This window comes from Podarcis bocagei (genome assembly GCF_964188305.1).
Source record: "Podarcis bocagei genome assembly, chromosome: 16".
NCBI lineage: Eukaryota > Metazoa > Chordata > Lepidosauria > Squamata > Lacertidae > Podarcis > Podarcis bocagei.
Window position 1 is genome coordinate 18,909,411 of NC_138142.1, and position 273,031 is coordinate 19,182,441.

At 48.4% G+C, this 273,031-nt stretch overlaps 5 protein-coding genes and 2 long non-coding RNA genes across 17 annotated transcripts; 2 read left to right on the top strand and 5 right to left on the bottom strand.

Moving 5' to 3' along the window:
• Positions 1-1,144: 1,144 nt before the first annotated feature.
• On the bottom strand, positions 1,145-22,033 carry LOC308575916 (2'-5'-oligoadenylate synthase 1-like). The gene is made up of 6 exons (XM_081175071.1): positions 21,648-22,033; positions 10,112-10,412; positions 9,606-9,781; positions 8,913-9,139; positions 6,103-6,253; positions 1,145-1,290 (listed from the first exon to the last, which is right to left on the bottom strand). The coding sequence occupies exons 1-6, from the start codon at positions 21,825-21,827 to the stop codon at positions 1,246-1,248; spliced, it is 1,080 nt and encodes a 359-aa protein (XP_081031197.1). The 5' UTR covers positions 21,828-22,033; the 3' UTR covers positions 1,145-1,245.
• A 22,456-nt stretch (positions 22,034-44,489) lies between these two features.
• On the top strand, positions 44,490-57,054 carry PLA2G3 (phospholipase A2 group III). The gene is made up of 7 exons (XM_081174925.1): positions 44,490-45,161; positions 47,982-48,114; positions 50,403-50,537; positions 51,908-52,434; positions 53,095-53,224; positions 55,141-55,275; positions 56,201-57,054. The coding sequence occupies exons 1-7, from the start codon at positions 44,603-44,605 to the stop codon at positions 56,358-56,360; spliced, it is 1,779 nt and encodes a 592-aa protein (XP_081031051.1). The 5' UTR covers positions 44,490-44,602; the 3' UTR covers positions 56,361-57,054.
• A 294-nt stretch (positions 57,055-57,348) lies between these two features.
• On the bottom strand, positions 57,349-101,088 carry INPP5J (inositol polyphosphate-5-phosphatase J; the record flags this gene model as incomplete). Of its 3 annotated transcripts, none has more annotated exons than XM_081174793.1 (13): positions 57,349-59,048; positions 60,329-60,433; positions 68,385-68,462; positions 71,030-71,167; positions 72,837-73,020; positions 73,151-73,260; positions 73,977-74,088; positions 77,541-77,716; positions 78,843-78,959; positions 83,381-83,489; positions 86,060-86,170; positions 93,570-94,408; positions 100,981-101,088. In XM_081174793.1, the coding sequence occupies 13 exons, from the start codon at positions 101,086-101,088 to the stop codon at positions 58,425-58,427; spliced, it is 2,811 nt and encodes a 936-aa protein (XP_081030919.1). In that variant the 3' UTR covers positions 57,349-58,424. The 3 variants fall into 3 exon arrangements, with proteins under 3 accessions (XP_081030919.1, XP_081030921.1, XP_081030920.1); XM_081174795.1 differs by lacking the exon at positions 100,981-101,088 and adding an exon at positions 100,797-100,823; XM_081174794.1 differs by lacking the exon at positions 100,981-101,088 and adding an exon at positions 95,528-95,672.
• Positions 95,728-130,331, top strand: SELENOM (selenoprotein M). Of its 2 annotated transcripts, none has more exons than XM_081175218.1 (5): positions 95,728-95,837; positions 125,942-125,977; positions 126,426-126,460; positions 127,537-127,615; positions 128,969-130,331. In XM_081175218.1, the coding sequence occupies exons 1-5, from the start codon at positions 95,808-95,810 to the stop codon at positions 129,164-129,166; spliced, it is 378 nt and encodes a 125-aa protein (XP_081031344.1). In that variant the 5' UTR covers positions 95,728-95,807; the 3' UTR covers positions 129,167-130,331. The 2 variants fall into 2 exon arrangements, with proteins under 2 accessions (XP_081031344.1, XP_081031343.1); XM_081175217.1 differs by lacking the exon at positions 95,728-95,837 and adding an exon at positions 122,859-123,114.
• A 907-nt stretch (positions 130,332-131,238) lies between these two features.
• SMTN (smoothelin) lies at positions 131,239-221,439 on the bottom strand. Of its 8 annotated transcripts, none has more exons than XM_081174773.1 (22): positions 221,321-221,439; positions 219,468-219,663; positions 195,910-196,070; positions 195,191-195,293; positions 193,629-193,707; positions 190,801-190,904; positions 188,058-188,142; positions 187,610-187,959; positions 185,381-185,435; positions 181,916-182,020; positions 177,133-177,780; positions 172,972-173,072; positions 162,629-162,787; positions 159,105-159,180; positions 157,509-157,661; positions 154,257-154,319; positions 153,088-153,151; positions 150,702-150,872; positions 150,050-150,173; positions 142,409-142,560; positions 137,970-138,136; positions 133,466-133,605 (listed from the first exon to the last, which is right to left on the bottom strand). In XM_081174773.1, exons 2-21 carry the CDS (start codon positions 219,516-219,518, stop codon positions 137,992-137,994), a joined length of 2,949 nt encoding a protein of 982 aa, XP_081030899.1. In that variant the 5' UTR covers positions 219,519-219,663; positions 221,321-221,439; the 3' UTR covers positions 133,466-133,605; positions 137,970-137,991. The 8 variants fall into 8 exon arrangements, with proteins under 8 accessions (XP_081030898.1, XP_081030896.1, XP_081030895.1 ...); XM_081174771.1 differs by having other exon boundaries at positions 153,088-153,154; XM_081174772.1 differs by lacking the exon at positions 137,970-138,136 and having other exon boundaries at positions 131,239-133,605; positions 153,088-153,154; positions 190,801-190,898.
• Positions 221,440-233,076: 11,637 nt separating this feature from the next.
• LOC308576095 lies at positions 233,077-245,354 on the bottom strand. Its single transcript, XR_014003081.1, has 3 exons — positions 244,799-245,354; positions 241,207-241,313; positions 233,077-233,489 (listed from the first exon to the last, which is right to left on the bottom strand). It is a non-coding gene; the product is annotated as an uncharacterized lncRNA (long non-coding RNA).
• A 15,223-nt stretch (positions 245,355-260,577) lies between these two features.
• Positions 260,578-264,672, bottom strand: LOC308576084. Its single transcript, XR_014003069.1, has 3 exons — positions 264,225-264,672; positions 261,178-263,166; positions 260,578-260,679 (listed from the first exon to the last, which is right to left on the bottom strand). It is a non-coding gene; the product is annotated as an uncharacterized lncRNA (long non-coding RNA).
• Positions 264,673-273,031: the final 8,359 nt, after the last annotated feature.

Consider the following 273,031-nt stretch of genomic DNA (forward strand, 5'->3'; position numbering starts at 1 on the left):
CGAAACTCCCACTAGTGGGTGGAAGGGACCAGATTGACAACCCCTGGTCTAGGGTGTGGTTGTTTGTTTGTGATTGGCTGTGGTGAACTTTGTTTTTGTGTGTGAGTGGGGTGTGTGTGTTTGGATCAGGTCAGCCAGATTGATTCAAATGCTGTCGGCGGGTTCTTGTTATTGTCTTGTTGGGCTGTGTATGTGATAAAGGGGAGCCATACCGGGGTGATGGCATCTTCTTCTATTTGTCCCTGTGTCAGTTTCAGTTTGTTGGTTAGTTTTTCTAATAAGGCTGTTTCCCATACTATTTGATACCATTTTTCCATGCTTACTCCTGACAGGTCTCTCCAGTGTCTGGCTATGATGCTTCTGGCTGCTGAGAGAAGGTGGGCTATGAGCTCTTTATGATGTCAGTGGCATCTACTTCTATCCAGAAGAGACCAAAATGTTCATGACTTTGGGCCTAGAGACCTCAGGCAACTATTAGCATTCAGAAACCCAGCTCCCAAGATGCATCTGTTGTAAACAAAATCTGCCCTTTACCTTATGGGGTATTCAAGAGCCCGTATAGAGTCCTTATGTGGGTTCCCTATTGGTAGGAGAAAATAACAGAGGCCAACCAGAGAATATTGAGAAGCAAAGCGGCTACTAAGCGTGATCTTTATTGAACTGTTGCAACAGGGTGCTCCCCTCACACGCAGGAAAGGAGGAGGACCCAGAACCAAGGTGTGACTGCCCTTATATAGACATTTTAAATTCCATGCCCTGGAGCTCAATCCCACCCCTCCATACATCATACATACATCACAAAAGGGGTGTAACCCAAGACCACCCCTCACACACATCATACCTACATCACAGAAAAGGTGGTCTACAACAGAAATTTGAATGCTGTTGTTTTTCCTGTCTGCCAGGTTATCTGATAATGCCTTATCTGATTGCCTTTCTTGGTAGTCTGGCTATTCCTTTGAGATGGTGATTTCTTAATTACTGAGACAATGGGAAGGTTCCCTCACCCCCTCCCTCCTTGCAGAGAAAACATTTGGTCAGTCAAAATGGTTTCAGGCTGGTCTTCCTGTGCTGCTCCAGATGTGTGGTCCACATATCTATGTACGTGCTAGATTGGTACATTTATGAACATTTATTATATACATAAGACCTTAAATTTTTTATTTCAATAGCTTGGAAAGCAATATAAGCCTCTTCAGACACCCACGGAGAGCTTCTCTTACGACGAGGCTGGAAGGGGTCTCCTCAGAGTATGGTGCAAGAGTATGGCTCTTCCCAGGGCACTTGCAGCTGGAAGGAAAATGAACAAAAATGTAGTTTCCATCTTGCCCACATTTCATGTATTTTACACCCGACTTAATACTGGAACACTCTCTCAGAGGTTTATTAAGTGATACTTCCGGCAGAGCTTTGGAAATCTACACCTCACAAACAGAGACCTGTCTGTAAGTGATTCCTGGTGAATCCACAAGGTATGCTGGAATTATAAACATCTCTAACACAGGCAACAGTCACAGCATCCATTTAGAAGCACTGAGACACCACTTCAAGTAGCCCTGGCTTCCTCCAAAAGTATTCTGGGAGCTGTAGTTTGCTAAAAAGGCCAAGACCTGTTAGAAAACCCCTATTCCACTCAGAGCTACAATTCCAGAGGGGTTTATAGTCAACCCCTCTTCACAGGGAGCTCTGTTGAAATGGTTAAGATTTTTTTGTTTTGTTGACTTTGTTTGTTTTAAATATGTATTCTGCAGTTGACCTCCTTTGTAATGTTTTATTTTGAAATCTTTAAGATAATACTATTTTAGTTTCCTGTTAATTATGTTGCTTTTATTGTATACTTTATATTTGACTTCCTTCAGAAATGTTTGATTCTGTGTTGTTTTATTGATGTTTAATATGCTGTAAACCGCTTTGTGATTTTTCTTTAAAATATAAAGCGGTATAGAAATGAAATTATTATTATTATTATTATTAGCAGCAGCAGCAGCTCTGGAAGGGAAATATGTTTGGAGGCCCCTCTTCTCTCAGCAACCTGAACAAACTACACATCCCAGGCTTCTTTGGGGGGAAGCCCTGACTGTTTAAAACGGTGTTGAAATATACTTGGAGTCGAAAGTGGATTTCACGCTCTTTATTCAGCTCATAGTGGTGAGGAGGAATGGAAGTTCCCCCAGAATGTCTGCTTTATATACATTATTTACACAACGAGTCGCACGTGATTGGCTAATTCCGGAATTCTCCTGTAGGCCAATCAGGTTGTGGATTCACTTCCACCTGGAGCTGGATTGGATGGCTCCTGTGGACCAATTATACTGCTGCATTGTTCTAGGACCAATCAAACTGCTGCATTCTGAATCCTATTGTTCTAGGACCAATCAGACTGCTGCATTTTGGATCCTATTCAACTCAGTACATAACAGGTGTCCTAACACTTTAAGTGCATGGTGCTTGTTTACATCAGTGTGAATGTGGCCCTAGAAACCCCAGTTCCAGGGGCCACCAGGTGGCGTGTTGGAAGATGGCCGACAATAACATCTCTCTGACCCATACGAGGTAATTAAGGGGCTGCTATGGGAAGTATGCTGTCTTCCTACCCCCCCCCCAGGAGATGGGGGGATGCTGCCTTGCCAGCGGTGTTCACAATGCACCCCCTGATCCGAGAGATGGGGGTGCCGAACACTTGGCATGAGCCCTCGGTGAAGTCAGATCTTCCTGACGCCGATTCCAATTAGCGCGTGCTGGTTAGCTTCAGCTCAGAATTATAATTGGAAACATACGATTGGAATGAAGCTGAAGCACATATATCAAGTAATGTTCGAGAGATAAGACTGCTGAGTAATGGATCTCTGTGACTGGGAGTGACGGATGGATAAGTAAATCTTCTGATGAATCACCACTAAGAGACTGTATGTTTGGAATGAAGGGGGGGGTGGAGGAAAAAACTTTTTTTTTCTTTGCACGATGTGATATCAATAACCCTTCACCCCAGATAGAAATAAGATCGTTGCGTTTTTATTATTCACAAGCAGGAATTCAAGAACTGTGTGGGATGGATTATAACAGGAGAGAGGATTGGTGAACGGTGAGAAAGAGGAAAATTTTCATGACGCAGTTAAAAAATGGCGTCTCGCCAAGACAGGCTTGCCGGAGAAAGAAGGACAGGCGGAGGAGAATCAGGATCATTCGAAAGAGAAGGAATGTTGGAACGCAAGCTTGACCTGACAGAGCCTCCTGATTCATTTGATTTATTTGACAAGCCTGAGAAAAGTAAAGGACAGACCGAAGATTAATTTTTTTTTTTTATGGAAGCGTTGAACAGAGGCCGTCCCTGAGCGATATGATCTTTGGAGAGTACAAAACCCACACAAAGGATGCCTGTTTTCAATCTGCTTGTGAAAATTATCAGAGATTGCAAAGAAAGCAATGTACGATAACAACAAGAAGAGAAAGAAAGTAATAAAGGACTATCTGGATTGAACTGGATAGAACTGTCTAATTAAAGCAGTAATATAAGTGATGTTTAGACTCGTTCGGAGTTTTGGACTCGTCCGGAGCTTGATGTATGGGTACCCCCAACAAAATTTAAAATTTGGCTGTATAATTTGGAACTAATGTGATTTGGATAATGTGATGTGATTGGCCCGTTAATAAAAATTATTTTTTTTAAAAAAAAGAAACCCCAGTTCCATTCAGGAGAGATGTTGGGGAAACAAAGCATTTCTGTGTACATAAATTGAGGGGCAAGCTTGCTTTCCCCCATCTGTTGCTTTTATTAGGGGAGGACTTGGAGGATGATTAAACTTTGGGTGGGAATAAGGAGGAGATACATAAATGCAGACAATATAGATTGGAGTTTCTGTTGAGTGTGCTCACCTGGATTGCAAATCCTCACTTAGCAGAGGTCAGTCCATCAGGGCAAATGGGGCATTGCCCCACCAACCCCCTGCTTCCTTACTTGCAACCTGTCCAAGGGGTGGCCACATCCACCGGCTCCCTCCTGAGTATCAGTGTTACCCTTCTAGGACTCAGCCGAGATAATATCGCTGCTTCTGGCTCCGACTGTTCTTGGCTAGGGCGCCACCTACTGTTGGCCTCCCTGCCTTCTGCACTACCAGTAATAAACACACTCCAGCCACCTTTGTAACTAGCAAAAGTCACCCACATCACACATTCTGTCATCTCAGTCCGTGAGAGCTGGTTGCTCTTTGAGGGCCACACTTAGGGGCCACATATCACCAGCACAGACTTGACAAGCTGGAATGTGCGCAGAGAAGGGCGACCAAAATGCTTAAGGGCCCGGAAGCCAACCTTATGAAAAGTGATTGTGGGAGTTAGGTATGTTTAGCCTGGCAGAGAGAAGATTGAAATATGAGAGCCGTCTTCAAATACCTGCAAGGCTTGTTTTCTGCTGCTCCAGAGGGTATGAACCAAACCAATGGATTCAAATGACAAGGATATTCCAACCATAGGCGCCGACTCCATGGGGCTTGAGGGGGCCCGAGCCCCCTCAAAAATTCGTTTGGGGGGGCTCTGCCCCCCCAATAATCTCCGGTGCCCCTCCAGCAGAGCGCCATCGCCGACCCTCCCCCAGCCCAAAATGCACAGGGTCGGGCTGCATGCCTCCTGCCCTCCCTCCCGAGCAAAAGCTCCACCCAATTTCCTTCGGAGCTGATTAATAGGCGCAGCACGCTCTCCCCTATTCGCTCACGAGGAGGCGGCGCCACTTTATTTGCATATTCATGAGCTTATTTATTATTCATGAGCTTTCCCGCCCCCCCCCCAATATTTTTTATAAGTCCGCGTCCCTGATTCCAACTCAAGTTTAGGAAGAACTTTCTAAGGATCAGAGCTGTTGGACAGTGAAACGAAATCCTTCGGAAGGTGGTGGGCTCTCCTTCAATGGAGGTTTTTAAACAGTGGCTGGATGGCCAGCTGTCAGGCATTATTTATTCCTGCATTGCAGGGGGTTGGACTAGATCAGTGTTTCTCAACCTGTAGGTCCCCAGATGTTGTTGGACTACAACTCCCATCATTCCTAGCCAGCATGACCAGAGGTCAGGGATGATGGGAGTTGTAGTCCAACAAAATCTGGGGACCCACAGGTTGAGAACCTCTGGACTAGATGGTTGGCTTGGGGTCCCTTCCAACTCTACTGTTATAATAATTTTAAGATTTCAAATATAAAATAAATATTCATAAATGCACACATATCTAAATATATAAAGCATGTGTCTGAAATAGTACAGGAGAGCAACCCTGAAGCCATTTTGACTCTCCCAATGACCTCAAATATTCCTCTGCAGTAAGGGAGGCCAATGGGGAAAGCCTTCCCATTGTCTTTTCAGTTATAAATCCTGTCTTAAGGGCGTATTTGTGTATGAATAGGGTGAGCCTGTGGCCTGGATTCAGGAACTAAAGTATTAACCATCACGAAAGAATGGCCAGGCTGCCCAGGTAATGCAATCAAGTGACCATTATCAGGTATCTTGGCAGACAGGATTTCTCCTGGAGACTACCTCCTTCTGTGATGTATGTATGATGTATGGGGTGTGTGTCTTGGGCTACAGGGTGGGCAATTTCAAAAGTCTATATAAGCGTTTGTGCACCATTGTTCAGGGTTCTCTTCCCTCCTGTGTGTGGTGAGTGAAGACCCTGTTGCAACACTTTAATAAAGATCAGGCTTACTAGCTGCCTTGCTTCTCAATATACAGTCACACCTCTTGTTACGTTCGGTTCAGGTTACATCTTTTCAGGTTGCGTCTCGCGGCGACCCGGAAGTACCGGAAAGGGTTACTTCCGGGTTTCGCCGCTCGCACATGTGCAGATACTCAAAATGATGTCACATGCATGCACAGAAGCGGCAAATCGCGACCTGCACATGCGCAGATGCGGGTTGCGTTCTGCTCATGTTGAGAACGGAGCTCCGGAACAGATCCTGTTCGCAACCAGAGGTACCACTGTACTCTGGTTGGCCTCTGTTATTTTCTCCTACCGATAGGGAACCCACTTAAGGACTCTATACGGCCTCTTGGATACCCCATAAGGGAAAGGGAGCAGTTTTTCTTATAACACTACAATACTATGAGTCTATGCTGCCCTCACCGGCACATTCCAGCGTTGAACCATGGAGCCATCGGGTTTCTTGAAGAAGCATGCCTGCCTAGCGCAATCCGCGGCCTTTTCTGCAAGTAGATCCCAGCGTTTCCCCTCTGCTACGTTCCCGGTTGGATCTGCTGGGTCAAGAATGACAGGCCTAAAATACAGGAACAGGAAAGATTCATTAGCCTCAGGCAGGAGCGAAAGAGCCCTATCCTAGAAGCCAGGCCCACCTCCCACCAAGCAATTTTTTGGGGGTATAGGCTCCCCCTCCAAACCCACTCATGGTGGTTGTGGGAAGCCAGAAGTATCAGGAAATGAGGAATCACCAGCCCTGAATAAAGATACCACTCCTCACCTCTCACCACCACTGCTATGGTCTGTATTTGAATAGAAGCCCACACTGAAGATCTGCTGCATATATGCTGGTTTGTTTGTGATGTGCCTGTGTGTTCATGGGTTTGAGAGTGTGGGAAGGCAAGGCTCGCTTTCACCATGTCCATTTTCTGGCTCTGCTTGTTCTGAGCTCTGGCGCCACCTACTGTTGGCTTCCCTGCCTTTTGCCCAACCAGTCCCAATAAGCCACACCCACTCTAGCCACACCCACTGCAGCATGTAGACCTCACAAAGCATGTAACCCCACCAACAGAAAAGGATTAGCAACCTCAGCCTAGGGATTTGCAGAAACCCCCAATGTTGAATAAATAACAGTGACACTAGATTAACGAGGGGACCCTAAGTAAAACTCACAAGGCCCACACCTCTGTTGCTCCCAGTTTTAGCCAAATCATGTTCACTGACTCACCCCAAGCCCCCATTTCCTTTCAAGCACAATCAGAAAGGGCTCATTCCCAGTTTTGTTAGCTGTGGTCTAAACCACAGAGCCTAGGGCTTGCCAATCAGAAGGTTGGTGGTTCAAATCCCCATAACGGGATGAGCTCCTGCTGCTCGGTCCCTGCTCCTGCCAACCTAGCAATTCGAAAGCACGCCAAAGTTCAAGTATATAAATAGGTACCACTCCGGCAGGAAGGTAAACGGCGTTTCCGTGCGCTGCTCTGGTTCGCCAGAAGCGGCTTAGTCATGCTGGCCACATGACCCAGAAACTGTACGCCGGCTCCCTCGGCCAATAAAGCGAGATGAGCGCCGTGACCCCAGAGTCATCCACAACTGGACCTAACAATCAGGGGTCCCTTTACCTTTACCTTGATTCTCAAACGCCTTGGTACTCAACTTGGAACCCAAACACTGCAAAACCAGAAGTATGTGTTCGGGTTTGCAAACTTTTTCAGAAGCCAAACGTTTTGAGTGTTACACTTCTGATTTGAGTGCCACACTTCCGTTTTGAGTGTTACGCTGAGGGCTGTCTGTTTTTGCTATTTATTTTGCGTTTTTGCAGCTTTCTTATTTTTGTGACTGTGTGGAACCCAGTTCAGCTACTGATTGATTGTGTGACTGCAGTACATTGCTTATTGCTTTCATTTTATGGATCAATGGTCTCGTTAGATTGTAGAATTCATGTTAAATTGCTGTTTTAGGGGTCGTTTTTAAAAGCCTGGAACAGATTAATCCATTTTGCATTACTTTCTATGGGAAAGCGCACCTTGGTTTTGGAACGCTTTGGTTTTGGAACAGACTTCTGGAACGGATTAAGTTTGAGAACCAAGGTACCACTGTATTTTGATTGTATTGTAGATTGATTGGTTATGCTGGGTTCAATAGCTTCACTCTATTGAAGCTGCATCTTGTAAAACTCCGATCTTACCCACTCAGATCTTAACAGATGCGCAGAAAATCCGAAGATAGATTCGGCTTACAGGGCATCTGATTCAGTGGGTAAGATCAGGTTTTCGTAAGGCACAACTGCGAAACAAAGAGAACTTGATCTCAGATCTGGGGAAATTAATCGATACACAATACATGTGACTGACCCCCAAGGCAGGTCATCCAGGTGTTTTTCAACTTCCATCAGCCCCAGTCAGCACAGCCATATTGGACTCCGACTCCCATCAGCCAGCTCTGGTTGATCTGGAGGGCGCCAGGTTGGCAAAGCCTGCCCTGAGTGGACACTCACTTTGCTTCTATAGTGGGGTCAGCCCTGTGTTTGAGATTGGGTTGCCATATGTCCTCTATTTCCAGGGTAGAGTCCTCATAGTGATCCATAGTTAAAAGTAAAGGTAAAGGGACCCCTGACCATTAGGTCCAGTCATGACCGACTCTGGGGTTGCGGCGCTTATCTCGCTTTATTGGCTGAGGGAGCCGGCGTACAGCTTCCGGATCATGTGGCCAGCATGACTATGCTGCTTCTGGCAAACCAGAGCAGGACACAGAAACGCCGTTTACCTTCCCGCCGGAGTGGTACCTATTTATCTACTTGCACTTTGACGTGCTTTAGAACTGCTAGGTTGGCAGGCGCAGGGACCGAGCAACGGGAGCTCACCCCATCACGGGGATTCGAACCGCCAACCTTCTGATCAGCAAGTCCTAGGCTCTGTAGTTAAAAGTAGAGGTTGGCAAATGTGTCGTCTTTTTTGCTCTTCAAAATATGGCAACTTTAGAGATCTCCTGCATCTCTCAGAGAACCACCATTCTCAGGATTTCAACTCTCACTTTAAAGCTACAACAGATTTGCCCAAAGAACTCTCTCTATACAGGAAAACTCTATGGGGAAGGATGTAAAGTTGGGAAATATAGATGGAGGAGTTGCTGTTCATTTGATCCATGGTGCAGGAATAGGAGGGGTTACTAGTCCATAAGAGGTTCCCTATTTTCACCTGCAAAATGGCAGCGCCTAAGAGAGAGGCACAGAGAATACTGACCTGGGTTTCCGGAGTTGAGTATGCAGGTATTGCTTGAGAGTCTCATTCTGAAAGTCATAGTACTTTGTCCAAAAGATGCAGAGGTTTTTGTACTGTTGGATGAGCCAAAGGACCGTCTGGAAACCTTCCGCCATGTCGAAATCAGTCCTCTCACCGTCTTTTTCCCAGGCGTAGACAGCCAGCAACTCGAGTGCATACTTTGGGGGCTTCGATTGCAATTTTGGCAGCTACAGTTACATGGGAGAACATATTAAGTATAGCCCACAGCAATACAATGGGTAGCACCAATGGAAGAATATGAAAGGATCAGGCAGCAGAATTCACAGCCATGCCCCCTTCTAAGTACATAACAGAACTTGCACCCTATTCTCTTGAAACTGAAGAACCTGGTGTTTTCAGTGTCCCAAAATGCTTTTCTTTAGAGCAGGGTTTCCCAAATTTGGGTCTCCAGCTGTTTGGGGACTATAATTCCCATCATCCCTGATTGCTGGTCCTGCCACTTCACTGAAGACCTTTTATTTCCAGCAGGTTTCTAAACCGAATTCTCATTTTTAGTCTTGGGTTGTGTCCGTTCTCCCATTTACTGTTCACTCACTGAGTTTCCAGTGCTAGGCTTTTAATTTGAATTCACACGTGATCTGAAGTGTGTGTGTGTGTGTGTGTGTGTGTGTGTGTGTGTGTGTGTGTGTATACCTGTTTGTACCAGTATTTCACCAGACGGATGAGACTTTTCAGTTTGGTAGGGCGCTCCCTGATGAAGTCTTTCTGCAACTCAGTGAAGCAGGGAGAGAACTGACCCCCCTGGCCTCTGCTGCTGTCGATCAGTCTGATGTACACCTGGGGGTCAGGCATGCCGCCCCTGTAGTGACCTGTTTTTCAAAACAAAAACGGAGTCACAGGTACAAGGAGAAAGAACAGCTTTGGCTTCCCTTCCTGGGAACTGTAGTTTGTTAAGGGTGCTGTGGCCCCATCCCTCCTTGCAGAACTACAATTCCCACTGTTCCCTGTGATGAGGGATTGACTGCTAAACCGCTCTGGGAATGGTAGTCCCATGAGGGGATTAGAGGGGCGTCTGGCAACTCTCAATGCCCTTAATGAACTACAGTTCCCATGATTCCTTGGGGGAAGCTATGACTGCTCACAGTGCTATCAATAGTGCTTTAAATCATAGGTGGTGTGAGTGGGGCAAGTGGACTTACCGAGAGCATCAAAGGCCGGCAGAACATCAAAATCAATGTACTCCTCTGTGAAATCGCCAGAACGAAGCTGGAAGCTGAGCACCCGTGGGTTGTTCCACTTTTTTTGTCCTGGTTTTTCAATCAGTATTTCTATATCGCTCCCTATTAGTTCCCGGCATTGCTTGAGCCTCTTCTCAATCTCCTGGATGATAAACCACCTGTCTCTCTCCTGGTCTTCGTAGCCATTGAAGATGTCAAGGAACAGCACAAGGTCAGCATCTGAGCCCCCTTTCAGAGCTGTGCCTTTGCCACTTGAGCCACCCTAGGGAGGGAAATCCGATGATGCCTCGTAGAATAGCCTTGTTTCCCTGCACCCTGACGCATGAGTACCAGGGGCTGATTCCAGGCAGGTCAATTTCTAGCTTGTGTCAATTTCACACGTATCAATCAATCATAGAATTCTAGAGTTGGAAGGGAGTCAAAGGGTCATCTACTCCAACCCTCTGTGATACATAGATATTGGAATCAGGCTTTTGCATGGGGGCAACTACACTTTGAAATCCTCCTTCCCATTGCTAGGGCTGTATGCCTGAACACTGGCGGAGGAAGAGGGGTGTGGGGGGAGCGTACCACACCCAGCGGCACGATGCCAGTGGGGTGCCATCACGGTCCCCCCCCCCAGGCTGGACACCACGCCCCCGCAGGTGGCACACCTGTGATAGGAATTTTATGGTTTTAGATATATAGTAATGTTCATAACTGCACATACATAGATCAGTACAGGAAGGCCAACGTGGAACCATTTTGATTCCTAAGCTGACCAAGTCCTTTCTCTGCAAGGTTAAAAATGGAAAAGCCTCCCCATTGTCTCTTCCTTTAATCTGTGTTTGAATAAGGTGTGAGCCTGTGACCTGGCCCAGGAAATAAGTATTTTAGCATTACAAAAGAATGGCCAGGCTCCCCAGAAAATCCAATCAAGTAACCTGCTAGACAGGAGATAAACAAGGAGAAGAGAAAAACAACATTTAAATTTCTGTGATGTAGGTGGGATGTATCTGAGGGGTGGTCTTAGGTTACACCCCTTCTGTGATGTATGCATAATGTTTCTGGGGGTGGTCCTGATCTAGAGAAGGGGAATTTCAAAAGTCTTTATAAGGCCTTGCAGGCCATTGTTCTGGGTCCTCTTCCTCTCCTGCGTGTGAGGGGGGTACCCTGTTGCAACAGATCAATAAAGATCAAGCTTACTAGCTGCTTTGCTTCTCAATATTCTCTGGTTGGCCTCTGTTATTTTCTCCTACCAATAGGGAACCTATGTAAGGACTCTATATGGGCTCTTGGATACCCCATAAGGGAAAAGGGCATCTTTTTATTTACAACAGATGGCGACCACGCACGAAGGGACTTTTGGTTACCCGGATTCTGGAAACGAGGAAGGACTGGTTATCCAGCGCGCACCAGGCAGTTTGCCAGGAGGAATAACCAGTCTTCCATCGGTCCCAGGGTCTGGCAATAACTTGGAGTTCAGCGAGGCTAACCAGGGGAAGCAAAGCTTGATCAGGCCGGCCTTAAACAACCAGTCAAGAGATCCCGGGATCACCAGGACAGCGCTTGCGAAGTGAGTATGAGTAGGAAAAATGGGTAGTGGGGTGGGATTCTGCAAACCACAGCAAACCTATACTTCTCAAATCCTTACTTCTTTCCTCACTTTAACTCTTGAAAAAATTGCCTTCTACTCCTTTCTGTCCCCTCGATCTCAACACCAGCCTTAGCCCTTCGGAGTATGCCCAGGCAAAGGTTGTGTGTGATTTCTTCCACTTAACTCTGTATGCCAACCTATTCCTTCGGAGTTTTGCCCAGAAAGGTTGTGCAATTTCTTCTGCACTGAAAACTATAATTCCCAAAACTATAACTCCCAGGTGTAGCCGCACCTCTGCCATGGCGATCTTTGTTAGAGATGACCTGTGAGCGGAGAAAGCAAGGGCACCTGATTCCTTTCCTTCTTTGTCATTTCTGAGTCTCAATCTGGCATTGCAAGTGTGCAAGCGTTCAGTAGGGACTCTGAGTTAGATTGTAAAAGGCAGGGAGGTTGCTGTGAGTTGTAGAATAGAGATTAAGTGAGGTATCCCCAGGTTTTTCCCCTCGGAGATTTGTCCAGGTATCCCCAGGTTTTTTCCCTTGGATCCCCAAGTTTTCCCCTCGGAGATTTGTCCAGGTTTCCCCAAGTTTTCCCCTTGGATCCCCAGGTTTTTCCCCTCGGAGATTTGTCCAGGTATCCCCAGGTTTTTTTTCCCTTGGATCCCCAAGTTTTCCCCTCGGAGATTTGTCCAGGTTTCCCCAAGTTTTCCCCTCTGATCCCCAGGTTTTTCCCATCGGAGATTTGTCCAGGTATCCCCAAGTTTTTTTTTTGTCCAGGTTTCCCCTTTTCCGGACCCTTCGGAGTTTTGCCCAGGTCCAAAACCCTTTTAATTGAAAATGGGTGCACCTCAGTCAAAAGAAAAATAGTCCCCAGACCCCTGGCGTGAAAGAAGCCCAGTTGGTGCTTACTCCCCGCCTGGACTCTGACAGTCCCCTTCAATTTGTGTTTAAGAAACGTTTTTCCTGTGTTTAAATTGTACTTAGGTAACATCCAGCAGCTGCTTATCTTAAATGTGCCATCTAAAATAAAAATGCAAGCTTGCTCCAAATTCTAAATCTAAGGAAGCCATGTTGAGCCTTATCAATCTTAAAGCAAGACAAAATGGAGAATGGAGTGTGCAAATGTTTGTTATTTGAGAGAGGCTCTAAAAGAGTTTTCCTCCCAAGTGGTAAAATCCTGTATACGTGCTACTTGTGTTCTGAAAGGGGAATTACCCCACCTCCTTCCTCTAGTTTAAGTGAGGAGGGCGATTTAAGTCTAATGGTAAATGTTTTGTTGTAACTTTTGAGTTTGCAAGTATACCTGTGTTCCAGTCTAAGTTAACCTAATGTTTCTGCTGCAAAAGCCTAGTTGAGCCAACTGCTCTCTCAAGCTAAGATGCAGTGTATGTATTTCATTAAGCATATGCCTATGAAAGTATGGTGTTCCTTCTAAGAAAAATATCTGAGTCCAGTTTTAACTTTGATCTGGTTGGACAGAAGAGTTATTGTAAGGCTCCTGGTATCAGTCTCTATAAGACGTCCTGGCCTCTTTTCTTAGAAAATGCCCCCCCTTGTTTCATTCTGTCTCTTTCAGGGTTTTTTCCCCTTCTCCTTCTTATTCTGTGCCAGGTAAATTTACTCCCGAGTAAGCTTCCTTTAAAGGAAACTGCAAAGGGGGGGGGCATAGATTAGGCTTACTATTCCTCTGCAAGTTCAGGAAAAATTGTTCACTCTTGTATTCCTTTTAAATCAAATCTATGGCTGTTTAAACTATGCTTTATAAGAGATCCTCTCCCTATCTTAGGAAAAATGTTCACTTCAGTCTTTAAAGATAATTTATCTAGGAACTTTCACTCTTTAGTCTAAGGCAGTGTTTCCCAACCACTGTTCCGCGGCACACTAGTGTGCCGCGAGATGTTGCCTGGTGTGCCGCGGGAAAAATTAAAAAAATCGAAAGATTATTATTATTTTTTTAAAGTCAAATTTTCGATTGGGGCGCTTCACTAGATGACCCCTGGGGTTCCCTCCCTCCCTCCCGCTCTGCGCCTCCCTCCTCCTCCTCCTCCTCCTCCTCCTCCTCCGGGGAGGCCCTTCCTGGCTCTCGGCCAAGGCTTGGCGGCTGCCACTCACTCACGCGCTCGCCCACCCGTCCCTCCATCCCTGCACCCGGCCTCTCCCCCTCCGTCCCCGGCGCGGGGGCTGCCGGGATCCGTAGTCCCCTCGCCCTTGGGTTCCGCGCCCACGCGGGGTGCGCAAACTACGTTTCCCAGCGTGGCCTGGCGGGCCGGGCGTTTTGTTTGAAGCGCTCTTCTCCCGGCCATGGAATGAGCGCAGCGGCGGCCGGGCGGGCGGGCAGGGGCTCTTCCGCGCAGACCCCGCGCAGCCTGCCTGCGCCCCCGCAGAGATCGGGCGACAGGATGGAGCCCGGGGATCCCCGCGGAGGCGGAGCGGCAGCGGCGGAGGCTGCCCCCCAGGTAGGGCTGCGTCGGGGGGGGTTTATTTTTGCAATGCTGCATCCGCGCCGGAGGGGACGCATCGGACCGCGGGGAGACCCCTTGGCGGGCGTGCAAGGCAATGCATGCGTGCAGGCGTTGCATGGAGTGCAGTGCAATGCAATGGCAACGCGGCGCCCTGCATGCATGCATGCAACTTCCACCGGCGCTCCGGACTTGGCAGGTGAGGGGGGTCCCCAGTGGGCGGCAGAGAGAGCCGGGAGGGCGAAGGGGAGCCGGGGGGGAGCAGCGCTGCTCCCCGAGCTGAGCCCGGGGGAAAACTTCGGCGTCGTTGCGCCGGGTGTTGGAAGCGGAGGCTGGCGGGGGCCCCTCACCTGCAAAACCTGGTCGCCTCTCATATATTTCGTGCATTGCATTCATCGCCCGCTTTCTCCTCCAAGGAGCTCCCAGGGGCGCGCGTGGTTCTCCCCGTGTTATCCTCGCAACAACAGCCCTGCGAGGTGGGTCAGGCGAGTGGCCCAAGGGAGCACCCAGGGATTGTCCTGGCCAGGTGGGGTGATTTGAACCCTGCTCTCTGCCCGGTCTTCGTCCTCATTTAGCCCCCACATGTGCATGACTGTGCATGACTGAGGTTTCCCCCCCTCGTCTTGGCTATGGTGTGAGTCTGTGCTGTTAATTAATGGGGTTCTGCCTTCGGAGAAGATGAGCCAGCCCTCAAGGAGGTGATTATGTAATTTGCTAGCAATTCATGTCCCTCCCGGCGTGACGCTGCGCGCTGACGTCACGGGGCTGTAATGGTGGTGTGCCTCGAGATTTTTTTCATGAAACAAGTGTGCCTTTGCCCAAAAAAGGTTGGGAAACACTGGTCTAAGGAAGTAAACTCTCACTCAAACTAGCTTCAAGATCTGCTAAAAGAATTGGGTACTTTTATTTTCCTCTTCCTTAGTACATGATAGGCGCATGGCGTGTGGTCTCTTCCCCAGTTGTGTCTGTGTACATAAGTATGTGTGTGTCTCTCTGGTAGTACAAATCTTGCTATGAACCCTGTATTTTAGGGTTGGACTAGATGACCCCAGGTCCCTTTCAACTTTCCCAATTTGTGGCTGATGAGTTGAAATCCAGCCCAGATTGCTCTTTGTTTTTAAAGGTGAGAGGTGAATGTGTGTGTTTCTGGTAGTACAAATCTTGCTGCGAAATCTTGCTGTGAACCCTATATTTTGGAGGGTTGGACTAGATGACCCCAGGGTCCCTTTCAACTCTCCCAATTTGTGGCTGTGTGGAAGACCATGTGTCTGCAAGCATTGGAGGGTAATTCTTAAATTCTGGTGTGGTAATGGAGTTGAAATTCAGCCTAGCTTTGCTTTTTAGTTTTAAAAGGTGAGAGGTAAAAGCCATGATGTTTTGAAGCACAACTGGTAATATCAAGCATTTGAGTGATTACAGTATTTATCATTTTGTCTACTATTTTTTTTTAATCAAACTTAAAAGTCAATTCAAAGTTTAAGCACATACAAATGAATAATCAAGTACAATTAGCCTTGGCCATTCCTGTAAATTAAGGCGCAGAAAATAATAATATTAATAATAATGATAATAATTTTTTGTCTGCAAATGGTAAGGCTGAAATGGCTGAGAATGTTAAAAAATAATAATAATAATAATAATAATCCTATGAATTCTAACTCTGGCCATTTTTACTCATAAATAAGAGAGCGGTTGATTGTTCCGCGAATGGCCAGAGGGATATTAGCCCTTTCCTGTACATAAAGGAAGCAGTCTCAGTTTGCTTGGGCTGAAATTGCTAGCTTTGGTGAATACTTAAATTGCTGAGTTTCTCTTTTTGGTTCAAAATCAAACCCTGTTTTCAAAATCTACTCCTTACCCTTCCTTTCCCTTATTCAAATGGTAATTTAGCCAAAGGATGCAACATTTTCAATAGTATAAAAGGTTTGCTGAGGCATGAACTCTGCACATGCACAGAGGATAGATCAGCTTACAAAAGAGAGAGAGAGAGAAAGGAGGGGGGAGAGAGAAGGTTTGGAGAGCCTGAAACCTATACAAATTTCCTTATGTAAAATTTGGAACCATTGAGGGAAATCACCCTTAATGTCTTGCCCCAGGGGCTAACAAAAGGTTCGCCTCCCAATGGAATTTAAATTTTATAAGTTTTTGTTTTTTTTTTGTGTGTGTTTTTTTTGGTGTGTGTGTGTGTGTATGCCTATGCATTTTAGGAACAGCACTTCCTGACAGACCTCTCACATGAAATAATTTTCCCTTTTAACAGAGTGTCCTTTCTTTTCTCCCACAGCACAAATGATAATGAGGGGATGCAAACAGTGATTTAAATACTCTATAAAAAGTAATTGCATTTGTTTCTCTTTTGTCTTTCTTCCCTAAAAGCCAAACAGCAACTTTCTTTCTGTTCTGTGAAACAAGTCTGAATCCCTGCTGTATTAGTGACCTCTATCTCTTTGTGCCTTTGACATTTTTTTTTTAAGTTACAAATAATCTGTTTTCATTTATTTAATCAGTTTCTCCATGATGTCTATGAAGTTAATCGAAGCACAACCAAACATTGTTTGTGGAATGGTACTTGTTTACCTTTGGCCTGAGCATTTCTTACTAATTCTGTCATTTTGGCTAGTGCAAGGTACCTGCACAACTTAAAAATTGCCATTCATTTTTATTGGTATTAACTCATTTCCCAGTATTCCGCTATTAACATTACAGCTGATGTCACATCAAGAAACACTTTTATTTTCATTTGGGATGTTAGAATGCCAAAACAGATTACTTCAGGTTACTTATTAATTGTGTGTCTTAGCATTTATTTATTTTTGGTTCCTCATAGCTCATTTTGTGTGTTTGTGTTTTACTTTGGGGACATGTTCATCACATGTTGAAAGTCAGTCTCATGAAGTTCTTTTATTGGATAGCACATGGTGAATTTTAAGTTTTCCCCATTGTTTTCCCATTTTTTTTCCAGTCCAGTAGTAATATGTGTGGTTTTGATAATATCTTTGTACTATTTAATAATAGTTATTTTCTGAATCTGATGTCTTTGTGTCAAGTCTGTTTTCATCTAACTGGTAATCTAATTTTTTGCTTTCTTTTGTATTTTTTAACCTTTGTATTTTTTTCAGTCTAGTAGTAATCTGCGTGGTTTTGATAATATATTTAATAATAGGTCTTTTCTGAATCTGATGTCTTTGTGTCAAGTCCATTTTCATCTAACTGGTAATCTAATTTTTTGCTTTCTTTTTATTTTTTAACCTTTGTATTTTTACAGTTCTCTTTCTATACATGTGGAGTAATTTTTTATTTTATAATATGAAAAGAACAACAACAACAAAAATTAAGTGAAGGAAAGCAAACAAACTTAGCAGATAATAACAGTAATTACATGGAAATGTGATAATGAATAAAATGTTTAATCCACTAAGATTGTTATTATTTGCAGCTTCCCATGGAAACTGGAAGACATCCTTTTTGCCTTTTGCCCCTTTCTTGTCTAACTGTGTTTAAGTCTCCCCCAAAACCCTGCCCCCTTACAGGATATCACTTCTACAGATGTGCAATGATGAAAAGCAGCAACAACCCCTCAACTCACAAGACCTCCAACACCAGAGTTTTCAAAGTGCCCACAGTTATCTCTTTCAAAGGCTATAGACTGACGGGGGGGGGGGCTGACAAAGGGGGGAGGAGTTGAATTGCAAGGACATTTTTTTCACTTGAACCTCAAGCCTCTGCTCCAGGATTCAAAAGATACATACGTAAAAGATCACAATTGTGTCAAGATATGCAACAGATATTTAATTATTTTGTTTTGTATTATGTGTTATTATGTAAGAATGTTGAAATGTGTCTGACAGTGTGAATTCCACAAAGGGGGGCAATTTATTGTGCGTAACTGTTTTTATATTTAATGTCTTATTGCTTACACACCAATGGAGAATTCTCATGCATTTTATACTTTCTAATCGCTCACACTATTGTGTAGTCCAATGTTTAGATCAATTTATAACCACATTGTTCCACCTGGCACTCTGCCAACTTTCCCTATCCATTTTAATATGTGTTAAACCTCTTTTTGCCAATGACAAACTTCTGGATCCATAAAACACCAGGTACATGAAGGTGGATATGCTTTGGTTTAGCAGGAATGATTCCTTATAGACTTAAATTGACTTATTTGGACAACTGCCCTTGTTAAGAATGGTTTTCTTTTAACAGATTGGTTTGAAGACTTGAGAACCATGGGGCAAGATAAATTCAAATTGGACTCAGTTTGAATTGGGCAAGTGTATCCAGGCTGCAATTAGCTTTTTGGTCCTTTAAGTGCAAGTGAGCAACTTCTCATGAGCCCAAGACCACAGCCTATAATAAAATCCCATAGCTAAAGGCCAAGGCGAAGACCTCTCCCTCACGAGATGCCCAAAACCTGTGCCAGCTATGGTGAATGCCAGGCGACATGGTTAAATGAAAGCCCTGAGGGGATTCAACAGACAGGATGTGTTGCTGTAGCACTATGTCAGTGTGAGACCACAGAAGAGCTACCTTGACACCTGAGAACACAAAAATGGCGGGGGGGGAAGCAAACTGCACTTTTCAGTCATTAGTGGACCTTACCTTCCTGCTAGGTGTAAAGCATAGAACACTATTGAGTAAATGGTCTCTCCCAAAGTGTTAGAATGCCACAAGTAATTTAGTAGCAAAACGCAACATGTGTTATATACAAAGACATCCATCTACAACATACGATGTTATTATTTGTGGGGCAAAAATTTTTAAGAAAAATTCTAGCCCCAAAGGGGGGGAAATTGTGATAGGAATTTTATGGTTTTAGATATATAGTAATGTTCATAACTGCACATACATAGATCAGTACAGGAAGGCCAACGTGGAACCATTTTGATTCCTAAGCTGACCAAGTCCTTTCTCTGCAAGGTTAAAAATGGAAAAGCCTCCCCATTGTCTCTTCCTTTAATCTGTGTTTGAATAAGGTGTGAGCCTGTGACCTGGCCCAGGAAATAAGTATTTTAGCATTACAAAAGAATGGCCAGGCTCCCCAGAAAATCCAATCAAGTAACCTGCTAGACAGGAGATAAACAAGGAGAAGAGAAAAACAACATTTAAATTTCTGTGATGTAGGTGGGATGTATCTGAGGGGTGGTCTTAGGTTACACCCCTTCTGTGATGTATGCATAATGTTTCTGGGGGTGGTCCTGATCTAGAGAAGGGGAATTTCAAAAGTCTTTATAAGGCCTTGCAGGCCATTGTTCTGGGTCCTCTTCCTCTCCTGCGTGTGAGGGGGGTACCCTGTTGCAACAGATCAATAAAGATCAAGCTTACTAGCTGCTTTGCTTCTCAATATTCTCTGGTTGGCCTCTGTTATTTTCTCCTACCAATAGGGAACCTATGTAAGGACTCTATATGGGCTCTTGGATACCCCATAAGGGAAAAGGGCATCTTTTTATTTACAACACACCACACCCCCAGGATGCATGCTATGCCCCCAGGACGTGCGCCAGCCACACCCACACCTGCTCTCTGCTCCCCTGCCAGAGCATGAAGCTCTGCCACTGCGCCTGAGTCATCCAAGGCCTGAATCAGCTGAGCCAGGTTCAGACAACCACAGATCGCTGCAGGTTGGATTGAATGACCTAGAGAGGTTTGGGGTTGCCAGGGGATGGAGCATCAGGAAGGAAGGAGGGGCATGCATCAGGTTCCGCCTCTCCCCCCGAAAGGGCTGCAACCTACCTAACTTCCCAGGAGAAGGTAGGATCCTGATGCCAGCTGACTCTAATGCCTCCCTGTAGAGCAGGAGACTCTTCATGGGAGAACTAATTCCAGACTCAATCCAGAATGGGGGAAATCCTGGGTCCGGGCAGGGTGTAGGTTTGCTTGAATGGGGCATGGGGGACATGGGGCAGATTCACTGGGGTGGGGGAGGCTATGCACTGTCCTACCCATTAGACACCTTCCATTCTGGGACTGCAAGACAGCAGTGGGCGGGTCCAGGGGCAAAAGTGGGCGGGGCAACCCAATGCCGGGGGTAGCTTTGCAGGTAAGGCAAGTTCCTGCGCACACCCCTCTCTGTCCTGCATTGAGGCAAGTGAAAGGGATGGTCAGGGTTCAAGGATGCATCCCAGCCAGGGGAATGTTTGTTAGAATTCCTGCTCCATGATTGCAGTCATGGGGTTTTTGTCTTTCACATGACGGTGTATGTTTTGACTCCACAGAGTGGGAAGTGACGGAGACAGGATGTTTGTGTTACTGTGTTCCGTGAAGTGGGACTATTGTCCTTTGTTCTTTCTCTCTGCTGTCTGATGCTAGAGAGAGAGGGAGCCATGTTGCAGTGCTCCGTGTGTGTTTATATGTAAATAAAGTAGATTAGCCAAAATGCTGAGTTGCGTCACGCAAGGTGCGCAAACTCTGCAGATCCCTAAGTGTGCCGGTGTCGGTTGGCATCGGCCGCTGTGATGTTCGGGCATAAGAAAGCTTTTGAAGTTCCTGAACAATTGACCAGGAGGGAGAGAACATGCCAGTCGGGCCTGTGTCTCTGCTAGGGTCCTACTCGAATGTAAGCTGAACTCCTGACAATGATCTGGGGGGAGTTCCAAGAGCCACATAGAGTGGCCCTCATATCTCCCTTAAATTCCCATCCACTATCGGAGCTGGGCTCAGTGGAGACTCACTCACTGTCAAAAGTAAATATCATTTAAGTGTTTATCTACAGATTAGGCTTGCTCTGCTAATGTGTCACCAACTGGGAGTGGGTCCCACCCATTCTGGCTCCACAAGTGGACTTTCCCCTTCTGCATTTTGGGATTCGTGACTCACATTGTTATACACTGGTACCTCAGGTTAAGTACTTAATTCGTTCCAGAGGTCCGTTCTTAACCTGAAACTGTTCTTAACCTGAAGCACCACTTTAGCTAATGGGGCCTCCTGCTGCTGCCGCGCGGCTGGAGCACGATTTCTGTTCTCATCCTGAAGCAAAGTTCTTAAGCCGAGGTACTATTTCTGGGTTAGCGGAGTGTGTAACCTGAAGCGTATGTAACATCTTGGGTCCTCCCTCCTGATTCATGAAAGGGCTACAACATTTAACCAATTAATTGGCTAGATTGTGTTAGTTGTGTTAAATTAAATAAATTTGGTTTGATTTGTATTAATCTGGAAAACTAATAAAGGGCACTTTTGTGGGGAAGCAATTCCCAAGCTCAGGAAATGTCCTCTCCTGGGCTCTCTTCTGAGGACGGTGGAGCTACCAAGAGCACCCTCTGCCCGCCTTAATAAGAGAGTCACTTAGCAGCTCTGTGTACAACTGAAAGAATTCTGGGAACTGTAGCTTACCCATCACAGAGCAGCAACCTACAATCTACAACTTTAACAATCTACACTCTCGTTCTCTTCCCCACTCCCATCGCTCTCTCTTTGAACCTGCCCACACCGTTCTTTCTTAGCACCCAGACTCTGGCACTGACCTTGACAATCTTCAGCACCTTGGATCGAGGAGGGGTCATATCCCTGAAGCAAGTGGATTTCAGGAATTCACAGATGATGTTGATGGCACTGCGCACCTGCTGATTAAATTCCTTATTGGGCTGGAGATTCTGCAAGATGAAAGTGTCCAGGTCTTTTGGTCCACAACTGTCGAGGTCCATGGTAGAGGGGTTGAGGCAGGAGAGACAATCCAGCAGCTTCTGGGTCCGCTTTCACCTCCGCTGGCAATAAAGAAGGAAATGCCTGCTTTTTGACCCTGTCTTTTGTCTTGTCAGTATTTGCTCTGCCCTGTTCAGTTTCGTTTCCTTAAGTTTCACTTTGCTCAAAACAGCGGCTTTAATCTTAGCATGAACAGGGTCAGAACAGAAAGCAGGAGAGACATTTCCCTAAGGCTCTTATAATAACAATAATTTATTACTTATACCCCACACATCTGGCCGGGCCTCCCCAGTCACTCTGGGCGGCTCCTACAGGGGATAGGACAGAAATGTTGATTTGTTAAAGGCAAACTCACTCTCTCTCTCTCTCTCTCTCTCTCTCTCTCTCTCTCTCTCTCTCTCTGTTAAAGGCAAATTTCTTCCATTCAAAACCAGATGAGAACTGAAATGCAAGCCTCCATTGAAACGTGGAATTTCAAACTTTTCTGTGCTCTGGTCAAGTAAGGGTGGTGGTGCATGGCCGTTCTTAGTTGGTGGAGCGATTTGTCTGGTTAATTCCGATAACGAACGAGACTCTGGCATGCTAACTAGTTATGCGACCCCCAAGCAGGCAGCGTCCAACTTCTTAGAGGGACAAGTGGCGTTCAGCCACCAGAGATTGAGCAATAACAGGTCTGTGATGCCCTGGGATGTCCGGGGCTGCACGCGCACTACACTGACTGGCTCATCGTGTGTCTACCCTATGCCGACAGGTGTGGGTAACCCGTTGAACCCCATTCGTGATGGGGATCGGGGATTGCAATTCTTCCCCATGAACGAGGAATTCCCAGTAAGTGCGGGTCATAAGCTCACGTTGATTAAGTCTTTTGAGAGCCAGTGTGGTGTAGTGGTTAAGAGCGGTGGACTCGTAATCTGGGGAACCGGATTCACATCTCCGCTCCTCCACCTGCAGCTGCTGGGTGACCTTGGGCTAATCACACTTCTCTGGAGTCTCTCAGCCCCACTCACCCCACAGAGTAGATAGGTAGCCGTGTTGGTCTGCCATAGTCAAAATAAAAAAATTCCTTCCAGTAGCACCTTAAAGACCAACTAAGTTAGTTCTTGGTATGAGCTTTCGTGTGCATGCACACTTCTTCAGATACACATGCACAAGAAGTGTGCATGCACACGAAAGCTCATACCAAGAACTAACTTAGTTGGTCTTTAAGGTGCTACTGGAAGGAATTTTTTTATTTTCACCCCACAGAGTGTTTGTTGTGGGGAAGGAAGGGAAAGGAGAATGTTAGCCGCTTTGAGACTCCTTCGGGTAGTGATAAAGCAGGATATCAAATCCAAACTCTTCTTCTTCTAAGGTGCTCCACTATTCATGTACTAAGGCAGAGGATTCCAAATGTTTTAGGTCCACCTCCCCCTTGCTACCACAAATTCATCCCCAGTGCCTTACCCACAGGGCTGGATCTACAGTCATACTTTGGGTTAAATGTGCTTCAGGTTGAGCGTTTTCAAGTTACGCTCCGTGGCGACCCGGAAGTAACAGAGCACGTTACTTCTGGGTTTCGCCGCTCGCGCATGCGCAGACGCTCAGAATGATGTCACGCTCATGCGCAGAAGCGGCAAAACGCAACCCACGCATGCGCAGATGCGTCTTACGTTTTACTCAGGATGTGAACAGGGCTCCGGAACGGATCCCGTTCGCATCCAGAGGTACCACTGTACTATGAAACTCAAACATATAAACAGTGGTACCTTTGTTCTCAAACGCCTTGGTTCCCAAACACCGGAAACCTGGAATTAAGTGTTCCGGTTTTTGAACGTTTTTCGGAAGCCGAACGTCTGATACAGCTGTCGGCTATTGTTTCCGGGGCGCCTGCACCAATCAGAAGGTGTGCCTTGGTTTCCGAACATTTCAGAAGTCAAACGGACTTCCGGAATGGATTAAGTTTGAGAACCAAGGTACCACTGTATTTGGCGCTTTTGTTTTTGCTATTTATTTGGCATTTTTGTTTCTGAGGCTTTTTCGGTTAATTTGTTTTTGTGACTGTGTGGAATCCAGTTCAGCTACTGATTGATTGATTGATTGATTGATTGTGTTCGAAAACCAAGGCACAGCTTCTGATTGGTTTAAAAACTGGTACACTTACTTCCGGGTTTTCAACATTTGAGAACCAAGGCGTTTGAGTAGCAAGGTGTTTGAGAACCAAAGGTGCCATTGTATAAGGCACAGGAGCAGGGGTTGGTAGAAAAGTTGGCAACTTGTTCATTCTTTCAGCCTTAGTCAGGGACAGTTCCTTTCCTCCTCTTTCCATGAATGTAGTTGAACAAGATTCTCCATGGTGGCCTTCCATTCTATTGTTCTCCTTTCAACTAAGAAAACACATCCGTGCCTTTTCTCAAAACAGGCCTTGCCTGTCCTGGGAGAGTCAGTCAGAGCCAGATAACTAAAGCCCAGCTGGAGAGGAGGCAATTAACATCTGAAGTTGAGAAGGGGAGAGAAAGAACGACTTTTCTGTTCTCACCCACAGTTTTTTGGGCAGGTGCAATTCAAGACAAGCCATGATTATACCGTTTGGGGACTGTGTCTGTAACAAGGGGGAAAGAGGGGTATTTCAGGGCAAACACTCAAAGGAGGAGACTGTTTAATTAACTTGTTTGCTCCAGGCTTTGGGGGAAAGTCTGGTGGTGGTGGGAACATATTTTAACTGATCTCCAATTGAGTTTCCCATCTGATAAGAAAGTTGAGTCCTTTTCCCTTTGCTCTGCCTGGTGCACACAAAATTAAGCCAGGAAGGAGAGATAAGAAATCCAGTAAGTAATTTTTAAAAATACAAAAAGAAACAACATTACTATGTCACCTGAGCAACTGAGCTAATTTGGGTAAGCACATTTGGTATGGGAATCTGGGTCCACTGGGGCTGACCCCAGAGGTGTTTGGCACAGCATGTATTTGGTTACAGATGCTCATTTCATTATTTTCACTTTCAGGATACAGTACGGTACATAACCTTTTCTGCAACGTAAGGGTACTTCATCTGCAGTAAATGTGTTCAGCCAGGAGAGGGCAGCAGAGGAGAATTCCTTTTTATTCTTGTAAGAAGTCACGATTTTGCTATGACTTATTGCATCCAGATGACCTGTTTATTGAGCGTTCATACTGATTTGTTTGACAATCAGCTTAACTTTTGAATAAGCATACTGTAAATCTGAAGGGTGGTTGGATTGAACTATGACATTTTCAAATTACCAGAAGGCTGGTTTGTGGTTCATGTTTGTTTTTTAGGGAAAGCTACTAGCAAATTCCTCATTACTTTGCATATGCTTAATTAGACTTCCCTTCATTAAAACAGCACTTATCTTGTAAGTATCACCAATGACATGTCTGGGTATTCGCTGTATCTTTAAAAATAAACCTCACAGAATTTGCTCCCCCCAAACTGCTCCATTCCTTGGGAACTGGACGCATTTGTATGTTAAGAGGCAATTTGGAAGATAACACATTAGAAACATCAAGCAGTTATAACGTAAATGAATCATTGAATGAGATTCCTGCATTGCAAACTGGGGGGGGGGAATAGCAGGGGCAATTAGAATAAGATCTATTATTTGATTATTGATGTAAACCTCCAGAATGTATTTTGTATAGTTAAGTTTTTAACCTCTGTCTTCAGTGCATTTTATTTTATTGCTATGGCTAGTGGCTGATGCAAATACAGTGGTACCTCGGGTTAAGTACTTAATTCGTTCTGGAGGTCCGTACTTAACCTGAAACTGTTCTTAACTTGAGGTACCACTTTAGCTAATGGGGCCTCCTGATGCTGCTGCGCTGCCGCCGAAGCCCGATTTCTGTTCTTATCCTGAAGCAAAGTTCTTAACCTGAGGCACTATTTCTCGGTTAGCGGAGTGTGTAACCTGAAGCGTATGTAACCTGAAGCGTATGTAACCCGAGATACCACTGTAAAGATTCTCCTGAACATCTTGGGCCAGTCCTGCCTATTCAGCAAATCAGATGGTCTTGCTAGTTACATAAAAGCTGCCTTCAACCTTTCAGCTGGACCAAAGGAACTGGCCGAGAGGACACTGCCCCTGTCATACGGCAAGGCAGGGTCTGTTTTCCTTTCTGATCCACAGGCCAAAATCTCTCTATCTCTACATACATACAAAGCCATCCCCTGCTGCTGCTCGGTCTTGCCCCATCTCAATTCCTCTGCTGTTTGACGCTGTGTTTACCTGCCGGGAAAGTTCAAAAGCGAGAGAGAGATAGCCGCCTCCTTTCTGCGGTGAGCCAAGTCACACAAGGTGAAGGGACTCCCCTTTGAGGAAAGGCTACGGCTTTTTGCAACTTTTTAATTTAGAGGAAAGACAAGTTAGAGGCAACATTATAGAAGTTTAAAACAAACAAGCCATGCACAGTGAAATATACTCAGAGTCAAGAGTGGATTTCATGCTCTTTATTCAGCTCATAGTGGTGAGGAAGAATGGAAGTCCCCTCAAAGTATCTGCTTTATATACATTATTTACACAGTGGGCTGCACATGACTGGCTAATTCTGGAATTCTCCTGTAGGCCAATCAGGTTGTGGATTCACTTCTATCTGGAGCTGGATTGGGTGGCTCCTGCAGACCAGTCATACTGCTGCATTGTTCTAGGACCAATCAGACTGCTGCATTCTGAATCCTATTGTTCTAGGACCAATCAAACAGCTGCATTTTGGATCCTATTGTTCTAGGACCAATCAGACTGCTGCATTTTGGATCCTATTCAACTCAGTACATAATACACAGCATGGAGAAATACGTTTAGAGAAGATTGGAAAACGTATATTGAATATATGGGAAATAACTGTGTACGGCTGAAAACGCTGTCAGCATTAAGATCAATTCAGCAGTGTGAAAACTGTGTTCATTTAAAAACGCTGGTAGCATTAAGATAAATTCAACAGTGTAACTAAGTTTAAGTTTTGATGGATCTAACAATGATTCGCGGAATGGTTTAGTTCATGTAAAAAATGCAGAGATATTTGGTATGCAAAATGAACCATGGAAAGGGAAGAAGGGAAGTCATTGATTTAAGGCTGTTTAAATGAATATTTTGAAATGTAAATTAGAAAATTTAATTTAAAAAAGATAAATTCAACAGTGTAAATAAGTTATGACGGATGTAATCATGTTATACTGAATGGTATAGTTTCTGTAAAATAAGCAGGGATTTATGATATGTAAAATGAACCGTGGAAAGAGAAGAAGGGAAGTCACTGATATCTTAAGGATGTAAAGATGAGTACTTTAAATTGTAAAACAGAAAATGTAATAAAAGTTATAATATAAAAAAAGAGAAATTGGATACAGAAAAGTTTTCCTTCCTCTCTCATAACACGGGGATGTCATACCTTCTGACATGAAGCAACAGAAATCCGGGACGCCATCTTTCAGGTCTTTGCGCTCCCATGCGACAGCAGTGTGCATGATCACTCCCCCAAAAAAGCACTTTTTTGGGAGGGCAGCAATTTTGTGCAGCAGCCCAAAATGTGCGGTTTCAGGTGCCATACCTGAAAAAGTGCAGCCCGAGATCGCAGAGGCCATTTTGTGAGAAAATAACAGGGTGCCCCATTTTCCCCAGGGCACTTGACAGGTATGCAATGTGTGGGCATGTAACGAATCTGAATGTTGGAAGCTTTGTCGGGACAGATTTTAAAAAGGACTTCTTCACGCAGTGCATAGTTACACTGTGGAACTCGCTTGTGCAGGAGGTGGTGACAGCCACCCACTTGGGGGGCTTTAAAAGGTACAGGGTAAAGGGACCCCTGACCGTTAGGTCCAGTCGCGGACGACTCTGAGTTGAGGCGCTCATCTCGCTTTATTGGCCAGAAACGCCGTTTACCTTCCCGCTGGAGTGGTACCTATTCATCTACTTGCACTTTGATGTGCCTTCGAACTGCTAGGTTGGCAGGAGCAGGGACCGAGCAACGGGAGCTCACCCCGTCGCGGGGATTCAAACCACTGACCTTCTGATCGGCAAGTCCTAGGCTCTGTGGTTTAACCCACAGTGCCACCCGCTTCAAAAGATGCAGTAGAAAGGGTTTAACTATGGGACCCACGGAGGGGAGAAGTCCAGAGATTCATGGGAATCTTGTTTTTATGTAAAATCCTGGTGTATGGGTGTAAATTTTAAAATGTAAAACCAAATAAACAAATGGGGGGGAGAGAAAACTATGCGCCCTGAGCTATGCCCCCCCAGCCCTCCCCATGCTGTGCCCCTGCATAGGAAGGGTGCTCGGAGGCAAGGGGGCAACAGGGGGGTGCTGGAGGTGCAAATGACGATCAGAACTGGAAAAGCTGGGAGCACAAGATCAAGTTCGTGACTCAATGTGCAATTAATTGTTACTGTTTTGGCTCTTATCGTGTTATCATCTTCCTTAGCGGGCCATGCAACTGCTTTTCTGAATAATGCTTTCGATCAGGTAGGGTAAGGAGCACTTGTGATGGGTTCGTGGAACCAATAATAATAATAATAATAATAATAATAATAATTTATTATTTATACCCCGCCCATCTGGCTGGGATTCCCCAGCCACTCTGGGCGGCTTCCAAAAGAATATTAAGATACTATAATACACGGGTGTCAAACACAAGGCCCGCGGGCCGAATCCGGCCCGCCAGACCTCCTCATGTGGCCCGCGTAGCCGCCGTTCTCGCCCGTCCAGTGCACCATCGCCTGGTTGTGCGCCGCGTCGCCTTTCAGCACGAAGGAGGTGGTGAGCAGAGAGGCCGCCTCCGGAGGTCCCCCACCGGCGCGACCCCGCAGGCCGCCCGCCTCGTCCCACGGGCTGCCGCGTCTCTGGCGGGGGGGGGGAGGCTTTGCTAGGCTAAAGAGGAAGCCAGGGCAGCGAGCGCGATCCATCCCGTTCGCTGCTCTGGCTTCCTCTTTAGACTTGCGTGCCTCTGGGGGGGGGGGAGGCTTCGCAAGGCTAAAGAGGAAGCCAGGGCAGCGAACGGGATGGATCGCGTTCCCTGCCCTGGCTTCCTCTTTAGCCTTGCGAAGCCTCCTCCTCCCCCCCCCCCCCAGGCGCGCAAGGCTAAAGAGGAAGCCAGGGCAGGGAACGCGATCCATCCCGTTCGCTGCCCTGGCTTCCTCTTTAGACTTGCGCGCCTCTCCAGCGGGGGGGGGAGGGGGGAGGAGGCTTCGCAAGGCTAAAGAGGGAGCCAGGGCAGGGAACGCGATCCATCCCGTTCGCTGCTCTGGCTTCCTCTTTAGACTTGCGCGCCTGGGGGGGGGGAGGAGGCTTCGCAAGGCTAAAGAGGGAGCCAGGGCACTGAACGCGATCCATCCCGTTCGCTGCTCTGGCTTCCTCTTTAGACTTGCGCGCCTCTTGGGGGGGGGGAGGCTTCGCAAGGCTAATGAGGAAGCCAGGGCAGCGAGCGCGATCCATCCCACTGCCCTGGCTTCCTCTTTAGCCTTGCCTGCCTCTCCAGCCGCAAGAGATCTACCAGAGGTAGATCTTAACCCTTGCCTCACCTGGGAGCTTCTCTGGGCAGGAATTCCCTTAGCTTAAGTGGGGTGGGGGAAGTGTGGCAGGTAGGGGGGTACCTGCCTAGACACTGAAGCCACATGTCTCTCAGATGAAAATTGGGAGTGGGCATTGTGTGAAGTGGTCTGATGGTGGGCATTGTGTGAAGTGCTCGGATGGTGTGGGCATTGTATGAAGTGCTCTGATAGTGTTTCCTACTTGGCAGGGGGTTGGACTTGATGACACTTGTGGTCTATTCCAACTCTATGATTCTATGATTCTAAGTGGCTGTGGATCTCCTGCTGCAGAACTGTAGGACTGTATAGAGTTGGGAGGGCCACCCGAGGGTCATCTAGCCCAGCCCCCTCACAATGTAGGAATCACAGCTAAAGAACGCCAGACAGATGGTCCCCCAACCGCTGCTTAAAAGCCTCCAGTGGTGGAGACCCCAAACACCTTCCGAGGTCATAGAATTGCAGGGTTGGAAGGGAACCCCAGGAGTCATCTAGTCCAGCCCCGGTGGACAGCGGGCGCAATCCATCCCGTTGCGCAAGACTAAAGATGCTGCGCAAGGCTAAAGAGGAAGCCAGGGCAGTGAGTGGGATGGATCGCACTCACTGCCTTGTCTTCTTTAGCCGCGCTGGAGAGGTTTAGCTCCTGGCTGGAGAGGTTGCGCGGCTATGGATCCCGTGCGCTGTCTTGGCTTCTTTGCTCTTTGGGGCTGGTGGGGGAACCCGGGCTTCCCCCGCAGCCCCGAGAAGATCTGGGAGAAGCAGACAGGCTGCACGCAGCCTGTCCGTTGCTCTTTGGGGCTGGGGGGGAGGGATAATATTTTTTTCCTTGATTTTCCCCTGTAAAAACTAGGTGCGTCCTGTGGTCCGGTGCGTCCAATAGAGCGAAAAATACGGTAAAAGCCCATCAACTTCAGGGGTCTCAGCCTGCTCAAATATTTTAGGCCGATACAACCGGCCCTTTGAGGGTGACCAAACTGCTGGTGCGGCCCCCGATGAATTTGAGTTTGACACCCCTGCTATAATACATCAAACATTAAAAGCTTCCCGAAACAGGGCTGCCTTCAGATGTCTTCTAAAAGCCTAGTAGTTGTTGTTCTCTTTGACATCTGGTGGGAGGGCGTTTCACAGGGCGGGTGCCACTACCGGGAAGGCCCTCTGCCTGCCCCCTGTAACCAAGGGGGCAATGCCCCGCCCTCCAAGCTTGGGAACCCCTATCCTGGATGATCAACCAACTGAGTTAAAGCTACTTTGAGAAGAACTGGTTGTGCCCCTCCAGGCCCCTGTACATCTGAAGGCAGCCCTGTTTAGGGAAGCTTTTAATGTTTAATAGACTATTGTATTTTAATATTCTGTTGGAAGCTGCGCAGAGTGGCTGGGGAAACCCAGACAAATGGGTGGGGTATAAATAATAAATTATTATTATATTATATTATAATTATTATTATACCTGGCCTTCAGGACTCTTTCCCAAGCCATAACTCTCACTCCCTGTCTTTCTTGAGTGTTTTTCCCGGCTGTGACGTGTCCCTGAATTCTGATCCTGCCTTTTGCTCGTCTGGATGGAGGACAAAGAGCTGCGTGCAGAAACTGGCCTCCTGTACAAAGGAGAGATTTACATCAGTTGCTCCGCCCACTTTTGTCCCGGTCACGCCCACCACCAGCATGCAGCCCCCCCAGGTTATCCCAAAGGGACTGCTACCCTTGGGCTGAGAAAGGTCCCCCCCACACACCCCACATTGTTCCGTATGAAGAATCTGGAGCAGCCTCATTCAACAAGCAAAGGAAAAGAGATGGCTCCGTTTTTATGGCAAAGCTTCTATGCCTATAAAAGCCAGGCGGTCTGTAGTAATGCAACCATTAATTGCACCTCCTTGCAGCTTCTGAAGGCACACCCAGTTCTTGCCAAAAGGAAGAGCTGTCTGTCTGTGAGCACAAGCACCATTTGAGCAATGCTGGATTAAACCCTCTGGAGGCCCCTAGGCAGTCGAAATCTCAGGCCACCCCTCACAAATTATCTCCTAATATGCTTTCGTAATTTCAAAAATCAAATCCATATCATTTTGATCTCTTTTCACGGAGTCCCTAAAAGACGTAGGGCCCATAGGCCTACTCTGCCTATCTGGCAATCAGGCACCGCATTTAAGTGCCGCTGGGAAATGCAGTTACCCAGAGTAGTAGTTTTACTCAAAGATGACTTATTGAAATTAATGGACGTAAGTTAGCCACACTTGTTCATTTCAGTGGGTCCACACTGAGTAAAGCATTGAATACCACCCTCTTTCCCCAGGAAAAACATCCCCTATGGATCACTATTCCTCTAAGGAAAAGCACCCTTTTCCCATGAGAGTTGTAACAGCAACTCTCCACACTTCCGATTCCCAGCTATTGACATTCAGAGTCATTTACTGCCTCTGACAAAGGAGGTAGAACTGTGTCGCCCCAACCCCCGTGCCACCTGAATTTTGAAAAGGAAAGCTGGCCTCCTCCTAATCCTGTTTGAAATCCACGAAAGGTTTCAGTTGAAAGCATTCCAGACAGGATTCCTAACGGGATCAGAACTGGTGACCGATTCCTCCCTGAATCCAGCTACCCGCAGAGGAAGATGTTTTGGCAAAGCACTTGCTTGGCTGGGGCTGAGATTGCTCCCACTTCCGAGACAGGACATTATTGCGCAGTGTGTCTGAGAGATGCCACCCCCAGGAGGGAGTCTCAGGACATAGCTGTGTCCTGGATTTTGCAGCGCCCTCGCCGTCAACACCGCCACCCCTCCCCCCCGCCACCTGCTGAGAGACTAGGGTGCCGGGCAGGAGATTAAGCTTAGTGGTGCCTGTCAGAGCTCGGACCAGGGCTTAGCTCGCTGTGACCCTGTGATTTCGCCCCACAACACACCTCTCTTCTCAGCCTTTGTGGAATCTGCAAGGGCCACCCACCCTATCTCATAAGGAGAGGCCCAGTCTGTTCTAGATAGACTACCCTGGTTTGTTTGTTTTTAATTATTTAATCATTTTTTCGATACAAACAACAACTGCAAAAGACACTACAACAAAAAACCATAATAACAATAAAAAGAACAATAATAACAATTCAGATTTAAATATACTGATATAACTATGACTGGTGGGACGCGGGTGGCGCTGTGGGTTAAACCAAAGAGCCTAGGACTTGCCGATCAGAAGGGCGGTGGTTCGATTCCCCGGGATGGAATGAGCTCCCTGCTCCTGCCAACCTAGCAGTTTGAAAGCACATCAAAGTGCAAGTAGATAAATAGCTACTGCTCTGGCGGGAAGGTAAATAGCGTTTCCGTACACTGCTCTGGTTCACCAGAAGCGGCTTAATCATGCTGGCCACATGACCCAGAAGCTGTACGCCGGCTCCCTCGGCCAATAAAGCGAGATGAGTGCCGCAACCCCAGAGTCGATCACAAAGGGGTCCCTTTACCTTTACCTTTACTGCATCTTTTATAATAATCCACATTTTTATATCTCCATTACAGTGGTACCTTGGGTTACAGATGCTTCTGGTTACATACGCTTCAGGTTACAGACTCCACTAACCCAGAAATAGTACCTCGGGTTGAGAACAGAAATCACGCGGCAACAGCGGGAGGCCCCATTAGCTAAAGTGGTGCTTCAGGTTAAGAACAGTTTCAGGTTGAGAACGGACCTCCGGAACGAATTAAGTACTTAACCTGAGGTACCACTTTATGTCTATGGTTCTCGTTACATTACAAGTGCTATTCCAATTCCGCTAATGATTTTAAGTGTTTCTAATGGTCTCCAAGGTAAATTATAAATTTTCCCCCTTATTACAGTATTGGTCTTCCTGATTTCTGATTTTCCCGGTCATTTTTGCCATTTCGGCATAGTCCATCAGCTTAATCTGCCACAGGGCGCATAATTTTCAGGGGGTATGAACTAGGCACTCCCATGCTGGGATCCCCACCCTGTTTGCCATCGAGGGTCTCTGGGTCCCGGAGCCCAGCCTTGCCAATGCACCTCTGGCCCTCAGGCTGCATTGGCCGGCCGGCTGGGTTCCCCCCTGCGCAGGCAGACAGGCAAGCAGGGCAGTGTGGCCCCATGAACCCTCTGTGTCCCCTGCTCAAATGTTCTGCTGGCACAGCAGGTTTTGTTTACCCTTGGCGCCCAGCCCCTGGTCCCACCTGTTGTAGCGCACAAGCCCCAGGCACCAATAAAGGATGTGACGCCACTGTGTTCGTAGGTAATCTGTTATCTACTGAGTTGAATAGGATCCAAAATGCAGCAGCCTGATTGGTCCTAGAACAATAGGATTCAGAATGCAGCAGTCTGATTGGTCCTAGAACAATAGGATTCAGAATTCAGCAGTCTGATTGGTCCTAGAACAATAGGATTCAGAATTCAGCAGTCTGATTGGTCCACAGGAGCCACCCAATCCAGCTCCAGGTGGAAGTGAATCCGTGACCTGATTGGCCTACAGGTGAATCCCAGAATTAGCCAATCACGTGGGGCCCATTGTGTAAATAATGTATATAAAGCAAACATTCTGGGGGAACTTCCATTCCTCCTCACCACTATGAGCTGAATAAAGAGCATGAAATCCACTCTCGACTCCGAGTACGGTATATTTCATCATCCCACTGCCCCCTAGGGGGTAGTACTGCTCACTTGGGGAACAGCTGATGTAGCAGATGAGATTATTGAAGTTATGGGCTCACTTCTGACGTGGACGGGCTCACAGACCAGCTGCAAGGAGGAGGGATCTTTTCTCTCTAGCACTGGAGTCTGTTCCCCTAACTGGAAGGTCCCAGGGAGGGTTGAAGGCCAAACAGCTTGGTGTCCTTCCCTTATCTGCCGAATAACCCAAACTTTGAGCAGGCAGGAGTCCCTGATGCAAGCTCAAGGTTGACAAGGAGGCCCACCCGTTGCCCTGTTTGCAGCCCTGGCCCAAGAACACAGGCAGTGACATCATTTATATCCGTCATCAGATTTTGTTATTGTTTTTTCTCTCATTTTCGTAGAGAGACAGAGCTGCAAGTTCTAAGCCAGGCTCCCTCAACCTCGGCCCTCCAGATGCTTTGAGACTACAATTCCCATCATCCCTGACCACTGGTCCTGCTAGCTAGGGATCATGGGAGTTGTAGGCCAACAACATCTGGAGGGCCGAGGTTGAGGAAGCCTGTTCCAGGCCCCAAGAGACCATTGCAGAGAGGGGAGAACTCTCAGGGGTCATTTACCCATCACATCACCTGGTGGAAGTCTCCCTCTGGAGTGGCTCTTTAAATGGGGGTGGAGAACCAGTAGCCCACGGGCTGGACATGATCCCATAGGCCAAATGTAACCCCTCCAGCCCATAGCACCCCCTCTTTGAACCTCCATTCACTAGCCAGGCTTGAAGCAAGCCTCCAATGGACAGATTGGGAAAGGCTTTGGAAGTCAGATATGGAATTTACTGCATGTACCCTCCTCAGAGAGAATTATATGAAAATGATGTATGGGTGGTATTTAACCCTGGTTAAACTAGCAAAAAGGGACGCGGGTGGCGCTGTGGGTTAAACCACAGAGCCTAGGACTTGCCAATCAGAAGGTCAGTGGTTTGAATCCCCGCGACAGGGCAAGCTCCCGTTGCTCAGACCCTGCTCCTGCCAACCTAGCAGTTCGAAAGCACATCAAAGTGCAAGTAGATAAATAGGTACCGCTCCAGCGGGAAGGTAAACGGCGTTTCCGTGTGCTGCTCTGGTTTGCCAGAAGCAGCTTAGTCATGCTGGCCACATGACCCGGAAGCTGTACGCCGGCTCCCTCGGCCAATAAAGCGAGATGAGCGCTGCAACCCCAAAGTTGGTCAAGACTGGACCTAATGGTCAGGGGTCCCTTTACCTTTAAACTAGCAAAAATATTTAGAACAAGATCTAATAAGTGTTGGAAATGTAAAGAAACAGAGGGTACGTTTTATCATACGTGGTGGTGGAAATGTAAGATGATTTTAAAATTCTGGGAAATGACTTATAATGAAATGAAAAACATGTTTAGAGTAACCTTTGTTAAAAAACCAGAAGCCTTTTTATTAGGTATTGTAGGAGCAGAGATTTCAAAAGACCGGAAGGAATTGTTTATGTATGCTACAACGGCCGCCTGGAGACTGTTAACCAAGTTCATGAACTATTCAAATCAAGGGTAAATCGGTGCCCTCTTTTGCTGGTGATGCATTCACCTTTTGAGGGGAGGGTGTAGAAGTGGACATCCTCCTCTGCGAGCATCTGGACCAGTCTAGAATCCGCCAGCAACAGGATGCTCGAAGTGCCTCATCATCGGACTCAGGAAGCAGGCAGGATGCTGCAAAAAGCAAGCAGAGAGAGAGAGAGTGAAAAGATATACAGTACAGTGGTACCTCAGGTTAAGTACTTAATTCGTTCTGGAGGTCCGTACTTAACCTGAAACTGTTCTTAACCTGAAGCACCACTTAAGCTAATGGGGCCTTCCGCTGCTGCCGCGCCGCCGGAGCACGATTTCTGTTCTCATCCTGAAGCAAAGTTCTTAACCTGAAGCACTATTTCTGGGTTAGCGGAGTCTGTAACCTGAAGCGTATGTAACCCGAGGTACCACTGTACATTTGTGACTGCATATATCTGAGTGCGTGTGTGTAAAAGAGAGAGGGAAAGAGGAATGTTCTCTGTTGTTATCAGACAGCAATAGCACTTAGTGTGTGTGACTATAAAAGTTATAAATAAATTGAAGTACTTTTTTTTTTAAAAAAGTGGCTTGCCAGGCACATTCCAGCCCTTGGAATTCTCCCCACATTAGCCACACCTTCTGCCTTTAGGCCACTTTCCTCCCTGTCCTTGCTTCATCCGTTTCTTCGATATGTTTGCCTGGATAGAGGACAGAGAGGCACGTGCGCGAGTTCTGCGTAGAAAACAGCCTATTGTACAAAGGTAATATTGACATGCATTGCTCCACCCACTTTCCACCTTTGCTTCCTGCCAGGAGAGCGTGTGGCCTTCATCACAGTGCCCAGAAGGGAATGCATCCCTCAGGCTGAAAAACAGTTCCCCATCTCTGAAGCAGGGATGTATCCTGGACCCAAACTGTTCCAACGCTTTTGCAGTAATAACTAGCACAGCTGGGAATGGATTGTGAAGTTCCACCCCCAACGCAGCTCAAAAAAACCACAGTGTATTGTAGACAAAACCTCTGGCTGAATTCAGGTGCCCTTTCCCCTTTCCTGACAGGCCTCTGGTGCTTTCTTCACACAAGAGATTTTTATACACGCCGGAGTAGCTTTCTCGCCTGGCCCAGTGATGCAGCAAGGCTGTGAAAGCTGCAGCAGTTGGACTGGCAGTGTCAAGTCGGACAGCTGGATTTTGTTTTGCATATAAATGAGAATTTGAATGGACTCATGAGGGTCCTGTAGCCAGTGGCGTAGCGTGGGTTGTCAGCACCCGGGGCAAGGCAAGTAATTTGCGCCCCCTAACCCGTGGATTTGCGCCCCCTAACCCTAAGCCCCAGATGTTGCGCCTGGTGCGGCCGGCCCCCCCTGCACCCCCCACGCTACGCCACTGCCTGTAGCCCAACCCCCTGCGATGCAGGAATCTTTTGCCTTATAATAATAATATTTTGCCTAATAATAATAATTATTATTTGTACCCTGCCCATCTGGCTGGGTCTCCCCAGCCACTCTGGGTGGCTTCCACCAAAATTAAAAATACATTAAAATGTCACACATTAAAAACTTCCCTAATGTGGGACTCAAACTCCCAAACCCTGGAATTAAGAGTCTTGTGCTCTACTGAGTTTATTTATTTATTTCATAAACTTTATACAGTGCTTGATTAAAATAAACCTCAAAGCGGCTTGCAAAGAGAATAGAACGATAAAATTATCAGTAAAAAAAATAAAAATCTTAAAAACATTCAAAAAGAGGATTTAGTGTCAGAATCCCTTGCAATCCAGGAATATGCAGCTGCCCCCCTTATCAGCACCATGCTCTAACCAAATGAGCTGTGTAGGCTTGCCTAAACAAAAATGCCCTGAAAAGGGTACAGCGAAGGCACCTCCCCAGGGTCAATAGGCAGGGAGTTCCAAAGTGTAGGTTTTGCAATGCTAAAAAACACATTTCTTACATATGTGGAGAAGGTACTATGCGGCTCCACAGATTGAAGCGTACACTGGGGTAAGGTGATCTCACAGGGAAACTAGTCCCAAGCTGTTAAGGACTTTATATATACTATAGTGGTACCTCGGGTTAAGTACTTAATTCGTTCCGGAGGTCCGTTCTTAACCTGAAACTGTTCTTAACCTGAAGCACCACTTTAGCTAATGGGGCCTCCTGCTGCTGCCGCGCCGCCGGAGCACGATTTCTGTTCTCATCCTGAAGCAAAGTTCTTAACCCGAGGTGCTATTTCTGGGTTAGAGGAGTCTGTAACCTGAAGCGTATGTAACCTGAAGCGTATGTAACCCGAGGTACCACTGTAATTGTAACCCCTTGTACTTGGCTGGCCCAAGAGCCCCGCTTGGGGGTGGGCCGGGAGGCATACGAGGAGCAAAGAGCGAATCCTCTTTGTGTGGATTCTGAGCAAACACCGCTGCTGACCCAACATGCAGGCAAGCACACACCCCGGAGGGGAGGTTTCTGAATGCCTTGTTTGCAAACAGGGGCCCTGAGCGTGTACCCTCCTCAAGGAGAGAAGCCAGCCAGGCTCCAGCCAGGCAAGACGTCCCTGACCAGCCGCAAGTGACATGGCAGCATGAGGGACCTTTGTGATGCCTCAGGGGACGGCAGCTGCACAGGAGCCATGTCACAGCCCCGCGCCTGGACTCTGGACCCATCGCTGCCACTTCTGCCTCGGGGGATTCACACCAGCCGAGCGGCAAACCTCCAATTGCAAGCACTCTGGCGATAAGGGCTCAGGGGAGATAAGGACCCGGGTTCAATGCCCAGCATCTCCAAGCAGAGCTGGGAATGTCCTTTCTCTGAGCTGCTGCCAGTCAGAGTAGGCAACACTGGGCTAGACGGACCAGTAGTCTGACTCAGTATAGAAAAAAGGACACAGCTCAGCTCTGCATGCAGAAGGTCTCAGGCTCGACCCCCAGCATCTCTAGGGAGGGCTGGGAAATGATGGAGAGCTGCTGCCGGCCAGTGTAGACAATACTGGGCTGGCGTCAAGGATCAGGATGGTCAGGGAGGTGCTGAGGCCCCACACTGCCGCAGGGGGGCATAAGGAATAACTCTGGAGGGAAGAAGTTGTATTTCTTTCCCAGCTGGGCTTCTCAAGTGCCATCGCAATCATGCCAGGGAGAGGTGTGGGCAGTCAGGTGGGCACTTCAGCTGAAGAGGGATGCCTGGTCCAGGCGATGCTTTGCATGGTTCTTGGCTTGTTGCGGGGGGGGAGGAGAGCTGGGAGGAGGGAATGGGGCTACCTGCCACCCCCCTCTTTGTAGACCTGCAGCCCCATAGGACGGGGCCATGTGGCGCCACTCTGGGGTGAAAGAGAGAGGTGCCGCCCCGCCTCAGCCTGAAGGGCGATTAAAACAGAGCCTGCCCGCGATTTCGTTATAACAGCATCCCCACCCACACTTCATGTGGTTGCTTCCTGGTGCCTAGCGATGGATTTGGCATAGCTTCTCCTTTGCTGCCAAGGAAGTTGGGCAGCCTCTCTGTAGGATGAGAGGGGGGTGGGGAAGCTGACTCCCTGAATGAATCTGCTCCAGAATGAATGAATCCATGGCTTGCCTTTTCCCACACTAAGACAAGGCGCCTCCATGCCCAGATTTGGGCCCCCTTCACAGGAGAACCAGGCAGATTCATATCGAGAGAGCCTGCAGGATCAGACCAGTGGCCCATCTAGTCCAGCACAGTGGCGTAGTGTGGGTTGTCAGCACCCGGGGCAAGGCAAGTAATTTGCGCCCCCTAACCCGTGGATTTGCACACCCTAACCCTAACCCCCAGATGTTGCGCCTGGTGCGACCGGCCCCCCCTGCACCCCCCACGCTACGCCACTGGTCCAACATCCTGTTCTGGTTGGCAGCAGAACCTGAGCACAACAGCACTCTCCCCTCTTGTGGTTTCCGCCATCTGGTACAGTGGTACCTCAGGTTACAGACGCTTCAGGTTACAGACGCTTCAGGTTACAGACTCCGCTAACCCAGAAATAGTACCTCGGGTTAAGAACTTTGGCATGGGAGCCTAGCCGGAGGAAATGATGGTGGTAGGGGGAATGCAGTGGATTTCCTTCCTCGTATGCAAGTGTGGCAAGAGCAGGAGCAATCTGTGGCCATTGCAGGTTGCCGTTGGGGAGGGAGAATGCTGCACATATTGAACAGGAAGGCCTAGGAGATGTCAGGTCATGGCCAGTCCATCTTCTCCTCCAGGTACCGACTGAAAGGTACAGAGAGAGCGCTATAATCTCCACGCGGGTTAACATCCGAGACTCACCTGAGGCTATCAGCTCCAGCCAGCCAACAGAAGTCACTTGCAGGCTGATATGATTATCAGCAGCTTATCTCCCAAAGCTCCACGTCAACCAAAGATTGAACACAGAGCAACTTTCCCTGAGATGGAAGGAATCGACTTGGGTGCCATAAAAACAAAGGAAGATGCAAGTAAATAAATAAACCCTCTTCCCATGAGGCTGGTGCCCAGAGATTGGTCTGCAGCACATTTGCCCTGCTGTGGCCACCTCAATTTACCCCTATTTAGGGGGAGGGTTGGGACGCAGGTGGCACTGTGGTCTAAACCACAGAGCCTAGGGCTTGCTGATCAGAAGGTTGGCAGTTCAAATCCCTGTGACGGGGTGAGCTCCCGTTGCTCGGTCTCTGCTCCTGCCAACCTAGCAGTTCGAAAGCACGTCAAAGTGCAAGTAGATAAATAGGTACCACTCCGGTGGGAAGGTAAACGGCGTTTCCATGTGCTGCTCTGGTTCGCCAGAAGCGGCTTAGTCATGCTGGCCACATGACTCAGAAGCTGTACACCGGCTCCCTCGGTCAATAAAGTGAGATGAGCGCCGCAAGCCCTGAGTCGGCCACGACTGGACCTAATGGTCAGGGGTCCCTTTACCTTTACCTTTAGGGGGAGGGCTGTGTGGGTCAGTGGTTAGAGCATCTGCTTTGCACACAGAAGGTCCCGGGTTCAATCCCTGGCGTCTCCTCGTGCCTGACCATGGGCGTAGCTGGGATTTATGTTGGGGGTGGGGCACCGGACACCCGTCTGTCATCATCCTCTGTCTGACTCTGTCCATCAGATTTGGAATGAAATTTCTTGACAACAATTGTTTTAAATTGCTTTCTTTTGAGCCCAAGTGTTCGGGGAGGGGAGAATCTGTCCAAATCTTCAGTCATTTGAAAAGTGGGAAGGTAAATAATAATAATAATAATAATAATAATAATAATAATAATAATAATAATAATAATAATAATAATAATAATAATATCAGGGAGTACCTTTTATGTGTTTAATGTGTATATTTTGCAAAATTACAAAGAACACGCCTTTTTTCATCGTGAGTTTCTTTTTAAAAAAATCTAAACTAAAGCAAGTTTTCTTGGATTTGCTGAAAACCTTTCCTGCAGTTCCTTCTCAACTCCCTCCTTCTTTCCCCCCCAATGCAGCTTTTCTGTACGCACTCAGTAGGAATAGCCCCTTGAGATGCTCCCGTCATCGCCAAACGTAGCTAGATCTTTATTCTCCGCAAGGTACTGAATGACCGTTCTATGGCACGAGTGGTGCATGGCTGAGCAAGAGAGATGAAGAGAGCCTTTTTTGTGGTAGGGTAAAAAAACCTCCACCTCTTTTACGAGATCTCCTTATATTCAGCTCTTTTAACTGCTTTTTTGCTATCGCTCAGCCAGGTTGCCAGCTGTGTCACTTAGAATGCTCCACAACATCACCCACGTGAGCCCAGAGAGCATTTCGATTTCTGGTTATTTCTACTTTTACTTAAGTATTGCCAAAACAAAATAAAAAAAATTCCTTCCAGTAGCACCTTAGAGACCAACTAAGTTGGTTATTGGTATGAGCTTTCGTGTGCATGCTCACTTCTTCAGTTACAGTGTGCATGCACACGAAAGCGCATACCAATAACTAACTTAGTTGGTCTCTAAGGTGCTACTGGAAGGATTTTTTTTATTTTGTTTCGACTACAGCAGATCAACATGGCTACCTACCTGTAACTTTAAGTATTGCCATTTATTTACTTGATTTATGAGGAGGGCAGCTGCCCCCCCCGCCCCCCTGGCTATGCCCACATGCCTGACATATTACCAGCGCTGCTGGAACATGAGAATGACAGGCATCAAACTTAAGACCTTCTGCATGAAACGTGTCCTGCTATGACCTCTCTCTCTGCCCCAATCTTGGCTTAGCTGAGTAGCGATGATCCTCTCCCATCAGATAGGCACAGATCCCTGTTCCTTCCAGAACATATGTCCATGGTGTTCGTTTGGAAAGGCTTCTGTGGTTTTTCTGCTCGTTATGCTGATGCTCTCCCCTGGAGCATGAGAAGGCTTTGGGAAAGGGCTGTGGCTTAGTGGTTCAGCAGAATGCCCAGCATCTCCCAGGAGGACCAGGAGAGAACCATGCCTGAAATCCTGGGGATCTGCTGCCAGTCAGTGCAGGTAGCGCTGTGCTAGCTGGTATAGCAGTCAGCATAAGGCAGCTTTCTATGTTCCTCTGCCACACAGGATTTCCCAGGATTTCCCCCTTCGTTTTGGACCTGCTGCTCTGCCTGCCTCCATGCGGTGAGGAGGGCGTGTTCTTTCCCAAGCATCACCATCGGATGATGAGGATGAGTCACAGGTGGCCTGTTCTGTGCCAGAGGAAAGGTGGAAGGCAACCAAATCTGGAGCTCTGGGCTGGGTGGCAGATGGAAGGAGCAGCTGCCTTGGGAAAGAGAGATCGTTTCGCTTCCCTGGAGACTTCAAGTGATGTCGCATGACTTCTTAGCAAACTTCGAAGCAATTTTTAATGTTATTTTTTGAAGAAATAATCCACCACCTCTCCTTGTTAGCACTGATGGAAGGGGAAGTTTTATTGCTGCCGATTTTTTGTGAGAGAAGTTTGATGTGACAAATAGGCCCTGGATGAGGTTTCGGGCAAGCAAATAATAATAATAACAGCCCCTCCAAGTGTCCCTATTTTCCGGGGACAGTCCTGGGTTTGCAGAAGCCATCCCAGTTTTTAATTGGATCCCACTTTTCCTTAGGCTGTCCCTATTTTCATCAGAGAAATGTTGGAGGGTGTGGTAGGATGTCCCTATTTTCATTGGAGCGTATGGAGTTATGTGGCCCCTGAGCCAAGGAGATACAACTCTTAGAAGACATAGGAATGCAGCCTTGTATAGGGAAGGTTTTAAATGTTTAATGTTGTGTTGTGTGTTTTTTTTTATATGTTGGAAGCCACCTAGAGTGGCTGGGGCAACCTAGTCTGATGGGCAAAGTATAAATATTATTATTATTATTATTATTATTATTATTATTATTATTATTATTTAGAACCTCCCTTTTTCCAACAGAAAAATGTTGGCGGGTGTGCTATAACAATAATTTTATTATTTATACCCTGCCCATTGATTGAATTAAGGAGCCCATTGATGGAAACCAGGATGTTTATTTTATTATATTTGTTTAAAGGGAATACCTTTGTGATAATTCACACTAGCTGTTTAGCTACTATTGACTGATTGCATTTGTATTCCACTTTTCCCCACACAGTTCTCCCCTCTTGTCATTTAAACCCCACAACAACCCTGTGAGGCAGGCTGGGCTGAGAGGCTGCTCCATTGTTACCCAGTGAGCTTCAAATGGCTGTGTGGAGATTTGAACCCAGGTCCTTGTCTGACCACTTTAACCAGTGCACCACACTGCCTCTTTACTTATAACCCCCAACACCCCCCCACACACACCCCAGTCTCTCAGGTGCTTCTGGGATGCTTGCTAATGGGACATGCACAGCTGCCCATCCACTTGGTACTCAGAGGTAGATGCCTCCTGAACATGGAGGTTCTGCTCCAAACCATCATGGTTCATAAGAGCTGCATTGCTGGATCACGGCAATCATATACTGAGCCCAAACGGAAGAAAATTTACCTGGAAAAAGTGGGACACTACCACCAACCTCAGTTGCCGCTGCTGCCTCCTTGCTTACAACCAGTGTGACCCAGCAAGACAGTTCCAGTATCCAATAAAAGTTGGTGGAATGGAGCCTCTCTGCTAAAGAGCAGTCTACCTCTGAGTACAAGATGCAGGAGACAGAGGATTGTGGTCCCCAAGGCCTACCTGGAAGCATCTCCACAGTATCTGACTGTGGGCTGGAGCGGTCCAGAGGGTCTGATCCGGCAATGGTTTTATCTCAAGGGACACCATTGAGGCTCCCAGCCTCTCCCTCTCCCTCTCTCTCTGTGTGTGTGTGCTTGTGTGCACAAATGAGTGTGGGGATGTGCCAAAGTGAGTCTTTGATCCGGGTGAAATAAAACCTAGTTTCACCCCCTGCTATTTGGGCCACACAAGTGCAAGCTGGATTTAGAAGAGGCAGAGGAACCAGGGACCAAATTGCAAACCTGCGCTGGATTATGGAGAAAGCTAGAGAGTTCCAGAAAGACATCTACTTCTGCTTCATTGACTATGCAAAAGCCTTTGACTGTGTCGACCACAGCAAACTATGGCAAGTTCTTAAAGAAATGGGAGTGCCTGATCACCTCACCTGTCTCCTGAGAAATCTCTATGTGGGACAAGAAGCTACAGTTAGAACTGGATATGGAACAACTGATTGTTTCAAAATTGGGAAAGGAGAACGACAAGGCTGTATATTGTCTCCCTGCTTGTTTAACTTATATGCAGAATTCATCATGCGAAAGGCTGGACTGGATGAAGACAGGAGTGCCTGGCGTGCTCTGGTCCACTGGGTCACGAAGAGTCGGACACGAGTAAACGACTAAACAACAACAACTGATCCAGCGGGCTGTCTTCTGGGGGGGGCGCCTACTCTAAGTGGGCGTGCCCTTCGCAGGTGGCTTTCCCACGCCCATCCCTCCCCCTGCGTCAGAGCGCTCTATTCGAACCTAATCCGCGTGTTTGAATGAGTCACAGCGGAGGGGCGCGGCTGCGCAAGGAGGGGGGGTTGCCCAGAGCCGTCCAATGAGCGGCCGAGTTCTCTTCTTGTGAAAACCCGCGGCGGTGGGAGGGAGTACTTCATTCATTCACCGGCTGGCTTCCGAAGGAGTCGAGGAGAGCGTGCGCTGGCAATACGAACTAACTAGCCAGGTAGCCGTCGGGGAAGGAAGGTGTTTGTAGGCTCCCATGTCGTCCCTGCGGCCCCTCTTGGCCTCCCTGCTGGCCCTTGCCCTCACGCTGCCTCCGGGCGCCTTGGGCTCCTGGAACAAAGCCAACACCTTCTGCCACACGGTCGCCCCCGACGGCGACGGCCGCTCCCGGTTCCTGAGCTTCTTGTGGCGGCGCCCCGACGGGCTCCCGCCCGCGCTGGTCCAAAGCGCGTGGGACTCCCGGGGGCGCCTTCAGGGCTGCGCTTGGAGGACGGAGCCGTCCCTTATCAGCCGCTACGCGGAGCTGTGCGCGCCTCCTCCACCGACGGGGCCCGGGACCCGTCGAAGGAGCGGCCTGCCAGGGAACCCCCACGGCAGCCCTTTGATACGCTCCTACTGGGCGCCGGAGCTGCAGCGACGGCTCGCCGCCTTGGACGCGCAGAAGGACTCCTGCAGGGCGCCTCCGGGAGAGGCCGGAGCTGGCCGTCGGGGGGTCTTGGAAGATCGGGGGCACAAGCGGGTCCGGAGGGGTTGGACGATGCCCGGGACGCTTTGGTGCGGAGCTGGCGACTCGGCAGGGAACTTCACCGAACTGGGTAAGGATAGTTGGAAGTGGGACGGGGCGGCGGCGGCAGCGGCAGCGGTGTTCGTGTGATGGAAATGGGATGGATTCAGTTTTGGCTGGCGTCGGATGGGTACAGAGGGTGCCAACTTGAAAAAAAATATTGTGGGGTAAGCCCCACCCCGCATAATCGATCACATGACGCAGTGCGCACACGCACAATTTGAATGGGAATGCCCATCAACTTTATCGGGGTCCAGCCCCCTTAAATATTTTATTGTGGGGGTCAAAGCTCCTACAAGCCTTAGGAGTTGGCTCCTTTGACCGCAAGAGCAGCTGATTTCAAAACGGTCCTGGAACGTGGAGAACTAAGAAAGAGTTTCTGAGCATGTGCAGAGCGTTGCTCCTATCCTGCTGAGTCAGTGCCGCCAACCGGGAGATTTCTTTGGAAGAAGGAACAGGCGCTGTCTCCAGACAAAACAACGGTAGTTTTGAAGCTGGAAGGCTGATTCTGGAGGCTGATCAGTTATAGTGCTCATATCTTCTTCCTCTTCTTCTTTTAAAAGTCTATTTTTCTGTAATATGAAACTATTCTGGTGCCGCTCACATGGGATTGGGGGCATATGAGCAATTATTCAAGCACTGGGCAACTTTCATACAATGCACAACTGACTTGCGGAACTCACTGCCACTAGATGTGGCTGGTGTTGCATAAGTTTAGATGGCTTCGGAAAGGATGGGCTGCAAAATTAGTTTTAGGGCAGGTCCCTGCAGGTCATTAACTCTGGCTCCCCCTACTATTGACCTCCACCCTGTTTGTGATGGCGCAGGAGGCCACTAGTAGGGGGAGCCAAAGTTAATAACCTGCAGGGCCAACTTAATTCTAGCTTTCTTCCTGTCCTCCTCCTTGCTGAGCTCTACGAGGGCAATATTGAGAGGAGGAAGGTGGCAGGCAGGGCCACCCCCTGGAACACTGCAAGTCCAAAGGCAGGCAGGTGGGGGGGTGAGAGGGGCCAGACTGATGGGGCAGTGCCCCATTTGCCCTAATTCACCTGCTATTCATCCAGTGTGGGGAGAAGCCAAAAATGGAATCTAGGAAACTGCCTTATCTGGAGTCAGATTATACTATACTAGACTATACTAGCAGTAGCTCTTCCAGGTCTGTTTTCTCCCACTCCCATCTGGAGACACTGGGGATTGAACCTGTGACCTTCAGCATGCAAAGCAGGGACTCTGCCACCGAGCCACCACAGATCTTCTCTTGAGCCCCCTCCTCTGATGCACATCTGAGTTCATCCAGGACGTTGATTTCATTGCACCATCATGGCTGTCAGATTTTTGGGTACCAAAAGTTTGTTAGTTTGGAACAGATAACAGCTATGTTGCCTAACGCCCGGCTTAGTTGACAATGCCTTTATTGCTTCATCACTTTTGATGTTTGCCGCCTGCGACTTGTTTGGGAAGAAGGGCTGGGTATACAGTAAATCAAATACGTTTCATAAGGATCCTTTGACAAAACCTCTTTCCACTGTCGAAAGAGCAGAACTGTTGCTTCTCATGTGCTGCAGTGCGCACACCCGAGACCACAAGGGGGCAGTGGTGGTATCGCAGTTCCTCCGTTTTTTTTAATTGCTGCTACTCCAGAGCCATGATTTGCTGGGGGGGGGGGGAGGCATTGCAAGTCTTGTTGGTGGTGGGCTGAGCAGTGGGTACAAGGAGGGAGGACAGTTCAAATGTCCTTGGGTTCATCAAATGAAGAATGCTCCCTCCCACCAAATTCAAAAATCCTGTTAGATGGCACTGTAGTCCGTTCAGCCCCAAATGAAGCAATAAAGTAAAGGTAAAGGGACCCCTGACCATTAGGTCCAGTCGTGGCTGACTCTGGGGTTGTGGCGCTCATCTCACTTTATTGGCTGAGGGAGCCGGCGTTTGTCCACAGACAGCTTCCAGGTCATGTGGCCAGCATGACTAAGCTGCTTCTGGTGAACCAGAGCAGTGCACGGAAATGCCGTTTACCTTCTTGCCGGAGCGGTACCTATTTATCTACTTGCACTTTGACGTGCTTTCGAACTGCTAGGTTGGCAGGAGCAGGGACCGAGCAACGGGAGCTTCGAACCACCGACCTTCTGATTGGCAAGTCCTAGGCTCTGTGGTTTAACAATAGTTTCCAATAGTTGCCAATTAAGGTGTCAAAATCCTTGATGCACACAAGTACAATGCCCTCTTTGCTCATTCAGTGTCTACAAACAAGGGTTGTTTCCTGTCCAGATTAACCCCTTATTTTCCTCTTCTACTCTACCGTCATGGGCAATATTATGGTTTACAACATTGTGATGTATCACCACATCGTGATTGGCTGGCTTTGCGGTTTTTCCGCACATTGTGATTTTTGTATGGCACACACACTTAATCATGATTTGTAATATATTGCCAGGTCAAAAAATATGAACCCACTATCACAGTATGGACTTCAAACTGGTTTCGGATATTTTGCCCAGCCCTAGCCATGTAGCTGCTGTAGGAGTCACTGTTGCTTCAAGCACTGTGGCACCTACTCTGAGTAGACAAGATCTCCGCATTTGTGCTGTGGATGCACACCCACCCCTCCGATCACTAGAACAGCCTTTGATAATCGGGTGCCTTTGGGTGGACTACAACTCCCATGAGCTGCAGCCAATGGTAGCCCTGCTATCATACGGCTAGGGGTGGCACGATCAGGAATAAATGTTGTGAGCGTCTTCTTCCCCCAGGCATCTCCTTGCTCCTGTGGTCACTACACCCAGCCCTTACTCGGCCACAAGCTCTGGAGCTCTTGCACCCTTCCTTAGCCTGATCTCAGCATTTTCTCTTGCAGGCGTCTTCCAAGGCCCAGACGTGTGTTGTCGGGAGCACGACATGTGTGAAGCTCAGATCTCTGCGCTGGGCTACAAATTTGGGATGCGCAACTTCCGCCTGCACACAATATCTCACTGCGAGTGTGATGAGCGGTGAGTATTGGGTGGCGCTGGTCTAGAGCATGGCTCTTGCTCAGTGCCGGATTTACGTATAAGCTGAACAAGCTATAGCTTAACGCCCCACTCTCTTGGGGGCCCCCCAAAAAATTTAAAGGAAAAAAAAACCTGGATGTACAGTGGTACCTCGGGTTACACACGCTTCAGGTTACAGACTCCACTAACCCAGAAATAGTGCTTCAGGTTAAGAACTTTGCTTCAGGATGAGAACAGAAATTGTGCTCCAGCGGCACGGCAGCAGCAGGAGGCCCCATTAGCTAAAGTGGTGCTTCAGGTTAAGAACAGCTTCAGGTTACATACGGACCTCCGGAACAAATTAAGTACTTAATCCGAGGTACCACTGTACATTTCCAAAATATAAGATAAACAACAAATAAAATAAAACCTACATACAGCAAGAGTGTTTTGTGTTGCGTAGGCTCCTATGATGTAAGTAATGGGCACCGCCTGCTAGCCTGCTCCCTAAAATATCACTGGTTTGCTCATTTCTATATATAGGGTGCCTACATTCTGCATGGGACACGGGTGGCACTGTGGGTTGAACCACAGAGCCTAGGACTTGCCGATCAGACTGACCGCGTCAGTCCCTTCTCCCTCCTGGGGAAAAGCCCGCAAGAGCCGTGCGGAGCTTGTGTGTGGCTCTTGGGGGCTTTTCCTGCCTGCCTCCCCCTGCATTCGCTCCATAAGACGCACACACATTTCCCCTTACTTTTTAGGAGGGAAAAAGTGCGTCTTATGGAGCGAAAAATACGGTAACTCTGAGTAGGCTTGCTAAGATGTATAAGACTGAATCAGGTAATTGCTGGAGATGCAAAGAGGTCAAGGGTACGTTCTTTCATATGTGGTGGACCTGTAAAAGGAGAAGAGTAATGGGAAATAATCCATAATGAATTGGGAAAAAACCTTTAAAAGTATATTTCCAAACAAAAAAACCCAGAGTCCTTTTTGTTGGGGATAATTCAGACTGAAATTCCCAGGTGTCAAAAAAGGTTATGTATGCCACTACTGCGGCCTGTGTTTTGTTAGCCCCAAAATGGAAAAGGAGTGAGGTCCCAACTAATGAAAAATGGCAACTTAAGCTGACAGAATATGCGCAGCTTGCAGACGTAATATATAGAATTAGAGAACAAGAAGAACACTACACTTGATCTTAGCCAAAAGGCCGAGAAGCGATTAAACAGGGAAAAAACAAAAATTCTAACAAAGAATATGACTGAACAGGAGAAAACTCAATTGGAAGAAAAGATTGGTATTAAAATTGTGAATAAAGTAAAATATTTGGGAATCTGGCTCTCACCTAAAAATATAAACCTGGTTGAAGACAATTATAATAAGGTATGGCAGGACATTAAAAAGGATTTAGACACCTGGCATAGACTGAAACTTTCATGGACAGGGAGGATGTCTGCAATCAAGATGTGCATCCTTCCGAGAATATTATTTAGGAAAAAATATAGTCTTATACGCGGATAGTGCATTTTCTTGATTTTGAGTTCCCCCCAAATAGGGGGCGTCTTATACATGGGGGTGTCGTATACACGAAAAATATGGTATATTCATCATTCCTTTCTTGCAGCGGCCAGCCAGATGCATGTTGGGAAACCCTCAAGCAAGACTTCTGCACATGAGCTCCCTCCACTCCTGCGGTTTCTAGCATTCAGAAGCCTTACTGCCTCTGAATGAGGAGGAAGCGCACAGAATGATTGTGAATGGTTCGATACATATTCTGCTCCAGCAGACTTTCCCAGCTGGGTGAATAGCTGGTCCATTAGGCTGAAGGGGGTGCTACCCCATCAAACTGTGCCCTCGGCAAGCCCCCTTCTGACCTCAAACCAATCCAGGGGGCGGTTTTGCCTATCAGCCTCCTCCTGCATCTCTTCAGCGCTGCCCAGACTCTGTATGGAGGAGGACCGGGCAAAACTAGTATGAATTGGCTCTGGCTCTCTTTGGCTCTGGCGCCCCCTACTGCTGGACTCCCTGCCTTCTGCCCAATGGGCATAAACCTCCAAGGGTGGCCCGCTTCATATTATTTTTAAACACATATTCTGTAAATATTTTTTTTTAAAAAGCCATATGTGGAATGTGATCAATAAAATATCAGTAATAATAACAAAGTGGAAGCTTTGAAGTTGTCCTGTGTGACAGGCTAGCCTGCCCAGAAGGGACTTGGGGAGGGCTAAGGAGGGACCCACATCCCTGTCTCTCCCCCATGCCAGTTGCTCTGTGTAAACCAGCACTGATGGTTGTTCCGCTTCCATTGACAGGTTCAAGCAGTGCCTGTTGGATCAAAACGACACCATCTCCAACCTCGTGGGCATCAGCTTCTTCAACCTACTGGAGATTCCCTGCTTTGTCCTGGAGAACTCTGAGCAATGCCTGGAATGGCATTGGTGGGGAGGGTGAGTGTTTGGCTCTCTCTGGTCTTCCCTGACTATAGGGGGCTTGCTTTCCCTCTAGGTGGCGCTCATCTTATTTTACCCTGTGCACTGAACAATTATATATATCTATAACTTTATATTTATATCGTTTTTACTTTTTATCTATCTATCTATCTATCTATCTATATCTATCTATCTATCTATCTATCTATCTATCTATCATCTGTCTATCTATTTATCTATCTGTCTATCATCATCTGTCTATCTATTTACAGTGGTACCTTGGTTCTCAAACTCAATCTGTTCCGGAAGTCCATTCCAAAACCAAAGCGTTCCAAAACCAAGGCACGCTTTCCCATAGAAAGTAATGCAAAATGAATTAATCCGTTCCAGACTTTTTAAAACAACCCCTAAAACAGCAATTTAACATGGATTTTACTGTCTAACGAGACCACTGATACATAAAATGAAAACAATAATCAATGTACTATACTATAATATTTTATTTTTTTCTTACCTGCACTGATGATAGTCATCATTTGGATGGGGAGCTTTTATCCACGTAGTCACACAATCAATCAGTAGCTGAACTGGGTTCCACACAGTCACAAAAACCAATTAACCAAAAAAGCCTCAAAAACAAAAACGCCAAATAGCAAAAACAAAAGCACCAAACTTAATCCGTTCTGGAAGTCCGTTTGACTTCCAAAATGTTCGAAAACCAAGGTGCAGCTTCTGATTGGTGCAGGTGCCCTGGAAACAATAGCCGACAGCCACATCATGCGTTCGAGAACAGGAACACTTTCTTTTGGGTTTTCGGCGTTTGAGAACCAAGGTGCCACTGTATCTGGTTTTTCAGATTAAAATTTCACAGTCACATATCCAACATAAAAAAAAGATTCCAAGGAATCTCTCAGACTTTCCTCCTCCCCTTTGTGGGTCCTATTGTTAATCATTTCTTCCTGCATCTTTTATGAAAATCCAAATCATTTCCCTCCAAAAAATGGTCCAAAATTCACCATTAAACTACAAGTGATATTTTCAGTCCTACTAACAATTTTAACTCTTTACAATGGTCTTTAAGATAAGTTATAAATTTTCCCCATTCCTTCGTAATACAATTTGGTCTTCCTGATTTCTGATTCTTCCGGTCATTTTAGCCATTTCAGCATAATCCATCAACCTGATCTGCCATTCTTCTCTGGTAGGGACTTTACCTTCTTTTTAGCTTTCAATAACGAATATATTTTCAAAAATGCCTGAAGCAGTATATTATTTAAAAGGCCTGTTGCTGGCTTGGATTCACACGCATCATTGGTGTCAGAAGTGGGATTAAATGTCAAGACATCACTCCTTGTCTTAACTCCTCCTCCTCCACCTTGCCTTTCCAGGTGCAAGGAGTATGGCCTGAAGCCATTGGCTCGCTTGGTGGAGCAGAGCCAGTACAATGCCGCCTTGCCATACGTCGAGAGCTCCAGCCCTGCCACGCCTCCACCCCCACCCAGAAGGCATTGGGGCAGGGGCAGGAAGCACGGCTGGAAGAAGAACCGGAAACACCGGAAACATCCAGAACAGGATGCCTCAGAAAGCCTGCGCCCGCACCCGGATCACCCAGACGCCTCGGGTTCTGTGACTCGGCCAATCCTGACCTCCAAGCCAGATGGGATTCCACACTTCCCAGTACGCACCAGTCCGGGAGCAGTCTCCGTGCACAAGGAGAGAGTGCCTTTGCCACCCACCCTCAGGACTAAGTCAAAACCAGACTTGTTCAGGTCAGGAGGCGTTCACACGACGGCACATTCAGATGTGCAGCAAACTGTTGCGATCGCCACAAGGCTACCCAACGAGGCAGGGCAGGAAGCAGTGTCGTCGTCTAACGCCAGCAAACACAACCGCACTCGTAAACCGGGTAAACTAGGTGAGTAAATGGCTGGGGGGGTTGTGTCTGTGCTTTCTGGCGGGGGGTGGTTTTTAGGAGGTTCCCTAATGTAGAAGTATTTGGGAATGGGGTGGGGAGCAAGAGAGCAGATCATGAGAGAGATATAGTTCGTCCCCCACCCGACTGTGTTAGAATATGAATGGTCTTCTATTCCCCGCCCCCCTAATTTTTATTACATTTTCTCTCTTACATTTTGGAGCATCCATTTAAATAACCTTAAAATATCAATGGCTTCCTTTCTTCTGTTTCCATGGTTCATTTTGCATAACATAAATCCTTGCATATTTTATATAAACCAAACCATTCTGTATTCCGTTATTACATCTGTCAAAACTTATTTACACTGTTGAATTTAACCTCAATGCTGCAAGAGATTCAGATGTCTTCTAAAGGATGTCTAGATACTTGTCTCCTTGGCTTGCATAACTCCATACCCTCCAGTATTTCTCGATGAAAATAGGGACATCCTAAGGAAATGCGAGACATTCCGGGATCAAATCAGAAACCGGGACGGCTTCTGTAAATCTGGGACTGTCCCTGGAAAATAAGGGACACTTGGAGGGTCTGCAGGGGCTTGACTACTACCTCTGGGATTGTGGGCTCCTCCTGGTTTTAACTGATTCCCGCTTTCCTCACCAGCCCGGTCGCGGAGCTGCAGCTGCTACCGACGCCTGGACCAGTGCCCGTACAGGATCGGGCCCAACGAGGTCAAATACCAGCTCCACAATGTGGACTCCCGCACCCTCTTCCACTGCAACTGCACCCGCAGGTAAGTGCAGGTGTTTTCCTCCCCCCACCCCATCCAAATTGCACCATCCCTGGGGCCGAGCAGCTGAACTGATGGGGAGGAAACCGCTGGGAAGGAGGCTCCATAGCCTGTAGACTTGGAGGAGGCGGGGTCTTGTGGGCCACACCCATTTCAACCCGCTTCTTGGGACGTTTTCAACTGATGGTGGTCCAACCTTCCTTGGAAGACTTCCAGCGAGGGAGACTGTATCAGGTGGCAGAGGAACCAAACCCCATGACAGGTTGCCAGGAACGGATAAGACCAGTGCCGGATTTACATATAAGCTAAATAAGCTATAGCTTAGGGCCCCACTCTCTTGGGGAACCCCCCAAAAATTAAAGGAAAAAAACCCTGGATGTACATTTCCAAAATAGAAGATAAAAAACAAATCAAATAAAACCTACATGCAGCAACAGTGTTCTGTGTTGTGTAGGCTCCTGTGATGTAAATAATGGGTCCCGCCTGCTAGCCTGCTCCCTAAAAATGTCACTGGTTTGCTCATTTCTATATATAATAATTATTTCACTATTAATATACTTCTTAATTGTATTTCAGTTCAACAGTTACTTTGATAAAATTTTGTTATGTGCAAATGGCTTTAGATACCTATTAGGTCCATAAGTTACCATATAGCATATATTCAACACAAAAAATAGAGACAATTTGTTGTTGACAAAGGACAGCTGGACATATAAAGGACCCCATTACCTTCAGTAGCTTAGGGCCTCATCAGACCTAATCCTGGCCTTGGATAAGACAAGGAAAAGTCCTTACCATCTGATTTTTTATTCAGTATTAACAGAGAGAGGCTTGGGAATGCAGCCTCTTGGAATATAGTGGTACCTCAGGTTACAGACGCTTCAGGTTGCAGACTCCGCTAACCCAGAAAGAGTACCTCGGGTTAAGAACTTTGCTTCAGGATGAGAACAGAAATTGCGTGGTGGCGGCGCAACGGCAGCAGGAGGCCCCATTAGCTAAAGTGGTACCTCAGGTTAAGAACAGTTTCAGGTTAAGAACGGACCTCCAGAACGAATTAAGTTCTTAACCTGAGGTACCACTGTAATGGCGTTGTCCTGAGTGACTCTCCACCCCCTTCTCTCCCACTTCCTCATTCGTCATCTCTTCTACGGGTGGCATTGAGAGCCCTTTGCTTCTGAGCTCTTTGCTCTCCTACTTTCAATGCTCGCCAGGTTCTGGGAAAGGGGGCTCGTCAATGCTTTCTAAAGACACTGAGTCCATCAACTGTCTCCCTTCTGGTGCTTCTTCTTCTTCCTCCTCCTCTCCCATTATTTCCCAGCTTTCCCCTTTGTCTTCCTCTGAGCTGGGACCTCCCTCAAAGCCCTGTTGTAATTCTGAACTGTCTTCATCTTCTCTGGAAGGGTCAGGCTGGGCAGGAGGTCTCCACCATTCCTCTTCTACCCAGTCCCCGACACAGGTGCTCTGCCACTAAGCTGAAGTCCTTCCCCTGAAAATAAAGTAGATGGTTCTGAAAAGGAAGAGCTAGATTAAACAGGAAGCTGCCCTATTCCAAGCCAGACCATTGGTCCAGCTAGTTCAGTATTGTCTACACCAGCGGTTCTCAACCTGTGGGTCCCCAGATGTTGTTGGACGACAACTCCCATCATCCCTGAGCTCTGGCCTTGCTAGCTAGGGGTGATGGGAGTTGTAGTTCTACAACATCTGGGGACCCACAGGTTGAGAAAGGCTGGTCTACACTGACCAGCAGCTCTCCAGGGTTTCAGGCAGACATACCTGGAGACGCTGGCCCTTGAACCCGGGACAGCCTGCATGCAAGGAAGGCAGACTGCCACGGGGCTAAATCCTTTCCCTCGGCTTCCTGACTGGAGGGGTGGTGTGGGCTGGACGTCTCTGGCTTCTAAGCCTCTTTCTCCTTGCAGGCTGGCCCGGTTCCTCCGGAGGACGAAGGGTCCCAACGAGGTGGAAGAGGAGGTTCTCTCTGGCTACGTCTCCTCCTCGTGTTTCATCCTGCAGAGGCCTCCAGGTTGCATGGAAGGAGAGGGCAAGCAATCCAAGTGAGTGGCCTGTTCGTTGGTTGGGTAAAAGGTGGGCTTGGGCTTCTGGAAGGGAGGCTGGAGGCGGGGCCAACACAAGGCACATTGCTGCCCTAAGAGGCTACAGCAGCTAAATGGGATGGGTGTGCCTGACCAGCCCTTATGGTTGTACAGTCGTACCTTGGAAGTCGGAACGGAATCCATTCCAGAAGCCCGTTCGACTTTCAAAACGTTCAGAAACCAAGGCGCGGCTTCCGACTGGCTGTAGGTTTGCAGTGTTTGGGTTCCAAGTTGTTTGAGTACCAAGGCGTTTGAGAACCAAGGTAGTCGTTGACGTACCGTATTTTTCGCTCTATAAGACGCACCAGACCATAAGACGCACCTAGTTTTTCGAAGAGGAAAACAAGAAAAAATATATTCTGAATCCCAGAAACCAGGACAGCCAGCGGGATTGCAGCGCTGCGATCCCGCTGGCTGTCCTGGCTTCAGCGAAAGCAACATGAAGCCTCCGGAGCACAGTGGGAGCTCCCACTGCGCTCCAGAGGCTCCAGGCGGCTATCCCTGAAGCCAAGAGAGCAAGAGGGGTCGGTGCGCACTGACCCCTCTTGCTCTCCTGGCTTCCGTTGCTTTCACTGAAGCCATGGAGCCTGCATTCGCTCCATAAGACGCACACACATTTCCCCTTTTTAGGAGGGGGAAAGTGTGTCTTATAGAGCGAAAAATACAGTAATTGAGGAAATTATGACTTTGCTGAACGGCCGAGCAAGAGTCTGTGTGGCAGAGGTGAGATTCAAACCAGGGTCCTTCCCATTCCTAGCGGTGGACCCGTTCTTGAGCATTTTTATCCAAAGCCCTTGGCAAAAAAAACAACCCAATAGAATTTCCCACCCCGTTTCCCCGGAGGCAGGGAAGGCTAACCTGTTCCTATTCCTTTGCCCTCTTGCAGTTGCATTGATGTGGGCAGAGCCGTCCTGGCCCCGGCACGGCACCTCACCAATCGGCTGGCGCGGACGCACAGGGGCTCCCACCTCAAGGTGAAGCGGCAGGAGTGGGCACCCCCCAACCAGCCTCTCCGACTGTTCGATAAATGCATGCAGCTGCTGTGAGGGCGCCCACCAGACTCAGCTCCGTTGAGCCACAGGCAGTCTTTTTCCTTTGGACACTGATGGGGTGGGGGGTTGCAGCCAAGCTCGGCCCCCATGAAGTGGACTGCCCTGGCTTGACCATGGGGCTGCCTCTACTTCCGCTGATGTCACTGGGAATATGATGCCCCCCAGCTGTGCTGAGCGCAGCAGGGGAAAGGGCTTCCCTCTGGAGGCTGAGAAATCAGTGCTTGCCAGTGCTCACCATCAGCACAACTTTGTGCAGAAGAGACCAAGAAATGGCCCTGGGGGGGGTGGCGTAAAAGGGCTCTCTTTGCGGAGGGTGGGTTTGTCTTGACCTGAGAACAGACTGCTTATCTTCAGCAAACAAATCGGTTCCAACCCCTTTGAGGACCCGCGGGGGGGGGGGGGGAAACACTGGATTACGCGGCATGGAATGGAAGTGGGAGGGGAGAGGAGCTCTGGTTCCCCCCGCCAAGGAGAAATGAGCCCCTCCTGCTCCTTAATGCTCTTCCTGCTCCTTTTCCCTTAATGGTGTATTTATTAAGAGAGCTCTTGCGGTGTGTTTTGTAGGATGTTGTCGGCTCGCAGCTGGACGTACCCCAAACTCCGCACCCTTGCTTATAATTTATTGGGAGGGGGGTGGTTCTAGCTGCAGCTACTGTAAATAGTGTACTAATGAATAAAAGTGCTTTTTTCTGTATGCCTGGGTTCTGCTTAGCACAAGGAAAGATGCCCGAACGCTGATGGGGAGAGGTGTGAACACAAATCCTATCCCACGTTGGCGGGGTTCTTTGCCACTGCCAGGGGGAGAGAGACACCAATGCGGTCATCCGTAAGTTGGTTTGTAGATGATTTTTATTATTATTATTGGAAAGGAGGCGGAAGGGAAAAGTGAGGTAGGACAGATTGCATCAACTCTGAACTCGTCCCAGCGAAGGTCATGGATCTGTCTCGGGGGAGGCCAGCCCCCCCACCCTCCCCTTTCCCCAACCCCCCCAGGCAGCTCTCGTCATTTCTGGTTCCAAGGCACCTTGGTCACGTTGCCCCGACAACCTAGCCACACATACTGCCCCCTCGCGCACACACACCCGTTCCGTTTTCGGCTTCCTAGGTCAGAGTTCTCTCCCCCCCCCCCGCCTCGTAAGGCAATGGAACCCAAACTCTCCCCACTGTACCTCCACGATCTCAACTGGGTTGCATCCACCTCCTTCCCTCCAGCAAGAACTTTCTGCAATTTGCAGTTCTCCCCCAGTTTCTCCGAAGCCCCCCAAGCCTTGCGGGGGGAAGGGATACCAGCTGGGCCCTAACTGGACCTGAAGCACCAGCTTCCTCCTTCCTACCTGGGGCCCACACCTGTCTCCAAGAACTCTGATTTCCCATCCCCATCATATTGCACGTTCCGTATTTCGCCTCTTATGGTCTCAGCAGCTTCCTGCAAGCAGGCTGGGCCTGGTCTTGCAGCAGCCATTGAGTCCAGCCAAGCAGAGCTTTTGCAACCGATAGGAAAAGTGTGTCTTCATCCCGTACCCAGCCGAGCTTCTGGCATGCGCTCCTCTTTCTGCAGCTGCCCATTCCTCTATACTGCTCAATTGTCCTCCCATCAGATTGCAAGTAGCAGGCTTTCCTCTTCTTCCTCCACCATCGTGCCTCAGGACAAGAACAGAGATGGCGCTAGGAGAGGCGGGTGGAGCTCCATCTCGACACCAAACTGGATGTTCAATGGGGAAGGGAGTTCTCATCAAAGGATGGGTTGTCCCCCCCAAACAAGGAGTGGGGAGTTTCTATGGCTGAAACGGCCGAGGGGGCTGAGGGCTTTTTGCTTGCGTTGTTCAGCCCCCTACACAAAGGGAGGGAGGAAGTTGATTGTCAAGCATACTCGAGTCGGGAGACAGGGCCTGACAAGTGGCAGCCCCCTTCCCCGGGTCTTCGTGTCACACACCGGGAGAGAGAAAGACACACACGGAAGCAGAAAACTGGCAGGTAAAGGGGACAGAGAGATAACACTGCAAGCTCACTACACGGGATGGTTGGACAGTGGGCTCATGGTGGCCGGCTGCGTTCCCCTCAGTGTCCCACCTCACGGCTCTGGTGGTTTGGACCCTGGTGGTCTGGGGATAACCCCTCCTTTGGGGAGGTGCTGAAGAGGTTGGCCAGGGCCACGGTCGGACTGGTGGGGCTCATCCTGCGGGGAGGCAGGCCCTGGTCGGCACTCTCTCGCCGGGGGCCCATGACTTGATCGATGGTTTCCAGGCGCACGGCTGGCAGCAGCCCCAGGTTGCGGGGGTCTGTGCGGGCCAGGGGGTTCTCGTCAAAGCGCCAGGGGCTCTGGAGGCGAGGCCCAGCGAGACCCTCTGCATTCTGGGCAGGCTCTCGCGACTTCGAGCGTTGGCGGGGGTTGTCCTTGGAGAACTGGATGCTGGGAATGTCGCTCTTGAGGATGCTGCTGCCCCGGCGGCCCTGGGGTGAGGGGCTGCGGCTGGCCGCGTGGTCTCGGCTCGAGGAGCGCAGGATGAGTCCATGGAACTTGGCCAAACTGGGGCTGCGGCTGCGATGACCCTTCATCTTCCCGGGGCTGGGGCTGCGGGATTTGGGGCCCAGCAGGACCAGGGTGCTGTCGTCCTCCTCTTCTGAGGTGCTGCTGGAGCTGTCGGTGGGGCTGGTGGCTTGCTCCAAGGTGGGCAGTGAAATCTGTGTGCAGGGAGACGGAGAGAGGAGAGTCAATATTGACTTGGGAAGGCCGGGCCCAGCTGCTCCCCACTACCTGATAAATTTTGGGCTGGGCAGGTTGAGAGGAGGGGTGGGGGAAAATTTCAAGTCTATCTAATTTGCACCTAACGAAGCAAGAAGCAAATCAAAACACAGCCAACCTTCACAATCTGCTCTTCTCCAGATTTAGCAGTGTAAGGTGTACAGAAAAAAAGGCATTTGATAGTGTAAAGTGTGCATAGAAAAATGCATTATGAAATTTGCAAAATGAAGCAAGCCATCTCAAAGTTTTTAAGCTTGGTTTACTAAACACCAGTGAAAGCACACATACTGAATTAGGTCACTCCACAGGGCAATAAATGCAAATTACCCTGTGCAAGTTATCCCAAGAAGTTTCCAGTTCATAACTTCCTGGAACATAGGAAACCTGCCTCAAAGCAAGTCAGAACCCGGGCCCAGTCAGCTCTGCACAGCAGCCAATTCCTAGGGGCCGAGGTCCCTTCAGCTTCCCCACCCCCCAAATAAAATATTTCAACTGCCAGACCCGTTTCTCAAGTTGATGAGCATTGCTATTCAAATGGGGGGGTGCACGTCTTGTTATTGATTATAAGGTGTAAAAGGTGGTGCTGTGGTCTAAACCACTGAGTCTCTTGGGCTTGCCATTCAGAAGGTTGGGGGTTCGAATCCCCGTGACGGGGTGAGCTCCCGCTGCTGGGCTCCCGCTGCTCTGTCCCAGCTCCTGCCAACCTAGCAGTTTGAAAGCACGCCAGTGCAAGTAGATAGATACCGCGGCGGTGGGAAAGTGAACAGTGTTTCCATGCACTCATGGTGTCCTGTTGCACCAGAAGCGGTTTAGTTATGCTGGCCACATGACCCAGAAAGCTGTCTGTGGACAAACGCCAGGTCCCTCGGCCTAAAAACGAGATGAGCACCGCAACTTCATAGTCGCCTTTGACTGGATGTAACCATCCAGGGGTCCTTTACCTTTATATGGGGGAGGGAGGTTACCTGAGCCCACCAATATTTTATTCAAGTAGGCACCCCTGCAGCTTGGTATTGTCCACAATGACTCACAGTCGCTCTCCAGGATTTCAGACAGGGGTCTCTCCCAGTCCTACCTGGAGATGTCAGGGATCGAACCTGTGACCTTCTGCATTCAAAGCAGATGTTCTACCTACTGAGCTAGACCACTTTCCCCCCAACTCGCATTGCTGCTTAATGTCAACTAAGCATCCCTCTTGCACATCTGTCTATGTGCTTACCTGGAAGGGCTCTGTCACACCCACCAAACAGCTATAGCTGTTGCTGTAGTAACCCAGGATATAGTCGCCCTTCCCTTTGGGTAGAGACTCCTCTGGAAACAGTAACTAAATATTTGGGAAGAGAAAACAGGGAACAGCTCTAAGGGTGGTCAAGAGCAGCAAAATTCCAACCTAAACAGCAGAGAGCCAGTGGTGGTAGTGTCTAATGCAATAATAAATATACACTTTGCATGTGCCATACAAACTCTAAATCACAGTTTCCAAAACTTGGGTCTCCAGATTTTTATTTTTATTTTACTACAACTCCCATCATCCCTAGCTAGCAGGACCAGTGGTCAGGATGATGGGAATTGTGGTCCAAAAAGAAGCTGGAGACCTAAGTTTCGGAAACCCTGCTCTAAATGATAACATAGGTGTCAGAGCTGCTTCAAGATCCTAGCTCACAGAGGATCACGCTAGCCAGCGGTCATTAAGTAAAAGTCTTTATTGAATTACAGTTTCCATTCTCACGCTGCTGTCTGCAACTCTACGTCTACTAGCTAGATCGGCGAGGCTCCGTCTGAGTCTCCGCCCCGTGCGCACCAACTTAATATCCTAGCCTTGCTCCACCTTTTCCTCCTGACTGTCCTCCTCTGGGTCCCTCTACCCCCCGGGGCTTCTTCCTTCCGGGATTCTTCTGACGCTGACCCGGACCCTTCTGCCTCCTTGCGCCGGGCTTTAGGACCCGGTTCCCTTTCGGGGCTGCTCACTGCGCCGCCTTCCTCTGCATTTGAACTTGGCGCGCGCGCCCAACCTTCCACTTTCCTCTTAACCGTTTCCTCGCTCCCCGATGGAGGTGTGGCCACTCCTGACTCCTGCCCTCCCTCCTGTGGTGAGCTGCCAGCGCTTCCCTCCTGGCTCTTTTCCTCTTCCCTGCTTCCTGGCGGTGACGCTGGTCCCGATTTCCAGCTGCTCCCCCCTGAGTCTCCTCTGGCTCTATCTTCCTGGGGTGCCTCCCTAGACTCCCCCCTTGCCCTGGCCACTGGTGCTCCTTTCTGTGAATCCTCTGATTCACTGGAAAGACTGGGAGATCTCGGGTCGTCGTCATCACTCATCCTTTCCTCTGTCTCCTCCCCTTCGCTCTCTGTTTCCTCCCTTGCCCGTGCCTCTGCACCTAAACCCCTGACATCCATCCCCCCCTCGAAGCCCCCCAGTCCCCCCTCCCCTCCTTCCGGTGCTGGAGCTGGGGGCTGCTGTTGCAAAGGGACGAACGTCGGATATCGGTCGCTTCCCGTGGCAGGCCTCCAGCGGAACTCTTCCAGGTCTTCCTCTCTGCTCTCGTTGACGACAGTCACCTCCTCTTCCATCTCTGTGCCGCCGTGCTCGAAACCAGGGTCGTCCCCGAAAATGTCCATGTCCGTCTCTCCCGCACTTCCTCCAGGCGGCGTTGCTCGGCCGGAACAGTCCAGCCACTTCCTGCGGAACTGCTCCTCCGGCCTATCGTCCCACCAATACGAGGGTTCTGAGACCGATCCCGAGGGTGACCCCTCCGGGGAACGGACGTCTCGTGTTGGTTCCTCGTCCGAGTCGAACCCCCTGAACGTGCTGTCCGAAAGCGTGGGCGTGAAAAGCCAGTCGTCGAAAAAGTCTGCTGGCATAGGTCTATGTGGGAAGAGGGCATGAAACTCGTCTTTGAGCAGAGGTTCGTCTAAAGCGTAGCCCGGCACCCAGCTGTTCGCACTGGCCGGGGTGCCCTCCCTGGCGAGAAAGTATTCTACTCCCTCTTCCCCCCATCTGGAGTCCAAAATCTCCGTGACTTCGTTGATGCGCTCCTCCTGTGCCACTCCCGCGTGCCCCGTTCCTTCTCTGAGCGGACTCGGCGCCGTTCCGGGTTCCTGGAACCTGTGCGGTGCCTTGTAGGGAGTGAGCACCGATCTGTGGAACACCGGATGCATTCTGGAACCCTCCGGAAGCGCCAGCCTGAAAGCCACCGGGTTGACCTGCTCTTCGACTTGGTAGGGCCCCAGTTGTTTATGCCCTAGTTTCTTCTTGGCCAACGACCTGGCCGGCACTGCGTGGGCTGCTAACCAGACCCAGTCTCCCACGTGGAGCTCTTCGCCAACCCTTCTGTGTTTGTCCGCTTGTACCTTGTATGCGTGTTTAGCCAGCTCCAGGTGGCGCCGCAGCTGATCGTGGACTTCCTGCAGCTCCGACGCGAACGCATCTGCTGACTGCGGCTCCCCTTCTCCCCTGCATTCCAGTCCCGGAAAGGTTCTAGGGTGCCGCCCGTTGTTGGCGAAGAACGGCGTGACGCCCGTGGATACGTGCTTCGTGTTGTTGTAGGCAAACTCTGCAAGCGGCAGGTAATCTACCCACGTCGCAGGCTGTTGGTTTGCATAACATCTCAGGTACTGCTGCATGATGGCATTGGCTCGCTCCGCTTGCCCGTTGGTCTGCGGGTGTCTCGCCGACGCCAGATTGATCTTGACGTTTAGGAAGCCCATCAGTTTCTGCCAGAAGTTCGAGATGAACTGCCGCCCGCGGTCGGACAGAATAGACCGTGGCAGACCGTGAACCTTGAACACGTGGTCTATGAACAGTTTGGCGGTTTGCTCCGCCGTGGCCACCTTAGCACACGGAATGAAATGCGCCATCTTGGAGAACAGGTCCACCACCACCAACACTGCCGTCTTGCCCCTTGAGCTGGGCAGATCCGTGACAAAGTCCAGAGCCACCCTTTCCCAAGGTTCGACCGGAGTTTGCAGCGGCTCCAACAGTCCAGCCGGCGGTTTGTGCACCGGCTTTGCCCTCTGGCAGGTGTCACACCTCGCTACGTAGTCTGCGACCTCCCCTCTCATTCCAGGCCACCAGAAATCCCTGGCTACTAATTCCACCGTCTTCTCCTTGCCAAAGTGCCCGGCCGTGGGTGCGTCGTGCAGCTGCTGTAGCACCTTGGCTCGAAGTTCGTCACCCGGCACGTAGATGGCCCCTTTACGGATGAGCAAGCCATCTCGTAGCTGGAAACCGTCGGCCGCTGCCTTGCCCCCTCGCACCTCTGCCATCTTCGTTCGTGCGAAGGAGTCCCCCTGCAACGCTCGCCGCACCGCCTCTAGGTCCACGGTCGCCGCGGCGCACGCCCACACTGTCGGTGCAAAGATGTGCATGGCGGCCGCTGGTGTTGCGTCCTCCAGATACTGTGGCTTGCGGGAGAGAGCGTCTGCCATGATGTTGGTGTCCCCCGGGACATACTCTATTCGGAAGTCGAAGTCCGCAAAGAACTCAGCCCAACGTATCTGCCTCTGGTTCAGGAACTGTGCCGTGCGCCAGTGTTCCAGATTCTTGTGGTCCGTGCAAACCTGCACCGTGTGCTTGGCGCCGATCAGAAAGTGCCTCCACGCCTTGAACGCTGCATGAATGGCCAGCAACTCCCTGTCCCATATGGTGTAGTTCTGCTCGGACTTGCTGAGCTTCCTGGAGTAAAACGCTCCCGGCCGCCACACGCCCTGCGGGTCCTTCTGCAGCAGGACCGCCCCCACTGCTCTGTCCGAAGCGTCTGTCTCCACCCTCATCGGCATGCTGGGGTTGACATGAAGCAGCTGCTCTTCCGACGCGAAGAGACGCTTGAGGGCCTGAAAGGACTGCTCCGCCTGCTCTGTCCAGATGAACTTCTTCTTCTTGGAGCTAAGGGTGTCAGTGATGGCCGCCGTCTGCATCGCGAAGCCCTTGATAAACTTGCGATAGAAGTTCGCAAAGCCGACAAACCGTTGGACCTCCTTCCGGTTGCGTGGGCTCTTCCAATCCAACACCGCTCGAACCTTGGCGCTGTCCATGGCGAGCCCCTTGGCAGACAGCTTGTAGCCCAGAAAATCCACCTCCGGCACGTCAAATTGGCACTTCTCCAGCTTGGCGTAGAGCCTGTGTTGCTTTAGCCTGCCCAGCACTTCCTTGACGTGCTTGTCATGTTCTTGCTGCGACTCCGAAAAGATCAGGATGTCATCCAAGAAACAGACGCACGTCTTGTAGAGAAGTCCCGCCAACACGTGATGCATAAATGCTTGAAAAACGTGAGCGCCATTTTGCAGTCCAAAAGGCATAACTCTGTATTCGTAGGTACCCAGTGGCGTGAACATGGCTGTCTTCCACTCATCACCTTCCCGCATGCGAATGAGGTTGTACGCCCCCCGCAGGTCCAACTTGGTGAACACCTTTCCCTTCCGTACCTTCGCCAGGAGGTCGTCGATGCGGGGCATGGGGAAGTCCGACGGCTTGGTCACACTGTTCAAAATCCTGTAATCCACTACGAGTCTTTTTTGGGGCGTGTCTCGCTTCTTAACAAAGAATACAGGACTGCCCCCCACTGCCTTAGACTCCCGGATGAAACCGCGCTCCAAATTATGATCGATGAAGTCTTTGAGTTCCTGCAGTTCGTCCTCAGACATGGAATACAGCTTCCCTTTAGGCAGCGCCGCCCCTGGCAGCAGGTCAATTTTGCAGTCATATGGTCTGTGAGGGGGTAGCCTGTCCGCCTCCTTCTCGCAGAAAACTTCCAGAAATTCTGCGTACTTGTGGGGAATCGCTTGCAGCGTGCCTAGCAGCAGCTGTGACTCCTCTTCCTCTCCTTCCTGCCTGGGTACGATGCAGTGTTCAGCACAAAAGGAAGAGCCGAAGACCAGCTGCCTCTGGAACCAAGCCATCGTTGGGCTGTGCTTGTCCAGCCAACTCATACCCAATACAATGGGCGTGTCAGACAGTTGAGTGACGTTGAAGCTGATGACTTCCCTGTGATTCCCAAGTCGCATCACCATTGGTGGCGTCTGCTTCACCACTTGCCCCCCTAGCAGCTCCCTGCCATCCACCGTGACAACCTGCAGGGGCAGTGTGGCCGGCAGCAACTGCACAGCGTGCCTGTCGACAAATTCCTGCCCTATAAAGTCCGCGTTGCTGCCGGAGTCGATGGTGATTGGCACGTCCATGGTGATTCCATTGGGCAGCTGGAGAGATGCTGTGAGCCTCACTACTGGTTTGGGCGGGAGGGGGTTCACTGGCTGTAAAATTTCTGGGGACTGCGTCACTAACACGTCTGGCTGGGCCCCAGTGCCTCTTCCTCCAGCCAGACATCGTCGTTTCCCTGCTGTGGTCCTCCCTGCTGCGTTGCTGCAGTCACCATTGCTGAGGCTGCAGTAAGCTTGTGGGGCCTCTGGGGACACTCTTTCGCCATATGCCCTGGCTGCTCACAGACGTAACACTTCCTGGTCCCTCTAGGAGGCTTCGCCTTCACTGCTGCCGGTGCTAGGGCTCTGGTTGCTGACTGAGCCCTTGCACCTCCAACCTCCATAGGTTCGGCTCCTCCTCCTGGCGGAGGCGTGGATTGCGTTCGCGCTGCTTCTCTGGGAAAGAAGGAGGGGCCCCCGGCTGGTTCGCGCCCTCCACGTCCTTCGTCCTTGCTCCACGGACGTCCTTCCAGCCTCACCCCCACAGCCAGTGCCCTCTGAACGACCTCCTGGGTGGTTCGGGGTCTCTCCCCCCTCGCTATCTCATCTTTAATCGAGTTGTGCAGTCCCTCCCAAAAGAGGTCTCTTACAGGAGCCGAATCTCTGTCCCATTCCAGGGCGCTGACCAAGGCGAAAAAGCGTGCATGATACTGTCTGACGCTGGCCCTCCCTTGTCTCAGCCCATGCACCTCCTTCCGTGCAAGATCAATGTCAATACTTGATAAGAAACACCCATCCATCGCTTTAATAAAGGCATCCGCATTCTGGAGCGCCGGATCGTTATCTCTCCATAAATTGCGCAACCATGCTTTCGCCTCCCCATGCAGATGGGACATGATGAACCCCACTCTCTCCTGTTCATCTCTAAAGTCTTTATGCAACAGTTGCAGTGCGCACAGTACGTCGGCTCTAAAGTTGGGATACTGTTGCAGGTTCCCATCGAAGTGAGAGAGCAGCCCGCCTGTCCGTCTCGCCAACCCAATTCCCTCCTGCCGGGGTGGTTGCTTTGCCAGTACGTCTAACCTGACCTGGAGATCCCTGCAGGCGGCAGCTGCCTCGTCCTCTCTCTTCCTGGATGCGAGAACCTCGGCGTTCAGTTGTGCCACTGCTTTTCTGAGGTCCTCTATCTGCTGCTCAGCCGTCATGTCTCCTGCCGTTCGTGAGCTCGCTAGTGGGCGCCTGTTTCTCTCCCCTCCTCGAGGCTGCAGATGCCCACAATGTAGTGACGGAGCCTACTGTCAGAGCTGCTTCAAGATCCTAGCTCACAGAGGATCACGCTAGCCAGCGGTCATTAAGTAAAAGTCTTTATTGAATTACAGTTTCCATTCTCACGCTGCTGTCTGCAACTCTACGTCTACTAGCTAGATCGGCGAGGCTCCGTCTGAGTCTCCGCCCCGTGCGCACCAACTTAATATCCTAGCCTTGCTCCACCTTTTCCTCCTGACTGTCCTCCTCTGGGTCCCTCTACCCCCCGGGGCTTCTTCCTTCCGGGATTCTTCTGACGCTGACCCGGACCCTTCTGCCTCCTTGCGCCGGGCTTTAGGACCCGGTTCCCTTTCGGGGCTGCTCACTGCGCCGCCTTCCTCTGCATTTGAACTTGGCGCGCGCGCCCAACCTTCCACTTTCCTCTTAACCGTTTCCTCGCTCCCCGATGGAGGTGTGGCCACTCCTGACTCCTGCCCTCCCTCCTGTGGTGAGCTGCCAGCGCTTCCCTCCTGGCTCTTTTCCTCTTCCCTGCTTCCTGGCGGTGACGCTGGTCCCGATTTCCAGCTGCTCCCCCCTGAGTCTCCTCTGGCTCTATCTTCCTGGGGTGCCTCCCTAGACTCCCCCCTTGCCCTGGCCACTGGTGCTCCTTTCTGTGAATCCTCTGATTCACTGGAAAGACTGGGAGATCTCGGGTCGTCGTCATCACTCATCCTTTCCTCTGTCTCCTCCCCTTCGCTCTCTGTTTCCTCCCTTGCCCGTGCCTCTGCACCTAAACCCCTGACAATAGGTATCAGTAAGAATATCATACAGTGGTACCTTGGTTCTCAAATGGCAAAAACCCAGAAGTTTTTGATTTTCGGAAGCCGAACGTCCAATGCAACTGTCGGCTATTGTTTCTGGAGCGCTTGCACCAATCAGAAGCCGCGCCTTGGTTTTTGAACACTTCGGAGGTCAAACCGACTTCCTGAACCAATTAAGTTTGGTGCTTTTGTTTTTGCTATTTATTTTGCGTTTTTGTTTCTGAGGCTTTTTCGGTTTATTTGTTTTTGTGACTGTGTGGAACCCAGTTCAGCTACTGAGTGATTGTGTGACTGCGGAAATGGATAAAAGCCCCCCATCCAAACAATGACTATCATCAGTGCAGGTAAGAAAAAAAGTGCCATATTTTTCGCTCTATAACACGCACCAGACTATAACACGCATGTAGTTTTTAGAGGAGGAAAACAAGAAAAAAAATATTCTAAACGAAATAGTGGATATATGATTTTTGTGGTTCATGCTGTGGCCACAGACATGTGATCTGACAGTGTGTTTGGAGTAGCCCAATGCAAAAATCCTGAGGATCCATGCTTTGTAACCACGGAGGAGGGAAGGAAGGGGAACCATGGATCCTCTGCTCACGACTGCAGCAGATCCCCCCCGCCACCCGCAGGCATTCGCTCCATAACACGCACAGACATTTCCCCTTACTTTCTAGGAGGAAAAAAGTGAGTGTTATGGTGCAAAAAATACGGTATTTTTTTATCCTCTACAACACTGTCTTATTTATTTTATAGTACACAGTGCATTGATTATTGCTTTCATTTTATGGATCAATTATAGTAAAATTGATGTTAAATTGCTGTTTTAGAGGTTGTTTTTAAAAGTCTGGAACATATTCATCCATTTTGCATTACTTTCTATGGGAAAGAGCACCTTGGTTTTGGAACGCTTTGGTTTTGGAATGGAATTCTGGAACGGATTAAGTTTGAGAACCAAGGTACCACTATAATCCAACATATCCTATTATACAGCACTTTAAATACATACTCCCGTGATATAATAATGCAAAATTGTTTACTGTTACCCCCCCCCCCCAAAAAAAATTAATATTCCCATACCTGGTAAACGTTGCTTTCGGCATCTTCCTGCTTTGCCCAGACATAGGCGACATAGTCCTTCAAGTGTCGGAAGCCCACCTGGGAGAGCGGAGAGAGGGAGGAGTCCAGAAAAACATCACCAGGGCTTTTCCCCAGCGGGATTGTGCATCCTCTCCCCCACCAAAAGAAACCCCTGACAGCCCTCCTATTATTGTGCTTTTCACCACAGGATCACTCTGCAGGTTAGAGTATGGTGCTGATAAGGCCAAGGTTGCAGGTTTGATCCCCGTATGGGGCAGCCGCATATTCCTTCATTGCAGGGGGTTGGACTAGATGATCCTTAGCGGTCCCTTCTGACTCTACGATTCTAGGATTACGATACAGCTATAAAGGGTCTGGGAGTGTCAGGTCTTGAAATCAATAAAAATGGACTTTAATTTGGAACCTGTAATATATACAGTGCTTTCCTTCTAAAAAGAATGTTTAAGGGTAATCTCATTTTGACTCAAGAAAATCACCATTTTACAATTCAAATTGGGGAATATAATTACAGTAAATGGACAAAAGTACAAAGATTCACAAAATGTTTCGGGGTATGCGTACCCCTGTGTCCCCCCAGAAAAAAAGCACACACACACAGTGGTACCACGGGTTACAAATGCTTCAGGTTACAGACTCCGCTAACCCAGAAATAGTACCTCAGGTTAAGAACTTTGCTTCAGGATGAGAACAGAAATTGCGCAGCAGCAGCGCGATGACAGCAGGAGGCCCCATTAGCTAAAGTGGTACCTCAGGTTAAGAACAGTTTCAGGTTAAGAACAGACCTCTGGAACGAATTAAGTTCTTAAGCCGAGGTACCACTGTACACACACACACACACATTTTATTTTACTTTATTTCATTTGTATATGTATATGTATATGTGTATATGTATACACATACGCATATACATAGTAAAGGTAAAGGTAAAGGGACCCCTGACCATTAGGTCCGGTCGTGACCGACTCTGGGGTTGCGGCGCTCATCTCGCTTTATTGGCTGAGGGAGCCGGCGTACAGCTTTCGGGTCATGTGGTTAGCATGACTAAGCCGCTTCTGGTGAACGAGAGCAGCGCATACAAACGCCATTTACCTTCCCGCTGGAGAGGTACCTATTTATCTACTTGCACTTTGACGTGCTTTTGAACTGTTAGGTTGGCAGAAGCTCGGACCAGACAACGGGAGCTCACCCCATTGCGGGGATTCAAACCACCAACCTTCTGATCGGCAAGTCCCAGGCTCTGTGGTTTAACCCACAGCGCCACCCGCGTCCATATGCAAATGAAATAAAGTAAAATAAAATTAACCTGCTTAGCCAGAGGGTTTTGGGAAGGGACATAGCTCAGTAGCAGAGCACATGCTTGGCATGTAGAAGGTATCTGCTTCAAACTCCAGCATCTCCAGGTAGGCCTGGGAAAGACCCCTGCCTAACTCCCTGGTGGGGACAATACCGAGCTAGTTAGACCGGGGGTCTGATTTGTCAGAAGCAATGACCCTTGGCTAGGTGACCTAAAGATCTGACGCTGTAAAAAATGGCTTTCCTGTGCACACCAAAACCTTTGGGTTCCTGCAAGGATTTTGGCAGCCTTCATTTGTGCTGTTTCTGAACCTCCCACAGCACAGAGCAAGCATCGCTGCTGATCATCGTTGTCATGTGGCTGTTTGTTGCTCCCTCCACCTTTGCAGCATGAATAATTTCAATCAGATGCCTTGGAGGTCTGGCCCTGAGAATCATCACTTTCTGGAAATCATCCTGAAATTGTTTTAATCCTAGCTTTTCCCCCCAGAGAGGTGGCGGAACAGAGCAGAGCGGAAAATGATCTTGGGAGAGCCTGTGCAGACCAGGTGGCCCAAAGTAATTTGCTTTATCTTAGCTACCTGCAGTAGCGGGAATAATAACGCAGTCCTACCCAATAGGGCTTTTATAAGAATGGTAGCAGGATTATGCTTGGAACACTTAAAAACATTGCATTTGTAATAATTGCGGTTCATCCAGGCTGCCTTTCGCAGTCAGGGATTATAAAATATTTATCGGCTTCCTGACACTTTCAGTGGAAAGAAACTAAATGAGGAACGAAGAGCTTCATTAATTGCTAAAACCACACCAAAAATAGTAATGGGTTTTGGTGTTATTAGATCGGGTTGTCAAAGATAAAACACAGGAGACAGAACTGTCAGGTTAAATATAATATCATCTGGCTGCCTTTCTGAAATGTATGTGCAAAATACAAAGATGGGGGGGTGTTCCCACCCCACCCTTGAATTTCTTAACATCCCTTCCTGTTGTCCTCTGAAAAGCACTGAGAGATAGACTAGCCCATGCACACACAAAAAGTTGTTTTCTTTTATTCTCATTCTTTGTTTTGTCTTAACAGTGATGGCAGAAAAAAGGAAACGGAATTGGGATATTGCATGCAGGGAAGGTAAGCTTTGCAAGAGGTCAGCTGCTACGGGAGGGGGGGAGATAAGCTGTGCAAAATCTCACGGTGCACATCACAGCCCATTCCCCTGTGTGCAGAAGCTGGCACACTCAAAGCTTCTTTTATTTTATATGCTCTGCCCTCGTGTCACCGCAGCCCTCGGTCAGGTGTTACTGGAAAACCACTATGTGCGGCAACTGCCTCTTACCCGGTAAAGGGCAACCCAGTCCCAGGAGCTGCGGTGATAGCTCGAAGACACCTTGTACCAGGTGACAGCTTGTTCGGGTTTCGTCCACTCATCAGCTACCTGAAGCTCCACCAGCGGCACGTCAGCCCTGGAAGCAAACTGCCAGAGAGAGAGAGAGAAAGGGGAACAGGTGGTTTATATGAAGATTACCCGCTCTGGATCCCACAGCTAGTTCTCCCCTGGTCTCCTCGCTGGCCCAAATAGGACTAATTTAGCCAGCTAGTCCTGATGTTCATCTAATGTTTATTGGATTTTTGAATTCTGAATTTATTTTTATTCACGTTTTATACTGTATTTTATGCTGTTTTTTGTTGCATCAATTAAGTGTTTTAAATTTATTGCTAGCCACCCTGAGCCTGGTTTTCTGAACCGGGAAGGGCAGGGTATAAATAAAAAAATATTATTATTATTATTATTATTATTATTATTATTATTATTATTATTATATAAGCCGGGCTTTGCTATGTTCGACAACTCACAGCAACCTGCTAAGAAACCCCTAGGAAGTGGTGGGATTACCTAGGGGGACACCAAAAGGCAAGGGGGCAGCAGGGGGTGCTGGATGTGGGATGTAATCCATTGGAGCAGTCAAATACAACATTCCTTGTTTCCCTAGAGTGGGCACAGGCAGGGGAACATCCAATCAGTGTAACTTCCTGTTCTACTGGTCTGAAGCGTCCTCCCCCTGAATGTGATCTGGGAGATGGGCGTGACCCTGGCTGACTCCATAGAAGAGCCGAGTCATGCAGCCACTTCTCTCTCTTGATGCCATGCTGCTCCCCTGCAGCCATTTTGTTCTCTTGATGCTGCTCCCTTAATGTATTTTGCTGTCTGCTGGCTCTCAGCTAGCAGCACATGGGCTCAATCCCCATAAGGGATGAACTCACACTATGTTCTGTAACTACAAGCTAAAGTCTGCCTTCAGGGATCATACTGTGAACTGAATGTGAGTAAACCTCTTGTTACTTTTAAGGAAAGACTCCAGTGTCTTTATTCTTTTAAGAGGGATCAAAGGGGACACCAGGAATAATCCAGTCTGTTCAAGCCAGAGATTCAAATGAATCTGCAAACTAACTTCCTGCTGTATTGAGGGGAATTTGCTCTGCTACATGACTCACTAGCGTGAGTGAAGGAAGGATAATATTTAATCACTATATCCTCTCCCACTGTCCTTAATATTCCCACAGTGGAGTCGTAAATGACTATCAGGCTTTAACAGCTGGTATCACGAGTTCATCAGTTTTGTGGAGTTAAACTAAATACAAGCAACCCCTGATTTGCAAGGGGGTTGTGTTATGTGTCATCACACGTTTGTAGCACATGTAAGCACAACCCTGTTGCACCCTCTTCCAGGTCCGAACAGGATGTGTGCATGCACAGCTGAGCCTGCCTTGAATGTGTGCAGAATGGTCATTGCTTGTAATTTCAATTGGATTTTGAATAAATGTACATTTTCCACTGTTTCTAATTTTATTATTATCTTCCTTAGTGGATCGTGCAAACCACTATAACGATTAATGATTTGCATAGGGCAGGGTAGGGGGCACTGGGGATGGAACCAAGGGGGCAGCAGAGGCCCCCAAAGTTTGAAAACCACAGGTTTAGGAGAAGAATTCAATAGACAGAGCAGAAATTTCTGTCCCAGTTACTGGTTGAAGAGAGGCCTTGATCTTCCCCACTCACAACAGCACAGACCTGACTTGGCACACAGCCAAGACAGCCCAGAGATTCCCGGCTGCGTCACTTTCCACCAGGGCTCCAGACTCACCTTCACAGCAAAGATGGAGACCACCGGCTTGTGGTCACTGACGGTGTACTCCATGTGGCTGCAATAGCAAAGCTGGTTCACAGACAGGAGGCCGCAGATGGATCTCCCGGGATGCGTCGGTGCGCCAGAGCCTTTGATCTTCCACAGGATCCGGTCGGTCCAAGCCGGCTTCCTTTTCTTGGCGCTGTGAGGCACAACGTGAGAGCAGAATGAGCGGGCGCTAAAGGAAGTGCCAGAGGGCACAGCGGTTCTCCCCTATCCCTCCACTTAGGATAAGAATGCCCCGTCCAGTCCAGCCAGACACGCCCCATTACCTGGTGTCATACATGTCGGTGCCCACGTCAAACTTGAAGGTTGGGGGGAAGTTGAGGGGTCCCTCTTGGAAGCCTTTCAAGATAGGCCAGGTGTTCTTAGCGATGTTCAGCTGCATAGAACAAGAGCCAAGGCAAAGAGAGAGAAAGGCTGAGAGTACCTGAAGGAGTGTCTCCACCCCCATCGTTCTGCCCGGACACTGAGGTCCAGTGCCGAGGGCCTTCTGGCGGTTCCCTCTCTGCGAGAAGCAAAGTTACAGGGAACCAGGCAGAGGGCCTTCTCGGTAGTGGCACCCGCCCTGTGGAACGCCCTCCCACCAGATGTCAAAGAGAAAAACAACTACCAGATTTTTAGAAGACATCTGAGGCAGCCCTCTTTAAAAAGGTAAAGGGACCCCTGACCATTAGGTCTAGTCGTGGCCAACTCTGGGGTTGCGGCACTCATCTCGCTTTATTGGCCGAGGGAGTCGGCGTACAGCTTCCAGGTCATGTGGCCAGCAGGACTAAGCTGCTTCTGGCGAACCAGAGCAGCGCATGGAAACGCCGTTTACCTTCCCGCTGGAGCGGTACCTACTTATCTACTTGCACTTTGACGTGCTTTTGAACTGCTAGGTTGGCAGGAGCAGGGACCGAGCAACGGGAGCTCACCCCGTCACGGGGATTCGAACCCCCAACCTTCTGATTGGCAAGCCCTAGGCTCTGTGGTTTAACCCACAGCGCCACGTGCGTCCCAGGAAGGAACCTACTGACCCCTTATTACACACACACACACACACACACACACAGAGAGAGAGAGAGAGAGAGAGAGAGAGAGAGAGAGAGACCTCACCTGGTCCTTCTCCCAGAGCTGGTGGAGGATGTTGTTGTCAATGGCGTATTTCACAAAGCGGATGTCTAGGCTCTCAATGCGGAAGTTGAGGTCCCCAAACCAAAAGACAATGCTGGGGTTGGGGGGAGGGAAAGAAGACACAGGTGAGGCCGGGACCCTCGGCTGTTTGAGCCCACAGCACGGCCAAGTCAGGAGGGAAGGCAGAAAATAAGATACATTCACAGAGGACGTCTAGCAGTGTGGCTGTTCACCTAACTGGAGAACCTCCATGTAAAAGAGCAGGGCTATCAGATGTTGGAGAGCAAGGCAGCCAGGGAAAAGCTGTTCCTTGGTTGTGCGAATTCCTTGCTGTATCTCAATGGCTTGCTTAACTACCGGATTTTTCGCTCTATAAGACACAATTTTCCCCTCTTAAAAAGTAAGGGGAAATGTGTGTGCGTCTTATGGAGCGAATGCAGGCGGGAGGCTCTGCTCAGCGCTCCCTTTAAAGGGCCGTGTGGATCGCGTGTGCAGCTCTTGGGGGCTTTTCCCCAAGGAGGGAGAAGTGCTGCCCTTCTCCCTCCTCGGGAAAAAGCCCCCAAGAGCCGCACACATGCTCCGCACGCTCTTTAAAGGGAGCGCGGCTCTTGGGGGAGCCTTCATCCCGCCGCCCAGGAGAGGCTTCGCGTGGCTATCCCAGAAGCCAGAACAGCAAGAGGCTATCCCAGAAGCCAGATCCCTCTTGCTGTTCTGGCTTCTGGGATTCAGAATATATTTTTTTGTTTGTTTTCCTCCTCCAAAAACTAGGTGTGTCTTATGGTCTGCTGCGTCTTATAGAGCAAAAAATACGGTATCTGTTTGTGCTTTTATTGTGTGTTTTCATATTGGGAACGGCCCTGAGATCTTTCGATGAAAGGCAGTACAGTGGTACCTCGGGTTAAGTACTTAATTCGTTCCGGAGGTCCGTACTTAAGCTGAAACTGTTCTTAACCTGAAGCACCACTTTAGCTAATGGGGCCTCCTGCTGCTGCCGCGCTGCTGGAGCACAATTTCTGTTCTCATCCTGAAGCAAAGTTCTTAACCTGAAGCAATATTTCTGGGTTAGTGGAGTCTGTAACCTGAAGCATATGTAAGTTGAAGCGTATGTAACCCGAGGTACCACTGTATATAAATCTAATAAATAAAATACTTCTTTTTTAAAAAAAACAACCAGCCATTTCTCTCTCACACACACACAAACAAACAACTGGGACATGATCGAGGAGAGAAGGAGCCCTCCCTCCCTCTCAAGCAGCAGAGGAAGGAGGCTTTTGCAGGGAACAAACAGCGGTGGCTAAGCCGAGATTCTGAGCTGGGATGTAGGTCAACGCCAGCCGGAAGCCCTCCTGGCTGACTTCCAAACTGCTCCGCCACCGAATGGATCAGGTGGCCTGGACCATCGGCCTCAGCTTCGAGCGCCGCCTGGTTAGTCGAAGCCTCCCGATAAAGAGAGTCTCAGGCTTCAAGAGGGTCAGCTGTCACAGCAAGCCCTGCGTGTGCCACCCTGCCCACCTGGGCGGCCCACGAAGCCACATTTCCACCAGCAGGAGCCAGTCGGAATCAGATGGCAGAAGTGATGTGGGCAGATGGGGGGGCAGGGAGACAGATTGCACTTAGCACTGATACCCTCCCATATTTTTTCCCTTCTTTTTTTTTAAAAAAAATAAGTTTCAGAAAGCAACCACTTTGAAGATGGAAATTCGCCTGTGAGTTCTGGGAATCTGGTTTGGGTTGGGCACGATTTCTGAGCAAATGCTTTCCGTCCATCGATTTCTCCCCACCCCCTGGATGTGTGAGAGAGACAGGGGGGGAGGGAGGGGAGGGAGTTAGCTTAGCCTGGAGAAGAGAAGAATGACGTGATCGCCTTCTTCAAATACCTAAAGGGCTGTTACAAGCTTGTTTTCTGCTGCTCCAGAGGGGAGGACTTGAATGAGAGCTGATCTACAGCGGAATGGACTCACTCAAAGTGATGGGTTCTACTTCACTGGAGACTTTTAAACAGAGGTTGGATGGCCATCTGTCATGGACTTTTAGCCACAATTCCTTCGTTGCAGGGGGTTGGTCTAGATCAGTGTTCCCCAACCTTGGGCCTCCAGCTGTTTTTGGACTACAACTTCCATCATCCCTCGCTAGCAAGACCAGTGGTCAAGGATGATGGGAATTGTAGTCCAAAAACAGCTGGAGGCCCAAGGTTGGGGAACACTGATCTAGATGACCCACAGGGGTCCCTTCCAACTCTGCAATTTTAGCCTCCATACTCCCTCACAGCTCCTTCAACTGCCCCACCTCATCCCTACTCAGCTCCTCTGTGTCCCTCTATCCCTGCTTCACTGCAACCTCCATTTAAAAAACTGCCCTTCTATTTTGTTCTCTTTCCCCCATCATGCAAATCCAAGAATGTGATGCAGTACCACAGATCCTCCAACGGGGGGACTGCGCGATGACAGCCTCACGTTTTTATGTATATAGGAAGATATATATCACTTAGAATCTGGATTGCTGTTTTATTAACATTCAGATTAAATGGCCTATGTGTCATTGCTGTTTTAAACACACACAAAAATGCCGCGGTCTTTCAAAAGTCTTAAAGTGCCTTGTTTCCAAAGTAATTTCATGATTACATAATCCCAGCTTTCTCAGTCCGGTGCTTTCCAGGCTATTCTGGCTGAGGTTGATGGAAGTCCAGAACAGCTGGAGGGCACCTGGCTAAGAAAGGCAGATGTAAGCTTTCTTATTAGTGTTCTGCCCTAGGAAAAAACAACCTATAAATAAGTATGTGTGCATTAGGAGCTGGTTCCCCTGCTCACTCGGTTTGTCAACCCCGCCTACCCCTTTGCCCTTCCCCCGCACCTTCCCCCCACCCTTTAAATCTCACCCACCTATCCTCTCCATAGCTGACCTCCCCAACAGCTTTTGTGAGCCTGCCTGCCATTCCTCGTGGTGCAGCTGGTGTGGCCACCTGCTGGCAGCCGTGTGAACTACAGAGCGTGACAACACCTTACATTTCTATTTATATAGGAAGATACGCATTCATACACATTGAAAAGGAGTCTCAGAGACCAGCATGACTAGGAAGAGGGGAAATAACCAAGGCAGTGGAACGGAGGCTGGGGTGGATTGGGAGTCCTGCCCATCTTCCTTCTTGCTTCTCTCTGCTCAAAATCGCCTTCCAACTAAACATCAGGAAGAACTTTTTGATGATAAGATCTGTTCGACAGTGGAATGGTCTCTCTCGGAAGGCAGTGGGGTGTCTCTTTCACTGGAGGTTTTTAAGCAGAGGTTGGGTGGCCATCTGTCCATGTTTATTTAGTTGTGATTCCTGCATTGCAGGGGGTTGGACTAGATGAGCACTAGGGGGCCCTTTCCAACTCGATTATCCAGGAGAAAAGATCGGACTCTCTATCATACAGGAGAGCTTTTCAGCCACAGGGCCACATTCCCTTCCAGACAACGTTTGTGGGGGAGGGGGACATGCCAGGGGTGGGCGGGGCAAAGGAAAAATGGGCGGGGCAATTGAGATCCAATGCACCTGGGACCGAGACTTACTCGTGGTCAAGGATCCCGCTGGCTGACGGCCCTTCAAACTGCTGCATGTGGAGGATGGTGGTGAAGTCCTCCTTGCGCTGCTCTGCCTTCTCCATGTGTGCCGGTAGGTGGCAGTTTAGGAAGCAGACCATGTTGCCAAAGATGGAGAGGCGGATGCTCACCCCACCTTTATTGCCCTGCATTGGGGAGCGAGGGGGGGAGAAAGGTATGGATCAGCTGCCACCAGGGGCTACGCCTTCACTCTGTGCCCTTGAAGCCATGCTCACTTTCTGCCAGGCTTCAGGGAATCAGCTTCCACCCCCCGTGGCAGTAGATAAGCGGAACAAAGGAAAAGGAGTCTTCTTACCAGTTAGAAACTTTAATAATCACAGCGAGAGAACAAAGAACATTCCTCCTAGAAATCTGCAGCGTTCCCAATTAAGTTCCCTCCTCCCTCCGTCCCTATTAAACTACGTCACTCCTACGTCTTGTAATCTGAGCTTGGAGCTGCTGTGTTTTCTGTTCTGCCACTATATAGATATATGTGTGTGTGTGTGTGTGTGTGTGTGTGTGTGTGTGTGTGTGTGTGATTTTCTTGATTTAACAAAGTGGGGGGGAAGATGGGTAGGGGTGAGGTTGGGTGGTGATGTTTCTATTTCACTTACTATATGTAGGGTTTTGTGTCAGCGTTGCTTGTGCAGGTTCTTTGCTGTTCGCTTGTGTTCCTTTGGTGGTGAGAGAGGTTGGGGTTGGCCTAGGGTGTGGCTGTTCATTTGTGGTTCGCTGTGGTGGTCTTTGTTTTCATGTGTGAGTGGGGTGGGTGGGTGTTTTGGATCAGGTTAGCCATATTGATTTGTATGCTGTTGGTGGACTTTTGTCGTTGTCTTGCTGAGTTGTGTATGTGATAAAGGGGAGCCATGAAGGTGTCTTCTTCTATTTGTCCCTGTGTCAGTTTCAGTTTATTAGTTAATTTTTCTAGTAGGGCTGTTTCCCATACGATTTGGTACCATTGGTCCATGCTTACTCCTGACAGGTCTCTCCTGTTCTGCCACTTTCTGAGCTCTTCTTGACCTTGGGGAGAGCGGAGGAATGCTTTCCAGACAGTGAATCTGTTAACCCTCTCTCCCCCCAGTGTTTCTTTTCCTAGCTGTTCCCCATCCAGCATTTCCCAGCTTCTGCCTTCTGAACTATGCCCCTCTGCAAACCGTTGTTCCAAATCTATACTGTCCTCCTGCTCCTGGGAAGATTCAGGATCTGGGGGAGGGGGTAGATCCCACCTTTTTCCTCAGTGCAGCCCTCCTCAGCATGGCCCCTGACACTTACCCAGTATCCTCCCAGTCCCGTCCTGGTGCAGTCCGTCTGGATGTCCTGTAGAAACGGCAGGTGGTAGTACTTGGCAAAGACCATCAGGATGACACCTTGCATCCGCACCGTGCTCACCTGGAAGAGCGAAAGGCAGTGAGAGAGCCAGGCAGCATGGTGCAATGGTTAGAGCACCTGGCTAGAGGGCCTGGGAGACCGGTGTTCATTTTCCCACTCGGCCACGATGAAGCTCGCCGGGTGATCTTGGGCCGGCCACAGTTCCTCAGCGTGACCTACTCACAGGGTTGTTGTGAGGGTTTAAAGTGAGGAGGTGTGGGGAGAACTACGTACACCACCCTTGAGCTCCTTGGGAGGGAAAGTGGGATATAAATTCAATAATGAATAAATACATCTCTCCGCCCTCACAGAAGGCACGGCACTCAGTTCGAATCCTGAACACACACACCCCAGACTCAGGATGGGAGGCTTGCAGGCTGATCTGCGACAGCAAAGTCTAATTAAGGAGAATGGAACAACAGAAGTATAGAATCGCAAAGTTGGAGGGGACCACTGAGGTCGTCTAGTCCAACCTTGTATCTCAATTTGACCCTTTTACACGGATTTGTATGTTTTGTAGTATTTTATGCATTGTGACTTGCCGTTATTTTTATTGATCATAGTTTAGTAATTCTTTATTGTAACTGATAAGTGTAAACTGTTTACTTATTATTTGTTGACCTTTAATTTTATTGTTCATTATTCTATTACAATGGATTGCTGAATACAGTCATAGCTTCAACTTCCAAAACATTCGGAAACCAAAGCGTGCTTTCTGATTGGCTGCAGGAAGTTCCTGCAGCCAATCGGGAGCTGAGGAAGTCCTATTGGACTTTTGGCTTCCAAAAATAGTTTGCGAACTGGAATACTCACTTTTTTTTTGCGGCGTTCAAGAGCCAAAACATTCGAGAACTAGGCAGTTTGAAAACCAAGTTACGACTGTATTGCTTTATTTGATCTAAGTTGTTTCTTTCAAAGTTATTGTGACTTTTTGGGGGGGTACTGGATCAGATTGTTATTACGTGTGTAACCTTTGCTGTCTATTTTCTTGTTTCTTCAGCTCGTGAATCACCTTATGTATGTATAGTAACATAGAAAGGCAGTGTTACAAATTAAAAGTGAACTGAAATGTACAGTTGTACCTCGGGTTAAGAACTTAATTCATTCTGGAGGTCCGTTCTTAACCTGAAACTGTTCTTAACCTGAGGCACCACTTTAGCTAATGGGGCCTCCCACTGCCACCACGCAATTTCTGTTGTCATCCTGAAGCAAAGTTCTTAACCCAAGGTACTATTTCTGGGTTAGCAGAGTCTGTAACCTGAAGCGTCTGTAACCTGAAACGTCTGTAACCTGAGGTACCTCTGTACTGCAGGAATGTCAACTAAAGCGTCCATAACAGAAGGACATCCAAGCTCTGCTTAAAAACCTCCAAGGAGGGAGAGTCCAGGCTAGGGCCTAGAGGTGAGCTGTTGTCTGGAGAAATAAATGCAAAATATGTGTATTCATGGAAAGTCAGCTTATTGATGGCTACCACCCATGGAGACAGCAATGCTTCTGAATCCCAGTTGCTGGAAACCACAGGAGGGGAAAGTGGGCTCTTGTGCCCAGGTCCTGCTTGCAGGTTTCCAGCAGACATCTGGTCGGTCATGGTGAGAAACCTGATGGTGGACTAGATGGGCCATTGGCCTCATTCAGCTGGCCTCTTCTCATGTTCTTATGAGTTATGCACAGCGCTCCATTTTCAAAGTGCGTTTCCTTTCTGTATTCTATTACATCGTATGCCACAGCAAGAATAGCATATCCAATTCTAGAGCACAAAAGTAAAACATGCAAGGGAGATGGAGTTGTCCCAAGGTGATCTGGCGCGTTATGAATGTGTCCTGGAAAGCTCCGGTTGTGTGTGGGGTAGGCAGGGCGAGAGAGAGGGGGGGGAGAGGAGTAGAATCAGGCTGTCAGAACAAGCCCATCCCATCGCCCCAAGTCACACAGAGGCTGTCCTAAATAGGGAGACAGCACAGCAGGATCCTCAGCCCTTGAGAAACCAGCAGCCGCTCCTCTCCCCTTCGCCGTCACAACAGCCTCCCAAACGCTCTGATGCTCCTCGTCGCCATGGCATCGCCATGGAGACCGCTGTGACGTTATCGTCGGGAGCAGGGCAGGGTTCTGAGGTCATCCGAGGAACTCAGGCAGGCAAGCACCCAAAGCAGCGCACCTGGAGCACCCTGGCTTTGCCAAGGCTACTGGAGCCTCACACCCTCAAATCCTCCCTTGTGGAGGGAGGGAGGTTAGCACCTGCGACGCTCACAAGGGGCATCGCCTCAGCCAGCCTTTGCGTCCCTGAATCCCACCAGCGCCACAGTCGCTGGGCCAGAAGGGGCTGGTGCCATGCAGATCTTTGCAATCTGGGCTGTCGTCTGAGGTTTCGTGCGTGCCTTGGGGGTGCTTCTCTCTATGCGAACCTGCCTCCCTCTGACGTCGAGGGCACTTCTCTCAGTGCCCTCGACGTCAGAGGGATCAACCAGAGAGAGCCTTTTCGGCGGCCGCTCCCAGGTTGTGAGGTTCCCTCCCAAGAGAGGTCAGACTGGCTTTCTCCATCTTATCCTCCCACTGGTAGGCTAAGAGAGGCCTTTGAAAGCGAAGGCTCAGATGATGCCGATCCACTGGGCTGCCATGCTGGCAAACTGGATTGGGACACCATATCAAGCTGCATCCCATAATGCGCTTTAGGACAGGAGTGGGAAGGAAATCTGTCTGGATTGACTGGGAGGCTGCCACACCGAGAGGGCAGAGTGAGGCTGTGGGTCAGAAGAGCAGACCCATGGGCAGTGACGGACATTATGTGCATTTGTGTACAGTGGACACTCGGGTTGCGAACGTGATCCGTGCGGGAGGCACGTTCGCAACCCACAGCATCCGCAACCTGCAGCACCGTGTCTGCACCTGTGCGGGTTGCAATTCGGAGCTTCTGTGCATGTGCAAAGTGTGATTCAGCGCTTCTGTGCATCTGCGAGCGCCGAAACCCAGAAGTAACCCATTCCGGTGCTTCCAGGTTTTGGCGCGTCCGTAACCCGAAAATGTGCAACCTGAAGCGTCTGTAACCCGAGGTATGATTGTATTTTAATGAACTGAACAGAGTGAAAGGTTATGAGTCATGGGGGTGCAGAGATGGGGTGTGTGACTGGGGGTATGAATGAACTTAGTACTTAGCTTATATCTTTAGTTACTATTTTGTTAATGTTTTTAATATTGCTTTGTGGATTCTAAATGCTGCATTGTTTTGTTAAACACACAACTTGTCACAATTGTGAGGTTTAGCTTATTTTTTAGTTGCTGTTTTGTTAAGTTTTTTATAGATTGCAATTTTTTTGATAATTTGTTAATTCTTTTATATGACGTATGCTGTATTCGCGATGTGCTATTATGTTTTATTATGTTATGGTTATTTATTGGTTGTTAAGCTGCTTTGAGATTCATTTGAATGAACAGTGGCATAGAAATGCAATCAATCAATCAATCACAGATGCCCCACCCTTGGCTTATTGCCCACCACTATCATGGCCAGGGACCAGCGCATTGCCAACAGACACTTGAGATCTGCAAGGCTAACTCCCCCAACACCTGTCCACCAGCTGATATCACTTGTGACATCATCTGATGAGTGGGAGGACAAGGTTAAATCCTGCATTGACAGTGTGTACCAGTTTTGAGCAAGGAACAGGGGCACATAGCCAAAGCAGCCGGATTTTACACACACATCCTGCTCATCAGCTGGTGAGTGGAGGGGTTAAATCCTGATCATTTCAGCAAAGTTCCTAATTCAGAACCCCTTGCTGAAACAGTCAAGGAAAGGAAGCATAGCAAAAGGAAACCTGGGAACCACAGCAGGGAGATCAGAAGTCATACTAGAATTAGTGAAGAATTAATGCGGGTGGCGCTGTGGGTTAAACCACAGAGCCTAGGGCTTGCTGATCAGAAGGTCAGTGGTTCGAATCCCCGCGACGGGGTGAGCTCGGTCCCTGTTCCTGCCCTCCTCCTTGTAAAGTAACAAAGATTATGGATAATTTTGAAAAATGGAAGTAGTGGAGAACATATTGATATGCAGTCTTAATTATTGTAATAAGGGCCCATGCAGGAGATGGGGGGAAGTCACAAGTCAGAGAATCTCCTAAGATGATTATACAAATTGTTTGATTGTAAATTTCTATTGATAAAAATAAATAAAAAATATTTAAAACAACAACTGCGGGAATAATAACACAGTCCCTTAATTAAGTTTGCATTGGTCCTGGCTTTAAAAAAATAAATCTGTTAGTACAAACAACATTCTGAATCACTGTTGTTGTTTTGTGTAAAAATTAATTTTATCAGCCCTCTGATTATTTGCAGTTATTAAAAGCATTTGCATTCGTAACCAAAAAAGAAAAGAAAAGAAAGGAAGTTCCCCCCCCCCCAATATTCTTAACCTGTCCTCAGCTTGTCACTGAGTTCCCCTTGGTGCTTACCAGTACAAAATTAAATGGACTCAACACCTCCATGAAGAGTTCGCTCCACTGGTCTGTGAAAAGAGCATCTTTGAGCCGTTTGTTGATCATGGAGTTCACCTCCTGGAGCCTGAAAACAATTCAAAATTGTCACCAGCTGGCAGGCAAACACTTTGGAAAGAACACTCTGCTCTCCAGGCACTTTCACGGGATAAAGAAAATGGAGGAAAAGTCTCATGTTCTTATAAATAACCCCTCTTTTTTCCATAAAATTTATATACCAATTGATTGTAAAGCAAAAAGTCTCAAAGAGAATACAACTATAAAAACTATAAAAACAATTCTTCAAAAGATAAAATCAGCAATGAACTAAAAACAGATAAAAACTTACAGCAATTTTTTTTAAAGGCTTTTCTAAACAAAAATGGTTTTTTAGCAAACGCCAAATAGAGGGCAGGGAAGGCACCTGCCTGGTGTCAATAGGCAGTGAGTTCCAGAGATTAAGTCCCACTCTAGACCAAAAAAAAAGAGATTGATTTCTTACAAATGCATAATGGGTATTATGTGGGACCTAGAACAGCGCCAGTTCCGTAGTTCAAAGCAGCTGAGGATTTTTCAAGCCAAGGATCAGAGGGGGCTGAGCTCACCTCACCCACAGGGCTGAAATCCCTTCCTCCACCAACAAAGTACAAAAGACTCAGTGGCTCTACAAAACCTCGCCCTGTACCAATTCAAAATCAAAAGGAGAACCTGTTCTTCTGATTCAAGATATGAGAGGGGAAAACCACATAATTGCCAGATAATGGAATCATAGAACTGTAGAGTTTGTTCTGAGGTTTGTGCTGAGTTGCTGCTATGTCAAAAAAAATTCTTGGGCATTGTCCTTTTTCAACCATTCTCCGTCTGTGTTACATTCTCCGTTATTGCTTTGGGATGGAAAGAAAAGGCCAAATGGAATATGGAAAAATGGAATGATTATGTGTTTGAATACGTACAATCAGAAATATTTGCACAGGTAGTGGCAGAGGATAGATGGGAAAACAAATGCCAAAGAATCACAAATAAATGGGCTTTTTACAGGGACTGGATAGAAAGAGGGGAAGCCAACCCTAACATACAAGATCGAATGAACAGAATGTGTACATGGATAAAGATATGAAGAAGGAAGGCCTGACCGGGGGAGGGGAGGGTTGGAGTGGGGGGGGGGAGGTAAACCGGATGGTATTTTGAATGGATTTTGTTATGTAAGCCCATTTTCAGAAACCATATATATTAATGCTAAGTAGGTATGCTTTGTAGTATGAATGAATTGTGTTTTGTATTCTTTGTTTTTAGAATATATATAATAATGTTACGTTACTAAGCAAATTTAATAAAACAGTTTAAAAAAACCATTCTACGTCAATTTAGGAGAAAGGAAATCGCATCTGAAAATTACAAAAGGGGAGGGAGAATTTGGGGTGACGTGCCTAGATTTGTGAAGATTGCATTAGGGAAACTTGGCTGCAAAAAAAACAAACAAACCCTGCACCACTGTGCAAAAATGTATATATTAAAATAAAGGTCGGCGGCAAATTTTAAAAAAGAAAAATCTACAAACTGATGTAGATTTTGAAGGAGCTGGGTATGTTTAGCCTGGAAAAGAGGAGGCTGAGAGGAGATATAATAGCCATCTTCAAATATCTGAAGGGCTGTCACATGGAAGATGGAGCAAGCAGGTTTTCTCCTGCTCCGGAGGGGAGGACCCAAATTAATAGATTCAAGTTACAAGGAAAGCGATTCCAACTAAGCAGCAGGAAGAAATTTCTAACAGTAAGAGCTGTTCGAAAGTGGAGATCGTGGAATCTCCCATGTGGGGCTACCTTTGAAAGTAACCCGGAAACTGCAACTAATCCAGAATGTGGCAGCTAGACTGGTGACTGGGAGTGGCCGCTGAGGCCACATAACACCAGTCCTGGCTCCCAGTACGTTTCCAAGCACAATTCAAAGTGTTGATGCTGACCTCTAAAGCCCTAAATGGCCTCAGCCCAGTATACCTGAAGGAGCGTCTCCACCCTCATCATTCAGCCCGGACACTGAGGTCCAGCTCTGAGGACCTTCTGTGAAAAGTGAGGTTACAGGGAACCAGGCAGAGGGCCTTCTTGGTATTGGCACCCGCCCTGCGGAATACCCTCCCATCAGATGTCAAGGAAATAAACAACAATCTGACTTTTAGAAGACATCTGAAGACATCTGTTTAGGGAAGTTTCTAATGTTTGATGTTTTATTGTGCTTTTAATTCTGTTGGGAGCTACCCAGAGTGGCTGGAGAAACCCAGCCAGATGGGTGGGGTATTTATTTTTCTTCGTTTTCATTTGAGGGTTTTTTAAGCAGAGGTTTGATGGCCATCTCTCATGGATGCTTTAGTTGAGATTCCTGCATTTCAGGGGGCTGGACTAGATGTTCCCCCAAGGTCGCTTCCAACTCTACGATTCTAAGTAGGGAGAATGAAACTTAAAGGTTGTGGGGGGAGGATGAGAAAGGGAGAGAAACTAAATCAGGCAGATTTGGCCATCTCTAGTCCCAGATGTTCACATCTTGCAATCACTGCCCTGAGCACCATTCAGAGTTGTGTTGGATGGGAGTTCACACACACGTAAACACACACTCTACTGACATGCTCTGCAAAAAGGGCAGTCCATGGCGGATCCTTTTCCTTACCCAATGGTGATCATGTCTGTGTCGTTGGAGTCCCCAGTGTTGAGGTGCAGGAGCGAGGTCACGTCGGTGGGAGGCATGGCTGTACCAACGTTCCAGGTCACGATAGTGATGCTAAGAGGAAACAGGGAGCCTGGCGTCAAGGGTCATTAATATTAAACTCAAGGCTGGATGACTGTCACACACTTTATTTGGGGCTGCCCTTGGGCCTGGTTCCGAAGCTCCAGCTGGGGCAGAATGCTGAAGCCAGACTGCTGATGGGAGCTTCTGGTCAAGAACATGCAACCCCCCTTGTTAGAACACCTCCACTGGCTGCCCATCTGAACAACTTAGGTCCAAGGTACCACAGGGAAGACTTGAACCCGGTATGTTTCTGAGCACAATTCAAAGTGTTGGTGCTGACCTTTAAAGCCCTAAACGGCCTCGGCCCAGTATACCTGGGCCCACCCCCATCATTCAGCCTGGACACTGAGGTCCAGATCCGAGGGCCTTCTGGTGGTTCCGTCACTGCAAGAAGTGAGGTTACAGGGAACTAAGCAGAGGGCCTTCTCGGTAGTGGTGCCTGTGCTGTGGAACGCCCTCCCATCAGATGTCAAGGAAATAAACAACAAGCTGACTTTTAGAAGACATCTGAAGGCAGCCCTGTTTAGGGAATTATTTAATGTTCAATGTTTTATTGTGTTTTTAATATTCTGTTTGGAGCCACCCAGAGTGGCTGGGGAGACCCGGCCAGAGGGGCAGGGTATTATTATTATTATTATTATTATTATTATTATTATTATTATTATTATTATATGTCCTAGCTTGAGCACGGAAATCACCTGTAGTAGCATCATTGATTGTTCCCCAAGTTGGTGAAACTCATTTGACAACAAGAAACCAAGCCTTTAGTGTCATCAGCCCAGTCCTGTGGAACTCTTGGCCACTAGAGAGTCAGCAGGTGCCTTCTGTGCCAACTTTTAAACACCTGCCAAAAACATTTCTACTCTGTCAGGCCTATGCAGGCAATTAAGAACACTGTTGGGATTCCACTGTTTACATTCCAGCACAGATTGCTGGCGTGAGCAGAACATCCACTCTGTATAGTTGTTGTTTTTAGCTCTCTCTCTCTGAGAAGACGGCAAGGAGAGACGACATGTTTCTTTGTCCTGATTTATGTTTAATAAATGCGTAGCTCAGTATGTATCTACAGCCTCAAGCCTCTTCTGTTGCGCAGTATACACTGCTGAGTAAAATGTGCTCAGGTCTGTAAGCTTGGGTCGCTGATGTATGTCAGAGCAGAGGTCAAAGAATCTCTGCAGTGGCAAGGCTGAGAGGGAGACGTCCCAGTTGGGGCTGAGACCCCCCGATTCCGACAAACACACCCTTCCACACTGGTTAAATGATGTCTGTTTTTAACTCTCTAACCTTTTTATAGTTTTTATTTTACTATTTTTTATGTTTTATTGCTGTAAACTACTTTTATTTTTATTTTTTTTACATAGCAGAATATAAGTACAGTTAACCTTGGTTGTTGAACACTCTGGACGTCGGACGTTTTGGCTTTTGAACGCCAACAACCCGGAAGTGAAAGCTTCCGTTTTTGAACGATTTTTGGAAGTCGAACGGCTTTCGAGGTGCATTTCTCCATTGTTTTCAAGGGATTTTGCCAACAGCCCCATTGTGCCTAGGTTGTCAAACATTTCAGAAGTCGAACCAGAATGGATTACGTTCGACAACTGAGGTTCCACTGTATTTTTGTGAGTAAAATAAAATAATAATTATGGGAATTATGGGTTGTTATTAGTATCATCTTTGTGCCCTTCACCCTCAGGTCCCAAGGAAGGTTACAACATTAATTTACACTATTAAAAACAGTTTAAACAACTTACAGTCACAAAATAAGTTCGGTCCCTGATAGGGTTGCCATATTTTGAAGAGCAAAAAAGAGGACACATTTGCCAGCTTACCGTATTTTCCCGTGTATAACACGCCTCCGTGTATAAGACGACCCCTATTTTATGGGACTCCAGATTAAGGAAATGGGGGGAGATTGCACAGAGTTGTTGAAGTTTGGGGTGGGGGATTGCCGACAATCACTCGCCCGCCTGACCACCGCTGCCAATCACACGCCTCGACGAACCCACCAGTCATCTGCCTGCCAATTGCCTGCCCAATTGTCGCAGTAGCAGCCAATCGCCGTGCCACAACCACCAATCTCCCGCCCAATCGCCGCTGACATCTCCTGCTCGCAGCTGCCACCAATCACCCATCCTCACTCTGCACTATCTGTGTATAAGATGACCCCCATATTTTTAATAATAATAAAAAACCGTCTTATACATGGAAAAATACGGTATACTTTTAACTATGGATCACTATGAAGAAAGAGGACATGTGCTGGAAAAAAGGACACATGGCAACCCTAAAACTGTCGAAAGCCAGAGTGGCAACCTAATGTAAGCTGGACTGAGGTTTGTTAGGCTGAGATTCAGCTAGCCAGAAACATTTATTTCACATTCACACCTGCACACCAGGCATGCAGGGAGGGTCTGTGCAGATGAAGTTGCGCCCCCCCCCCATCAACAAACCACAGACAGAGTTTCCTTGCCTCACCCCAGACACCATCATTCAGCTGCAGGCTTTTGAGACGTGGTGTTTCATCTACAACAAGCAGCTTCCGAGAATTTTGCAGATCAAGACAGTGACAGCCTTTGAACACCCCAGTATTTTATGCCTCAACCACCACCTCATTAATTCAGAATTTGCTGCCTTCATAGGCATCTTCTAGGTGTAGTTTTAGACATCTTTAAAAGGTTATTTAGACAAGCTTACGCTGCCACGTGAGTGACCTAGTTTTGCATTTTTTGCCTTGCTGTTTTTTTTACCTCAGACTTCATTATGTTGATTAATGTACAGGAGTGCTCCAAACATACAGCAGTATAGAAATTTATACATAAATTAATACATATTTATAACTTCTTTTATTTATTACCTCTGCCTGCCACACTACAATATGAACTTCTTTGGGGCAGTTTAGAATAAATAAGGTTTGAAAAAACAGCTAAAAGCAAAAAGCAAAAGCAAAACATAAAACCGTTTAGGGGAAGGAGAATCCTGCATTACTTGTTATTTATAAAGCTTGGATGAACAGGAAAGTCTCTGTCTGGCACAAAAATGACCTCCAAGCTAACACCACTTGAGCCTCCCTGGGAAATCTGTTCCATTACCAAGGGGCCACCACCAAAAAAGTCCCTCTCCTTAGTGGGGTCCAACAATACCTGGAGGCATCAGACCCCCTTGGATGCTGGCATCCACCAGACATTCAGATGATGTTAATAGACCCTCCAAGTGTCTCTGTTCTACAGATTTACAGAAGCTGTCCTAGTTTCTAATTTATTTTTCCTTAGGACATCCCTATTTTCATCAGAGAAATATTGGAGAGTATGGAGTTATGTGACCCCCCTGAGCCAAGGCGATAACTAACTATACAACCTTTAGAAGACATCTGAAGGCAGCCCTGTATAAGGAAGTTTTTTAATGTTTAATGTTTAATGATGGTTTTATTATGGGACGTGAGTGGCGCTGTGGTGTAAACCACTGAGCCTTGTGCTTGCTGATCGGAAGGTCGGTGGTTCAAATCCCTGCAACGGGGTGAGCTCCCATTGCTCGGTCCCTGCTCCTGCCAACCTAGCAGTTCGAAAGCACATCAAAGTGCAAGTAGATAAATAGGTACTGCTCTGGTGGGAAGGTAAACGGCATTTCTGTGTGCTGCTCTGGTTTGCCAGAAGCGGCTTAGTCATGCTGGCCACATGACCTGGAAAAACTGTCTGTGAACAGTAAAGCAAGATGAGCACCGCAACCCCAGAGTCATGCGCGACTGGACTTAGCTGTCAGGGGTCCCTTTACCTATATTTGTTGGAAGGTGCCCAGAGTGGCTGGGACAACCCTGTCAGATGGGTGGGGTCAGGGGGGGACACAGGGGGACGCATACCCCTAAACATTTTGTGAATCTTTGTACTTTTGTCCATTTACTGCATTTATTTTCCCTGATTTGAACTATAAAATTGTGGTTTTCCTTGAGGTCCAAATGAGAAAAAAAGTTTTTCTTAAACACTTTCTAAGGAAAGAGTATAAATAAAAACAACAACAACAACAACAACAACAACAACAACAACAACAACAATTGAATAAGATGTCCCTATTTTCATCGGATAAATGTTGGAGGGTATGTAATAATTTTATTATTTATTCCCCACTCATCAAACTGAGTTGCCCCAGCCACTCTGAGCGGCTTCCAGCAAAATATAAAAACGCAATAAAACCTCAAACATTTAAAAAAATCACTATAAAGGGCTGCCTTCGGGTGGACTACAAAACTTTTGTTGGACTACAAAACCCATCAGATGCAGCCAGCATGGCCAATGATTATGGAACTGGAGTCCTGCAACAGCAAAGTCGTGAGATACAAATGCAATAAATAAAGCACAACAACACTGGAGCCAACTAACCCCCAGTTAAAACCTCGCTTTGGCTACAAATGTACCAAAGGACCTTAGCAGAGACACTCTCTGGCTCAGTTGCTTAGAGCTGGGTCCTGATAATGCCAAGGTTGCAGGTTCAATCCTTGTATGAGACAGTTGCATATTCCTGCGTTCCTATGATCTATGATTCTTTTGGCCTTCCCTGCAGGGCTGTCATTAGCCAGGGATGGGGCTGATGTCCTCATGATGTTCTCCAAGACTCCCGGCAGCTTGCACAGTGAGCAGTCAGGGATAACGGGAGCTGTCGTCAACCAACGGGCACTAATACAATTTCAGCACTCTTAATGGCACGTGCCATTTTCAGACACCGCTGTGCTAATATGATTGGCATGGCCAGCTGGAATGCTCAGTGCCTGGCAGAAGCTCCCGGAGGGCCACTGGCCACGGCAGGCTCCCTGGCAATAAATCCCAGGGCATTAACACAATTAAACCGCATATGCGGGAAGGCGCCAGTTAGCGTCAGCAAAAAGGACTCGCTGCAGGTGCAGGGGGGCGGGCTGCTGCTCCATGGGAGAAGAGCTTGCTTGGCCCTCCAGCAGGAAAGAGCTGGTTCCAAGTTGCTGATGCCAGGCATCCTGGTAGCCCCATTGTGTGGGGGGCAGAGGGAATAACTGGTGGCTCTCTAGTTGTCGGATTCTCAGTTCCCGTCAGCTCCAGCCAGCAGGATGCAATGTCCAGATTGGACCCAACCCTAGCCTGCATCGCTGGGAAGTTGGGTTGTGAAACGAGGGCACAATTTAGGAAGCCACAGAGGAGGACACACACAGAGAAACGCCTACAGGTTTGCTCCTAAAGGAGCGAAGCCCAGTTTTTCTTACCAGCTCACTGGCACTATGCCGAAAGGGACAATAGATATGAACCATAAAAACAAGCCTCAGTACAAAGGTCTTATGGCAAAGGCTTAAAGATAAGACCGGTTTGGCCCGTTTAATGTTGCAATAATTATAATGAGGTTTGCTGTAAAAAGGTGGTCTACTCTCTCATTCATAGTGTGAAGCAGCAGCAGCGGCGGCAAAAAATAAAACAGGCTAATGCAATTCTAGGCTGCATCAATAGAAGTACAGAGTCCAGATCAAGGGAAGTGATAGTGCCACTCTATTCTGCCTTGTTCAGACCACATCTGGGGTTCTGTGTCCAATTGTGGGCACCCCAGATTAAGTAGGCTAATGAGAAAGTGGAAGATGCGCAGAGGAGGATAACCAAGATGATGAAGAGTCTGGAACTCAAGCCTTAAGAGAAACAGTTGAGGGAGTTATAATATCAATATTATAATAAGTTGTTGTTGTTGTTGTTGTTGTTGTTGTTGTTGTTGTTATGTTTTATTATTTATTATTTATACCCCACCCATCTGGATGGGTTTCGCCAGCCACCCTGGGTGGCTCCCAACAGAATTAAAAGCACAATAAAACATCAAACATTAGAAACGTCCCTAAACAGGGCTGCCTTCAGATGTCTTCTAAAAGTCAGGTTGTTGTTTATTTTCTTGACATCTGATGGGAGGGCACCACTACTGAGAAGGCCCTCTGCCTGGTTCCCGGCAACCTCACTTCTCACAATGAGGGAACTGCCAGAAGGCCCTCGGAGCTGGACCTCAGTGTCCGGGCTGAACGATGGGGGTGGAAATGCTCCTTCAGGTATACTGGGCTGAGGCCATTTAGGGCTTTAAAGGTCAGCACCAACACTTTGAATTGTGCTTGGACACGTACTGGGAGCCAGTGTAGGTATTTCAGGACCGGTGTTATATGGTCTTAGTGGCCACTCCCAGTCACCAGTCTAGCTGCCGCATTCTGGGTATGTTTAGCCTGGAGGAGGAGACGGAAAGGTGATATGAGAGCTGTCTTCAAATATCTGAAGGAGGATATTGGATATGGGAAATGGAGCAAGCTTATTGTTTGCTGCTCCAGAGGGTAGGATCCAAAGCTGCTCAACAGGGGAATGGACTGCCTGAGAAGGTAGCCAAACTCTCCTTCACTGGAGTTTCCTAAACAGAGGTTGAATGCTCATCTGTTAAGGGTTCTTTAGCTGTGATTCTGGAATTGCTGGGGGTGGACTAGATGATGCTTGGGGACAGCTTCGAACTCTACGATTCTACGACTGAATGTTGGGCATCGGGATTCATCAATATCTAGAGGGACAATACATGAAAGTCTTTCAATAAAAACTACAGTGGTACCTCGCATTACAGACACTTCAGGTTACAGACTCCGCTAACCCAAAAATAGGACCTCGGGTTAAGAACTTTGCTTCAGGATGAGAACAGAAATCGTGCTCCGGTAGTGCGGCAGCAGGAGGCCCCATTAGCTAAAGTGGTACCTCAGGTTAAGAACAGTTTCAGGTTAAGAACAGACCTCCAGAACGAATTACGTTCTTAACCCAAGGTACCACTGTATATCTATCTATCTACAGTATCTATCTATCTATCTATCTATCTATCTATCTATCTATCTATCTGGACACAAGCTCCCCAACCCCAACACAATACAATTTGCATCTCACTGACCCTCCCCTGCTTCAAAATACAACCTTCCTCCTAACTCAGGGGTAGGCAACCAGGGGCCAGTCCCGGCCCAATCACCTTCTAAATCCAGCCTGCAGACGGTCCAGGAATCAGCGTGTTTTTACATGAGTAGAATGTGTCTTTTTATTTAAAATGTATCTCTGGATTATTTGTGGGGCCTGCCTGGTGTCTTTACATGAGTAGAATGTGTCTTTTTATTTAAAATGCATCTCTGGATTATTTCTGGGGCCTGCCTGGTGTTTTTACATGAGTAGAATGTGTCTTTTTATTTAAAATGCATCTCTGGATTATTTGTGGGGCATAGGTATTCCTTCATTTTTTCCCCAAAATATAGTCCGGCCCACCACATGGTCTGAGGGACACTGGACCAGTCCATGGCTGAAAAAGGTTGCTGACCCCTGTCCTAACTGCTCTTGGTCCCTCACCCCACCACCTGAGCCATCGCTCTCCCATCACGCCCAGTCTGCCTCACCGAAACTCATTGTCCTGCTTGGTGTGGGGCTGGCCGAGTCGCAGCAGAAAGCTTTCCTTGGGATTCATGTTGCTGCTGCCCAGGTCCTGGGATTTGGGGGGCTGCCGGAGCCTGCCATATGAGACGATGTCCTCCGACTCAGCCTTGGAGAGCATGGCGGACTTAGAGGGGCCCACCCTTCCTCCGCCCGAGATGTACTCGCTCGAGATGGCTTTTGGGAGGGACATGGGCCGGTGCGAGGAGCCGGAGCGACCCATGTAGATGTGGTCACTGGATTCGGCCTTTGGGAGAGTTTCCTTGAGTTCCACCGTGGCGAGGATGCCAGAGGTCACTGGGTCCAGGCCGCAAAGTTCTGGGAGCACACCCCGGCTGGGCGACTGGCTGAGTTTCATGGAGGGAGAGACGTTGGATTGGGTTGACGAGCTGCCGGAAGCTGGAGACAATGGCCGTAACTCTACCGGAGAACGCAGGTTTGGGGTGTTGAATGCATGGACGCCCCCAGAGCCCTCCGGCTGGGCTCTGTTGAGATCCAAGGAGAGAGGCTGGTTCTGTCTCTCAGACGCCGAATGGCGAGACCCGTCGGGCTGCAACCGGTTGTGGAAAGAGTCAAACAGCGAGTCAGGCCTAGTCCCACTTGGCAGGTTTCCTCCGGTATACATGGCATTGCTGGATCCCTCAGGCTGGTACCGGACTGTCCCATCTGAGGCGTACTGGTTGCTGGCAGGAGAGAACAGCCCTGGCGATGCCAATCCTGTGATACTGTTGCGTGGAGACACCGGCTGGGACCCGATGGGGGAGGACGGGCCTTGGTCCCTGCTGCCACGGTGACTGGACTCCATCTTGAAAAAGGGGGGAGAAAAGGGCAGAGCACATTAGACAGCTGTGTGGCATGTGAGGCCCTGTCTGCCAGCCTATCTTCACACAAAGATGCCCACAACGACCCTGGCAGGTGCGAGGAACCCGTCTCAATTTTGCCCACAAATTCTGCAGCAGCGTCTGCAGAACAGAGCCAAGCAAGGTCATGGCTAGAGCTGGGCCCTGATGGGAATTCTCTGCAAGGAGGTTTTTGCAATACATCTGGCATGTCCCCGTGGGGTCACTGCAACCTCCTTCCTTCTCATCTTCTCCTCCAGGGCTGGCTACGACCACATCGCCCATGCAAGAGAACTTCCCTGACTCTTAACCTCAGGAACGGACAGACAGAGGGTACACCATGTCTCTGTATACAAACGCTGCCCTTTGAGATGACCTAGGCTCTCAGCATCCACTCCTAACCCTGCCTTCTTCTGCATGTTCACCAGACCTTCTGGTGAAGCCCTTGCAACACCCTGGGGCAATGAACTCCAGGCGGCAGTTGTGACACAGTGTGGATTCCTTCAGATAGTAGGCAGCTTGCTCCCAGCCCAAATTCAACAGAAACTGGGAACACAGGAAACTACCTTCTACTGAATCAGACCATTGGTCCATCCAGCTTGGTGTTGCCTCCACTGACTGGCTCTCCAGAGTTTCAGTCTCTCCTAGCCTTGCCTGGAGATGCCAAGGACTGAACCTGGGACCTTCCACATGGAAAAAATAAATAAATACTCTGCCACTGAACGCCAGCCCTTTCTCCAAGTTGTTTTCAGTGACACACCAGTTTCCGTGGTTCCCAACAGCCTTTGACAACTCCCTGCTCTTTTTCCAGATCGACACACACAGGCACCTACAACATGGGTGGCTAGCCTGTCACCCTCCAGATGTTACTGGGCTCCCATCATCCCTGACCCTTGACTGAGGGGTTAACAGGAGCTGGAGTCTCAACAATGTCTGGACAGTGGCCAAGGGAACTGTCCAATTCCTGAAGTTCCCATGCTCCCCTCCCCTCCACCCCATAGCAAAGGAGCGATTATCATGAATTTCAGGTCAGATCTGAAACACATCAAGAGACTTCATTTCCCTGACGCTTCCTGGCACAGTACCCAAACCCATCCAAACAGGGAGAATTCATGGCCTTCCTCTGACGAATCACTTTCCATGCCACCATGCCCAGATTCTCCAGGTGGCAGGAGGTTGGCATCGCTTTCCTGTGCCAACAGCCGTGGAACGTTGGGGCTGAGGGTTCTCTCTCCTGGGAAAGAAGCTTGGGCAAGTGGCCAGCAGCCAACCAGGGTCTGAAGGGGGAAGGTTAGGGTTCAAGGTTATGACTGGTGGAGCCCTATATGGTTGGGACTTAGGCTACCAGAAAGACTATCTCCCTCTATGAACCTGCCCAGGTGGCACAACCCTCGGGTAAGCACCTCTTCTCGGTCCCAACAACATCAGAGGCACAGCTTTCGGTGACTCGAGGGAGAGCCTTTTCAGTGACTGCACCCAGAATGTGGGATTCCCTCCCCAGAGAGGACAGGCTGGCTCCTTCTGCCAGCAAGCTAACACCTTCCTGTTTCAAAGGCAGGCCTTTGAAAATTGTCACACAGGTGAGGCTGTCAGGGCAAACTGGGTTTGAACTGCTGGCTCCAAATATGTTCTGATGTGGTTTAATAACTATTTTTAACTAGTTTGTTCACATTAAAGGTAAAGGTAAAGGGACCCCTGACTGTTAGGTCCAGTCGTGGACGACTCTGGGGTTGCGGCGCCCATCTCGCTTTACTGGCCAAGGGAGCCAGCGTACAGCTTCCGGGTCATGTGGCCAGCATGACTAAGCCACTTCTGGCGAACCAGAGCAGCACACGGAAACACCATTTACCTTCCTGCCAGAGGGGTACCTATTTATCTTCTTGCACTTTAACGTGCTTTCAAACTGCTAGGTGGGCAGGAGCAGGGACCGAGCAACGGGAGCTCACCCCGTAGCAGGGATTCGAACCGCCGACCTTCTGACCAGCAAGTCCTAGGCTCTGTGGTTTAACCCGCGGTATAGAAATGATAATCATCATCATCATCATCATCCCAACGGTCCTCTCTAGACCAACCCTGGCAATGCAAGAATAACAGCTAAAGATGACCACCCAAACTCTGCCTTAAAAACCTCCAACAAGAGAGATTCAACTACGTTCCAAAGCGGTCTGTTCCACCATCTAACAGCTCTATTATTATATTAAGTCATTTTTTAAATTGTGTATAATCAGTAATTAGTTATTCTTATAAGAAGCACTGTAATAATACATTCAATATCACCATATCAGGGAAAGAGCCCTCGCCTGCCTCCTTTTTTAAAAAAACCAAAAAAACAGACTCTAATTGCCTTGATAGCTCGGACAAAGAAACCGACTGAGTCAGGCTAACAGCAGATCAATATTCAACAATCTCCCCATACACAGCGAGAGGGTCTTCCCTGCAGAGCCCCCAACATATGCAGACAGCATTCCGTAAACAAGAAACTACAGTCCCCACCCCAGTTTCAGAGCAGAGAAACTAGCCAGCCACAGGGACTAGGGGCCATAGCTCAGTGGAAAAGCTCCTGTGTTATTGCATGCCGAAGGACTCGGGTTCAATCCCTGGCCTCTCCAGATGAGACTGGAAATGTCCCTAGTTCGGAAACCGCGGCCAGTGTAAACAATATTGAGCTCGATACTGAGCCTCGGTATAAGGCAACTTCTTGTATTCTTATTACATAGGACTTATGCCAGGGTTGGACTCTGAGAGCTGGTGTGGCACAGCAGTTAGAGTGTCAGATGAGGACTTGGGAGACCAAGGTTCGAATCCCCGCTTCAGTCATGAAGCTCCTTACCTTGGCCCAGTCGCTGCCTCTTGGCTCACAGGGTTGTTGTGACTATAAAACTGGGGAGGGGACGAGTGAGCTCCTTGGAGGATAAGTGGAATAAGTTTAAAAATAAATACATAGGTTGAGCTTTTAACAACATGATCATACAGACTGTGTTTTTTGCACTGTGGTTTAACAATCCCTCTTCTCAGGGAGCTGTGGGAACTGTAGCTCTGTGATGGGAATAGGGAAGTCTCCTAACAGCTCTCAGCACCTCCAACAAACTACAGCTCCCAAAATTATTATTTGGGGGGAGGGGAGTCATGGTTGCTCAAAGAGGTATTGCAGTGTTTTAAATGGATGGGGCAAATGTGACCTAACATGGCTTCTCACTCCAGAAAGCTTTTCAAAGAGGGAATGGCAGGGACTGGAGGCTGGAGCGTCTGTGCGGGCTTCACCAGTGAGTTGCAGCCTGCTCCTGTCGGAGAGGCCTGAGGCCTCCAGCCTGCCAGAAAGACCCACTGCCAACACCTGCACTAGAAGACAAACGGTGCTGACAGCACTGTCCAAGAGAAATGCACTCTGCACATGCTCTTGAGCGCTCCCTTGTTGGCAATGACATCGCTCGTCTCTGGGGCTCAAAACCTTGTAGTGAAAATGAGCTCTGAGGCTCGGATCCTGCGTGCGAGCAAAGAACTACATGGAGTTTTTGAAAGGGCTGGACCACCCACTCTCAACTTCAATACAGGGTTAAACACACACACACACACACACACACACACACACACACACACACACACTTTTTCTGCCCTCGGGAAATCTTACAGGAAGTAATTTCAACACGGTATTCATTACATGCTAAATCCTCAAAGAAAGGAAAGATTAACCTTTCTCCAAGCTTCCTTGGGCTGACCCCTCCTTCCCTTGCACAAATGGGGGAAAATAGCAGCTTTTTTAGCTTTCTGAGGAGAAGTCCTTCCTGCCTCAGTTTCCCCATCTGTGCACTTAATTTATTTATTGCATTTTTCTCCATGGAGCTCAAGGTGGGATGAAGAGTGTTCCTTCTCTTTAAGCCACACAACCACCCTCTGGAGTGGGTTTCGGCTGAGAGGCAGCGGCCACCAGCCCAAGGTCGCTTTGTGGCCGAGTGGGGATTTGAACCCGGGTCTTTTCCGACACTTTCACCTCTATGCCACACCGCTTTGCAAACTGCAAAAAGGGAGTCTGCTAGGGCTCACAATCAAAATCAGTGGGGGCTGTTTTAGTAGTGCCATTGTGGAAAACAGGCCCACCAACCTTAGCCAGCCCCCACCTGCCAGCCTTCTTAGAGACATCCGGTCCAGGGGGTGGCACTGCCAAAACCGCTTCCTCCTCCTCCTCTGTCAGTGTTGCCCTTGGCAAACTCAGCACAGAGGAGGATGGGGACAAAACAAAACTAGAATGCGATGGTGCTGTCTATTTGGGGGGGCAGCCCCCACTTTCCACCCCAGCAGCCCCAACTAGCACCACCTGCGATAGAGGATTGGTGGGCACCTTCTGCCCTCCACAGTGCCCATCTCTCGCAGCTTACGTGCCCTTCATTTCCCTTCCCCTCTCTCCTGCTCTGCCCGGCTGGATGCAGAGCTCGCTGGGATGCAGAGCTCCCAGTCCTGCTGACAGCGAGAAAGGTAGAGGACGTCCTCTCTCCCCGGCTCCCTTTCCCCAGAAGAGAGCTTCCTCTCCCAGCCTTCCCTCCCTCTCTGCCTAGGCCTGCCCAATGCCCGCCTTGCTGCTGCTGCCAGGTGGGCATATTCATTCACCTTGGCATCCATGCTTTTGCATCTCCCAAAAGCAGGAAGCGGGCACAGAGTGCTTGCGGCAGGCAGACCCCGGGCGCTTTTGCCACCAGCAGGAGGAGAGAGGAAAAGGGGGTGTTTGCTCGACAGTGCCAGCTGCAGACTAAAAAAAAAAAAAAAAGATTTGCCCGCAGACCAGCTGGCGCTAGAATGGGCAAGGGCACCAAAGGAGTTTGGCCCCAGCAAGAGCTGGAGAAAAGGGATGGGGGAAAGGTGTAGCTTAGACACCAGGATGGCAGCTGGCAAGGGGGTGTAACGAAGGGGCATCCAGGAAAGATTTAAAAGGCACATTTTCCTGGAAAGATGACATGGGACATCTGGTGGCATCAGACAGGGGGTGTCCATGTAAACCCACCACTTCTGCAAAGCCCCTCGTTCAACCCCACACACCCAATCTACACACACACACACACACACCATCTGAAACAAAGGCCATGTAGGCGTTTAAAGCTGACTTTCAAGATTCCTCCATCTGCCGTTATCCTTACTTCACCCCAACCCCCCCCCCACGTGTCTAAAATTAGATTGTAAGCCGTTTGGGGCAGGGAACCACCCTTTGCATATTTTGCTCTACAGAGCCCCCTATCACTAATTGATTATAATATTGTGCCAATGTTGATGATGATGATAGTAATAATAATAATAATAATAATAATAATAATAATAATAATAATAATAATAATAGCAAGGGAGATGGCATTAGCAGAGTAGGGGGATTGTGTGGGGTGGGGGGGGGTCTGGCTGTCCATCACCACTATGTCACCCTCTTCCCCATATGCAAAGGCTGAGAGCCAGCAGGTTGTCGTGGTTAGAATGTCTGGCTGAGACCAGGGTTCAAATCCTCCACTCAGCCACATGAAACTTACTGGCTGATCTTGGGTGCCAAACCAAGTTCACAGGGTTGTCCTAAGGAATACATAAGGGAGGGAGGAGATCTGAATCCCTTGTTCAGCCACAGAACTCATTGGGTGATCTTGGGTGCCAATCACTGCCTCTCAGCCTAGCCTACATCACAGGGTTGTTGTTGCGGGGGTTAACTGAGGGGAGAACCACATATACCACCTTGAGCTCATCGGAGGAAAATAAGGTAGGATATAAATGTTATGAGCAGATAATAAATAAACAAGCAAGCAAGCAACCTGGAATCTGGGGCAGGGGGAGGAGAGAACAGAGCGCCTCTTGGAAACAGCGGCAGAGCCCAGCGCGCTACAATGGGCACCTCAGAGTCTTCTTGCGGGGAGGGGAAAATCCATCCCAGACCGATCCAGAAAATATGCTCGCGTGCAGCCCCAGATGCACACCTGTCAGAATCGGAAGCTCACCCTTGCACCGAATGGACCACCACACGCACGCTAAAAAGGGGGTGGCGGCGGCAGGAGGGGGGTCCCTTCTCAAAACCTGGCTGGCGCTTCTGAGATGCGGTGCTCGGTGGTCTTCAAGCATCCCCCGTCCCACCTCCCCGGTGCTGCAAGCACTCCCACGTGCGCGCACACAATGGACAGATTAGCTCCTCTGAACGCCCCCCCGGCAATGCTTAAGAACCAGCCCCCTCCACCCACCACCCCACACCCAGATGCTAGCCCCCTCCTTTCTGCCCAGACTCTGCGTGTACCCATTTCCCAGAGGAGGTGGGGGGATGAGCGAGCCAGACAGCCGCTCGCTAAGTCCCGGGAGGCTCCCCTTCCCACGCACCCGGAGCGTGCCTAACTTACACACCTGAGCCCCCATGCTGGGATTCCGGATTCCTGGCTCCCTCCCCACCGTCGCCCCTTCGCCTCCCCAGCCAGGGCCACCTTCGCCTTCTCCTTCACCTGCCCGGCCATTGGCTCCGGGGCCCGCCGGCTCCGCCAATGGCCTCCGTCCACCTGCGGCCAGGAGGGCCGGCCCCGTCCGCGCTCACCTGGCGCCGCTCGGACGCCCCCGAGGCGGCTCGGCCCCTGGCCAGCGCCTGCTTCCTCCGGCTGCTGTTGGCGCTGCTGAGCGGCGGCGGCGGCTGCTGCTGCTCCATCGCGTGCGCAGCTCCTTCCCCGGCGATGCTGAGCTCGCTCCCGCAGCCCGGGCAGCCCGTGACGTCACCGGAGCCGGCAACCTGCCGGAGGATTTAAAGGCGCAGGAGCGCGCTGCGGCCAGCCGCGGGGGGGCGCTGCGGAAAAGAAGCGCGGCTTTCCTTTGCTAAAAATATAAGCAGCTAGTCCTCGTGAGCAGCAGGCGCCGGAAAGCGGCGCCGGAGGAGATTCCCAACGGAGTCCGATGATGATGATGATGATGATGATACAGTGGTACCTCGGGTTACATACGCTTCAGGTTACAGACTCCGCTAACCCAGAAATAGTACTTCGGGTTAAGAACTTTGCTTCAGGATGAGAACAGAAATCGTGCTCCTGTGGCGCGGCAGCAGCAGGAGGCCCCATTAGCTAAAGTGGTGCTTCAGGTTAAGAACAGTTTCAGGTTAAGAACGGACCTCCGGAACTAATTAAGTTCTTAACCCGAGGTACCACTGTAATAATAATAATAATAATAATAATAATAATAATAATAATAACAACAACAACAACAACAACAACAACAACAACAACAACAACAACAAAAATATTATTTATATCCTGCTCATCTGGCTGGGTTGGAAGGGCTACTGCTCCTTGATCTTTCCAAGCAGGAGTGCCAGCTTGAATACCTTGGTTCTCAGACTTAATCTGTTCCGGTAGTCCGTTCCAAAACCAAAGTGTTCCAAAGCCAAGGCATGCTTTCCCATAGAAAGTAATGCAAAACGGATTCATCCTTCCAGACGTTTAAAAACAACCCCTAAAACAGCAGTTTAACATGAATTTTACAGTACTATCTAACGAGACCACTGATCCATAAAATGAAAGCAATAATCAATGTACTGCAGTCACACAATCAATCAATCAATCAGTAGCTGAACTGGGTTCCACACAATCACAAATACAAATCAAAAAAGAGCTACAAAAATGCAAAATAAGTAGCAAAACCAGACAGACCTCAGCGTAACACTCAAAACAGAAGTGTGGCACTCAAAATGGAAGCATAACACTTAAAACGGAGCATGTTTGGCTTCCAAAAAAAGTTCGCAAACCGGAAAACTTACTTCCAGGTTTGCAGTGTTTGGGTTCCAAGTTGTTTGAGAACCAAGGTACCACTGTGAAATATTGGAGGGCCCATGTAAGCCCCACTATGGGTGTAGTCAAGGGGGAGGCAGGTGGGCAGCTGCCCACCTAAATCAATACAAATCAATACAAATCTGAGATTCTGCCCCCGCCCCAACAAAAGCCTGCCTGCTAACAAAAATCCGGGCTACATCCATGAGCCCCGCCCCACAGAATTCATCACAAGACATGGCACAGGGACAGCATTTGAATGGCAATGTCCATCAACTTTGAAGGGGCTTGGCCCCCTCAATTTGGGGGGGGGAGTGTGGCAGAAGGGACCTCGGCCCCTAGGAGTTGGCTCCTATTTTTCTAAGTCAGGGTGTACCCAAGGCAGGTCAACTTATTGTGGCACCTGAATTTCACAAGAAGTACCCCTTCTTGGGAGGAAGAGGAGAGGTACTACTACTAAAGGTAAAGGGACCCCTGACCATTAGGTCCCGTCGTGGCTGACTCTGGGGTTGCTGCGCTCATCTCACTTTATTGGCCGAGGGAGACAGCATACAGCTTCCGGGTCATGTGGCCAGCATGACTAAGCCGCTTCTGGCAAACCAGAGCAGTGCACGGAAACGCCATTTACCTTCCCGCCGGAGCGGTACCTATTTATCTTGGACATGTTTTCAAACTGCTAGGTTGGCAGGAGCAGGGACCGAGCAGCAGGAGCTCACCCCGTCATGGGGATTCGAACCGCCGACCTTCTGATCGGCAAGTCCTAGGCTCTGTGGTTTAACCCACAGCACCACCCGCGTCCCAACTACTAATGATAATAATAATAATGCTAATATAACTCTTATAGAAAAAACTGGGGTTGGCTTTTACAGCCCAACTCTCCATCAAGGCATTCAGTGCCCCCCTAAGTTATTGGTCAGAGGTAACTGAGTAGAGGCAGGATCCAGTGAATGCGAGGAAGAGCTTTATTTTTTCTGTGGCAACAGCTGGTGATATTTTGCTGCAGTTTCGTGCACACGTGCTGGCTGGGGGTGATGGAAACGATCTCCCCAAATGGCCATGCTTGCTGGGGGGCCAGCTGGGGGTGGGGTCCAGGTCAGGGGAGGCTGCTTTGACCCCTGCAAGGTTGCTGATTCCTCCTGTTTCCCTCTCCTTTTTCTCGGTTGCACTTCAAACTAGGTCACTGTCCCAAAGAGAGGGGTGTTGCTGCTGTTTTTTTTTGCCCTTTTACAGCCCTTCAGCGCTATAGCACACATATCCACTCACCCACCCCATCGTCTTGTTTCTATTGATTATATGTAAGGCACACTGGCTCTCGGCTGCAGGGCAGGGTGAAAAACGTTTCAGACAAGAAAATAAATAGCCCATCTCGTTCGCCGACCTTCCCAAAGTCACGGATGCATGTGCCCTTCCTTGCTTGATTCAGTTCGGCTGCGGATCGGCATGTGTGGAATCCAGTTCGATTCCTTCTTCGCCGAAATCGATCAACAGATGTCCTGTTTGAATTCCAGGCGGCTCTGAGTGCACGGACGCCCCCACCAACATTTGGCCACTGTGAGAACAGGATGCTACACTAGATGGCCCGGTCTGGCAAGACCCTTCTTATGGAGGGCGATTCCGATAGAACCTCCATGCTCAGGCACAGTCTACCTCTGTATACCAGAAAATAGGGAGAGTGACAATCGGAGAGTACTGCTGCACTCAGGTACTGCCATTTGGGATAGTTCAGTTGGTAGAGTGTGAGGCTCTTAATATCAGGGTTGTGGGTTCGAGCCCCACATTGGGGCAAAAGATTCCTGCATTTCAGGGGGGTTGGGCTAAATGACCCTTGTGGTCCCTTCCAACTCTATGATTCTTTGCTTGGCGGGCTTCCCATAATGGGCATCTGATCAGCCACTGTGAGAACAGGATGCCGTCGCAGCAGGGCTATGTTCTTTTTTATATACATATATTTTTTTATTAAATTTTGTTTTTTACACTCTAGAATATTCATTTAAACAACCTTAACATGTCAGTGACTTCCCTTCTTATCTTTCCATGGTTCATTTTGCATAGCATAAATCCCTGCATATTTAACAGAAACTATACCATTCAGTATTCCATTATTACATCCAACAAAAATTGAATTTATCTTAATGCTCCCAACGTTTTCACATGCACACAATTCCCACCCACCCCCATATATTCAATAAGCATTTTCCAGTCTTCTATGTTCTTATCATTGTCACTTGCTTGCCTCTGTTACAAGCACGTGTATCAAGGAGACGCCCAATGTCATGAAGTCTGGAGAAGGTACAGGTCTGCCTGGCCTCAGACCTGCACCGAGATGCCTCCAGAATCTCTGGAGAAGCAATGCCTGAGCTGCCCACAGCAGAGGACCCAAAGAGAGCTGAGGGTAAAGAGGTTGTCTTACCTGAAGCAGCTCCTCTCTCACCTGTAGACTCAGGGATGGGATGTCTTCCCTGGTCAGTCCACACAAGGCTTCAGCTGGCTGGAGCTCCCTGCAGAGGCAACATGTCTTGGGCCTAAACATAAGAATCTGGCTGCTGGATCAGACCAATGGCCCTTCTAGTCCAGCATCCTTGTTCTCACAGTGGTCAACCAGACAGATAAAAGGTAAAGGACCCCTGGATGGTTAAGTCCAGTCAAAGGCGACTGTGGGGATGCGGCACTCATCTTGCTTTCAGGCCAAGGGAGCCGGCGTTTGTCCACAGACAGCTTTCTGGGTCATGTGGCCAGCAGGACTAAAACACTTCTGGCACAACGGGATGCTGTGATCAGTGGCAGAGCTTCATGCTCTGGCACCGGGAGGTGGGGGAGAGCAGGCAGGGACGGGGCTGGCGCGTGTCCTGGGGGCGTGGCGCACCTCCCATAGGGGCGTGGTGTGCCGTCCGTAAGGGCATGGTACCCAGCACGGGCGGGGGGCAGCTGTGATGGCACCCCGCAGGTATGCTGCTGGGGGCGGTGCACTCCCCCCGCACACCTCTTCCTCCGCCACTGACTGCGATGGAAGCCAGAGCACACGGAAACACCATTTGCCTTCCCGCCGCAGCAGTACCTATTTATCTACTTGCACTGGTGTGCTTTCAAACTGCTAGGTTGACAGGAGCTAGGACAGAGCAATGGGAGCTCACTCCGTCATGGGGATTCGAACTGCCGACCTTCTGAACGGCAAACCCAAGAGGCTCAGTGGTTTAGACCACAGCGCCACCCACATCCCATGGCCAACCCGATACCCCTATAGGAAACTAGCAAGCAGGATTCGAGCACCAGAGCAATTCCCCCTCTTGTGGTTTCCAGGAACTGGTATTCAGAAGCATTGCTCCCTCCAACCATGGAGTCAGAGAATAGCCATCATGGCTAGTAGCCACAGATAGCCTTCTGCTCCATGGATTTGTCCAATCCTCTTTTAAAATATTATTTAAAATGCTCTAAGTTGGTGGTCATCACTGCCTCCTGTGGCAGTGAGTTCCACAATTTATGCTCTGTGTGAAGATGGACTTTATTTCCAACTTCCAACATCGTTGGATGTCCATGAATTCTAGGACTATGACAGGGGAAGGGGGAAAAAATTTTCAGTCCTCTTTCTCCATGCAATGTATGATTTCATAAACTTCTATCATGGTATTGCCTAGCTGTCTTTTCTCTAAACTTGTTGTTGTTGTTGTTTAGTCATTTAGTCGTGTCCGACTCTTCGTGACCCCATGGACCATTGCACGCCAGGCACTCCTGTCTTCCACTGCCTCCCGCAGTTTGGTCAAACTCATGCTGGTAGCTTCGAGAACACTGTCCAGCCATCTCGTCCTCTGTCGTCCCCTTCTCCTTGTGCCCCCATCTTTCCCAACAGGGAGCCTTCTCTTCTCATGAGGTGGCCAAAGTATTGGAGTCTCAGCTTCAGGATCTGTCCTTCCAGTGAGCACTCAGGGCTGATTTCCTTCAGAATGGATAGGTTTGATCTTCTTGCAGTCCACGGGACTCTCAAGAGTCTCCTCCAGCACCATAATTCAAAAGCATCAATTCTTCGGCGATCAGCCTTCTTTATGGTCCAGCTTTCACTTCCATACATCACCACTGGGAAAACCATAGCTTAAAAAGCCCTAAATCCTAGAATTGGAAGGGACTTTGAGGCTCATCCAACCCCCAGCAATGCAGGAGTATGCAGCTGTCCCTTACAGGGATTGAACCTGCAGCCTTGGCGTTATCAGCACCACGCTCCAACCAACTGAGCTATCCAGGCTGCAGCCTCTCCTCTTCCTTCCATCCCCTGGATCACTTTGCTTGCCTCTCATGAACCTCTCCCAACTCTGCAATAGCCTTTTTGAGGTGAAGCCGCATGAACAGTACAGGGTCCCTGGGAGCTCTCCAAGGTCCTGGTCCTAGCTGTGCTCTTCTGGATTGGGTTGCTCCTGTGAGACTCAAGATCCCCCCAGACCTGGACAGAGCAGGGAAATCTCACGTTGATGGACAGCTAAAGCCCTCATGATGGCTGAGAGGCTTCCATTGCAAGGATGGAAGGACAACAATCTTCCTCCTGGTCTCCCTGCCCTTCCTGGGTTTGTATGCACAGCTTATCAGTGTCGATTTCATTCAGACACATGTTTGGATATTTGGGCTGCCTGCATTAATTTACAAGGCTACATCAGCACGGATGGGATATTCTTATTGTTAAGGTCATCTTGCAGTGGATTTTTGTTGTCTATTCTCTGTGGTTGTTTTTTTAAAGTTAACATTACTGTTTTATCATTTGTTTCTTTTTCTTTCTTTTTACTTTTCTATTACATTCACAAATTTTTCAAAAAAATATTTATTTTATTTTTCTTTCCTTTTTGAATTTATATACTGCTCTATACCCGGAGGTCTCAGGGCAGTTCACAGAAAATGGAAGGAAGGGTGGGGGGAAGGTTGAGGGCTGCCTGTGCTCCCCCCCCCCCCCGGCCAGGCTTCTCTCTATGGATCCCCTGGGATCCTCCCTGCTCTGTGCTTTTGATCTGGCCGGGATGAGTCCTTCAGCTCCAAAAATGAGCAGATTGAATCCATACATTCCAAGCACATTCAACACTCATTTAAAGCACATGACGTCCCTCAAATAATCCTAGGAACTTTCATCTGTTAAGGGTTCTTCAAACTGCAGCTCAGTGGGGCAGAAACTACATTTCCCACATTGGAGAGGAAGGTGTGTTGAATGTGTTTTAAATGTATGCATAGACCTGCCTTGATATCAGCTCTTCCTTGCCTGGAACCTTAAAGAGCTGCTGCCAGTCAGTGCAGACAGCACTGAACTAGATGGACCCAGTGGTCTAATGTAGTGTAGTGAGGGGCTGCAGCTCAGCGGTAGAGCACTTTGCATGCAGAAGGTCCTAGGTTAAGTCCTTGGTATATCCAGTTTGGGCTGGGGAAAGACTCCCGGCCTGGACCCTGGGCAGCTGCTGCCAGTCAGTGTTTACACTACTGAGCTAGATGGACCACTGGTCTGACTCAGTATAAGGCAGCCTTCCTGTGTGCTTTTGTTCCTATCTTTTAATATACTGGATATGATAATATTTTATTCTCTTGTTAATTATGCTGTTTTAAATGTGCATTTTATATTTGTCTTCAGTTAGCAATTTTTTTGAAATGTTTAAGATTTCTTTTTGTTAACTTTGTTTGTATTAAATATTTATTCTCTAGCTGACCACCTTTCTAATGTTTTATTCTGAAATCTAATATTTTTAGTTTTCTGTTAATTATGTTGCTTTGACTGTATACTCTATATTTGACTTTCTTCAGAAATGCTTGGTTTTGGATTGTTTTATTGATGTTTCAATATGCTGTAAACAGCTTTGAGATTTTTCTTAAAAATATAAAGCAGTATTGAAATGAAATGAAATGAAACGAATGTTTCAGCCATTGCACCACATCAGCTCACATATCTGGAAGTATTTATTTCCCATGCAGTGTCCTTTTCCTTTACAACAGGTGCACAGACCGCAATGAACTTTGGATGGCCTCAAGGCTTTTTCCTGAGCATCACACACACACACACACACAAAACCTTTCAAGCATGTGCCAAACTCCCTGGGGCTGAGCACTCAGCACAGGGAGGAATCTCTGCCCCCTGGTGGTTCATGGCAGGACTGCAGCCAAATGGCTGATCTCAGAAAACCCTTCCAGACTGAGGCTCTTTTCCAGTGGGATTCAGTCCCATCCAGGCTGTGCAATCCAAGTTCATTTGGTGCATCTGTAGTAATGCACCAGAAAACGTGGAATCAATAAAAACTTGAGACAATGGCATCTCACCTCCCCACAACAAATCAGAATGGTTGCCCAATAAAGAGATTGTCTGGAAGTACAGTGGTACCTCAGGTTAGGTACTTAATTCATTCCAGAGGTCCGTTCTTAACCTGAAAGTGTTCTTAACCTGAAGCACCACTTTAGCTAATGGGGCCTCCTGCTGCTGCTGTGCCGCCGGAGCACGATTTCTGTTCTCGTCCTGAAGCAAAGTTCTTAACCCAAGGTACTATTTCTGGGTTAGCGGAGTCTGTAACCTGAAGTGTATGTAACCCGAGGTACCACTGTAGTCAGAGACAACAACGAGGAAAAAGCAGATCACCACGATAACATTTAGGCCTGGTCGCCTGTGTAATAGAATCATAAAATAGTATAGGAGGAGATCACGTTTTGGGATGCTCTCAGTCCCCACACGGAAACAATAACCCCTGCAAATTAAACTAGCATTATGCGAAGGGAGGAAAGTCTAGTTTAGCCTGCTTCCTGATGTGCTACTTTTCCACTTGCAGGGGGAGCGTGTGTCTTTACGGTATGGGAGCTTTCCAAAACAGGGCACAGCCTTTTGTACCCTCTTATCCAGCTGCTTCTGCAGACCAGGACTCCTCTGTTGGGGTGGGGTCTCCCAAAGGCACCAAGATGCAGGCGAAGGTGGGCCACAGGCCCATAGCTGTCAACTTTCCCCTTTTCTTGCGAGGAATCCTATTCGGAAACAGGGAATTTCCCTTTAAAAAGGGGAAACATTGACAGCTATGCACAGGCGTGATCCTGCCCAGCTTATCTTTCTTTTTTTTCATTTTTTAAATTAATTTTTTAAAAAAATTAAACAAACAAACAAATAGGCAAACAGACATAAATCTCAGCCATATTTAAACCAATCTTAGTAACATTGTTAAGTGACTTCCTCGTATCCCCCTGGTTGAATTTCAGTGTATATCATTTCAACACTTCTCCAAAACCAATATTCTTATGAAATTAACTTAATCACTTAACATCTTTCTTTCTTTCAAATTTGGCATTGAACATATTAATTCATCACATTACATATTTAAATCCTAAGCCTATCTGGTATTTGCAAGCTTTTCCATTTAAGTTAACTCAACATATTTAACTAAATAGTCTTTAAATTTCGTCCATTCCTCCTGGTACTCCTCCTCCTTCTGGTCGCGGACTCTTCCAGTCAGGTCGGCTAGCTCCGAAAAATCCATCATCTTCATCTGCCACCTGCCCAGCTCATCTTACTTTGCACCACACAGTGGTTCTGAGTGAATGTTCAGGCTACTTTGGAAAGACAAAGAACTCAATGTGATTGTGGCCCTCGCAGTCCTCATCACCTGGCCCCCAGGACTCTCCCCAGCTTGTGCCTACACTCCCTACAAGCCCTGCTCCAGACCCTCCCCGAGTGCTTCCACCCACATGGAGCACATCCTTTACACTGCCTGGATGAAAGGTGGAAAGACGTTTCTGTCCAAACCTCCGACTTGCGTAGCCGGAATGCAGCCGAACTGTATGAAGGCAGGAGTTGCATTCGTGACTCCACCCATGTTTGCCTCTGGCATCAACCATCCCTGGTGTATGGCCCCCAACTGGCTGCCCACAAGGGAATGCGCCCCCCCCCCAGGCTGAAAGAAAGGTCCCCTAATATAAAGATGATGCCCTATTGCTGGTTTTGGAATCCTACCCCCCCCACACACACACACCGCTGAGACTTGTGATATTTCTCTAATTAGAGGTTTCTCTGCTGCTCTGACATTCATTCCAGAATACGTTCCCACCCCCTTCCATGCTTTGATTGCTGTTCCAGAACAGCTTGCTTTGGTTATTATTAGGCTCTGCAATTGAACCTGAGAGGTCGAGGGTTCCATACCCTCCAACATTTCTCCAATGAAAATAGGGGTGTCCTATCTAATAATAGGAACGCAGGTGGCGCTGTGGGTTAAACCACAGAGCCTAGGACTTGCCAATCAGAAGGTCGGCGGTTCGAATCCCCGCTACGGGGTGAGCTCCCGTTGCTCAGTCCCTGCTCCTGCCAACCTAGCAGTTCGAAAGCACAAAGTGCAAGTAGAAGAATAGGTACCGCTCTGGTGGGAAGGTAAACGGCGTTTCCGTGTGCTGCTCTGGTTCGCCAGAAGCGGCTTAGTCCTGCTGGCCACATGACCCAGAAGCTGTACACCGGCTCCCTCGGCCAATAAAGCAAGATGAGCGCCGCAACCCCACAGTCGTCCGCGACTGGACCTAACGGTCAGGGGTCCCTTTACCTTTTTATCCCATAATAATAATGTTACTATTTATACCCCACCCATTGGACTGGGTTGCCCCCCAGCCACTATGGGCACCTTCCAACATAGATAAAAACATAATAAAACATTAAACATTTTTAAAAACGAAAACTTCCCAAACAGAGCTGCCTTCAGATGTGTTCTAAAGGTTGTCCAGTTACTTATCTCCTTGGCTTGCATAACTCCATACCCTCCAATATTTTGATGAAAATAGGGGCGTCCAGTGCTTTTTTTCGGGGGGGCGCAGGGGTACGCATACCCCTAAACATTTTGTGAATCTTTGTACTTTTCTCCATTTACTGTATTTATTGTTCCCCGATTTGAACCATAAAATGGTGATTTTTTTTCTTGAGTCAAAATGAGAATACCCCTAAACATGTTTTAAGGAAAAAAGCACTGGGGATGTCCTAAGGAAAAGTGGGACATTTCAGGTTCCAGTCAAAAACTGGGATGGCTTCTCTAAAAATCAGGGATGTCCCTGGAAAACAGGGACATTTGGAGAGTCTGGGGTTCCAATCTCACAGTGGCCAACCAGATGGAAAGCCCATAAGCAGGAACTGAACCCAACAGACACTGCTCCCTAGCTCAGCCACAAGAACATAAACAGAATCCGCTGGATCAGGCCAGCGACCCATCTCGTCCAGCATCCTGTTCTCACAGAGGCCTGTAGGAAACCCTCAAGCACGATATGAGTGCAACAGCGCTCTGTCTACCTGTGGTTCCTAGCAATGTTCAGAAGCATTACTGCCTTTGACCATGAAAGCAGAGCATAACCATCATGGTTAGCAGCCACTGATAGCCTTGTCCTCAAAACATTTGCCTAAACCTCTTTTCGAGCCATCTGGGTCGGTGGCCATCAATCCCTCCTGTGGCAGGGAGTTCCACAGATTTAACTCTGCTCTGTGGGAAGAAGTTATTTCTTTCGCCTGTCCTGACTCTGCCAACATTCAATGGCATGTCCCATGTTATGAGAGAGGGAGTAAAAAAATTCTCTATAATTTTTATTAAATTTTCTGTTTTACATTTTAGAATATTTATTTAAACAACCTAAAAATATCAGTGACTTCCCTTCTTCCCTTTCCATGGTTCATGTTGCATAACATAAATCCCTGCATATTTTACATAAATGAAACCTTTCAGTATTCCATTATTAAACCTATGTCCTTCTTGTTCTCTTGTTCTATATGTTAGGCCTGCAAGCTGTGCATATTCCATCAGCTCATTTTCCATTTTTGGGCTAACAAAACACGGGCTACTGTAGTGGCATACATAAACAACCTTTTTTGACACCTGGGAATCTTTGTCTGGATTATTCCGAACGAAAAGGACTCTGGTTGTTTGGGGGAAGTACTTTTAGGGACGCAGGTGGCGCTGTGGTGTAAACCACTGAGCCTTGGACTTGCAGATCAGAAGCGGCTTAGTCATGCTGGCCATATGACCCGGAAAAACTGTCTGCGGACAAACGCCAGCTCCCTCGGCCAATAAAGCGAGATGAGCACCGCAGCCCCAGAGTCGTTTGCGACTGGACTTAACTGTCAGGGGTCCCTTTACCTTTACCTTTTTACTTTTAGGGAGTAAAATTTTTCTCTATCCACTTTCTCCATTCCATGCTGTAGTGGTTGGGAGTTACTCGTGCGTAATCCTGCTCCGTTTGAGCATTAGATTGCCTGGTTAAACCCTCCGGACTGCACAGCCCATCTCAGCGTGGCTGCCCTTAGTCACTCGTAGAATCTGTCTGTGGGCGTTTCTTAAAGCGCTGCCAACATAAGAGTTGTTTGACGCCCAATCGTCTCCGCCTCTCACTGCGCGGGAGTCTCCTGCGCAGGGTGGGCATGGGCAGCGGGGTGCTTGGGCTCTCCTCACTAACTTCCAACGAAGAGTCCTGGAGCCCCTGCACCTCCCTGTCCCGTTGCTCTCCTGGATCCCTGGTGTTACACTCATTCTCTTCCCCTTCTTCCCAGCTGAGTCTCCCCCTAGCGCTGGGACCTTCCCCTGCAGAATCAGAGACCCTCTCCTTCTCCCGTGCCTCTGATGTCAGTTCCCTGACACATGCCATCATTTCATAATACTCTATCATCTCCCTTCTTACTTGCCTTTTCTCTAAACTAAAAAGTCCCAAGTGTTGCAACCTTCCCTCCTAGGGGAGAGGGGTCTTGTGTTTGAATCCTGATTTCAGGTTTGCCACAGGCATCTGGTTGGCCACTTTGAGAGCAGGAGTCTGGACTAGATGGACCAGCAGGCTCGGTTTATGTTCTTATCCCTCAGCAGTAGCCAGTGCTGGTTGAGGCTGATGAGAATTGTAGCCCAACGTCATCCTGAGTGCCATATGCACACACACCCCACACCCACTACAAGGAGCCACAGGGACTTGTGGCCAACCAGAGGATGTCACACTGCAAGCACATCGGTTGCAGAACCACTGTCAGCAGAATTGTCAAGGGCTAAGGACGCGGGTGGCGCTGTGGGTTAAAACACAGAGCCTAGGACTTGCAGATCAGAAGGTCGGCGGTTCGAATCCCTGTGACGGGGTGAGCTCCTGTTGCTCAGCCCCTGCTCCTGCCCACCTAGCAGTTTGAAAGCAGGTCAAAGTGCAAGTAGATAAATAGTACCACTCCGGCGAAGTTAAACAGCGTTTCCGAGCGCTGCCCTGGTTCGCCAGAAGCGGCTTAGTCATGCTGGCCACATGACCCGGAAGCTGTACGCCGGCTCCCTCGGCCAATAACGCGAGATGAGTGCCGAAACCCCAGAGTCGGCCACAACTGGACCTAATGGTCAGGGGTCCCTTTACCTTTACCTTTACAGCTCCCCACTCCAAGGCTCTTTCACTCCAAGCTGCGGAAATGGAGTGAGAGTGGGGTGTCACATCCATGAAGGAATGCTCCCTCCCCCTGAAAACACCTCCCTGCTCCCCACCCACATGCAAGGGGGGAAAAACAGCACCAGAGAAATGGTATTTGGAAGCTGCCGCCTCTTCCCTGACACTCTAGCTTTCCGCTTGCGGAACACTTCCCACATGCCACTCAGGCCAGGCAGCCACCTACCCACTTCTGCAGCTCCCCCCCCCAGCACCCTTCCTTGCTTCACAGGGGGAAAGTCTGACTCACAGAGGACAGCGCCCCCTGTTGAGAGACCCCCGTGTGACCCTGCTCAGCACGGAGAGCTCAGCCGAACCCTGCAATTCTGCCTGACTCACAGGCTCCCTGGCGGCTTTTTAATTTACCCACATTTGCCGTGACTCATCCACTCTCCGCTTGCAAAGGCAGGAGACCGTCAGGGTTTATTATTATCCCCCGTTATTATTAGAAGTGTAGCATTCTTCCTCAATGAAGGCTGAGCAATATGCTTTTCTGGGCAGAGGAAAGAAGCTGCCAGCTTCTGGGTGTCAGAGGAACTGTCCCCCACTTGGGCAAGGAACTATTCCCCATGGGGCCAAAATCCCGCCTTGTGACTCTTGCCTGGTGACTCTCAAGAGTCTTCCTGGGTCACAAGATTCCTAATTGGGATGGATGGATAGAGCCCTGGAGGACCATAGCTCAGTGGCTGGAGCATCTACTTGGGATGTAGAATGCCCCAGGTTCAATTCCTGCCATCGCCAGGTAGAGCTGGCCATGTCCCTTGTTTGAAACCCTGGAGAAGTTGCTGCCAGTCAGTGATTTGTTTGTGGGTGGGTGGGTATTTTTTCCTGGCAGGCCTCTTTACTAGCTATCTGCCAGGCAGAAATCCAACAGGTGCAGCTTTCCTTAACATGAAGGTGCAGTGACAGGTTGGTGTGAGTGGTGAGTAACAACAACAACAAATTTTTTTTATACCCCGCCCTCCCCAGCCAAGACCAGGCTCAGGGCGGCTAACGACCAATAATAAAAACAAGTTGATTGAAATACAACTTAAAAACAAGATTAAAATGCAACATTAAAACAATTAAACATTAAAATGCAGCCTCATCACAGAAGAGAAAGGAAAAAAGAAAGGGGGGGAGGGAATCAAATTGTAAGGGATGTAGATCTTGTTCATTTTCTTTCTCTACGTCCTTCATGCATAATTCTTTGCGCCTCTACCCTCTTATTCACCTTTTCTCTGAACTGCAAATGTCATAACTGTTCCTCTTCAGCTGAGAAGAGGGCACCTGAATTTTGCACCTGAAACTCAAGTCTTTAGTAGCTCTGTTTCTGAAGTCAATATTGTTGGGAAATCAACCCCTGGGAGGGGACTTGCTGGCCTACCTCAGGCCAGCCAGAGAAACAGCTGCCTGTGGCTATTTTCTCTTCAGCAGTTCCTCCCTGATAATGGCAAGCATGAGCCAAGCTGGAATCAACAGAGGCACAGGTGGGTCTTGTTAGCGCAACCAGCTGCGGTTGGCAGGCTCCCCTGAGCAATCCTGGAGGAGAACAGAATCAGGAGGAGAGACTGAGCAAATGATCAGGAGCTAGGGGCGAGCGCCCGATTATTCAGGGTGGTTAAAACCAAAATATGGGATGCGGGTGGCGCTGTGGGTTAAACCACAGAACCTAGGGCTTGCTGATCAGAAGGTCGGCGGTTCGAATCCCCTTGACGGGGTGAGCTCCCGTTGCTCGGTCCCTGCTTCTGCCAACCTAGCAGCTCGAAAGCACGTCAAAGTGCAAGTAGATAAATAGGTACCGCTCCGGCGGGAAGGTAAACGGCGTTTCTATGCGCTGCTCTGGTTCTCCAGAAGCAGCTTAGTCATGCTGGCCACATGACCTGGAAGCTGTCTGCGGACAAACGCTGGCTCCCTCGGCCAATAAAGCGAGATGAGCGCCGCAACCCCAGAGTCGGTCACGACTGGACCTAAAGGTCAGGGGTCCCTTTACCTTTTTAAAACCAAAATGGGACCACAAGGAGCTCTGAAAAACGTCTCTCCCAAAACTGGGTGAATCAGCATTAAAACGGCACATGCAATTCCATGTGAGAAAGTGTGAAGTGATGGACATTGGTGCAAAAAGGAGAATAATAAGAACGTAAGGCGAGTCTGCTAATGGATCAGGCCAGAAGGCATCTCATCCAGAATCCAGTTTTCAAACCCCCAATGGGAAGCTGTAAGTAGGACCTGAGCACAAGAGAATTTTCCCCGTCCTGTGGTTTCCAGTAACTGGTATTCAGAATCATAACTGCCTTTGTATACATACCCGCCAACATTTTGCATGAAAATAGGGACATTCTATTGTTTTAGGGACGCGGGTGGCACTGTGGGTTAAACCACAGAGCCTAGGACTTGCCGATCAGAAGGTCGGCGGTTCGAATCCCCGCGACGTGGTGAGCTCCCATTGCTTGGTCCCTGCTCCTGCCAACCTAGCAGTTCGAAAGCACGTCAAAGTGCAAGTAGATAAACAGGTACCGCTCCGGCAGAAAGGTAAACGGCGTTTCCCTGCACTGCTCTGGTTTGCCAGAAGCGGCTTAGTCATGCTGGCCACATGACCCGGAAGCTGTACGCCGGCTCCCTTGGCCAGTAAAGCAAGATGAGCGCCGCAACCCCAGAGTCGGTCACGACTGGACCTAATGGTCAGGGGTCCCTTTACCTTTACCTTTACAGCTGTGATTCTGCTTTCTCAGTAGAAATTTCTGCAGGGACAGCCATGTTTGTCTGTTGCAGCCAAATCAGCAGATGCTCTTGGAGCATCTCAGATACTTGTCAGAATTTTTTTTTCTCACATCCTTGAAAAACTTACACCACAATGCCCCCCCCCCCAGTGTCGCAAGACAGCTGCAACCTTCACAAAACTGCTGTTCTCCAGAGCCAGATTGGGTTCGTGGGAGTTGTAGTCCAGAAAATCTGGAGGGCACCAGGTTGGCAAAGTCTGCTCTGATTTCCCTTGATCTGTGCACCTTCCTCTTTGGCCTAAAAAAAAAATCCTGCTTTGTTTCTCTTCAAGTGCTTTGATCATCCACGGAAAGATTCCTAGCAGGGTTCTTATTCTGAGAAATGGTGAATAATTTAGGGCATGCCTTGTCTCCAACGCTCCCTGATCAAAAGCTGTGTGTGCTTGGCTGTTGTCAGCATTTGTTAGGGGGGAGTTGGTAGTGTGTATTGTTTTTGTCTGTTTCATTCTGTCTGTTTTAAAATGATTCAAGTTTCCACACACAGAAAGAAAAAGGGTATATAGATCTTCACGTGTAGAGGAGTCCTTCATGTGGAGGACTCCCTGGTCCTGAATGGGGTAACTGTGCCCCCAAAGGACCAGGTGCGCAGCCTGGGAGTCATTCTGGACTCACAGCTCTCCATGGAGGCACAGGTCAATTCTGTGTCCAGGGCAGCTGCTTATCAGCTCCATCTGGTACGCAGGCTGAGACCCTACCTGCCCGCAGACTGTCTCGCCAGAGTGGTGCATGCTCTTGTTATCTCTTGCTTGGACTACTGCAATGCGCTCAATGTGGGGCTACCTTTGAAGGTGACCCGGAAATTACAACTAATCCAGAATGCGGCAGCTAGACTGGTGACTGGGAGTGGCCACCGAGACCATATAACACCGGTCCTGAAAGACCTACACTGGCTCCCAGTACGTTTTTGAGCACAGTTCAAAGTGTTGGTGCTGACCTTTAAAGCCCTAAATGGCCTCGGTCCAGTATACCTGAAGGAGCGTCTCCACCCCCATTGTTCTACCCGGACACTGAGATCCAGCGCTGAGGGCCTTCTGGCGGTTCCCTCACTGCGAGAAATGAGGTTACAGGGAACCAGGCAGCGGGCCTTCTCGATAGTGGCACCCGCCCTGTGAAACGCCCTCCCACCAGATGTCAAAGAGAAAAACAACTACCAGACTTTTAGAAGACATCTGAAGGCAGCCCTGTTTAGGGAAGCTTTTAATGTTTAATAGGTTATTGTATTTTAGTGTTCTGTTGGAAGCTGCCCAGAGTGGCTGGGGAAACCCAGCTAGATGGGTGGGGTATAAATAAATTATTATTATTATATTATTATTATAGACTTATAAATCATTTGCAGCTGTTGTATAAGGGATTGCTGTTATGAATGGAATGGAACTGAAATCAGTAAGATTATGGAACACAGAAATAAAGTAAATTATCAAACCATCAATTCTAGCATGCAGGTGGGGGGCATCTAAATTATGTAATTGGATATTTGAATGATTGATATTGGGAATTGTTATTGTAATTTGGCATTGATATAATGATATATTTGATATTTGATATATTTGGATTATTATAATTGAGATCTAATAGAATTATTATCAAAAATAAAATGATGCAAATTTCAGAAGACTCCGGGTGTGGCAAAGGTGAAGCACAGCACTTCCCAATTTTTTTTTAACTTGGGCCCTGCTCCTAAAATAAGAACAGAGGAAGAGTCTGATGGTTCAGGTCATTGACCCACCTAGTCCAGCACCCTGGTCTCACAATGGCCAACCAGATGCCTGTGGGAAACTTGCAAGCAGCACCTGACGGTAGCAGCACTTTCTCCTCCTGTGGTTTTCAGCAACTGGTATTCAGAAAAATTACAAACTCTTACCATGGAGGCAGAGCACAGCCATCATGGCTAGCAGACATCGTTAGTTTTCTCCTCCATCCATTTGTCCAGGCCTCTTTTAAAGCCATCAAAGTTGGCCATCGCCATAGGCGCCGACTCCATGGGGCCTGAGGGGGCCCGAGCCCCCTCAAAAATTCGTTTGGGGGGGCTCCGCCCCCCAATAATCTCGGGCGCCCCTCCAGCAGAGTGCCACCGCCGCCCCTCCCCCAGCCCAAAATGCACAGGGTCGGGCTACATGCCTCCTGCCCTCCCTCCCGAGCAAAAGCTCCACCCAATTTCCGCTCCGGAGCTGATTAATAGGCGCAGCACGCTCTCCCCTATTCGCTCACGAGGAGGTGGCGCCACTTTATCTGCATATTCATGAGCTTATTTATTATTCATGAGCTTTCCCGGCCCCCCCTCCCAATATTTTTTATAAGTCCGCGCCCCTGGCCATCGCTGCCTCCTGTGGGAGGGAGTTCCACAGGAACACACACACAACCCCAGCAGGCCGAAGTACTTTGAACACGTGGAGATTCTTGACTTGCAGCGGCAAATAAGGTGATCAGAGGGAGCTGCCTGATGCCAATTCAGAGCAGTGGTCCATCTAGCTGAGTACTGTCTACACGGTGTGGCAGCAGCTCGCCAGGATTTCAGACAGGGAATCCCTTCCAGGCCTACTTGGATGTGCCAGAGATGTCACTTAGGACTTTCTGCATGCAAAACAGATGCTCTACCACTGAGCTATAACCCTTTCCTAACTAGGAACTTGGGAAGATACCTTACACGGAGTCTGACCAGCTGGTGCATCTAGCTCAGTATTGTCTGCTCTCACTGGCAGCAGCTCTCAGGGTTTCAGGCAGGGTCTCTCCCAGCCTTACCTAGAGATGCTGGGGATTGGACCTGGGACCTTCTGCACGCAGAGCAGGTGCTCGACACTGCTGTTTTGTTTAAAGCAGATTTTCCAGTAGCAAAAATTCCCTGTCAGACACCCACACTTGGTTTTATTATTACGATTTTTTATTCAACAATCACAAAGTGTTACTTTGCTTCTTGCTTACACCCTTTATTCTTGGCTGCTTCTCCATAGGAGTCAGTAATTCTTATCTACTAACTATACTGTATAGTGATGATTCGTTTCTCCATCTGCCTTCTTCTGTAAATAACCAGAGCAAAAACAAGGAGGACTTTAATACGGGGTGTTTGCAAGGATGCAACAAAATGTTACCTGCTCAAAGATTAATAATAATAATAATAATAATAATAATAATAATAATAATAATTTATTATTTATATCCCGCCCATCTGGCTGAGTCTCCCCAGCCACTCTGAGCGGCTCCCAATCAAGTGTTAAAAACAGTACAGCGTTAAATATTAAAAACTTCCCTGAGCAGGGCTGCCTTCAGATGTCTTTTAAAGATAGGGTAGGTGCTTATTTCCTTCACATCTGAAAGGAGGGTGTTCCACAGGGTGGGCGCCACTACCAAGAAGGCCCTCTGCCTGGTTCCCTGTAGCTTAGCTTCTCGCAATGAGGGAACCGCCAGAAGGCCCTTGGCGCTGGATCTCAGTGTCCGGGCTGAACGATGGGGGTGGAGACGCTCCTTCAGGTATACAGGACCGAGGCCGTTTAGGGCTTTAAAGGTCAGCACCAACACTTTGAATTGTGCACTTTGACTTGTATAGCAGAAGGTGGATATTCCAGCCCCACAGAAGAAGGCATTTTGATGTGGTTGCTTTTAAGCATGGGAACAGAGCACGTTCTGTCCTTATGCAATTTGTGTACATGCTGTTCTTGACATTGCCAGTCATTAAGCACTTAATAAACACATTTGCATGCCACACCCACCACCAACCCTTGTTCAAGCTGCACATTATCAGCTTTCCAACTGAACAGCTTTCCCCACCAGTTCTGCGTTTTCTACCCAACTGCAGCAAACGCTATTTATTTGTTTATTGTGTTGATATCCCAGCTTTGTTTTTCCAGGGAGCTCAAGGTGACCCCTTCCTCATTTAATCCCCACAACAACCCGGCAAGGTAGGTTAGACTGAGCAGCAGCGACTGGTCTAAAGCATGGGTAGGCAAACTACGGCCCGGGGGCCGGATCCAGCCCAATCACCTTCTAAATCCGGCCAGCGGCCGGTCTGGGAATCAGTGTGTTTTTACATGAGTAGAATGTGTCCTTTTATTTAAAATGCATCTCTGGGTTATTTGTGGGGCATAGGAATTCGTTCATTTCCCCCCAAAATATATATATATATAGTCTGGCCCCCCACAAGGTCTGAGGGACAGTGGACCGGCCCCCTGCTGAAAATGTTTGCTGACCCCTGGTCTAGGATCACACCCAGCTAGCTTCATGATGGCCAAGTGTGGATTTGAACCCAGGTCTCCTGGTCCGAGCCTGATACTCTAACTACTGCACCACACTGTCTCTCTTGTGGGGGGGGGAGGCAGGGAAACACCATTTCTCTACCACCAAGTTGCAGCCCCTTTTGGTGGTGCAAAGTTTGCCATGTGGAGGTGAAAGGACATTAAATAATGTTTTAGCAAAAGTGCTAACCCCAATATCTTACTGAGCAATGGGGTCTTCCCCGGTGCTCCCATCATTAGCTGGGAAGAGCAGGTATCGTGCAACTCTGGGATGAATGCCAGAGATGTACAAAACTGTCATATAGAATTGTAATAAAAAAATTAAGGTCATATATATATATATAAAATAAATGTTCATAAACGTACCAACCAAGCATGTACATACAGATATGTGGACCACATGTCTGGAGCAGCACAGGAAGACTGTCCTGAAACCATTTTGACTCCCAAATTGACCAAATGTTTTCTCTGCAAGCAGTGGCGTAGCGTGGGTTGTCAGCACCCGGGGCAAGGCAAGTAATTTGCGCCCCCTAACCCGTGGATTTGCGCCCCCTAACCCTAACCCCCAGATGTTGCGCCCGGTGCGGCCAGCCCCCCCTGCACCCCCCACGCTACGCCACTGTCTGCAAGGAGGGAGGGTGTGAGGGAACCTTCCCATTGTCTCAGGAATTGGGTAATCACCATCTCAAAGGAATGGCCAGACCACCAGGAAAGGCAATCAGATAAGGCATTATCAGATAACCTGGCAGACAGGAAAAACAACAACATTCAAATTTCTGTTGTAGACCGCCTTTTCTGTGATGTAGGTATGATGTTTGTGGGTGGTGGTCTTGGGTTACACCCCTTCTGTGATGTATGTATGATGTATGGAGGGGTGGTCTTGAGCTCCAGGGCAGGGAATTTAAAATGTCTATAAGGGCAGGCACACCTTGGTTCTGGGTTACTCCTCCCTCCCTGTTGCAACAGTTCAATAAAGATCAGGCTTACGAGCTGCTTTGCTTCTCAATATTCTCTGGTTGGCCTCTGTTATTTTCTCCGACCGATAGAGAACCTACAAAGGACTCTATAATGACTCTTGTGTCTCCCATAAGGGAATAAGGGCAGATTTTGTTTATTACAGAATGAAGAAGACATCTGAGCATATACAAAGTTTATTTCCCTCCCACCCACCGAAATCCCAAGGGCTATAAAGAACTTCAGCTCTGGATTTGTTTTTTTTTTTAAAGTTGGAGTAATAAAGGAACATAGCTCAGTGTTAGATCATCTGGTTTGCATGTAGAAGATCCCAGGTTCAATTTGCAATCCCAGACAGCCGCTGCCAGTCAGTGCGGACAACACTGAGCTAGATTGCTGAAGGCCTGATTCAGTAAAAGGCAGCTGCATACGCTCCAACTTTTCTCCAATGGAAATAGGGAAGTCCCATTCCATAATAATATTTTTACTTTTTATACCCCACACATCTTACTGGGTTGTCCCAGCCACTTGGGGCAGCTTCCAACATATAGAAAAACATGATAAAATATTAAACAGTTAAAAAAAGAAAATTCCTATACAGGATTGCCTTCAGAGGGCTCAGGGGTCGGATAACTCTATACCCTCCAGGATAACTCCATACTCTCCAATGAAAATGGGGACATTTTCACACCCTCCAACATTTCTCCAATGAAAATAGGGACAGCCAAGGAAAAGTGGAATCAAATCAGAAACCGGGGTGGCGTCTCTAAATCAGGGACGTCCCTGGAAAATCGGGACACTTGGAGGGTCTGCAGCTGCCTGGGTTCCTAACGGAGAGATGCAAAGTGGCGTAGCGGTTAAACTTTAAAGTCTCGAATTGAGGCCAAATCCACACCACGCCGTTCAAAGCGCGTCCAGCATACATTTAAAGCGCACGGCTCTCTCGCAACGAATCTTGGGAGCTGTAGTTTGTTAAGGGTCCTAGGAATTGTCATCTGCGAAGGGGCAACTACAGCTCCCAGGAAACCTCGGGGTAAGGCGTGTGGTTTTGTTGTGCGCGGCAGGCGCCTTCAATGTGCAGGATGCTCCATCATGAGACCAAAGGTGTAAAGAATTCATCGGGCCTCTGAGCATGTGCAGAGAGTAAGCAGCGCTAGTAGCACTGTGCAAGCACCCGGGTAGGGGACACTCAGGTCTTCCGAGGTGCCCCCGTCGCCGATCCTCTTTTTCCTTTGGAGAGCCGCTAATCCCCGAGCTCCGCCTTGCCCTGCCCCAGATGATGCTCCTCCCTGGAGAGCCGGGCGGCGGGGCGAGGCTTGCCGGTCGAGGCTCCTCCGCCTTCCCTTCGCGGGGGCTCCGCCCGATCTGACGTGGCAGCGGCTCCAGCAAGCCGGAGGCCGCCGCGTCCGGAGCGCAGAGCGCACAGCCAAGAGCGCAGCGCGCGTAGCTGGAGTGAAGGTCCCCGATGGCACGTCCGCGCTTCGTGCTGCTGGTGGCGCTGGTGGTGCTCTCGGGATCAGGGCTGCTCCGCGGCTACGAGCCGGACTGGCGCCGCCTGGAGGGCCTGGCGAGAGGGAAAGTGGAGGTGAGGCCAAGCCTGGAGGGCGGAGGGAGCTGGGTACCTTAGAGCATGTGCAGAGGGCCTGATGCGCCGGGGCCCGCCAGCTCCCTGGATTGAAGTCCCCACCCCAAACAAATGTGGTCTCCCCACCACTTGACAGATGAAGCGTTAAATGCGCTGGGCAGCCTTGAGAGAAGCGCTGGCCCTCAGCCGGAGCTTAGCCTCCCTCGCAAGGCTGCAGTGAGGCTCTGTGAACAGGCGGCAGTCACCGCCGCAAGCCTTTGAAATGCGGGCGGGACATTAGAAAGAATTAAGGATGTAGCGTGTGTGTTGTTTTTTAATGTTGCTGCTGTTGTTGAAAGGCAGTATTTTTTTTTGGGGGGGGGGTTCGTAAAAAAAGAGAAAAGTGAGATTTGCTTTGCAACAGATCATGCCAAACAACTATTAAGCCTAGCATCAGACAGAGATTGCGCAGAGCTTCCAAGAAGGATGTCTGTCTTGTCTTGGCTGTTCTTTTGCTATTCAGAGGTATACTGCCCTGGCATGTGGATTTTCTATTTCACCATCATTCAGAGGGATATACCGTGGTACCTCGGGTTACAGACGCTTCAGGTTACAGATGCTTCGGGTTACAAACTCCACTAACCAGGAAGAGGTTGCTCCAGGTTAAGAACTTTGCCCCAGGGTAAGAATGGAAATCACACACCAGCGGCGCAGCAGCAGCAGGAGGCCCCCATTAGCAAAAGCACGCCTCAGGTTAAGAACCGTTTCAGGTTAAGAATGGACCTCTGGAACAAATTAAGTACTTAACCCAAGGTACCACTGCATGGGATTACCCTAGTTGGAGTTTAGAGCTGGGCTTCCCACAGTGTAGTCTGCAGGCCATTGGTGGACCACTGAAGTTTCAGGCAAGTCTGTGGACCATAATTCACCATGTCTGCGAAGAACACTTACAGCTGGAATTCAGATTGTTGTACTATGGTTGACCTCTGGGACTCCCTGCCACAAGAGGCAGTGATGACCACTAACTTGGATGGCTTTCAAGGAAGACTAGACAAATTCATGGGGGAGAGAGAGGGCTATTGATGGCTTCTAGCCACAATGGCTCTGCTCTGCTTCCGCAGTCAGAAGCAGTGATGCTATTGAATCCCAGTTGCTGGAAACCACAGGAGGCGAGAATTGCTCTTTTGCTCAGGTCCCGCTTGCAGGTTTGAGGGCCTCTTTGATAAGGTGGTCTAGATAGGCCACTGGCCTGTTGCAGAAGGCTCTTCTTAGCATTCTTAATGCTTCTGAATACCAGTTTGCATCTAGCACAGTGCAATAGAATTGCTGAAACAGGAGGGGAAAGTCATCTTCTAAAACCCTCTGCAATTTTCAGGTGGTCTGGGGCACGGAGGGGGGGGGTGCAGTTTGAGAACCACGGGCTTAGAGGACTAAGGAGAAATTTGGTGCTATTCCCACATATTCCCAAGTCTGTCCTTGTAGCCATTTTATTTTAGAGGTGGGAGGGGAATCTAACAGAGCCCATTTATCCCTGAAGATGACGTGGTTGCATTGGTGGGGGGTTGTTTTTCAATCTGCAAACAGGTGGCCTTGGGCACACCTGCCGCGGCAGGTTCTGACAAGCCCTTGGAAAGGATTGTCAGGGGAACAGGGGGCCGGGGAACAGCTGTTTTTTCATGGTGGAAGGGAAAGGCTGCAGAGGACGAATGTCTTTGTGGGGTTGTCAACAAGTATCCTGGGCTGGCAGAGGTTTCTCCAAGAGCATCACTGAAACATGGAATTGTAGAGTTGGAAGGGACCCTGAGGAGCATCTAGTCCCCTACGGGGATCAAACCTGCGAACCTGGCGTTACCAGCCCCACGCTCTAACAACTGAGCTGGACCCCCAACTCCCCATCAGACCCAGAAACCATCACAGTCAGTGGCCAAGGACAGTGGGAGTTGACAACACAAGAAGAGAGCACTCGCCCAGCCTTCAGTTTCCAGCCATTGCTGTCTCCAACTGTGGAGGCAGAGCATAGCCATTATACCTAGTAGCCGTTGTTCCAGAGATTTAATTACGTGTTCCATCAATAAGCCCTATCTTTTATCTGTCCTGACTCTTCCCAACTTTCGGCTTCATTCGGTTTCTCTGTCCACTTCCTCCACACCTTGACAATTTTTATAAACTTTTATCGTGTCACCTCTTTATTGCCCTTTCTCTATGCAAGGGGTAGGCAACCTAAGGCCCGGGGGCCGGATGCGGCCCAATTGCTTTCTCAATCCAGCCCATGGATGGTCCGGGAATCAGCGTGTTTTTACATGAGTAGAATGTGTCCTGTTATTTAAAATGCATCTCTGGGTTATTTGTGGGGCATAGGTATTCCTTCATTTTCCCCAAAAAATATAGTCCGGCCCCACACATGGTCTGAGAGATGGTGGACCTGGCCATGGCTGAAAAAGGTTGCTGACCCTTCTCTAAGCTAAAGAGCCCTCAAAGCTGCAGGCTTTCCTCAAAGGGCAACCACTCCATCCTTTATCGTTTTGGTTGCCCTGACCTGGGATAGCTCAGTCGGTAGAGCAGGAAACTCTTAATCTCAGGGCTGTGGGTTCGAGCCCCACATTGGGTAAAAGATTCCTGCACTGCAGGGGGTTGGACTAGATGACTCTTGTGGTCCCTTCCAACTCTATAATTCTATAAAGGAGAATTGAGTTTTTTGCTGGCTGGCTGATGAGCTGTTGGGAGTTGGGTGTCGGAAAACATCTGGAGGTCTGGAGGCTCCTCGTCCTTCCAGTGCATGAAACGAGTCTGGATTTATTGGGAAGTGTGTTTGATGGTGTATTCATATTCTGTTTCCTCCCTTTTAAAGAGCTGTGGGGGATGACGGCTGAACCGCCTGCCAGAGGTAAGTGTCGCTTCGTTCCTGCTCGCCAACACCTATCACTCACTTCCCCTGGGTGAAGAAGTGCTGCAACGGCTCATAAGACAGAAGGCAGGGAGCCCAACAGTAGGTGGCGCCAGAGAGCCAACGGCAGGCGGAACCCAACACATTCTAGGTTTCCCATCCTCCTCCCTGCCAGAACAGAGATGGATGAGAAAGAAGCTGACAGACATGGCCACCTCCTAGACTGACTGAAAGTAGGGAGGTGGGAACTGGCTGAAAGCCGTCTGGGGTTGGTGGGGCAGACTGGAGCAGTCTGTTGTTTCTGGGGAGCCACCACCGGAAAGGCCCTGTCACTAACAAAGCATCGCCTGTTGATTGTAGGTTCCGAGAATAAACTGGGCTGGTGGGGCAGGGGGAGCTGTCTTATTTCATGTGTAATATTTGCATCTCATTCATTTCCCCCCCCTAGGCGAAGGCCTTCATCAATGAGGACTTGCCTCTGTAGTATCCTTTTTGTATGTTTGTGCAGGGTCTAAGTATTGGAGGTGGGGGAGGTAAAAGGGGGACATTAGCAAGGTCTCCAGGCAGCAACCCCATCACCCCCAAATTATTTATTTATCCTCTCTGGCCCAGGAGCCCAAACTTGAGAAATTCTGAACTGCTGAGCCTGATGCCCTTTAGGATGCTGTCTGGGGCTGACGAGGGTCATAATCCAAAACCTCTGGACAGGGCTGTCTTAAGCATATGCGGCGTCGGGGTGCAAAGATCCGTCCGGCACCCCCCAGGCTGCCCAGTCCCAGGCTCGCAGGAGGGCGGAGCCAGCCAGCCGCCTCAGCGTCTCGCTGGCTCGGTCACCCCTGAACTCACGGAGCAGAGTCACCCACAGAAGAGCACACTGTGGCGCTCTGACCAACGGGTGGGCTCTTCCCTGGACTCAACTCTCTTTTTCCCCCCAACAAATTTTTTATTCATTTTATAACGCAAATAAACAACACAAACAGAAAAGCAAACAATACAAACAGATTCTTGTCTTGTCCTTATTTTTCCTAAACATTGTTAGGTGGGCTTCCCCAAGTCCTCTCTATCTGATTTCCATTTTACCTCATCTTTAGCAGTTTACATATCATAATTGCTAACCATTTTTTTAAATCACCCTTACTTTAACCATAAAAAACCTTCACATTTTATCACTTACAAATAATACTATTTTAAAATACACTTCTATCCCTACAGCCTAAATCCACTTCCAAAGCTATTCTAAGATTCCCGGGACTCAACTCTCGGGCCCCGGACTCTTGGCCTGGCGCCCCTGAGAGCCCGGCGCCAAGGGGCCCCGCACCCTTAGCGCCTATGGGTAAGACGGCCCTGCCTCTGGAGGGCACCAGGTTGGCAGTCTAACCAGGCAGCTGATTTGCTAAACCTGCTGGCCAACGCAACAAAACTTGGGTGTCCTCACTCACCCTTGCCTGAAACCCCTGGAGATGCTGCCAGTCAGTGTAGACAATATTGAGCTAGATGAGCCTGTGGTCTGGCTCTGTTAGGCAGCTTCCTTCGCACATACCCTTAACTGCCTTTTCCAGCCACAACCTTGACATGAAGCACCTCGCTGGAGCAGACCCCGAACTCATCCTGTTGAACTCACACTACAGAGAGCTGGAGGTGAGAGGGAGTTTTGATCTCCCCACACTGGTGTGACCCACCGGAGGATTTTTAGCTTCAGGCAGAACTGGTAGAGGTGATGCTCTTCACGGAATATGCAATTGCAGGAATAGTTTTGCTTGTGTTTCTGAATCGAACATGTAGGGCCCGCAACAAAATGTTGCAGCGCAGCGGCAAGAATCCATCTCCCTAAGAATCATGGGGGTTTCTTTTGAAATCTTATTTTTCAAGGAGGTTTCAATGGCATTGAGGGGATGCTTGAAAGTATGTGGGCAGCAGATTGGTAAATCACAGCCAGATTGGTTATTGTTGTCCAGCAAGCCAGCGAGTGGGACTTTTAATTCCTCCTCCGCTGGACTAGCAAGATTAAGTTGCATAGCACTTTAAAAACTCCAGGAATATTCAAAAGTAGAGGGACCGGGGGCAGCAGGCCTTTGGAGGCTTCTCTTCTGGAATCCATCTGCCAGATTTCAGCCATGGGCAGGTAAGATGCAAATCTTGCTCTGTGATGCTTAACAGGCTAATTAATGTGCTGCTCACACAGCAAAGGAGCAAAGGTCCGTCAAATATGGGTGTAGCCAGAATTTATGGCGGGGGTGGGGCAGGACACACATCCTCTGTCTTAGCAGATTCGGAATGAAACGTCTCAGCAAGTTGTTTTAAATTACTTCCCTTTGAACCCAAGCGTTCAGAAAAATCTGCCAAAATCTCCAGCCATTTGAAAACCAGGAAGTTAAATAAAAAAAATAACATCCGGGAGTAGCTTTCATGCAGTTAATGAGTCTATTTTCCAAAATTATAAAGAGCATGCCTTTTTAATCTTATTTTTTTTAAATCTAAACTAAAACAAGTTTCCTTGGGTTTGCTGAAAACCTTTTCAGGTATCCCTACTCTCATTTCTTTTTTTCCAATGCAGTTTTTCTGCACGCACTCAGTAAGCATAGGCAATTTCTACTTTAAATTAAACATTTCTATTTACTTACTTGATGGGGGCGGTTTCTGTCCCCTGGCTATGCCCAGAGGTCCAATGCCATCTGCATTTGGATATGCTGGCACCAGTCCAGGTGGGTCTCAGCATGTTGTTGCCACCTGCAAGTCTCTGGTTGACCAGGGGAAGAAGGACAGTGGCTCTGTGCTGGGCACCTGCTTTGCTTGCAGAAGGTCCCTGTTTCAATTCTCACTAGCATCTCCAGGTAGGGCAGGGAAGGTCTTTGGTCTGAAGCCCTGGAGTGCTGCTGCCCATCATTGTAGCTCAGGGGTAGAGCATCTGCCAGCCCGTGTAAGCAGCCCTGAGCTAGGTGGACCAATGCCCTGACTTGGCTTAAGGCAGCGCCTTATGCATTTATTTTGCAGAGAATTCCACTGAGCGATATGTCCCGCAAAGAAATCAACGAGCTGGTGCAGAAGCTGGGCTTCTACCGGAAGGAGAAACCCGATTCGCCTGTTCCCAAAGAGTTCCAGCTTGCTCCTGCCCGGCCGCCCCCTGGTTCAGAAGGCGCCAAGGGAGAGCGTGTGACGGAGAGCAAAGGGGTTGCGGGTGGAGAACTCTAGATCTGTTGCGCTCTTAAAAACCTCAGGGGTGTCTTGTGTGCGAGTGTGTGCAAGGGTTGAGAGCGTGGCTCATGTTTCAATACATGCACAAGCATAGCTGTACCGGTGGGTGTGCATGGTAGGATATGTTGTTAGTATACGCAGGGTTGTGTGTGCACACCTGCCAAGGAATGTGGCCTGGGCTGTAGAATCAATCCTTTAAAAAAAAAAAAAAGAAAACACAGGTTTCTAGACCTCATGGTTGGAAAGGTGTACATGAAAGCGTCTGGGCAGGGCCTGCTGATCTCCCAAGAGGCCCGAAGAGGGCTGCACTAAATGACTCTTTAGGTCCCTTTCTAATCTACAATTTTATGAAGATTTGCAGCGGTCTTGAGTGTGGGGGTCTACTCTTCAACCCCCCACCAGCAAAAATAGCAAGATACGTATATGCAAAAAATGAATGCGCCACATTTGCAGGATATGCAACCAAATGCAATGTCCTCTCGTTGCAGAAATTTGGATTTCATTCTTTAATTTGTTCTAGAGTAAAGGGCACACACTGCCCTGTCTGTGGAACGTGAGTAAAAAGTGGTGTGGAAGAATCTGGGGTGTGGATTCGGGAGGGAAAGTGTGCTCTCCCCACTGCCTGGGGAAACAGCCAGACTGGAACCAGATCACCTTGAGTCCCACCTTGGTCTGCGCACCATTTCTGTCTAGATTCATTTGATCATGCATAGCCCAGTCAGAAAGTTTGGCTCCGTGCCTCTTTGTATAGCTCAGAAACCGGGAACCTGTGGCCTTCCAGGTGTTGCTGGATTCCTCGCCCCTCTCCCCCCCCCCCAACAAAGTTTTAGTTTTGCTGACTGAGGGGAGCTGGAGACCACCAACATCCAGAGGGGACCACAGGTTCTTGCCTCCTGCTTTCGGTTCAGGTCACACTCCCTAGCCGCTGTTCCTTGCTCCAGGCCATAAGCAAGCCTTCGTGTTTTTCTGCAGCTGTGCCCCGTCTGCATGAGACAGGATGATACCCTCGGCTGAAAGCTCTTGGTGCCCAGGGTGGATAGTCAGTGTCCCATCAGGCTTCGGAGCACAGCCGCTAAGGAACACGAGCTCAGTCACCCACCCTGCAAACAACAACAACCCTCTTGCAGTTGTGCCTAGAAACAGTAAAGTCTTTTACATCCACGCTGCCGGTATCTGTGTCTCTGTTGCTGGATAATTAAAAGTCCCAGGCTGAACTGGTCAACGTGTTCCCTTGGGTCCTCACCCCATCCCACCCTCAGAAGCTCACTGTGATGAGGTGGCGAGGTGACCTTTTTCTTCCTTGAAGAGCACGGGGAGCTGAAGAAGTTGGAAGTTGCAGCCTTTCTCAACCTGTGGGTCCCCAGATGTTGTTGAACTACAACTCCCATCACCCCTAGCTAGCACAGCCAGAGCTCAAGGATGATGGGAGTTGTAGTCCAACAACACCTGGAGACCCACAGGTTGAGAACCGCTGTCTAGAGACTCTGTCCTGCCTCACCTGAGCAGCATGTTGAGTTGCTGGGAGATGTGTCCTTGCATCCCTCAGCCGTGTGGTGTCCCCTGCCAGCGGGGGAGGCAGGTGGAGGGTAAGACTCAAGGTGGTGGCAGCGCCCAGGCTGGGGGCATGCACCCACCCATGCCCAGCGGCTGTTCTGCAGTTCTGCGCTGCATGGAGGCACCGGTTAGGAAGCACAGTCCTTGCTTTAGGGGTCACAATGCTTTCCATGCCCCGGGTGTTGGCAACCCATGCTACGCTACTGCTACTAACCCGGCTCACAGGGTTTTTATGAGGATAAAATGGTTCGTGTGAGCTCCTTGGAGGAAAAGGTGGGGTGTAAATGCAAGGACAGGAATACAAACTCTCCTGATCCCTGGGCCAAGGCTGACGGAAGCCGGGAATCCAGCAACATCTCAGTGGCTCAAGAGGTAGCCAGATCCTGCTGCACACCAGCCTGCCACTGGCATTCTCCAACAACTGGAAGGCGCCAAGTTGCGCTAGGTGTACGCTAACCTTAAAAGGACTGAGCCCTGGAGGTTGGAGGACAGTACGAAGCAGAAACAGCCGTCAAAACAGTCTATCCAAACTTTTATTGTCTTGCTGGTGCCTACATAAACATCCTTGTGCTAGTGCAAGAACCGTTACAATCGGGCGCGTGGCTGAGTGCTGAGAGCGGTGTCAGAGGAGCACATCCCGCTGTCCGTCCCTCGCTCCAGGCTCCAGTCGGTCTCAGCTGGCTCATCTGCCCCAACCTTCCCGTATTAATCAGGCCCTCAAAAGGGAAGGAGACTTGTGCAAAGGGCTGAAGGCTGATGCGCTGGGGACTCCCAGGAACAGAGTGGACATTGCTCAATGGTGCACAGGCAGGAGAGCTGTTCCATACAGAGAGGCCACACCAGTGAAACCCACATGGTTTCCCCCCTCTCCTGCCATGTCTAAGCACCCAGAGTTGACCACAATCGCTCCTGGGCTGGCAGAGCCATGGGTGAATACACACATAGGGCACATGGATGGGCAATACTTGATTTCAGCAAACTTGGTGGCCAAGAGATGGGAACTGGCATGCCCTGTGCTTGCAAGGGAGCCTCTGAGCTGGTGCAGAGTGTGCCCTTCATCACCACCATTCAGACAGGGAACACAGTTTGTTTCTCTTAAAAAAAAAATCTGTCCTCTACCCCAAGCAGCAAAGAAAACTCACATCTCTGTCCAGTTACCCCACAACTTCAAAAACTGCACTTTTCTAAACGAGCTGATTTCAGGAGGCGTTTCGGTCAGGATTCAGGGGTGGCCCTGAGGTCTCCTCCTATCCCTCGTCCAACTTTCACCCTTTCTTGGCCAGGAAAGAAGCTATTTGCCATCTGAAAAAGCCTTGCTTCTCCTACCCACTGGTGCCAGCAGGGTTCAATCCAGAAGAGGCACAGTCCCAGCCCAGTGGGGCCTGTGCACTACATTTATAATTGGGTTCCTCTTCTGGAAGTGTGGGGAGGGAGGCACGAGGAAAGTGCAAGACCTCTGCCTCAAAGGTGTTGAAGGAAGAGGCCCTCTGCCATAGCTCAGCGGTAGGGAATCTGCTATGCATGCAGAATGTCCCAGGTTCAACCCCCAGGCAGGGCTGGGGGAGAGCCTCCCTATCAAAAATCCTAGAGAGCCACTGCCAGTCAGTGTAGACAATACTGAGCTAGATGGATCAACAGTCAGAAGCTGTATAGGAAAAGGCTGCATTCAGCTTTATGGCAGGACATCTGCTTGGCATGCAGAAGGTCCCAGGTTCAAGTCCTGGCAGCACCTCCAGCTAGGGCTGGGGGAGTTTCCCTATTAAAAATCCCAGAGAGCCACTGCCAGTCAGTGTAGACAATACTGAGCTAGATGGATCAACAGAAGCAGTATAGGAAAAAGCTGCTTTTAGCTTTATGGCAGAACATCTGCTTGGCATGCAGAAGGTCCCAGGTTTAAGTCCCGGCAGCATCTCCAGCTAGGGCTGCAAATGTCTCCTGAAAGCCTAGAAAGCCACTTGCAAGTCATGGTTGCCAGTACTAAGATAGAAAGGACCAGCGGTTTGGCTCGACAGAAGGTGGCTATCTACGTTCCTAACGCCTGGTGTGGGGGGGGGGCACCTATAACCTGCTGAGCAGGCTCTGCACTTGCAACGATCATCGCAGTTCAAGGATTTGGGGGAGGGGGGAAGCAGGGACGAGTTAAGATCTGGACACACAGACAACAACGCCCCCCCCCCTTTAGCACGCTCCAGCATTTAGCCGTTCAAAGGTACAGACGAGACGCGTGGTCAGTCAATCACACCTGCACAGGTCTCTGCCCATAATGCTGCTCGGCTGTGCACGATGCAAAAAAAGGGAGTTTCGAAAAAGGAGGAAACGGGAATAACTTACAGTAAATAACGACGACAACAACAATAATATAAAAAGCACGTGCGGATGAGAAGGGCAGTCCCGGTTCTCTCCGTAGAGCGGTCTAAGCTCGGCCGGTCCCCTCCAAACCGGCCTGGATTGCCAACTGCCCAGCCTGCTGTAGCGGGGGGGTGGGGGTGGGGGGGTGTTGGTTCCTCTTGCCTTTTTGCTGCTGCGGGTGGCTCCTGCCCATAGTAAGAGTTCTCTGAAAGCAGGGGGGAGGAGGTGGGGCTGCAGGAACATGGATCGGGACCAGAGGAGCAAGCGAAGACATCCTCCTTTCCCCTGCTGCCACACCCAGCGTGGGTGGGTTGGTGGGGGACAGGCTAGGCTGGATGTTTCGGAGGGAAGGGTGGGGGTGAGGGGGGGCGGGAGAGGAAGGCTAGAAGCGCTGCTGCCTCATCTGGAGCTCGTGGCGCCGCAGGTGGTTGTAGAGGGACTGCACGTAGGTGAAGACGCACTTGGCGTCGGGACGTTTCCCCATGATCATCATGTCTTCCACGTCCACCAAGGGCACGCAGTCCACAAGCACCCTGCAAAAGGGGGGGGGAGAGAAAGGGGGAGAGTAAGTGGTCAAGGTCAAGGTCCCCTGGACAGTTAAGTCCAGTCAAAGGCGACTATGGGGTTGCGGCGATCATCTCGCTTTCAGGCCGAGGGAGCTGGTGTTTGTCCACAGACAGCTTTCCGGGTCATGTGGCCAGCAGGACCAGAGGCGGAGGAAGAAGAGGAGTTCGGATTTGATATCCCGCTTTATCACTACCCTAAGGAGTCTCAAAGCGGCTAACATTTTCCTTTCCCTTCCTCCCTCACAACAAACACTCTGTGAGGTGAGTGGGGCTGAGAGACTTCAGAGAAGTGTGACTGGCCCAAGGTCACCCAGCAGCTGCATGTGGAGGAGCGGGGAAGCGAACCCGGTTCACCAGATTACGAGTCTACTGCTCTTAACCACTACACCACACTGGGGGGTGCGGAGGTGCGGCCTGCTCCGGGTGTCAACACTGAGGGCGGGTGACAAAATGCTGGGCAGCACTTATCTCAGGGCCTGCAGCGCACCCGAGCCACGTGTCTCTCTTGGGAGAGATGTGGTGGCTTGGGCACCCGCAGGCTCCACGCTGCCCAAATGGTCCGCCCACTGCCTCCCCCCTCCCCCCGCTGTAGGGCGGCTGAGTGGGAAGAGGCAGGCAGACCCCAGAGGCCCTCGCCCTGCCTATCCATGTGCCCTCGCGGCTTCCTCCACCACTGAGCATGACCAAACCACTTCTGGCACAACGGGACACAGTGACGGAAGCCAGAGCACACAGAAACACCGTTTACCTTCCCGCCGGAGTAGTACCTATTTATCTACTTGCACTTTGACGTGCTTTCGAACTGCTAGGTTGGCAAGAGCTGGGACAGAGCAACGGGAGCTCACCCTGTCGCGGGGATTCGAACCGCCAACCTTCTGTTCAGCGAGCCCAAGAGGCTCAGTGGTTTAGACTCATTCTTCCACCCACCCCCCACCCCCATAAACTAACCCCACGTTGTAGTGCAGGTTGGCAACAACAACTACCAGCACTTATCCCCGCCCCTCGGGGCTTGGGTGCAAATCCTAAGAAGTAACTACCCAGGTTTTTCCACCGCTATTCATTTCTGCAAGAACAGCCTTTGCACGGATGGGGAGACTGCAGAGATAACCCGGGGAGGTCAAAGGAGCCATTGGTTATTGCAAACGGCAAGGAAACCTTTGATCCTGAAAAGAGAAAAGTTGCCCCTTCAGGAGTCTAGCCAGAACAACACTTGAGAAGGTTGCTAGTGTCTCGTTTTGAAAGTGTGAGCAGCCGCCTGGTGTTTATAACTTTGCAAAACATCTTTTAGTGCAGGGGTTGCCCACCCACCCCTATATTGATGCTCCAAGAACAGTTCGCGCCTGTGAAAAAGCTGGTTTGGCCAGTGTGAGGACAGGATTCTGGACTAGTTGGGCCCTGGGCCTGATCCAACACGTTTCCACTTACGCTCTTAATGCCCACCTTCAATGTTAAGACCCTGAACCCCTTTCGGCTAGTGGTCTTTGCATCAGCTTTGCGCTGGTTTCCCGCCCGGCCTCCCCAGTCCTCAGCCTCGGGGTCAAGCATGTGCAGAGGGGGTGGGGGTGTGCAGGGAGCTAACCGCGAGGTTTAACGGGCTCCCTCCTCTCAGGCGATGGAAAATCTCCTGAGCGAGCCAGTGTGCCCTTATAAAGCCTTTGTTTAGCCTGTGTGATGGGCTGTTGTACCCAGTGTCCCGGGAGAACGAGGCTCTAGGGAGGCAAAGATATTAACAAGGAGTGCCTGAGTCACTTTTTCCAAGGCTCTCTAGCTCCTCCGAGACATATATGGCCGGGGCAAAATAAATAAAAATAAAAACCCACCCCCCTCCAAAAGAAGGAGAAAATAAGAAGAAACCATCTCCATCACCTGTCCGTCTCTCTTTCTCTGCACCCTGGCCTGCGGAAGCAAGGGATTCTGAGAAAGGCAGGCACTGTCGCCACCGTTACCTGGCAGTTGTCAAAAATTAACTGCCCCTCCCGCAAAAGTGAGAGTTTTAAAATTTATTTTTACGATTGGTATTCAATTTCTTCCCCAGCCTTGACCGTGAGCTCCCATTGTGGGCTAAAGCAATCTAAAAACACAACATGGAAGAGCTAGTAACACTGGGAGCAAGTAATATCGGGAGCCAGTGTGGTGTGGTGGTTAGAGCATTAGACTGGAATTCGGGAGACCAAGGTTCAAATCCCCCCACAGCCCCACAGGGCTGGACTAGATGGCCCTTGGAGTTCCCTTCCAACGCCACAATTCTATGATTCTATGAGATGCGGAAAGGAAAGATAAACATGGTACCTTCAACTCCTTGTGAGGGGGCAGGAAAGGTAATGCTTAAATGCAACCAGTCCATCAATAATAAACTGTGCCAGGGTGGTGAGATGAAATATATCCAGTTTAGCACCATTGTACAATGGCAGATCCTCTCAGCACCAACCGGCCCACTATGAAGAACAGGCTGGATATTTTTTTCTTATTGATAAATGTCTTGATAATAACCCGTCCTTCGCCAGCAGGTCTCCCAGAATTAAAAACAGGCCCTAGGGTGGGTCTCAAAAACAAGACATCTTAAGGGTAAAGAGGGAAGTCACAGGGAAGGTTCCAGATGCATTACGGTGGGGAGGGAATTCCACAACTTTGGAGCCACCACAGAGAAGGCCCTCTGCTGGCCTGTCACCACCAACACCAAGGGCTGAGGAACTATCAAGAGGTGCCCTGCCTGCCAATCCCAGCACCCAAGGAGGTAGCCTTTCAGGTATTTGAGGCCTGTGTCATTCAAGGCCTTGAACACGAATGTGAGTGCCTTGAATTGGGCCCAGAAACAAAACAGCCACCAGTGCAATTGTCTTAAAATGGGGTTTTTAATGTGATATCGCAACAGAACCAATCCTCTTCCTCACCCTTTTATTTGAACTCCGCCCATCTAACTGCCCCAGCCACCCTGGGCAGCTTCTGACATATATAAAACACAAAAATACATTTAAAAACTACCCTGCAGGGCTGCATTCAAATGCCCTTTAAAGGTTGCATAGCTGTTTATCTCCTTGACATCTGATGGGAGGGCGTTCCACAGGGCGGGCGCCACCACCGAGAAGGTCCTCTGCCTGGTTCCCTGTAACCTTGCTTCTCACAGTGAGGGAACTGCCAAAAGGCCCTTGGACCTCAGTGTCTCCACTGAACAACGGGGGTGAAGATGCTCCTTCATGTATACTGGGCTGAGTCCATTCAGGGCTCTAAAGGTCAGCACCAACACTTTGAATTGTGTTCGGAAATATACTGGGAGCCAATGGACTTTAGGACTGGTGTTATACGGCCTGAGCGGCCACTCCCAATCACCAGTCTCGCTGCCACGTTATGGATTCGTTGTGGTTTCCGAGTCACCTTCAAAGGGGCTATATTGGGGTTGAGGGGCTATTGGGTTGTGGTTTTTGCAGTGGTGCCTCGCAAGACGAAATTAATTCGTTCCGCGAGTTTTGTCGTCTTGCGATTTTTTCGTCTTGCGAAGCACGGTGTCGGGAAAGTTTTGGAAAAGCTTCAAAAATCACCAAAATCTTTAAAAACCTCAAAAAAGGCTACCACACCGCGTTCTATGAGTTGCTCCTCGAAGTCAAGTCGCAACTGTATTAACGGTGTTAAGAAAAAGGAAACAAACTTGCAAGACGTTTCCGTCTTGCGAAGCAAGCTCATAGGGAAAACCGTCTTGCGAAGCAGCTCAAAAAACAAAAAACCCTTTCGTCTTGCGAGTTTTTTGTCTTGCGAGGCATTTGTCTTGCGAGGTACCACTGTATTTTCATTATGTATACAAGTGGTCGCTCAGGTTGCAAACGTGATCCGTGCGGGATGCACATTCACAACCTGCAACGTTCGCAACCCGCAGCGTCACATCTACGCACACGCGGGTTGCGATTCTGCGCATGCGCAAAGTGCAATTTAGTGCTTCTGCGCATGCGCGCCTGCCAAAACCCAGAAGTAACCCGTTCTTGTACTTCAAGGTTTTGGCAGGTGTGTAACCCAGAAAAACGCAAACCGAAGTGGCTGTAACCCGAGGTATGACTGTATTGTGGTTTTGTATCTTGATTTTATTCTGTGAGACCCCCAGGTATAGGGCGGTAAGTAAGTAAATAAATAAATGGCCCACGTACTGAAGGTCCCCAAGCAAGGTAGTTTCTGAAGGAACTACCAAGGAACTACCATCTGCCTCTCCCACCCTCCGAATTTCCCTGCCTCCCAGTGTGGAAACGTTTTGCAACCACAATGCACACATGCAGAGACACGTATCTCCCCCCCCCACCCCTCCGCCCCCCCCCCAAATAAATCAAGAAGGAGGAGGAGATTCTCACCATTGCTCCGCGGGTAGGAAGGTTAGGACTTTTTGGTTTTAACCAGCCCCTTCTGAACCAGGCACCGGTAGAACTCCTGGATGTACGTGTAAACGCACTTCCAATCGGGCTCCCTCATCCGGACCATGTCCTCCACATCCAGTAACTGGGGGCACTCCGCGTGCGTCCTGGGTGGTGGGGCAGGGTGGTGGGGTGCCAGGAAAGGGGAGGGAGAAGCCAGTGATCACAGCCCGGACAGATTTGGAAAGGGGGCAGGGAGGGACGGAGAGGAAAAAGAAGAGAGACAGAAGGAAAAAAACAGAAGAAATACATAAATCCATTTCACATTCCTTTGTGTGTGTGTGCGTCAAACTTACATACATGCTTTTGGGGGGTGTCTCTCTGGCGTGCAATACAAACGAGGGTGGAAGGAGGGGGGTCCATTGCACACGTGCGCCTGGGAGTCATTCCTTATATGGGGGGGGGGGATAGGAAGGGTAGGGTGAGCGTGGCCAGAAGTGCTGTTGTCGGGGGCAGGTGCCACGAGCAGGTGTGGGGAACTCGAACCCGGATCTCGACAGCAAGGACAGTCCGACAGACGGAAAGGGGTTGGGGGGGAGAAAAGGAGATGGAGGGGGGCGGGTTGGGTTGGGAAGAAAGGCGCTGTGTTCTGGTGCCTATTCCAAGGTGGGGCCTTCCTTCTATATGGACGCATATAGAGAGAGCGGATGAGGGGGGCCAGAATGCACCCCGCTGCCTCATCCCATCCTACCCCAGCCTTGCAACAGCGCTGCGGCACAGCCGGGGTGCCTGAAGCTGGTAGAGGGGGGCAGGCACAGGACGACAGCGACACAGGAGGGAGAGCGAATGCAGCCCAGGAAAGCACCTCTGGTCCAGATCGTGGAAGGAGGGGGTCGGTCGCTCTCGTGGTCCGCGGAGAGGAGAGGGGAGCGAGGAAGAGGCAAGTGGGGGTCTCTGGCAGGCGAAACCCTTCGCAGGCAAATGCCCCTTCCCCTCCTCTTGGGACAGGACACTGCATTGGGCCCGCAAGGGGGAGACCTGGCTCAGAGAAGAGGAAACTCATCGTCCCGCCAACCTGGGACATCAACAGAACGAGCAACTAGGAGTCATTGTGCAGACCACCAGGCTCCTGCAGCAAGGCTTTGGCACTCGTGAAAACGTCCTTTAAAAAGGGAATCACCCTCAGGTCCGCTAGTAAAGCAGGCAGCAACGAAGCAATTCAGGAGCGCGGGAAATGGAGGCCCTCAGTTTGACCCTCGGAAATCTCTGCAGGCCGCACCCCGAGTGGTTTTTGCCTGGCCGGGGCTTGGCCTTGAATGCAGATCATGCCTCTTGCTTTCACACAGGAAGCTAGTGTGGAAACCAGTCTACAGTGGTGCCTTGGTTCTCAAACGCCTTGGTACTCAAACAACTTGGAACCCAAACACTGCAAATCTGGAAGTAAGTGTTCCGGTTTGCAAACTTTTTTCGGAAGTCGAACGTGCTCCGTTTTGAGTGTTACACTTCCGTTTTGAGTGTTACGCTGAGGTCTGTCTGATTTTGCAATTTATTTTGCGTTTTTGTTTTTGCGCCTCTTTTTGTTTTCTTTTTGTGACTGTGTGGAACCCAGTTCAGCTACTGATTGATTGACTGTGTGACTGGAGTACATTGGTTATTGCTTTCATTTTGTGGATCAGTGGTCTTGTTAAGATAGTAAAATTATGTGAAACTGCTGTTTTAGGGGTTGTTTTTGAAAGTCTGGAACGGATTAATCCGTTTTGCATTCCTTTCTATGGGAAAGTGCGCCTTGGTTTGGAATGCTTTGGTTTTGGAAGGGACTTCCAGAATGGATTAAGTTTGACAACCAAGGTACCACTGTACTGTAAAAAGCTAAAATTTGCACTGCTTGCTTCGCACACTTTAGATCGACTTCGCCCACCAGGGATTCCAGCCCTTGGGCGGAAAAAGGTTCAAAAAAAGTGCTAAAATGCAGCATTATTTTGTTGTGGTGGTTCCGTATTTTTAGGCCAAGGCATGTTCAAAAACACTTATCCTGAGACCTGCAAATGTGGGCGAGCAGTCCTGACTTTCCTGGGTGCTGTGGTCTGCAGGATCAGCCCAAACCTCTCCAGAGTGCCAAATCTTGCAAGTGGCCTGGCTCTCTAAATTTGCATGTGGAGAGGCAGGAGAAGCAGTTGCTCAATGCTGCTCTGGGGAGGCCTGCTGTCCACCTCTGGTTGGGAAGGGGACAAGCAGCCCACGGGGGGAGTAATAAGAGACGAGAAAGCAAGACAGAGAGAGAACTCCCTTCCTTGCCTTTCTGCTCAGACCCGTTCCAGGCACAGCACCCAGGGGTGTCCAGCCTCAAAAAGCGGCAGCGGCATGCCCAGCCAGGCCCCGAGGGCGTTCTGCAGCCCCGAAGTCGTTCTCACCACGCAACCCCAAGCTGCAACAGCGCACACCCTTACAAGAAAGACCTTGCAAAGAGGTGCAGGCACTCTCCCGCTCCTCCACACCAGCTCACAGTGTCCCACGTGCGCCACCGCCAAATCCCAAATTTTCCAGAGGAACCAGGACGCCTTCTGGTGTGGAAGAGCTCCTGCGCTCTGCGTAAATAGCTAAGCCCCCTTTCCTTCCTACCTTGTGTGTGAGAAAGCAGCACGGATCTAGCCGCAGCCGGGAAAGGTCTGCCTGCAGGTTACGGGGCAAAATCCCAGCACGCTTGTGAGGCCCCGCCATGAATGGTTAGCTGGCTTGGGTGGTGCAAGAGGACAGTGAGGTATAGTGGTTACAGCAGTCCTCCCAAAGTGGGCAGTACTGCCCCCCTGGTGGGAGGCAGAAGGATTAACCAGGGGAGGGGGAGGAGATGAGAAGCAAGGGGAAGCAGGGGCACACTGGAGGTGTAAATCAGACTTTGAAAAGTTGGAGTCTCTGGTCCAAGCCCACCAGTTTTGCTGGATTAATTAAACCAAATAGTTTTAATTGGATTTTGAGTGTGCTTAACCGTTACTGTTTTGAAACTCTTATTCTGTTCTGGAGCGGGTCATGCAAGCTGTTGTTCTGAATAATGCTTTTTCTAGGGTAGCGGGCATGGGGGATGAATTTATGGAACCAAGTCTGAAAAAGTTTGGGAACCACTGAGTTAGAGTGTCGGACTAAGACCTGGGAGACCAGGGTTTGAATCTCTGCTTGGCCACGTGAAGCTCACCGGATGTGACCCTGGCTGCCAGTCACCTCTCTCAAAACTAAGCCTACTGTAAAGGGTTGTTGTGGGGATTAAAAGAAGGAGAGAGGGAAGACCACATGTGACAAATGCAATAAGATAAATAAATATTGAACAAACAGCCACCTGTGCCCTTACACGCCTCAAGAGATGCCTTTTGCCAGAACTGCGTGTTTGTTGTGATTCTGCAGGTAACCACCAAAGGTACAACTGGGGCTTCAATCTTCCTAACAACCCCAATCTTGCATTTTAAAAAAAAGCCGAACAAGCATGTTTCTAGACCTCATGGTTGCAAAAGTACACTTTGATTTTCCCAGTGGACAGCCGAGACACCCTAGAAGTCAGAGAGGGATGGCTGAGTAGAATTTGTGTCCTCTCCCTTCCCCAGGACTAGCAAAAATGAAATAAACTGTAAGCATTCCAGAAGCCTGCAAAAATAAATAAATCAGATTTTGCTTTTCTCAAGCCCAGTTCTTTCTTCCTTTTGATGTGGCGAGGGCCTGCTACGTGACACCAGCCTTCTCCAACCTGGCGCCCTCCGGATAGTGTTGGACAGACAGCGTGGGCTAATGGTCAGAGGTTTGTGGTCTAGCAACGCCTGGAGGTTGAGAAAGGCTGGTGTCTGCACAGAGGGAGCGCTGCTTTCTGTCTAGACAACACAGCTTAGGAAGAAGAACAGGGAACGAGAGGCAAGCCTTATTCCCCACCTTGAGGCTTTACTGGGAGGTCTCTCCCACCCCCCAAGTCGTCCGCCCAGTGAGACATTTTCTGGTTGAGAACCTCCCAGCCGGAAGCAGCACAGGTTTGTGCGCAACTGAGCAGGAAACAGCCACAGCCCTGGTTAACTCATTGCCACAGGATAGTTAAGCCAGCCTTTCTCACTATGGTGCCCTCTAGATTGCTTTAGATGCTACAACTCCCATCATCCCCTGCCAGTACAGCCATTTTGGACTACAACTCCCATCGGCCTCAGCCAGCACAGACGGTTTGGACTACAACTCCCATCATCCCCTGCTATAATGGCCCTTTTGGACTTCTAGCTCCCCTCACAGCTGTAGCACAAAGCCCATAGAGAGCACCAGATTGGCCAAGGCTGCGTTAGGCAGAGAAAGAGAGAGAGCACAGGTATGCCAATAACCCGGAAAAGGCGCTAGACCTCTTGAAGGAAAAACAGGCCCTGCACCCGCGCTTCTCTCCCACGCCCGGCGAGGGGCAGGAGCAGCTAAGGGGTACATACTCAGCCGCCGAGAACGCCATCTCGAAGTTGCGCCGCCGGTCCTGTGGTGAAAGCTGGGCATAATCGAAGGCCTCTGGGAAGAAGTTGTGCACGAGGGCGCAGAAGGCCATGCCGTCGCTCCAGCTGGAGGAAAAGTTCTGGATGTCGACGTGCTGCCGAGTAAAATAAAACCAAATTTTGAAAATTTTGTTTAATTTTTTTAAAAATTTGATTTGAAAACCAAAAACCTCAAAGCGGGGGTTTGCCAAAAAAAGAGAGAAATAATGTTAGCAGTAAGAAGAACGAGCCACACTAACTTAAAAATTTCAAAAAGAGAAGAATGCACGTTTAAAGAAGACTGGGAAATGTTTACTGAATATATGGATGAAAATTGTGTTCATTTAAAAACGCTGGTAGCATTAAGTTAAATTCAAGAGTATAAATCAGTTTTGATGGATGTAACAATGGATTACTGAATGGTTTATTTTTTTTTTTTTTTATATAGATTTTTTATTGCGTTTCTTTTCATAGATTAACAAATTTGTTTACATGGCAACATACAAGAAACATTTTTTATATATATATATAAAGAAAAATAAAAACAAGAAAAAAAAATGTTATGAAACTTTCCTTAACATCTTTCAGCAATTCACTTTTGGACCTCCTCGCATCCTCTCAGCATTGCATTCATTGTTCTAGCCAGTTCAGCAATTTGTTATCTTGTTTCCCATCTTATTATACCTTTAAGTATATTATGTTACCAATTTCAAAAAATTGTAATTTAATTTTGACATTCTTAATAAACATAATAATTTGTTTCAAATATTTCTCGTTTTTTCTATCAATACTTACTTTATCATTTCTTAAAATAAATTGCGGAAACATAACATTTCTTAATCGTGCGCTATCTTAACATTCAAACAACTTATAATGTTTTTGCAAATAGTCCTTAAATTTTTTCCAGTCCTCCTCCATAGTTTCTTCGCTCAGATCTCGGATTCTGCCAGTCATTTCTGCCAACTCCATATAGTCCATCAACTGCGTCTGCCAGTCCTCCAGTGTGGGTAAATCTGGTGTTTTCCAGAACTTAGCGATGAGAATCCTAGCTGCTGTGGTTGCATACATAAACAAGGTTCTGTCCTTCTTTGGCACCTTCCGGTCCACCATGCCCAAGAGAAAGGCCTCTGGTTTCTTAGAGAAGGTATATCTAAATACCTTTTTCAGCTCATTATGTATGATTTCCCAGAAGGCCTTTACTTTCGGGCAGGTCCACCAGAGGTGAAAGAATGTCCCTTCTGCCTCCTTGCATTTCCAACACTTATTATCAGAGAGATGATATATTTTAGCCAGCTTGACTGGAGTCATGTACCACCGGTATACCATTTTCATAATGTTCTCTTTCAAGGCACTACATGCCGTGAATTTCATACCGGTGTTCCATAACCTTTCCCAGTCTTCAGACATAATGTTGTGTCCCACATCCTGTGCCCATTTTATCATAGCAGATTTAACTGTTTCATCCTGTGTGTTCCATTTAAGCAGCAAGTCATACATCCTCGAAAGTACCTTAGTCTTTGGTTCTAGCAGCTCCCTCTCCAGTTTCGATTTCTCCAACTGGAAACCCACTTTTCTGTCCATTTTAAATACCTCTTGAATTTGAGCATAATGTAGCCAATCTCGCACCTTACCTTTTAATTTGTCCTGGCTTTGGAGCTTCCAGTTATCTCCAACTCTTTCAATCAGTTCCCAATACTTTGGCCAGTAGGCCTCCATATTGGGCTTTTTTTTAGAAATCTTGGCTTCCACAGGTGATAGCCACCTCGGGGTCTTGCTTTCTAATAAATCCTTGTACTTCGTCCAGACGGCAAAAATTGATTTTCTGACAATATGATTTTTAAACAATTTATGAACCTTCGCCTTGTCATACCACAAGTATGCATGCCAACCATACACATTATCAAACCCTTCCAGATCTAGGACATCGGTGTTTTCCAACAAGAACCAATCCTTCAACCAGCAGAAGGCTGCAGCTTCATAGTACAACCTTAGGTCCGGCAGGGCAAACCCCCCTCTTTCTTTTGAGTCGGTTAGTATTTTAAATTTTATTCGGGGCTTTTTGCCCTGCCAGACAAACTTAGAAATATCCTTCTGCCATTTTCCAAAACATTCCATTCTGTCCACGACCTGAAGGGTCTGAAATAAAAATAGCATTTTAGGCAAAACACACATCTTTATAGCTGCGATTCGGCCTGACAAGGTAAGTTTCAATCTTGACCAAATATCCAAGTCTTTTTTAATTTCCAACCAACATTTTTCATAGTTATCTTTAAAAAGGTTTAAATTTTTAGTGGACAAGTATACCCCCAGGTATTTCACTTTTTTAACCACACTTAGCTCTGTCTCTTTCTGATACTCCTCTATCTCTGTAGGTGTCAGATTTTTGACCAAAACCTTAGTTTTTTGTTTGTTTAGCTTAAATCCCGCCACCCGACCAAACTCCAAAATAAGTTCCAAAACTCTTTTTGTACTAGATACTGGCTCCTGTACTGTCAGGACTAGGTCATCTGCAAAGGCTTTCAGTTTGTATTGTTTCGCTCCGACCTCTATACCTTGCACCAGCTGGTCCTCCCTAATCATATTCAGCAATACCTCCAGAACAGAAATAAATAGCAGAGGGGATAAAGGGCACCCCTGTCGTGTCCCTTTTTCAATTCGAAGTTCCTCCGATACCACATTGTTCACTATCAGTTTAGCTTTTTGTTCTGAATAGATTGCTTCTAGTCCATTTTCAAACCCCCGTCCCACTCCCATCCCTTTCAAGTTCTTCTTCATAAACATCCAAGAAATGTTGTCAAATGCTTTCTCCGCATCAATAAAGATTAAAGCAGCCCTTGTATTTCTAATTCGCAACAGCTCCATAATATCAATGATGTTCCTGGTATTGTCCGACATGTGTCTACCAGGGAGAAAGCCTGCTTGGTCTTTGTGAATTACTTCATTTAACACATTTTTAAGTCTACTTGCTAAAATGTCTGCAAAAATTTTGTAATCCACATTCAGGAGTGAGATGGGACGGTAGTTCTTGAGCTGAGTCTTTTCCCTTTCTGACTTGGGAATCAATGTGATAAATGCTTCTTTCCACGTTTCCGGTGCCTTCCTCCCCTCCATGATCTGGTTACAAACCTCCAACAACGGTTGTATCAAGAAATCCTTCAAAGTTTTGTAATATTTGGAGGTAAGTCCATCCGGGCCTGGAGATTTGCCCAGCTGCATGTTTTGGATGGCACCTTCAATTTCCTGTTGAGTTATTTTGCTGTTAAGAATTGATCTTTTATCTTGACTTATTTTTGGTAGTCCATTTGTTTCCAAAAATTGGTCCATTTCCGGTTCTTTCTGAGGCCCCTGTGCGTAGAGCTCTTTGAAATATCTGTGGAAGCACTTTCTTATTTCTTCTGGTTTCTGAACTATTTTTCCTTGAATCTCCAGATTTGTAACCGTATTTAACTTTTGTCTTTTTTTCAGCTGCCAAGCCAGCAACTTTCCACATTTATTTGCTGATTCAAATGATCTCTGCTTCATTTGTTTAATTTTCCACTCAATCTCTTGATTGATCAGTTTCGAATATTGTGCTTGATGAAATTTGATCTCTCTTAGCACCTCTTTGGATTTCGGTTTGATTCTCAATTTTTTCTCTCCTTCACTTATTTTCTCTAAAATTTTTTCTTTTTTTCCATTCCAATATTTTCTTTTTATCGAATTCTGTTGAATCAGAAACCCTCTCATTACAGCTTTACTTGCATCCCAGATTGTTCTTTTCTCCACCGTAGTGTTCAAATTTATTTCAAAGTAGTCCTTTAATGTTTTTTGGGCCTTCTTCACAATCTCTTGATCTCTTAACAAGGTGTCATTCATTCTCCATCTGAAGGATCCAGTTGGGAAAAGTCTCAGTTCCATTTTTATGGCATTGTGGTCGGAGCAGGTTTTTGGGCAGATTTCCACTTTTCTCGTTTTCGGAGCCAGCCCTCTAGATATCCAAATTTGGTCGATTCGTGTCCATGACAAATGGGCCTCGGAAAAGAAAGTTCCTTCTTTACCCAAGGGGTTCTTTGTCCTCCAAATGTCGATCAAGTCCATATTGTCTGTCATTTCAAAGAAAGTTTTAGGGAGTCTGCCGTCTGTTGTTAAGTTTTGATTTTGGGATTTGTCCATATTTGTAGACACCACCCCATTCATATCTCCCATCACAATAATATTAGCATAGTCCAAATAGTCCATCATTGTCTCATGCAGCTTCTTGTAGAATTCTGATTTTCCATCATTTGGCGCGTAGATTCCTAATATCAAAATCTTTTCCCCTTGTGTTTGAATTTCAATTGCGAGGATTCTTCCATGATCATCTTTAAATAAAAATTTTGGCGACAGGTTCTCCTTTGCATAAATTACAACACCTCTTTTTTTAACTTTGTCTGATGAGATAAATTCTTGGCCAAGTCTTTTATTAATTAATACTTTCCTGTGGAGCCTAGTCACATGTGTTTCTTGCAAACATATTACATCCAATTGTTCTTTTTTTAGGATATGAAATATCCTTCTCCTTTTTTCCGGAGAATTCCCGCCATTTATGTTCCAACTAAGTAGCTGCAGAGACATCCTGTTCTATTTAAGATGTTCTTAAGATGGGGTGTCTTCCTTTTGTTCAGATCCCGAAGGTATAGGCGTTGGCCCACTTCCGGGCGGTGCTGGTGCTGGTAAAACTGGAAACCAATCCGCTCCTTTTTGGAGATCTTCTCCGTGGTCGTGAAGGAACCTTTGGTTATCTTCAGGTGTTCTTATTTTAACCTTCCTTTCTTTGTAGGTGAAGGATAATCCCTGTGGAAACTCCCACCTATAGGGGATTGCGTTGTGTCTCAGCAATTTTGCTAGTTCTGTATAGGTGGCTCTAAGGTCCAGCAGCTGCCTCGGGATATCTCTGTAAATTTCCACTCTTTTGTCTTGTATTTCAATTGCTTTTTTGAAGTGAAGGCCTAGGATCTTGTCTCTCTCTTCCTTTGTTCTTAAAATTATCAAGCAGTCTCTGGATCTGTCTTTCCTTACCAGTCTTCCCAATCTATATGCCGAGACAATCTTAAAATCCGTGTCTTCCTTTAAACCCCAGAACTTCGAGAATTCCTGTGTTAAGTATCCAATCAAATCTCCTTGCTCGAGTTCTGGAATACCTCTCAATTTGATGTTGCTCTCACGATTTTTCAGTTCCACCATTGACAGATAGACTTGTTGTTCACCCACCTGTTTGTGCAGGGGCCTAACTTCTCCTTTTATTTCTTCAACCTCTTTTTGTAGGACTCCCACTTTCTGGATTGCTTCTCCAGCTAATTCTCGATTTTCCGCTGTTGCTCCTTGCAATTTCTCTATAGCTTGCGTGTGCTGGGAAACTTGGTCAGTCAGTTTTTGAATCGAGGAAGTTGCTTTATCTATCTTCACAGACTGATCGTCCACCTTCTGATTTAAACTTGATAGTTGCTCCAATATTTGTTTTAATAATGTATCTGACCCACCTGCTGCCATATCTTCCTCAGTGGACTTCTCAGTTATTTCCCCTTGTTCTCTATGAGACACCAGTACAGCTGGAACCGACGAGCGGCGTCCTTAGGTCAATGTTGTTTGTACAAATTGTGCTGGTCTTCTTTCCTTTTCCTTTTCTTTTTCCTTAGCCTCTTTAGATTCCTTTGCTTTAGACGCTCTTGTTCTCCCTGCACCACTCATTACACATCTGTCAATGTTCAAGGTCAAATTGTCTATTGTTCCATGGGAAAGACAAATTCAGGAGTAAACAGCCAGTGAGATGGAATTCAAAACAAAAGTCAGTTCCCAGGATTTTGTAATCCGAAAGCCCTGTAGGGGGAGTGCCACCCGATTTCAAAGACAAGGAAGGAAGTAATCCGCCATTGAAGTTCCAAATTGCTTCAAAACAATAAATTCGTTAATCCAAAAGTCCCTTCATAAATTCAAGATCTCCCAAAGCACCTTTTATAAATCGACAAAGTTTCACGAAAGGTGCTTGTAACAGTATCCCAATCAGTCTTTTCTGCTCAAATGTAACAATTGCTTTCTAGCACAGTTTGCAACTGTTTCCGCAGTTTGACACAGTCTCTCTCTCTGGCAGCCCGACGATCTGGCTCTTTAAACAGCCCAAAGAAAACAAAAGATAGGAGGAAAGTCACCATCTGCTGCTTCTTTTAATCAATGTCCATTTCCACCTTAAGCTCAATGAAGAAGGCAAATTTTATAGCACGAAAAAGTTTAAGCTTCCCAAAGTCCCGTTTCAAATGCTTCCGTTTCTAAAAGCTTTGCTTTGATCTTGTCAGCAATGTCGGAAGACGGACTTCCCTTTTCTCGTCTCCCGCTTTCAGCCAAATTAACCGAATTTCTTTGCCAAATTTTAAACCCCTTTACTCACGGGTATGTTGCTTGCAGTTTAGCGTTGATTTTAGGAAGAAGGATCAGCGCTCATCTGTAACAGCCGCGCGGCTTCGCTTCCGCGGAAAGAGCGATGAACTCACAGCACCGCTACCCCTCCTTCACTCCGGGTCTCCTTACGGGGTCCCTTCTGTGTTTTCGGAGCAGCTTCTGGTGCCCGCCGAGTCCCACGGCCACGGGCTCACTCTACCCGTGGTTTATCTTGATGGGTCGTCGCTATGCCGCAGCAAACGACCCTTTTCCGCGGAGCCCCTCTTCAGAGCTTGAAGAGGACCGCCATTACAGTTTCGCGCCGCCCCCGGAACTATTACTGAATGGTTTAGTTCATGTAAAAGATGCAGGAATGTATGGTATGTAAAACGGACCATGGAAATAGAAGAAGGGAAGTAATTAAGGTTATTTAAATGAATATTTTGAAATGTAATTTAGAAAATTTAATAAAAATTATTGTGTGTGTGTTTTAAAGACAACTATAGACTAAAAAAGAGATCAACACTCACATAAACTGCTTTAGGCTTGTCTAACAGAATATTTTTAGCAGGCTCTGAAAAAAGTACAGTGAAGGCATCTGCCTGATATCAATCAGCAGGGAGTTCCAAAGTGTAGGCAATACAACACAAAGATCCAAGTTCTTACAACTGCAGAGCAGGAATTCTGTGGCCTCTGAAAAAGGGCCAGTTCCGCTGATTGAAGCTGTTGAATGGGGTATGTGGGGTAAGGCGATCTCTCAATCTGGGGAAGCCCGGGCAGAAAGGGGCAGGGAAGTGGGCACAGGCGAATGGCAAACTAAGTTGTTGGACTGTGCCGAAATGGCAAAACTGACCGGAAAGCTCAGAAACCAGGGAGACCAAAACTTTAATAAGGAATGGGGGGAAATTATAATTTACCTAGAAGACCACTGTTAGCAGTTGAAAACACTAGCGGGATTGCTATAACACTCGTAACGTAACGAGAACTATGTACATAATGGGGTTATTAAAAAAAAAAAGGACTATTGAATAAACATGCAGTAGAAAAGGGGTAACAACAGAACCTGTGGAGGGAAGATGGAAAGTCCAGAGATTCAGAGGAATCTTTTAACTGTGGATCTGTCGTGGTAGGATTATAACTTAAAATTTGTAAAACCAAATAAAAATTATTTTTTAAAAAGGAAAGTGGGCACCGGCCCGCCGGGGGCACACTCACCTCGTAGCCCCGTGTCTTAGCGCGGCACCAATCCAACAGCATTTGCTTGATGCTGCTGGCGTTGGGGACCCCAAAGCTGCCCGAGCGCTGGACTGCCACCCGGGACATGACTGGGTTGGCTGGGCTGCGGAGAGAAGAGGAGAGCGTAAGAAGTTGCCGTATCCCAAACTAAAGCGCTGCTCCCATTGGAAGAAGGAAACGGCCTCCGATCGTGGGGGGCTTGCTTGGAATACCGTATTTTCCGCTCTATAAGACGGACCAGACCACAAGACGCACCTAGTTGTTGGAGGAGGAAAACAAGAAAAAAAAATATATTCTGAATCCCAGAGGCCAGAACAGCAAGAGGGATCTGGCTCCTGGGATAGCCCACAAAGCCTCCACAGGGCAGCGGGATGAAGGCACAGCGCTCCCTCTCCCTGTTCTGGCTTCTGGCTTAGCCGCACAGCCGGCATTCACTCCCTAAGATGCACACACATTTCCCCTTATTTTTCAGGAGGGAAAAAGTGCGTCTTATACAGCGAAAAAAACGGTACATCTGCAAAGGAACGCAGGCGGCTGCCTGCCACCTTCCCTAAAGCCGAGCACTGCCACCCACCCCAGGACTTCTGCGCCAGCCACCCACACCTCATCCGAACACGGCGGGGCTCCTCACCTGCCGCTTTCCTTCTCCAGCTTCTCGATCATGGCCTTCCGGGCTTGCGAAGCCGACGTCTTGGGCAGGCTCTGGGCCTTCATGAGCTCCTTCTTCTTCTCAGCCTGCCGACGTTCCAGGGCAGCCAGGCTGCCAGCACGCCCAGAGGTCTCGTCCTCTCGCTCGAAGATGCTGCCAGAAAGGGACAAAGGTGAGAAAGGGCAGCAGGGGCTTTGAAGGAGACTAGGAGGTCAACGCTGGCTTCTCGCTGGTTCCCCGCTTCCCTCTGCAAGTCTTATGACCCTAGGGCGGCCTTACTGTGACTGGGAGTGGCCACCAAGACCATGTAACACCAGTCCTGAAAGATCTACGTTGGTTCTCAGTATGTTTCCGAACACAATTCAAAGTGTTGGTGTTGACCTTTAAAGCCCTAAACAGCCTCGGCCCAGTATACCTGAAGGAGTTTCTCCACCCCCATCATTCAGCCTGGACACTGAGGTCCAGCTCTGAGGACCTTCTGGCGGTTCCCTCCCTGCAAGAAGTGAGGTTGCAGGGAAGCAGGCAGAGGGCCTTCTCGGCACCCACCCTGTGGAATGCCCTCCCATCAGATGTCAAGGAAATAAACAACTATAGTGGTACCTTGGGTTAAGTACTTAATTCATTCCGGAGGTCTGTTCTTAACCTGAAACTGTTCTTAACCTGAAGCACCACTTTAGCTAATGGGGCCTCCTGCTGCTGCTGCGCCACCGGAGCACGATTTCTGTTCTCATCCTGAAGCAAAGTTCTTAACCCGAGGTACTATTTCTAGGTTAGCGGAGTCTGTAACCTGAAGCGTATGTAACCTAAAGCGTATGTAACCTGAGGTACCACTGTATCTGACTTTTAGAAGACACCTGAAGCCAGCCCTGTATAGGTATGCTTTTAATTTTTGACGTCTTTTCGCTTTTAAAAATTATTATTAATATTCTGTTGGGAGCCACCCAGAGTGGCTGGGGAAACCCAACCAGTTGGGTGAGGTATAAATAATTTGTTGCTGTTGTTGTTGTTATAGCAGAGCCAGGGGGCCTTTGTCAGTGGGTCTTTTGCTAGGGTGACCCACACCAGCGGATGCCCAACACAGGGTGTTGAAGAACACCCTGTCCCCATTTTGGATGTGAACTCCCATCAGGGCTGTTTTGAACAACAATTCCCATCAGCCCTCAGCCAGCATGGCCATATTGGACTACGATTCCCACAAGCTCCCAGCCAGCACAGCCATATTAGACTACAACTCCCATCAGTCTCAGCCAGTGGGACTGTTTTGGACTAGAACTCCCAGGAATGCCTTTCGCTTGCCTGGATGAAGACAGCAAGGGAAGCACAAGCACATGTAGAACCTAACAAACCTCACAAAATGTAGTTTCTAAAAATCCATTGCTCCTCCCACTTTCGCCGCTGTGCCCTTCCAGGCGCTGGCCTGTGGGTCCCAGAAGCAAATCCAGCCCTCTGCCTGAAAAAGGTTCTCTGCCCCTGGGCTTAGCAGCTAAACCTCAACTGCAGAAAGAAAACATGGAAGATGGCTGCCACGGAGCAAGCAAGAGGCAAGAGTCATGGCCGTCCTCCCACACATGCCTTGCATCCTGCGATCCCTGCGTGGTAGGGGGTTGGATTAGATGACCCTGTGTAGGGGTGCAAATATCCAGAGTGTGGGGGTCAGGTGGGATTGCTATGAGGAATTATGAAAAATGAAGCAAGCCATTTGTGTCCGTGATGAACGCATTGCGTTGACTGGGTTTGATTGATTGACAATAGTTTCTGATCAAATCCCACAAGCCTCTCCATCTCTACCATTTGCTTTCTCTACACCTGACAGGCATGTATAAGCATTCTGAAACACAGACCAGTCGCTTCATTGGGCATCCTCAGTACATAAAGATAATAGGTTATTTTGATGTTGTTTGTTAATCTTTAGATAGATCTTAAGGGCCAGGAAGAGAGTTCACAAGGAGATGGTAAATCCTGCCTCTCCTGTTTCCTAAAAGCATTCCTCCTTGCTTCCTCTTTTATTTACTCTAGACTACTATGCATGCTCAAATTAGCTCTTTGTAGTTTTAACTTTTAACTTTGTCCCACGTGGGGGTTTTGAAATGCTCAGAGGAAATCTCATTGGTTCTTACGAACACTGTGTAAAAAGTTCTTTTGTGAATAAAACGACCTGGGCCAAGGGGTGGACAGGAATTATTATTGGCACCTCCTCCCAGAGTCTTGCTGGTCAAGCCTCATGTGTATTCTATTAATCAGAGTCCAATCCTTCCCTGTTTTGGGAACGCCACAACCCTGGCGTCCCCCTGCCCACTCCGCAATTCTGTCGTTCTGTGAATGCGACAGGAGCTGTGCAACTGGGAGAGGAGCTCCAGGAAGGACTCACCTGCCGACTTTCTTGGAAGACGATGTGCTGTAGGACGATTTGGTCTGGACAAAGGTGTTGCCGTCTGCTGAAAGGTTGAAGCGTGGAGAGGGGTGGGAGACAAACATAAAGACCTCAGGTACCACGGAGGCAACAGGGCGACATGCCACAGACTGCGCCAAACATCACCCTTTCACGGTTTTTGAATTTTATCGTGCTTTTAGCTTCCTTAATGGGTCGTGCAAACCGCTCTTCCGAAGAATGCTTCTTTATAGCGTAGGAGGCACCAAGGATGAGTTTATGGAACCAAAGGGACAGTGGCCAAAAAAGGTTTGAAAACCAAGTGGGTGTGTTGGACCTGGACCTATGAGACTCGCGTTCGAATCCCCATTCGAATCCCCATTCAGCAATCTAAAGCTCGCTGGGCCAAGTGGCTGCCTCTCAGCTTAAACCTACTTCACAGGGTTGTTGTGGGGATTAAATAAGATGGGGGGGAACTTGTGAGAAGGGGGCAGTGGTCCCACAAAGTGTGGGAACCGCTTCTCTAACCACTGCACAACACTGCAGTAACTTATTATGCTTCGCTCTTCCAATGTATTGGTGCTGACCTTTAAAGCCCTAAACGCCCTTGGTCCAGTATACCTGAAGGAGCGTCTCCACCCCCATCGTTCAGGCCGGACACTGAGGTCCAGCTCTGAGGGCCTTCTGGTGGTTCCCTCACTGCGAGAAGCCAAGTTACAGGGAACCAGGCAGAGGGCCTTCTTGGTAGTGGCACCCGCCCTGTGGAACGCCCTCCCACCAGATGTCAGAGAAAAACAACTACCAGACTTTTAGAAGACATCTGAAGGCAGCCCTGTTTAGGGAAGCTTTTAATGTTTAATAGGTTATTGTATTTTAGTGTTCTGTTGGAAGCCGCCCAGAGTGGCTGGGGAAACCCAGCCAGATGGGCAGGGTATAAATAATAAATTATTATTATTATTATTATTATTATTATTATTATTATTATTATTATTATTATTATTATTATTATTTACCCTTCAAGCCCAGACATCTCAGGAAACAGAGAAATACTCAACACCACAATAAATCTGCTCTCAGTCCCATTTAGCTTGGCAAGAAAGAATAGCCCTCCCTCTTCCTGGGAGTCCCTCACTGCAAGGAAAGAAAACAAGACGCAGGCAGAGCCTTACTTTCCGATCTCTTCACATAGCTGGACTCCATCATCATCGTGCGGGAAGTCTTGCTGCCATCATCTGGGAGGGGAAAGCATAAGAGGTTAAGCAGAGTGTTTATGGATCAGGCCAGAGGCCTACCTTGCCTGGCGCCCTGTTCCCCACAGTGGGAAGCCCCAAAGCGAGACTTGAAAGCTTTAGGCTTCTCTCCCTTTGTTATTATGCCTCTGATCCTGGTGACCATCAGGACCAGCCTCTCAGAATCAGAGTTGGAAGGTGTACTAAAGGCTAATGGATGATCTAGGCGAGATTCCTGCACCGCAAGGGGGTTGGACTAGATGACCCTCGGGGTCCCTTCCAACTCTACAATTCTGGGATCTAGTCTGACCTCTCCTGCCCAATGCAGGAAATCCAGTGGCAGCAGATGGTTGCCACCCTCTGCCTCAAGTCCTCCAGCAAGAAAGAGCTCTCCAAACTTCTACCAAACAAAAACATCTTGGAGGTCCCGGGCCACAGGGAGGTTAGGCTGGCCTCAACCAGAGCCAGGGCTTTTTCGGCTGTGGCTCCGATCTGGTGGAACGCTCTGCCACAAGAGACTAGGGCCCTGCGGGACTTGACATCTTTCCGCAGGGCCTGCAAGACAGAGCTGTTCCACCAGGCCTTTGGTCAAGGCACAGCCTGACCCCCTCCTTTGGTAATCCTCATAGAACTCTAGCCCAATGGTTGCCATTAATTTGATTCTGAATTGATTTTAGAATGTATGTTAATTAATTGACTGTGATTTTATTTAAATTATGCTATTTTTACTGTTGTTAGCCGCTCTGAGCCCGGCTTTGGCTGGGGAGGGCGGGATATAAATAAATTATTATTATTATTATTATTATTATTACTACTACTACTACTACCAAGCAGCTATTAGGGTCAAGAAGGAACATTTCCCTAAAATATTCTCCACAAATCTACCCTCCTATAACTCCATCCCCAGATAGACCCAATCTTGTTCTCAGGGGAAACAGAGAAGAAGACTTTGCCCCCTACTGTCTGATGACAGCCCTTCAGCTATGACACTCCTCCTCTGTCTGCTTTTCTCCCGGGTAAAAATAAACAAGTTTCCTTATTTTATTTACAACTGACCATCTTGTCTTCCTCTGGGCCTGCTCCAATCCAACTAAATCCTTCTTAAACCACAGCGCCCAGAACTGGACACCGGACTCCAAGCAAAGAAAAAAGCAAAAGTATTATTTCTCACGATTTGGAAACTCTGGTGCAGGCGACGCCGTCTAAAATTGCATCAGCCCTTTTCGCAGCCGCATCACAGGGCTGGCTTGTTACCAGTGGCCGTTGCTACTAGCCTTGTTCTCCACACATTTGTCTAATCCCCTTTAGCGCCCTCCCAAGTTGGGAGCTGTCATCATTTGCAAATTCCAGAGTCCAGCTAGCTGCTGCATGAAGAATCCTTTCTTTTTGCCTGCCCTGAATCTTCCAACATTCAGATTCATTGGATGACGCAGAGCTCCAGTATTTGGCAAAATGCATCTCCCTATCTTTTTTCAGGGACGCGGGTGGTGCTGTGGGTTAAACCACAGAGCCTAGGACTTGCTGATCAGAAGGTCGGCGGTTCGAATCCCCGCGGCGGGGTGAGCTCCCGTCTTTCAGTCCCAGCTCCTGCCAACCTAGCAGTTTGAAAGCACGTCAAAGTGCAAGTAGATAAATAGGTACCACTCTGGCGGGAAGGTAAACGGTGTTTCCGTGCGCTGCTCTGGTTCGCCAGAAGCAGCTTAGTCATGCTGGCCACATGACCTGGAAGCTGTCTGCGGACAAACGGCGGCTCCCTCGGCCTATAGAGTGAGATGAGCGCGCATCCCCAGAGTCGGTCACGACTAGACCTAATGTTCAGGGGTCCCTTTACCTTTTACCTATCTTTTATACCCCTTTATCATGAATTTTATACCCCTTTATCATGTTCCCTCATGCTCACCGTTTTCCCTCAACTAAAAAGAACCAAGCATTGCGAAAATATTTTCCTTGTAAGGAAGTTGCCCCAAACCTCTTAAACCAGGCTTCCTCAACCTCAGCTCTCCAGATGTTTTGAGACTACAATTCCCAGCATCCCTGACCACTGGTCCTGCTAGCTAGGGGTCATGGGAGTTGTAGGCCAAAAAAACATCTGGAGGACCAAGGAAGCCTGTCTTAAACATTGAGCTTGTGCTTTTCCAAACCTCTCTCAGCTCCTACAATATCCTTTCTGAGGAGAGGCTGTGATGGGTCAAGTGGAAGCCCTTAGCTTTGAAGCCAAGAAGCTGCCTTAAAACAGGCCATCAGGGACATAGAAGCTGCCTGACACACAAAAAATCACTGTGTCCATCTAGCTCAGTACTGTCTACACTGACCGGCAGCAGCTCTCTGGAGATTAAAATAAGGGACACTGACAGGAATTGAACCTGGGACCTTCTGCACCAAAAGCAGATGCTTTACCACTGAGCTACAGCTCTTCCCTTACGCTGTCTGGCAATTGGTCCTCCTAGCTTAGTACTGTCCACACTGACTGGCAGCAGTTCTGCAGGATTTCAGACAAGAAGTCTCTCGCAGGTGTACTTGGAGATGCTTTTGGGGACTGAACCCGGGACCTTTTGCGCTCAAAGGAGATGCTCTGATGGCCCTTCCTCACGCGTCCATCCCTCTATCCATCCCAGTGCTGCCTACTCTGACTTGCAGCCACAGCTCTCCAGGGTGCCAGCCAAAGAGAGGGCTTTCTGAGCCTTGCTGAGCCCCTTTTAACTGGAGAGGCCTTGGATTCGAGGGTGTAAAAGGTACTTCATCCCATCGTTCTCCCTACAACGGAGGAAGTCCCGGGAAGTGGACGGCATGAGTCAGGGCCGAGCGAGGAGCGCTTACGTCCCAAAAGAAAAGACTAACTCAGATGCTCTAAAACATGGCCAAAGAACAGAGAACAGAGGAGAGAGAGAGACGAGCCATTCCAAGCTTCAGTTGCCAGGATGAGGCCGCGGAGACGGCCGGAGAAGGCACCAACCATCCCGGTGCAAAAAGAGAAGAAAAACTGCCAGCCGTGACCCCCGATGCAAAGAGGAGAAATCAGGACAGTTTCCGGAGCAGAAAGAAGAGGGCGTCTCTCCACGGGGAGAGCAAGGACCCCAAAGAGGCCTGAGGTGACGTCTGGGATGCGTGCTGTGCGTCTCCCCCCGGAAGCCATGCGCTCGGAAGGAAAGGCGGAGCGTCCCCAAACCCCCCTCCGGCCCAGCTGCTCCTTACTGGACTGGACAAGGCGCTGGGTCTTGGTGACGGTGCTGATGGCTGAGCCATCGGCGGACATGGCGCTCTGCCGGGCCGTGGTCTCTGTGGTGTGGGTGGCCCCTCTCGATTTGGCTTCCTGGATCCGCAAGCTGCGCTCCTTTTCTCGTTGCTCTGCAAAACGCCACGTCCCAGAGGGGTCAGCAAGAATGGCGGGAGGAGGGCAAGGCTACAGAAGCCACGGGGGGCCTTGTTGTGCCTTTTTAACAAACCAATCTTTTAGCGCTGGAACTCCCTGCCTATTGACAACCAGGCAGGCCCCTTCCTTGCACAACGCCGGCCGAAGACATTTTTGTTTAGGGCAAAGCTTATCCAGACATGTAGGAAACTAGTCTGTGTTTTGTGTTGTTTTCAGTTCACCGTTCCTTTTCATTTCCCTGAAGATGTCTTACAACTGTTGCTTTCGACAGCTTTTACTGATACAGCCAAACTATGGAAGTCAAAAGGAATCCATTCCGGAAGTCCATTCGACTTCCAAAACGTTTGGAAACCAAAGCGCGGCTTCTGATTGGCTGCAGGATGGTAATGGTAAAAGTAAGTGTAATTTTAAAAATGGTTAAAAATTATGATATATGTAAACTGCTAAAGATGAGGTAAAATGGAAATCAGATAGGGGGGACTTGGGGAAGCTCACTTAACAATGTTTAGAAAAAATAAGGATAAGAGAAGAATTTGTTTGTTTTTCTGATTGTGTTGTTTATTAGTGTTATAAAATCAATTAAAAAATGGGGGGGGGGAGCTCCCTGCAGCCAATCAGAAGCCATGGAAACCCTGTCAGACGTTTGGCTTCCAAAGGAATGTTTAAAAACTGGAACACTCACTTCTGGTCTTTTCTATCTTCCAGGAGCCAGAACATTCGACTCCCAAGGCGTTCCGGAGCCAAGGTGCGACTGTAGTTTCATAGTTCTATACTTTTTGGAAACCGCTTTAAGGATTTTGTTTTATGAGAACAAAGCAGTACATAAACCTTAGGGAGTAAAATATACTGTGGCCGGGAACCCTCTCTTTATTTCACAGATTCGTTAAATTTTAAATCTCACCCTTCCTCCAAGGAGCTCAATGGTAGCAGCTATGAGTCTCCTAAAACACCACTGGTTTGAACCTCACAGCAGCCCTTGGGGGGGGGTGCGTTAGGTCAAGGGACAGTAACTGCCTCAATGTCACCCAGTGAGGAGGGGGGTTTCTTCACTCAACTGCAGATACGTACAGATCACTGCATATCTTAGGAACACAGGAAGCTGCCTTACTCCGAGTCCATCCAGCTCAATATTTTCCACACTGACTGGCAGCAGCTCTCCAGGCTGTGGCACAGGCATGGCCATAAAATGGACAATGCAGCCATGCTGGCTGGGGGCTGACAGGACTCATAATCCAGTTGTAGTCCAACAGCAGGCTGGCGAATACTTGTGTGAATCCGGTGGCTTTTGCACAGCAATTCTTAGTGCCCATTTGCCTCCCACTCCTCTATAGCTTAAGTCTTCTCATTTGAGGACTAGATTTCTTGAAGTGTGCAATTATAAAGCTCCCCACCCCTCAAAAAAATTCCCAGGCAGGTACCTCGCTTCCGCTGGCGCAATTCCCGCATGGCGGCCCGTATCAGCCGCCGCTCCTCAAAGTCTGTGGTCTGATCCAGCTGCAGGGAGAGGGAAAGAGGGGTTATTACTACCACTACTACTTCTCTCTCTCTCTCTCTCTCTCTCTCTCTCACACACACACACACACACACACACACACACACACAGCTTTTCTCCCTTCATTTAAAAAGAAGAAGAGGAGTTTGAATTTGATATCCTGCTTTATCACTACCCAAAGGAGTCTCAAAGCGGCTAACATTCTCCTTTCCCTTCCTCCCCCACAACAAACACTCTGTGAGGTGAGTGGGGCTGAGAGACTTCAGAGAAGTGTGACTGGCCTAAGGTCACCCAGCAGCTGCATGTGGAGGAGCGGGGAAGCGAACCCGGTTCACCAGATTACGAGTCCAACGCTCTTAACCACTACACCACGCTGGCATGAAAACTGCTCCCAGCAAGGAAAAGCCGCTCAGAGAAATTTAATTCACACAAATGTAATCCTGCAAGCATGCAGGCGAAGGACATTCAAGTTTAATTTTATTTTTAAAAACCTGGAGAAATGCTGCCAGTCAGTGCTGTCAATAAGAAGTTAGATTCTAGATCCTTGGTTTTATTATTTATGTTGAGAAGGACCAGCGGCCTAACTCAGTATAAGGCAGCTTCCAAATTTGATCATCCCTTTATTTTGGAACCACGAGGACTAGGAACTTATCTTATTTTGAAGTAAAGCCCTTGGCTCAGTGGTAAAACATCAGTTTTGCATTATGTTTCCATGATCATTCTCGCTGCACCTGTCATGGGCCAGGAATCGGCTTCACCTGCTGAGCAGGTCCGTTCTTAACCTGAAACTGTTCTTAACCTGAGACACCACTTTAGCTAATGGGGTCTGCCACTGCTGCCGCACCGCCGAGCACGATTTCTGTTCTCAACCTGAAGCAAAGTTCTTAACCTGAGGTACTATTTCTGGGTTAGTGGAATCTGTAACCTGAAGCGTATGTAACCTGAAGCGTATGTAACCTGAGGTACCACTGTATATAAATGCAATAAATAACAATAATGTCGGTTCTCATCAGCCACAGCCAGCGTGACCAATGATTAATCTCCCCTAGTGCGTTGATATAGTCCTCCTGTCACTTTCATTAAACACCTTTCGGCAAAAACGTTCCTCTTTAATCAGGCCTTTGTCCGATTAACATTCTTATGTCCTTTATAATGCGTTGGGGTGGTGCTGGTTATGGGTTTTGTACTTGTTTTTATTCTGCTTTTATTTTGTATTTGGAACGTGTGCAGAAGAGGGCAGCCATGACGATCAAGTGTCTCGTCTTATGAGGAGTGTTTGAAGGAGCTGAATATGTTTAGCCTGGAAAAGAGGAGGCTGAGAGGAGATACGATAGCTGTCTTAAGAGCCGTCACGTGGGAGAAGGGAGCAAGCTTGCTTTCTCCTGCTCCGGAGGGTAGCACTCAAAACCAATGGCTTCAAGTTACAAGAAAGCGGATTCCAACTGACTTTCTGACATTCAGAGCTGTTCAACAGGGGAACGGTCTCCCTCAGGAGGTTGTAGACTCTACTTCCTTGGAGGCTTTTAAGCAAAGGTTAGATGGCCATTTGTCATGGATGCTTTAGCTGAGGTTCCTGCACTGCAGGGGACTAGACTAGATGACCCTTGAGCAGTGGCGTAGCGTGGGTTGTCAGCACCCGGGGCAAGGCAAGTAATTTGCGCCCCCTAACCCGTGGATTTGCGCCCCCTAACCCGTGGATTTGCGCCCCCTAACCCGTGGATTTGCGCCCCCTAACCCGTGGATTTGCGCCCCCTAACCCTAACCCCAGATGTTGCGCCCGGTGCGGCCGGCCCCCCCTGCACCCCCCACGCTACGCCACTTGAGGGTCCCTTCCAACTTTGATTTTCTGCCACCCTGAAATCTTCAAATGAAGGGTGGTATACAAAATTTAATAAACACCCTTTCGGAGGCTCCCTAGCAAGCAAAATGACACCCGCTTGTGGCAGGAGGAGACCCACCCCAGATCCAAACCCTCTCCCAAACATTATTTATTTATTTATTTATTTAATTGTTGTTGTTGTTCATTGAATTTATTTATATACTACCCGGAGGTCTCAGGGCAGTTCACAGAAGAAAAACATTTGCTCCAGACACACAGACATACATGCACACACACTTAAAGGGAAAGGGACCCCGACCGTTAAGTCCAGTCACAAACAACTCTGGGGTTGTGGCGCTCATCTCGCTTTATTGGCCGAGGGAGCCGGCGTACAGCTTCCGGGCCATGTGGCCAGCATGACTAAGCCGCTTCTGGTGAACCAGAGCAGCACACGGAAACGCCGTTTACCTTCCCACCAGAGCAGTACCTATTTATCTACTTGCACTTTGACATGCTTTCGAACTGCTAGGTTGGCAGGAGCTGGGACGGAGCAATGGGAGCTCACTCCGTCGCAAGGATTCGAACCGCCAACCTTCCAATCGGCAAGCCCAAGGCTCAGTGGTTTAAACCACAGCGCCACACACCCTTACCCGACCCTAAATATGTGAAATGTATCATCACTGAAGCAGTCAAATACAACATTTCCTGTTGCCCACAGTGGACACACAGGGGAATGATGCTCCAGACAGGGAAAACTTCCTGTCATACAAGCTCTGGAGCATCCTCCCCCTGTCTGTGACCAGGTAGATGGGCGTGACCCTGGCAAACCCTGAAAAGGGGCTAGTCACACAGCCATCTTCCTCTTTTACTCTTTTGCCTTTTTTTGCTCTCTGTTGGCTCTTAGCCAGCAGCACATGGCTCATACTTAGAGGATGGAAGCCACAAGGGAGAAAGTCCGAGGCCTAGCTCAGACGTCTTTTCTCTACAAATGTAACTGTAACCACAAGATAAAGCCTGCCTCCAGAATATTACAGTGGTACCTCGGGTTACATACGCTTCAGGTTACAGATGCTTCAGGTTACAGACTCCGCTAACCCAGAAATAGTATCTCAGGTTAAGAACTTTGCTTCAGGATGAGAACAGAAATCGTGCTCTGGAGGCGCAGCGGCAGCGGGAGGCCCCATTAGCTAAAGTGGTGCTTCAGGTTAAGAACAGTTTCAGGTTAAGAACGGACCTCCGGAACGAATTAAGTACTTAACCCGAGGTACCACTGTACTGTGGACTGAATGTTAAGTAAACTTTACTCTTACTTTCAATCAAGACAATTGCATTATTATTATTTTTAAGAGGGAAATAAAAGGTGAAACTTGCCAGGAACAAGCCAGACAGGATTGCTCAACTGAAATGATTCTAACGAATCCATCAACTTGCTTCCAGCAATCTCCAAGGGAATATGCTCTGCTGCTTGCACACTAGCGTCAGTGAGGAGGGCTAATATTTAATCCATATATCCTCTCCTACTTTCCTTAACATTCCCACAAGATACCCAACCCAGAAAATCAGCTATGACTGTTACCACCCCGCTGTGTGCCACGGAGTCCCAAATTCACACCGCTGTCGCCAACACGTACCATCTTATCCAACACATGCTCTTCCTCGATCTTGCTCAGCTCTTCGGCGCTCAGGCGGCTTCGCTGGTGCAGCTCTTGGGTCTGTGGCTTCTCTTTCTCGGTGCCGTTTGACAATGCTGAGTCCGCTGCCTCACGGTGCACCGGCACCTCGGCTTCCATCTGAAGCAAAAAAAGAGGCTGACACCAATGTAGGTCAAGAGCAACTTGGAAGATCATACACGGGATCTTCCACACTGATTATTTTTTCTTTTCTTTTTTTTACTCATTCCATTTATAGTCTTGCCTTCTTCCCTCCAAGGAGTTCAAGGTGGCTTAGTTAGTCGTCGTCCCCCCCCCCAGTCCCATGTTTTCCCATGCAATTTTTTTTTTTTAATTGCAAGAAAAAGAAAAGTTTGCAGAAGGAAAATAAGTGATGAGAGAGAATGCCGGAAGCAAAGTAGCGTCAGTACAAACACGGAACACAAATGCAGCCGAAATATAGCCGTACCTCGGAAGTCAGACGGAATCTGTTCCGGAATTCCGTTCGACTTCCAAAATGTTTGGAAACCAAGGCACGGCTTCCGATTGGCCGCAGGAAGCTCCTGCAGCCAATTGGAAGCTGCGGAAGTTGTGTCGGACGTTCGGGTTCCAATGAACGCTCGCAAGCCGGAACACTCACTTCCTTTTTTAAAAAAAATAATTTTTATTAACAGACCAATCAAATCAAATCACATTAATTCCAAATTACAGAGCCAAATTTTAAATTTTAAACACACCCATTGAGCTTCATGGCTGAGTGGGGATTCGAACCCTGGTCTCCCGGGTCCTAGTCCAACACCCTAACCACTACAACACACTCTTTTTCAACTGCTAAGCCAAAGCTAGTGTTCATTAGGAAGGGAGAGGGTGGCAGATCGGAGATGATCAAAGTCTATCAGTAGAGCATGAGACTCTGAAGCGCAAGGTTGTGGGTTCGAGCCTCACAATGGGCAAAAGGTTCCTGCATTGCAGGGAATTGGACTAGATGACCCTTGTGGTCCTATGATTAAAAGGTACAGAAGCCGAACTCTCTAAACATGGTGTTTCATAAACACGTTCTGCGCACATGAAAGCTACAAACTTTTTCTTCTTAAAAAAAAAAGGAAATTTAAAACACTAATGTTCTATAACACTTGTCGGATCCTGGGGTACAAAATACCGAGTGACAAGCAACCAGAGTTGCCCCTTGGCCCAAAGAAATGATCGATTCTAACATGTGCAAACTGAGGATATCTGCACAACAGTCCTTATTTTGTCTAAACTTTTCTCTCTTTTTTGCTCATTCCTTTGCATAATTTGTGCATGTCTTCCAATCACTGAAAGACGATGGACCCAAGAAGGACCCTTGAACCTCTTTCCTCTGAGCGCTGGAAATCTCATTCAGTGACATCTAGGGCTCCTGGAATTCCAAGCACACTTTTGCAAACGAGAAGGACTAGAAACTTGATTTTATTCTTTAAAAAGAGAGCCGAGATTCTCCAAGAGGTGAGTTCCATACTTAAGAAACACTTGTTTTCAAATACACACAGGGCTGCATCTACCGAGGGGACAGCGGCTCTTTGGTTAATGGGCCGGCTCCAACACGAAGCTCCCTGATAAACTGTGTCAGGGGATTTCTAGGGGGAGATTAGAAGGGCTTACTCAGAAGCGGTTTGCTGATCAGGGATCAAGGTGGAGCTGGCACCTCATCGCAGGGACTCGGGAGCACAATGCCAGCTCCCTGTCAACACGACCCACACACAATGCCACTTGGGATGACCGCCAGGTTTAAAAGACACCACAAGGGCACTGGCACTTGCATGGAGCAGACAAGGGGGTGTGGGGCAGCAATAGTCATTGCTATTATTTATTAAGTCTCCACCCTGCCTTTCAGCAGAGAATCACAGGCCAGTTTACAATACAGAAGCACAAAAATACATGCTGTAATAACAAACAAAAACAATTACGCTTCCCCCCAGTTTAGAAGGCCATAGAGTGTTTAACCATTGAAGCCTAAAGATACATAATGAAAGCACCAGGCAAGCCCCACTGGGGAGAGCATCCCACAAGCAGGGTGCCACCACAGAAAAGGCCTGTTTTCGCAGTGCCACCCTCCATACCTTTCATGCCAATGCCAAACTAATCCCCCCAGAGCGGGCATGGCCAAACTTGGCCCTCCAGCTGTTTTGGAACTACAATTCCCATCATCCCTGACCACTGGTCCTGTTAGCTAGGAATGATGGGAGTTGTAGTCCCAAAACAGCTGGAGGGCCAAGTTTGGCCATGCCTGCCCTAGAGTAAAGGATACATCAAGGACCTTAGCTTGGTCAGGATTGAGCAGACACTTCCAGTGTTAACGCTAAATAAATGTCTTCTGGTAAATGAGCTGCTAGAGGGCCGTGAAAATTTGTGCCCTGGTCTTTTTAGATTCATCTACCCATGTACCAGCTGAAGACAAAGGGGTGCAATGGATACCAGATGTGAAATATGTTGGCATTACAGTCATACCTCGGAGGTCGAATGGAATCCGTTCCGGAAGTCCGTTCGACTTCCAAAGTGCGACTTCCGATTGGCTGCAGGAAGCTGATGCAGCCAATCGGAGGCTCCGCCAGACGTTTGGCTTCCAAAAATAGTTCGCAAACCAGAACAATCACTTCCAGGTTTGTGGCGTTCGGGAGCCAAAACGTTCAGGAAATAAGCTGTTCAAAAACCAAGGTACAGTGGTACCTTGGGTTACATACACTTCAGGTTATAGACTCTGCTAACCCAGAAATAGTGCTTCAGGTTAAGAACTTTGCTTCAGGATGAGAACAGAAATTGTGCTCCAGCGGCACGGCGGCAGCAGGAGGCCCCATTAGTAGTGCTTCAGGTTAAGAACAGTTTCAGATTAAGAACGGACCTCCAGAACGAATTAAGTACTTAACCCAAGATACCACTGTACGACTGTATTTTCAGCTCTCCTATGCCACTAGAGGAATCTGCCAATGCGTCTCTGTGTGGGATGATGGGAGTTGTAGTTCATTTGAACAGCCGCCGGCTTGTCATCCCAAGAAAAGCACACCCACTGTTGCATGTAGGGGGTTACGGGTGCTCCAAACAAGGAATGGAAGGGAATTGGCAGAAATGACTGGCAGAATCCGTGACCAGGGAGAAGAGTCGGTGGAAGAAGATTGGAAGAAATTTAAAGATTACATGCAGAAATACTGTAAAATTAAGGAAAGTTAAAATGATGTTGGATGGAAAATAAGTGGTGTTGGTAAAAAGTTTCTTAAGAGCATGCAAGTATGGATTGTTAACACTTAGAAATATATATTTACAATAGGTGATGACACAGAGTTATGAAAAATGACAGAGGATAAGGATTTGCTGAAAGGACTTCTTAAATGGGAATACAAAAGAGGAGGTGTGAGGGGGTCTAAGAATCAAGCTAATGAGATAAAGGAGGATTGAAGGATGGAATTAATTTTAAACATTTTATGCTTGTTTTTTCTTTCTTTCTTTTTTATATATCCAATCAGTGTTTTTTTTTCTCTTTTGTCTATATAATTTTTTCTCTATGTGTATTTTCTTTTTGTCTTATTCCTCTCTTTATTTTTTTTAAATTGATATTTGTGTGAACTGTATTGTATAATTCTATGTTTATTTCTAAAATCTTAATAAATATTATTTAAAAAAAACAACAACAAGGAACGGAAGATCACTTTTCTAGTTAACCACAAAATCACAGCTAAGCAACCTGCACGCCACAGTCCCCCGCTCTGTCCACAAAAGCTCCAATTTACAACTTGACAGGTCCTTGTTGACGGCAGCACGCTGTCCCGCAGGCTTCTGGCAAATCCCAGCACAAAACCGCCAGCGCCACGAGATCAACAACAGGAGAGGGGCCCAGCTGTTAGCGGGGCTTGCAGATTCCTGGCTGGGGGCCCCCAAGCTCAGCTGCTTGTAAAGAGAAGGAGCCTTTCTAACAAGCCGCGGCTGAGGAGGCTGCCACTCACACGCCTCCCCGGCTCTCGGCCACTGAAAGGCGACCCTGGGCAGCTGCTTGGGCAGGAGTTTCGCATCACCCACCCCAGCTGGCATGAAGAGGAGGAGGAGGAGGAAGGGCCTGGCTGGCGCAGGTAAAGTGCCAAGCCGCAACCACTGGGCTCTGCACACCTGTCGCCCGAGCAGGCGGCTGTAATCCCAAACAGAGAGGCAGCTAATCCAGCCTGGGTGGGTTGAGTGGGGGGTGCAAACAGCCTGCTCCGTGCCCGCTCCAATCCAAGAGGGCTGTGCTTGCCAGCCTGGCGCCGCAACAAGCAGGAGAGGGCTGGCGTGACATTTGCCCGCGAGAAAGGGTGGCCATGAACTTCCGAACTTCCTCCCACAAACCCACCAACTGGTGTCAGGGGAGAATGTTGCTTAAACGATATACAGTACATATATGTTTATTTCTAAATGTGTGTGTGTATGTAGCCCTGGCTTCTGGGAGAAGCCTGACGTTCACCCTTAACCCCACAGGCAGCAGCAGCAGCTGGTCAGCTTGGCACTCTGCACATGCCCAGAGGCACCCTTCTTTATTATGTAACATTACTTCAAATTGCTGTTTCTTTAATGAAGCGGAGTGGCTGGTGTTGGGGAGGCAGGAGCGGGGAACATGCTAGGGCTGGGAAACCATGATGGACGTTGCTTTTTCCTACAAACACCACAAAAGTCAGTTGGGGGAGCAGAAGGGCTCTAGCTAAAGGGCAGGGCATCTGCTTCGCTAACAGAAAGTCCTAGGATTTGATCCCTGACAGCAGGGCGGGGAGGAAGAAGGCAGTGGCCGGCCACGCAGACGACCAGTGCCACTGTGTGCAGCTTCTGCCACAGGTGCATCAGCCAGAGCACCGTATGACATGGCACTGCTGGATCCCTGGAGCTGCCAGCTGTGGCTTAACCCAGTGATAGCTTCCCACCGGCGCCATGCAAGCGGCAGCTACTGGGAACCACCCTCCGGAGCACCATGCAAGGTACAGAGGCGGCTCTGTGATCGGTGCAAAGGAAAAAGGGAGGGAGGAGGCTGCCCGCTGGCACTCGCACAGCCAGAGAAAAAAATGAGGGCAGGGCTGGCAAGCAGGCAAGCCCCACTCTATCTATCTATCATTTTTATTTCCAGTTTTTACAAATAACTCTTGCACTCAAATATAATCAATTTTCTCTGAATCCTTGGACTTCCCTCCACTCGCCTGTGATTTCCAACATACTTCCTTTTATACTGTATCCTATAATATCATCCAAGCTTATATTCAAATTTCCATTTTGTAACCACAGAATTATTACCTTACAAAGTGTTATATTGGTCCTGCTAACATTTTTAACTGTGTAAAGGTAAAGGGACCCCTGACCATTAGGTCTAGTCGTGACCAACTCTGAGGTTGCGGCGCTCATCTCGCTTTATTGGCCAAGGGAGCCGGCGTATAGCTTCCGGGTCATGTGGCCAGCATGACTAAGCTGCTTCTGGTGAACCAGAGCAGCGCACGGAAATGCCGTTTACCTTCCCGCCGGAGTGGTACCTATTTATCTACTTGCACTTTGACGTGCTTTCGAACTGCTAGGTGGGCAGGAGCTGGGACCGAGCAACGGGAGCTCACCCCGTCACAGGGTTTCGAACTGCCGACCTTCTGATCGGCAAGTCCTAGGCTCTGTGGTTTAACCCACAGCGCCACCCACGTCCCAGATTTTAACTGTGTACAGTGTTCTTTAAGATAATCTATATTTTTTCTTTCCATTCTCTATTAAATTTCTTATCATCCTGGTTTCTGATTCTCCCTGTCACTTTTGCCATTTTGGCATAATCCATCTTGAGCATGCAATCTTCTCTGCTTGGGATCTTGTCCTCATTCCCCACCCTTGTCTTGGGCTCCGGGGGGGGGGGCAGGAGTGGGCGAGTATCAGGTGGCCTGGCCAGGCTCTCCACATTGAAGCATGCAACACCGCTGCAGCCGGGGGCAAGCGGGGATTCACGATACATCGCCTGCTCTGAAATCCATCTCGCGACTTTAACTTTCAACCGGTTTCAGGCAATGTATTGCTACGTCGCCCAAGGCTAAATACAACAGCTGTCGGATGGGAGGAAGATGGGCAGGCAGGGCACAAGAGGGGGCACACCTCCCCGCACGCCAAAGCCCCTAACCCGTCCCTACCCATGTTTGGCATAAGAGCCACGACTCACAAAACTCCCGCTGCGAGAGAGGTGGACCTCCGAGTGCCTCCTGGTGCTGGCGAAGGTGGGCGGGTGGGCCGTCGGCCGCCCGGCCTCCTCAGTACCCTCAAAGTTGGCGCAGGGATCTTCCGCCTCCAGCAGCAGGGTGCTGGGGTCCTTCTCCTCCTCGCCCAGGTAGAGGGTGAGCAGCGCCACATCCCGGCTGAGCCGCCGCTGCTCGGCCCGCAGGGCGGCATTCTCCTCCCGCAGCTGGGCAAGGGCGGCAGCCAGCGGGCGCACCGAGCCCAGGGCCACCTCCACGCGGTGCTCGACGGCCTGGCGCCATGCCTGCAACTCCTGGCGGACCTCCTGCAGGGCCTGCCGCAGGGGAGCCTCCTCGAACGGGGGCGGCTCAGGGCTGGGGGTGGGCACCCCGGGCATGGCGCAGAGGGGCAGCGCCAGGAGAGAGAGTGCAAAGGATCCCTGAATGGCAGGACCACGGCTCTCTGGTGACTGGCGGGGCTGAGCGGGGTCTTTTGTGTGGCCGGGGCATCTATTCTTGTCCTGCGGAGGGACGCTTCCCGGTGACAGACAAAGACAGGATGATGGAGTTGGGCCAGGTGGCCGGGCTGTGTGGGTGGGGGGGTAGGCTGGACCCAGTGCAGGGAGAGGCAGGGGCTGCCTTGTGATGACAGGGGAAGGGTGCCCCCAGGGGGCTGCAGAGGCTGGTGCCGTTAGAAGGGCCGTCCTCTGGGCAATTCAGAGCAGATGAACAAGAAGAAGAAGAAGAAGAGGAGGAGGAGGAGTCTGGATTTGATATCCCGCTTTATCACTACCCGAAGGAGTCTCAAAGCGGCTAACATTCTCCTTTCACTTCCTCCCCCACAACAAACACTCTGTGAGGTGAGTGGGGCTGAGAGACTTCAGAGAAGTGTGACTGGCCCAAGGTCACCCAGCAGCTGCATGTGGAAGAGCGGGGAATCGAACCCAGTTCACCAGATTACAAGTCTACCGCTCTTAACCACTACACCACGCTGGTGAAGGAGGGAAGAGTGTGACTGCTGCAAACAGGGATCGGCAGCTTGCTTTGAAAGAAAAAGATGGAAGGAAAAGGAAACGCCAACCAAGGAAGAGTAGATAGTGAAAATTACAGACTACAGTGGCACCTCGGGTTACATACGCTTCAGGTTACATACGCTTCAGGTTACAGACTCCGCTAACCCAGAAATAGTGCTTCAGGGTAAGAACTTTGCTTCAGGATAAGAACAGAAATCGGGCTCTGGCGGCGCGGGGGCAGCAGGAGGCCCCATTAGCTAAAGTGGTGCTTCAGGTTAAGAACAGTTTCAGGTTAAGAACGGACCTCCGGAACGAATTAAGTACATAACCCGAGGTACCACGGTGTGTCAAAATGGCAAAAATGACTAGGAAGATGATAGTAAATTTTAAAAAGAATGGTATAAATTTATAGAGTACATTAAAGAACAATGTAAAGATTTGAAAATGTTAGAAGGATTGATATAGCGCTTGTAAATTTATAACAGGTAAAGGATTTAACTAAAGTTGGATAAATGTAATTAGATGTGGTTAAAATAAAATAAAAACGTATCTGTGGAAAACCAGAAGGGGGAGGAATGAAGTTCGGGGGTTCAGGGAATCCTGCAAGTGTACAAATACTGCTGAATTTAAGTTTGAAGGATGTTAATGATGAAAAGCTGAAAATATTTTTTTTTAAAAAAAAGAATGAAAAAGAGGAAGAATCTCAGGACACCCAAGTTAGCACCTGAGAGCCAAAATCCCAGCCCAAACAGTCGAAATGGGGTTGTTGTTATTGTTAATTGAATTTATATAGCGCCCTATACCCAGGAGTCTCAGGGCGGTTCATAGAATAAAATCAAGATATAAAACCACAAAATACCTAATAAAAAAATAAAAACGACAAGCCTACAGCCCCCCCCCCCCCGGCAAAAAACCACACACATATTAAACGGGCATTGTATGTAAATTGGATTAACCAAAGGCCTGGTTAAAAAGGAATGTTTTTGCCTGGCACCTAAAGGTGTATAATGAAGACGCCAGGCAAACTTCCCTGGGGAGCACATAATGGTCATGTATGGAGCTGCAGGGCAGCCCTGGGTTCACAGGTGTGTGGGTATGAGAACTACTGCAAAAAACCATTCAGGGATAAAGGAGACCATCTCTCCTATCACAGAGGCAGGAAACAAGGCATACCAACAACCAATGAGGCGATCAACTTGTGTCTGAACTGAAACGCATCACTACAAATCACAGGTGAGGAATCATATTGTCAAATGGTTTTACATGGGGGGACCCCTGCAGTGAGAAAGCTAGTACATGGAAAAGAGGAACCTTTCTTCCTGAGGAGCTAGCTTTCCCTGTGCATGGATTTTTTAAAAAAAAATGCTATGGGGGAGCATTTAAGCACTCAATCCCCTACCTGGGGTCTGAAGCAGCACAGACTGGCACGGCCTCCCTCTGCTGTGGCTGCGAAGCAGGGACAAAATCCCAACCCACCACCTACTCCTGGCTGCCAACGCTGCTGGACCACCTTGTTGTTTGTCCCGGTCGTCAGACACGCTGCAAGGCAGCAGAGGCGAGGAGTGGGGGAACACACACAACACAGAGTCCTGACGCAGCTGCCGCTGCTCAGGTGGCCTGGCCAAGGTGCAGGGATATTGCTCCAACCTGAAGATGGGGGCTGCAGGACAGGAATGCGGGGAGAGGGAGGAAAGAAGGAGGCCAGCTCCGCTCACCTGAGCAACTATTTCCAAGCCCAGCTCCAGCCTCCTGCACAGCTTCCTGAATAATGCACATGGCTGATGAAAAGAGCGAGTGATCGGATTCCCGGCCCTCTGTTGTTGTTCTGTCCCGCTCAGAGCATCCCATGCCCTACAAACTGCCTGAGCTCCTGCTCATAGCTGCAATCTCGCTCTTCACTTCCACCCTCCTGGCCGGCTGCCACACACACACACACACACCCGTCCCGGGACCAGGATCCTTCCCACACCCTCACCTGCAGGGGACGGTCACCCAGAGGCCCACCCGGAGCGAGTTGGCACAACCCTGTCGCCTGTTGGCGCAGCTCCTCGCAGCAGCCCACCCGGATTCCGGAGCCGCAGGTCGCCTAATGCCTTAACGAGAGGCGACAGGCCGGCAGGGACAAGCGGGACGAGGCATTAGGCTAATTAGCCCGGGCAGGAGAGCTGCCGGCTTGCTCCACAACCAGGCTGTGAGAGGCAGCCAGGGCATGGCTGGGAGCGCTGGCAGAGTGGGGGGGGGGGTGTTGCAGAGCTGGTTCAGAAAAGGGCACCCCCAATTGGTTCACGTCCCCCATAAGGGAAAGTTGCATCACCTGGAGTTTTTTTTAAGTTTAGAGCAGGGTCTTTAAGCTGTCTTCGGACTACAACTCCCATCATCCCTACCTAGCAGGACCAGTGGTCAGGGATGATGGGAGTTGTAGTCCCAAAACGGCTGGAGGCCCAACACTGGGAAACCCTGGTTTAGAAGGAAGGCGAGTAAGATTGAGGTGTAAAAAAAATTATGCCTGGCAAAGAGAATGTGGATAGAGAAAAGTTTGGTCTCTCTCGTAACACTAGAACTCAGGGACATCCAATGAATTTTGAAGATTCGTGACGGAGAGGGGAAAAGACCATCTTAATGCAGTGCATAGTTAGACTGTGGAACTCCCTGCCACAGGAGCTGGTGACAGCTTTAAAAGAAGATTGGGCAAATTCACGGAGGAGAGGGCTATCCATGGCTACTATAGCCATAGGGACTACGCTCTGGTTCCACCATTGGAGGCAGCAAGGCTTCCGAATCCCAAATCTTGTGCTGGGGTCCTGCTTGCTGGCAACCCACTGAGGCAGCTGGAGGGCCCTTGTAAGAACAGGATGCCGGGCATTAGACGGTCACTGCCTCTCCTGCGCAAAGCCCAAGTTGTGCCCTTCGCTCTGCCTCTCACAGCTGCAGAACTGACGCAGCCCTCCGCCCTCCCTGAGGCTCCACGGCTTTGTGGAGGGCCAAGGGGACTTTTTAAGTTTCCCCCACCTGCAGAAATAGGCATGATCAGAGGAAGGAAGGAAGGAAGGAAGGAAGGAAGGAAGGAAGGAAGGAAGGAAGGAAAGGAAAGGAAAGCAGAAGAAGGGCAGGGAGCGGGAAGACTCACCTTATTAAGGCTGGAGCTGCTGCCGCCATGGCTGGAGCTGTCGACGCTGCTGCTGCTGGTGGTGATTCGAATGGGAGTGCTTCTCAACCCCAGGGTGAGTTCTGTGGCATGGGGAGAAGGCACAGGTGTGAGCACCAGCGGCCAGGGGTTGGGGCAAGAGGAGGGCTCCAAACTGGGGCTTTGGGATTTTGCCAGCTTTTAAGCCCGCAAGTTGCCAGTCCGCATGAAATGCACAAGTTACTAGTCCACATTAAGTTCTTGGTTCCCTTTGTAGGTAAGGAACCACAAAGGACACAAGCCGGGGAGGGCCTGTTTTTTCGCCAGCGTAGACTTGGCGCATTGCCACCTGCCCTCCTCCCCAAGCCCTGGAGATTTGGTGGGCTACAAACCAGATGCTTTTTTAAAAGCGGCTGGCGCTCTCCTAATAGAAAACAGAAAGCGGGAAGCTGCAGTCAGGTAATGTAGCGGAGATCGTGGAATATATCCAAGTTTCTGACACTGTGCGCCAGCCTTCGTAACGCTCCGGGAATGAGCCTGTTCTAGATGGGGAAGGGAGTGGATCGCATGGCAAATCGACTTCCAAGCTCCGAACCCACCAAGCGCCCAGAGTTGCTTTCTCTAATCTGCTGCCTTTCCAGGTGTTCCCATCAGCTTTTATCAGCAAGCCGTAAGGCTGACGGAAGGTGCCTTCCAAAACATCTGGAGGGCGCCAGGTTGGCAGACGTTGTCGTAGAGAACTGGGTCAAATCAAAAATTAGGATGATTACTTTACAAAGTATCTGAAGACGCAACAAAGCGAACTGGACTCCTTGGCAGGTTTTGAATAAACATTCACAAACCTTTTATTGATAATAACCAGCTAAATAGTTTGAGGATCTATACAACTTTGTAACATGCAGAAAACAGCATTTGTAGAGAAACCAAAGACTGGAACTGAGGGAAGTCAGGTGGGGGGGGGGAGGGAGGAAAAATGGGGGGGGGGACAAGGATGATATGTTTTTGGATAATATGTCTTGTTATAATTTTGAATAAAAAATAAATTAAAAAAATTAGGATGATTAAAGGAAACATCACTGTGATGTGGTGTTTCGAACCTTGACATGGTTTTCACATCACTGTTGCGTTCCTCACTTTGACATTTTAAAATGAAATTGCAGCATAAAAGGGTATGTACATGTGTATTTTTATATCCTGCCCTTTTCTCCCCGCTCCTCATTTAATCCCCTCAGCAACCCTGTGAGGTAGGCCAGGCTGAGAAGCTGCGACGGTGAGCTTCATGGCCAAGAGGGGGATTCGAACCCTGTTCTCCCATGTCCTAAGTCCAACCACAGCACCACCAAGGGCTCAAAATAAAAAGTCAAGACTTCAAAGGCTTCATGGGGGGTGGGTAATATGAATTTGCACCCAATCCCTGAGAAGATCAATCCGACACACTCCGGCCACAGCGACAGAAGTTTATCCCACCAGGAACAGGAAAGTTTCCAAGTGCTGAGACCACACACACAAACACACAGGAGCTGCTGCACCCATGGCAAAGTGTCACCGGCCTCTCTGTCTCTCTCACTGGAAACATCATGCAATTACAGTGGTACCTCTGGTTACGTACTTAATTCGTTCCGGAGGTCCGTTCTTAACCTGAAACTGTTCTTAACCTGAAGCACCACTTTAGCTAATGGGGCCTCCCACTGCCGCTGCGCTGCCGCTGCGTGATTTCTGTTCTCACCCTGAAGCAAAGTTCTTAACCTGAGGTAATATTTCTGGGTTAGCAGAGTCTGTAATCTGAAGCGTATGTAACCTGAAGTGTATGTAACCTGAGGTACCACTGTACGGCAAGTGTTCTGGCTCAGTGGTAGAGCAGGCCCTAAACAGCCTCGGTCCAGTACAGTGGTACCTCGTGTTACATACGCTTCAGGTTACACACTCCGCTAACCCAGAAAGAGTGCTTCAGGTTAAGAACTTTGCTTCAGGATAAGAACAGAAATCGGGCTCCGGCGGCAACATGTGGCCCCATCAGCTAAAGTGGTGCTTCAGGTTAAGAACAGTTTCAGGTTAAGAACGGACCTCCAGAATGAATTAAGTACTTAACCCAAGGTACCACTATATATCTGAAGGAGCGTCTCCACCCCCATCGTTCTACCCGGACACTGAGGTCCAGTGCCAAGGGCCTTCTGGCGGTTCCCTCACTGCGAGAAGTGAGGCTACAGGGAACCAGGCAAAGGGCCTTCTCGGTGGTGGCGCCCGCCCTGTGGAACGCCCTCCCATCAGATGTCAAAGAGAACAACAACTACCAGACTTTTAGAAGACACCTGAAGGCAGCCCTGTTTAGGGAAGCTTTTAATGTTTAATAGGTTATTGTAGTTTAATATTCTGTTGGAAGCAGCCCAGAGTGGCTGGGGAAACCCAGCCAGATGGGTGGGGTATGTATGTATCTATCTATGTATGTATGTATGTATGTATAAATAAATAAATAATAATAATAATAATTGCAGAAGTTCCCAAGTTCAATCCCCGCCAGCATCTCCCGAGGCGGCTGGCAATGATTCCTACTTGAAACCCTGAATAGTTGCTGCTGGACAGACCAGCGCCCTGATTCAATATTAGGCAGCTTCCTATTTAATTCAGCACTTTTTTAAAAAAAGCAAACCAAAACCCTGGGGACTAAAATCTTAATTTATCCTCAAGAGAAGGGCTGTAAACTCAGCGGCAGATTATCTGCTTGCTTTGCATGCAGAAGGTCCCAGGTTCAATCTCCGGCAGCCCCTCCAGGCGGGGCTGGGAATGTCCCCTGCCTGAAAACCCCTGGAGAGCTGCTGCCGGTCAGTGCAAACAATGCTGAGCTGGATGGGCCAACAGCGTAAGGCAGTTTGCTGAATTACCTATGCAACCTGCAGCTGCAAATTCCCACTGGCCAGAGAAGCCCTTGTCACCCAAATCTCTAGCCTTTTAAACCTTATGGATAACAGATATTTTCCCTTATAAAGGGGCAGCAGCAACCTGGGAGCAACCTGGGAGAGGAGAGTGCTTTAAGTCCCTGCCACAAAATGCAATTTTGCAGAATAGAGGGTTGTAGCTTCATGCAAAAAGCTTCGGCGGAAGGTCATCGGTTCAGCCTCTCCAGGTTGGGCTGGGAAGGATTCCCTGCAGAGCTGTTGCTGCCAGTCAGTGAAGGCAACACTGACCTAGATGGATCAACATTCTGACTTGCGCTGCACGAAGTAACTCTGGAAGGGGATTCCTGGTGCAAAGCAGCGCTTGCAACTCTGCAGCGGGAGACAAACCTCTGCCGGCAAAGCAGAGGCTGCCATTTCCATGCAGGCTCATGGCATTTTGTCCAAACTTCTCTGAAGATTTTCGACTCTCCCTGCAGAAGGTTTGCCAGACCAAACTACACCCACCCACCCAAGTCTGCCCTGCAATTTCATATTTTGGGGGCAAATCGGCTGGCATTTTGTGGGCAAAGGCTCTGAGCTTTAATGCGTGCAGAAAAGGGAGAAATTCAACAAGCAGGTAGCGCCACAGACAGGGAAAGATGCTTCTCTGGGCAGAACTTTAATCAGGGGAGAAATCCACAAGGTGCGAAACACGCATTCTCTGCCCTGCCTGCTGTCCTGGAAATTCCACTCCTTTCGGCAAAATTCTCCTCGCTTGCCTTGAAGGTTCCTACAAGACCAGGTCCACTTCAATGATGGGATGTCTGGTGGCAATTGTGCCATCATGGAATAGTTAGAGTGTCCGACTAGAACCCGGGAGGGATTGAGGTTCGAATCTACACTCAACCAGGTGAAACTCACTGGGCAACTCTGGGTCAGTCACTATCTCTCAGCCTGACCTACCTCACAGGGCTGTTGTGAGAACGGAGGGAGAACCACATGTGCTGCCTTGAGCTCTTTGCAGGAAAGAAACACAGTAAATAAACGATTCAGTCCAAAAGGAGCCAAACCGAGAAGAAGCAGAATCACAGAGTGGGGGGCAGGGACCCTCATGGGTTGTCTAGTCTGACCCGCCGCGACGCAGGAATCACAGCGAACAAATTGCTGGGTGCTCTCCCTAAGGAACTTCCACAGAGCGGGCAAGAAGTGCCTCTAAGACACTTTTGCCCCCGTGCCAACTTCCGAGGGCGCCAGACGGTAACGCAAATGCACAGCCCGCGGTGCCACTCACCTGCCCGCTGGTTCCCTGGGGTCCCCACGATTTGGCTCCTGAGGGGCTGGCTGCGGCCATCCTTTATCTCAATGGTGAAGAGGGTCTTCATTTCGTCGCTGGGCTCGGGAGCGCCGAGGTTGCGCGCTCGGGCTGGCAGAGGGCTGCTGGAGGAGGAAGAGCTCAACGGGGGGACATGGGGCTCCTTTGAGCCGGAGGAGCTCCCCGGAGTGTTTTCAGCAGAGGGGCGGGCAGGTGCCCACTTGCTCCCCTGCCATTGGCCGGCCTGGCTCCGCCCCCAGGGGCCGGCCGCCTCTTTAGGGCCAGCCGGACTCTCGGCGGGAGGCCTCACTGTCCCGGTCTTTGCCTGGATGGCGGAGGGCTTGGCCGGCTGCTGCTGCTCCTCTGCACCCCGCTGCCTGCAGGCATCCTGGAGGGCCCGGCCGGCAGTGCCACTGCTGCTACCCCGTGCCCCGGCAGGTAAGTCTCCTGCACGCGGGGGGTTCAGGAGCTGCTGCTGCTGCTGCAGGATCCGGGCACCTTTGCCCGCACTCTCTGCCTTCCAGGGGGTGGCCGCAGATCCCGCCGGCTTGGGGGGCTCCGAGCTGAACTTCCGTGCGCGGTCCAGCACAGAGCCGGATCGCTGGAAGGGCTGATCCCGGCGGGAATCTGCAAGACAGAGAGAGGGAAAGGGGCGTGCTTGTCGGCTTGGGAACAGAGGAGAGTTTATGCATCACCCAGCTGGGAATCTGGCCAAGAAGGCTTCTGAGCTCCTCCCAGAGTTTATACGCACTTAAAACAATAACAGAAGGAGCATCGCCAGCACAGGCAGTGTGAGCGACTCTCAGAGTCCTTCCCTGTCCCAAGAAGGAAGATCAAAGTTAGGAAGCCCCAAATCCCCAGCTTGTCAAAGAAACATAGAATCGTAGATTTGGAAGAGACCCTAAAGATAAAGGGACCCCTGACCATTAGGTCCAGTCGCAGACGACTCTGAGGTTGCGGTGCTCATCTCACTTTATTGGCCAAGGAAGCCGGCGTACAGCTTCCGGGTCATGTGGCCAGCATGTGAACCAGAGCAGCGCACGGAAACGCCGTTTACCTTCCCGCCAGAGCGGTATCTATTTATCTACTTGCACTTTGATGTGTTTTCGAACTGCTAGGTTGGCAGGAGCAGGGACCTACCAACGGGAGCTCATCCCGTTGTGGGGATTCGAACCACGGACCTTCTGTTTGGCAAGTTCTAGGCTCTGTGGTTTAACCCACAGTGCCACCCGTGTCCCATTAGGGAAGGGACCCTAAGGATCATTTAATCCAATGTTTCCCAAACTTGGTTCTCCAGCTGTTTTCAGACTACAATTCCCATCAGCCCTGACCACTGGTCCTGCTAGCTAGGGATGATGGGAGTTGTAGTCCACAAACAGCTGGAAACGCAAGTTTGGGAAAGACTGAATTCTAGCCCTACACCCAGCAATGCAGGAATATGCAGCTGGCAATCGAACTGGCAACCTTGGCTTTATCAGCACCAAGCACCAACCAACTAAACAACCCTTCTCATTCCTCTTACAAAATTAAGCACGGGTGGGTTACATGGCTAGGAGGGAAAACTTCTCCCTGCCAGATAAATCCCCCTGCCCGATTCACTTGGTCCACAGCACATCATTTCTCAGCAGAACTCAGCTGAACATTCGAAGATTCGGGATGAAAGCAAAGCTGTCGGGAGGCGACATGCGATTAAATCACAGAACTCGGGGCTGCAGGAGGCCACGGACTCGATGGGCCACTGGCCTGGTCCAGCAGGGAAACTCTACTTAGGTCCTTAAAATCTAAAACAGCTCCCACAGAGGAAGGCTCTTTTCGGACGGAGGAAGCTGCCTACTGCTGAATCAGACCGCCAGTTTGTCCAGCTCAAGGTTGCCTCCGGTTGCCCACCGCTGAGAGCCACAAGCCGAGAGAGCTGCTCTTGCACTCGAGTCCTGCTTGCGTGATTCCCACTGGGATGTTTGGTTGGCCTCTGAGAATCTAGTGCAGGACAGGACAGGCCATTAGCCCAATCTTGCAGGGATAGATAGATAAGAGTGAGCAGCGTCTGCACTGACTGGCAGCAGCTCTCCATGGTTGCAGGTGAAGGACATTTGCAGCCCTCCTTGGAGATGCCAGGGATTTAACCCGGGACTTTATGCATGCAAGGCAGATGGATGCTCTATACTGCAAAGCTGTGCCCCTTTACTGATTCAGACCATTAGTCCATCTAGCTCAGCACTGTATACACAGACTGGCAGCATCTATCCAGGACTTCAAACCTGGATATGCTGGGGATCAAAACTGGGGCTGCCAGCAGCAGAAGCATTGTTGTTTGTTTCTTTGATAATATTTTTATTTACTTAATAATTTTATTTGGGTTGGCAAGCCACTCTGGCTTAAATTCTTATGCCTCCAGGGACACCCACCAGACGCCCCCTAAGTAAACTGGGCAAAGCAGCATAAGGTCATAAGAAGAGCCCGGCTGGATGTCCAGCATTCTGTTCTCACAATGGCCAGCCAGATGCCTGTGAGAAAACAGCAAGGAGTGTGTTGTTGTTGTTGTTGTTGTTGTTATTTGTATGCCGCCCTACATCCAGAGGCCTCAGGGTGGTGACAACATAAAATCACAATATAAAAAACACAAAATGCATAACAACAACAACCACATTTCTACCACACGTCTTAAAAGGGCATTGGGTGTTGATCAGTAGGGTGGTTCATAAAAATTTTTGTTTGAAAATGCCTGCTCCAAAGGTCTTATCTTACTACACTAGGGATTATATAGCTATATCTGGAATTTCATGCATATCAGTTAATATCTTGACCCTCCTCCACGAAAACAGCTGTTTACTTGGCTGTTTTCCTATGTCGTGAAGGCTGAAATTTCAATTCAGTGGAGCAGGTAAAGGACCCCTGACAGTTAAGTCCAGTCGCAGACAACTATGGAGTTGCGGCGCTCATCTCATTTTCAGGCCAAGGGAGCCAACGTTTCTCCACAGACAGTTTTTCCGGGTCAGGTGGCCAACATGACTAAGCTACTTCTGGTGCAATGGAACACCGAAACCAGAGCAGAGCACGGAAACGCTGTTTACCTTCCCGTCAGAGCGGTACCTATTTATCTACTTGCACTGGCATGTTTTCTAACTGCTAGGTTGGCAGGAGCTGGGACTGAGCAACGGGAGCTCACCCAGTCGTAGGGATTTGAACCGCCGACCTTCTGATCGGCAAGCCCAAGGGGCTGAGTGGTTTAGACCACAGCACCTTCCTAAAGAGGGATAAAACTCATCTCAGTATCCTCAGTGTCTGGATAGTCTTGCTTAAACAAAAATGTTTCAAGCAGCATCTAACTGAGTAGAGCAAAAGCACTTTCCTGATGTCCAGGCAGAGAGTCCCAAAATGTAGGTGCTATTACACTAAATAACCGATTTCTTCCATGCAGAATGGCCGTGGCTCAGTGGAGGCGCTTCTGCTTTGCATGCAGAGCGTCCCGGATTCAAATCCCCGCAATCTCTAAGTAGGGCTGGGAGAAACTTGAAACACTGGCGAGCTCCTGCTGCCACCCAGTGTAAAAGACATGGAGCTAGATGGAGCGACAAGAGGACTCAGTATAATGGCAGCTTCCTATGTTCCTGTTTAAAAAGGGCCACGGCTTAACGGTAAGAGCAGCTGCCTGGCATGCAGAAGGCCACAGGTTCGATCCTCAACAGCACCTCCCGGTACGGCAGAAAACGTCCCCTGCTTGAAACCCTGGAGAGCTGCTGCCAGTCAGTGTCGACATTACTGAGGTAGATGGACCAATGATCTGACTCAGTATAAAGCAGCTTCGTATATTCCTATGTCTACTATTGGGTCTGGATAGCTCAGTTGGTTAGAGCATGGTGCTGATAACGCCAAGGATGGAGGTTCAATCCCCGTATGGGACAGTTGCATATTCCTGCATTGCAGGGGGTTTAACTAGACCAGTGGTTGCCAACCATTTTTTGACCATGCCCCACCTAGGTAAAGGTAAAGGGACTCCTGACCATTAGGTCCAGTCGTGACCAACTCTGGGGTTGCGGCGCTCATCTCTCTTTGTTGGCTGAGGGAGCCGGCATACAGCTTCCGGGTCATGTGGCCAGCATGACTAAGCCGTTTCTGGTGAACCAGAGCAGCGCATGGAAACGCCGTTTACCTCCCCGCCGGAGCGGTACCTATTTATCTACTTACACTTTGACGCTTTCGAACTGCTAGGTGGGCAGGAGCAGGGACTGAGCAACGGGAGCTTACCCCGTCGCGGTGATTCGAACTGCTGACCTTCTGATCGGCAAGTCCTAGGCTCTGTGGTTTAACCCACAGCACCACCCGCGTCCCATGCCCACCTAAGCATCTCTAAAATCCTGATTCCCCCCCCCACGGGTGACATATAATTCTTTTCTTATTCACATGGAAGAAGCCTAAAAGGCCATTAACTTGGTCTAGACCAGCTTCTAAATTGTCCCCCCCAAATCAAATTCCCCCCCTCCGTGTTGCATGTGCCCCACGTTGGGAACCACAGGACTAGATGATTCTCAGGGCCTCTTCCCACTCTACATTTCTATGATTCTAAGGCAGCTTCCTTTGGAAGGCATAATAAAAATAAAAATAATGCAGAACACCTAGGAGGAGGCTGAAACAAAACCCACACAATGCCACCTCTGTCCTGTTGGATAAGTAGCAACTATGCCACAGAGAAGGAGAGAGAGAGAATGATTGTCCCCCTAACACAGCCATGAAGCAATCCGTTGCTAGGCCAGACGGTTGTTACCTGTGCTGGTTGCCTGGCGTGGCGTCGGTTGTGTGGTTTCACCGCAGCGGGCATCTGGAGGGGCAGGGGTCTGGGGGGCGGCACTGGATGGAGCTGCTGAGGAAACTGTCAAGGGGGGGGGGAGAGAAATGAAGCTATGTTAAAGAAAGGTTCTGAAGCTTCTCAAGGGCTTAAACCAGTGGTTCCCAACCTTTTTTTTTTTTTGCCATGCCCCACCTAAGCATCCCTAAAATCCTGATACCCCCCCACCTGTGACATATAATTCTTATTATTCAAAAAGTGAACTCCTATTCACATGGAGGAAGCCCAAAAGGCCATTCAGTGTTAATAGCTCATTCTCGAATTGCCCCCCTTAAAAATCAAACTGCCCCCCTCCGTGGGGTGTGCGCCCAACGCTGGGAACCACGGGGTTAGACAAAGGGGTTCTCCAGCGGGGAAGGAGCATAGCTTGGTGGCAGAGCACCTGCTTGGAATGCAGAAGCCGCCAGGTGAAACCCCAATGGCCCCTCCAGGCATCTCCTTTGGAGAGCTGCTGCCAGTCAGTGTCGAGAGCACCAAGCTGAATTTTCCCAGCCCTGCCCAGAGGACTGAACCTGAGACCTACTTATGCACAAAGCAGGCGCCATCTGTCGCTGAGTTTGTGGCACCTTCCACTTAAAAAAGAGCTAAGATTCTAGTCCTCACTCTTCTGGATAAAAGGCCAGATTGAAGTGGAATGTAGTAGTAGTAGTAGTAATAGTAGTAGTAGTAGTAGTAGTAATAATAATAATAATAATAATAATAATAATAATAATAATAATAATAATAATTTATTTATATCCCGTCCTCCCCAGCCGAAGCTGGGCTCAGAGCGGCTAACAACAATAAAAGTAACAGTTTACATAAAATCACTATCAATTAATTAAAATACATTCTAAAACCAATTCATTCTAAAATCAATGTAGGAAGCTGCCTTATACCAAAGTCAGGCCATTGGGTCCACCTAGCTCAGTACTGTCCACTCGGACTGGCAGCAGCTCTCCAGGGATTCAGGCAGGGGTCTTTTCTCAGCAGAGGATTGAACTCAGGACCTTGCGCAGACAAGGCTGATGTCGTGTCACTCTGTTACAGCCATAATAATAGCTGCGAAGGGGGGTGATGGTGCCTGGCCTTAATAGACAATAATGATGCAAAAAGCCTTCAAAAACATGGGATAGCAAGACAGCCTGTCCCAGTTCCCCACTTCTAAGAATTCTCGTTGCCAGGGGTTCCCATTCCATGGTGTGTGTGTTTGTTGTGCAAGAAGAGCCACAACTTCTGCCCTGTGGCTGAACTTTGGGGCCAGAGGAAAGGACAACTCTTCATAATTATTCCTTTCCGACTGTTATTAAGCACTGGATTTACGATTCGCCCTCCCTCCCGAAAGATCCCAGGGTGGGTGATGAACTGCAGAAGAGCAACAAAAGACGTCAATGTGTTTTTTTGTTTTTTAAAAAAACACCTCCCGTCGGTTTCCGCAGCCGGCCTCGCCAAACTCTTGGGAGTCTCTGCACCCTTCGGGAAAGTTAAGAAGGCGAGAGGGGCAACAAGGAACGTGACTGAAGATTGGAGATTTGGTCGAAGTGGAGGGAGAATGTGTTTGCAAAAGGGGGCCCTGGAGCCTCCTTGATCTGCCAGGGAACGGGGGGGGGGGGAGAGAGAGAGAGACTGGGACAGAGCAAAGCCCAGAGGAGAAAGGAAGACGGGGTGGGGGGGTGGGAGGGAGAAGGCAGCTGAGGATGGAGCGAGGAGCCGTTCCTGACCTTATTGGGAGAAGGAATGCAAAAGGTCCAGCTTGGCGGAGCAACAGATTCCCTTTCATGGCCCTTGGAGGAAGCCTTAGACGCTGCCTGGCAGAAGGGGGGAAAGCAGGGAGGGGACGCAAGGATAACCGCAGAGAGAGGCCCAGAACCCAAAACAAGGGGCACGTCTCCCAGGGCCAGGGCAGACCCCGGACTCCCTTTGCAGCAGATCCGGGTCGAGGGGCCTGAGCCCATCTAGGTGGAGCCTTACAGAGGATGGAACAGGGGTGGCCGGAGTTTTTCCAAAATTGCAGCTGGGGTGAAGAGAGGGCGAGGTCTAAGGCTTGGGCAAGGATGTTGCCGGGATTAAAGGCTAGATGTGGCGTCTCCAGCCAGATGGGCGGGGGTATAAATAATAAATTATTAAATTATTATTATTATCTCTCCCAGGGCTTGCGCTCAGCTCTCGTAAGCAAGCGACACCGCGCCGTCAAGGCCAGCCTGCGGCCAGAGAGCTCTGGGGTGCCTTAGAGGGCCTGCTACACACACACACACACACACACACACACACACACACCATGATTCCAGACACGGGTACGGTTTCTAGAAAGGAAGGTGTGGGCTGCCGGTTGGGGCTGGTGGGAGTACATGCACGATGAACACACAGCTCTCTTTCGGCAGAAGGGAAAGGACGCCACTCGGGGATGGAACACAGCGGTAATGCGTCCGTTTTGCATGCAAAAGGTTCCAGGTTCAATCCCTGATGACATCTCCGGGTACAGTTGTGAATCCCTGGAGAGCTGCTGCAGGTCAGTGGAGGCAGCACTGGCTTAGGTGGACCAATAGGTCACTGGCCAGACATCTAATTTGCGTGCAAAAGGTGCCTGGCTCAATCCCCAGAGGCATCTACAGGTAGGGCAGGAAGAGGCCCTGGTCTGAAACTCCAGGAAGCTGCTGCCAGTCAGTGTTGAAAGTACTGAGCTACATGGGCTTAACATAAAGCAGCTTCCTGTGATATGGGGGAAGGTCATAGGTCAGCAGTAGAGCATCTGCTTTGCATGCAGAATGTCGCAGGTGGAATTCCCAAGACCTCCAGGCAGGGCTGGGAAACGCAGGCAGTTGGTGTAGATCAGGCATCCCCAAACTCGGCCCTCCAGATGTTTTGGGACTACAACTCCCATCATCCCTGACCACTGGTCCTGTTAGCTAGGGATGATGGGAGTTGTAGTCCCAAAACATCTGGAGGGCCAAGTTTGGGGATGCCTGGTGTAGATAGAAAATACTGAGCCAGATTGACCAGGTTTCTGGCTCAAGTATGGCGAAGGGCCACCAGCTCAGCCGTAGCGCATCTGTTCTGCATGGAGAAGGTGCCGGGTTCACTGCCATGCAACATCTCCAGTTAGGACTGGAAAGGAAATATCCCTGTCCAAAAACCACTGGAGGGCTGCTGCCGGTCAGTGTAGACCACACTGAGCTAGATGGAGCAAGGGCTTTGGCTCCATCAAAGGCACGTTTCAACATCCTCATGTTTAAGGGGCCTACAATTCCCCAGCCACACTGGCTGCAGCTAACAGCTTATCTAGTGCAGGCTGACCCACAGTATCCCAAAGGCAGCCCCCCTCTCAGTAGGCTCAGCACCCCCAGTGCAACTCAGCACCCGTCAGCCAATGTCCACCAGCCGGTTATGCTTGGCTCAAGACCTTACCACTTTCTCTGCTGTCCACGACATCTGCTTCCTGCTCTGGGGCTTGAGGTGCATCCTGCGGGAGGTTGGAGAGAAAATAGGGTAAAAATCGAACCCATTGCCCAGCCACGCAGGTTGACAGATCTCAAAAGAGCAGCCAGAATTCACCCCACCAGATCTGTGTCTGCCCCTCTCTTCCTCACGGGCCAAATTTTGCCCGAGGCAGGTCCCACCCACCTGCTGACCACCCGATTTATTGCCTTTACAGTGGTACCTCGGTTTACGAACCCAATCCGTTCCAGAAGTCCGTTCATAAACCAAAATCGTTCTTAAACTGAGGTGCGCTTTCCCTAATGAGGCCTCCCACCACCGGTGCCCTTCCACCGTTTGGATTCCGCTCTTAAACCGAGGTAAAGTTCTCAAACCAGGACACTACTTCCGGTTTTGTGGAGTTCGTAAACCGAGGTACCAAACCATTCGTAAACAGGGCTGTTCTTAAACCAAGGTACCGCTGTATACGCTATCAGCTGAAGGCTGGCGCACATGGTTCTCCTCATTTAATCCCCACAACAACCCTGGGAGGTAGGTTTAGGCTGAGAAAGCACTGATAACGTCAACGTTGCAGGTTCAATCCCTGACATTTCCTATTCCTGAATTGGAGGCGATTAGACTGTTGTGCTATGATTCTATATGGCCAAGTGGGGATTTGAACCTTGATCTCCCAAGGTCTTCGTCCGACACTCTAACTCAGTGGTTCCCAAACCTTTTCAGGCCACCGTACCCTTAGCTCCATAAACTCATCTCTGGTTCCCCCTACCCTGTAAAAAAGCATTACAGTGGTACCTTGGTACTCGAACGGCTAGGCTCCCAAACAAATCAGCTCCCGAACACCGCAAACCTGGAAGTAAGTGTTCCAGTTTGTGAACGTTTTTCGGAAGCCGAACGTCCGACGCAGTTTCTGCTTGAGTGCAGGAAGCTCCTGCAGCCAATCGGAAGCCGCGCCATGGTTTTCGAACGGTTTCGGGAGTCAAACAGACTCCCGGAATGGATTAAGTTCGAGAACCAAGGTACCACTGTATTCAGAAAAGCAGTTTGTATGGCTCGTTAAGGAAGAGAATGGCACACTGAAATTCAAAACAGTAATGATGACGTTCACATTTATTCAAACTCCAACCATTTAGCTGAATTAATTCAACCAAATTGATGAACTTGATCTAGAGATAGCAGCCTTTCAAACTCTGATGGTCATTCACACTCCCCCCCTGCCCCGCTGCTGCCTCTTCATGCCTCTTACCGCCTCCCCAGGTAATCCTCCCACCCCACCAGTGGGCCCTACCACCCACTTTGGGAACCGCTGCTGTAACCACTACACCTCACTGTCTCTCTGTTGCAGTGACATCGGGTGACAAGCCTCTCTGACGATGATGGGCTCAAGGACCAGGGTGGGTGGGGTGGGCTGGCGTTGCACTGAACGCCTCTGCTAAAACAGAGGTCTTTCCCCTTCATTTTACGAAGAGGGTTCTCAGTGCAACCCCCTTGGGATCCTGGAGCGAGGGCCACCCACTGCTGGCTGCTTCCTCTCTAGCAAAAAATAATAATAATGTTGGGAGCTACAGCAGTGTTTCCATTCTGCTATAGTTCTTGTTCCACCGAAAACGACATTGTTTTCTTCTCTTACTTTTTACATGTGGCAAATACAGTGGTACCTCGGGTTAAGTACTTAATTCATTCTGGAGGTCCGTTCTTAACCTGAAGCACCACTTTAGCTAATGGGGCCTCCTGCTGCTGCAACGCCACCAGAGCACGCTTTCTGTTCTCATCCTGAAGCAAAGTTCTTAACCCGAGGTACTATTTCTGGGTTAGCGGAATCTGTAACCTGAAGCGTCTGTAACCTGAAGCGTCTGTAACCCGAGGTACAACTGTACTAGGCGGAAGGGCAAATGATGCCTTCTTCCCTCCCTACCAACCACACCCCCTCGCCCCAAGGCCACCTCACATGCACCCTGAAAGTTCCTGCTTGCCTAAAAAGTGTCATCAAATCCTCAAAATGAAGGATGGAGAGCTGTATAGAAACTACCCTACTGTAAAATGTGCATTCACTGCCCCGCCCACTTTGACCACTGACCTCTCGCATCTCCAGCATGCAGCCCCTGGAAAGTTGCCCAGAAGGGAAGGTGGCCCTTGGGTGGCAAACCTTTCCCCACACCTGCACTATTCATCCCCTTCCTGTGAGGTTAGGCGCCCACATACCCGTTCTCTCGGAGTCTCTTCGCTCGGTAACTTCGGGGAAGCCTCCTCTTCCTGGGAGGAATCGCTTGCTGCGCTCGGAGCATCTGGCAGCCCTTGCAGAGGCTTGCTGGCAGCGGACGCTCCTTCGGGAGCTCTCAACCCCTCGCTGTCTTCTGGAGCGGAAATGTGGCCAGTGCCCGTCTCCTCCTCGGAAGCGGGAGGCGATTCAGTCCTGGAGTCGCTGTCTCGGGAGCTGGCCTCGGCGCTCGACTCTGGATCCGGCCCGCTCTCTGACAGCGAGGGTGGCTCGGCGGGTGCTTGCCCGGCGACAGGGTCCAGGAGCAGGAGAGTTCCCGCGGGGGTGGAGGAATCTGCCGGAAAGGATGGATGGGAAAGAAGGTCACGACCGGCGGAAGAGAGAAACCCCACCCCTTAGTTCCCCGACCCTTGATCGCAGAGGTAGACTCACCCGGCATGTCTGCTGGCTTCGCGTCCTGACGCTGCTGGCTTCGCAGCTCCCGGATCTGGGCCCTGATCAATTCCCGCTCCTGCACCTGAGGAGAGATGGGAGAGGGAGAGCGCGGTGTCAGCCAGCATCACTCTGCATACGACTCGGCGACCTCACCTGAGCACACCTGCAGCCGCAAACATCTACTCGCATACTGCCACACCCATTCAATCCAATGCCCGATTAGAAAAGTAGCTTCCAAAGGATGGGCTTTTCACCCTTACGGGCGTCTGTGCATGTGCAGAGTGGCAGCAGCGACCTGCATTTGCGACAGTAAGTCCAGAGGCGAGAGGGTTCTGAATCGGCACGGAATCAAGGAGCCAGGTTTTTTTATTTCGTTTTTTAAGCAAGGTCTTTATTCACCTGCGGGGAGGTATCCCCAAATCACCACACAACAGGTCAGGTGTAGCACCTCAGAGGAAGAATCTGAGAGGCAGACAAAGGTTTGGTGATAGCCAGCTGAGGGCAGCATCCAGCAGACGTGTACACACACACACACACACACACACACACACACACACACACTACCTTGTCACACCCATCCAAACGCTCTCCTCAGCTCCTGCTCTCCAAAACAAGACGAGGGTCCAAAACTATGGGAGCCGTTGAAATTAGGGAGTCGATCCCCCTACCACAACGAACAATTAGGCAGAGCTTGCATCTATGTGGGAGCGGTTACTAAGCAACCAGATGCAGCCCCCTCCTCAAAATAATCCATCCATCCAGGTTAACTCTGGGTTGCTAGGCAACCACAGTCCCCGGTCCCCTGACTCTTTTTCAAAGATGCTGAACAGAATGTGGGAATTTGGGGGAGGGAGGAGAAATTTGAGAGGGGGCTTTGCATGGGGGGAGGCAACAGGGGAGAGACCACCCGCACGACGGTTTGAAGGCAGCCTTCGCCAAGCATCCAGTGCCCTCCAGGTGTTCCCGGACTACAACTTCCATCGGCCACAGTCAGTGCAGCCATTTTTGGATTGCAGCTTCCAACTCGGCTGGGGGGGGAGGGTGGGCTGGAGGGAGTTGACATCCAAAACTACCGCAGGGCCCCCCCCACCCACGCCCCATGCCTTTTCCAAAAAGCAACCTGGCGGAGGAAGGCAGTGATTTGGATTGGGGCCGCAGCATGTGCCAGTTTAAATGTAGAACACAGCTCTCTTTTTAAAAATTCACCATGATTGAATAAGGATGCAATATCTCTCTCCCTCTCTCTCTCTCTCTCTCTCTATATATATATATATGTATCTGCCCGTCTTCATGGATTGGAGTTCAAAGTGAGCAAAACCCCACAGAGGGAAGACAAATGTTTCTGCGTCCATCTAGGTTGGGGGGGGTGTGAGTTGGAGGGGTGTGTGAGCATGGCAACTCCAGACACCCTTCATCAGAAACAAGTTTCTAAGCAAGGACCTGGGCTAAACCGAAATCTTCCTCTCTTTTTTCCCTGGGAGAAAACTGCCATCTAGTGGACAACTCACACCACTGCTCGGGAAACCCAAATCTGCAACGCTGCATTTCCCACAAACCCTGCAGGGCGCGATGTGAGCCCAGAGTCCTGCCAAACTGAACAAGGACCGAAACGGCAGCAACCAACGGCCCTTCCAAGAGGAACCCCTGCAAACCACACCCCTCGGCTCACCCCAGACCTCCTAGGAGAGAGGAGGGGAATCTGTGGCCCTCCAAGCTAAAACTCCCACTGTCCCTGACCCCAACAGCCACAGCTCAGGTGGCCTGGGGGCCTGCTTTGCAGGCAGTACGATACAGGTTCGGTCACCAATGGCATCTCAACATAGGGCAAGCAGAAAATCCATGCTTGGAATGCCGGAGAGCCGCTGCTGCTGCCAGTCAATGTAGGCAATATTGAGATGGATGGATCAGGGGGTCTGACTACATCTAAGGCAGCTTCCCGGCAGGGACATAGCTAGGGGGTAGTGAGGAAGGCTCCCACCAGGGGTGCAGGCGAGGGGGCCCCTGCAAAATCGGCTTTAAAATATGTCCATAAATATGTCTATAAATAAAAATATCAATTATTGCCTCATAAGAAAAAGTTTTTAATAGACGGTCTTTATATGATATGCAGGGACCCTGTTTTCCCCTATTTTTTTCAGTGTCACATTCCTTTTTCTTTAAATTTCACAAACTCCAAATGCGCACTATTTCACGTTGCGTACTTAAGAATTACATGGGACGCAGGTGGCACTATGGGACACCGGTGGCACTGTGAGTTAAACCACAGAGCCTAGGACTTGCCGATCAGAAGGTCGGTGGTTCGAATCCCCGCGAGGGGTGAGCTCCCGTTGCTCAGTCCCTGCTCCTGCCCACCTAGCAGTTTGAAAGCATGTCAAAGTGCAAGTAGATAAATAGGTAGCGCTCCGGCGGGAAGGTAAATGGCGTTTCCGTGCACTGCTCTGGTTCGCCAGAAGCGGCTTAGTCATGCTGGCCACATGACCCGGAAGCTGTACACCAGCTTCCTCGACCAGTAAAGCGAGATGAGTGCCGCAACCCCAGAGTCGGCCACGACTGGACCTAATGCTCAGGGTCCTTACTTTACTTAGACTCACAACGTTTCGGCCATTCTGTGAAAGAATTCATTACAAGGTGAAGTGCATGAGGAATGGAATGGGTGGAGGGTGGGAGGTTGGAGGAGAGGCAGAGAGAAGAGCTGATTGGTACGTTTGTGACCTTCTTTTTGCACATGACTTCTGCTCACCTCAGAGATGCCCCCGTCCGCTGTGTTTCCTTCCCTTCCTTTGACCCCCAGGGCCTCATCCGTCTCCCGCCGGTGGTAGTAAGCTTTCCCCGCCAAAGCTGCAGCTTGAGAGGGGAAGAGAATAAATAAAGCAGGTTTCGCCTCTGGAGGTTCGCTTCCCGGAACTCATCGCATGCGGCCCTCAACTGACTTCCGCAAGGCCCCCGTGCCCCCTCTCTTCCGGCCAGTGGATCCTCTTCCCCAGCACAGACCCGCAAGCTCTTTAGCTGTTCCCACCATCCTTCCGCCCGCTGCCACCCAACTAAAAGGCGGCGGCCGAGGAATGCACCAATCAGCATGCCCCGCAGCTTTCCTCACTGCCAATTGGTTGGGAGGCATGCTTTTCTGCATAGTTGACAGTGTGATAGGAATTTTATGGTCTTAGATATGGTAATGTTCATAACTGCACATACATAGATCAACACAGGAAAGCCAACCTGGAACCATTTTGATTCCTAAACTGAGCAAATGTTTCTCTGCATGGTAAAAATGGAAAAGCCTCCCCATTGTCTCTTCCTTCACAAATCCTGTCTTAATCTGTGTTTGAATAAGGTGTGAGCCTGTGACCTGGCCCAGGAAATAAGTATTTTACCACTACAAAAGAATGGCCAGGCTCCCCAATCAAGTAACTTGCCAGACAGGAGATAAACAAGGACAAGAGAAAAACAACATTTAAATTTCTGTGATGTAGGTGGGATGTATCTGAGGGGTGGTCTTAGATTACACCCCTTCTGTGATGTATGCATAATGTTTCTGGGGGTGGTCTTGATCTAGAGAATGGGAATTTCAAAAGTCTTTATAAGGCCTTGCAGGCCATTGTTCTGGGTCCTCTTCCTCTCCTGCGTGTGAGGGGAGTACCCTGTTGCAACAGATCAATAAAGATCAAGCTTACTAGCTGCTTTGCTTCTCAATATTCTCTGGTTGGCCTCTGTTTTTTTCTCCTACCAATAGGTAACCTATGTAAGGACTCTATATGGGCTCTTGGATACCCCATAAGGGAAAAGGGCATATTTTTATTTACAACAACAGGTGGGTGGGGCCCAGGCCCACCCACTACCAGCATGGATCCGGCCAATGGCCTATCTAGTCCAGCATCCTCTTTTCCCAGTGGCCAACTAGATGCCTCACCTGGGAAACCCGCAAGCAGGATTCTCACCCAAGAGCCATTCTCCCCCTCTGCGGTTTCCAGCAACCGGAATTCAGAAGCTTTGCCGCTTCCAATCATGGAGGCAGAGCGTAGGCATCGTGGCTAGTAGCACTGAAAACCTCCACCACCTCAAATTTATTTGATCCTCTTTTAAAGCTGTCTACAGGGCCGTCTTGGGACGCGGGTGGCGCTGTGGTCTAAACCACAGGGCTTGCCGATCAGAAGGTCGGCAGTTCGAATCCCCGCAACGGGGTGAGCTCCCGTTGCTCGGCCCCTGCTCCTGCCAACCTAGCAGTTCAAAAGCACGTCAAAGTGCAAGTAGATAAATAGGTACCCCTCCGGCGGGAAGGTAAACGGCGTTCCGTGCGCTGCTCTGGTTCGCCAGAAGCGGCTTAGTCATGCTGGCCACATGACCCGGAAGCTGTACGCCGGCTCCCTCGGCCAATAAAGCGAGATGAGCGCTGCAACCTTAGAGTCAGTCACGACTGGACCTAATGGTCAGGGGTCCCTTTACAGGGCTGTCTTACCCATAGGCACTAGGGGTGAGGGGCACCCGGGCGCCGGGCTCTCAGGGCTGCCAGGCCAAGAGCCTGGGGCCCGAGAGTTGAGTCTGGGGGAGAGCCCACCCATTGGTCAGAGCGCCGTGAAAGGCTCTTCTGCTGTGGGCGGCTCTGCGCCACAAGTTCGGGGGCGACCGAGTCAGCGAGAGGCTGAGGCCTGGGACTGGGCAACGGGGGGGGGGGCGCCAGGTGAATCTTTGCACCCCAGTGCCGTATATGCCTAAGATAGTCCTTGCTGTCTAGGTTAGTGGCCATCACTGCCTCCTGAGGAAGTGAGTTATGGAGTTCAACAATGTACCGTGCAAAGAGGTTCTCTCTTTTATCTGCCCTGAATCTTGCAACAATGTCGGCTTCACTGGATATTCCCGACAGCGGGATTCAATAATTTTAAAAAGCCGTACAGTGCGACCTCGGGTTAAGAACTTAATTCGTTCCGGAGGTCTATTCTTAACCTGAAACTGTTCTTAACCTGAGGTACCACTTTAGCTAATGGGGCCTCCCACTGCTACCACGCTGCCGCTGCTCAATTTCTGTTCTCATCCTGAAGCAAAGTTCTTAACCCGAGGTACTATTTCTGGGTTAGCGGTGTCTGTAACCTGAAGCGTCTGTAACCCGAAGTGTTTTAAATACCACTGTATTTAAAACAAGTTTGTTAAGGAGCCACAATAATACACTAGGTCCTAAAAATATACAGTGGTACCTTGGTTTACATACGCTTCAGGTTACAGACGCTTCAGGTTACAGACTCCACTAACCCAGAAATAGTGCTTCAGGTTAAGAACAGAAATCATGCTCCGGCGGCGTGGCAGCAGCAGGAGGCCCCATTAGCTAAAGTGGTGCTTCAGGTTAAGAACAGTTTCAGGTTAAGAACAGACCTCCGAAACAAATTAAGTACTTAACCCAAGGTACCACTGTATATAATAAGCAACAAATACAAATAAGCAAAATGGTCTCTCGGCTGTTCCTTCCGCACTTTCGCCAGTCCCCTCCTTTCCGGCCCTTACAATTCCTGGAAGACACACACAAACACCCTGGGGAGGTTCATGTCTCTCTTCCTCCCCTTAAGTCAGAGCCCGTCGTACCTTCAATTTCTTCAGCGCGCAGTTTGCGAATGGCGGCGCGGATCAGTTTCCGTTCCTCGTATTCGCTGGCCGCCCGCATCTGATGGAAGAAAAGGAAAGGTCAGCCACTTTTACAGGTCTGCCTCATTCTCCCCAAGTCAAGGCCACCTCTGGGCCAGCTGGGCGCAGACAGGATCGATGCTGTGAGCCCCAACGTGCATGCGAATACCCACTGGTTAGACTAGTGTGTCATTTTTATTCATTTTTTTTTAAATGAGGAGAAACATGGGTGATCTCCACATGGTGAAACAGAGGGGCCAACACTGAGAAGACCCTGCTTGCTTTTCAAGGAGGGACCTGTTGGCCACAGCCAGACACCCTAAAATGCAGCATTGAAAATGCACCCTGGATGCTTTCCCAAGGACACACATCTTCGAAAGCCACACCTCCTCTCATTGGGCCACGCCCCTCTCCAGCTTTGCTTCACACCTTCCCTGGATACTTTTGAACAGCTGAGATTTTATTATTCTTATTTCACAAAATTTAGGCACTGCTTTATTGCAAAAAAGGGGGTGGGGTTGGTTTACTTCAAAGGTCATACAATAAAATTATCATTCGGAAAAATTCACAGGTAAAATAACAATAGAATATAAACAGATTAAAACTCGCATCAACGTTCTATGCATCTGGGTGGGCTTATCTATTTTTAAAAAAATGTTTTTAGCGGGCTCTGAAAAGAGTACAGTGAAGTCGGCCGCCTGATATCAAGAGGCAGGGAGTTCCATAGGTGCTGCTGCACTGAAAGATCGATTTCTGACAACGGGGAACAAGATGTGTCCTGGGACTCTATCAGTGCCTCTTACTCTTACTTCCGCTGGAAGGCGGAAACAGGCAGGGGAATGTCTGCAGAAACCAGCCTAGTGTCCTAAGGCAAAGTGCACATTCATTGCTCCATTTGACTTTGACTCTGGCCCTACCTGCCACCAGCATGTGGCCCTCAGAAGGTTGTCCAGGAGAGAATGTGGCCCTCTAGAGGAAAAGTGCCCCCCCCAAAAAATCCCTGAAATACAGGAACAGTTACATGAGCTGGCCACTAAAGGGCACTCTTTCCTTGCCAAGGCACTTAGCAGCGGCCAGGGAAAGAGACAAACGAGGCAGTTATCTCCCCAGAGCCTGGAGAATGTCGGATCCAGAACTCCCAGCCAGCTCAGACCCAAGTAAAAAGCTGCAGGAAGGAAGCCAGCAGCCTGCCACTTTGCAGTCGTGAAGTTCATATTGACATCAAGCTTCTGAAAATTCAGAGCGTTTCCCAGAGAGTTCCCTCACTAAAAGAACCCATTTCTTACAAGTGCAGATCGAGTGGGGATCGAAGCGGTCGAGTGGGGGTAATCTCAGAAGTAAACAAGTCCCGAGTATATTGCAAACTGAGACGGCTTATACTGAGAGAGGATGGGGCTTGCCCAACAGCAAGGGACAGGATTCGAACACGGGACTTTGGCTCTTTGTTCCGTCTCTTTATCCCCTCTACTTCAAAAGCCAAGGCAGGCACGTTCAAAAGAGGACAAGGTGCCCAAGCCACTCACCAAAGCAGTCAGTTCCTCCACATCCTGGATGGTTTCCAACTTCCCGGATAGGATGTCCAGAGTTTTCTGCTGCTGCTTCTGCTCCTCCTCCAGCCGCAGTGATCTGTAGGGAACAAGGCACAAGGGACACATCTTCAGGTGGGGGGTGATGGCTAAGATCTGTGAGACCATTGGGCCAGTAAGCTGGCAGGGAGGCGTCTTGCCTGACCCCCTCCAGCATATCAGGGACAGAAACCTTCCTAGAAAGTTGCTTTATACTGAATCAGATCAGTGGGGTCCATCTAGTTCAGTACTGCCTACACTGACTGGCAGAGGCTGTCTGGGATTTCAGATGGAGATCTTTCTTTCCCATCCCTACCTGGAGATGCCAGGAATTGAACCAGTGACCTTTCTGCATGCAAAGCAGATGCTCTGCCTCTGAGCTACAGCCCTTCACTATCCAGAGTCAGACCATTGGTCCATCTAGCGCAATACAACCTACACTGGCTGGCAGCAGCTCTCCAGGGTTTCAGGAAGGGAGTCTTCCCCAATCCGCATGATACATGCGTAGAGGGCAACACACATCAGCAAAGCCACCTGCAACCCTAGAGATTCCGCAACCCTAGAAATTCCGCAATCCTAGAAATTCCGCAACTGATTCTGCAATTATTTAGAAGTAATGGGGGGAGAGGCTAAGCAAGCAGATTAGAGGGGGAAAGAAAGGGGTTCCCGGGACCCACCTCAGCACGTTCTCCTTGTTCTCCTGCCGTTCTGCACAGCGCTCCGTCCGGAAGCGCTTGGATGCCAGCGCCTCCTCGTCTCGCTCCAGCTCCTGCCGCCGCAGCTCCCGGATGGCGGAGCGGATCTGCCGCCGCTCGGTCAGGTCCAGCGTGGCCTCCAGCTGTGTGGGGAGGGAGGGGTGGCAGCAGCGTAAAAGGCAAATGGTCACTCCAAGATGGATAAAGGGCATCGTAGAGACCGGCTCCACCCACCCCACTCTGGCCCACCTCGGCTCAAAACCCTCGAGATTCCGGGCGACGCCGCACACAATGGAGGCAGTGTCCCGGCTGACACAGGGGACCAGTGTCCCTGCAGCCACCCACTCCCCCGGCACGGAGCCCAATGACTCACACACGCGACTGCCACTAAGCCTCGGACGGTGCCCAGGAGACCTCCACCCAAAGAATGGCATCGCTGGGCACACACACACGGGCCTGGGCAACAGGGAAAATCCCTAGAGGTGGTGGTCTCAAATTGGGAACCACAAACCCCACACAACACTTGCAGAGGTCAAGAGGCAGGGATAAACTCTCCTACCCTCTGGTTCCGAGCACGCAGCGGGCAAGGATTGTCACGGTCACTTTAACAAATAAAAAAAGCCAATTTGTGCGATGCCCTCTGCCGTACATGAGGGCAGATACCATAAGATTCCAACTGAGAAACAACTCTGGGAAATAGACGGCGATTACTTTCATATGTGGTGGACCTGTGGCAAGGTAAAAAGGTTCTGGGAGTTAATCTATAATGAACTTAAGATATTTAAGTATACTTTTCCTAAAAGACCAGAGGCATTTTTGCTAGGTCTGGTGGGAAAAGAAATTAAAATAAAAGATCAGAACTTGTTCATTTATGCCACAGCCGCCGCAAGAACTTTACTGGCCCAAAGATGGAAAACAGAAGATTTACCAACCATCCAGGAGTGGCAGGTAAAGATGATAGATTTTGCGGAACTTGCCAAATTGACAGGAAGGATCCGGGACCAAGAGGACCAGAGATACAATAACAATTGGAATAAATTTATTGAATATATAAAGGAGAACAACAAAAATATTAAGACACTAGCAGGACTGGAATAACACCTCCAATGTAAAACAGTAGAGTTATGACTTACATGTTGAAAACAATAAAAATTTATTTGAAAGAAAAAAAAAGTGAAACAACTCTGCCTCTGTGGAGACGGCAACCTGGAAACAGTGGCTCATGTTCTCCTGTCCTGTCCCCTTTATAAAGATCTGAGGAATGGGATCATTACCCCACTCTTACTTACCATCCCAGGCAGCCCATCTGCGGCCACACTTTCTTTTATCAGATCAAAATGATCAGACAACAGCAAAGGTTGCTAGGTTTATCGAGGGTGCAAGGAGATTAAGGGCCACTATCTGAACAATAATCTTGGTCATTTGATTGCCCTTTTTACCCATTGTCGTCTTTTTAATTGTATATACTGTTTGTTTTATGTTGCTACGGCAGTTGGCTAATGCGAATAAAGATTATCTCTCTATTTTCAAGCAGATTTGTGGCACCAGAGGGCCATCTGCAGTGCATCCTTAAAGCAGTATCGTGCTGGTTTGAACAGCCACAGACGGCTGCCTGCAAAGGCTCCTGGGAAATAAAGTTTGCGAGGGGTACTTTTAGGAGGTCCCTATTCCCTCCCTCACAGAACTACGGTTTCCATGGTTCCCTGGGGATGGATTGTCAAGCCGCTCCAGGAATTGCAGCATTAAAATTACCAATAAAAATTGGACGTTAAGAGCAAGGGCTGCATTTGCACCATACGTTTAAAGTGCTATGGTGCCGCTTTTTTAATTCTTTTTGTTTTTTGCATGAACCTTTTTTTCGCCCAAGAAGCAAGGTAACATACATGGTTCTCTCCCTCCTCATTTAGCCCACGCAACAACCCGGTGAGGTAGATTTAGACTGAGAAGCAGCAACGGGCCCAAGGTCACCCAGTGAACGCCACAAGGCCAAGTGAGGATTTGAACCCGGGCCTTTCCTGGGTCCTAGTACAATGGTACCTTGGTTCTCAAACTTAATCCACTCTGGAAGTCCCTTCCAAAACCAAAGTGTTCCAAAACCAAGGCGCGCTTTTCCATAGAAAGTACAGTGGTACCTCAGGTTAAGTATTTAATTCGTTCTGGAGGTCTGTTCTTAACCTGAAACTGTTCTTAACCTGAAGCACCACTTTAGCTAATGGGGCCTCCTGCTGCTGCCGTGCCGCTGGAGCACAATTTCTGTTCTCATCCTGAAGCAAAGTTCTTAACCTGAAGCACTATTTCTGGGTTAGCGGAGTCTGTAACCTGAAGCGTATGTAACCTGAGGTACCACTGTAATGCAAAACGGATTAATCCATTCCAGACTTTTAAAAACAACCCCTAAAACAGCAGTTTCACATCAATTTTACTATCTAACAAGACCACTGATCAATAAAATGAAAGCAATAATCAATGTACTGCAGTCACACAATCAGTCAATCAGTAGCTGAACTGGGTTCCACACAGTCACAAAAACAAAACAAAAAAGCCGCAAAAACAAAAACGCAAGATAAATAGCAAAAACAGACAGACCTCAGTGTAGCACTCAAAATGGAAGTGTGGCACTCAGAATGGGGCACGTTCGGCTTCCGAAAAAGTTCGCAAACCGGAACTTCCGGTTTTGCAGTGTTTGGGTTCCAAGTTGTTTGACTATCAAGGCGTTTGAGAACCAAGGTACCGCTGTACAACACTCTAACCGCTACACCACCCTGGGCTCTCATTTAAACTGTCATGGCTGCACACCTTTTCCTAGTAGGGAAATCTCTGGACTGCAATTCCCATCATTCCCAGCAAGCATGATCTGTAGCCAGGGATGATGGTAAAGTGCAGTCCGAGAACATCTGGAGGGAGAGACGTCCCCTGATCAAAGCCAAGCCACCACTGCGGGTGTCCCGCTTCCTGCTGAGCGTGTCCACGACCCTCCTTCTCTCAATCTCTCTACCCCCAGCCCAGCCCTGTACAGCAGTCAGGCCCCGTCTCATTTCCTGGATGTGGGGTGGAGTTAGGGGTCATGCTTCCCAGCATTCAGCCTCGCCACAGCTGCATTTCCTGACCCCTTTTGTCTGAGTCAGGAAGGGTGCTGCAGAGGCTGCTCTCCGGAGCGACTGGATTCAGAGACGGAATATGGAGGAAAGGCAGCAATGGGGAACAGCGAAGACATTTCCTGCAGCATCCGCAGAGATCGCCAACACACATACACAGCTCACCTTCACAGCTGACAACAGCACTCTCACTCTTTCTCACACACACACAAGCACACAGATAAGAGGGGACGCAGGTGGCGCTGTGGTCTAAACCACTGAGCCTCTTGGGCTTGCCAATCAGAAGGTCAGCGGTTTGAATCCCCGCATCAGGGTGAGCTCCCATTGCTCTGTCCCAGCTCCTGCCAACCTAGCGGTTTGAAAGCATACCAGTGCAAGTAGATAAATAGGTACCGCTCCAGCGGGAAGGTAAACAGTGTTTCCATGAGCTCTGGTTTCCATCACAGCACCCCACGCTGGCCATACGACCCGGAAAGTTGTCTGTGGACAAACGCCGGCTCCCTCGTCCTAAAAGCAGGATGAACACTGCAACCCCATAGTTGCCTTTGACGGGACTTAACCATCCAGGGGTCCTTTGCAGATAAGAGGAGAGTTGGCACTGCAATCAGAATAGTCTTCCCCAACCTGTTGCCCTCCAGCTGTTTTGGACTACAACTCCCATCAGCCCCAGGCAGCATGTAAGCTAGTTCAGCATTGCGATTCCCATATTGCAGACACAAGAATGGAAGGAGAGCTTGCTCCGTCAGGCCAATGGCCCATCTAGGCCAGCATCCTGTTCTCACAGTGGCCAGCCAGGCGCCTGAATGGAAAACTTGCAAGCGGGACCTGAGCACAAGAGCAATTCTTGACTCCTGTGGTTTCCAGCAACTGGGATTCAGTAGCATCGCTGCTTCTGACCGTGGAAGCAGAGCAGAGCCATCATGGCTAGAAGCCATCGATAGCCCTCTCTCTCCTCCATGAATTTGTCTAGTCTTCCTTGAAAGCCATCCAAAGTTAGTGGTCATCCCTGCTTCTTGTGGCAGGGAGTCCCAGAGGTCAACCATAGTGCAACAATCTGAATTCCAGCTGTTAAGTGTTCTTCACAGACATGGTAAATTATGGTCCACAGATTCAGAAGCATTGCTGCCTCTGACTGTGGAGGCAGAGCATAACCAGCTCGATAGGCCTCTTCTCCATGAATTTATTTAATCCTCTTTTAAAGCCATCTAGGTCCCAATGGCTCCTGCCAACCTAGCAGTTCAAAAGCACTTCAAAAGTGCAGGTAGATAAATAGGTACTGCTCCGGCGGGAAGGTAAACGGTGTTTCCGTGCGCTGCTCTGGTTTGCCAGAAGTGGCTTAGTCATGCTGGCCACATGACCCGGAAGCTGTACACTGGCTCCCTCAGCCAATAAAGGGAGATGAGTCGGCCGCAACCCCAGAGTCGGCCACGACTGGACCTAATGGTCAGGGGTCCCTTTACCTTTAGGTCCCTATGGCAGGGAGTTCCAAAGTTTTAACCATGTGCTTTTGTGAAGTTCTCTCTTTTAATAACAAACTTTATTAAATGAAAGAATGGAAATGGATTATTGAATATTTGATAGATAAATTGCATACAGATAAGAACGCTGGTGGGATTATTGTAATAACCTGCAGTTTCATAAGAATATATATTTAAAGTAGATGGAATAAGTGAGCAGATTAAGTAAAGTTGGATAGGCAGAAGATATTAAAAATGAATTTAAGGAACCGCAGAAAGAGGGGGAAGGAAGTCAAGTTTTGAAATGTTAAAGTGATTGTAAAATTAGTGAAATGTATAAACCTGAAAAGCATAAATTTTAAACAAATTATAAATAAGTTTTTTAAAAGCTTTAAACCACTGCACATAGAAGTGCTCTTTTGTGGGGGGCAGTGGGGGTAGGCAGAAGCCCAAGGCAACAAAGTGTTGTGAGATGTGCGCTGGGGTCTTCCTGTTGGTGCAGAAAGAACTGGGGATTCATCTTGCCCACCTAACCTAGCCAAACAGCTCCTGCTCATGTGGCATGTGGGGCAATCAATGGCGGAAAAATCTGTGCATCACCCACTAGGGCTCTCTCTCTCTCTCTCACCACCCTATTCTCCCTCGCATGGCTGGCCACTGGCACAGCTACAGTCAGACCGGGAAGGACAGTGCCAAGCCAAGCAACAAGGGAGGGACTCCACCGCGGCATTTCCCCTTGGATGCTGAAGGCAAGAGGTCACAAACAGCTGCTGCAGCAGCTGGAAAGAGCCAGGGCACACCAGACCCACTTCAGAACTCTCCGCACAGCCTTGATGCCTCCTTAAAATACCCAAGAGTTGAGCTCCCTGCTCCAAGTCTCTCCAGCCCACTCGCAAAAGAGGGGGGCATACCCTTCATGATTTGCCACCCAATCAGTCCTCTATATACGCGAGCAGGGGGGGGGGACAATCTTTGCCCAATGCATCATTAATTTACAGGATTTGCAGTCACAAGATGTGCTGAGCGAAGGTCACTGGCTTTAAAAGGCTATTAGACCAAATGCATGGAGAAGGAACCATTTAGCCACTATTAGGCAGTAGAACCTGCAGGTCCAGCAGCAGTCTACCTCTGAAGAGAGAGCAGGCCTACAAGAGGATTGAGAGATGGGGCTGGTTGGCGCTACCACGACCCCTGCCAGGTCTACTCTCCCAGCCAGCACAAGTATGTGTGGTTCTTTGCCTCGGCTGCCCTCCTCCTACACTCCAGGGGGGAAAGCCTTCCTAGGAAGGTAGAAAGCTGCCTTTTACACAGCCAGACTGCACTGGCTGGCAGCAGCTCTCCAGTGCTTTATGAAGCAAGGCCGACCTGAAGATCCCCTGCATACCAGGCAGATGCTCTCTACCACTGAGCTACATCCCTTTCCCAAGTGAGAACACTGGAAGGCGCCTTATAGCAAGTCAGACCACTGTCCCATCTAGCTCAGTACTGCCTACACTGACTGGCAGCAGCTCTGCTGGATTTCCGGCAGGGAGGCTCTCCCAGTCCTACCTGGGACCTTTCGCAAGCGCTTGAAGGCTGTGCAACCGTCACCCCTACCCAACAGACAAACGAAACAGGCAGAAACTTCGGACTTGCCTGGCTTCCAGGGGTCCAAGGCAGACAGATGTGAAATGCTTAGAAAGGTTTTGGTTTTGAGGGGTGGGGGGAAGCGATTGCAATTTGGGGGGGGGATTGGAAGGGCAGTCGTCAAATGTGAACACACAAAGAGAGAGAGAGAGAGAGACCCCAAGGCCACGTAAGCAGCCCAGGGAGGGCGGAGGCCAGAGGCAGCCCTCCGGGCCCTGCTGACGGGCCAGCCCTGCTCTGCGGCCAGAGGTTGCTGGGAGCCGCAGAACGGATTCCAAGAGGAGCGCGCAGGGAGAATTCGGCGTCCTGGGCTGCCCTACGCCCTGGGAAGAACAGGACATGCTGCGGCCCCAGCTCACGCTCCCCCGCCGGGCAGGAAATTAACGGTTACGAGCGGCCGGCCTAGAAAAACAGGGCCTCAATTTAAAGCAGGGAGTTAGCTAGGTGGAGAGGCAGCTGGAGGCAAGCAGGACTCTGCAGGGCCAAGACGCCACTGTTTTCCCAGGCCAGGAGTGGAGAGCAACAGGGAGCAGTGCCTTGAGAAGCAAAATCCAGATGTCGGAGCCTTCGATGCTTTCAGACAAGGCAACTTCCTTTCACCCAGATGTGCATTTCTTCATTTTCTCTTGTCTGTCTGTATTGTTACCAGAACTCTTAATAAAGATCAGCCTTGTTTCCACTGCCTGCGCTCATCCGTCTCCGACCGATAAACTTGGGGGACACTTGATTCCATTTAGATGGGGAGTTCAGCCATTAAAAAAAGGTACTGCCTATTTTCTGGTGGCAGTATGAACACCAGCGGCCTACCCCTACAGGCTAATATGGATAGGTGTAACCCAGGCTCAGATTTCTGCAGACACGTACCCTCGCTAGATGGGACGCGGGTGGCGCTGTGGGTTAAACCGCTGAGCCTAGGACTTGCCGATCAGAAGGTCGGCGGTTCGAATCCCCGCAACGGGGTGAGCTCCCGTTCTTCGGTCCCTGCTCCTGCCAACCTAGCTGTTCGAAACCACGTCAAAGCGCAATTAGATAAATAGGTACCACTCCAGCAGGAAGGTAAACAGCGTTTCTGTGCGCTGCTCTGGTTCACCAGAAGTGCCTTAGTTATGCTGGCCACATGACCTGGAAGCTGTATGCCGGCTCCCTCGGCCAATAAAGCGAGATGAGCGCCGCAACCCCAGAGTCAGCCACGACTGGACCTAATGGTCAGGGGGGTCCCTTTACCTTTAACCTCGCTAGACCTTATAATGAAGTTTTTCAAAAATAAAATAGCATTCCACATCTGTATGATGCTCTTCCTCCAAGGAGCATGGGGCGGTCCCCTTTTATCCTCCTAACAGCCCTGGAAGGTAGGCCAAGCCGGAGCAAGCTTAGACAACTCCCGCCAGATATAACCCTCTTCCTACACTCCAGCTAAAACCACCACCTGCCCTCCATTTGCCCTGCAGTGGGACTTGGGGACTCCCCTGCAAAAAATAAATAAATCCTGAGAACTTAGTTTATGAAGGGTGCCGGGAACTAGGGTGCTGTGACAGGGTAAACTAGAGTTTCCAGGATTGTTTTTCATAGGGAAAAAGCCATGTGCTTTAAACATATGGTGTGCACAGAGTCAACATTTTTTTTTTCCATCAACCCTGAAAGGCAAACACCACCTCATACTGGAATAAGAAGTACGTAAAAAGTGAGTGGGGAAAACTTTCCCCCCAGACTTTTACTGCATTCAAGCTCTGAGTTTAATTTCACAACTGCCTTTAAGTTCCCTTTTAAGCATTCACAAATCATTTTTTGCCCTTTGTACCAGTTCTGGGAGAACCTCGTAAAAGAAAAAGAAAGCACAACTGAGTTTCTCTCCCCATACCGCCCTTTTTTCAAAAAGACTCCGTTCTTATGGGACTTTGAAAAGAATTCCCTTATATTTTTTTCAGGTTTTGCAGCTTGCAGTTTTTGAAGGGGGTGGAGGGGGCAGTAAAACACGCACCCCAAAAATGAGGGAGGAGTCCAAAGATGGGCAGTTACAGCTGGACAGTGTGTATTGGTGTGATCCAGGTATAAGACTGTGACCATTTGCCACCACTGCCCTATTGCTAAACAAAGCCAGGCCTCAGTGAGTAGTGAGTGGTGTTTAATTCACCAACTCGAATTAGCCAGGCTGGAATTCCAAAGGGATTCCCACCCACTTCCTTCTCCCACTACAAGCAGGCATTCCTGGACTCGGACTCACAGAGGCTGGAGGTAGCTGAGCATCATGGTAACAAGATTTGCATCCCACACAGGCAGGAGCTCCAGAAGGATAGGGTGCAGGGGGAGGGAGCCAGCCACCCCTCCTTTTGAGAATGGTATGTTCCCAGACTCTGGTACACTGCCCTCACCCTGGAGGTTCCACTTAGCTCTCCTGGACAACAGCAGGAGAGAGAGATTACAGTGGTACCTCGGGTTACATACGCTTCAGGTTACAGACTCAGCTAACCCAGAAATAGTGCTTCAGGTTAAGAACTTTGCTTCAGGATCCCGTTCGCATCTAGAGGTACCACTGTACCTCGGAAGTCTAACAGAATCCATTCCAGAGGTCTGTTCGACTTCCGAAACGTTCGACTTCCAAAGCGCAACTTTCGATTGGCTGCAGGAAGCTCCTGCAGCCAATTGGAAGCCGTGGAAGCCCCCCCGGATGTTCGGCTTCCAAAAGAACATTCGAAAACCAGAACACTCACTTCCGGGTTTCTGACTGACTCCCAAGGCGTTCGGGAGCAGAGGTACGACAGTATAAAATAAATGTTGATAATTACACAAGGTAAAGACACATACATAAGTATAAAAGCCACATGTCTAAAATAGCACAGGAGAGCAATCCAAAAACCATCTTGGCTCTCTTAAAGACTCTAAATATTTCCTCTGCCTCCTTACTCCTCTTTGCCTGAGAACAGGTAGGCAGATAGCAATCAGGGGAAGTTCCTGAAGGGATTCCTCTCCTATATCTATGAACCTCCTTTGTATATCTATGAACCTCCTTTGTATTGTCATTGTTTGCCCAGATGCTCTGCATTGAGGGATGTCTGCTGGCATCCTAATGGTCTTATCAAATGCTGATGTTTTGTGTAAACTGTGTCTGGAACTATGTAAAACGTGCTATAGCACACCTTGGCCTGCCTGAGCCACAGCAACCCCACTTTATGTGCAATGTAATTGCACATGTCCTGCTTCTCCACGCCAAAATGCAAACGCTTAAAAGAAATGTTTCTTCTGAGCTCTGGGTCTCTGGAGGGGAGGGAGCTCTGTTGCAACAGAAAAATAAAGATCTGCCTTGCTTTCACTGCCTCCTGCCTCCACCCATTCATCTCTGACAGATCATGGACTTAGGGGACTCAGTCCCTTGGGGAGTTGGGCAGCAAAAGCCAACCACCCTTATTTTTCTATATCAGTTTCCAACCAGTGTCCTGTGGCACCCTGGGGTGCCTTGAATGTTGGTCAGGGGTGCCGCAGGCCACACTGGCCTCAGTCCCTCTTTCCTTCTTGTTTATCTGCCTCCCAAAGGCTTGCACAGCTGTTTGTTACAGCAGCCCTGTCTACAAGCTCCCCAGGTGAATGGTGCCTCTGCTTCTCAGGCCCCCATGGGGCAGTGTGAGGAGGCACCCCTCTTTGGGGCAGGGGCAGAGGCTCAGAGACCAGGGGCGGCAGCTGTAGCTGCCCAGAGGACTCCCAAGGAGAGGGGAGAGGAGGAAGAGGGAACACTCCCCCAGGGAGGGTGTTTGAAAAAGGGTGAGGGGCTGCCAGCTCTGTAGGCAAGGGGTGACGCAACTGGGCTCCTGAGCCCCACAGGGGTGCCGCAGAAAGAATGCAGTTGGTCCAGGGGGCCGTGGACCCAAAAAGGTTGAAAACCTCTAATTAGAGCAGGGGTCAGCAAACTTTTTCAGCAGGGGCTGGGTCCACTGTCCCTCAGACCTTGTGGGGGACCGGACTATATTTTTTTGGGGGGGTGGGGAATGAATGAATTCCTATGCCCCACAAATAACCCAGAGATGCATTTTAAATAACAGGACACATTCTACTCATGTAAAAACACACTGTGGATTTAGAAGGTGATTGGGCCGGATCCGGCCCCCGGGCCTTAGTTTGCCTACCCATGGATTAGAGAAAACACTGCGCTGAAATTAATGAAACTAACAGGGCCAGTGTGGAGGGGCCCCCCTCCACTTAAGAGCACAGGGCTAGTACTTGAAAGACCAGGGTTCGAATCCCCCACTCAGCCATGAAACCCTCTGAATGACCTTGGGCCAGTCCCTGTCTCTCGGTCTTATATTAAAACAATATTTTTTTTTAATTTTAAAAAATCATTTAACATATTGATGATAAAAACCATTCACCCCCTCCTGGAATAGAAGAAAAAGCCCAAACCCTACAAAAATTATATAATCCACCCCACTAGCAATACGGGGAGGGGGCGGGGAACTGTTTCAGGAACTTAACCCACCCTCATTCCCATCTGCAGGGAGACACCCGCCAGAAGCAAAGGCGGCCTGCCACACCCCACATTTCCTCCTCCCCACCCAAAGGGGGCGGCCGCAACCTGGAGCCCTTGATTCAAGGTGAATGGGAGACAAAAGAGGCATTCAAACCAGCCAACCCGAGGACGGGTGGCACTCAGCCAGCACCTTGCCCTGTGCCAGCCAAGGCAGTGGCAGGCAGGATCCGGGAGGCAGCTTGTGCAGGTGTGCCAGTCAGCCTTCCCTTCGCCAACTAGCTCAGTGAACAGGTGAGCCCCAAGCAAGGTGGGGGAAGGGAGGAGTTCCAAACAGGTAAAGATTCAGAACTCCTTATCTTCCACCCCACCTGGCTGAAAAGGGGCTTAAGCTGATCTCTCCCCACCCCTTGCAGGTTGGCCTTGTTACCTGGCTAGGTAGGGAGGAGAGAGAAGGGCTGTGGTTCAGTGCCAGAGCATCTGCTTTGCATAATAATAATAATAATAATAATAATAATAATAATACTGTAGACAGTCCCAGTTTTGATCCCCAGCATGTCCAGGTAGGGCCCTTGCTTGAGGTCCTGTATAGATGCTGCCAGTCCGTGTTGACAGTGCTGAGCTAGATGGACCAATGGTCTGAACCAGTAAAGGGGCACAGCTTTGTAGTGTAGAGCATCTATTTGCCTTACATGCATGGGTTAAATCCCTGGCAGCTCCAAGGAGGGCTGCAAATGTCCTTCACCTGCAACCATGGAGAGCTGCTGCCAGTCAGTGCAGACAACACTGAGCTAGATGGGCCAACAGATAGCAGAGTATCCGCTTTGCATATAGAAGGATCCCTGGTTCCATTCTCAACAGCATGTCTAGGTAGGGCTAGGAATGTCCCCTGCCTGACACCCTGGAGAGCTGCTGCTGCTGCCTCTGCCGGTCAGAGTCAGCGATGCTGTGCCAGATGTACCAATCATCCCGAATCTGCCGCGGACTGCAGATGCGCACCAGCCCTTTTCCTTTTTCCACCCACCCTTTGCTGGAGCACACACAATCCCCTCCATGCCCAGCCCTCAGGAATGCATTGGCAGGGGGGAAAAGTTATAGGGGGAATCTTGCTGGTATTTGGAGGGGGGCATGGATGGAGGCGGCAGTGGGGCAGAGGAATGCAAGCACAGGATGGGTAAAGACGGGGCAGAGAGGTGGGGAGGGGAGGAAACCTGGCTGAAGGGCAGGAGAGGAGAGAGAAGGGAGAGAAAGGGAAAAATAGAAAAGAGCATAGTTTTCTCCTTATATGGGCTAATCCCCTCTTAGCCCGAGTGAAGAAATAAGACAAGCCTCCAGTCTCCAAAAGTTCAGAGAGCAGGATCAAAATAACAAGGGAGAGACCTCCAAGCCCCCCACCACCAAAAAGACAGGGGTCCCAGTGGGGCAGGGGAATTCTAACCCTCCGGAATTTCATCATCGGGCTGGATAGCATAAAATAAAATAAACCCACATGGATCAATAACAATGTTGTTTGGCTGTTATTTTACAACAAATAAATCATTTCCACTGCAAAACTGCAACATCCTTGATTTCACGTTGTCCACTACTGCAACAGTTGCACTGTGAATCTGCTTAAACCTTTGTTGCCTGCATATTTTGAAAACCTGTGAATAAAAATATTTGCTGAAAAGTAATTTCTGACGGTGCACTTTTAACCAGGTCTTTTTTAGTACCAGGTAGACACCACCTTGAGCTCACTGGCGGAAAGGCCAGATCTAAATGTAGTAAACAATGTTATCTGTGGGTTAAAGGAGGGCAGCTCTTGAACTCACCTCCCAGGTCACCCCAAGGGAACTGCGACTGAGAACAGGTAGGGCTAATTGTCAAATATTGTAAAAATATTCCACGAAGCTGCTTTGAAGGAACTGGCTTACAGCTTTAAAAATTGGCTTTTTGCTTTTTTAATAGACACAGCTATGTGTTATTTCAGTTTAATTTTCCTCTTCTTCTTTCTTATTAATTTTGCAACTGCAAGCAGATCTGGGCTTTTGAGCCAAGAGGGAAAGCGTTCTCATTTATATCTTCTCTAACATTGTTTAAAAAGGTAGATTAAATTAATATACTGTCTTGCTTTTTAAACTTTGCACAAAATTGTTGGCACATTATAAATTGAGTCATAATAATCCTTAGATTAACAGCTACATTTTTAAAAGGCAATTTCATTGTTTCCACACTAAAGAGTTGTAACTATTTACTTTCGGAGCTAACATAAGTATCAGATTGGTTGATGATTAAAGTTTTTTGTTGAGCTGAGGTAATGCTTTAAAACTACCCGACCAAATCTTTGACCCGCAGAACACGGAAGACCTACGAGAAGGTTATAGAAAGCCTGTTTTCAGAGCACAGAGAGAGACTAAGAGCACCATTTTTCCTCACAACAACCCTGAGAGGTAGGCTAGGGTGGGAAAAAGAAATACTGAATTGCTGCCCAGCACATACCTTACAGGCCACAGAACCAAGCAAGGATTGGAGCAGAGATTTCCCCATAGGCAAACCCAACACACTAAACCAGAATTAAAGGCTGCTGGAGATTTAGAGGGAAACAAGTCCGAGGAACTACAAGACAATTTTTGGCAAAACCTCCATGCCGTTCCAGGCAACAATTGGTTCTTGAACCTTTCTTTGCTGAAAACGATAGCTAACCCATATGACAGTCAAGTACTGTAGAGACAGAAGCTGAACAACAGAGCTCCTTGGAATGTACACTTCTTAATGAGGACTAGAACCACAGTTTTCCATCTTTAAACCAAAAACTGAATCAAATATCACATTCCATTATACTATTTCGGCAACAGAGTCTGGGTTCAAGGCTGGCCTGGAACAGAAGGGAAGATCTGTAGAAGCTGGTCTGGTTGCTATGCATCTGGGCACCTCTTAAGGTGCCTGGATAGCTCATTTAGTTAGAGTGTGGTGCTGATAACGCCAAGGTTGCAGGTTCGATCCCCATATGGGACAGCTGCATATTCCTGCCTTGCAGGGGGTTGGACTAGAATTCAGGCAAACTCGGCCCTCCAGATATTTTTGGCCTACAGCTCCCATGATCCCTAGCTAACAGGAACAATGATCAGGGATGATGGGAATCGTAGTCCCAAAACATCTGGAGGGCCGAGTTTGCCTATGCCTGGACTAGAGGATCCTCAGGGTATCTCTTCCAACTTTATGATTATATGATATCATAAAGGGGGGGAAAATTGCACGGTAGTTCCCGAGTCTGAAGGAGCAAATCTTAAGTCTACGCTTTACAACAAATTGATTTTGAATCAATCACTGGTTTCAAAGCCACAGTTTTTTTGTTTTGTCTTTTGAAATACCCAAAAGACAACCAGCTACGAGGCTGCTAATCAAGACATAAGAGCAACCAGGTAGGGTTAGCACATGCAGGCATGTGATTCCGCAATTCTGCTTCCTGTGTGCTCATCCAAACAGAACGAGAGCCTCTGGAGCAGGCTTCAAGAGATGGGAAGGACTGGAGAAAAACCAGAAAAATTGGAGGCGGGGTTTTTTTTCCAATTTTCTGGGGGCTTTTCCAGGCCTTCCCATCTCTAAGCTTTACATTTTCAAAAATAGGCCCTGTCAGGGAGAGGGAGGGTGGGATATGTAAAGTGCAGTCAAAACCAAAAATTCACGATTGCTAGATAGGTGCAGGGTAAGAGCCGATACTCACAGAGTTTTCCTGTAAGTTTGCTAGGGAGAACTCTTGTGAGAAACACTCTCACTGTGTCCTCACAGAGAGAGGACATAGCTATATTGTGTTTTTCAGTTTATTTGTTGTTGCGACCATCGTGGCCATTTCAACCATCACTACAAAGAAATATGCCTTCTCTTCATATGATACAGAATGCACCTAGATACACCATTAAAAGACAGTGCATAGCTATACAGCAGTACCTCGGAAGTCCGTTCAACTTCCAAAATGTTCGGAAACCAAGGAGTGGCTTCCAATTGGCTGCAAGAAGTTCCTGCAGCCAATCGGAAGCCGCGTCGGACGTTCAGGTTCCAAAGAACATTCGCAAGCCAGAACACTCGCTTTGCGGCGTTCGGGAGCCAAAACATTCGACTCGCAAGGCGTTCGGGATCCAAGGTACGACTATATAGATATATATATATATATTCTGGATTGCTGATGAAATGAAGAGAACAAAGATCAATAAATTAAAATTAAAATCTAAGCTTCTTTTTAAGCTGCAAAGGGATACCACTCCTCACAAATGTGAGGAAGGATTATATCTAATAAATATATCCTAGCATCTATTCACATCCCTATAGGGAGTCTCCTCCACATAGCAGCCTGCTGGCACCACAGCCCATCATCTCATTCTGCAAATGATATTGTGTGCCTGCCGCAAAGGGCACAGAGGAGCAGGTGGCTAGCACCGGGTCCCAGACACACCTCTCTGCCTGACTTCCTGAAAAAGCAGCCGCCCCAGTGCACCTGTTCTCATTCTCCAACCAAGCACACACAACCTCAGAGCTGTCAGCTTAGGGAAACATCCCTGCTGGGTCATGTCCAGGATATATCTCCTCCAGGACGTTCCCACACCTACCTGGAAACACAAAGGCCTAAACCAGGGATCTTCTATGTGCAAGCCAGATGCTATACGACTTAGGCCCAGTTTAAATCTATCTCCTTGAGTTAATCCATTTATTTACAGATTCATAATACAGCAAGGTGGACTCCGACGTACTGATAAAATCGGCAAAACATAGAGCGATCGGTAAAGCCATAAACAACCATCATCAACAAACCAAAGACCGATTCGATTAAGAGAAAAGATCACGTTGCAAAGTCTGGACTAAACAACAAGAACCAAGTTTTCAAAAGTCATGTGATGGTTCCCGCTGAACCTCTAGTGGCAGGGAGTTCCACAGGGCAAGGCCTGCCACAGGCTCAGTCCCCAGCGAAGGGCAGCCAAACCTCAGGGGCCACATGGGGGAGCAGTGAAAGTGTCCCATCAGAGGATCTCGGCGACAGAGGTGGAGCATAAGGAATCAGGTCTCTAAGGGACTTTGGGCTCAAGTTATTTAGGGCTTTGTGAATTAGGTACCTTGAACGTGGCCCAGCAGCAAATCAGCAACTAGGGACACTCTCTCAGCCACAGAGGAACAGGCTGCCAGGAATAGGATCCTGTGATGCCTAGGCCTGAATGTGGGGACCTTGTTTGAAAGGCTGGTACTGTTTCACAGATCTACCTCCTTTACCCTCAAAAGAAATTAGGATTCTAGTCCTTATGGTTCTAAAAAGAAAGAGCTGGACTGAGTGGGATGCTGCGTATTGTTTTCATTTCTGTGCCACTTTATATTTTAAAGAACAGATCTCAAAGCGGCTGACGACACATTGAAACATCAAATATACCGTATTTTTTGCTCTATAAGACTCACTTTTTCCCTCCTAAAAAGTAAGGGGAAATGTGTGTGTGTCTTATGGAACGAATGCAGGCTGCGCAGCTATCCCAGAAGCCAGAACAGCAAGAGGGATCGCTGCTTTCACTGCACAGCGATCCCTCTTGCTGTTCTGGCTTCTGAGATTCAGAATATTTTTTTTCTTGTTTTCCTCCTCCAAAAACTAGGTGCGTCTTGTGGTCTGGTGCGTCTCATAGAGTGAAAAATACGGTAGCAATCCAGAATAAAACAAAGGGAAATATTTCAGATCCTTCTCGAAGTGACATTCTGCTGGACCCATGCTGGTCGCAAAATGCGCCTGGCACCTGGCTAATTTCGAACTCTGACTCCAGCCTCTTAGGAAAAAACAGGTCTTGATCTTGCCTCTGATTGTCAGTCCTCATCGCCTCACCTGAAAGAAGATATAGTAAAGCTGAAAAACGTTCAGAAAAGGGCAACCAAAATGATCAAAGAGGCAGAGCGACTCCCACATGATTGCAGCGTTTTGGACCTTTTTAGTTTGGAAAAAAAAAGGCAAATAAGAGGAGAAGTTTATACACAATTATGCACGGCGTGCAGAGTGGATATAGAAAAGGTTTTCTCCTGCCCTTGTTAATGCTAGAACTGGTAGAGACATCCAGTGAAGCTGGATATTCTGGATAGATAAAAGATAGTCCTCCACACAGCACAGAGACTGTGGAACTCCCTCCCACAGGAGACATTCATGGCCACCAACTTGAATGGCTTTAAAAGGGGTTTTGACAGTCAGTTTTGCCATCTTGGCATAGTCCATCAGCTTGGTTTGCCATTCTTCTCTGGGTAGGGACTTTATCTTTTTTTCCATCTCTGGGCTAGTAGCATCCGGGCGGCTGTTGCTCCGTACATGAAAAACTGACTGGAAAACTCAGAACCCAAAAGGACAAAAACTTTATAAAAGAATGGGGAAAATGTATAAGTTACTTAGGAGACCACTGTAAGCAGATGGAAACAAAAGCAGGATTTTGATTTTACTTGCAGTGTAAAAATTACCATGGTTTGATACAAAAATTGGAGTATGAATGAATATGCAGTAGTAGATGTTTAAAACGAGACCCCATGGAGAGGATTGGGGGGGGGGGAGTCCTGAGATTCGGATAATCTATTTATATAGATTTTAAAAAAAAAAAAATCTGTTTATTTGAACTTTGCATTTGTAAAACCAATAAAAATGATTTCAAAAAAACAAAAGAGGTTTTGACAAATCCATGAAGGCTATCAAGCCACAATGGCTATGCTGTCTCCATAGCTGGAAGCAGTAATGCTTTCGAAGACCTGTTTTGCTGGAAACAGCAGGAGTTTGGGCTCAGATATTGCTTGTTGGTTTCCCACAGGTATCTTGGTGGGTCACTGTGAGCAGAAAATCCTGGACCAAAAGGGCCATTTGGATTGATGCAGCAGGTTTGTCTTATATATGGCTGACTCTTGAGTAAACTTGTGCAGAAGGAAGGCTTGCAAAGCTAGGGACGTGGCCTGAGAATCACATATCTTCTGGTCCATGGACAGAGCAATTTTCTTTGAATCAGCACCTGGGCATTTTCTTTGCACCATCCCAGAAGGTAGCACGTTTGCCGATGGGAGAAGACAGCTGAGAATTAGCACAGGTCCTGATCACAGTGTGTTCCCAGCTTGAGGCAAACTAATCTTGTTGTGGCAGGAATGGGGGGGGGGGCAAGGGGGAGTTGCTGGTTAACCGAAACCTGGCATTATATGCACGGTCACCAAGTTTTTAAGGGGCCTCTAGGCAAAAGCTTCTTTGGCACTCGGGCTGATGGATAAATCAAGCTAGCAGGTTGTATTTTTAAGCATCTCACAGAACAGGCTTTTTTTGCCCGTGAAGCCGGTATTTGCCACGACGTAGCAGCAAAACGGACAAACAGAACGACGCTTGTGCAAACAAATAGAAGAACGGGAGATAGCAGAAAACACAAGGACACGGTGTGCCGGTCACCTGCCTCTGGCAAACCGGCGACCAGAGCAAAAACAGCCCCAGGTGCTCAGAGCAGGCGATGGGACGAAGCGTACCTCAAGGCAGGAAAAGGATTGCGTGAACTTTGAGACGGCACGATTTGGCAACTCAAGTGTCCCCAAGTTGACATTTAGAGCATTGGACTAGGCCCTGGGAGAACAGGGTTCGAATCCCCACTCAGGACGTTCATTGAGTTTCCTTGGGCCAGCCACCATCTCTGAGAATAACCTACATAGCAGGGTTGTTGTGACGATAAAATGGAGAGGTGGAGAATCACGTTCACCACCTTGAGCTCCTTGTTTGAAAGGTGGGATTTAAACATAGTAATAGCAGTAGTAGCAGCAGCAACAGTAGATAATAATAATACAATGATCCTATAAGGTAGGCTGCTGTTATTCTTCCCATATTCTTCCCTGAGACCTCCAGGTATAGGGTGGTACAGTGGTACCTTGGTTCTCGAACTCAATCCATTCTGGGAGTCCATTTGACTCCCGAAACCATACAAAAACCAAGGTGCGGCTTCCAATTGGCTGCAGGAGCTTCCTGCACTCAAGTGGAAGTTGAGTCGGACGTTTGGCTTCTGAAAAACGTTCACAAACCGGAACACTTACTCTGGGTTTGCGGCATTCAGGAGCCGATTTGTTCAGGAGCCAAGCCATTCAAGAACCAAGGTATCGCTGTATATAAGTTCAATAAAGAATAATAACATTACAGATTGGATAGAGCTGCGAGGACAAAGGGCTACTATCTCCAGCACAGATGACGTGAGATTTGAAGCTGGGGTTCACAGCTCACGCTCAGCCCTGACACTACTTGCACTACGTTTTGAGGTGGTACAAGACGGAGCCATAGAACGCAGCTAGTGACAAGTTTGTAGGGGCTGCGAAGGAAGAGTCTATTGCAGAGAACATCAACATGCAACTGCTTGGGGAGGTAGCCTCCAACCATACCATTAAACCCAGAATAACTGCTCTTCAGTCACATTACATTGAGGAAACAACTCAGTCGGTTAGAGCGTGGTGCTGATAATGCCAAGGTCACAAGTTTGATCCCCATATGGAACAGCTGCATATTCCTGCATTGCAGGGGTTGGACTAGATGACCCACAGGGTCCCTTCCAACTCTATGATTCTAGGATTCATTCAAAGCAGTTTAGAAATAGGAATGGCTTCCCCCAAAGAATCCTGGGAGCTGTAGTTTGTTAAGGGTGCTGAGTGGTCAGGAAACACTCCTTCATTCCCCCTCACAGAACTACAATTCCCAGAGTTCCCTGGGAAGAGGGACTGACAGTTAAACCACTCTATGGATTGAAGCTGGACGACCTTCTGCATGCAAAGCAAGTGCTCCACTGAGCTCAAGCATCCAGCTCAGTGTTGTTTACACTGACTGGAAGCAGCTCTCCAGGGTGTCAGGCAGGGGGGTCTTTTCCCAGCCCTACCTCAAGATCAGGGGTCAGCAACCTTTTTCAGCTGTGGGCTGGTCCACCATCCCTCAGACTTAGTGGGGGGCTGGACTATATTTTTTTGGGGGGGGATGAACAAATCCCTATGGCCCACAAATAACCCAGAGATGCATTTTAAATAAAATCACACATTCTACTCATGTAAAAACACGCTGATTCCCGGACCTTCCACGGGCCGGATTTAGAAGGTGATTGGGCTGCATCCGGCCCCTGGGCCTTAGATTATAATAATAATAATAATTTATTATTTATACCCCGCCCATCTGGCTGGGCTTCCCCAGCCACTCTGGGCGGCTTCCAAAAGAATATTAAAATACTATAATACATCAAACATTAAAAGCTTCCCGAAACAGGGCTGCCTTCAGATGTCTTCTAAAAGCCTGGTAGTTGTTGTTCTCTTTGACATCTGGTGGGAGGGTGTTCCACAGGGAAGGCGCCACTACCGAGAAGGCCCTCTCTGCCTGGTTCCCTGTAACTTGGCTTCTCGCAGTGAGGGAACTGCCAGAAGGCCCTTGGTGCTGGACCTCAGTGTCCGAGTAGAACGATGGGGGTGGAGACGCTCCTTCAGGTTGCCTACCCCTGCTCAAGATGCTATGGATTGAACCTTGGAGCTTCTGCATTCCACAAGGCAGATACTCTCCCACTAAGCTGCAGCATCTCCCAGGTCACTCAAACAAGGGACTTCCTCTCGCACTGTTTCTCAAGCTTGGGTTCCCAAGTCGTCGTTGGGACTACACCTCCCATCATCCCAACTAGCAGCGGCAGTGCTTAGGGATGATGGGAGTTGTAATCCAGCAACAGCTGAGAAACACAGCTAGGCCAGTTCTTTTAGAACTAGCGCAGTAGCAAACAGCCCCTGCATCTCCCAGCCCACCCAACACCTCTCCAGGTGTGATGCTCAGCCCTGAACAATCTCCAGACATCTCTTATCCAAAGGGGATGGGTGGGGAGATGGAGAGGTCCAACAGGGAGAAGTTTCTCCAGGAGAGAGAAAGAGAGAGAGAGGTTTCAACCTCCTTCTCCAGCTCTGAATGATGTATATCCCCTCCTGGGCAGGGCAGGGCACTGGAAACGGAATTTGGCACAGTGAAAGAGAGAGAGAGAGAGAGAGAGAGAGAGAGAGAGAGAGAGAGAGAGAGAGAGACGATCTGGAAGGCACACAAAGAGCCCTTGTAAAGCTCATCGGCTCATTTCAAGGCCAACAGCTCCAGGGACCAGGTGAGCCAAAATGGGCTCAGGGACAGCTCATTTTCAAAGGGCGCCAGGCACCCGCTTGGTTTGGCAGGCAAAGGACACCTACAGAAGATGCAAAACTGGCAAACTTTTACGAGAGGAAAGAACATCACGTGCCGGCCATAAAACCAACGGATTCCTGTTGCCTAAGAAGGTTCCACTTCCGCAGCCGGGAAGAGCCCTCCTGGATCAGGCCAGAGGCCAGATCATCCTGTTCTCACAGTGGCCCTTGCCAGATGCTCAAAGGTAAAGGGGCCCCTGACCATTAGGTCCAGTCGCGGACGACTCTGGGGTTGCAGTGCTCATCTCACTTTACTGGCCAAGGGAGCCGGTGTACGGCTTCTGGGTCACGTGGACAGCATGACTAAGCCGCTTCTGGTGAACCAGAGCAGCGCATGGAAACACCGTTTACCTTCCCAGGTACCTATTGATCTACTTGCACTTTGACGTGCTTTCGAACTGGTAAGTTAGCAGGAGCAGGGACCGAGCAACGGGAGCTCACCCCGTCGCAGGGATTCAAACCGCCGACCTTCTGATCGGCAAGTCCTAGCCTCTGTGGTTTAACCCACAGTGCCACCCAACCAGATGCTTATGAGATGCCTAAAAGCAGGATCTGAGTACCGCAGCAGCAGCAGCAGTCTCCTCACTTGGGATTCCCAGCAACTGGCATTCAGAGTCATCCTGCCTTTGGAAGCAGAACACAGCCATCATGGAGGCGGAACATAGCCTGGCAATGTTGTCAGACTACAACTCCCATCAGCCCCAGCCAAGAACAGCCATATGAAGCAGGGGCTGATGGGAACCACAGCCCAGCGATACAGCAAGCCACACACACACACACACACACCAGATGCATGTCCTCCTTATACCCCCTTTTTAATTATTTTTTTTAAGTTGTATATAGAGGGCACCAGGCTGGTGCTGGGCTTACAAGAGTCCATGTTGCATTTCAAGTCTATTATTGGCAAGCGGAGTTCGTCTGCAAGGAGCCTGCGCCTTGCCTTTCCTTCCTAGCCCTCACCCGGTGGCTTACAAATTCTAAACAGAGGTCAGGATTGGGCCCTTCCTTTGTGCACATTCGGAAGCATGGTGCACTCAATAAGCTCCCTTGGCAGGTGCAGAATTCTGCCCCTATGACATCAGCTGGGACTGATGGGAATTGCAGTCCAAAACATCTAGAGGACACCAGGTTGAGGCAGGCGGCCGTTGAGTTGCTTCTGGTCAGTGTAGGCAGTACTGGGTTAGATGGGATTGATGGACTGACTCAGCATACGATGGCCTCAAATTTTCACATGAGCTCATATACATGGGCCGCTACAAGCTCTGCAGAGAAGCCGGGCTCCTCCCTCCATCAGTTGTCACCTGGCAGCAATAGCCATTCCATCAGGATAAAGTAAGGAAAAAAGAGAAGGGATGCAGAGCCACTCCATTGATGCAACAGGGAAATCAGCACCTTTTTATGGCATCTCACCTTGAGCTTTTTCACTTCAGGTGGTCATGAGAACTTGTACCAGACTCTGCTTACTATTTCCTCTGCCCTCCCAGTCCATTTTCCTTTTGTGCTGTGTACTTTCAAGATTCTATGCCTGAAAGCAAGGTAAACCATCCTGCAAGGCTTCATTAAAGATTTTTAAAAGTAATAATATTGTAGTAATAATATTAATCAAGATTTATTGTATTCAGAAAAGATCCGCTAAACTATTGCCCATTCATTTTACTGGATCTACTACTCTGAGTATTACTTAGACTGGGGGCAATCCAGTCAGATGGGCGACATATAAATAATAAAATTATTATTAGTAGTAGTAGTACTATTTTTCTCCCATTTCACGGTGGAAGAACATGTTATGGCCAACATTAGACAAGTCTAAGAACATAGATCCATCTAGCTCACTATTGTCTACACTAACTGGCAGCAGCTGGAACCTTTTGAATGCAAAGCAGATGCTCTCTCACTGAGCCAGAGACCTTCACTATACCTCATCAGACCACTGAGTCCATCTAGTTCAGTATTGTCTGCACTGACTGGCAGCACCTGTCCAGGGTTTCAGCCACAGGACGTTCCAAGCCCTACCTGGAGGGTTGGACCTGCAACTTTCTGCCTGCAAAGCAGTTGTTTCCAAACACTCTAGCCTGCGCATGGACAGAGGACTACCTGGGGGTCCCAAAATACACCACCTTGACTTCCATGGTGAAAGACAAATGCGCGCACACACTAAAAAAGTCTGTCGTTCTTGCATCAAAGATCTGCAAACCTTCCAGGCTCTGAGAAGCAAGAAGGGTGCTGGGTAGAGAAGGCACTCTTTAAAGCTCCCTGGCTTCACTCCTGACCCTAAGAGCACATGAAGAACAGTGCTGGATGAAGCCAATATCCCATCTAGTCCAGCATCCTGTTCTCACAGTGGCCAACCAGTTGCCTGTGGGAAACCCGCTAGCCGGACTTGAGCGCATTTTGCCTTATCTTTAAACTAAAAAGTCCCAAACATTGAAACCTTTCCCCTTAGGGGAGTCACTCCACTCCCTTGATAATTTCAGCTGCCCCTTTCCAAGTTTTCAATACCCATTCTGAGATGAGGTGGCCAGAACGTACACGGTGCTCCTAATGGATTTGCACCATAGATTCGTACAGCTGTGTTATATCGGCAGTTTCATTCCCTCCTAACAATCCCTAGTGTGGAATTGGTGATCTGAACCCACAAGCAGCCAGCCATAGATAGCCAAAACTTTCTTATATCCTCTGCAGCAATCTGCGAACACCTTCCAGAGGGCAGGCATCCCGGGAGAAACTCACCAATTTCCGGAGCGCCCCCTCGTCCATGCTTAAGAGCTTCTCCTCCGACATGTCCCCCAGTCAACGTCCAGCTTCCCACCTTCTGCCCACCACCAAAAAAAAGACCCTCACAGTGGTCTCAAGGCACCGCTTCCGTATGCAAGCTCTGGGAGCGTGGCCCGCTCAACATCCGAACAGCCGGCTCAGAGGAGGAATTCTGGAAGAGAACAAACCACAGCTGCGTTAGGCGTGGGGGGGGGGAGAGGAGGGAAAGAGATAATAATTGGGAGGTCTTTCCCCCGGAGTCATTAAACAGGGTGTTGAAAGGCAAATGGAGTCAGGGCAGCCAGATTCACTGGCTGCTAATCCCCAAACTGGGAAAGGAGACCGTCTGAACGCCAGCCCTGGCTGAGAAGATCGTAGATCTCTCTTTCTCTCATACATACACACCGGCCAACTGGCTTCCAGGAAACTCTGATGAGTCCCTCAAGACGCACAACCCCAGACCTAGAGAGAGAGAGAGACCTCTCCCCGTCTCTCAACTCCGTTTTCCAAGAGTTTGGCCAGGCAAGGAGCCTCAAGCAGAGCGCCAGAGTTTCTCAACTCATCAGGGAGAAAAGCTTTCCACCCAGCTCAGACGCATACCGATTCCAAAGCCTGCCAAAAAGGAAGCGGGCCAGCTAGCATCTTGCCCACCCAGATACCCAACATATATTTTTTTTTTGGGGGGGGGGAGAAGGGCTGACTCAGGAAAATAAGCCTCGCGGAAGTCGGCACAGCTGACTACTCACAAGAAATTGCTTCATTTTAATTGGGAGTGACAAAGAGCCAGGCAGCATACTTACCGGGCTGGTGTCATCACTGACACACACAGAGAGATATTATATATATCCAGACCCACGAGGTAACACAGGGCTGATAAGAAATGAATGGAAACTGATTTGGAGCAGGAGAAAGAGGCTTCAGGTGCCTACTCGCACATCAGACTCCCTTTGATACCCGCAGGTTTGTTGAGAGGATCGAGCAGGCTGACCCAGACATAGATTAGCCTGAGCTTTGGGGGGGGGGGGTCAAAAGGCCCCCCCAAAAAAATATACAGTGTATATTGATTTAAGTCGTTATTTTAAAAAGTATCCATGGGAAGGATGGGGGTATAGCCCACAGCAGTTTAACGTGCAGTTATGCAAGGTCTTTCATCCAGAGTGGAACAAGAAACTCAATAGTTTCGAGGTTCAATAGATCTAGAAATAGAAGGTCCACATTGTTATGGCACAATGACTATTAAAATAGTGAAAAAGCAAGGGAACGCTAAATTTTAAATCTTTCCGCAGCTCCCAGGTAAGTGCCAACTGATGTCCACACACACACTCCAGCAACGACAGTACCTGGTACTTCAGGGGCCCAAAACCAGGTGTCAGGAAAGGGCAGCAACACACGAAGTGAACAGCAAGTATAGGAGGGAGGTGTGGGGTGAGAAATCCCATTTAATCCAGATTAAGGAATTTCATTGCACACGCACATCTCTTTAGTAGCGCTTAAATGTGTAGCCTTTCCTGAAACCGATGTCCAAACCCATTTTCAGGATTACAGACGACAAACCAGACGCGCTGTCCAGATTTGGGACACACATCCTCTTCAATCCGGATCTACTAGCCTCACACATCCTCTGCAATCCGGATCTAGTCCACTGCGGTTCCCGAATCCAGTTAACCCGTTGACTTCTCTTCCTCTCAATAAAGACCCGCTTTAGGTTGGCAACACACCCTTCCCAGTCCGGATTAGCCATTCACCTCCCCCCTCCGCTCACATTAATTCGGATTAACTATTTACTCCCTCCCTCCCGCCTCACACACAATCAAGAACAAGGCACGCACCTCGGCAGAACCGGCAGAGCCATGCAGGAGCCAAGCCCTGCCCCTATGCACTTTTCAAATCCCGATACAGATCCGTTCCCTCCGGCTCTCGAAGCACTTCTGAGCCAGCAACCCGCGCCGCGCCGCCAAATCCCAGCCTCCTCCTTCAAGACCCCGCCCCGATTTTCTCGAAGGGACCAATCGCAGGGCGGATCTGGCTCCGAACGCTCGCGTAACAGCTCTCCGCCTTGCGCTGTTGGTTCAATTCAATTGGGTGACCACGCCCCCTATGCCTGTAAGCCCGCCTTCCCCGCTTGGCATGCTGGGAGTTGTAGTTCAAGGGGGCACCCCAGGATTGAGGACAAGACTGGCTTGAACGACGTTTTTTAAGAGAAATTGAAATTTCTCGCGGAATTGCCTTGTTTATTTGGTTTTTGCATATAGTTCCCCTCCAAATGATCATAATGTTATACTGATGGGAATGTCATTTACAGTAAGTGGAGGTTCTGTATATGTTATTTTCTAACACTCTTCTATCGGTTGTTAATTTTGTTGGAAGAGCGATAATCAAGCATCAAATCAAGTAAGTATTCCCCTTCATGACTAGGACCCATGGAGGGGATGGTGGGAAGTCTGGAGATTCAGAGAAATCTCTAAACATGAACATGTATTTGCTATTGTTATAACTTTACGCTTGTAAAATAAAATAAAAATTATTTCAAAAACAAACAAACTATGAAACCCCAAATTAGGGATCCCCTCCAAACCTGTGCCAAAGTTTTGAAGTTGTTTTGCCGCAAAACACCCCCACGTTTTGTAGCTCCCCACAAACCGAGAAATTGATACATCAAACACGGGGTTCCCATATGTTGGGGTTCACAGTTAATGAGCCCCCCCAAAAAAGTAGTGTGCTCAGGACTCTTTTCCACACACTCTGTGTGTTCTTTAAACTCTCAGCCCAATTTGTGACCCATACCACTGGCAAGAGATCTACTGAATGAACAGACCTGGGATAGTTAGGGTTTTAATATGCTTTTTCTATGTTTTCAGCTGCTCGGTTTTCACTGTTTTTACTGATCATTTTAATTTCTTGTATGCAGCTTTGAGGAGGGCTTTTTTTGGTGACAATCCAGCAATATTCAAATTTTGTTAAATAGTAAGAAATCGGCAGGAGGGTTGGGCTATATGAGCTGTAAGGTGCCTCCAGTCCTTTTCTTTTTTAAAAACAACAACTTAACAATTGATGGCAGGGGATCCTGGAACAGCAGCAGGCATCTCAGACAGCTAGGGAGTTCCTGCTTGCTCCTAGCCATTGTGCTGCTGACAATGAACAAGGATTAAGGGCTGCTCTGCCACAAACAAGCAAATGTAATTGTCTGGAATTTGGTTACCTTGGGCTTAAGGGTCCCAGCAGCTATTTGCTATGTGTCTGGCACATTTCAGTGCTGCCTGGTAGCCAAGCTTAAGTACACCGGTCATAAATACTGTGTTTTGCACGTCTGTTCCCTCCCCGTGAGGCAAGAGCGGGGAGCCATCCCTGCCAAAAGCTACGTATGCACAATAGGTTTAAAGCACATGCCTTTCACCCAAACATCCCGGGAACTGTAGTTTCCCCACATAGAATAATAGAATTGTAGAGTTGCAGGGGGCTCCAAAGGTCCTCTAGTCTGACCCCCTGCAGTGCAGGAATCGCAGCTACAGCACTACAGTTCCCAGCACCCATAACAAGTTACAGTTCCCATGATTCTTTTGGGGGAAGCCATGTCCTTTCAATGTGCGGTTTGTGTATGTGTGTATCTTCTTGTCTTCTTCTTATTCTTCCTCTTCTTTGGCGATCACTCGTAGCCAAGTAAGATTGTCTTCCATAAACAGGGTTTTAACAGTGAATCCGTAAGTGACTGTGGAGGTCAATTCTGGATCCACACATCCTTCCACAGTGCGGACATAGGTTTCCGGGCGGGAGTTGATCACCATGAGAGTTTGCCAAATGTGCCTTCCTCTTAGCTTGTTTCTCCCTTTCGTCCTGAGTTTGAGTGTCTTCATCATCACAATCACCCAGCAGAGCCGTTTTCCTTACATGTCTCTGGCTTGATCCACAAGATGCAGACGGTTGCCTGTTCTCTTTCTTCAAACTTCTGCTGTCTCTACCCAGGAGGCGTTGGAAAGGGGGTGTGGCCCGCCCCGGTGTCATCCTTGAGGGATGTGACAAAATGACACACCCTGGATGATTAGGTCCTGTCAAAGGCAACTATGGAGTTGCGGTGCTCATCTCGCTTTCAGGCCGAGGGAGCCGGCGTTTGTCCACAGACAGCTTTCTGGGTCCTGTGGCCAGCAGGATTAAACCGCTTCTGGCACAACGGAACACTGTGACAGAAACCAGAGCGAACGGTAACGCTGTTTCCTTCCCGCCACAGTGGTACCTATTTATCTACTTGCACTTGCGTGCTTTCGAATTGCTAGGTTGGCAGGAGCTGGGACAGAGCAATGGGAGCTCACCACTGTTGAGTGGATTCAAACCGCCGACCTTCCAATCGGCAAGCCCAAGATGCTCAGTGGTTTAGACCACAGTGCCACCCATGTCCTGAATACCATTTGCTAGCAACCACAGGAAGGAAAAGTGCTCTTGTTCTCGAATCCTGCTCGAATTCTGCTAGATGGGCCGTTGGCCTGGCTCATCGGGCTCTTCTGAGGTGCTTGTGTTGACCTCTGTCACCTTCTTTTAGCGGTTGTGCGTTGGCTTGTGACAACCGGATCTCTAAACCAACAAGAAATGGAGAGGAACAGCCATTGTGGAACAATCAGATATGGGGCAATAAATCATCCGCATGCGCACACACACACACCCCTCCCCAAAGGTTGTGTTGTGATGAGCTAGTGCTGGGATCAGGGAGGAAGGCTGGGGCCAGTTACCAAGGCCGGAAGCAGCCAAGTGCGAAGGAAAATGACCTGATAAAGAGGACATTATGCCCTGAAAGAATTTTCAAGGTTCGAAAAAGAATTATTGGAGAGTAATGAGAAAATCTGATCGAAAATGTGTAAGCTACTGCTAGAATGGGGCACTAAAGATGAAGAAGTGAAAGCTGTAATGATACACTGGGCAAAAGATGTGGGTTACAAAAATATATTTTAATTTATAGAAAGAGAATTTAAAATTTACGGCTTGTTGTACATTGAAAGAAAACTACATGGAAATGATGTACCGTTGGTATTTGACTCCAGTAAAACTAGCAAAAATGTATAAAAATACCTCCAACCTTTGTTGGAGGTGTAAAGGTAAAGAAGGTACTTTTTACCACATGTGGCAGACATGTAAAATAGTAAAAGACTTCTGGGAAATGATATACAATGAATTTAAAAGAATGTTTAAGATAACTTTTATCAAAAAACCAGAAGCCTTTTTACTAGGGTTAACAGGAGATGAAATACCAAAAGAATTAAAAAGACTATTTACCGGTATGTATGCGACAACAGCCGCAAGAATGCTACTTGCCCAGAAGTGGAAGGGAGAGAAAAGCCCCAACTAAAGAAGAATGAATAACCAAGATGATGGACTATGCCGAAATGGCAAAGATGACCGTGAGGATCAGGCACCAAAAGGACAAGAAATTCAGTCAAGAGTGGGTAAAGTTTAGAGAATATCTTAAAACCACTGTGTATACCTCAAAACGTTAGCAGGGTTATTGTAACATGTATAATGTAATATTAGTTAAGGGGGGGGAGAAACAAAATGGATTAGAAAAATGCAGTTAGATGCAAAGAAATACGGGGAAATTTGGAAATGTGGGGGGGGGAGAGTTCTGAGGTATCCAAGTAATTCAAGGAGTGCAAAATTTGAAAATGATGTGAATGTATAAAAATTTTGTTTAAAAAATGAAAATAAAATATTTTTTTAAAAGAGGACATTGTCGGATCCCCTGAGGTGGGGGGCGGCGGCAATGGTACCAGCCTTCTGGACGTACCCCTGTGTGGGCCATAGGGCCTGTCCTGTAGCCCCATAATGGGCCTATGGGACTTTCAGCCAAAAACGCAACAAACACCCAAAAAAAAAGGACGGGGAGGGAGGAGGAAAAAGCAAACTCTCGAGTCCATTTTCCTAAAGTTAAATAGAAGTTCCTATCATGGCCAGCTAGAATGGAAATAAATACTGTAACACTTGTTAACGACAATGGGAATTATATGGACAGAACTACCGAAATTGTATAGAAATCTATGTATGCGACTGCATACTACATACATGTATGTTACCCGCCCAAAAATGGAAAGAAGCAGAACTCACAGCAAAGGAAGAATGGATACAAAAAGTTACGGAATATGCAGAAACGGTGAAACTTACTGGAAGAATAAGAAATCAAGATAACAAACCTTTGATAAAAGAATGGAAATGGTTTGTTGAATATTTACAGATAAATTGCAAACAGATAAAAACACTGGCAGGATTATTGTAATAGCTTGCAGTTTCGTAAGAGTATATATTTAAAGTAGATGAATAAATGAGCAAAGTAAACGGATTTGGATATGCAGAAGATATTAAAATAATAAATTTGAGGAACCGCAGAAAGAGGGGGAAGGAAGTCAGACTTTGAAATGTTAAAATGATTGTAACATTAATGAAATGTATAAATTTGAAAAGCATAAATAAAAAACAAAAAACAACAACAACACTTGATAATGACTTGTTTCCCGTGTTAATCAGTGTTTGAGGATAGGGGGGATTTTTGCTAGGCACCAGCCCTGTCCCCAAGTTGAAACCTTCTTTGTTTTTCTGCGCTGCTGGGAGTCAAAGGAACAGCTAAGGTTGTGGAAGCCTTTGGCTGAATTGAGGTCACTGACCCTCACCTTAAGGCTTCTGTTTTTTGGACTTGCCTCTAAGAGGAGGGACCTCCTCAGTCTCACCGAAATCTGAAGGGGCCATCCTGCTTGACCTTTCACTGCAAGCTCCTCTAGTTTGTTCCTGGCTGCAGGGCAAGTGAGAAGGTGGGGAGTGCTAGCCCCTCCTTCAGCGAAAACTGCAGAGGTGATGCTTTTCAGATCTGATAAGACTTGCATTGATACAGATCTTGCACCTCCAGCCCAGGCTATTGTGTTGTAAGAGCCCTATCCAGAGACTGTTGTTCCCTGAATTACTGTACTTCTGCCTCCTGATTCATCCGTCCTAAATTCTCATCTCGCAGTTGGAACATTTTGTATGTTTGTTTGTTTGCTTGCTTGCTCACTCGGTTCACTGGCCGGCTGTTCGTTTTATCCAGACAATGGCAAAAGCGGTAGATGTTTCTTATTTGATAGCCTTGGGGTTTGGACCTGGGCCCTGGGTGCCAAGATTAGACGCACACCCTCCCTTTCATTCTGAATGGAGGAGAGGTGCAAAAAGCTTCTCCCTGTGAGCAAGGATATCGGTGGCCGATGAAATAGTGATTTTACGCTTTCTGGGCTCTCTCCACTGCTTTTTCCATCGTCTTGCCATTTTCCCGACATTCTGCCGATTCGGCAAAACCACCACACACACCCCATGCCATTTTTACACCTGAAATCCAGGACATGTCAGGAAGTTTCCTGACTTATGGCAAGCCTAGATGAAGGGAAGAACATACGAGCCTGCTGCTGGATCCGGCCCCCACCTGTTCTCACAGTCGCCACCCAGGGGCAGGGGCAAAACTAGGCTTTATTTCATCCGGGTCAAAGGCCCAGTTTGGTACACACACATACACACACACACACACACACACACACACACACAGGCTAGGAGCCTCAATGGTGCCCCTCTGCAGGCTTAAAGGTAAAGGGACCCCTGACCATTAGGTCCAGTCGTGGCCGACTCTGGGGTTGCGGCGCTCATCTCACTTTATTGGCCAAGGGAGCCGGCATACAGCTTCCGAGTCATGTGGCCAGTATGACTAAGCCACTTCTGGCGAACCAGAGCAGCGCACGGAAATGCCATTTACCTTCCTGCCGGAGCGGTACCTATTTATCTACTTGCACTTTGAAGTGCTTTTGAACTGCTAGGTTGGCAGGAGCAGGGACAGAGCAATGGGAGCTCACCACGTCGCGGGGATTCGAACTGCCGACCTTCTGATCGGCAAGTCCTAGGCTCTGTGGTTTAACCCACAGCGCCACCCGCGTCCCTCCTCTGCAGGCTTCATCTGGGGCAAAAAACCCCAGCTTGCCCTCCCTCCATAGCTGTGGTTCTGCCCATAGCACAAGCAGGACCTGAGCACAATAGCCTTCTCCTGCCCTGCTCTTGTGGCTCCTTGCAAGTAGGATTTGGAAGCATGACTGACGATGGATGCAGAGCATAGCCATCATGGCCACTAGCTGGATGCAGAAGAAGAAGAAGAAGAAGAAGAAGAAGAAGAAGAAGAAGAAGAAGAGTTTGGATTTGATATCCCGCCTTTCACTCCCCTTCAGGAGTCTCAAAGCGGCTCACATTCTCCTTTCCCTTCCTCCCCCACAACAAATACTCTGTGAGGTGAGTGGGGCTGAGAGACTTCAGAGAAGTGTGACTGGCCCAAGGTCACCCAGCAGCTGCATGTGGAGGAGCGGAGACGCGAACCCGGTTCCCCAGATTACGAGACTACCACTCTTAACCACTACACCACACTGGCTCTGGGAGTCAGTCCTGGGAGGCACCAGTTGAGGAACCCCCAGGGGAAGAAAGCTCAGAGCCAGGAGACTGGTGGTGGGGAAACAATGAGTAGTCAGAGGGAGCAGACTGGGGGGAGAAGGAGGTGTCGGAAGCTGAAGAGCAGTCCAGAATCAGAGGCCGGAGAGGAGCAGGGGGGCCAGGAGATAGGGATGAGGCAGGCTGCTGAAGAACCCAGGGAGTCTTCCCCTCCTGCTGCTACCAGCTCTTCTCCACCCCAGTCTCCCAGAACACACAGAGAAATGAAAAGAGCAGAGGAAAGGTTGGTTGCAGACAGAAACAGTCTCTGATTGCTTGGCAGGGACCTGGAAAGGAGGGGACCTAGGCAGCTGTGTGAAAACAGGGGCCTTGGCACAACCTCCTCGCCACTGCTTCCTTGGGGCAAGACCTACTGGGAAGGGTTGCTGTGACCTCCATGACTGAGCTGTTTCTTTAAAGAAAGAGTTCACTGATACAGTAGAACCTTGCTTCTCGAACTTAATCTGTTCCGGAAGTCCGTTCAACAACCAAAACCATTCAAAAACCAAGGCCCAGCTTCCGATTGGCTGCAGGAGCTTCCTGCACTCAAGCGGAAGTCACGTCGGATGTTCAGGTTCTGAAAAACTTTCAAAAACTGGAACACCACCAGGTTTTTGTTCGTCAGCTAAGCCATTCGAGAACCAAGGTTCCACTGTACTGGTGTCTTTTAAATGGCTGATCTACACCTGGCTCCGGATACCTCCTTAGTGTCAGTGCAAACCTTGCAGAATACAGCAGGGAGGAGGGTGGAGGCAAAACTAATTAGCTGGCTCCGCCTTTCTTCAGCTCTGGCGCCACCTACTGTCAGGCTCCCTGCCTTGTGCCCCATCAGCCGCAATGGGTACCAGCCACAGCGGAAAGGATGAGTGTTACCTTTAGGGTTTTCTGCACCATACCATCTTATGCAGGCCCTGCCTCCACCCCATCCCAGGATCTTTGGGACCAGCCAGGGAAGGTGTCCAAAATCCCACAATTGTAAGTCCCAGGCCTGAAAGCCTTCAGCCAAAGGCATGTCTGATACCCAAAATAAGGCCTCCAAGTTTCCACTTTTAGGACAAGTAAACACAGTCTGGGCTGGGAGAATGATGAGTTGCCAGGCTGTGACTCCCATCTGCTGCCCAGCTTTGCTCTCCGCCGGGACTCCACACAGCCTGCCAAGGGCATCAAACCAGAGGGAAGGAAGAGCCAGCCATGCCAAGCCCCACCTGAAAGAGAAGTTCATGCAGCCAGCAAGCCCCAGCGTTGCAATCTGTGTGTTCCAGATCACAGTGGGTGGGAAGGGACCAAATAAATATGTAACAGGAGAGAGTTCAAAACTGGAGCGATGCAGCGATGGCCACAGACTTAGAATGATAAGAGTAGTACCTCTGGTGCGGGACACGTCATGCTCCTTCTGGGGTAGTTTGTCCACCTTTGGTCCCCATCCTGCACTCAGCTCTCACCTGTGGCTCCTAGAAGCTGTCAGCAAACAGCAGTAGCCGCACCCCGGGAACGGCTTTGACTGGCCGGCTAAAGCAAGTGAAGGTGGCAACACGAGAACGGGCCTTTTCTGTGGTGGCTCCCCATTTGAGGGCTGCTCCCCTCAGGAAGACTCACCTGGTGCCTTCATTGCAAATCTTTAGACGCCAAGCGAAAACATTTCTCTTTAACCAGGCCTTTGACTGAATAACTTTCTATGGCCTTTTAGAGGTGTGTGTTTTGTGTGTGTTTTTAGGGGGAGTTGTTTTCGTTTTTATAGTGCGATTTCTGTTCTCCTTTTTGTATTTTTATGTTGTGATCCATCCTGCGATCTTTGGCTGAAGGGCAGTATACAAATTTAATTGACTGATAGATTGAATAGGGAAAAGTTGCCTCCAATTGATTTATTGATTAATAATAGAGAAGAAACTACCTCCAGCTCCCCACTTCACACTCTGCCAGGTCAACACTGCAAGCAACCAGCCCTGTGCCTGGTGGCAAGAGGGTCTGTTCTCTTTGCTCCCTCAAGCTGGGAAACAGTTCAGGCACCTCCTCAGACCCTTGACCCAGATGATTTCCATACTTCCTTCTGATTCCCTGTTCCCCTTGCAAAAAAAACTCTGCTCTACAATGGTGTTTGGCAGCAGGGAAGATGGAAGGGAGGCTTGTTTGTTTTAAAGAGGAAAGTTGTTTCCAATGGAATGAAAAACAAAACCAAACACATCATGGAAATCTCTTGTGCTCTCTTGGGCTTCGATCAGCACCAGAAAAACCCCCAAATTTGGGTGTAATCTTGATCTGGCAGGTTCCTCGCTACACAAGTTGGCCCCTTAACTATTTCAGGACTGGTCTGGGTGCTGGAAATTCTTGTGGTATTTCCTCCCCCAGTCGCTGCCTGACAAGCACCCAGGAGAGAAGCCTTGCAGAGGGATGATGTGGAATTCTCCGAGTCAACAGAGGCACCCAGGTGAACCTTGAAAGGGGCTGGACCAGGGATGTAAAACTTTTGTTCACTCCACACCAATCATCCCTGATCATTGGCTGTGCTGGCTGCAAGGGATGATGGGAGTTGTAGTTCAGCAACATTAGGAGAGCCACAGATGTGCCTTGGGAAGCACCACTGGCCCATTCAAGACCAGTAGTCAACCTGATGCCCTGCAGATGTTGCTGGACTACAACCCCCATCATCCCTTGCCAGGGGCCATGCTGGCTGCTAGGGATGATGGGAGTTGAAGTCTAACAATATCTGTGTCAGGAACTGACTGGACAAAGAGGAGTGGTGGGAGGCACCAGCCAAGGAACCTCCAAGGGAATCCCCAGAGGAGGAAGGCTCAGAACCAGGGGATTAGTGGTGGGACACTGAAGAGAGGACAGAAGGAGACGATTGGGAGGAGGGGCTGATGCTGAAGGGGCAACAGGGTTTAGTGAGCAGGGAGAGTTGGTGGCAGGGAGCAGTTCAGACTCCAAGGCTGAAGCAAAGAGGGGGGGTCAAGAAGCTTCTGAAGAGAGTCTCCCCCTCCTGTTGCAAAAAGCTGCCCTCCTCCCCAGTCCCCAAGAATGCACAGAATAATGAGGAGGGCAGACCAGGAGGTGTGCAGACATAGCTTTAGACGGCTTGAGAATCATCTGGGAGAGGAGAAATCTTAGAAAGGGTTGTAGATAGGGGCTTTCAGTCCTGGCAACTGCTCCACAGGGGCAAGACCTACTGGGAAGTGTTGCCAAGTTGTATACTATTTCCTTGAATAAAGAGTTAACTTCACTGGCAACTGGCTCTTTGTGATGACTTGCATCGGACTCCAACCCTGACAGTCTGGAGGGCACCTTGTTAGCTAACCCCAGGGTAGACAATCCCAGACCCTCCAAGTATCCCTATTTTCCAGGGACAGTCCCGGATTTACAGAAGCTGCTCAGTTTCTATTTGGATCCCGCTTTTCCTTAGGACGTCCCTATTTTCATCAGAGAAATGTTGGAGGGTATGGAGTTATGTGACCCCCAAGCCAAGGAGATACATAACTATGCAACCTTTAGAAGACAGGCAGCCCTGTACAGTTGTACCTTGGAAGTCAAACAGCTTAGTTCCTGGACGTTTTGGCTCCTGAACATTGCATACCCAAAAGTGACTGTTCTGGTTTGTGAACTATTTTTGGAAGCCAAATATTCGATGGGGCTTCCAAGGCTTCTAATTGGCTGCAGGAGCTTCCTCCAGCCAATCTGAAACCATGCCTTGATTTTCAAACGTTTTGGAAGTCGAACGGACTTCTGGAATGGATTGCCTTCGACTTCCAAGGTATGACTGTATAGGGAAGTTTTTTTAATGTTTAATATATCATTATGTTTTTATATATGAGACACGGGTGGCGCCGTGGGTTAAACCACAGAGCCTAGGACTTGCCAATCAGAAGGTCGGCGGTTCGAATCCCCGTGATGGCGTGAGCTCCCGTTGCTCAGTCCCTGCTCCTGCCAACCTAGCAGTTTGAAAGCAAGTCAAGTGCAAGTAGATAAATAGGTACTGCTCCAGCGGGAAGGTAAACGGCGTTTCCGTGCGCTGCTCTGGTTCGCCAGAAGTGGCTTATTCATGCTAGCCACATGACCCGGAAAAACTGTCTGTAGACAAATCCGGCTCCCTCGGCCAGTAAAGTGAGATGAGCGCCGCAACCCCAGAGTCGGTCACGACTGGACCTAATGGTCAGGGGTCCCTTTACCCTTTACCTTTTATGTTTTTATATGTGTTGGAGGCCACCCAGAGTAGCTGGGGCATCCCAGTCAGATGAGTTGTTGTTGTTGTTGTTGTTGTTGTTGTTGTTGTTGTTGTTGTTGTTGTTAAATAGGACATCCCTGTTTTTATCGGTGTCAGAGCTGCTTCCAGATCCTAGCTCACAGAGGATCACGCTAGCCAGCGGTCACTTGTAAAAGTCTTTATTGAGTTACAGTTTCCATTCTCAAGCTGCTGCGTGCAGCTCTACGTCTTAAGGGTTAGACCGGCGAAGCTCCGTCTGAGTCTCCGCCCCCTGTGCACCAGCTTACTAACCTAGCCTTACTCCACCTTTTCCGCCTGACCATTCTTCTCTGGGTCCCTCTGCCCCCCGTGGTCTCTTCCTTCCGGGATTCTTCTGACGCTGACCCCCCGGACCCTCCTGTCTCCTTGCGCCGGGCTTTAGGACCTGGCTCCCTTTCCGGGCTGCTTACTGCGCCACCTTCCTGTGCATTTGAACTTGGCGCGCGCGCCCAACCTTCCACTTTCCTCCTGACCGTTTCTTCACTCTCCGATGGAGGTGTGGCCACTCCTGACTCGTGCCCTCCCTCCTGTTGCGAGCTGCCAGCGCTTGATACCTGGCGCCCTTCCTCTCCCCTGCTCTCTGTTGGTGACGCTGGTCCCGATTTCCAACTGCTCCCCTCTGAGCCCCCTCTGGACCCTTCTTCCTGGGGTGTCCCCCTAGGCTCCCCCCTTGCTCTGGCCACTGGCGCTCCTTTCTGTGAATCTTCTGATTCACTGGAAAGACTCGGAGATCTCGGGTCGTCGTCATCACTCATCTTTTCTTCTGCCTCCTCCCCCTCGCTCTCTGTTTCCTCCCTTGCCCTCGCCTCTGCTCCTGAACCCCTGACAATCGGGAAAATGTTGGAGGATAAATTCTGAGCTGGGATGGACCCAGGTTCTGAATCACCCTAAGGCAGTTTGTTGTGCTCCTATGAAGGAAACAGTGAGGTGTCAAAGACCCACATTTTCCACACGCGACTCATTTCCATCCATCCATCTTTCTCTTTCATAATTGCAGCCCTTATCTCTGAGGGCGGCCTGCCTCCCCCTCCAGGCAATGGGGCTGCCATCCACAACTCCACCACCTTCTCCCCTCTTGGCTTGCAAATTCTACCAAAAAAAGAAATCCCTGCACTCCTTTGGCAAGCAAATGTGATCTTTTCCTCTGCACATGGAGGAGTAGGCCGATGGCTCACGGCTCTGGTATCCTTCAGGCTCTCCAGCCCTGTTCATATTTCTTCAGGGGGTCAATGACACCCTCTTGCAAATCCTTCCACCGAAAAGGAGTGCTTGCTGTTCTTGTGACCGAGGGCAGATGTCACCTAAAATTAGGAAGAATTTTTAAAAAATAAGAAAGAAGTGTTGTCATAGGATGAGAAGGTCGTCAAGAGCTTGCTATTTCTGTTAAGGAGGCAGAGAGGAGGAGGAGGAAGCAGCAGCAGGAAATTTATGAGGTTTTTGGTGCAAGTTGAAACCTTGCATACTTTGGCTCATGAGAGCCAGCTAGCTGAGGCTGCAGGTACTGGGATCTGCTCTCCTCCTCAGCTTGGGACAACGTAAGATGACATCACTCCATAAAACAGCAGCGGCAGATCTGTCATCAGCAAATAAAATCAAACTGTCAAAGTTTGCCTGTCCAGACACAACCCGTTTGCCTCCAGAGTCAAGGAAGGAGAGATGGAGGTGTCCTCATTGCACTGTGCAACAATTATTAGTAGTAGCAGCAGCGGCAGTAGTAGTACAGTGGTACCTCGGGTTAAGTACTTAATTCGTTCCGGAGGTCCGTTCTTAACCTGAAACTGTTCTTAACCTGAAGCACCACTTTAGCTAATGGGGCCTCCTGCTGTCGTTGCGCCGCCGGAGCACAATTTCTGTTCTCATCCTGAAGCAAAGTTCTTAACCTGAAGCACTATTTCTGGGTTAGCGGAGTCTGTAACCTGAAGCGTATGTAACCCGAGGTACCACTGTACAGTCATACTTCATGTTACGTTTGCTTCATGTTACTTTTTTTCAGGTTGTGTCCCGCGGCGACCTGGAATTACTGGAAAGGGTTACCTCTGGGTTTCGCCGCTCACACATGCGCAGAAGCGCTAAATCGCGCCGCGCACCTGCGCAGATACGGCGCTTCAGGTTGCGGGGTTTTCATGTTGCAAATGGGCCTCCGGAACGGATCCCATTCACAACCAGAGATACCAGTGTATTGTTATTTCCATTTACATCCCATTCTTTGGTCAAAAAGGCTTACATATGATCAATTAAAGCAAGACCATTGCTCCTTCCTGCAAGTTTACAATCTAAAGAAACACAACACACAAGGGGAAAGGGACAGGGAGGAAAGAGGAGGAGAAATCAGACTCGGGCACCCGTTCTTAAACTGGTGTTCTTAAAGTTCAGTCGGTAGAGCATGAGACTGTTAATCTCAGGGTTGTGGGTTTGAGTCCAGTGTTGGGCAAAAGATTCCTGCAGTGGACTTAGATGACCCTCGTGGTCCCTTCCAACTTCACAAGTCTATGATTCTATAATGGCCAGCTGGCACAAGGCCTCTATTTGCCGTCCATTAAGTCTCATGGAGGTGCATCACATTTCCTGGGTGGTTGGTTTCTCTTTGTGGATGGAAACATAATAATAATCATAATAATTTATTATTTATACCCTGCCTATCTGGCTGGGTTTCCCAGCAGAATATGAAGAACACTATAATTATCAACATCAAACATTAAAAACTTCCCTAAACAGGGTTGCCTTCAGATGTCTTTGATAAGTTGGATAGTTGTCTATTTCCTTGGCATCTGATGGGAGGGTGTTGCACAGGGCAGCGCCACTACCGAGAAGGCCCTCTCCCTGATTCCCTGTAACCTCGCTTCTCGCAGAGAGGGAACCGCCAGAAGGCCCTCGGAGCTGGACCTCAGTGTCCGGGGCTGAACAATGGGGGTAGAGATGCTCCTTCAGGTATACTGGGCCGAGGCTGTTTAGGGCATGGGTAGGCAAACTAAGGCACGGGGACTGGATCTTGCCCAACTGCCTTCTAAATCCGGCCCACAGGCGGTCCGGGAATCAGCATGTTTTTACATGAGTAGAATGTGTCCTTTTATTTAAAATGCATCTCTGGGTTATTTGTGGGGCATAGGAATTCGTTCATATATTTTTTTCAAAATATAGTCTGCCGCCCCACAATGTCTGAGGGACAGTGGACCGGCCCCCCTGCTGAAAAAGTTTGCTGGCCCTGGTTTAGGGCTTTAAAATCAGCCCCAGCACTTTGAATTGTGCACGGAAATGTACTGGGAGCCAATGTAGGTCTTTCAGGACTGGTTTTATATGGTCTTGGCAGCCACTCCCAGTCATCAGCTGAGCCCTGTTTGATGTCAGGCTAAAGGCCTGTCCATTCCATGTGCTTGGTGTTATGCCTTTGGGAAGCACAAAAGCAGAGCATGAGTGTATTTTGCCCCAGGAATTGATATTGAGAGGCTGATAACTGGGGGCAGCAGGAAGATGGAAGCTGCCTTCTGCTGAGTCAGACCCTTTGTGGATAGGAATTTAAGGAAGCCCGTAATGATGTACACTCACCGTGCTTTAAAACTAAATTAAAAGGCAGTGACCCCACCTCACCCCAAGGCATAGGGGAAGAGGCAAGACCTTTTAAAAAAAGAAGTTTTATTAATACTTTTCATAATTCAATAAAAATAAACTAATCTAAACCAAAAATAATAAAATGAAAGAATGAATGAAAAGAAAAAAGGATTTTTTAAAAATAAGAACTCCTCTCTCAGGTGTACCTTAACTTTTGTCCTATACAGAAAAGGCTTTGCCCTCTCATTTTCTCACCTGAGGGCATCCGTTTCTCCCCCCACCCTCTCTCATCCTGGAATATCTCATCTGCCTCTCACACAGGGTCAGGAAGAAGCAAGACTGATGGCTTAAGGCTTAATTTGGTAGTAGGTAGGCACAGGGGTCAAATTTGAGTCAGTTTGCGTTTAAAGGCAAACCTACCCAGTTGGTACTTCGTGAAACAATATACAAAGCATAATGCAGCCACCCTTGGGAATTCGCGCTTCTCCAAATTTTGCAATGCAGCTTTCCGGCCAAGTGTACAAAAAACCTATACCAGGGTAAAAATGAACATAAAAATACATATATTAGTGAAAAGGACATGCAAAAAAAAATTCATTATGTTAGTGGAAATTGCATGCAAGAATGCATTTTAGTCAAAACTGTGTACAAAAACATATTTATTAAGAGAAATTTCCACAAAAAGGCTGGTGAATTTTCTTCATTATTTTTTTATTTAAAAAACACACACATATCACAAATGGTTGCAGAGATGTGGAGACCTGAATTTAAGATTGAAAGAAAAAAGAAAGAAACATGGAGAACTGAAGTTGACAATTTGTCCACCTGTCATTTTAGCAGCAGAAACTGTTCTACCCCAGCCCAAGGCTGAAAGATGTGGTATCTCTACGTTTGCCGCCTTCTTCATCCTGGTCTACTCTATATGGTTGCTTGTAAAGTTGATTGAGACAAATGTGAAGTGTTTTGAACCCTCAAAAGTGCACTGTAAACGAAAAGTATAATTTTTTATCACCATCCCTCTTTTATATTGTTCAGAGTTCTATTTCTTGCTCAGAGAGAGCTGTGGTATCCAGCACGGTGTTCCATCAAGAGTGGAGTTAGGAGATCTTTAGGAATTTCCTGATTATATAGGAAGTCTAGAGAATGACAGCTTTTTTGTGTTGCATTAAGCAGAAACAGTTTTCCTTTGGAACTAAGCCCTGAGCTGTTACCAAAATCAGGATTATATGAATTGTCTTGATTTTCCAGACATGCTCTATTTCCACAGTGTTGTTTTCCTTTGACAGTCAGGTTTTTAAAATATTTTTTCATAGGTTTTTGTTGTAGTTGTTGTTGTTACAGTGCTATGAAACGTACATTATAATAGCCAATTTTAGATTTGCTTGTGAATATCATTCTCGGTCTGTTGTAATCTATCATTTTATCTGCTGTCCTTTCCTGGAATGGAGATGCAGTGACGATTAAAAGAAGAAGCAGCTTCACCTGTTGGATTATGGCCTGTGCAGGCAGCAGTTCAAAGCAGCAAGCCACAGCCCACTGCAATCTTGAGACCCTTTCTGCTATGTTTAGAACAGAAGAGGAGCCTGCTGGATCAGGCCAATGGCCCATCTAGTCCAGCATCCTGTTCTCACAGCTGTGCTGGTCCCAAGGGTTATCCGTGAGGCGAGGTCCGAGTCCAGTCCGAAGTTGAGGGTGCAGTAGGGAGACAGTCCATCAAAGCTGTAGCTGGGTCCAAGGCAGGGAGTTGGGTGAGGTCAGGAGCTCCGGCAGAGAAGGACAGGGTGCAGGCAGGGACAGGCTACCAACAACGTTGCTCCCACAACCTGGGACTGGGGCTGGCTGGCTTTTAACTGCCCCAAGGCATAGGGTGGCCCTGGTCCACAGGTGAGCCAGTGTGGTGTAGTGGTTAAGAGTGGTAGTCTCATAATCTGGGGAACCGGATTCGTGTCTCCGCTCCTCCACATGCAGCTGCTGGGTGACCTTGGGCCAGTCACACTTCTTTGAAGTCTCTCAGCCCCACTCACCTCACAAAGTGTTTGTTGTGGGGGAGGAAGGGAAAGGAGAATGTTAGCCACTTTGAGACTCCTTAAAGGGAGTGAAAGGCGGGATATCAAATCCAAACTCTTCTTCTTCTTCTTCTTCTCCTGGCCTGGAGGTGAGCACTCCTCCTGCGGGAACTTAGTTCCCTCCGCCTCTCTGCCCTGAGCCTCTGCAGCTCAGAAGAGGCTAGAGGGTTACTGGACCCAGAGGCAACCTCAGCTTCCCCTGATGGGGCTGAGAGTGGAGCACCTGCAGGCAATGGGTCCTCCATCACCTCAGGAGCCAGAGCAGACTCAGCTGGTGCCTGCACCTGAGGATCCAGCACAGGCGAGGACCCTTCAGGCTCAGGCCCCAGCCCCGGCTCAGCTGGTTCTGGAGGCGGGGACTCCTGTGCAGGCTGGGATTCCTCAGGTTCAGCCTCTGAGTCTGAATCCCAGGCCATCACAACAGCGGCCAGCCGGATGCCCCAATGGGAAACCCTGCAAGCAGGATTGAAGCCCAAGAGCCCTTGCCCCTCCTAGCAGCCATTGACAGCCTTTTCCTCCATGAATTTGTCTAATCTTCCTTTAAATCCATCCAAGTTAATGGGTATCGCTGCCTCCTAGAAGGATCTAGAAAAACACATACGGTTAGATCATCAAAGCTGGATTGCAGGGCTTCTTGCTTCAGTGAAATGGTGGTTCCGTTCGACTCGAGGGTTTCGGTTTAGGAAACGGACTGTCAGGCCCCACCACAATTTGCCCAGACGTTTCAATGGCCTTGTTTGTGTTTCTTGAAAGGATCCAGCTGTCTCTCTTTTCCCCCCTGGCATTCAGAAGATCTGTTTCCTCCTCCTGAGAACAGGAGGTTGGCTCCCCTTTGCTGCTTGGCAGCTGCAAGAGTTTGTGGAGAGATTCTTTGCTGACTGTGCCCTGAGGGCAGTGCTGAAATGGAGATGGAAGGCTGGATTGAAGCGCTGTGTTCCTGAGCCTTGTCTCTCTTCCTCTGCCCGGGGCTCGGACTTACGACAGAATGGAACACGTAAAGGGACAGAACTCCTCAGAGCATACACAGAGTGCATTTCACTGACACCGTGGCTATTCATGCACTACTTTAGCTCGTGTTCAGATGCATAGGAAGGTGCCTTATACAGAGATAAACTCTTGGCCCATCAACCTCAGTACAGTGGTACCTCGGTTTTCGAACAGTTTAGTTCACTAACAACTTGGAACCCAAACGCGTCAACACCAGAAATAGATGTTCCGGTTTTCAAACTTTTTTCAAACTTTTTTTTGAAGCCAAACATGCTGAGTTTTGAGTCCCCCTGTGTTTCCTGCTGCACTGCTCATTTGCGTCCCCCCATTGTACAGTGGTGCCTCACAAGACGAAATTAATCCGTTCCGCGAGTCTCTTCATTTTGCGTTTTTTTCGTCTTGCGAAGCACGGCTATTAGCGGCTTAGCGGCTATTAACGGCTTAGCGGCTTAGTGGCTATTAACGGCTTAGTGGCTTTAAGAAAAAGGAAGCAAACTCGCAAGAACTCGCAAGACGTTTCGTCTTGCTAAGCAAGCCCATAGGGAAATTCGTCTTGCAGAACGACTCAAAAAACGGAAAACTCTTTCGTCTAGCGAGTTTTTCGTCTTGCGAGGCATTCGTCTTGCGGGGCACCGCTGTAATACAAACCTTCTGTTTCTGATTGCAGTGTTCTGAGGTGATATTTGGAGCTTATATTTGGTGCTTTTGCCATTTATTTTGCATTTTTGTTTTGAGGCTTTTTCAGTTAATTTGTTCTTGTGACTATGTGGATCCCAGTTCAGCTACTGATTGATTGATTGATTGATTGATTGTGTGACTACGGAAATGGATACCGTAATCGCCTCCCATTCAAACAATGACTATCATCAATGCAGTGTTTTAGGGGTTGTTTTTAAAAGTCTGAAACGGATTGATCCGTTTTGCATTACTTTCTATGGGAAAGCGCACCTTGGTTTTGGAACGCTTTGGTTTTGGAACGGACTTCCGGAATGGATTAAGTTTGAGAACCAAGGTACCACTGTATTTCTACACTGGCAGGCAGTGGCTCTCTAGAATTTCAAGCAGGGGTCTACCTGGAGATGCTAGGTAATTTACCTGGGATCTTCTGTATGCAAAGCAGATGCTCTAGCCCTGAGCTAAGGCCCCCTCCCCAAAGCACAGTCTGATAACTCGTCTTTCGAAAGGGGCAAACATTACTACGTTAATATCTTGCAATTACCTGAGAAACCTTGCAAGTTTCCATTCAAGCCGCTGATCACAATAATGCAACACTGCAACTTCAGGCCCCTTCTTGGGCCAAGACCTTGGAGCACTGAAATTGGGGTGGGGTGCTCTTGTCTGTCTGCTAGCATTCTTCCCTTTTTCTTGATTAGATGCACTTGGATACAGGCACAGGACTAACAGCTCGCAACCTCGGAAGGCTGACTTTTCTCTCTCCCGGTTTCATGGACCTGACTTAACAACCTGCTCAGGCCTCTAGCTCAATGGGAAAGAGAGTCATTTCTTTACCAGAGTTGGCATGCCACCAAAACCTGCGCAGGAAAGCCAGACTGCCACCACCATCAAAAATCTTGCTCGGGCCTCCCTTGCGAGACACAGAGACGACACCCGCGAGAGAAGATTCTAGCTGGGATCCCCCTAGGGAGTCAGAGGCGCCACACCCGAGACAGAAGACGAAGGCGAAGATGGAGAAGAGAGTCAGGGCGGTTCTGTTTCCCTCTCTTCTCCCTCCAAGCAGACAGCTGCCCCACTTCTTTTCTGTCTGGGGCATGGACCACTCTGTACCAAGACTCTCAGCTGCGTCTTTCTTGCTCACAGGGGCTCCATCTGTGGGGTGGGGGGCAAGGACCCCCCAAAATTGTCAAGAAGGGGGCTGGGCCCCTCAAAATTCTGTGGCGGCCGTGCATACACGTGGCGCAACATGCTCAACTCACCTGCGCACGCCGTGCAGTGTGCTCGCATCACAATCCGTCCGGCACGTAAACAGCATGCCAGCGCATTGCCTGGCATGTGCAAGTGACGTCGGCGTGTTGCAAGACATGCGCACGTCACACGGCCCCCACAATTTCAGGGGCAAGCCAGCACACTTGCTTGCTCCCTAGAAAGGCCTCTTTGTGTGGCTACAGTCACACCACACATTTAAAAAGCTATCATACCACTTTAAAAAGCCACAGCGTCCCACAAAGAGCCCTGGGAGTTGTAGTTTGTTAAGGGTGCTGAGCGATGCTAGGAGACCCCCTATTCTCCTTCCAGAACTACACTTCCCAAAGTGCTTTAACCATCACTCCTTCTTCTCAGGAAACTCTGGGAACAGTAGCCGGAGGCATTCCCAGGGTCCCTTGTGCCCTTGGCAAGGAGCTGTATCTGTTCTCCCCATGCCCACCCCCACCCCCCAAAAAGAAATCACTTCACTGCTCACCTTTGTGTTGTGGTGTCAGGATGGAAAGATTCTCCCACATTTGATCTTGCTGCAACAGCGGTGGGACATCATCACACACATAGGTGATTTTTGCATACGCCCCAGACCTGCGCCCCCAGCGAGGGGTCAGTTTTGCCAGTCCCTAGATACACCTCTGATTGTAGCTCGGGGGGGGGGAGTATATCGGTCTCCTAAGAAGGTCGGTGGTTCAAATCCCCGCGACGGGGTGAGCTCCTGTTGCTCGGTCCCAGCTCCTGCCAACCTAGCAGTTCAAAAGCACTTCAAAGTGCAAGTAGATAAATAGGTACCGCTCCGGCAGGAAGGTAAATGGCGTTTCTGTGCGCTGCTCTGGTTCGCCAGAAGTGGCTTAGTCATGCTGGCCACATGACCCGGAAGCTGTACACCGGCTCGGTTGGCCAATAAAGCAAAATGAGTGTCGCAACCCCAGAGTCGGCCACAACTGGACCTAATGGTCAGGGGTCCCTTTACCTTTAACAACTCTCAGCACCCTTAACCAACTACTGTACATGTCCATTATTAAAACATGCCCTGTTTATCTATTAGATTAGTTATCTGAAGTGTTGGTTCCATCTGTTTCCTGCTCCTGTTTCCCAAATAGTCCTACGCGCACCTCCCCGTTTATGGGTCCTGTGCTGAGCTAGTTCCCAGCACATGCCATGCCTTTGCATGAGGACAGGAGAAGAGCCTGCAGGATTAGGCCAAAGGAGCCCTACCTAGTCCAGCATCTTGTTCTCACAGTGGCTAAGCCAGGCATAGGCAAACTCGGCCCTCCAGATGTATTCCCATCATCCCTGACCACAGGTCCTGCTAGCTAGGGATCATGGGAGTTGTAGTCCCAAAACATCTGGAGGGCCGAGTTTGCCTATGCCTGGGCTAAGCAGATGCCTTGTGGGAAACCCTCGAGCAGGACCTGAGCACAAGACTCTCCTGTGATTTCCAACAAGTAGCATTCTGAAGCATGGCTGCCTCCAGCTGCAGAGGCAGAGCATAGCCAGCTTGGCTAGCAGCCATCAACAGTCGTCCTCCATCAATTTGTCCAATCCTCTTTTGAAGCCATCCAAGTTGGGGAGGGGCCATCACTGCCTCCTCTGGGAATGAGTTCTGTGGTTCAGCTATGTGCTGTGTGAAGAAGGACTTGTGTTTATGTGTCTTGGATAGTCCAACATCCAACTTCTTTGGATGTCCACCAGTTCTAGTGCTACGAGAGAGGCAGAAAAACTTCTCTCTCTCTCTCTCTCTCTCTCTCTCTCTCTCTCTCTCTCTCTCTCTCCTCTCTCTCTCCCCACTTTCCCCATGATTTTGTAAACTTATACCATGTTGCCTCTTACTCACCTGTCCTCCAAACTTTAAAAAGTCCCAAACGCTGCAACCTTTCCACTTAGTGGATTTGCCCAACCCCCTGCATAATTTTTGGTTGCCCTTTTCTCAACCATCATGGCTAGGAGCCACAGATAGCTTCATAATCCATGAATTTAGACAAAGCTGAACGTTTCAGGGTTACGAGATGTTATAGGAATTTTAAGGTCTCAAATATAGAATAAATATTCATAAATGCACACATATCTAAATATATGAACCGTGTGTCTGAAATAGTACCAGAGAGCAATCCTGAAGCCATTTTGACTCTTCCAATGACCTCAAATATTCCTCTGCAGTAAGGGAGGCAAATGGGGAAAGCCTTCCCATTGCTTTTTTGCTTGCAAATCCTGTCTTAAGGGCGTATTTGTGTATGAAAAGAGTGAGTCTGTGACCTGGATTCAGGAACTAAAGTAGTAACCATCACGAAAGAATGGCCAGGCTACCCAGGTAATGCAATCAATAACCATTATCAGGTATCGTGGCAGACAGGATTTCTGCTATAGACCACCTCCTTCTGTGATGTATGTATGATGTTTTGGGGGTGGTCTTGGGCTACAGGGTGGGCAATTTCAAAAGTCTATATAAGGGCTTGCACACCATTGTTCAGGGTTCACCTCCTTCCTGTGTGTGGTGAGTGGGGACCCTGTTGCAACAGTTTCTTGAATAAAGATCAAGCTTATTAGCCACTTTGCTTCTCAATATACTCTGGTTGGCCTCTGTTATTTTCTCCTACCGATAGGGCTCTATGTGGGCTCCAGAATAGCCCATAAGGGAAAGGGAACAGTTTTTCTTATAACAATATCTCCTCTCAATCTCCTTTTCTCTATGCTAAAAATACCCAGCACCTTCAACCGTTCCTCATAAGGCTTATTATCTTCTAGACCAGGGGTAGTCAACCTTTTTATTCCTACCGCCCACTAATACATCTTTCTTGATGGTAAAATTTCCTGACCGCCCACCAGTGCTCGATGGAAGAAGGATTCAGCTTGTGCCGTAGAACCCCCTACCGCCCACCTAGAACCCCGAAACTCCCACTAGTGGGTGGTAGGGACCAGGTTGACAACCCCTGTTCTAGACCCTTGATCATCTTATTTACCCTCCTCTGTACACATTCCAGCTTGTCAATATACAAATTGTGGGATGCGCAGGAAGTCAGGCCATCGGTCCCCTTGGCTCAGTGTTGTCAGTGACCGGCAACAGCTCTCCATGGTTTTCAGGAAGGGGGCACTTCCAGCCCTACCTGGATATTTCTTGGGGATTGAACCTGGGCCTTTCTCCATGCAAGGCAGATTCTCTCCCACTTAGATATGGCCTGTCCCCAATCATAGGAGGCTGTCTCATACCAAGTCAGAAGAAGTTTGGGGAACGTCTGTGGCTCTCCAGACCTTGCTCAACTTCCAGCTCCCATCATCCCTGACCACTGGCCATGCTTAAAGGGGGTAAAGGGACCCCTGACCATTAGGTCCAGTCGTGACCGACTCTGGGGTTACAGCGCTCATCTTGCTTTATTGGCCAAGGGAGCCGGCATACAGCTTCAGGGTCATGTGGCCAGCATGACTAAGCCGCTTCTGGCAAACCAGAGCAGCACACGGAAATGCCGTTTCCCTTCCCGCCGGAGTGGTACCTATTTATCTACTTGCACTGGCATGCTTTTGAACTGCTAGGTTTGCAGGAGCTGGGACCGAGCGACGGGAGCTCACTCCATCGTAGGGATTAGAACTGCCGACCTGCTGATCAGCATGTCCTAGGCTCTGTGGTTTAACCAACAGCACCACCCACGTCCCTGCTGGCCATGCTTAGCGCCCCTAAATTACCATGGATAGTGGGGGAGGGGGTGAAGCTGCACACTGCCAGCAATGTGGGGGGTGCGCAACTCTCCCCCATGCCGCTGTGGGAGAGCAATCCCTCCAGAGGCTTGGGAGGGAAGCTGCGCGCCCGCCAGCCATATGGTTGAGGGGACACAGCTGAAGGGCGTGCAGAGAAAGGGGAGGCCGCCGGCAAAGCCGTGCAGCTCCCCCACTCGCTGGGGCGCCTCTGAGAGGCCGGAGCCCCGGCGCAACACACCACTAAGCCCTATGGGAAAGACGGCTCTGCAAGGCAAATGCTCTCCCACTTAGATATGGCCTTTCCCCAATCATAGGGGGCTGTCTTATACCAAGTCAGAAGTAGTAGAAGGAGAGAACACCACCAAGCTATTTCAAGCACGTCTTACAAGCGGCCACCCCATCTCCCCACTTCCGTCAAGGGGAAAATGTGGGAGTTATCAGCCTTTCCAGGACTCCAGGCCTTCCTCGTTTCCTGTGCCTCTTGAGGACTACACTTCCTGTCTGTGTGCGAGAGCACACTGCTGCAAAGAGTCCTGTTTTGTCTGGATTATGATGTCACTCGACAACAACACCATGCGCGATGGGAGCCGGGACTGCCTCACATCCTGCCCAGCCTCACATGCTGAGTCACACGCGCTGAGTCATATGTGCCTCACTTGCTGCCTGTTCTCGCATGCCGTCAAGGCAGCCGTCCTTAAGCCTAGTTCATCTCCTCGGCAGTGGAAAAAGGGGTCCAGCAATGGGGCCTATGAGGTCTCTGACCTTTTCTCACCTTCCAAAATGCCATTGGCAGGGGATGAAGCGAACGGGAGCATTTTAATAAGGCAAATTGTCCAGCATCTCTTTTTGGTCTGAAGGACAAGACAGATTTGATGAGCCTTTGTGGTCATTAAGAGATATATACGGCCGTACCTTGGTTCTTGAACAGAATCCGTTCCGTCAGTCCGCTCGACTTCTGAAAATGTTTGAAAACCAAGGCGCACCTTCCGATTGGCTTCAGGAGCTTCCTGCAGCCAATCGGAAGCCCCGTTGGACGTTTGGCTTCCAAAAAAAGTTCACAAACCGGGACACTTACTTCCCGGTTTGCGGCATTCGGGAGCCAAAACATTCGAGTCACAAGGTCTTCGAGAACCAAGATACGGCTGTACTGCCAAATCTGGAAGGTCAGGGCTGCATCATTCATTTAAAGCACTCTTATATAATTCTAACAATCATGGCTTCCCCCAAAGAATCCTGGGAGTTGTGGTTTGCTAAGGGCGCAAAGAGTTGTTAGGAGACCCCATTCCCCTCACAAAGCTAGCATTCCCAGAGTTCTCTGGGAAGAAGCATTGGTTGTTAAACCACTCCGGAACTGTAGATCTGTGAGGGGATGAGGGGCTTTCCTAGCAACATGCACACCCATAACGAACTATAATTCACATGATTTTTTTGGGGGGGGACGCCATTACTGTTATGAGTGGTATCATAGTTCTTTAAATGCATGGTGTCGAAGCAACCTAAATACTCACAATCTATTACAGAATATGAGCTTTTCGGTGGAGTTTCCTTCTTATTCTTCCTACCCCCACTCATCTCGCATTAGTATTTTTATAATTATTTCTCTCTCCCCCACACACACACATACACTTGGGTTTTTAAATTTCCTTAATAAACTTGCAATTAAAAAATAATTTTAAAATGCATTCTCCGCCAACCTGGATCCCTCCAGATGTTATGAACTGCAGCTCCCATTAACCCCAGCTGGCAGAGCTGTAATGCACAGAATCTGTAGGTTCCCAAATTGGGCAAGGCTGAGTTAAGATTATATGAGTCACTCGACCCCAAATAACCTCTTCTGGCTGTTCCAATGTATCTCACTCGACTTGTTGCAAAAATAAAGTAAAATAAGGACATGTTGTGCTTCTTTTTACCATTGTTTTCCTGGTTTTTTTAATTGTAATGTTCTTATTTAGTGAGATTTATATGCCGCTTAATCAAAAAGGTATCGCTAATCAGTTCACATAAAATAGTATTAAAATAATCATTAAAAAATAGCAAATAAAACAGACTTTGAAAACAGTAGACATAATAAAAATGATCAAAATATGAAGATCAATAGATTTTGAAAACAAATGTAAATAATAAAATTACATGTCTGTGTGTGCTTAGAATTAAGGCAGTGCTCCCCAATCCAAAAATCACAGAATCATAGAATTGCAGAGTAGGAAGGGACCCCCAAGGGTCATCTACTCCAACCCCCTGCAATGCAGGAACATCCTTCCTTTGGCTTCTGAATATTGCCCTTTTGGACGGCAATGTTGTGTCCCTTTGTAATTTTTCCTTGCAGTCTGGCCTCTTTGTGCCTTGCAGAAGGGCATTTAGAGAGATATGGCCAGCTGAAATGCAGACCCTCCAAATGTCCCTATTTTCCATGGACAGTCCCGGATTTACAGAAGCTCTCTTGGTTTCTGATTTGATCCTAGAATGTCCAACATTTCCTTAGGATGTCCTGTTTTCATTGGAGAATTGGTGGGAGGATATGGAGTTAAGCAAGGAGATAAGTCACTATACAACCTTTAGAAGACATCCGAAGGCAGCCCTGTACTGTATAGGGAAGGTTTTTTTAAAAAAAGTTTGATGTTTTATTATGTTTGTATATATGTTAGATGCTGCCCAGAGTGGCTGGGGCAACCCTGTCAGATGGGCGCCGTATTATTATTATTATTATTATTATTATTATTATTAGTCATTATCATCAGTGCTTTTTTCTGGGGGGACACAGGATTACACATACCCCTAAACATTTTGTGAATCTTTGTACTTTTGTCCATTTACTGTATTTATTTTTCCCAATTTGAACTATAAAATGGTGATTTTCTTGAGTCAAAATGAGAATACCCCTAAACATTTTTTAAGAAAAAAGCACTTATTATTATTATTATTATTATTATTATTATTATTATTCAATAGGACGTCCCTATTTTCATGGGAGAAATGTTGGAGGATATGCAGCACCAGGATCCCCAGAAAGCAAACAGCAGGCTGGTCACTTGTGAAGCCAGCAGCCATCATGAGCCATTGAAAAAATATGTTCCATCCCTTAGTGCCCATTGAAACATCAGCTGATCATTAGCAGGCAATCTGTACAAAAGATAGCAACATCTTAGCTGTCAAAATACACAGGATATGCTGAGTTGTGCAGGAAGGACACACATCCTTCAGGGTGCTGAGACATCAGAGATGCCTGCTCTTTTTATTTTTATTTTTCCTGGATCCTTGCCACACCCACCATTATCATTCCTTGCCCTCCCTCACAGCACGGGACATTCAGTGAGTGTCCCAGCATGCCTAAGGGGAGACTGGTGGTTTAAGAGGAGAGTCTTGGGATACTGCCTTCTGGGCTGTTATGCAGCTATAACAGGAAATGGCCAATACAGAGAAGGAATCCCAGAAATGAAATGTGGGCGTGGAACTGCGTCCAAATCCAAGACTTGCACAACTGGGAAGCAGGGAGAAGAATTGTACCACACTGAACTGTATTTCTGAAACATGGGAGTGGTTTAGTGGATCAGTGTGGGAACAATTAATCAGGAAAGTGTCTTGGACAAATGATCGCCTCTGCCATTAACTCACTAGCAGGGCCAGCCCAAAGTCTTTTGCTGCCCAAGGCAAAGGACCCTCATGTGTCCCCTTCCCATGCCAAGGATAGAATATGTCTGGACTGGTGATTAAATCTGTGCTGGTGAATGGAACGTGTCCTCTGTGACCAGACTACAGGGCCCAGGGCAAGCTGTGAGCCAACCGAAGGCAATGCTTGAGGTGGAGCTTTGGAGGGCTGCCGCCGCCCCCCAACATCTGCCACCTGAAGCAGTTTACTCACTATGCCTAATGGTAGGGCTGACTCTGCTTATTAGGTAGTTTTAGATAGGCTGTTGTCTCTCTCAGCCTCCATCTGCAATATGGGGAATAAGAATAATACTGGCGTAAGTTGGAGGACACGGGTGGCGCTGTGGGTTAAACCACAGAGCCTAGGACTTGCCAATCAGAAGGCCGGCAGTTTGAATCCCTGCAACGGGGTGAGCTCCCGTTGTTCGGTCCCTGCTCCTGCCAACCTAGCAGTTTGAAAGCACGTCAAAGTGCAAGTAGATAAATAGGTACCGCTCCGGCGGGAAGGTAAACGGCGTTTCCGTGCGCTGCTCTAGTTCACCAGAAGTGGCTTAGTCATGCTGGCCACATGACCCGGAAGCTGTATGCCGTCTCTTTCAGCCAATAAAGTGAGATGAGTGCCGCAACCCCAGAGTCGGCCACGACTGGACCTAATGGTCATGGGTCCCTTTACCTTTAAGTTGGAGGACAGTTGTGAGGATAGGAAACTAGCTAGTACTTTTCCCAGTACCTTTCCAAGCACAATTCAAAGGGTTGGTGCTGACCTTTAAAGCCCTAAATGGCCTTGGCCCAGTATACCTGAAGGAGCGTCTCCAACCCATCATTCAGTCCAGACACTGAGGTCCAGCTCTGAAGGCCTTCTGGTGGTTCCCTCCCTGTGAGAAGTGAGGTTATAGGGAACCAGGCAGAGGGCCTTCTCGGTAGTGGCGCCCACCCTGTGGAATGCCCTCCCATCAGGTGTCAAGGAAATAAACAACTATCTGACTTTTTGAAGACATCTGAAAGCAGCCCTCTTTAGGGACGTTTTTAATGTTTGATTTTTTTATCGTGTTTTTAATATTCTGTTGGGAGCCGCCCAGAGTGGCTGGGGAAACCCAGCCAGATGGGTAGGGTATAAGTAATAAATTATTATTATTATTATTATTATTATTATTATTATTATTATTATTATTATTATTATTATACAGCTGCATGAATGCTATGTCAGGGCAGGAAGTCCCCATCTAGTCACCTGTGGGCTGTTCAGTAGGGGGCGGCTGAAAGGATGAAAAGGCTTTGATATTGTACAAAAGCCTGCGATTGCAGCTTGCTCTTCTGCAAAAAGATCTGTTGCAAGGCTGTTGAAGCAGAGAGGGAAACTTGGTTCCTTTCAAACCTGTTAGAAGCGTCCACTTTGCAATTGCAAGCAAGCAATTTTGGGACCGCAATTACATTTTGAAGTCTGAGGATTTGAAAAGCTATAAGGCTGGGCTTGCCGTTCACCTGTGCACTGACGTTATTGGCATTCTTCTTCTGCAATTACGGAGTTCTTTTTCCAGACAGATAATGGGTGTTGCAGAGATTTTTTAAAAACTAAACTTTGTAAAACGTGAAACTTGAGCGGAGTGACTAAGAACTCAATGTTTGCTTCTCTTTCGGTGGGAAATAGTTCTGTCTTTGTGAGTCGAGAGTGTGCAACTGTGTGGATCTAGCTCTGTGCACTATTGGAATTTGGGCCCCTGAGAGTTTTTCAACTGGATAATATGGCTCTCAGCTAAGGGAGAAAACATAAATCCTAACCCCTGTCCTAAGAACTGCCTTGCTGAATCAAGGTCAGAAGTATGACCGAGCCCAGTCCTCTGTCTCCAAGAGCATTCATCAGCAATATCTAGGCAACACGATGACAATGTACATAAGCAATAGACAATCTTTATAGAATTCCTTCAAACCATAACAAGTACAAAATGAAATCTTTAGTCTCAAAGTCTCTGAAAATCTTTAAATGAAGTGAGGTACCAGACCTTGTACGATGAAAGACAAGCTGTGAAGCTTTGTGTATACAGCAAATACGATGTCCAGCACTGAACAGTGATTCCGGATATTGACTACTGTTTCGTAGAATTCTTCGTCAGCGTGGTGGGAGGATATAGAATTGCCCATCTTATTTCGAATGAATGTATGTAAATGAAATATCAAATGCTGTGGAACAGTGCTCATGTAATAGCACTCCAACAGCGTTCAGCCTCTCAGAACGTTGCAAGCAGAGTTAGCCACGTTCCAGTGCTTGTCCTCAGCATCTGGTAATGAGGAACATGGAAACTCTATTTTCATTTATCGCTGCTGGTGGTCATGGATAGAATCACAGAACTGTAGAGTTGGAAGGAACCCCAAGGGTCATCTAGTCCAATCCCCTGCAATGCAGGAATCTCGGCTAAAGCATCCACGATAGATGGCCATCCAACCTCTGCTTGAAAACCTCCAAGGAAGGAGAGTCCACCACCTCCCGAGGGAGACCCTTCCACTGTTGAACAGAAGAACGGTCTTCCCAATGTTCAGTTGGAATCTCCTTTCTTGTAATTTGAAGCCATTGGTTCGAGTCCTGCCTGTCCCCCAGAGCAGGAGAGAACAAGCTTGCTCTTATCTTCCATGTGACAACCCTTGAGATATTTGAAGATGACGATCATATCTCCTCTCAGTCTCCTCTTTTCCAGGCTAAACATGCCCAGCTGCTTCAACATTTCCTCATAAGGCCTGGTTTCCACAACCTTGATCATCTTGGTTTCCCTCCTCTGCACACGTTCCAGCTCGTCAACATCCTTCTTAAATTGTGATGCCCAGAACTGGACACAGTATTCTAGGTGAGGTCTGACCAAGGCAAAAAAGAGTGGTCCTATGACTTCCCTTGGTCTGGACACTAGACTTCTGTTGATGCAGCCTAGAACAGCATGAGCTCCTTTCCCCCTGCTGCATCATACTGTCGATAACCTAGCCTAAACAGTAATCTGCCTAATTCATTTGCAAGTTTCTGGACCTAACAAGGAGCAAGGACCATCCAACCTCCAGGGTAACAACTTAATAGCTGAATTGCACTGGGGCTTGCACTTGTCTGAAACATCATGTGCTTTGAGCCGGAAGATTTTGACTTCTAATTCTCGAAGGGAGGCCTGCCTGTACATGCAGGCCTGTGTATCTCAAATGCAGCGTGCACAGAGAAAGTTTGCCTCCTCCAGAAGCCCCTGCAAAATATGATCCCTTCTCCTGTCACATGCATCCCATCCTGACTTCTTTTGCTAGTTGGGCAATACTTAGGAACTTGTTTTAAAGCGCTGGGTCTCTAGCAGCCTTGCACCTGGTGTGCTGCCATTCCTTTTGCTGATCCAGAGTGAGGAGCTCCACCTACTGGCTTAGCAGCCATGATGCAGTTCCCAACCACTCATTGCCACTGAGTTTAAGGACGTTTCCAGACTCCTGCTGGGTGGGATTCCATCACATGATATTGTGTGTTTTTTAAAATGTATTTTTATTAAAGAATTTCTTGATTTACAAAGGTATGTGCAATGTCTATCGTATTCCCCCCATGTAACTTTTTTTTTTACAAATCGGTTTCATTTGTTGAGACATTAGGAAGAATGGGGGAGAGAGGTGGGGGGGAAGGTGAGTGGGGTTGGGGTTGGGTGGTGATGTTTCTATTTTAATATATGTGGGGTTTTGTGTCAGTGTTGCTTGTGCAGGTTCTCTGCTGTTCACTTGTGTTCCTTTGGTGGTGAGAGAGGTTGGGGTTGGCCTAGGGACAGTAAGAGCTGTTCGACAGTGGAATTTGCTGCCAAGGAGTGTGGTGGAGTCTCCTTCCTTGGAGGTCTTTAAGCAGAGGCTTGACAACCATATGTCAGGAGTGCTCTGATGGTGTTTCCTGCTTGGCAGGGGGTTGGACTCGATGGCCCTTGTGGTCTCTTCCAACTCTATGATTCTATGATTCTATGATTCTAGGGCAGGGGTGTCAAACCCAAATTCATCGGGGGCCGCATCAGCAGTTTGGTCACCCTCAAAGGGCCGGTTGTATCTGTAGGACTTACAGTACAGGAGAGAAGGGTTCAGGCAGCCGTTGGATCTGTCACATCACAGGATGGCATGCGCTCAATATAAAAGCAAGTGGAGGTTTCCTGAATGCATGTAAAGTGGAGGTTTCCTGTGTAGAACGGCCGGCGCCGCTAGAGGGCAGACGTTCTCTGGCTTGTAGGCTGCTGCGCATGCGCTGAAGAGGCGGCTTTCTTGTGTCAAAAAAAAAAAAAAAGAATAAAAGGTGAAGGCTGGCAGCTGGCGCCTACATGGGCCACATGACGAGGTCTGGCGGGCCGGATTCGGCCCCCGGGCCTTGTGTTTGACACCCGTGTTCTAGGGTGTGGTTGGTTGGTTGGTTGTGATTGGCTGTGGTGATTTTTGTTTTCGTGTGTGAGTGGGGTGCATGGGTGTTTTTGATTAGGTTAGCCATATTGATTTGTATGCTGTTGGTGGATTTTTGTCATTGTCTTGTTGGGCTGTGTATGTGATAAAGGGGAGCTATACCGGGGTGAAGGCGTCTTCTACTATTTGTTTCTGTATCACATGATATAGGAATTCTAAGGTTTCAAATATAGAATAAATGTTGGTGATTGTACAAGGTAAACACACATACACAAGTATATAAGCCACATGTCTAAAATAGTACAGGAGAGCAATCCAAAAGCTCTCCTAAAGACTAAATATTCCCTCTGCCTCCTTACTCCTCTTTGCCTGAGAACAGGTAGGCAGATAGCAATCAGGGGAAGTTCCTGAAGGGATTCCTCTCCTATATCTATGAACCTCCTTTGTATTGTCATTGTTTGCCCAGATGCCCTGCATCAAGGGATGTCTGCTGGCATCCTGATGGTCTTATCAAATGCTAACGTTTTGTGTAAACTGTGTCTGGAACTATGTAAAACTTGCTAAATCCTCAGGAATAGCACACCTTAGCCTGCCTGAGCCACAGCAACCCCACCTTATGAGCGTAGTAATTTCTGTTTGTAGAGAGGATGTCCTTCTCCACGCCAAAACACAATGTTTCTTCTGGGTCTCTCTTGCCTCCTTGCTAGGAGGGGAGGGAACTCTGTTGCAACAGAAAAATAAAGATCTGCCTTGCTTTCACTGCCTCCTGCCTCCATCCATTCATCTCTGACCGATCATGAACTTAGGGGACTCAGTCCCTTGGGGAGTTGGGCAGCAAAAGCCAACCACCCCTATTTTTTCTATATCACTGGCAATTTCAGTTTGTGCAATTATAGTGAGTTGGGAGGTATTGCACAACAAACCCACTACCCTAAGGGATCAGACTATCACAGAAGGTGACAGGAAATTGCACTGGATAACACAAGAAGAGAAGAGTCCAGGTGGATCAGGCAGTTGCCCATCTAGTCTAGCATCCTGTTCTCACAGTGGCTGACCAGATGCCATCGAGTGTGTTCTCCTCCTCCATGTATTTGTCCAAAACTCTGTTAAAGCCATCCAAGTTGGTGGCCATCACTGCCTCCTGTGGCAGTGAGTTCCACAGGTTAACTATGCACTGCATAAAGAAGTACTTCCTTTTGTCTGTCCTGAATCTTCCAACATTCATTAAATAGTTTAATACCCAGAGAAGTGCTGTTCGCTGTCCCCCCATAGTGGCTTCACTTCTAGTGGCTTCACTTGAAGTAAATAAATGTCATGGGAGGGGTATTTCCAGCTATCTTACCCTTTGCTCTTCGAAGCCTTCCAAGGAGCTGCTGCAGGAAAGGGACTGGAGGGGTGTTCCTAGGACTAAAGTGAAACTGTGAAGCTCCCTTGCTATTTTTGCTATTGGAGGCTGCTTGCTGTTTAAGTAATATTGTTACATCTATAGTATTGAAAGGTGGGGTGGTTTTTTGGGTATGTTGCTATATTTTTTGTTCTGCTATGCTATTATGAAATGGTTGCTATGCTATTATTTTATTGTTATTACGAAATCATTTTTGTAGCGTTTGAAATGTACCCCCGTTTGTTTGTTGTAAGCTGCTTTGAGCAGTATACAGATAAAATGAAAATAAATGGATAAACGAGCATTTAGTGTTAATGGCCCCAACACTGTGGAATACTCTCCCAGCAGAGAGTTAGCAGAGACCTCCAAGCTGCTAACTGTCAAACACATCTCTTGATGTGTGTGTGTGTGTGAGAGAGAGAGAGAGAGAGAGAGAATTTTAACATTACAGTGGTGCCCCGCAAGACAAATGCCTCGCAAGACGGAAAACTCGCTAGACGAAAGAGTTTTCCGTTTTGGAGGTGCTTCGCAAAACGAATTTCCTATGGGCTTGCTTCGCAAGACGACAATGTCTTGCGAGTTCCTGATGTTTTTTTTTCCTTTTCCCAAGCCGCTAAGCCGCTTATCAGCTGATCCGATCAGCAGATAAGCCGCTAAAAGCCGCTAATAGCGCTAATCCGCTAATCCGTCAATGGGCTTGCTTCGCAAGACGAAAAAACCGCTAGACGAAGAGAATCACAGAACGCATTCTTTTCGTCTTGCGAGGCACCACTGTACATCTCTTGTTGACTTTTTATACCGGGTATCTAATTTCCTTTATAGATTTTGTGATATTTTGTATTTTTTTCAATGGGATCAGATGTTGTATAGTATATAGATAATTTTATAAATAAGTAATGAGGAACCTTAAGTGGCCCAAAAATGGGCATAACAGAGTGGGGTCGGCTCATGCGCACTCCACCTATATGTTGGGGGGAGGGAACCAGGAGCACAACCCCCACACTAACAGGGATTTGTCTGTAAATAAACAATAGCCAGCATCATCTATCCTCCTTGCGTGCAATTCAGAGTGAATGTTCAATAAACAGGGTGATAAGGAAAATTCTGGGGTGAGAGACTACTCAACAGCTCAGCTCGTCAGGGTTCAAGTCCCCCGGTGGTCCATGCGATCAGTAAAAGAAGGAAATTCCAGCTAAGTAATTTGGAGCAAAACAGTGATCAGTAGACTATGCTCTTTATTGTTGCGCAACAGGTCCCCACAGGAGTAAGGAACCCCAAGCATGGGGTGACAACTTCCCACAATATCCCAGGAATTCTCATATTCTGTATGAGAATACAGTTCATAAAGCATCATTGTTCCATCATCTTTACATCACTAACATGTCACAAAAGGGGAGGGGTACACAGGGGTTACACTACTTCAACCTTGGCAAACATGTCACAAAGGATGTCACATAGAGGAGGGAGAAAGGTTGTTTTCTGCTGCTCCAGAGAAGCGGACACGGAGCAATGGATCCAAACTACAAGAAAGAAGATTCCACCTAAACATTAGGAAGAACTTCCTGACAGTAAGAGCTGTTCGACAGTGGAATTTGCTGCCAAGGAGTGTGGTGGAGTCTCCTACTTTGGAGGTCTTTAAGCAGAGGCTTGACAACCATATGTCAGGAGTGCTCTGATGGTGTTTCCTGCTTGGCAGGGGGTTGGACTCGATGGCCCTTGTGGTCTCTTCCAACTCTATGATTCTATGATTCTATTCTATGTCCAGACAAGTCTTTGGTACAAGGTTAGCATAGACAAAACATGTCCAGGCTCCTCTCAAGTAAAAGGTAAAGGTACCCCTGACCGTCAGGTCCAGTCGCGGCCGACTATGGGGTTGCGGTGCTCATCTCGCTTTATTGTACAGCTTCCGGGTCATGTGGCCAGCATGAACTAAGCCACTTCTGGCGAACCAGAGCAGCGCACGGAAACGCAGTTTACCTTCCCGCCAGTTCGGTACCTATTTATGTACTTGCACTTGATGTGCTTTCAAACTGCTAGGTGGGCAGGAGCAGGGACCGAACAACAGGAGCTCCCCCCTGTTGCTCTCAAATACCCACCATCAAAGGACAATAGAGCTCCCTTTGCACACCTATAACCTGGGGCAAGTCTGGCTTTTGGAAACTAACTGCTCAGTAATTGTCACCCCTGGGCACTTCCCTGGGTGGGGTGTGTATACATGTCCTCACGTGTGAGCAATTATGGTGGGAAGTGGCAGGAGAAAGAGTCCTTTTTCCAAGGACAAAATGGTGTTGAAATGGAGGAAATCGACAAAGGGTTTGATTTTATGTGATTTATAAAGCTAGCTATCTTCCCTGAGCTGTCAAGCCAAAAGGATACGTTCAGGCATAATATCTGTAACATTTAACAACTTTAAAGGTGTGCCCCACCCTGTAATTTCTGTAACAAGGGTGACTGGAAGCACTCAAAGAACATAAAAAGAGCCCTGCTGGGTCAGGCCCAAGGATCCTGTTCTCATTGTGGCCAATGAGATGCCTCTTCTGGGAAGCCTGAAAGCAGAACCCGTGCGCATCAGCGGTGCTCTCCTACTCGCAGTTTCCAGCAACTAGTGTTACTGCCTCTGACCATGGAGGCAGAGCATTGCCTCCATTGTGGCTAGTAGCAATAAGGCAGAGATTGGGTATTGCATACGTTGTTGGACTCCCATCATTCCCAGGCAGCAAGGCCAGTGGTCAGGGATGATGGGAGCTGGAAGATGAGCAAGATCTGGGGAGCCACAGACATTCCCCAAATTGCTTCTGACTTGGTATGAGACAGCCTCCTATGATTAGGGACAGGCCATATCTAAGTGGGAGAGCATCTGCCTTGCATGGAGAAAGGCCCAGGTTCAATCCCCAAGACATATCCAAGTAGGGCTGGAAGTGCCACCTTCCTGAAAACCATGGAGAGCTGTTGCCGGTCACTGACAACACTGAGCCAAGAGGACCGATGGCCTGACTTCCTGCACATCCCACAATTTGTATGCTGACAAGCTGGAATGTGTACAGAGGAGGGTAAATAAGATGATCAAGGGTCTGGAAGCAAGCCTTATGAGGAACAGTTAAAGGAGCTGGGTATGTTTAGCCTGGAGAAAAGGAGATTGAGAGGAGATATTGTTATAAGAAAAACTGCTCCCTTTCTGGAGCCTGCAAAGAGTCCTTAGTGGGTTCCCTATTGGTAGGAGGCCAACCAGAGTATATTGAGAAGCAAAGTGGCTAGTAAGCCTGATCTTTATTCAAGGAACTGTTGAAACAGGGTCCCCACTCACCACACACAGGAGGGAGAACCCTGAACAATGGTGTGCAAGCCCTTATATAGACTTTTGAAATTGCCCACCCTGTAGCCCAAGACCACCCCCAAAACATCATACATACATCACAGAAGGTGGCAGTCTACAGCAGAAATCACAGGAGGAGGCAGTCTAAAGCAGAAATCCTGTCTGACACGATACCTGATAATGGTCACTGATTGCATTACCTGGGCAGCCTGGCCATTCATACACAAATACACCCTTAAGACAGGATTTGCAAGCAAAAAAGACAATGGGAAGGCTTTCCCCATTGGCCTCCCTTGCTGCAGAGGAATATCTGAGGCCATTGGGAGAGTCAAAATGGCTTCAGGATTGCTCTCCCGTACTATTTCAGACACATGGTTCATATATTTAGATATGTCTGCATTTGTGAACATTTATTCTATATTTGAGACCTTAAAATTCTTATAACAATATGACAGCCACCTTCAAATATCTGAAGGCCTGTCACATGGAAGATGGAACTCAAACCCATGGCTTTAAGTTACAAGAAATGAAATTCTGACTAAAAACTACAGTTCTATGAATTCTATATATCCACGTTTCTTCGGTCTCCTTTCAGCCATGCCACACGACTTCTAACCATCACTAACTCCACTTCTCTCTCCAGTCTACAATGCAAGAACACAGTTCTCTCTCCAGCTGTTGTTGTTATTGACCTCAGAAGCATGATGAGCACAGCGCAGTGCACATGTGCTTAACCTTTTCTGCCTGTCTTGCAACTGAGCATTGTCCTCCTTTTCAGGTTCCCTGTTCCCTCCATTGCTTCTTCCCTCCATGCTCATAAATTTGCAGGCCGGAGACGCAGCTGTGCCCAAGAAAGGAAGGGCAGCTTGGTGGATCAAGAGGGCCAAAGGATGAAAGTGGTCCAAGTTAGGCCCCCCTTCCTGCATCCTGAGACAACACAGGCCCAGCTGTCCAGACATCTTCCTGGCTCTGCTATGAAAGTTTGACAACCCCAAGCCAGCACCCCCTGTCCAGGGCAGACATCACCCCGTGGACAACTGTGTTACGCTGCCAAGGCTGGCTATGAGAACCTGACAAGGAGACAGTAGATAAGCTCCTTTCAGCAGAACTGAAGTATGCAATAAACATCTATCTGTCTGCATCGGGGAGAGGAGGAAATTGCTTTTCTGAGAGGCAGCAGGAGGGTAAACATACAGGAGTCGTTTGCAGTTTATGAGGACAACCAATTATCTGGTCACCGCAATATGTAAAGGTTATTGTAGAGTTGGAAAATGTTCAGAACAGGGCAACGCAAATGATCAAGGGGAAAGAGAGACTCCCCTACAAGGAAAAGTTGCAACGTTTGGGACTTTTGGTGGAGAGGTGACATGATAGAAGTTTATAAGATGATGCGTGACATGGATAAAATGGATAGAGGGAAGATTTTACCCTTGGACTCAGCTAGATTGGTAAAGAAAAAGTGTTTTACGACATCCCAAAGGATCAGAAAAGACTTTTTTATGTACGTGACAACAGCCACACAGATGTTACTAGCCCAGAGATGGAAAGAAGAATGCAAACTAAGCTGTTGGTCGATGCCAAAATGGCAAAACTAACCGGAAGGCTCAGGAACCAAGAAGACAAAAACTTTAAGAAAGAATGGGGCAAATTTATACAGTAATGTATTTAGGAGGCCACTGTAAGCAGACGAAAACATTAGCACGATTCTATTAACACTTGTAATGTAACAAACACTATGGACAATATGGACAGATACAAAATATAGATTATGAAATAATATTCGGTTGAAAATGTTGACAATAGGACCCATGGAGGGGATGGTGGGAAGTCCTGATGTTCAGAGAAATCTCTATATATGGGTATGTATTTGGTATTGTTACAACTTTACATTTGTAAAATCAAATAAAAACGATTTCAAAAAAGAAAAGAAAAGGCATTTTATATGTGTTGTATATGCGATATAGTACTGTGACACCAGATGGTGTTGTGGAGTCCCATCTTTCTCTACTGGATGTCCCTGTATGAGATTACAACATGTTTAATTGAATCGCTTCTTTGGCATGTCTAGATCCAGCCCCTCTCTCACGACACCAGAATTCATGGGCATCCAGTGACGCTGAATGTCGGAAAATTCAGGACAAATAAAAGAAATGACTTGTTCACACAGCACATAGTTAATGGAACTCATTCCCATATTCTTCCCTCCTGCAGATTTCAGCAGCTAGTATTCAGAAGCATTAGTGCCCTTGACTGCGGATGTAGAACATAGTCATCAATAGCTTTCTTCTCCATAAATTCATCCAATTCTCTTTAAAAGCCATCCACGTTGATGGCCATCACTGCCTGCTGTTGGAGGGAGTTCTGTCCATCAAGTATGGACTTCTTCTCCTTAGAGAACACACATGACATGTTGACATATTGCAAAGGGTTCTGGGTATTGTGAGGGCACACACTTAGTTGGCATGGCGCATAGGCCATAAACTAGAGCACACCCAGTGCTCCTCTACTCTTGTGAATGCAAGCCAACTTTCAGGGGTGTCCTCCCCACCACCACAATGGCTGTCCTCCATGAGAACCTCATCAGCACCTAGTAAAACTGGGAGTCCTCCAAGCACAGTTTGAAAGCCCCTGGAATGAATGAACATGCCCCTGAGCATGTGCAGAGTGCACTGTCCTCACCACAGAGGAGCCCCAAATGTCACAAGTTAAGTCAAAATGCCTTTCAGATTCTGTTTCTAGACCAACGAGTCCATGTGTCTCTTTCCCTCCATTTAGGAATGAAGCCCTGGTTTCCTGGGATTAAGAACCTTCTTCAAAAAGTGCAGCTGTGCACAGTCCTCCTTTCTTTTTGGGTGGTGGTGGAAATATTTAAAAATTTGGAACCGTCTAAAAAGAAATGGACATTCTCCAATAATCCAATGATTATATATATTCCACTGAAGCAAATGTATGCCTATGTTTCGGAGGCTGGAGTAACTCGTTTTGAAGTCATGACATCATCTGCCAAATCCCTCCAGGATCTCATCCAAAAAACACCATGAAGTCCTGATCTATGTTTCTCCAGTGTGGTTTGATTTCATCTTTTTTTTTGGGGGGTGAGATATGCTCTGCTCCTAAGGTTTCCTTCTAAGGAGAGATAATTTTGAAGTTCCAGTGTTTGTCAGAAAGAGATGTCAGCATGCTTCGTTCTGTTCTTGTGACAGAGTACCATCTTTCATGTCAACCAGTCCAGTGTGCAACATAATAGCTTAGTGAGCCAATTTAAGTCTGCAGCTTTTTAAGAATCCCCTGTAATTTCCCCTTTAACAGCTGTTCTGGGTCTGCAGCAATTAACAGGGGATTCTGCTAGTCATTTTTCCATTAGCAGCTTCACCTGCTGATTTCTGCGGCTCAGAACTCGGCTCAAGGCAAAGCAGAGCAATCTGGGTTTTCTTGATTTGGCAGAAGAGGTGCCTCTCTCCATTAGACCCTCCCTGTTTTGCTTTACTGAACTAGGAACATAGGGAGCTGTCTTATGCTGAGTGTTCATCCAGCTAGTGTATTATCTACACCAGTGTTTTCCAACCTTTTTTGGGCAAAGGCACACTTGTTTGATGAAAAAAATCTCGAGGCACACCACCATTACAGCCCCGTGACGTCAGCGCGCAGCGTCACGCCGGGAGGGACGCACGAAAGTGTAAGTTTCAATTTTTTCCCTCCCCCTTGCCGGGGAAGCTCCAAGCTTTGGGGGTGGGGGGGGGAGGAGGCAGCAAAGCGAGGCAGGAAGGAGAGCGCGGCTTGGCTGGGTGAGCTTTGGCAGGGGCAGGGAATGAGAGCCGCGAGGCAGGCGCTGCAGACGGAGGCGCTGCCCGCCGAGCTCGCAGGCAGCCAGGCAGGCAGACGGCGAGAGCCCCGCGCTGGGCGGCCTCTCCTCGCCGTCGCCGCCCCACCTCTCGCCGCCCGACTCGCCCGCCTCCCTCCAGGCAACATCTCGCGGCACACCAGGCAACATCTCGCGGCACACTAGTGTGCCGCGGAACAGTGGTTGGGAAACACTGATCTACACTGACTGGCAGCAAGTCTCCAGGTATTCAGGCAGGTGTGGTGTCTCTCCCAGCCCTTCCTGGAGGTGCCAGGGAGTGAACCTGGCCCTGAGGTGAGTTAAATGGCTCACTTACTTGAGCCATTTGGATTTGTTCATTTTTTGAAGGCATTTTTTGATACAAACTTTGAAAGACTGCACCAGAAAAACCCCAATAATAATAATAATAATTTATTATTTGTACCCCGCCCATCTGGCTGGGTTTCCCCAGCCGCTCTGGGTGGCTTCCAACAAAGATTAAAAATACATCAAAATTATGGTGTTCTAGAGCAAAGAAAAAAACATGTAATGTAAACCACAGCAAGAGACCACCACATTAGAACTTGAAGGAAAGCTGCAATTACACTACTCACTGAATGAGACTTCCTCTTGAGTAACTTGGAAAGAATGGAAGCAGGCCTACACCACTGATGAGCAACCAGCAACTTTTAACTCTTCTCCTTTAAACTTTTCCCATTCCAGCTGGTCATTATAAGAAAGTGTGACTAAGAATATCTGCCTCACTTTGATTTAGTTTTCCCCTCCTCCCTTTTCCTTCTGTGTTGTCACTTAAATATAGTAAGACTGAAGATAGACACTTTTTATTTTTTATCTCTATTAGGTCGTCATCAGATGCCTTTTAAGGGATGATGGACAAGGTAGAAACACCTTAATACTGTATGTATTTAGGAACAGAGCATTAATGTGAAAAATGTGAAATATGCCACTGCTTTTGTTTAGGAAAGTTTAAATATATGAGAAAGATGCCCCACTAGAATTTATCCTGGCTTTTCCCCTCCCCCAGCCCTATTCTTTTTTGTATGCTGCTGCATTCATCATTATATCAAGGATGGTTTAGTAGAGATTGGTAAGTAAATGGACCAGGGGAACTTCCAAGCCAAGGGCAAACGGAGCTGTAGAAATCTGGCTTCCCCAATCTATAAAGCACAATTCTATACCTTTCTGTTGAACTGACTCTTAGGTAGCTGCTCAGGCTTACAGCCCACGTGCAAATATAATTTTGAAGAAGAAATGTAATATATAAGATGAATTAGGAATGGCACTTGGGATATGCTTTGATACCATCGTTACAGTATCTCTTTGTATTTTCTCTCTGTGTATAGATGAAAAAGAAAGTTTTTATTTTTTTTATGTGGCCTACATTGCCACTTAACCTGAATTCCTGGCTGGCCCTAACTGGCTTTTTCACATGTTTCATCTTATTATAAATATAAAAAGGGGTAAATCAAACATTTGAAGTACAGATATAAATCTTGAACTATTTTCTTCTGCAGGCTGCACACTTTTCTTTTTATAACAGAGGACATAAATATTTTTTCTCAGTTTTTCAATAAACGATTTAACTACGGTATGTCACTTTTCTTCCTAAGAAATGGAAAATGGATCACAAGCAAGTTCCTTAAAACGGAAGTCTTAAAATGGCACTGGAAGCCTTTTTTCACACATTTTTAGAAGGGGACCATGCAAGTTACAAGATATGGTCATAGATTATGGCTACAATTCATGATTTGTCTGAAGCAAGACAAATCATAAGCCTGGGTTCAGACAACATCCTAAATCAAACCATGCCTTAGCTCAAAGAAACATGGCGGCAGCAGGATTGGAGAAGCAAAATTGCCACCATCACCTCTCTTGGGAATCTGCACGTTCACACCAAGCCATGGTAACAAACCAGGGGTTGTATCCAATGTAGCATTAGGATAAATTTTCTTAATAGTAGATTCGTTTCACTGGCAAAATGATTGCACTAGCAGAACATTGTTGCATGAGAAAATGCACAAGCAGGTTGCTAGTACTTTTGTTGTACAATATTGTGCTATATGTTGCACAAAGAATTTCTGCTAGTGCAACTGTTGCATTGGATTTCTAAGTGTGCAATATTAGAACTCACCTGTCCGCTAGCACAACAGCCCTTGCAGACAGAGAATGCCTGAAAGCAGCCCAAAGCCTTCTGAATAATAATAATAATAATAATTTATTATTTATACCCCGCCCATCTGGCTGGGTCTCCCCAGCCACTCTGGGCGGCTTCCATAAAAACCAAAAATACAATAAAATATCACACGTTAAAAACTTCCCTGAACAGGGCTGCCTTAAGATGTCTCCTGAATGTCAGGTAGTTGTTTATCGCTTTGACATCTGGTGGAAGGGCGTTCCACAGGGCGGGCGCCACTACCGAGAAGGCCCTCTGCCTGGTTCCCTGTAGCTTTGCTTCTCGCAATGAGGGAACCGCCAAAAGGCCCTCGGCGCTGGACCTCAGTGTCCGGGCAGAATGATGGGGGTGGAGACGCTCCTTCAGGTATACTGGACCGAGGCCGTTTAGGGCTTTAAAGGTCAGCACCAACACTTTGAATTGTGCTCGGAAACGTACTGGGAGCCAATGCAGGTCTTTCAAGACCGGTGTTATATGGTCTCGGCGGCCGCTCCCAGTCACCAGTCTAGCTGCTGCATTCTGGATTAGTTGTAGTTTCCGAGTCACCTTCAAAGGTAGCCCCACGTAGAGTGCATTGCAGTAGTCCAAGCGGCAGATAACCAGAGCATGCACCACTCTGGTGAGACAGTCCGCAGGCAGATAGGGTCTCAGCCTACGTACCAGATGGAGCTGGTAAACAGCTGCCCTGGACACAGATTTGACCTGTGCCTCCATGGACAGCTGTGAGTCCAAAATGACTCCCAGGCTGCGCACCTGGTCCTTCAGGGGCACAGTTACCCCATTCAGGACCAGGGAATCCTCCACACCTGCCCGCCTCCTGTCCCCCAAAAACAGTACTTCTGTCTTGTCAGGATTCAACCTCAATCTGTTAGCCGCCATCCATCCTCCAACCGCCTCCAGACACTCACACAGGACCTTCACCGCCTTCACTGGTTCTGATTTAAAAGAGAGGTAGAGCTGGGTATCATCCGCATACTGATGAACACCCAGCCCAAACCTCCTGATGATCTCTCCCAGCGGCCGCATGTAAATGTTGAAAAGCATGGGGGAGAGGACAGAACCCTGAGGCACCCCACAAGAAGAGCATTATGGTAAAGGAGGAGGCAGGGCTGTTCTACTGACTGTTTAAGGACCAGTTCAGTTTGGCTCTCACTGATGTGTTTCCATCCAGAGGCGTACCTAAGGAGCTGGCAAAACCGGCTTCTGCCACAGGCACAACCCTGGAGGGGCACAAAGATTACCTATCAGACTATGGAGTGTATGACATATATGTGTATAGTGACACAGCAACACTGCGGTAGCAAGATCAAACATGGGAGAAGCTTCCTGCCCTTCTCATGCCACAACACAAAGGCATGAAGTAAGTGGCTCTTTGGGGGGGCAGGGGGCAATGCTGATATTGCTCCTTGAAAAGGGTAGAAGGTACCTGGGTACACTTCTGTTTCCATCATCTATGTAAGAACTTTGAAGAGTTGGTGCTTTTCCTTTGTTATAGGAATTTTAAGGTCTCAAATATAGAATAAGTATTATTAAATGCACACATATCTAAATATATAAACCATGCGTCTAAAAAGCACAGGAGGGCAACCCTGAAGCCATTTTGACTCTCCCAATGAACTCAAATATTCCTCTGCAGCAAGGGAGGCAAATGGGGAAAGCCTCCCCATTGTCTTTTCGCTTACAAATCCTGTCTTAAGGGCGTATTTGTGTATGAATAGGGAGGAGGGCACAAGGAGAAGGGGACGACAGAGGATGAGATGGTTGGACAGTGTTCTCAAAGCTACTGAGTTTGACCATACTGTGGAGGCAGTGGAAGACAGGAGTGCCTGGCGTGCTCTGGTCCAAGGAGTCATTAAGAGTTGGACACAACTAAACGACTAAACAACAAGAAGGGTGAGCCTGTGACCTGGATTCAGGAACTATAGTATTAACCATCACATAAGAATGGCCAAGCTGCCCAGGTAATGCAATCAGTGGCCATTATCGGGTATGCTGGCAGAAAGAATTTCTGCTGTAGACCACCTGCTATGATGTATATATGATGATTGGGGGGTGGTCTTTGGCTAAGTGGGTTGGGCAATGTCAAAAGTCTTTAAAGGTTCCTGCACGCTTTTGTTCAGGGTCTCTCCCTCCTTGGAAGGAGAGGAGGGAACTCTGTTGCAACAGAAAAATAAACATCTGCCTTGCTTTCCACTGGATCCAGTCTCCATCCATTTTTCTCTGACTGATCATGGACTTAGGGGACTCAAGAGTCCCATGTGGAGTTGGGTAGCAAAAGCCAAACCCCAATTTTTACATCACCTTCTCCCTCCTCCTCTCTCTCTCTCTGTTATGCCTACTGTAAGCCATACAATTCGGACCTTTTCCCCAATTTATCTGGAAGTTTGTTCTGAAACAGTAGGGTAAAAATGTTCTTTAAAAAAATTACAATATTTTATTATTATTTGAACTACTGTTTATTTTAAAAATTCACCTATTTGATTATGACATGTGTATGCTGGCCCATAATAAAGTTCTTTCAACTTACAATCAATAAGTTAAAATAAACGTGAAATACAGAGAAATGCAAAACCAATAAAAAGGAGGAAAAACAAAACAAAACTCGCAGCACCTCAAAAATTAATAAAAGCTAATAAAATCTTATCCCAGGATGGCTTAGAATAACGTAAAACACAAAAATATCAAGTACAAACAAAAGGAAAAAATAACAAAAATGGGAAAATAGAAAATGTTCTAACAGCCAATCATTTAAGATATGAACTATTAAAATGTCTAAGATGAAAACTTCAACCAGGCCTCTGAATGACAGTAAAGTGGGTGTCCAACAAGATTTAGTGAAAATCTCTCAAAAGTAGTGAGTTTAGTAGTGAGCTATTGGATAAATCCTTGCCCATTGGCCATGCAACGTCAGGGCCGAAGGTTTTCCACACTGGACAAGCACTTTAACTCTTAATCAGAATGTACAATGTTTCTAACATGCTATAGCCAGATTGACACGGGCATTCTCAGGGTCGTGGCTGAAGACATTTTGTAAGATTACTTGGGTAAAACCTGGTGGCTTCCTCTGTTCTTAAGACCCCAATAAGCAACAAGATCTCATTAGGCCCAGCTGTGCTATGGAAGTTTAGGGCAGCATCTCAAACTACAGGCAGTGCCAGTTTTCCACAGCTGGGCTTAAAAACCACTTGGGCTCTTGAAAATCCTGGCCAACTCTGTTTGCCTTCAAACAAAACATTTACAAGCATATAAAAACTAAATATTTGAGGTTCTGATACCAAAGCTCTGAATCATGGAGGGCAGTTAAGATTTCTCCCAGACCCTAAATGGGGAAATTGTTTGGGCAGAGAAGTGCTGTTTGCTATGAATAATGTCCTGTTTAGTGGTGAGTAATTGCAGCCTCCCAAAGGGTGCACTCAACTTTACAGCCGGTGTGCGGGTCACGCAGAAGTAGCCAAGGGTTTTAGGGTGTTACGCTCAATGCTCAGTTTTAGGTGCCGAGTGCTGGAGATTAGATGCCAAAGAGATGAGAAGACTTTGACCAAAAGGAATAGCAATAATTTTTTTTAGTTTGGGATATCAGGAACAATTTGCAAGCACGCCAAGCTTTTGGAAAGGCAAGAGAGTGCCCCCCCATGCTTACTGGATTTTATTAATCTTAGGAACTCTAGGACACACTGGCTCTTGCAACAGAGGAAAAGATTAAGCAATGGAGCCTCCCCATAGGCTCTTCATAAATCTTTCACTCTCAACTCCCCTTCCTTCTCTAATTCCTATCCTACTAACTTGCATAAGAGAGGAGGCCTGTCAGGGATAGGGTCCTTGTGTAAAGGGCAGGAGGGGAAATGTGCTCCCTCCTACACACCCACACACAGAGAGCGCGAGCTTGAGGTTTTTCTCTTGGTAATTCTGGAAATTACCAGCCGCTTTCCACTTCCTTAAAGGTAAAGGGACCCCTGACCGTTAGGTCCAGTCGTGGCCGACTCTGGGGTTGCGGTGCTCATCTCGCTTTATTGTACAGCTTTCGGGTCATGTGGCCAGCATGACTAAGCCGCTTCTGGCGAACCAGAGCAGGGCACAGAAACGCCGTTTACCTTCCCACCAGAGTGGTACCTATTTATCTATTTGCACCTGACGTGCTTTCAAACTGCTAGGTTGGCAGGAGCAGGGACCGAGCAACGGAGCTCACTCTGTCGCGGGGATTCGAACTGCCGACCTTCTGATCGGCAAGTCCTAGGCTCTGTGGTTTAACCCACAGCACCACCCGCGTCCCTTTTCCACTTCCTTACTGCCACACTAAAAAATGCAGGGCTGAAGTGTCACAGATGAAAGCACAGACATGAACTCTCTTCTCCATCCCTGAAGTTCTTGCTCACTGTTAGGAGAGCAATTTCCAACACAGGTGTGGCCCTTTCCAATTGTTATATTTTCCTGTGCAGCCTGGAGGGCTCTACATTAACCCTGGGCTGTGTACACACCATAAACTTAATGCACATGACCCAAAGAATCCTGGGAACTGTAGTTTGCTGAAGGTAGTGGAGATTGTAGCTCTGTGAGGGGTAAACTATAGTTCCCATGATTCTTTGGGGGAAGCCATGTGCCTTAAATGGGTGTTGTATACAGAACCCTAATCTTGCTGGGGTAGAATGTCACAAAAATAAAGCTTTCATAGAAGCTGTGGTGCTGTTCTTTCAAACTGCAACAGGTGATACCTTGGTTCCGACAGAGTTAACTGTAAATGCGTTGTTCTATTGCAAGTGCAGTTTCTTTCCCCATTATTTGTTGTAAAAATCAGCCCTTAGGATTTCATTAATATACATGACGCTTGTTAAAGGTACTTTTTAAGAACTATGCAAGAACATAACTGATAATAAAAATTGGTTGTGTAGAAACCAAAACTAAAAGCTTAACAGTCAGAATCAAAGCAAGCTTGGGTAAACATTTATGCCTTTGAGAGGCATTTAAAGGTCATTAATATCTCAGCCTCTTGAATCAACCAAGGGAGGACATTCTAGAGGGTGGCTGTGCCATTACAAGTCTCCTCAGAAAATCTTAAAATGCTGTTTGGTCAGTGTCATTATGCCAAGGCAAGATTTTTGGGGCCTACAAAAAGTGACAGATTGACTAGGAAAAGCAGAAGAGAAGGTAGTCCATCACTGTAACAGCAGTGGGTGAAACAGAACCCGCATCTTTCTTCGAAAAAAATTCAATTCGCTCAGCTTGATAGTTCACCAGGATGTGGATGTCTGTCAACTGTCCGTAGACTTATCAAAAAATGGCAGGAGGGTGAAAAGCCATTAGTATAAACTGAATTTCTCAGTACATGATGCTGTATCTTGAATTATGCTGTCATAATCATGTCAGCCAATGGAAGCAACTTTCAGTCTCTGCTGTTGCCAGGCTAACTTTAAAGTACATTTTCTTGGAAACTTTAACAGCTATGTTAACAATTCTTATTCCTCTACCTATTGAATGTATTATGAGATGTATTATGAGATGGATGCTGAAGTCTAGGCATTGAGACACAAATATCCTAATATCTTTCTGTAGCCAGAAATGAGCTTGGTCTACTTCCAACCATACCCATCCAACTCATTTGGCATAGCTCTGTACAAGTTAGTGTATTTCTCTGCAGATCACCCCAAAATACAGACTGGATGATAGTGTAGCTCCTCGAGGTACTGAATTCCTTCTGGTTGTATTTTGGGGTTCTGTAAACAGCAGTTCTTACACACAAAACTTGTGTGGTTGTTTTTTCTGTAAGTCTTAAGCAACACCAGCAGCCAACACATACCCCCTTCAGGAATTTGGGCATAAGCTGTAAAAGATACACACAATATCTAATAGTTTTAAATGACATGTACACACATGAACTTTTAAACTGCAGAATCTGTTTCACCTTCAGCAGCTGCAAATTTTGACTATCATCCAGGAGTCATCACATCATGCAGTCCCTGGACTGGTCTCTGCAGTGTTTGAAACTCCCAAGGAATTTCATTAGCACAAGCAGTTTCTGAGCTCTAGGCGAAGTACTGCTGTTTTTTGGTCTTCAGAGGACAACTAGACCATGTGAAAAATAGAAGATTTTAGCTGCAGTTCATTTTCATCTTTGTATTCTTGTTATAAAAAAAGTGTGCTTAAGACATTCAGTTGTTGTGCCCATAACCTAAGCTTAAGGTGCCATTTAGCTCCTAGCTTTCATATCTCCGTTTTCAACACTGGGTGTCTGTAAACAGTGGCGAGATGAATGAGGAAAACAAAGGCGAGTTTCAACATGGGCAAAACAGAGGTACTGAGGATGTATGGTTTCCATGTCTGAGAAATTGGTAACTTGTCTACCCTTGATAGGGTTGCGCTCCCCCTGGAGGTCTGCAGGCTGGGTGTACTTCTGGATCCAGCTTGGACACTGGAGGCCCGGGTAGCTTCAATGGCTAGTTGTACCAGTTATAGCTGGTAAAAGGTACAACAGCTATGGCCTTTCCTGGGTCACAGTAGTTCATGTAGGTTACTTCAAGACTGGATTACAGTGGTACCTCGGGTTACGTACTTAATTCGTTCCAGGTCTGTTCTTAACCTGAAACTGTTCTTAACCTGAAGCACCACTTTAGCTTATGGGGCCTCCTGCTGCTGCTGCACGATTTCTGTTCTCATCCTGAAGCAAAGTTCTTAACACAAGGTACTATTTCTGGGTTAGCAGAGTCTGTAACCTGAAGCATATGTAACCTGAAGCGTATGTAACCTGAGGTACCACTGTACTGCAATGGACTCGTATCAGCTTCCCTAGCACTTAATCCAGAAGCTGTAGTTAGTGCAGAATGCTGCAGCATTCTGACAGGATTAAGACTATGCCAGCATATAACAGCTCTGCTCAGAGACCTGTAAATGTAAAGGACCCCTGACAGTTAAGTCCAGTCGCAGATGACTCTGGGGTTGCAGTGCTAATCTCGCTTTACAGGCTGAGTGAGTCAGTGCTTGTCCGCAGACAGTTTTTTTGGATCATGTGGTCAGCATGACTAAGCCGCTTCTGGCGCAATGGAAAACTGAAACCAGAGCAGCACACGGAAACGCCATTTACCTTCCCACTGAAGCAGTACGTATTTATCTACTTGCACTTTTTGGCGTGCTTTCGAACTGCTCGGTTGGCAGGAGCTGGGACCGAGCAACAGGAGCTCACCCCATCACAGCAATTTGAACCACCAACCTTCCAATCGGCAAGCCCAAGAGGCTCCATGGTTTAGACCACAATGCCACCCACATCCCTTCAGAGACCTGTAAGGTAAAAGTAAAGGGACCCCTGACCATTAGGTCCAGTCGTGGCCGACTCTGGGGTTGCGGAGCTCATCTCGCTTTATTGGCTGAGGGAGCCGGCGTACAGCTTCTGGGTCATGTGGCCAGCATGACTAAGCCGCTTCTGGCAAATCAGAGCAGCGCCCGGAAACACCGTTTATCTTCCCACTGGAGTGGTACCTATTCATCTACTTGCACTTTGACGTGCTTTCGAACTGCTAGGTTGGCAGGAGCTGGGACTGAAGAACGGGAGCTCACCCCGTTGCGGGGATTCGAACCGTCCACCTTCTGATCAGCAAGTCCTAGGCTCTGTGGTTTAACCCACAGCGCCACCCACGTCCCCTCAGAGACCTGTACCAGCTGCCTATTTGACAAGTTCAAATTGTTACCAGTTGCCAAGTTCAAGTGTTACTATTAGTATATACAGCCAGTAACACCTTGGGACCAGTTTACTGTGAGATTGACTTGCCCCATATATGCCCCCTCAACTAATTCAAAATGCAGAACGGGCACTGTCACAAGCAGTACAATAATACTCATTCCACATTCATAAGAAATCAGTCTTTATAATCCAGTTACAGGAATGGTTTATATGCCCCTACGATAGAAATAGGTCCTGTGCTTTGTATATGTTCTTAAGCTTAGCATTATTTTTTAATTACAGGCAACAACAGATTTACACTTGTTCAGCAGCTGCACAACTTTGCACATCACAATGACCTAGAAGTGGCTGGAAAAGGAGATATAATGCAGGGCAGGAGCGTAGGTTTATGCATGTCCTGCTGTCTCATGCAACCCCCAGAATGCAACTCCTGCACAAATCGGGGAGTGCCTGTATTGAATATTTTGATTTTCAGTCCCAGAGCTGTTCTCAAAGCGACTCAACATGGGTACTATCAATAAATGTAGACGGTAATGACATCAATAATGAAAAATAACCAAAGCATTAAAAGTGATTATAATCAAGGATTTCAAGAAGCCTGAGAAAATGAAAAGGTCCTCTGAAAGGTATCAGTGCCAGGCACATCTCCCTGGAAAGAGTATTCCAAGGCTAACACTACAAGCTGCAATGCCGAGTTTAACGAATAGACCAGAAACTTAATATGCTACTTGCTGGCAGATTAAAAAAACTTTTAACTTGAAATCTAGTTCTTCACATATAGGTTCTCAGCCCACAATCTTTAAATTTCTTCATGAAGCCACCTGGAGTCTTTGCATATTCTTGGATATAAAATGAAAGGCTTCTTGGATGAACAGATGTGTCAAATTCTTCTGCTGTCTTTTATGGGTGGTCCAGAAGTTCCGCAGTCATGCAGTCCATCAAGTGAGAGCCAGTTTTCAGTTCAAATTATTTTATTATATTGTACATCCTTGAATACACGGTTAGCCTGTTGTTCTTTCACAAGATGCAGTGCCTCAAGAATAAAACTGGATATAGGTCAATGATCTAATGTAGCTTACACCAACATTCTAAACATGTTTGACAGTGGTACATCTTATGCTAAATCTTTTAAAATTTCATCCTAATTCTTCCTGTGATGTCTACACCACTGGGAAAATTTACTTACCTAGTCTTGCTACAAGCATATTTTCCAGCTTTTCCGAATGTATTTTTTTCCCTGGAGTCATTCACACACCGAGTGATTTCCCCCTCCTTCTCTGAACTCTCTTTCAGCATGTATCTTTCCAATATATTTCAGGTGCTCTCAAAGTGGTGAAAACAAATTGCTGCCAAATTCATTTGTAAAACATTCATTTCTCAATTTATTAAAAAACAAGAGGCAAAAAACAAACCAGTTTCTCTAAAACAATTCAAATATGAAAAAACAGGCAAAGGTATAAAATGTATTTTGAGCTAAAATTCCACACCTATCTACTCAACTTTTTTATTTTTGGCTATTTAGCATTTCTACTATTAAACATGATAACACTTCTGAGAGTTCTTAGCATAGAGACTCCCACCCAATACTTACTTTCAATTAGCAGCAGATTCATCTCTCCCTACTACTTTTCCTATATGTCTCTTTGTAGCCATTTTGCAGTAAGGTACTGAGTGCCGATTGTTCTGAACTATGACTGTTCTCCTGAGAAAAGTTGATGCCATTATCTAGTCAATATTTTGTTCCTTAAGTGTTCTGAAATATCTGGCAAGCAGACGAAAGCAACTCGAGAAAAAGCACACTATTTTAATTCCAAGGACGACACAGAAACAGATGGATATTTTAATACCAAGTGCGACACGAGAACGTTAACCAAATACTATTCTTCTGAACTTTAAGAGCACACAGAGTCCTATAAAAGGTGTTGAAATTCACCTTGAAAAAACCAAGTTATCTTTAATGACATTTAATTAGGCAAGGAAAATATATGAACTCGAGTTTTTTACACAAAACAACAGGAAACGAATTAAGTACATTCACCCATCTAAAAATAAGGCTCGAGGGGGGTGAACCCCCTTAGAGAAATGAGGCGATAATTGAGAGAAAGACGCCGCCGACGCCATTTTAAATCGCCGTCTTCTTCATGCAGCCGATTAGGAAAATGGCTTCTGGGCGAAGCAGCAAGCAGCGCGGCTTTGGAATGACGAGGACGCGCGCCC

What these genes read in the sequence shown, in the direction of transcription:
- PLA2G3 (XM_081174925.1), top strand. Translation starts at nt 44,603, where the DNA reads ATGTCGTCCCTGCGGCCCCTCTTGGCCTCCCTGCTGGCCCTTGCCCTC. An exon ending in GAATGGCATTGGTGGGGAGG is followed by an intron (nt 50,538 to 51,907) that starts GTGAGTGTTTGG and finishes TTGCCTTTCCAG; the next exon opens with GTGCAAGGAGTATGGCCTGA. An exon ending in TCGTAAACCGGGTAAACTAG is followed by an intron (nt 52,435 to 53,094) that starts GTGAGTAAATGG and finishes TTTCCTCACCAG; the next exon opens with CCCGGTCGCGGAGCTGCAGC.
- SMTN (XM_081174769.1), bottom strand. Translation starts at nt 219,518, where the DNA reads ATGTCGGAGGAGAAGCTCTTAAGCATGGACGAGGGGGCGCTCCGGAAA. An exon ending in CCCAGGGAACCAGCGGGCAG is followed by an intron (nt 173,073 to 177,132) that starts GTGAGTGGCACC and finishes CCCATGCCACAG; the next exon opens with AACTCACCCTGGGGTTGAGA. An exon ending in CCAGCGCCTTGTCCAGTCCA is followed by an intron (nt 154,320 to 157,508) that starts GTAAGGAGCAGC and finishes TTCCCCTCCCAG; the next exon opens with ATGATGGCAGCAAGACTTCC.
- LOC308575916 (XM_081175071.1), bottom strand. Translation starts at nt 21,827, where the DNA reads ATGGACCTCGACAGTTGTGGACCAAAAGACCTGGACACTTTCATCTTG. An exon ending in AGGTGCTGAAGATTGTCAAG is followed by an intron (nt 10,413 to 21,647) that starts GTCAGTGCCAGA and finishes TTCCCTCCCTAG; the next exon opens with GGTGGCTCAAGTGGCAAAGG. An exon ending in TGAAATACTGGTACAAACAG is followed by an intron (nt 9,140 to 9,605) that starts GTATACACACAC and finishes ATGTAACTGTAG; the next exon opens with CTGCCAAAATTGCAATCGAA.